The sequence below is a fragment of the Tubulanus polymorphus genome, chromosome 5, assembly GCF_964204645.1.
Source record: "Tubulanus polymorphus chromosome 5, tnTubPoly1.2, whole genome shotgun sequence".
Taxonomy (NCBI): Eukaryota; Metazoa; Nemertea; class Palaeonemertea; order Tubulaniformes; family Tubulanidae; genus Tubulanus; species Tubulanus polymorphus.
The window spans coordinates 7,252,540-7,516,640 of NC_134029.1; the positions used below are offsets into that span (position 1 = coordinate 7,252,540).

The following is a 264,101-nucleotide window of genomic DNA, read 5'->3' on the forward strand; positions in this document are numbered from 1 at the left end:
TAGACAGTAATAAGGATCGAAAGTCAGATTCTCTTCATTAAACTTCACAATCGATAATAATTTTTCAAGCTATTTCAAATGCCGATACATAAATCCACGACACATCTAATTAAGTGATTATTACAGGCTAAATTATTATTTACGCATTAATCATCTGTAGGGAATATCGACATTAGATCTACTTGGTATGCTGGAGTGTATCCGGCTCCGTACCCAATTGTTCTAGTGTGAACAGAGAGAGATCAGGGAGGCCAACTCCCTGAACAGATGAATAAGGAATACTGTTTATCCAATTGCACAGCAACCCATACTGCTTCAAAAATCCCGAAATGTGATTAAATTCATCAATTGAAAAAACTTCTCTGACTTGAGCGTAAATCAAAAATCACTTTTTATTCAATGAATATAGTGAACATGTGTAATAATGTCGATGTAACTGTTTATCATTTACATACACTCGAATCGGTGAAACCAGCACCTGCAAAGATCGAAACGACACGTTTCACCGAACATTGTGAGCATAAGAGTAAATCTACAAGTTTTTTTTCTATATAGATCTTCCATAAATCAAGCCAGACATCTCGTAATACCCCGGTATACATATACACGGATTATAATAGTACCAGTTTATATAATTATTCATTGATTAGGGAGAAGAAAGTACAAAAATATTTCATCTCTATGTAGATTACACTGCTTGCATTCTGTACAGTGAGATTAAAATGAACAAAGGTGACAAATATCTCCCTATATCAATTCAATTTTTCAGTTACGACTAAATGCATCGAGGTGTTCAAATATATTGTAAATACACGCCATACAAATGAGTGATGACCCTTGAAGGATGGGATATTTATTTAAGTACGGTTTATTTGAAGCTCTTACAAAACTCGATCACAAACATGACATCATTTTAAGAAACGCTGAACTAGACAATTTCTCTTACTAATCTCATTGGCATACAAGTATAGGCTGGAACATAAATACTTCTTTCATCAGGATTCCAGTGTTCTCCATATGCTGGAATTTTTAAGGGGCTGCATTCATTGTTGAGTGTATGAAATTTAGGCTACTGAAGCAGCAAGGCTTCCGATCCTCCAAAAAATACACAAACTTAAGCTAAATTTTGGTGTAATCTTCTATACTTAGCTCGATATTTCAAGCAATGATCAGCATTGATAGAATATTCACGTCGACCCTGGTTAGTGCAGAAGACATTTCATAAGGGTTGGCTGATTTTCAGAGTGGTGGATATAAAATAGGCCCTTTAAAACCTTTTGTGGAGAACACTGGATTCCATTAACACATTACTTTACCTAATCAAAAATTGACTGGCCTTCATGACTTTCTGCATAATGACCTCAAACATAACCAGCAAACATTTTCTATGGAGCACATATGGTAAGTTGGGTGACTGGATAATAAAGACTATTTGGCATACTCACTATGTAACATTCTGTTAGATATTTCTTTCATTTCTCATTAAAAATACACTACACATCTCGAGGCATCTCGATTACCAAGCAGACATCCATACAACTAGTAGCTTATACTAAAAAAATTGATACCTTGTCTCTCCTTTCTGCCGAGCTTAAAAGTCGACACGGCCAGCCGCCTATCTAGCCTATCTACCCTGCGCATTACTTTATTTTTAAATCATGATCAGGCTAAACCATAACAGACCTGGCAGCAATAGAAATAAACTGATGACAAATTTTATTGCAATTTACGTAAGTGACCCGGCTGATTAGGAGAAACAAGGTTTTCATTTTTTTTAACTCGAGGCCCTAGATCATTTTTTTGGTTTACACGTAGGAGATCAAAAAAGACATTTATAACGCAATAAAGCGTATTAATTCTTATTTACATCGAAGATTAAAACGTCAATGTTTTTTTCTAATTTCATTCATATTCATCATTAATATTATTTACATGAGCGTGGAGTAGAAAAATAGTAATAATTGACAATGTAAAAAACAAGTATTAATAGTAAAGCACCAGAAGATATAACATAGGAAAAACAGATTGAAGACAAGTTTCATAAAATCACTGCTGAAGTTGTTCTGATGTATAAGCGTTCATAGAAATCACTGACTGGTCCATTTCAGTTCATATATAAATATAGTGCAAAAAATCAAACGAATCACAAAAGGGTGGAGTGGATCTAAACCCGTTAAATGTCATTTGTGTCATGACAAAAAAATTGTACAGATCTATTTTTCTGATCTATGCGTTAGAAATAAACAAGCTTCTGGGTTCATGATATGCCCTCTTTTTAACCAGTGACAGATTCTACATTTTTGTTTACTGAATTCATTGCTGTTATGTACTATGCATACCAGATAGAATGTCCAGATGAACTTCAACAGTTCAGTTTCACCCTGATATCTGGTTGAATACAGCCATGGTGCGTCTAAAATTCTGCTGGCATGGAGCAACTCTAATAGAAAGCATTTTTCGAAACATTGTAAATTTTAGATAATGCTCAATTATCGTATTTCACCAATGTGAATCATGCCGATTATAGTAGATGCCGATTATAGAGTATAACAACAGGATATGGCATCATAAGTACTGTGTATATCTCGACAATGCTTCCAATGGGTTTACTCGAATATTCAGATCAATACATAACCAACCTAGGCACAGCACAGCACAGCACAGCTGTATAATGTAATCAGTAACTGCTATGCAAATAACTGGCAGTCAGAGTGCCAGAGATAACAGCTATAAATAGATCTAGTTAACCCTTTTAGTCATATATATCTACAGACAGTGAAACAGTACTCCGGTCTATACCCCTCTTAAGAGCTTGTTGTGCGTATACATGCTCCACTAATGGTTACAAGATTTACACAGTACACATAAGATTTCCAGGCGGGATTAAACTTTCATGTTGGTACAAGATGTTCAGTCAGTTGTTCCTGTATACACTCATATAGCATGATATATTATTTCAACAATGTTGGTATGTTCAGCGAGACATACAAGAGCTGCCCATATTGCTGACAACAATTTCACTTCTTATTCAGTGACAGATCAAATTCATCAATTGAATCACATTTTGTTTGTTGAAAGTTCCAAATTTATCAGATATTGTCAGTAAGGGTCATTCGTAACACCTTTCCCTTTCTATGTACCACCAGTAAAACAGCCAAAAAATCAGTATAAGAAATACAGAAAAAATCAGGAACTGATGGCAGCTCTGTGTCAACAAGATGTAAACAGGGTTCTTACAGGTTTCCCAATTTCATTTTCCATAACTTTTCCATATTCAGATTATAAATTTTCCATACCCCTAAGTTACACATTGCCAACCTAGATAGAACAGGCAATGTGTAAGCCCAATCAAAGTAAATAAGTGTCAATTATCGATACCATAGACAAAGTGTTTTCATTAAGTTTGTTATCATTTTATTTTGAGACCATTTTCTGATTTTCCATACCTCTTCAAAGTTTTTCAAGGGCTTGGAGAAAAAATTCCCACTTCCCAAAACCTATAAGAACCCTAGATGTAAGTATTCATTTACTTCAGTTTTTCAATCCATGATCCATGACAAGTGTACCGGGTCATACCAAGAGCAAATAATTCATTCTCATGTTAAAAATCAATCATCAGATTCTTTCAACTGGAAAGAATAGCGACACAGGTTTTTCTAGATCTAGACAACAATGAATGAATCAGTACCTAGACGAAAGACTTACAATTATTGAAATGCGATGAGGGCCATTCGTAGAGTCTATACATAACTACAGGTAGGTAGCCACTCATAAAAGTTGACCACTTCTACCTACGAACATAATGCTTGAAATTACATACAGTGTAATCAGCATAATTTCAAGTATGTCCTCTACGAACAGCCCCTACTGTAATAGTGTCTGATAGCTCATCAAAAACATATCAAAACCCGCAATATTGACAATAGATTGATTCCGAATAGACAATACGTTTGTATTATACGTACAACACACAGAAATCTGCGATCAACTAAACCTATTAATAATAGGAAAAATAATACAACAACGGAAGAAAATATCTACTGTAGATGTCTAGAAACATGCATAGAAATAATGACTACTATTCGTATCAATAAAACAATCATCACTACATCATTAATGTAGTTTGCTCCAGCTTCATAAAAAAAAACACAACGGAACAAAATAAACATATCGCAGAGAAAATATATTTGAACACGTAAATGCGTTGAATTGTCATGCACAGTTACACTACCATTGATCACAAAAAGAAACATTGTCACTGTATGTCGTGAGCCAATCCGTACCATTTGCATCTTTTGTCCACTTCAAGTCAACTACTTTATCGAACCGGCGACATTCGCGACATCCGCACGGAAAAAATTACGTCCTTTTCGAACGCTTTTTCGCCGATGCCGATCCACGCCAATTCGGATGGGCTCGTTCGATATGTTTTTTCAAGCCGATTTCCGTGTCGAATTCTTTGCGACACCGACGACATTCGAGTTCGTGTTGCATTTCATTACTCGAGTCACTGTCGACGACAGCGGCGACAGCGCCGTTGCGCACGCGATCGACCTCGCCGCTCGGCAACACAACAATGTGATCGTCAAATTGCTTTCGCGCGCGTCGTCGACGCGAGTATTTCTCGTAGTCACGAACTTTATGCACGATCAACAAGTGATTGCGCAACGTGCGCTCGACGACGAAACTGACTCCGCACTCGGGACAATCAATCGACTCTTCCTCGGCCCGATGTTCGGCGACGTGGTCCTCATACGCGCCTTTGTTTCGGCTCGTAAACGAACAGCTAGAACATTGATACAACTCACCATCATCATCATCATCATCATCGTCGTCATCATCATCGTCTGAACTACTCTCCTCACTTTCCTCCTCTTCGGCATCATTCTCGACGGATTTCGAACGTTTTATAGCAATTTCAGGCAGAAGATGAGAAGATAGTTTACGTTTATTGTTATTATCATAACGTCGAGTGGACTCAACTTTTGCCACTTCTGGCACGGCAACGTCGGATTTACTTTCAGCCAATTGAGTTTTCACCACTTCCGATGCGGATTTAGGTTCAGCCGATGAAGTAGCTGAAGAAGGGACCACGACTTCGTCGGGAAATCGAGAATAGTCGATTTTAGCGCGCGGAATCTTGTGGAAATTGATGATGTGCTTTTCGAGATAGTCTCGGCGATGGAACGCCTTATAAACTTGACAATCGCGACAAATATAGCACACGTATTTGAATAATGAACTCGTATGCGATTTCTTACTGTGGATTAGCATGAGTTCCTTCGTGTCGAACACCATCGAGCACCGCGGACAAATATGTTTCTCGGGGACAGGGGGCTCGGTGGGCGTCTTTTCACTAGTGTCGAACATATCGTTCAATTCATTTTCGACCGTTCGTCCTTCGTTACTATTTTCCACCTCTAACGCTTCGAAAACCGACGACTCATTCGACGACGTCGATTTCGGCAAGATCGCCACGTTCTTCTTACTATGCGCATTTTTGACGTGTTTTTCGAGGTCGCTTTTCGACACGAACGTATCGTTGCACGTTTTGCAGAAATGGATATCGAGCTCTCGCATCTGTTGGTTGGACTTGGCTTTCCAGCACGTGCGCGAATGTTCTTTTTGACTGTTCTTATCGGGGAATATGCGCGAGCACAGCAAACAGATGAAATGGCCTTGTTTTTCGTGGACTTTACGATGTTTGTACAGACTATCTCGGTAGAAATATTTATTGAAACAAATCGGACATTCATACGGCGCGTACAAGGACTTTAATGACTCTGAAGTCGTACACGGCTTCGACGAGGAATTCCCGCTTGATCTTTTGTTCCCTTTTCCCGGCGAAGAGCCGACTGTCGCTTTTTCTATGACGCTGTTACACACAATGCCGCTACAAACTTTGATATGCGCCAGGAACTCGGCATTGTTGTGACAAGTGAAATTACACTTATCGCATCGGGTATAATGACATTTATGAACTTTAGCCAGATGATTGACGAGATCGACTTTCTTTTTGGCCAATTCCGAGCACAAGAAACACTGATACCGATACTTGCGGTATTTCATTTCGTCGGCGTAATGTTTCTGAATGTGTCCATTGAGCACGTTCGCCTTGCGAAACACGGTATTGCACATCGGGCATTTCACAATCCACGTGTGACCCTCTTCCGGGTTCAGATCGCCGTGCGTCGTCGAGAAATGCCCGAAGAAACTCTCGCGCGATTTAAACGCCATCGGACATCGGTGACACTTGAAATAGCCGTCGGCGTGTTTCGAGCGCATGTGTTTATTCGCGGCCGACTGCTCCTCGAACAGGCCGTCGCAAATGTTGCACATGTAACGAACTGTACGCGATAAATGCAAGCACTTCACTTTGATGTGATCGGCAAAGCCTTCCTTCGATATGATGTTCAGACCGCATTCGGGACACACCTGCGGCAGTATCCGCTGATGTATACGTGTGTGAGCTTTCAAACTACACGCGCTCGGCAACGGTAACTGACAGTGAGCGCAAACGTCGTCGAGGCTCATTTTTCCGCTGCCCTGGAAATGATCGGCCAGTTCGTCGGACGTTTTAAACCTCATCGGACACTCGGGACAAAATATGTCGTCGGAAATTATATTCAAACGGTCGGTATTTTCGGCCGGTTGCGAATCGGAATTCTTCGTTTTCGACGATTCGAGAAGTTGTTTCTCTTTCGGCGCCAGCAACAAAACGTTCACCTTCAGATCGTCGTATTTCGGTGTGATACCCGTTTCGGTGTGCTCGCGCACGTGCTGAATGTGCGCGCATTTATTGTAGAAAGTTAAATTCGTGCTGCACACGTCGCAGTAGTAGCTGATTTCGACGCTCGCGCGATCCATATGCTCTTTTAGACTCGATTCGAACAGGAATGTATCGTTGCACGACTTGCACTCGTGAACCGACGTCGGCGCGTGTATTTTATCCGCTGCAGCGATCGTCGGAACGTATTTCGGAAGCGGATTCTCGTGGCTCAGCATCGTCACGACGGTCACTCCCCCCGAAACGAACGAGCTGTCTAATTTCTTCTTTTTCGCGTTGGTAACGCCTTTCGGAGCTTTGGTCGTCGTCGTAGGGGTGGGATTCTGCGGAGATGTAGTCGGTGGTTCCTGGTTAGATTTCGGTGGCGAATTTCCGTCCGTTTGCGGCGATACTGAGTTCAAACTAGGCGATAGTCGAACTTCACCGGCTGTTCCACAAACGGATTTCGATACTGGCATTACGTCCGGTGTAGAAGACGTGCTCCGGCGACTGTCCGAAGATGGTCGTCTGCCGTGTCCTCCTCGCGGTGACATATTTCGTCCGTCATCGTACATGTCCATATGCATCGAACCGGGAATCACTGGAACCATACCGTTATTCATCGGTATCAAGTCCAGATTATGCGGGCCGAACATTCCGTTATTTACGCACATCGGACTGTTATTTCTCATATGAATCATACCCGCGGCGTGCGCGTTGTTTTGATGATTGAAGAAACCGTGAAATTGCGGCGGCGCGGCAGGTGGAAACTGCAACGGAACGCGAGACGGCGGAGGCATCATCGTCAACGGCGGACCGCGCGCTCTCGACATCGGTATCTGATACGTTTGGAAACATTCATTCGGCGGAATGGGAGGCGGGTGATCCCTTAACCGCGGGATAAAATGATTCATGAATCCGCGCGCGGGAAACGGATTGCGTGGAATATTCATTTGACCCGGTAATGGAACATGTGGCTGCGGGAAATGTTGCACGTGACAGTTTTCGGGTAACGGCAGGACTCCGAACGGAGGTGTGTGCTGACGGTGATTAGATAACGGTAACTGATTGTTAGGTTGTCGTCCGGTAAATTGAGGAACTTTAAGAATCGGCGAATTGTTCGCCATGAGATTCTGTTTGATCGCGCGCGATCGCCTACGTTTTGGTTTTTGCGGCTCCGCGCGGACCAATCGCTCAAGTTTTTCCAGACTGTTCAAGTGCACGGAGGAATCGCCGGACTGATTCTGGTCATCCGGATGACTACAGAAAGTCGGTATATTCAACGGCACGTGATCTCCGGGTGGCGGCCTGTTCAGTTTGTTCGCAACCAAATCTTCGGAACGGCGGCCCTGATGAATATCCGGTTTCAAGTTGAAGTTTTCAATGTTGTTATTGTCGGATTTTTCTTTCGTGACGGTCGGTATGTCCGAAATATCATACGCCGCCATCAGATCCTGAAAACAGTCATCCATCGTTATTCTGAAAAGAGAACGCATTGATAATATACATTACTATCAGTCAGTACTTGCATAGAACTGAGTTTGCATAGAACTAAGTTAGTGTAGAACTGAGTTCTATGGTACTTGTTACTGTAGACTCTGCCTTACTGGTGAACTAAAAAAAAAAAATCTACAGTAAACCTTGCCTATCTTAAGACAAACTGGGTCCAGTTAAACCAGAGTTACGGATCAGAAAATACATCAGAAAATCATAAAATGATTCTTTTTTGTGGTCCGAGTTATTCAGAAATCATAGTTGGCCATGTCGGAGGTTTATTTTACTCAATTCGATGACTTTTACAAAATTGATATGGAGAGACTTACAACAGGGTATGCGGTCGACTCTGTTAACTATGGTCAAAATGCAACACTGAGAAAGATGGAGTTTACTGTAGTTTATATGGATCTTTATCGTTCGCGTTTCGAACATTCGTCAACAGCAGACTCAGCCAATCACCGAACAAAATGTCATCAGTCTGATTGCGTTACGACGCGAGACATCATCAATCAAATTATAACCTCCGCTCACCGATAGAAAAATAACGTCGATCAAACTTCGACTGAAGTTGCTCGAAACGAGATAAAACCGGATACCCCAGATGTACTGAGGAACTCGGCGGTAAGGTTGGATGAGTAGTGGTAAGGTTGGATGAGTAGTGACGTGAGCCACGCATAACCGACGTATTAGTCAGTTCAGATTTAGCTCCAGGGAAATATAATCATGTTTCCATGGCAACAGTTCTTCATCACATCGACGACGACAGTACGCGATGATCGGTGGGCACTGCTGAAATTTTGATGATTCGACATCACAAGAGTTTCACCCAGGCAACCGAAAATCATTCCCGGCCAATGCATACTCGATGAGATTCGAAATACTCTCATTTCTTCCGAACGACAGCATTCTCGGTCGATGCCGTGTATATGACTAACACTTTTAAGTTGATTGGTAATGCTTATCAGAATTCCCAGGTTCTGAAATGGATTCACCCGAATCAAACATTCAACGACTAGGTTACCCGTAAATGGTTACCCGTACGGAAAATAATTGAAACTTTATCGAAGATAAATACGCGCAAAAAACTTTCATAATTTCTACGCACATAACATGACAATCTTAACGGTCTACCACATCGCGAAGGTGTGACATACTGCATAGTACTTACCGGAACTTACCGGCTTACGGGTTGAAGTTTTTAGTTTCGTCGCAACAGTCCGGCGAAAATTCACCGAACTTAATGCGTAAACGTACGCGACAACAGTAGATTGGAATTAAATGTATATATAGGAAATACTGCGGTGTACTGTACAACATTCAACACACAGTAAATTCTCTCACGGTTCATAAAGTCAATGTACGCCATAAACGCATTGGTTTGTGGTTATTTGTCTGGTGGATATCCACTGTTGTTCACTATACCGAACACAATAATCACCAGGCTTATGAATCATCGCGATAGACTGACAGTCCATTATATGCTGGAAGTACAGCGCCTGTTTACAATAGTACTTCCATTATGTCGATAGGGGCGGTAGGTAGAATAATAACCTACACTACGCGATAACAATAGCAATAGCAATAACGACTGCTTAAACTTCGACTCGAATACTTTGTATGGAAAAAAGAGGCTCACCAAGATGGAGTATCACGGGCCCTAAGTCCAGCATCCTAGATCTATAAACGACTTTTATCTTTATCCTTAAGGTGTAGATTTCGGAAGTTCTACGTTTAATAATCACCCGTGGTTTCCGCGGGCTTTCCACTAGTTTCAAAAATAATCCTGAACTTGGCACCAGTATCTCGTGGCGTCTGCCTGGTTCATAATAGTGAATATAACTCCTAGGTTTAACTAAGGTGAGTATCGATTCAGCCCAATGTATAAATAAGTTAAACCTGACGGACGAAAGTAGCTGACCAGTTCGAAAAAGAACTTCATGCTTAAGGCCGGTGTCATCTTCATCCTCGGGGTTAACATTTTACAAAATCATCACTAGATATGTCCAACCACAGGTTCAACTTAACGATCAGTCAACCAGACAAGTAGGCTAGGCCTGACAAAAATTCACTGAAAACCTTTTTGACACGGCATACAGTTATCACTATTGATGGACATCGTGATAGTCCCGTTGAAAGAAAGTTTGACTGAAAATATCCGAGTTGAGCAAAAATCTGGGGCAACTGGATCCGGGTCAGAATATTATTTCAAGGAAAGAATGGGACGACAAAATATTTTCAGATTGTCCAGCGAAGCGATTATTTGAGCTGACCAGATCCAGGGCTATGGCAGAGTCTACTGTATAACATAATTAATGAAAGTTTAGGTTTTTTAAAATTAGTTTTAGGTTAGGTGGTACTTTCCAGTATGATGTACCATGATCCAACAACTGGAATAACTGGAATACTTTGGCACAAAGCAGGCAGTAACAGATGTCCAACAGTAACTGTTTACTGAATAAATATTATACCAATTAGCTAGAAACCTATAGAATGAACATTCAATTGGGCCAGACTCAAATATCACCCACCGTTCATCATCGGAGCACAAAAGCCATTGGACTAGAGAATATTCGAAAAACCGGAAATCTTTTCACCGATGTTCAATCAAACGGTAGATACCGTGTCAGGCTTAACCATACAACCATACAACAGATTCATAAAATTCTTTTATATCATTATCTTCTTACATATGCCACCGCGCCTGTTCCGTACTCGAACATAATTGGATAGCCGTTTAAAAGTAGGTCACATTCTGTGCCACTGGTCCACATTTTCGGTTTTTAACGTACACAAAAAAAGCACAGAATTTTGCGCGGCGATGATAAAAAGAAAATTCAATGAAAAGTCATCGTCGAAGTCAAAGCAGTCGCGTAGTACACACATATACACACAATATGCACAGAAAGTTTTCGATTTTTGCTATCATACATACCTGCTACCCGCTTATTGTTTCTGATCAATACAGTACTTCACTAATATGCCTTCATATTTAGACGATACATGTACACAACACATCGATATAAACGATAAAATCTGGTCATCCTGAAATATAGATCGTGGAGAGAATCGTTACAAATTTCGCATTCTACAAGCGATTGTCGTTCAAGTCAGATGAATAATCCGATTTACAGCTCGAAAACATTCGAAATTTCTTCTTAGCAAGCGCAGCGAAGCATTGCTCCATTGGTTGTCCCCACAGACCCCAAACTGGGGGTGGAAGCGGGTGGTCCATATATAAGGTCCCAACAGATCAGTCATTTCTGGATATAAGGAGTTTTCAAGAAGTTTAAAAGGAGGAAATTTCATATTTCAAGGAAGCATCTGCATCGCTTTTATATCATAATTACAGTAGACTCCACCTAAATCAGTACTGTTTATCTCGGTGAACCATCAATTCGATGGTTTCATAAGCAATGTTCTATCTTTGACACACCGATCTCAGTTTCTAATTCGGTAACCGCCTAATTGGGCATAAAAAAATCTTGGTTCCATCTGTAATGATTTAGGCGCAGTCTAATGTACAACTCGTGAAGTATCTCATCGCCTATTTCTCAAAATTGAAGGAAGTTTAAAGGATTTTCTGGCATTTTGCTCAAATTAATGGAGTTTCAAGCTCCTTCAAAAACATCTTCCATTTAGAAGAAGTTTTTAAGGAATCAAGAAGTCGTAGGGACCCTGATATATTCAAATTTCCTCAAATATTTCATTGCCTCCCTCTTGTTTTTAAGAACTAATAAGATAAAACCTCAGTAAAAATGTTTTGACATACGTATCATTTATGCATTACCTTTTTTATCTAATGACATTTTTTTCAGCACATCTCCCACAATCAGTTACATAATAGCTTTTAATTATATACACTAAGGATGTCCACAAATCGTCTGTTGAGCATATGACCACTTCTGAAATTAAAAACATTTGTTATGACAGATAATCAGTTCAAGCCAACCCAATAAATCTCATCGCCGAGACTCCATCCGTGAACCTTATTTCCAACGTTTAAACTGTCCGGTCATCCAAGAGACATTGGTAGCGAAATTTGTGACCAAAGTTACCATCATTGGAGGAAGGTAAACTGATCAGGCCCAATCCAAATCGCTTTAAGCTAATTAGAATTTTGATTTTGCTTTAACTATTATACTTCACTTACACCCATACTTGAGTGTATATAATTTGAATTCATCCTGATATCTCGTAGGCCTATATTTAACATGATTAACTTTAAACTGATTAATTCTTTTAATTTGTACATAGTGGGTTTTTATCGTATGATTAACTTCATTCGCCCCAACCTTTAACTATGCATTGAATACAGGCTCAGAGGAAAACGATACAAATGCATTGTAGCCAAAGATGCCCCATGGACAGAGGGGCTAATCGTTTATAAAGGACATTCCTCAACATAAATCAAAATGCAACGATTATTCATGGCCATGATCACAAAACATCGTTTCTGTTAGAACACTATTTTACGCGCGCACCCAGTAGTATACTATTACGGGCATGTAGAACATAAGGTACCCACGTGGCTGGCTTAGTGTCAAGTTACTTCAAAGCTAAGATAGTTTGACCGCACAGATACAACTACATAACCTTTTTGTGGACATAGCTATTTCAGCAAAAAAAAAATAGCTAGCCAATAAGCTTTGCGAATGTACAATGATTTATTAGGCTTCCTATAAAACATATCTACTTTACCTTACTATGATTGCAGTTGCCAATGATACCTAAATAGACCAATGGATCAGACTCGAATATGATTTGAATTTCGAGACAGCTCTCGAGTGTAAGCCATTGCAATAATGAATCATTCATATAACTACACACCTAACTAAAACACGTCATGTAACAGGATCGAGAAAGCCTCTCTTTCTCTCTCTACCTATTTCATTCAAAAATCACCCGACTTACCACAAATGAGCACATAATACGCAGAAAGAATTTTTCACTTCAGTTCATACACCGCACATGCAGTATAGCGTATACACACAAATCTGACCTGCATGGAAACTCGGCTGGGTGAGTGTAAATAGCATGCTTCGTTCTATTCATACGCACATCTGCCTTGTCAGAGATATATTATTCGGGCACGTCCACTACGCGCGCAGGGGTGAGTGGCAATTATTCAATATTCTCAATGAGGGACTATTTCCTCTCCGCAGAGGGAGTATAAGGCTAGGTTCAGGGAAGAAGATGCAGCCTGATGCGGATGCTTCTCATCATTTCACTGTGTGTCAAAATAAATGAAATGGAAAGCCTACAGCAACTGGCATTTGCTATAGTTTTCTGACCAGTTTGACATAAATGTTACTAGCACCAGCAATGGTTTTTAAATTTTTTTGAAAAGCAGAAAAAACAAACAATGTTTTCATCGAGGTTTCAAATATCGAGGAAGTCTTTTTTTTATATTCTTTCATATTCCAAATACCGTACTGTAGACAGCTCCTAAATCAGTACTGTTTATCTCGGTACCATTAATTTGGTCGTTTCGTAAGCAATTTCTATCTTAAACATTATCTCAACTCAAGTTTCTAATTTGACAACCCCCTAGTCCTACTAAGGTGAAAACATATCCCGATTGTAATGATTACGGCATAGTTCATTGTACAACTACAAATTAGACACAAATTTCTAATAGCCTATTTCTCAAAATTGAATTTTCTTAAGATTAAAGGAGTTTGAAGCACCTTTAAAAACAAGTGGGCATACAGTCCTGATGAAATATTGCTTACAAATCAATCAAATTGAAGTAGACATATCTTTAGGAATGATAGGAATCCCAAACTTGGGCTAAGACTTAAAATCATGCTTTTCAAATCAATTTTAGATCGACATGTATTTGAAAAGAAACTCCTCTATATAATAAATCAGTTATTGATTTGATAGTTTCTTAAACCCTAGCTTTATTCGGATAATATTGGACAATTCAAATAAATCCTGTTAAGAGAAGATAATCCGTTCGACCCAAATTTGTAATCTTTAATTTCCACTCAAATACAAGTTCTCGCTCAACATCAGCGGCATTATAGGCCTATGGTCCAAATGCTGGGAAAATGCATATGAGCATCTAAGATTTTTCTGGGAGAGGGCCGCAGACCCGCTGTACTTCGAGCTTCCCGCTTTCGGCACTCGCTGGTGACACCTCCAAGCTTACAAAAAATTCTGCTAATCCCCTGGTTGTAGCATTCACAAATTGCTTCCGCCAACCCAGAGGTAATGATAATGATCGAGGAAATTACAGACTAGGAATAATAACAGGCTTAGGGCTTCAAATGCACGGGAAATGTTGCGAAATTAATCCCTACTATCTTTTTTCTCATGCCTCAGTACAGTCAAATGTACCATAGTAACGATAGACGTAAAGACAATCAATTTTTAATTGATAAATTCAATTAGGACTAAAATATCACGCACTTATAAATCAATCACTAACAATTTATAAATAGGTGGTGAAATAAGACGGTTTATCCACCCATAAACTTTGAGCATTTACTATTTAGGCCTAGTTTATGTTTCAATTTCAGCCCAGATAGTGTTTCCACAAGAAGTACATTATACAGACCTCATATGCTACTCGACACTTATTTCAATTCAGGGGGGAGGTGTATTTGAGGCCTAACAAATTTCTCAGCTCTAGAATGTTCACCTATCAAGTACTTCGATTTCCTATTTCAAATTCAAACCCCCTACCCTGTATGAGTTTCTGCCAGGTGCGGTAGGATAAAAAAACATTCGAAATAATAGAAAAGATGTTACATGACAAGCAGTTGATTTATTCAGGTATCCAGGCCTGGTAGCATGAGTTCCCAAGTAATTCTTCATATCAACCTCCTTTAAAACTGATGGGATTTGTTGCGCAACTCATTAACTTCTGTGAACTAGCTAGCATGCTGAGAGAGCTTTCTGCTGCTTCACAGAAACTCTATTGTATTGCTTGTGTTTATCATTCTGAATTTTTCAACCTTCCGTGTCCATATTTTAGGGCTATGCAAAACCCGAGCCATCCAATAGCTTTCAGACATGAATCAACTACAAATAATGCAAAATGTTATTTTTCCACTGATTTTTATAGTCGATGTGTTCCGTTAATCCTGTACATTACTAGGCCTACCCCTCGCCTGCCAGCCATTTTCCAATAAATCAGCCCCAGGTTGAGGGTTCCTATAGCTCCCGCCTCATGTGGAATAGAGCAAAAGTGTCTAAGAAAAAATTGTAGACAAATACGTATAGGCCTAACCTATATTAGAGACACTTTTTAGAACTGACTCAGTTTCTGATATTGACTTCATTATCAGTAGACCCGTTGGCACAGAATTGCTGAGTACATGAAGATATAGTAGACAAAAACCCACAATAAAAAGAAAAACTATCTGGTAGCTTAACGTTTCAACTCAATTCTATGAGCCATTTTCAATAACTGTTTTTGAAAATGGCTCATAGAATTGAGTTGAAACGTTAAGCCAGATAATTTTTCTTTTTATTGTGGGTTTTCGTCTACTATTGATATTGGACAGCCACTTGTCTATGGAAACCAACATGAAGATATTTTCAATTTTCTCAAATAGCCCACAAACGAAACTTGAGAATTTACCTTCGGTTTTCTCGGAGTCAGTCAACAGCTACCGATCTGTACTAACTACCGCAATGAACTTTTTCAAGGTGGCATTAACGGCACATTGTTAGCGGGCATTCAAATGTCCGCATAGCAAATGTCACAGAAATGTGACTATGGCTGTTGATTAGCATGTCGCAATAATGCCACTACAGCACTTAGGCCTAAGAGATTTAAACATTGTAAATTCGGCCGCACTAGATGGTGGCATATAAATCGTGGCATATTCTTATCATCATGGATAGAGGGCAGCACTTTGATTCGGTTTCGCTATAGCAGAGATCCGTAAAATTGGATAATTTGCATCATTGCGAAGGCTATGACACCTATTGATGTTGTGGTGGACTACTCATGGTGAACATTATTGATCATCTAATCTATTAGCTAGATAATCAATTACATTCACGATGAGTAGTCTAAACGTGCTGGCTGACGAAGACTTAGTCACTGGGGAAGTTCACCCAGTCCTGGCAGTGGCTGTCTCCACAGTGTATCTACGTTGCTCTACGATCCTGTGTAACCACCCACCCAGACACGTTCATTCAAATTCGCGTGACTTTTGCCGACACAACTAGGCCTACTGTAGGCATTTTTGCCTGTGTTCAAACTGCGATATCTCAGCAAATAAACAACCGATTTTGATAAATAAACTATCTACACTAACCTTATGACGTTTTGTGTTTGTTCATTATATTTGTTTGAGGATAAAGCCGATTTTACTACGATTAAATTTAAGATACAAAAATGATGCGCTGTTTAGCGATGAGACACGCATCGCTCAAGTGTCTTGTTGCTAACGAACTACAGTGTTACAATGCCTAGTTTCAAAGTGAAAAAATTGTGTCATTTTTGCTATTTCTGTATTTATATCGCATCAAGCACGGACTATGATGAAGGAACCTCCGAATGAACATAATAATAAGAAAACTGAATATGTGAGGTTTGTAAAGAGAGTTTATTTTTCACAATCGGTTTAGTGAAACTGGATTTCTGGTGGTTTAAAGCTGCAGTGATCTAAAAGTATCGAGAAAATGTCGTTCGCATCTTAGTGTCTGTGCCGTGGTACATCAGACACTAAGGTTCTTGGTGAATGGGGAAGAGGTTTAGACAGCCAGTCCAGACAGCCTTCCTACACCGGCCATGTCGACGTTGACTTAAAACATCAACATACGTCCACCACGTAAAAAAGGCCAACAACCCAACGGCACACGCCCACACACCAGCAGAACATGCCTTTCTCATCAATCCTCTTTTAGACTTATATTACTCATATAGGCTACGATAGGACTTACCATTTTTACTAAAGTCAACGATATCGATCGCGAAGTGATTGGCGCCATCATCACTGGAATATGGTTAATGAGGATGGATAACATCATCCCATTTATGGAAAACACGTGCGGTTTGTTTACAAAAAATGGCTCCGCACCAGGAGGTGCTGCCCCTCGAGTAGTATGTAACACGAATTCTAGATATATTTTCGAAAGAAAACTAATTGATTTGAACTTACATCTCCATAAATTATTTGGTTAATTTGTTGTATCACTTTAATCGAATTTTCGAATGTAAACTTACAACGTGTTGAGCTCAATACAATTAGCACACCTTTTTTTCGTTAATTTCATATATTTCATGTTTCCACGTTACAATCCCTAAATCCGAGCATGCCGGGTAAAAAGTATGCCCACGTGACCTTCCTATAGCCATTTATGTACACTCGTGATGATGGCGTGTCCTAAAAATAACAGAAGTTGTCCACCGATTAGCCTTGGCCATACTGGTGAGTAGACTATATGGCGGATTTGGCAATGGTGTTTGTGTTTCTCGAGTATTCAATATTATGTGTGTAATATAGTTCAGAACCTGTTTTTTGTGAATCTGTATATTTTTTTTTGGTGAGAAATAAATTTATTGTATTGTCAGAACTAGTTTAGTAGTTAGTAACCTAATCGTTGGTGGTAAGCTTTTTATAATCGGATGGGCTTATACCAACGTTAGAGATGACAGGGCCAAAACACGGTTGAAAAAAGTAACACTTCAAAAATATACTTTCTATTCACTTCAGTCCACAATTAATGGCTTAATTCACAAACTAACACAGGTACCTTTCGAAATAATCCAATTTTATGTATGTTACGAGCGATTAATCAACATTATTTTGAGAAATTAATATCTCCACAAATTCCGCCACTGGCCGCCATTTCTCTGTATTGCATACATGTGGCATGATAGACAAGGTGACCTACAAGGATTTATATAAAACTTCCAAGACGAAACGACAATTTCTTTTTTTGATGGTTTTCCAACATATATTTCAAATCTTCGTGCTTTCCATGATAATTTTGTCGTTTCGTTAGTTTGTGCTGTTGTCCTGGCCTCAGTCCACAGGTGCCAGCACCCTCAACAAGTTTTCGAAATGGCCACCGTTGAATTGACGGAAATTTACTCTCACTTTACGGCCGATTTGCACATGGATTAAGATCGTCAGGTGAACAGTTATAGGTATCAAACAAACTACGAATCTGTTGTGCGTTGATTACAACAAACATTAGACGGATATCTTAAGAGACAATGAAATGCCAGGCAAATTACTCGTCAGTCAAATTGGCTGACGAAGATTGCATACAAAAATGACCTTCCCATTCCTGACTGGTTTGTGAAAATATCCGATCGTGAAACTAAAGCACAGACAGGTTACTGACTATGTCAGAACCAGAAGTATGAGTATAGCCGACGTAGTCAGCAATGAACATGTTAGGTTTAAGTATATACTATAACTGTGGTTCTACACTCGCTAAAATTGAGTAATTTTTTGTTGGTTATTTTCAGGTTGATTCCTTCAAACTGCTGTATTGAATCCTTGTCTTCATCGAAGTTTCTGAATTTACAAGAAAGTGCATAGTGGATTCAGTGAAAGATATTTAAGTTGAGATTCTAAACAATGTCGCAATACAAGCAGCTGAAGCCAAAGTCTACCGTTACGGGTCTATCTAAGAATTCTCAATTTCCTTTCGATGAATGTGACAGTAGTCGTCGTATCCATCACTTGACGAAGAATACCTCTGGAACCATCATTTTGAACAAACAACCTGAATTAGCAGCAAAACGAAACCGCTCGCTCTCTGCCGACTGCACTGTGCCCGCTACTAAAATGACTAGTAGCGGAAATAAATCTCAACCATACAGAGCCATCCTGCCGACTCCAAATGTTGTGCGCCACATGCCAGCCGTTATTAAGACAATCACACCTGAAACAACAGATTCCAATGGAAAAACTATTTGGCAGCAAGGTTTTTTAAAGAAAGCCAACTGCATTAAAAGGTATAAGCCGCCACTGGCGGTTGCATTTCAGTTACCTGATCAAACATTCTATCAATGCGAGGCATGTAACGATTCATTCATGTTCCATTCTAGTTATGCTAGTCATGTCGAAAGAAAAAGTGTAAATATCAATTTTGTATGCTCTCACTGTCCAATGGATAAGATGCAGCATAAATTTCCAAACAAGTGTGCATTATGGCTACACTTAATGGGCCATGTTGTCAGTCAGAAAACTGCTGCCAATGATATGATGTGGTTAGATTCTGTCAATATGAGTATGATTGCTCTAGAGTATGTTAGAGCTCCTTTTCTAGCTAAAGATGCTAAAGAAATTGATAAGTTTCTTAACATGGCAACTTCTACTAAAGACAGCCTACCCAAAGATTTCAGCAGTGCAGAAGCCATGACTAGGAGTGGGAACGTAGATTCTGCTGGGGATAACGGATCAGATGAAATTTCAATTCGGAATGAGAAAGCTTGTGACGGAAAGATTTTTCAAAAAAGTTTGGAGTCTAAATCTGATTCCATCTCGAACAATCATGTAGTACTGGGTGCAATAGATGGAGAACCATGCATAGATAATCGTAATGCATCGAATGCAAATATGATAACTTCAACTCAGCTACCTCCAAGCTCAACTACCAACAAGACTTTGTCAACATACACTGGCAATGATCAGCTTTTGAGTTGTAAGCTTCCTCAATGCGGTATCGTCGGTATTTCTTGGGATTGCCCGGAATGTTTGATTAGTATACCAACAAAAGAAGGCCTTGCCAAACATTTCAGCACTAAGGATGCAACTTACAAAGGAAATTGTGATGTCTGTTACTTGATGATGCCGAACAAATGTTCATTCGCTGCCCACAAACGCACTCATAAATTCACGCCTCCATATGTTTGTCCCGAATGCGGAAAGCAGTTACTTTCTTTAAGTCTTTTCAAGCGCCATTTAACAGCGAAATGTTTTCATAATTGTCGCTTGATGTGGCTATCTTGTCCAAAATGTCCCAGTTCCGGGTTTTCGAATACTTTTTTGCTGAAAACGCATTTTCAAATGCACCACCGAGACCTGTTTTATCGTTGTACACAATGCCCAGTTGCGTTTACAACCTGGGATGGCATCAGCAAACATTCAATTGATGTGCACAAGGTTTCAGCTAATCTCGGGTTCATTTCAAAACAGGTTTACCAATGTCATTTCTGTAAGATATGCTTTGGAGACAATGTTATGTTCATCGAACATTTAGAAAATCACATAGATGCCACTTTCAAATATAGCATACCAAAGTATAAATGTCAGATATGTTGTGAACTGTTTTTGTTGCCAAGCGATCTTGTTCAGCATTTAATGGCTCATAACAACCGTCGACATCAGGTAGTCCCGTTTATGTGCGATTACTGTGGACACCCGTGCGATAATCTTGCAAGCGAAATAAACCATGAAACCCAGAACCATCAGACATATATTCGAAATTTCTTTCTGAACGTTCAAAAACGCGGTCTCATTAAGGTTAATGATCCGCTGGAAAATAAAAAAAATGGTGCAAATGTTACTAGCGAAGTGAACATGTCTGCTGATGTAACTGGTGGCAATGGAAATAAGTCAGCTCTATCTACCAAAATAAGTTCTTCTGTTCCAAAGAATGATAATAATCCATTTTCAGATCTTTTGAATCCAGATGTGGTGATAAAACAAGAAGTGCCCGATTCCCAATGTGATTGCGGTGGGCTTGACCGAACTGGACCAATTATATCTTCGGATGATAGAAATGAAGTGCTTAAAGCACTTGAGAAACAATTGAAGCAAGAAGTCGTTGAAGTTCGCGAAAAGATACGAAATATGCAACATGTTTGTAAATTTTGCGAGATGGGATTCGAAATTGAAGATGAGTTAATTTCCCACCGTTGTCCAAATGATCACCATGAAATTTCTACAGATGCATTTGAAGATCTACCCGCACGTAATGCTGATGTAACCACTACAGTGCCAATAGCAGATGAACTGACCAGTGGTCTAAGAGCTGCTTATATGCTATTACACTATCATGTTTGTAAAACTTGCAAAAAGTCATTCAACTGTAAACAAGACTTAGAAGAACATTTGACTGAAGCGCATGGCTTTTCTATTGGATGTCAGTTCTCTTGTCTTCTTTGTGGCCTTACATATGCTAGTATTGAAGATCTGAATCGGCACGATAAAAATGTCCATCAACGTCAAAAAGAGCACAGCTTTTATTGTACACTATGCAAAGAGCAGAATATTGCTAAAAGTTACAAGCACAAAGTTTACCTGATTAATCACTTGAATAAGGTTCATAAGGTGAATCGAAATAAGGAACTGTGGGCTGAAATGAAGAAACAAGTCGAAGAAATGGAGTTACAAGTCTATGGCAAATGTGTCAGACTTGAAGAAGATGGGTCAAGTCAGTCAGAAGAATCAGATGCGAATACTTCCAAAAGGCCATCGGTGTCCATTCCACAGGAAGAAGAAACTCCTGCTTTGAAGCGACTGCGACTTGAGGGAGGAAATAGTTATCATTGTGCCAAATGTTCATACTCGTCGGAGGACCACAACCAGTTTTTAGATCATATAAAAATGCACAAAATTGAGGAAGATTCTTTCCAGTGCAGTGAATGCGGTGTTTGCTTCTCCGTGATCCCGTCATTAAAACGCCATCTCATCATTGTACACAAAGTTCGAAATATATCCAGATATGTGGGTTCTCTAGAGTCTAAACAGAAAGCGAACTTGTATGACTCGACCTTGTATTTCAAGCTCGATTCCTCGAAGAAAAAAACTGAAGCCTCCCCTAAACGGACACAGGATGAATTCACTGTACTTCAGAATGGTTGGCTCGAGTGCCAAGTTTGTTATAAGGCCTTTAACGACATGCCATTACTTAAGTCGCATATGCGAACGCATGGTATGGCCTTTATTCAGTCCAAGCGTATTCAAGCCCTTCCGTGATTGAATTACTACGTAATTACCTATTTACCTGATATCAAATTTATTTGGAACAGTTAAAGCCTGGATAAGTTAAAGCCAGATTTGAATCAAAAGCAATTTGTAGTACAGCCCAACTACAGTTGACTTAAGCGAGTTTGACTGTATAGCTGACTTAACCAGAAATCTTTAAGATGACCAGTTTTTATCGGTACTGAGGAAGGGTAGGTCTGCTGTATTGATTGTAAATTGTATGCTTCTTCCGCTTTTATCAATTAAGAAACTTTTTAAATGCTGATTTTATATAATGTTCTTTGCATAAATAGATGTTAAGTCTTATCTGTGGTTAAGGGTTCTAAAATATGTATTTTTATTCCGGAAAACAATTATGGAATGTTTATTGAATAGAGAAGTTTTCAAAACTGTACAGCTAACATTCTTGAATTTCAGTAAAAATGATGTGGCGTAGAATAATCTTTGTTGCACATGAATTGAATATTTGACAGCTCTTTATACCTTGAAAAGATACATGTATATTCTGAATAAATACAATTCATTTCTCAACGAAATTCTTGTGTTGTATATGTATATTCTTCTAGGTATGAATGAAGATGGTGAAGGAAGATTTCCATGATTTCTAATATTTATCGAACTACATATTTTTGTTATGCTCTGCTTAAGGATTTTTTCAAGAGGTTGAAAAGTACAGTCATGGAAGACGGAACTGTTTTGAGGATATTGTGTATAAACAAGACTAATACAGAGTTACCACTATCATCCACTTCCAAATTCCCTGGGTTTTCCGGGTAAAACCAGAACTTTCCCTGTATTCTGATGAAAGCCAGTGTAGAAGAGATGGAGAACATAATTCAGGAGCAAAAAATTCTGGGAAAACATGCGCAACGTAAACCTCATTTCCCTGTGTTTTCCAAAGAAACACCTCTTCCCGATGTATTCCCAGAGAAATCAGTTGCCTGGGCATTTCCTGTTTTCCAGATTTGTGGTCACCCTGAAATATGTACTTGCGGAAATCAATCGACATCATCCTATCGTAGTCGGTGAAGCTTTCCTATTTTCAAGGATTCTGTGGAATGAATATAACTCGACATTTCATATATTTTCAAGGAACTTTTATTGGTCTCAAAATTTCATCAATAACAACTATATACAAAGTGAAACATAACAAACAAAACTAATGTCGAATATGTGCACAGTCATTTTAGCAATGAATTGATAACTATTAAGCTAAATACCAGTAGTTGCGAATATCAGATATCCCATTGAGCATAACGGTATCAGAGCAAGGTCGCCAATGAAAGGACTTTGATCGGTGTCCAAAGAAGGACATTTAATGACATAAATCAATTCTTAAACATTTAATTCATATGCTCACAGACTAGGCATGTTTCTCCCTATGATTAAATCACCTACAATTAAATTTGGGAGACCAAGGTTCACACACTAAGGTAGAATTCAGTGTGAAGACTGATTGCCGATCACAGGATTATGTATATTTTCGCTGAACTAATTGGTGGTGACACTCGGCAGATTTGGTAATAGCTGATTGATAAATTTTACAATAATACATGTTCATGTATCTAGCATGTTTGATTTATGTGAGTTGATTTGCTTACTAGAAAGTTTGCATCGCATCCCTCGGCGCGTAATGCAAAATTAGGTGAAAATCAATTTGCCAATGAAATTTGCCTAGTCTATTACAATAGGCTTTACAGGAGGGTCCCAAATACCAATGCTATGTACAATTTATAAAAAGGTTATTTACCTTTTCACCTACGTTCAAATTCTTTGAATTGAAACTATAGAACCGTTGAACAGTTTTTTGTACAGAAGGAATCTACAATAATTCTAAACAATAAATTAAACCGAGAATTAAAACAAATGTACAAAATATCTCATCGAGTAGTCTGATAAAGAAAATGCATTGGGAGTAGATTGACCTCATCGGACAAAATCGAGTCACCAGTATCATGAAATGCAAACGCGACTCCAGTAAAAAGTTTTCTGTTCATAAAGTATGGATGCAGATAATAAACGATTTCTAGATTCCTCAATTAAATGATACATGCAAAATGTACACTTTTAATGTAACTCACAGGCAACAGCCGAGACTCGAGCGCTTTCTCCAAAAACCCTGTGTCAGAGATACACATAAGTACAAATACTAAGTAGACTTGTGCCTTGCCAATGCACCCTTTCCAAAAAGATAGTACCACACCCAGTTGACACCGAAATTCCCGGTCTCTAGTGATCTGATCAAATAACTTCTAAATAAAGCCCCAACAAAGATCAGAGGTGAACATACATACTTTACGAACAGGAGGTTATTTCAATTTCATTAATGAAATGAATAAACATTGGCGCTGCGCCACGACACATATTCTCTCATCAAGAACATAAAATCTTTTCATTGCAATATCAGTGATTAGCTATACATGTAGAAGCTTCATGGCAGCCTTTTATAATTGTTTTACGAAATCTTCATTGCAAAAATAAATGAATAACTGTTTTGAAGTTAGTTTTATTTTTTCTTCTAAGTTCTCTTTTGTTCGTTGTTTCTTTCCTAGCCATAGAAAAGCAAATTCAAAGACTCGCGCTATCAACTTTACTCATAACGCATACAATCATAAAAGATGCACACCTCTTTCATATTAACGAGTACTCGACCTCAACATGCTTGTTCATACAACCAAGCCCACTTAATCTGGGAGCTAATGGTTAACTCTAGACTCCCTCAGTAAAACAAAATGTCCAAATTAGTTCATTTTTTGAACCACCCTGGTTTTACAAATGACTGGTAGTTTATCATAAACCTTTAAATCATACATTCGTCTTTAACATACTTATGTTATGTAGCTGGTCTCATGACTGTCTATAACACTGGCCATAGGTACTCCATCCGTTTAATCTGATTTCAATCCACAACTGCATAACTGGGTCCCGGGGTACATCCTTCGAGGTTAACAGGTATCCCATACATGTGCAGCAGGGACTAGGAATGATTGTCTTAACTTTCACAATTCACAATCATCACTGCCATAATCCGCAGTAGTTTCCATGTAGTCCAGCTGGAAGTGGACCTCCGGCTGTGAAAAGTTTCGTTCCGCTATCGTTGTAACAATGGGTGTAAATAGCATTCGGGTAGTCCTGATCCATGAAATAGTGATAATACGTCTCGTCTTCGCGCTGAAAAGTGAATTACCGAAAAAATTTAACCCACTCTTAAAAACATGGGGCCAGTTGCTCAAAAGTTAGTTAGATTTAACCAGTGGATAGTTGACATAGTGACAGTTAAAAAGTTCATTGTTACTATGGTATCTATCCTCCAGATATCTTAAACCAACTTATGAGCCACTAGCCCCTTGAATTTTGTAGATTTTTAGAATCGTGTATGCTGTAGTACGCACCAGCCAGCCTTTTCCGACATTCAGCATACACGTGTGTCCGCAGTTACATTCCAAGTACTTGCCGGCCGAAAAATCATAGAATAAAACCGAGCCCGCTCCAGTTCCGATGGTCACAACTTTTTCATTAAAGCTTACTGATCGGATACCTACCAATGAAAAATAAATAATTGAAACAAATCACATGAATTAAAAAATAAATTAGATTCAGTAAACTATACTAAAGATACTGTTAAGCCTGAAATATGTGGTAATACTCTCAGGATGAATGAAGTTTATTTAAACACAAAAGACTAGTACAGTGGAGAATACAAATATATACAAATATAAATCAATCATTAATGTACAGTAATGTGTCAAGGATTCATCCCAAGCCAAACAAGGCTGAGCTCAGACAGGGGATGAACCCTCTCGGGAATGCATGCAAGAGATAAACAAACATATCCGACTAAATCATGACTCACCACATCCTCTTTGCTTGGACAGCACAGATTTGATAACTTTTCGACAACGTGTGTCGATGTAAGTGACGTGTGATTGAGAGCCGATAGCGTACATCCTCATCTCTTTATCGATCGCTAAACAAACATTCTCTTTTGGATTCGGCAGACGCCGCGTATCGATCTAAAATCAATGTAAATCAAGCAGTTTTCATATGTATTCTTCACTTACAATGAAGATATCTGGATCAGGGAAGCAAGTGCAGAGATAGGAAATAAACTAGAATTTCCTCTATTAGTTCAATGTTTCAGGAACAATATTTGCATGAAAATGACCTAATCAGTGATAGGAAACAATCTTTAGGGACTCTAAAGAACTGTCAATTCAAACATGTTTCTTCCAGTACTCGCATCAAGTATAAAATAAAACATGGTTGAGGACTACTTGAAAAAGACCAAAATAGAGAACATCATGATAGATGGCTGAATCAGTAACACCTAAGCAAAGTCCCTGACTCTACTAAGTCTACATTGAATTCGCAAGAAATGCAAGGCGTTGATACCAACCTTCGAAAATGTCTTTGCATCCCATATATGAAGTTGAGCATTTAAAGAAAGCGCCGCTAGTTCCTGAAACAAATCCGAAAAACAATTTGTCAAAAATCGTTCTCACATCCAAATACACGTTACGCAAGAATACAAGATAGAATTTCTAATGACTCACATTGACGTTTTCATTATAAGCTAGGGCGCGCACTTTCTCAGCGTTGTCGCAAGCTTTGATGGTCAATGGTTTTTTTATTGTGTATTCGGGCACTTGTAAACTTTTCATATTTGACACGTAGCTGTCTTCGTCGTCTTTGACGCACCATAACGCCATACAACTATCTCGCGATCCGGTCACCAGAAATTCATCGTCCAGCCATTGAATATCAAATATCCAATCATTGTGACCACTCTGACAAATATATACGCAGTTATTTAAAAATTCATGTGAACAGAACAGATATCTCTTAACAGACTAACTGATATCCCTACTCGAGGAAGTTTTCACAAAAAATGAGAGTAATTTGACATCAAGAATAGTAGTTCAATTGAAAATCAACAAGAATTTATTTTGGTTTTGAGAGTATTTTGATATTCTTGGGAGTAGATGAGGTTTTAAAAAGAGTAGAAACTAACTCTTAAGTAGTAGTCAGGTCTGTTAAAAGATTTCAATAAAATCATATTATTCATTATGCTCGTGTCTTTGTAAATAACCAGGGGCCACTTTAACAGATCAATTTTAACATTAAGCTGTGAGTTGCGCTCGGGTTAAACTGAACACAGTGGTTCAACCAGCCCATGACTTTCTCTAGCAAGTTCATCTATACGCGTGTACTATACGTACAAACTTGGCACCATAGCTGAAACAAGTTACACTTAGTACATTGAAGTTCAAATACAAATTCAAACTCAAAAATAGATGGCTTAACCCTTTCAGTGCCTCTACACCGCAGTGTGGTTTTTGAATCGGTGTAGATGCACTAAAGTGGTATTCCCGTTATTCAACACACTAGGGTGGAATTGTTTTAAATTTTCAAATTGTCTCCAGCACTATAGGGTATTGATTAGTCAGCATTAAAAGGGTTAAGTTATGTGGCAAATTAACCGAGTTCAACTGTAGTGGGAAACGAAATAGCTGCATGATATCCAGTTTTTCAGGAATTACCTCTCCGACGCAGACCGGATCGAACGTAGGAAGTCTATAGACAGCGACGTCGTTGGTGTGCTCGGCTCCGGTGGCTAACAGCGTAGCAGAAGGATTTACAGCTATACTGTGTATACCGCACGGACAATCAGCGGGACGACTTTCATCGCTACATTTCAATACTGGTAAATTCACCATCTGTTCCGACAATAGATCGAGGACTACCAGCTGAAAAACCAAACGAAACATTGCACATTTCTTCAATGATTACATCGTTAAGTGCAGTTGGGAGGATGGGTTTGTTCGCCTTGGGGCATCGGGTTGATTGGAAATGGAGGGCAAACGGGGCAAGGTACCGACAAGGCGTGTCATTCCATTGAAATGCTTCTTAGGGGTCATTCATATACGCAATTCAAGCATTATGTACATAGGGGGAGGGTCCATTATTTCAACCCTTTTTCCCACAGACAAATACGCATTTTAAGAATGGCCTCTTTTCCCTAGTTCACAGTGGCAAATCTAATGACACAATTAAAGGCTCGATATCCCAGGGTGGTAAGGAACTATGTAGATGTGACTTAGCATTCGAAATAATTCCTACTATATGTCTCATGGTTTTGTAAATAGGTTTCTATATATCATACATATCATTCCTTATGCTCTTCTTTTTGTCAATTAAGATTGAGGGCCTCAATCTTAATCAAGTTATGAATCAAGAGGGGGCACACAATACTTAAAACCTTCCTGAAAATTTGGTCGACGATAATTGTATAATCGGTAAGCAATACAACAAATTCATTCATTCGATCTTTTTTTCACGGCGAGAAGTACCTTGTTACATTTAGTGCCGAACACCACCTGACGATCGGATACCCATTTCGATGCGAATATTTTGTTTATCGAACCGATGTTGTATTGTCTTTCAGCGAATAAACCGGGTATCTGATGAGACAAACGTTCCGCGATGAGTTTATGTGGATTCCGTAGATAAGAACCGATTTCGCGTTTCTGAAAATATTTCAGAATATCCATCGACGAAGACGCCATTATTATTGGCGAAGTCGGAAGAGTTTATCTTTTATGTACAATATCTAGTAGTCAGTCGGTTAAAGGCTCCTATCCATTGACCAAATCATTTTGACATTTTCAGTTCACTGACTGGAAACTGGAGTCGACAGATTGAAGAGTCCTAACTGGAAAATTCAAAAAAAAGAAAAAAGGTGAATAGCCTAAAATTTATTCTGTGATTTGCAAGGCTTTGTAAGGATCGTTGACGTTAAAGTCAGGCCTAACAATCTAAAATTCACTCTTACCGAGGCAAATGTTACGCCTGTTTTCACCACCAGACACTTGGAAAAAAATCAAAATACATACATACAATTTTTTTCAAACGATGCCATCTAGCGTCGTACTTTTGTACAGGTAAATTTCGGATCAGGATTAAAAATTGGCTTTCAATTCACTTTATTAATGCTTCTTGTGGTAAAAATAAGCAAAATGTGATTTACAAAAATAAATTACAGGTGCAAATATAGATTTTAAGAGTACAGTATATGAACACTAAGGAAATGGATGATAGATTTCCACGAATAAAAAGGAGTTTGAAACAAAAAATCTGACTTATCTATAATTTCATAGGTAAATTTCGGATCACGGACCGAAAACTGGATTGAATCGAATGTTCTGTCACTGTGTCAATTAATTCGATACAACTCATTTAATGCAGTTATTCGAATGGAATAAAGGTCATAATGAACTCCATATATTATATTTCAATCTTCAATACAATGACGGAGTCGAAAGAATCAAATTTTGGGGCCTAAAACAGCGAATTTTGGGGAATATATGTTGTCCCTTCAGGCCAGGGTCCTCAAAATTAGTCTGGGTGACTTTCGTTCAGTTTTGTAAATTGTTATCGGTGAGGGTTGATTTAACTTAGAAAAAAATTACTTGAGGGTTCACTCTTCAAATGCCATAACCACATTAAAAGTTCGAATTACTGCATGCCATAGAGCTAAATTATTTTTCTGTGATACCACCGAAAGCCGCAGCGCGGCAATACTAATTTACTGATTGACGACACGTTTTAAAATTGCTTCCAACGCACCAGCCTACATCCTGGTTCCTTTTGAAGGGTAATTGCACATTGATAGTCTGGTATTCAGACTAATTATAGCCCTCTATCCTTTAGTCTCAACTTTGTGAGTTCTATTGCAAGGCTAAGTCCGCTAATGCTGGCTTTGACATCGACCTATCATGATCATCAGACTTGAGCCTATATTCTTTCTGTTATGCCTATGCCAAAGTAGAATTAGCCTAATAATTTTTTTTTCAAATCATCATATGTTACAGATGCAGATGCCAAGTCATGCAAAAACTGAAGAATATACTGAGGTAAGGCAATGTCGACAATTAAAAAGAATGTCAATATAGGCCATGCTGACATTGCCAGTGTATCCATATCAAAAAGGCTTTTATCCATTTATTTTCAGTATATTCTGCATACGGCTCGATACAAACCAATGAAATTGTTGGATTATAATTCCAATAATCTAAAAGGGTATGTTTATGTATCTGCGTTAGAGTCATACTAGAACCATTTCATCCACATCAACGTCTAAGGGAATAAGCATTCGGGTCTAAACACACTTAGGCTACCAACTCAGATATCCATTAAATTTGGATTTGTTATGATAAAAACCTTAATTTTTACATTTCTGTTTTTGGCTATTCGGCTCCATGAGTCTAAAACATCCAATTAATGCTATACTACTATCCAAAGATATTTTACTGACCCTAGCAGTACTTTAAAATTCTAATCCTTTGGGGCAAATGAAACCAAAAATCATATTTCACAAATATAGAGGTGTGGTACATGATATACAGATAAGAATAGATAGTGGTGTAAGGGGGTTAGCTATATTTACTAATTTACTATGAGGTAGTGAGAATTTTCATGTTGTCTTTACCGGTTCTAAACGTCAAACTGTGCAGTATCGATAACGGTTGTCAATAAAAGTATTCCCAAAATCGCTGATCACATTTTCGCTGATTGCGTAATCCATTTCAGGAAATCGCTTCACCAGAAATTGATGGCGTTGTATGTGGAAGAATGTGGAAAACCAGCCGAACATAAACAGTTGAACCGCGCGACAAATTTACTGGATAAACTCGTCAAACGAGACAATCTGAACACGCTGGTGTTAAATCTATATCCCGGGAATGAGGGTTATTCTCTCATGTTGAGAGGTCGGAATGGAGGTGATTCAGAAACTGTACGCTTGCCATACGAGGTAAAAAAAAAACATTGCGATGAACCAGTAGAAACCCACAGTTGATATTAAGCCTAAAGCGTTTATTGTACGACAGTTTCGGAGTTTATCTAAAATCCATCATCAGAGGAACCTAAATTTGGTTTCTCTGATGATGGAGTTTAGATAAACTTTGCAAATGTTTGAAAGGCGCTGGGCTTTTTTGAAAACCCAGGGAAAGTACCTGTATCAATGCCTTGAATTAAAATGCTACGTGTATCCTAATCAGTCCTAATCACTGCATATAGGGCCTGGACTGTAAATATTGTCTTGAATTAGTCATACGGTTTTGATTGTACGGTATTTGCTAATAAGAGGTTTTCCCTTTTTTCCAGGAATCCGAGTTTTTGGAATATGTAGACGTGGAACAGGTAGGCCTCTGTTTCGATGCAAATATGATTCATTCAATCTATGAGATACCAAAAAAAAAACCATTTCTTTGAATCTATATTTATATGACTTAATTGTCATTACCTCTGTTGATTCCGATTTAAATCTTGTTTCGTAGTTGCCTCCAATATTAGTGGATCTTTTGGAACGTGCCCAGGTAATTTACTCTCAAACAACTTTTGACAAAATCATTGGTTTACTGTAGAATATGATACAAAAAATTCATGAAGATTAGACTTAATGAATTTTTGATAATGCTTGGTATGATTAATAGATTGATGCACTTATTTCAGGCGAACATTTTCTACAGCGGTTGCGTAATTGTGGAAATCCGCGATTATCGACGCAGCACGAATAATTTATGTGATAGTCGGCACGTTCTTCTCCGTCCTACTACTCAGGTATTGTCATCTTTTAATCTACCGGTATGCAGCGATGTCGTTCATTTATCTATGGTAGATCTGCATTTTGATACTCAAATTCATCACATTTTTTATAGATGAAACGCCATCTTACTCAGTAGCATTGAGAATGTAAATACTAGTATTTCATCAAGTTGAGAATCATGCAATCGATTGCAAAGTTGTTACTCATGACATGATTGAGTTTCGAAGTTATTGCTTTCTGTTTTGGGGGATGTTGGATATTGAAATTGCGAGATTGTCTAGCATGTGAACAAAAGAGGGCATGGCTGTGTCTCTGGACTTATACTGTAGTTCCAAATAGATTTTAGTAAGATTCACTGACTAGCGAGGTTTACCGTGTTGACCGGTACCAAGTCAACAATAAGTTATATACTTAGTTGGATTCTTATTTCATGATAATTTTAGACATCTCTTCTAGAAAATTAAGCCAGTACGAGATAAAGTTTCGACTACCCGGTATATACCAATAGTTATCTTCAGGAATACTAGTGATACTAGTACTAAAATTAGTACCGGTATGTAGTCGAAACATTGAATAAACTACCAGCTCATTGAGTAAACTACCAACTCAAGGAAACATTTTCGCACCTTATTATTTTCTTGTCATTATTATGGGATTCTCGTTATATTATTGTCTTAACACAGATGTTTGATCAGTGGTGGCCAGTATGATATATTTCTCATAAGTCGCTGTATAAATTCTAGAATGTTAAAACCTATGACTTGTCGTATGTTTCAGACATTGTTATGTGATATCAACAATATGACACACGACGACGCATTTAACTGGACTCAAGATGAGAAATTCCAACTCGAAAGTCAACTGTTGTTGGCTACAGAAGAGCCACTGTGTCTCGACCCTTCGCCATCGGTTGGATTGATAAACAATCGTATACAATACGAAAAAAACAAACTGAACATTCGGCAGTTGAAAAGGTATAATAAACTTTTCTAGAAAAAGATGCTTCTGCCGTCACTGGGTGTCACCAACCACAGAATCTAATTTGGCTTTGTGTTGTGACCAATTGAAGTAACGTCAACATTTTTTGTTGTTAATTTCTCAAGTCATTAGACTTTTTAATTTCGTTAATCAATGATATGGTGATGTCCGGAGGTTTATGGATGTAGGCATAATCATAACTTCTGACACGGGGTAGCCATCAGGGGCGAATGCGGGAATTTTGCTGAATTTTTAGAATTTGTCTTTCTGAGACTCATTCTGATGTGTACAGATGGGGCTATAATTAGCTGAACTTTCGGTGGGTCACTAGGCTTAATAAGTACATTTTCTCCCTCTTATCCTGGAAAGATAGATCCCAATATTTTCTGAAGGCTTTCCCGGCAACTAGTGAACCCCGCTGGATCCGCTCTTGGCCATAATTCTAACATCAGATCTTATGCAGGGTATTTTGCTTGGAAGATATCAGTTTATTCTATAAGATTTTAATGCATTCGTTATCAATTCATAGAGAATATTGTCGTTATATTAGGTCAGTGAAGAAATATTCACAAATGGCTGTGAATCGAAAACGAAAAATGTCAAAAAGTTGCGCTCCGAAACATCTACGTCTGCACGATTTCATCACCAAGAAAAAAGACAAGGTCAAATCTCATCTACCCGTTGATCTTAAAGTTGGAAAATCAGTAAGTTATAGTATTGAATAAGTGATGTATGCAGAAATAAGTTATGAAGTTTTAGAATTAGACTAGTAGGACTTGGTCAGGAAGTAAGGACCAGTGGTTATTTTATACGTAAAGCTATCTCTGATACATAGGTCCAATTACGATGTGGGTATAGCTAATCAATGACGATTAAAACACTTGATTCGACTGCTCTGGCCCGTTTGATTTTGCATGATTTTCCCTATATACTCCAATCAACAGCGAGTGTTCAATGCACAAGCATATGCTATATTATGAAATATGTCATATTCAGAACAAACGGGATCATGGAAGATGCAGACAAATGGTAATTAGATTGCATGAGTTTATCACGTACTATCATCAGTATTTGCTGTTTTATTCAGTTTTAATCTAACGCTTTTATAAACTTTTCATAGAGAACTCACATGACCTTTTGTTCACATTTTTCTCATACCTAGCGATGATTTACGCATCTTCCCTCTCTGGGTTTCGAAACCTGATTCAATGATACAAACCCACCCTTGTAGTAGATTTGATGTAATAACTGGTCATTCTGATCGGTTCTCTACATTTTATTATTTCCAGATGATAATGTTATTGATCCAGTTTCGAATCCTTGATCCAGTTTCGAATCCTTGTGAGTGGGGATTTATACTTGCCAAAGGCTGATGTTGAGAACTATTAATTTATCTTTAGTTCACCTTGGTTCACTTTTCATCATCTGTTGTTTGTCCATCCGTCTGGCCAGCCATCCGTAGACAAAATCCAGTCATAATGTGATGTTTTGAAGACGCTTCAATGGATACATCTATCTACCCTAGATAAATCTGCAGCCCAAAATCTTGCCTGATCAACATAAACATATTAACCACGGTTTTCGATCAGTACCCAATCGGCAGCCATCTTAAAGAGTCATTGGTCCTCATTTCTAGATTGAAAAAGTTTTTGGAGGAAAATATCAACAGGTTTTCAACTGATATTTGATAATTGATAGCACTGTCATAAGACGCTATCTCCTCGCATGGATTTGGGATTCCCCAATTTTTCGTTCTCCCCACAAGCGAGAGTGAAAGAGACATAACATTTACATAAATTGGTACCTCCGCATAGTTCGTAACCACAATCCATCCCAAAATTGTAGCTCATGACATGTTTTGTGAGGTCATTGATTATTGTATTTCACCAGGGGGTGTTGAATATTGAAATTGTTGGATTGTCAAGCATTTCATCAAATGGGCATGGTGTCCATGGACACCTCATTTGTTCATGAAACTCACTGAATCCCCTTCTTGACCTGTCTCTTGTCTTCGAATGACGCGAATTATCGATTTTTTAGATCAGTTTATAGAATACTTAACACCTATTATTAGTAGACTATCCTGCTAAAAGCGAAAATGGCCTGTTCTCACCTTCTTAACCAATCTTTTACCAATCATTTCATTATTGCATGATGTTAGCTATCTGAATGTTTATTCTAAAGATTAACGGCGGCAGTCCTTCTTCAGCAGGTATCTGAACCTGATGGATCTGAACCTGATGGCATCACAAGAGACTGCCACGTTACAAATCCCTGCCTTGTAGCATCGCAGCACATATTCAGATTTTCTGTTGTAGTCTATATTAGCCCGTCAAAAAAAGATCATCTGTCTGCTGAATGAAACACAACTTCTGATTCGCTGATGGTGTTGTCTTAAAGTAATGTCTGGGTCTACCGGGCAAGGTTTTGTAACTTGGCTCACAATGCTATCAGGTTCACATCCCTGAGTAGAACATCGGACTAAGAAACCACGCAACATCTCATAGCGCAATAGTTCATATATTCATGTATGTAGGTATATGTAAGAAACTGTACGAATCATTGTCACTTAATCGATTCATCAATGTCTATAAACACAATAGTGGCCGAAGTACACGTTTCTAAAAAGAAATGTAACTGAATAATTCATGGCAGCTTTTCTTATAAAAGTGTAATGAATGAAATTCATCCACTTAGATGTTTGAGTCTCATCAAGGGTGAAAATATTAACTACATTTTTACATAATGATTCTGATGGAAGCTAGAAATGTATTTTACCTAGAGTAGGAAAAAATTCTAAATGTATGTCAATCATTGCGAAGAAACCTTTCTACATTTCCGGACAATTTCAATTTTCAGACAGTTGATATGTGGAAGCAAACTGCTGTTACGCTCTCTACACCGGATAATATCGACGTAAGTATCACTGGTCTCGTTGATGAAATACTTTGATTTCTTCAAAAGGGGCTTATTGATTTTCTTTATTAATATGTTCTGTTCCATTAATTTTTAGGTAAACAAATATGCGAAACAAATGGATAAACCAAAACTTACAGCTGATAATATTCCCGTAAGATTTCCACCCTTATTTTATTTTTCTTTCTCCACAATCTAATTCAATTCAGCTCTGATTGATTCATGCATGTATCATGATCAATCTGCCATGCACATACGTTTCATGTGTTATCACCATCCTTCCAGCGTTTCGAGTCATCACCATAGACATTTTGGTTCTCAAGCTCCTGTTACAATACCCTTATTTTCATTCTCTATATCTGCGTGTCTGCCTTTGAGCGACTTAGCTTTGTTAATAGCGGGTCGATCCTGATAAATCTTGTGTACCATATTAGTATGGGCGTCTAGTTGTGCAGTGCAAAGAATGAACCCAGTGTGCCACCTAGTGACAGAACTAGGCAATAAAAACTCCCTTATTCAGCTTGAAGATCATCTTATACCTGAGGAACGGGGTCAATATTCAGAAAATTGTGATGACAAAATTAAGCTATTGGCCGTAGATACAGGATATCTAAAATGCTATGGGAACTAACGCATAGGAATTTTGGAGTTCCAGATTCAAGCCTGAGCTCAAGAGCCATTGTCACCTGTGGCTTGTTTAATTTAAAAAGAACTGACAAATGAACTACTAACCCCAGAAATTAATCATTTTATCTCCAACGTTTTTGAAAAGCGATTCTCGTTCCAAGCAGCCGATTGATAGCGATACCTGCATTAACTTCTAACTATTCATTTCAATGAAGGTCGTAGTGGAGGAGTTCATTCTGGAAACGGATCCGAGTCACGGCAGTAAGATCAGCTACAAACGACTGATTATTCTACAGCGACCGAGTGACGAGTTTTATCTCGGCGAACTTTACGTGGATAAAGAAGCGGCGGAAAATAGAAACAAATCTGCCGCATGCAGGTAATAAGTTTATTCTATAAATACTAGATGTTTACTTGCAACTGATCTCTATTAAACTGGGCAAAGTGGTCAAACCTTGAAATACGTTTTTTTCAGTAAACGCTAAGACAAATAGTACTTTGAAAGTTAACTTGATTTTATAACAAGTACGGACTATTTTTGCTACTAGTGTATAGGCAGCTTCATCATGTAATTTCCTAAGAAAAACAGATAACTAGAGGGGTCCTATGTTAGAGAAATGTTGCTGCAAGAAAAAGACATCGAGAAAAACTTCTCCGTATGAGTGGAAAACAGCTGGAATTTTCTGCTGGAATAATTGGTTACGGCACCCACAATTAGCACCTTTAAAAAGTGGCTTGGACATTATTTACATATACCAAGTACTGATGTATTGTTTGCCCTGGTGCCCAATGACTGTGATTTGATAAACACAAACAAGTGCAAAACTGCAATAAAGGTTACTCAATTTACTGTTACTTTTATAATTACCAATGTTCAGTAATGGTATGACTTTTTAATCTGTTTAATGTCGCTGACTGTTATCAGCATGTAATAGTTGCAAATTTACTAATCTATCTACGGTCGATTTTCTAGGTTTTCTTTGGGGCCAAGGGCGAATGTCGACAAGTAAGTTTATTTTCTCTCCGATTCCACCAAAATTGATGATGGATATATGAGTGCATTGGTATTTATTTTTCCATCGTTGAAATTTCAGGTACATTCATCAGTTTCAAGAGATCTCCACCGAAGAAGGTCGTCGACCGGTTAAAATTACGCATCTCGTATCCGGCAAGCAGCCGGAGGTTTCGTTCACGCATTCGCTACAGCAAGTCATGTCGAGTCATCATCAGGCGTCGATCAACCAATCAACATCGTTGTCAAACGAACTGAAGAAATCGAAACCCTTGAAATTACAACTACAAGCCAACGCGACGGGTATCAGTCCTCAGAATACCCCATCTTCTAGTAAGCTAATACCTAATAGCCAATAACTATAATCATTTATATTGAGGTATTCGTGCACAATTTTTTTAATGGTCGTTCATATCATACTTAATTCTATACTTCTCTATACTATCGACAGGTCCTAGCAGTGGCTCATTGGCTATTCAACAGCAGCTTGCTCTTCAAAAATCGAAGTCTATCCCATTATTCAGGTAAGTCTATGACAAATATCTTTTAAACTTTTAGTCGAACTGTGTGATTTTATACTGTATTACTCTGTATGACGAATGCCAGTGAAGACTTGAAATGTTAGATATTTGATTCAACATTGTGGGTTTTATCATACTACAAAAAAAACATTCCGGGTAATTTCAAGCTGAACAGTGAAGAAATTGGGCAAGTCTCTAAGGGTTTACTTTTACCGTTAGGCCTACTACTAACTTAACAAACCTGCCATTACTGAGATTTTCACACCATAAGTCTGAATTATTACGGTAACCTTCTTCAACTCAAGGGTGTAGCATTATAATGAGAGTGCTTGTTCTAATTAACCTTGACATTTTCTAGAATATCTTAAAGAATGAATAATGAAAACCACTCCAAAGTATAATCAAGAGTTGGTTTCGTTATTCTTTCAGACCAAACAGTAACCCAAGTCCTGCTTCATCAGCCGCGACCATTCATCATCCCCATCATCAAGTTCACTCGGCTCCGTCGACGCCGACGCCATCTACAACTCCTAACAGTCTGACCGAACGAAATAATCAAACGCCGCTCACTACGTCGAATATAATCACCGGTCTACCGCCGAATATCAACCTGCAGAGTCTGGCGCAGTTACAGAGTATGGGTTTAACGAATATTCAAGGCTTACAGAACGTACAAGTTTCATTGTCTGGTATGTCAGTTTCCGGAGGTATGTGAAATGATCTATGGGGACAAGAAACGATTGTATTCTATTCAATCGAAATCCCGATTAAACTGGTTCATATACAGCGGAGTCTACTGAACATTGGAACATTAGTTTACGGGGGCCAGTTTTATGGACTAGTTTTAAATGTACATGTATAACCCTCTCAACTCTTAATTCGTTTCATTCTTTCTTTGATTCAGTTCATGCTAATTCGGTTTTAGGACTTTATCCTTTCTATGAAAATGGGTACAAGGCTGCAGATAAAATAAGGTCGTTCACATCATGACGTTTTAGAGTACGTACAAAATTTTGTTTTGATTTTTAAACGGCAGGTATCGCTGTACCTATTAGCATGATAACGACCAGTCATCAGCAAGGAACACTGATGAGTACACCAGCGGGAATATTCGTCAGCTCGTTACCAAATATACAGACTACGGTTACATCATCTACGACTTCATCCACAAATACTTCTCAGGTATCTGCCTCACACATCATCGGACCCAGTTTGCAATCATCAGCTTAACCTCACTTTAACCCTTTCAGTGCTGGCTAATTAATACCCTACAGTGCTGGAGATAATTTGAAAATTTAAAATTCCACCCTAGTGTGCTGAATAACGGGAATACCACTATAGTGCGTCTACATCGGTAGTTACTAGTATTTCACTATGTTTGACAGGTGCTGCCATTTTTCAAGAGAGATAATTACTAATTTTTGATTACATCAATACACCGCAATGTGGTGTACTAGCAAAATCTATCACTGATTTATACACTGCACTGCGGTGTAGATGCACTGAAAGGGTTAAAGAGTCAAAATTTGTGTTAATTCTATGATTTGAACTCGAGAGTAAAATTGTTACCCCAGAAGAAACAGAATTGGCTCTATGAATGAAAAGATTAGAAATCAATTTAGACTCGAAGATTTTTAACTTATTACCCGAACTGGCTTTTAGTCATATTTTAAGTGACATTGCAACGTGAAATGTGGTCGGGATACTTGAACTCATTTTCAGTAAAACATAGCCTCATAAAATACGGTGTTGGGCTCGTTCATATGATTTATTTGTATCGCTCGGAAGGTAATGGGGCCATTTATTTGTGTATCCACCCCGGTACAATGCATTTTGCCAATTTCCTAACCCTTCATCAGTGCACCATGTTTGCGCTTTCTTTTTGAAGCAAGTATCCGGGTAATATGTTCATAACTGACCCTTTTTTCGCATTACCATCGGAACCTTGTAAACCGTTAAACCATCATAACTCATTCATATAGTGCCGTACATGAAATTATAATAATGGGACTAAGAGTTTTGTATGTGCATGTGTTACTGGGGCTTAAGTACGGTATATAAGTGTGCTTTTTGGTTTGTTGCAGTCGACAACAATAAACGCACAGCCTACATTGGTTACTATGGTGACGGCTTTACCAGCATCAACGGCATCATCCTCTTCAACCGCTACGGTGACGGCTGCATCATCATCAACCGCAGTTACTAGCCCTGGTAATTTCTGCTTCATTATTCCATCGTTTTCCTGTCGTCTGCAGAAATTATTGCTACCTCGACAAAATCTTCCTACGTATCACTAGGATTTGTTTCACGAGTTAATCTCGAGTGAATCAAATTACTGAAATCTCAGATATGATATTCAAACTTGACCAGTCAAATCCTTGATTAGACAATTTCGTAGGAGAGAATCCTACACAAGTATAACGAAAGATGAAGTCCGAAAAGTTTCCTTTAAGCTAATAATTTATTCATTCGACATGAATAGATTACTAGCTTAAGGGAAACCTTTCAGACTTCATCTTTCATTATATTAGCTTGGATTCTCTCTAATTTTACCTGATGATAATTGGCAATGCATAGATTAAAAATATGCTATCTCTTGTCAACACTACGACCCGGTTCCACAGTTGTGAGTTTGAGTTTAAGATTATTTTATTTTCAATGAGTTAACTCTAATGAGTTAACTCTGAGTCAAATCTTTACGCAGAACTGTGGAACTGGGTCCAGGAATATGATTGATATGCGTCGACATTATTGCGCTGTTTTCTCTCATCATATTTTATCCTCTAAACCGCAGCCATATTAACTACTCAATCAAGTCCGTCGGTTGTTGCACCTGGTATGCTGTCGCTGCCGATCGGCGTAACCGGTAATTTCACTCAGTTAATGGCTGGTTTAAAGCAGACACCACAAGGATTGCGGACGACCAGCGGTGCTGCTGTGCCCCTCCTACAGGTAAATACATATACGTGTAATCAGAATACGGAGTACTTACTTTAACTGAGAACAATGAATTTCTGTACCCATGAAAGATTTCGATAAACATCAAATCAAGTTAAGCTCAAAATTTTGATTTCGTTGAAACAGTTAAATCATGTTTTCAATATCTACAAGTGATTAACACTTGTAACCATTTTCCGCTTGAATTGAATTCATTCTTGAAACTTGATCCCAAAGTCTTTCTTAGTCTTTAGGCTTCTCGTGCCCTAGGTGAGTAGTGTTGTCTATTTGTCAAAAAAAATATTTTATAGATTCCAAATCAGCCTTCGATACAATTGATACAGCAACAACGATTTCCTAGTAATCAAACTTCTACCGGAGTCAACAGTCGTACCACTCTTCCGTCATCAACAGGTACATTTTGACGTTGCATTAGCATTTACATCTTCTGTAGGACTTGAAATTCATGGTTACCGGGTTATTTGATGTTTTCATGTGTGTATTTTCAATTCGAAGGTGGTTCTGTTTTGACATCTCCGCAACTGACCGTTCTGTCTCAAATCCCCGGTCGCCAGGGTCAACCTCAGACGTTGACGACTCAACAACTCGTGCAGTTGTCGCAGCAGCAACAACTGCAGCAGTTAGCCCTTCAAAAACAACAGTTAGTGAAACCGCAACAGCAGCAAGTTGCCGCTAAATCGAAAGGAAAGAAACGTAACGCGACGGGCACCTAGAACAACAACAAAAAACGATTTGCCGATTCTGTGCTACGATCATATCAAAACTATATTCAAACCAGGGCTGAATGTTCAAAACTTTGAAGTTGATTTATCGTAAATGAATATCGTATTCATTTAGTAAAAGTTACGTACAATGAACCTTTCTGTAACGTGTGCTCCAGAACTTCTAAAGTATAGCTGCGTCTGCTTTTAATCGTTATAGAATTCCTTTGAAAAAGGACTTTCTTAGAGATAAACTCAATGTATCTACGATAAATGAAATGAATTTTACGCCTGATTAAAATATGTGTGTATAATGAATGTCAATGTGTCATTCTTATCTAACAAGAAACCCTGTTTGCGAATGTTGAATTAATAAATACCATCGATTGTAATGGTAAAAAGCTGTATTTTAATTCTAATTTTAATGGAAAACATTTTAGGCCACGAACTATTTATTGTTATTTAGAACAAAAAATGTTTAACGATTTCCTGAATTAATGTGTATATATTTGTACAAAATGTTTTGTACAGTTATTCTTTTATGAAATATAAGTTACTAGTCTTCATTGATTCAGAAATGTTTTTTCTTCATTGTCTATCAATTTTCGTTTCTTAAAAGAAATTCTCTGAAATCTTTCTCCGACTTGTTTTGAGCTGAAATTCTGATGGAATCGAAGTGCTGATAAATCCTGCATAGATCTACTTATTGGATATACCCCTTGGTGGCCTCTAACGCGTCTAATGAGAAAAAAATCTGACCGTCAATATTGTGCCATAAATCATGCATTTGATTTTCCAAAAAAATAAAAATTTTGAAGGATTCGAAGGTTTTAGAAACAAATACATCGGCTCGGGACATAACTGTTATGAGGACCCTGTCATGAAGCCCGTGTAAAAAATATACTGGGACCTGTTGGTCTTCGGTCCAGGAATTTCCAAATTCGGTTCCAGCAGCATTATGTGATTGCTAGCAATAATTTTATTTTAGATCCCGGTCTGCATCCCTGAACGGATGAATCATTTTTCCAACGTAAATCAGTAAATGATTAGGTGGCAAACATCAAGAATTTGCTAATAACAGTGGTCGCAACGTGTCAGAGGCTGTAGGACTGTTACTTGATAGTGACTTGCTCGTAGTAGCTTCGTGACTCCGATGTACAATATCCCTTTACCCAGATTCTCACATCCAAAATTATATTTGGTTGATAAGTTTTTCTTGAAGTCTCTACGATCGGAGGGCTCTCATATGCTTCCCGAGTGAATATTCCCAATTTTGTATTCATACTTAATGCCATCGCGAGGTTGAGTGTGTGGGTTGAGTGTTTGTGCCGGTGTAAGAGCCAAATGTCAGAGAATCGCTTTGCTAATGTGCTCAGTCGTCTAACTAAACTAGTTATTTTGGTTTAAGAATTGATATTCTACTAATCATTGCCTTCGCCATTGCATCTCATAACATCTTCATTGGAATTGACAGCGAAGGCAACGTAGATGTTCTTAAATATTTTAGTTTTTCCGGCCAATGATATTATTATAGTTACGTATGGCAGTAGGAAATGTTGTGGTGATTGACTAGACGACGCACAGAAAAAGACACATGGTTGACTATTTCGATGCTTGGGGTTTTTCTAAGGTGTCTTCTTCTTGAAAAAGGTGAATGTAGTTACTGCTGACGGGATGGCTATCAAACAAACGCACCTATTGCAATAAGTAGCAACTGGCCGTCCGCGATACTATCGTACTTCTACTTCTTCCAGGCAAAAACTTCTCCCTCATTATGTGACAAATATCAAACTCGAAGGCCTAACTAACTAATTGGACAAGTAACGAAATCTCTGTCGTCGAATATAACCAGTGGATTCCAAACGAATTTTGAAGAAATAACAATTTATTGGCTGTATAGGCCGTATAAACAAACAAATATATGAGACTCAGGCGGAGGTATTGGTCGTTACGAATCACATTCAGAGTATATACACGATCGAAGTGGATATTAATTTCTTCGAACAGCATTGCAAATGAATAATCTGCGAAATCCGCGACGTAAATATCTAGCAAATTTTCTCATTTTTCCTACAAATAGAGAATATAATATAAGTAAATTGTGAGTTAGAATGACAAATATAAATATTACAATTTCCATGTAACTCCATAAGAAGGGCTGAGAAACTGAATTTGAATTATGTCAACACCTGAAAAGTCAAATTTTTCATTCTTCAAGTCAGTGAAGCTCTTACCACGAGTTTCTGATTTACTGCGTCGTGTCGTCGGTTCTTCAGTTTTTGATCTGATACCCATCCCTGGTTTTTTGTTATTCTGCTCTCGTCCATCAAGCGATATTTCATCAATTTCAATTTCTTCCGTAATGACTATCTTTTCATCTATTGGTTCTGTAATTATGATAAAACAATAACGCATCTAGCAGCCTGCCATAGACCTGTTTAAAAAGGTTTCCTCAATCTTAGTGTAAAACATTTTTTCAGATTTCTTACCATTAAAACCGATGAACCCGTTGCCAGTAATGTTTAGTTTGGTTTCACATGTGGGCGGTATAACCGCTACAATCGGTTTAACTTGTACTTCGATATCATGTCTTTTGGTGCAATTTCTTTCGTCTGCATCAATCGATGATTTACCATCTTTGGATTCGGTGACATGAATTTCGGCTTTTATCTCACGAGGCAGTGAATTCTCACTCACTGGTTTGTGTTTAGCTAAATGCTTTTCCACGTCTAGCTTTTCTTCGGAATAGCGTTTAAGTTGCACAGCTCCCATTCTGTTCAGTTTGGCAACGTCTCGTTGAGCTGCAGCCGATGTCAATTTTCTTTTATTTCCTGCAGCTTGGTGATCATTCGACTTGTCTAAAACAGAAAAAAAACAGGAACATCCAACCCTGTTTCTATCGTTCAACTATTTGCATCATACTTTGTCACGTTCAAACTTACCATCGACCATCACGGATGCCTGGCCCCACTGGCAGAAGTAAATTCCCGCCGATTTTACAAATCGATTAGCTCTCGGCTCCCACTTTATATCTCCATTTTCACTCACAACCGCCAGTTTGTATTCAGTTCCCAGTTGTTGTTCCGTCAGGTGACCTTCCCACCAGTTACTCTCGGGGATTCTCTGAAGAAATGTGCCATCGCTCCAACCGACGGTTTCGCCGAACATTTTAACCGTTTCGCCCGGGGATGTTTCATAATGAGTCAGTATCACGGCAAACCTCTGACGGATGGATAGCCAGAACAATTTTGTAATACCTATACCTATAATAGCATAGGAATTTTAGGCTATCGTATGATTAAAGTAGGTTATAGTTGTTTTAGTTGAAAATTCATTTATTCAATTTGAAAACGGATTTTCCATATTTATATATATGTTACCTGGAATTGTTCTTATGTTTTCCGCAGAGTAGAATTTGCCATTGAGGCAGAAAACGTTTTCGTTTTCGGAATCTGAAAAATGAAGATGAATTTTGTAAAACTTACATTTATCTAATTATGGGAATCAACTTCTGTAAAGGTTATGCTTTTACCATATTTTGGCGTCGTCTCGACGCTCGATCTCAACACCCAATCAACAAAATTAGATACCATTTCGTCGGAATTTTCCATTTTGTCGTAAAATAACAATTGCAAGCAAAAGCGCGCGTGTAAAAGCGATTTCACGTGTAGTGAAAACTGATGCTAACACAGCAACGCGGCAACAGCTACCTAGCAACTGATTCGTGACATACATCATTACGACGTAACCAACCACGGAAATTACCGACAGCTGCCGGGAACCAGCGTATATTTCTCAATTACTAACATTAAACAAATTGACGGTTTAAGATTATTTATAAATTATTATTTTTATTTTAGATCCCGGTCTACAGTCTCTGAACGGATGAATCATTTTTCCAACGTAAATCAGTAAATGATTAGGTGGCAAACATCAAGAATTTGCTAATAACAGTGGTCGCAACGTGTCAGAGGCTGTGGTAGGACTGTTACTTGATAGTGACTTGCTCGTAGTAGCTTCGTGACTCCGATGTACAATATCCCTTTATCCAGATTCTCACATCCAAAATTATATTTGGTTGATAAGTTTTTCTTGAAGTCTCTACGATCGGAGGGCTCTCATGTGCTTCCCGAGTGAATATTCCCAATTTTGTATTCATACTTAATGCCATCGCGAGGTTGAGTGTGTGGGTTGAGTGTTTGTGCCGGTGTAAGAGCCAAATGTCAGAGAATTGCTTTGCTAATGTGCTCAGTCGTCTAACTAGACTATATTTTGGTTTAAGAATTGATATTCTACTAATCATAGCCTTCGTCTTTGCATCTCATAACATCTTCATTGGAATTGACAGCGAAGGCAACGTAGATGTTCTTAAATATTTTAGTTTTTCCGGCCAATGATATTATTATAGTTACGTATGGCAGTAGGAAATGTTGTGGTGATTGACTTGACGACGCACAGAAAAAGAAACATGGTTGACTATTTCGATGCTTGGGGTTTTTCAAAGGTGTCTTCTTCTTAAAGGTGAATGTAGTTACTGCTGACGGGATGGCTATCAAACAAACGCACCTATTGCAATAAGTAGCAACTGGCCGTCCGCGATACTATCGTACTTCTACTTCTTCCAGGCAAAAACTTCTCCCTCATTATGTGACAAATATCAAACTCGAAGGCCTAACTAACTAATTGGACAAGTAACGAAATCTCTGTCGTCGAATATAACCAGTGGATTCCAAAAGATTTTTTGAAGAAATAACAATTTATTGGCTGTATAGGCCGTATAAACAAACAAATATATGAGACTCAGGCGGAGGTATTGGTCGTTACGAATCACATTCAGAGTATATACACGATCGAAGTGGATATTAATTTCTTCGAACAGCATTGCAAATGAATAATCTGCGAAATCCGCGACGTAAATATCTAGCAAATTTTCTCATTTTTCCTACAAATAGAGAATATAATATAAGTAAATCGTGAGTTAGAATGACAAATATAAATATTACAATTTCCATGTAACTCCATAAGAAAGGCTGAGAAACTGAATTTGAATTATGTCAACACCTGAAAAGTCAAATTTTTCATTCTTCAAGTCAGTGAAGCTCTTACCACGAGTTTCTGATTTACTGCGTCGTGTCGTCGGTTCTTCAGTTTTTGATCTGATACCCATCCCTGGTTTTTTGTTATTCTGCTCTCGTCCATCAAGCGATATTTCATCAATTTCAATTTCTTCCGTAATGACTATCTTTTCATCTATTGGTTCTGTAATTATGATAAAACAATAACGCATCTAGCAGCCTGCCATAGACCTGTTTAAAAAGGTTTCCTCAATCTTAGTGTAAAACATTTTTTTCAGATTTCTTACCATTAAAACCGATGAACCCGTTGCCAGTAATGTTTAGTTTGGTTTCACATGTGGGCGGTATAACCGCTACAATCGGTTTAACTTGTACTTCGATATCATGTCTTTTGGTGCAATTTCTTTCGTCTGCATCAATCGATGATTTACCATCTTTGGATTTGGTGACATGAATTTCGGCTTTTATCTCACGAGGCAGTGAATTCTCACTCACTGGTTTGTGTTTAGCTAAATGCTTTTCCACGTCTAGCTTTTCTTCGGAATAGCGTTTAAGTTGCACAGCTCCCATTCTGTTCAGTTTGGCAACGTCTCGTTGAGCTGCAGCCGATGTCAATTTTCTCTTATTTCCTGCAGCTTGGTGATCATTCGACTTGTCTAAAAAAAAAAAACAGGAACATCCAACCCTGTTTCTATCGTTCAACTATTTGCATCATACTTTGTCACGTTCAAACTTACCATCGACCATCACGGATGCCTGGCCCCACTGGCAGAAGTAAATTCCCGCCGATTTTACAAATCGATTAGCTCTCGGCTCCCACTTTATATCTCCATTTTCACTCACAACCGCCAGTTTGTATTCAGTTCCCAGTTGTTGTTCCGTCAGGTGACCTTCCCACCAGTTACTCTCGGGGATTCTCTGAAGAAATGTGCCATCGCTCCAACCGACGGTTTCGCCGAACATTTTAACCGTTTCGCCCGGGGATGTTTCATAATGAGTCAGTATCACGGCAGACCTCTGACGGATTGATAGCCAGAACAATTTTGTAATACCTATAAGATAACATAGGAATTTCAGGCTATCGTATGATTAAAGTAGGTTATAGTTGTTTTAGTTGAAAATTCATTTATTCAATTTGAAAACGGATTTTCCATATTTATATATATGTTACCTGGAATTGTTCTTATGTTTTCCGCAGAGTAGAATTTGCCATTGAGGCAGAAAACGTTTTCGTTTTCGGAATCTGATGAATGAAGAAAAATTTTGTAAAACTTACATTTATCTAATTATGGGAATCAACTTCTGTAAAGGTTATGCTTTTACCATATTTTGGCGTCGTCTCGACGCTCGATCCCAACACCCGATCAACAAAATTAGATACCATTTCGTCGGAATTTTCCATTTTGTCGTAAAATAACAATTGCAAGCAAAAGCGCGCGTGTAAAAGCGATTTCACGTGTAGTGAAAACTGATGCTAACACAGCAACGCGGCAACAGCTACCTAGCAACTGATTCGTGACATACATCATTACGACGTAACCAACCACGGAAATTACCGACAGCTGCCGGGAACCAGCGTATATTTCTCAATTACTAACATTAAACAAATTGACGGTTTAAGATTATTTCTAAATTATTATTTTTATTTTAGATCCCGGTCTGCAGTCTCTGAACGGATGAATCATTTTTCCAACCTAAATCAGTAAATGATTAGGTGTCAAACATCAAGAATTTGCTAATAACAGTGGTCGCAACGTGTCAGAGGCTGTGGTAGGACTGTTACTTGATAGTGACTTGCTTGTAGTAGCTTCGTGACTCCGATGTACAATATCCCTTTATCCAGATTCTCACATCCAAAATTATATTTGGTTGATAAGTTTTTCTTGAAGTCTCTACGATCGGAGGGCTCTCATGTGCTTCCCGAGTGAATATTCCCAATTTTGTATTCATACTTAATGCCATCGCGAGGTTGAGTGTGTGGGTTGAGTGTTTGTGCCGGTGTAAGAGCCAAATGTCAGAGAATTGCTTTGCTAATGTGCACAGTCGTCTAACTAAACTAGTTATCTTGGTTTAAGAATTGATATTCTACTAATCATAGCCTTCGCCTTTGCATCTCATAACATCTTCATTGGAATTGACAGCGAAGGCAACGTAGATGTTCTTTAATATTTTAGTTTTTCCGGCCAATGATATTATTATAGTTACGTATGGCAGTAGGAAATGTTGTGGTGATTGACTAGACGACGCACAGAAAAAGACACATGGTTGACTATTTCGATGCTTGGGGTTTTTCTAAGGTGTCTTCTTCTTGAAAAAGGTGAATGTAGTTACTGCTGACGGGATGGCTATCAAACAAACGCACCTATTGCATTAAGTAGCAACTGGCAGTCCGCGATACTATCGTACTTCTACTTCTTCCAGGCAAAAACTTCTCCCTCATTATGTGACAAATATCAAACTCGAAGGCCTAACTAACTAATTGGACAAGTAACGAAATCTCTGTCGTCGAATATAACCAGTGGATTCCAAAAGATTTTTTGAAGAAATAACAATTTATTGGCTGTATAGGCCGTATAAACAAACAAATATATGAGACTCAGGCGGAGGTATTGGTCGTTACGAATCACATTCAGAGTATATACACGATCGAAGTGGATATTAATTTCTTCGAACAGCATTGCAAATGAATAATCTGCGAAATCCGCGACGTAAATATCTAGCAAATTTTCTCATTTTTCCTACAAATAGAGAATATAATATAAGTAAATCGTGAGTTAGAATGACAAATATAAATATTACAATTTCCATGTAACTCCATAAGAAAGGCTGAGAAACTGAATTTGAATTATGTCAACACCTGAAAAGTCAAATTTTTCATTCTTCAAGTCAGTGAAGCTCTTACCACGAGTTTCTGATTTACTGCGTCGTGTCGTCGGTTCTTCAGTTTTTGATCTGATACCCATCCCTGGTTTTTTGTTATTCTGCTCTCGTCCATCAAGCGATATTTCATCAATTTCAATTTCTTCCGTAATGACTATCTTTTCATCTATTGGTTCTGTAATTATGATAAAACAATAACGCATCTAGCAGCCTGCCATAGACCTGTTTAAAAAGGTTTCCTCAATCTTAGTGTAAAACATTTTTTTCAGATTTCTTACCATTAAAACCGATGAACCCGTTGCCAGTAATGTTTAGTTTGGTTTCACATGTGGGCGGTATAACCGCTACAATCGGTTTAACTTGTACTTCGATATCATGTCTTTTGGTGCAATTTCTTTCGTCTGCATCAATCGATGATTTACCATCTTTGGATTTGGTGACATGAATTTCGGCTTTTATCTCACGAGGCAGTGAATTCTCACTCACTGGTTTGTGTTTAGCTAAATGCTTTTCCACGTCTAGCTTTTCTTCGGAATAGCGTTTAAGTTGCACAGCTCCCATTCTGTTCAGTTTGGCAACGTCTCGTTGAGCTGCAGCCGATGTCAATTTTCTTTTATTTCCTGCAGCTTGGTGATCATTCGACTTGTCTAAAACAGAAAAAAAACAGGAACATCCAACCCTGTTTCTATCGTTCAACTATTTGCATCATACTTTGTCACGTTCAAACTTACCATCGACCATCACGGATGCCTGGCCCCACTGGCAGAAGTAAATTCCCGCCGATTTTACAAATCGATTAGCTCTCGGCTCCCACTTTATATCTCCATTTTCACTCACAACCGCCAGTTTGTATTCAGTTCCCAGTTGTTGTTCCGTCAGGTGACCTTCCCACCAGTTACTCTCGGGGATTCTCTGAAGAAATGTGCCATCGCTCCAACCGACGGTTTCGCCGAACATTTTAACCGTTTCGCCCGGGGATGTTTCATAATGAGTCAGTATCACGGCAGACCTCTGACGGATTGATAGCCAGAACAATTTTGTAATACCTATAAGATAGCATAGGAATTTCAGGCTATCGTATGATTAAAGTAGGTTATAGTTGTTTTAGTTGAAAATTCATTTATTCAATTTGAAAACGGATTTTCCATATTTATATATATATGTTACCTGGAATTGTTCTTATGTTTTCCGCAGAGTAGAATTTGCCATTGAGGCAGAAAACGTTTTCGTTTTCGGAATCTGAAAAATGAAGAAAAATTTTGTAAAACTTACATTTATCTAATTATGGGAATCAACTTCTGTAAAGGTTATGCTTTTACCATATTTTGGCGTCGTCTCGACGCTCGATCTCAACACCCGATCAACAAAATTAGATACCATTTCGTCGGAATTTTCCATTTTGTCGTAAAATAACAATTGCAAGCAAAAGCGCGCGTGTAAAAGCGATTTCACGTGTAGTGAAAACTGATGCTAACACAGCAACGCGGCAACAGCTACCTAGCAACTGATTCGTGGCATACATCATTACGACGTAACCAACCACGGAAATTACCGACAGCTGCCGGGAACCAGCGTATATTTCTCAATTACTAACATTAAACAAATTGACGGTTTAAGATTATTTCTAAATTATTATTTTTATTTTAGATCCCGGTCTGCAGTCTCTGAACGGATGAATCATTTTTCCAACGTAAATCAGTAAATGATTAGGTGTCAAACATCAAGAATTTGCTAATAACAGTGGTCGCAACGTGTCAGAGGCTGTAGGATTGTTACTTGATAGTGACTTGCTCGTAGTAGCTTCGTGACTCCGATGTACAATATCCCTTTATCCAGATTCTCACATACAAAATTATATTTGGTTGATAAGTTTTTCTTGAAGTCTCTACGATCGGAGGGCTCTCATGTGCTTCCCGAGTGAATATTCCCAATTTTGTATTCATACTTAATGCCATCGCGAGGTTGAGTGTTTGTGCCGGTGTAAGAGCCAAATGTCAGAGAATTGCTTTGCTAATGTGCTCAGTCGTCTAACTAAACTAGTTATCTTAGTTTAAGAATTGATATTCTACTAATCATAGCCTTCGCCTTTGCATCTCATAACATCTTCATTGGAATTGACAGCGAAGGCAACGTAGATGTTCTTTAATATTTTAGTTTTTCCGGCCAATGATATTATTATAGTTACGTATGGCAGTAGGAAATGTTGTGGTGATTGACTAGACGACGCACAGAAAAAGACACATGGTTGACTATTTCGATGCTTGGGGTTTTTCTAAGGTGTCTTCTTCTTGAAAAAGGTGAATGTAGTTACTGCTGACGGGATGGCTATCAAACAAACGCACCTATTGCAATAAGTAGCAACTGGCCGTCCGCGATACTATCGTACTTCTACTTCTTCCAGGCAAAAACTTCTCCCTCATTATGTGACAAATATCAAACTCGAAGGCCTAACTAACTAATTGGACAAGTAACGAAATCTCTGTCGTCGAATATAACCAGTGGATTCCAAACGAATTTTGAAGAAATAACAATTTATTGGCTGTATAGGCCGTATAAACAAACAAATATATGAGACTCAGGCGGAGGTATTGGTCGTTACGAATCACATTCAGAGTATATACACGATCGAAGTGGATATTAATTTCTTCGAACAGCATTGCAAATGAATAATCTGCGAAATCCGCGACGTAAATATCTAGCAAATTTTCTCATTTTTCCTACAAATAGAGAATATAAGTAAATCGTGAGTTAGAATGACAAATATAAATATTACAATTTCCATGTAACTCCATAAGAAGGGCTGAGAAACTGAATTTGAATTATGTCAACACCTGAAAAGTCAAATTTTTCATTCTTCAAGTCAGTGAAGCTCTTACCACGAGTTTCTGATTTACTGCGTCGTGTCGTCGGTTCTTCAGTTTTTGATCTGATACCCATCCCTGGTTTTTTGTTATTCTGCTCTCGTCCATCAAGCGATATTTCATCAATTTCAATTTCTTCCGTAATGACTATCTTTTCATCTATTGGTTCTGTAATTATGATAAAACAATAACGCATCTAGCAGCCTGCCATAGACCTGTTTAAAAAGGTTTCCTCAATCTTAGTGTAAAACATTTTTTCAGATTTCTTACCATTAAAACCGATGAACCCGTTGCCAGTAATGTTTAGTTTGGTTTCACATGTGGGCGGTATAACCGCTACAATCGGTTTAACTTGTACTTCGATATCATGTCTTTTGGTGCAATTTCTTTCGTCTGCATCAATCGATGATTTACCATCTTTGGATTTGGTGACATGAATTTCGGCTTTTATCTCACGAGGCAGTGAATTCTCACTCACTGGTTTGTGTTTAGCTAAATGCTTTTCCACGTCTAGCTTTTCTTCGGAATAGCGTTTAAGTTGCACAGCTCCCATTCTGTTCAGTTTGGCAACGTCTCGTTGAGCTGCAGCCGATGTCAATTTTCTTTTATTTCCTGCAGCTTGGTGATCATTCGACTTGTCTAAAACAGAAAAAAAAACAGGAACATCCAACCCTGTTTCTATCGTTCAACTATTTGCATCATACTTTGTCACGTTCAAACTTACCATCGACCATCACGGATGCCTGGCCCCACTGGCAGAAGTAAATTCCCGCCGATTTTACAAATCGATTAGCTCTCGGCTCCCACTTTATATCTCCATTTTCACTCACAACCGCCAGTTTGTATTCAGTTCCCAGTTGTTGTTCCGTCAGGTGACCTTCCCACCAGTTACTCTCGGGGATTCTCTGAAGAAATGTGCCATCGCTCCAACCGACGGTTTCGCCGAACATTTTAACCGTTTCGCCCGGGGATGTTTCATAATGAGTCAGTATCACGGCAAACCTCTGACGGATGGATAGCCAGAACAATTTTGTAATACCTATACCTATAATAGCATAGGAATTTTAGGCTATCGTATGATTAAAGTAGGTTATAGTTGTTTTAGTTGAAAATTCATTTATTCAATTTGAAAACGGATTTTCCATATTTATATATATGTTACCTGGAATTGTTCTTATGTTTTCCGCAGAGTAGAATTTGCCATTGAGGCAGAAAACGTTTTCGTTTTCGGAATCTGAAAAATGAAGATGAATTTTGTAAAACTTACATTTATCTAATTATGGGAATCAACTTCTGTAAAGGTTATGCTTTTACCATATTTTGGCGTCGTCTCGACGCTCGATCTCAACACCCAATCAACAAAATTAGATACCATTTCGTCGGAATTTTCCATTTTGTCGTAAAATAACAATTGCAAGCAAAAGCGCGCGTGTAAAAGCGATTTCACGTGTAGTGAAAACTGATGCTAACACAGCAACGCGGCAACAGCTACCTAGCAACTGATTCGTGACATACATCATTACGACGTAACCAACCACGGAAATTACCGACAGCTGCCGGGAACCAGCGTATATTTCTCAATTACTAACATTAAACAAATTGACGGTTTAAGATTATTTATAAATTATTATTTTTATTTTAGATCCCGGTCTACAGTCTCTGAACGGATGAATCATTTTTCCAACGTAAATCAGTAAATGATTAGGTGGCAAACATCAAGAATTTGCTAATAACAGTGGTCGCAACGTGTCAGAGGCTGTGGTAGGACTGTTACTTGATAGTGACTTGCTCGTAGTAGCTTCGTGACTCCGATGTACAATATCCCTTTATCCAGATTCTCACATCCAAAATTATATTTGGTTGATAAGTTTTTCTTGAAGTCTCTACGATCGGAGGGCTCTCATGTGCTTCCCGAGTGAATATTCCCAATTTTGTATTCATACTTAATGCCATCGCGAGGTTGAGTGTGTGGGTTGAGTGTTTGTGCCGGTGTAAGAGCCAAATGTCAGAGAATTGCTTTGCTAATGTGCTCAGTCGTCTAACTAGACTATATTTTGGTTTAAGAATTGATATTCTACTAATCATAGCCTTCGTCTTTGCATCTCATAACATCTTCATTGGAATTGACAGCGAAGGCAACGTAGATGTTCTTAAATATTTTAGTTTTTCCGGCCAATGATATTATTATAGTTACGTATGGCAGTAGGAAATGTTGTGGTGATTGACTTGATGACGCACAGAAAAAGAAACATGGTTGACTATTTCGATGCTTGGGGTTTTTCAAAGGTGTCTTCTTCTTAAAGGTGAATGTAGTTACTGCTGACGGGATGGCTATCAAACAAACGCACCTATTGCAATAAGTAGCAACTGGCCGTCCGCGATACTATCGTACTTCTACTTCTTCCAGGCAAAAACTTCTCCCTCATTATGTGACAAATATCAAACTCGAAGGCCTAACTAACTAACTGGACAAGTAACGAAATCTCTGTCGTCGGATATAACCAGTGGATTCCAAAAGATTTTTTGAAGAAATAACAATTTATTGGCTGTGTAGGCCGTATAAACAAACAAATATATGAGACTCAGGCGGAGGTATTGGTCGTTACGAATCACATTCAGAGTATATACACGATCGAAGTGGATATTAATTTCTTCGAACAGCATTGCAAATGAATAATCTGCGAAATCCGCGACGTAAATATCTAGCAAATTTTCTCATTTTTCCTACAAATAGAAAATATAAGTAAATCGTGAGTTAGAATGACAAATATAAATATTACAATTTCCATGTAACTCCATAAGAAAGGCTGAGAAACTGAATTTGAATTATGTCAACACCTGAAAAGTCAAATTTTTCATTCTTCAAGTCAGTGAAGCTCGTACCACGAGTTTCTGATTTACTGCGTCCTGTCGTCGGTTCTTCAGTTTTTGATCTGATACCCATCCCTGGTTTTTTGTTATTCTGCTCTCGTCCATCAAGCGATATTTCATCAATTTCAATTTCTTCCGTAATGACTATCTTTTCATCTATTGGTTCTGTAATTATGATAAAACAATAACACATCTAGCAGCCTGCCATAGACCTGTTTAAAAAGGTTTCCTCAATCTTAGTGTAAAACATTTTTTCAGATTTCTTACCATTAAAACCGATGAACCCGTTGCCAGTAATGTTTAGTTTGGTTTCACATGTGGGCGGTATAACCGCTACAATCGGTTTAACTTGTACTTCGATATCATGTCTTTTGGTGCAATTTCTTTCGTCTGCATCAATCGATGATTTACCATCTTTGGATTTGGTGACATGAATTTCGGCTTTTATCTCACGAGGCAGTGAATTCTCACTCACTGGTTTGTGTTTAGCTAAATGCTTTTCCACGTCTAGCTTTTCTTCGGAATAGCGTTTAAGTTGCACAGCTCCCATTCTGTTCAGTTTGGCAACGTCTCGTTGAGCTGCAGCCGATGTCAATTTTCTCTTATTTCCTGCAGCTTGGTGATCATTCGACTTGTCTAAAAAAAAAAAACAGGAACATCCAACCCTGTTTCTATCGTTCAACTATTTGCATCATACTTTGTCACGTTCAAACTTACCATCGACCATCACGGATGCCTGGCCCCACTGGCAGAAGTAAATTCCCGCCGATTTTACAAATCGATTAGCTCTCGGCTCCCACTTTATATCTCCATTTTCACTCACAACCGCCAGTTTGTATTCAGTTCCCAGTTGTTGTTCCGTCAGGTGACCTTCCCACCAGTTACTCTCGGGGATTCTCTGAAGAAATGTGCCATCGCTCCAACCGACGGTTTCGCCGAACATTTTAACCGTTTCGCCCGGGGATGTTTCATAATGAGTCAGTATCACGGCAGACCTCTGACGGATTGATAGCCAGAACAATTTTGTAATACCTATAAGATAACATAGGAATTTCAGGCTATCGTATGATTAAAGTAGGTTATAGTTGTTTTAGTTGAAAATTCATTTATTCAATTTGAAAACGGATTTTCCATATTTATATATATGTTACCTGGAATTGTTCTTATGTTTTCCGCAGAGTAGAATCTGCCATTGAGGCAGAAAACGTTTTCGTTTTCGGAATCTGATGAATGAAGAAAAATTTTGTAAAACTTACATTTATCTAATTATGGGAATCAACTTCTGTAAAGGTTATGCTTTTACCATATTTTGGCGTCGTCTCGACGCTCGATCCCAACACCCGATCAACAAAATTAGATACCATTTCGTCGGAATTTTCCATTTTGTCGTAAAATAACAATTGCAAGCAAAAGCGCGCGTGTAAAAGCGATTTCACGTGTAGTGAAAACTGATGCTAACACAGCAACGCGGCAACAGCTACCTAGCAACTGATTCGTGACATACATCATTACGACGTAACCAACCACGGAAATTACCGACAGCTGCCGGGAACCAGCGTATATTTCTCAATTACTAACATTAAACAAATTGACGGTTTAAGATTATTTCTAAATTATTATTTTTATTTTAGATCCCGGTCTGCAGTCTCTGAACGGATGAATCATTTTTCCAACCTAAATCAGTAAATGATTAGGTGTCAAACATCAAGAATTTGCTAATAACAGTGGTCGCAACGTGTCAGAGGCTGTGGTAGAACTGTTACTTGATAGTGACTTGCTTGTAGTAGCTTCGTGACTCCGATGTACAATATCCCTTTATCCAGATTCTCACATCCAAAATTATATTTGGTTGATAAGTTTTTCTTGAAGTCTCTACGATCGGAGGGCTCTCATGTGCTTCCCCAGTGAATATTCCCAATTTTGTATTCATACTTAATGCCATCGCGAGGTTGAGTGTGTGGGTTGAGTGTTTGTGCCGGTGTAAGAGCCAAATGTCAGAGAATTGCTTTGCTAATGTGCTCAGTCGTCTAACTAAACTAGTTATCTTGGTTTAAGAATTGATATTCTACTAATCATAGCCTTCGCCTTTGCATCTCATAACATCTTCATTGGAATTGACAGCGAAGGCAACGTAGATGTTCTTTAATATTTTAGTTTTTCCGGCCAATGATATTATTATAGTTACGTATGGCAGTAGGAAATGTTGTGGTGATTGACTAGACGACGCACAGAAAAAGACACATGGTTGACTATTTCGATGCTTGGGGTTTTTCTAAGGTGTCTTCTTCTTGAAAAAGGTGAATGTAGTTACTGCTGACGGGATGGCTATCAAACAAACGCACCTATTGCAATAAGTAGCAACTGGCCGTCCGCGATACTATCGTACTTCTACTTCTTCCAGGCAAAAACTTCTCCCTCATTATGTGACAAATATCAAACTCGAAGGCCTAACTAACTAATTGGACAAGTAACGAAATCTCTGTCGTCGAATATAACCAGTGGATTCCAAAAGATTTTTTGAAGAAATAACAATTTATTGGCTGTATAGGCCGTATAAACAAACAAATATATGAGACTCAGGCGGAGGTATTGGTCGTTACGAATCACATTCAGAGTATATACACGATCGAAGTGGATATTAATTTCTTCGAACAGCATTGCAAATGAATAATCTGCGAAATCCGCGACGTAAATATCTAGCAAATTTTCTCATTTTTCCTACAAATAGAGAATATAAGTAAATCGTGAGTTAGAATGACAAATATAAATATTACAATTTCCATGTAACTCCATAAGAAGGGCTGAGAAACTGAATTTGAATTATTTTAACACCTGAAAAGTCAAATTTTTCATTCTTCAAGTCAGTGAAGCTCTTACCACGAGTTTCTGATTTACTGCGTCGTGTCGTCGGTTCTTCAGTTTTTGATCTGATACCCATCCCTGGTTTTTTGTTATTCTGCTCTCGTCCATCAAGCGATATTTCATCAATTTCAATTTCTTCCGTAATGACTATCTTTTCATCTATTGGTTCTGTAATTATGATAAAACAATAACGCATCTAGCAGCCTGCCATAGACCTGTTTAAAAAGGTTTCCTCAATCTTAGTGTAAAACATTTTTTCAGATTTCTTACCATTAAAACCGATGAACCCGTTGCCAGTAATGTTTAGTTTGGTTTCACATGTGGGCGGTATAACCGCTACAATCGGTTTAACCTGTACTTCGATATCATGTCTTTTGGTGCAATTTCTTTCGTCTGCATCAATCGATGATTTACCATCTTTGGATTTGGTGACATGAATTTCGGCTTTTATCTCACGAGGCAGTGAATTCTCACTCACTGGTTTGTGTTTAGCTAAATGCTTTTCCACGTCTAGCTTTTCTTCGGAATAGCGTTTAAGTTGCACAGCTCCCATTCTGTTCAGTTTGGCAACGTCTCGTTGAGCTGCAGCCGATGTCAATTTTCTCTTATTTCCTGCAGCTTGGTGATCATTCGACTTGTCTAAAACAGAAAAAAAAACAGGAACATCCAACCCTGTTTCTATCGTTCAACTATTTGCATCATACTTTGTCACGTTCAAACTTACCATCGACCATCACGGATGCCTGGCCCCACTGGCAGAAGTAAATTCCCGCCGATTTTACAAATCGATTAGCTCTCGGCTCCCACTTTATATCTCCATTTTCACTCACAACCGCCAGTTTGTATTCAGTTCCCACTTGTTGTTCCGTCAGGTGACCTTCCCACCAGTTACTCTCGGGGATTCTCTGAAGAAATGTGCCATCGCTCCAACCGACGGTTTCGCCGAACATTTTAACCGTTTCGCCCGGGGATGTTTCATAATGAGTCAGTATCACGGCAGACCTCTGACGGATTGATAGCCAGAACAATTTTGTAATACCTATAGAATAGCATAGGAATTTTAGGCTATCGTATGATTAAAGTAGGTTATAGTTGTTTTAGTTGAAAATTCATTTATTCAATTTGAAAACGGATTTTCCATATTCATATATATGTTACCTGGAATTGTTCTTATGTTTTCCGCAGAGTAGAATTTGCCATTGAGGCAGAAAACGTTTTCGTTTTCGGAATCTGAAAAATGAAGATGAATTTTGTAAAACTTACATTTATCTAATTATGGGAATCAACTTCTGTAAAGGTTATGCTTTTACCATATTTTGGCGTCGTCTCGACGCTCGATCTCAACACCCAATCAACAAAATTAGATACCATTTCGTCGGAATTTTCCATTTTGTCGTAAAATAACAATTGCAAGCAAAAGCGCGCGTGTAAAAGCGATTTCACGTGTAGTGAAAACTGATGCTAAGAAATACCTAGTCTCACAAGCAAAAAAGGCACTACACGCTCTATACTGTAAGACTTATAGTCTAAATCTTCCTCTAGATTGTCAGTTAAAACTATTTGATCAGACGGTGGTACCCGTCTTATTATATGGCTGTGAAGTCTGGGGGTTCTCTAACATAGATTCTATTGAGTCTGTTCACTTAAGTTTTCTGAGACACGTACTGAAAGCGCGAAATAGTACACCAACGTTCATGTTGTACGGAGAAACTGGTAGATTCCCCCTTTCTATAGTAATTAAATCTAGAATTGTCTCCTTTTGGGCTAATTTAGTCAGTTCTCAGAACAAACTTTCTAGCATTCTGTATAAATCAGTTATGCGACCTTTTTACATTAACGGCATAGCTCCAAATTTCAAATGGATTAGAAATGTAAAAGATATTCTGTATTCTGTAGGTTTAAACAATATATGGGATGATCAATCCTTCCCAAACACTAGATGGCTGCAATCTACTTTAAAACAAAAAATAATGGACCAGTTCCTCCAAGAATGGAGAGCATCCATAAGGGAATCACCTAAAGGTGACTATTACTCTCTATTCAAAGATAATCATAGCCTGGAGTTTATTTACACGTCGGACATTCCTGATGACCTGCTATATAGTTTAAGTAGATTTAGAACGTGTAACCACAAACTTCCAATTGAAACTGGTAGATGGATGAAAGTACCCAGAGAAAACAGGACCTGTCCTCTTTGCAACAGTGCTATAGGGGACGAATATCATTATATATTATGTTGTCCAACCCTTGACGTTTTAAGGACCAAGTACATTGAGAGAAAATTTTCAATTTATCCAAACCAGTATAAATTCTCCTCCCTTATGCAGACAAAAAACATCAGAACACTTTATAATTTATGTATCTTTATAAGTAAAATTGCTAAAATATTTGTGTAAACACGGCATTCGCTGCTATGTTATTTTGTATAATGTTCTATTTTTCACTCATATTGTCTAATTTGTAGACCTTGAGTTTGTCAAATAAACTGTAAACTGTAAACTGCTAACACAGCAACGCGGCAACAGCTACCTAGCAACTGATTCGTGACATAACAAGAGAAATCCCACAATAAGTTCAGCCAAAACGAGAAACTTGAATAGAAGAGTTATATATATTTGCGCAACGTTTCGGCTAAAGACTATTAGCCATCATCAGGCGTACTGAGTACAGGAGAATATTACAAGATATTTATACAAGACCAAAACAATAGAAGCAGAGTGAGTGATTAAAATATTGAAAGGGGAATAGATTAAAGTAATGACATAACAACTAGAAAACAATGCTAAAGTAAGCAAGGCAAACTAGGGGCAATGTAGATTAAAGTAATTAATAAACAAAGACACAAGCTAAAGTGATTAAAACGGGAGGACAAGCTAAGGGGTAATCAAATAAAACAAAGAGAAGGAACATGAAAGGCGATAATCAGTGAGTGAGTGGAAACAAGCAAACTATGATAAAGGCAAAACAATGAGGGAATTAGTATAACGGGGGTACAAGAGAAGCGAGAAATTTGGAGATCAAAATGTTGTGGGGGGAAAAACCGTTATTCAAATTAACACAATTTTCCAAGTTTTCAATAATCAGGGCCGATTCCATAATGTGTCGTTTAATCTTTTCTGAACAGGGGAAAATTATGGAGGCTTTTTCAAAATCAAAATTGTGGCTGGTTTCGTATACGTGATTAGCAACACCGCTTTCAGGCTTAAAATTCTTTACATCATTCTTATGTTCACGAATGCGCTTGTGTAAATCGCGTCCGGTTTCGCCGATATATATTTTGTTACAAACTTTACAGGGAATTTTATATACACCAATGTTCAGGGGTTCAATTTTGGGGGAGTTATGAGTAAGATTACGACTAAGTTTGTTGTTATAAGTAAAAATGAGTTGTTTGTTTAAGAGATGGAGGGGAGTTTTAGATTTTTCCAGAAAAGGAACAAAAGGTACAATAATAGGCTGTTTACGCGCGCGGGTCCCTTGAGAGTGACTGAAATGTGAACGACGGGCTCTCAAGAGAGCTTTATTCAAAATGTCGTCGGGGTAAGCTAATTTATTAAGAGAGGTCTTGATCTGGGTTAGTTCATCATCCAAGAAAAGGGGGTCACAAATCCTTAATGCGCGAAGGAATAAGCTTTGGGCAACACTAAGTTTAATGTTATGAGCGGTGAAGGAGAAATAATGTAGGTATGTTCCAGAGTGGGTAGGTTTCCTATAAACCGAGAATTTTAGACAAGACAAACAATTGTGTATACAAACATCAAGGAAAGGGATTTTCCCATCAACTTCCAATTCAAATGTGAAGTTCAAGGAGGGATAAAAAGAGTTAATAAATGTGAGAAATTGATCAATATCAAAGTCAAAAGGTATAAGGGCAAGAATATCATCAACGTATCGTAACCAAAGTTTAGGGAGAGTATCTGTGTAAAGAGGTAGTAATTCGGTTTCAACGTGTTCCAGGAAAAGATTTGCTAGAATGGGACTAAGCGGGTTCCCCATAGCCATGCCAAAAACCTGTTCGAAATATGAATTGTTGAAACTAAAAAAGGAGTTCTGGGTGCAAAGTTCAATTAATTCGATAATACAATCAGTAGGAATGTCAAAATTGAAATCCAACGAAGGAAGTTTCCGTTTAAGAAAATCAAGGGTAGGCCTAAGAGGAACATTGGTAAAAAGAGAACTAGCATCAAACGAAATGAATCTATCGTTACCAGGAATAATGTTTTTTAACCATTCTAATAAATCTTGGTTGTGTCGTAAATGCGAGGCGGAGAAAGAACCAAGAGCCGGTGATAATTGTTTAGCCAGAAATTTGGATAAACGATAAGAGGGCGAATTACAATTAGATACAATGGGGCGCAGCGGAACATCTTTCTTATGGATTTTGGGGAGCCCATAGATATAAGGTAGGGAGGGTAGACGTGATTGAAATTTCGAAAGAATATCTTTAGAGTCCGGAAACCGTTGGATAATACCAGACAGATTCTTATTGAATGAAGCTTGCATACGTGAGAGAGGGTTGGATTTCAATGGTTTATAAACATTAGAGTCACCGAGAAGGGAGAACATTTTTTGATTATAATCACAGATATCTAAGAGAACAATTTTGCCACCTTTATCAGCTTTTGAAATACGAACAGAGTCTAGTTTTCTGAGTTCAGAGAGGGCAATCCTGAAACGACGAGGTAAAAATTCTGAGTAATTATAACGGAGGTTATCACAAATAGTTTGTAAGTTCATAAACATAAAATTGTAGTCAAAATTCGAGGAAGATGTCTTACGCTGTTCTAATTCCGACATAAAATCCAGGATGTTCGTCTTGCGGTGAGGTAAAGAAAAGTTCAAACCGAAGCCAAGGAGTTGAAGTTGATACAACGTGAGCGAAACGGAGGAGAGATTCACAATAATGTCCGTGTTGCTAAACTTAGTCCAAGGACTAAGAATAATGAGCTGTTGAAGTTTCGAATTAAGTTTACAAGAATTGTCAGAAAAATGACGGTTACCGGAGTCCATAACGATAGAGCTGAGTAAGTTGAAGAGATGCGGGTCCGGAAGTTGAGATCTGAGGTAATTGTGCGCTTGCCGAGATCTGAAGAATTGATAATCGCAATCATCTTTAGCTTTGCCGATCGCTGATCTTAGATGAGAATTTGCTTGCTTCGGAAATGGTGAATGCGAATCGAATTTCTTGATCCAGTTCATGGAGCGAGGAATCACCTTTTCGCTGAGGCAGTCTTGCAGAAATTTCACTTTGGTTTTTGCTGTTTTCGCTTGGATGTACCGCTTTTCATAAGTCCGAAAGCAAGAGATGAGATGTGGAAAGGTTATAAAGAAGAATTGAAGAACGATTTTCCGATCCGTGGGAAGCATGATGAGACGAGAAGATACACAATATCCGTGTAAGAAGATAACAAGAGAAATCCCACAATAAGTTCAGCCAAAACGAGAAACTTGAATAGAAGAGTTATATATATTTGCGCAACGTTTCGGCTAAAGACTATTAGCCATCATCAGGCGTACTGAGTACAGGAGAATATTACAAGATATTTATACAAGACCAAAACAATAGAAGCAGAGTGAGTGATTAAAATATTGAAAGGGGAATAGATTAAAGTAATGACATAACAACTAGAAAACAATGCTAAAGTAAGCAAGGCAAACTAGGGGCAATGTAGATTAAAGTAATTAATAAACAAAGACACAAGCTAAAGTGATTAAAACGGGAGGACAAGCTAAGGGGTAATCAAATAAAACAAAGAGAAGGAACATGAAAGGCGATAATCAGTGAGTGAGTGGAAACAAGCAAACTATGATAAAGGCAAAACAATGAGGGAATTAGTATAACGGGGGTACAAGAGAAGCGAGAAATTTGGAGATCAAAATGTTGTGGGGGGAAAAACCGTTATTCAAATTAACACAATTTTCCAAGTTTTCAATAATCAGGGCCGATTCCATAATGTGTCGTTTAATCTTTTCTGAACAGGGGAAAATTATGGAGGCTTTTTCAAAATCAAAATTGTGGCTGGTTTCGTATACGTGATTAGCAACACCGCTTTCAGGCTTAAAATTCTTTACATCATTCTTATGTTCACGAATGCGCTTGTGTAAATCGCGTCCGGTTTCGCCGATATATATTTTGTTACAAACTTTACAGGGAATTTTATATACACCAATGTTCAGGGGTTCAATTTTGGGGGAGTTATGAGTAAGATTACGACTAAGTTTGTTGTTATAAGTAAAAATGAGTTGTTTGTTTAAGAGATGGAGGGGAGTTTTAGATTTTTCCAGAAAAGGAACAAAAGGTACAATAATAGGCTGTTTACGCGCGCGGGTCCCTTGAGAGTGACTGAAATGTGAACGACGGGCTCTCAAGAGAGCTTTATTCAAAATGTCGTCGGGGTAAGCTAATTTATTAAGAGAGGTCTTGATCTGGGTTAGTTCATCATCCAAGAAAAGGGGGTCACAAATCCTTAATGCGCGAAGGAATAAGCTAATTCCTTCGCGCATTAAGGATTTGTGACCCCCTTTTCTTGGATGATGAACTAACCCAGATCAAGACCTCTCTTAATAAATTAGCTTACCCCGACGACATTTTGAATAAAGCTCTCTTGAGAGCCCGTCGTTCCCATTTCAGTCACTCTCAAGGGACCCGCGCGCGTAAACAGCCTATTATTGTACCTTTTGTTCCTTTTCTGGAAAAATCTAAAACTCCCCTCCATCTCTTAAACAAACAACTCATTTTTACTTATAACAACAAACTTAGTCGTAATCTTACTCATAACTCCCCCAAAATTGAACCCCTGAACATTGGTGTATATAAAATTCCCTGTAAAGTTTGTAACAAAATATATATCGGCGAAACCGGACGCGATTTACACAAGCGCATTCGTGAACATAAGAATGATGTAAAGAATTTTAAGCCTGAAAGCGGTGTTGCTAATCACGTATACGAAACCAGCCACAATTTTGATTTTGAAAAAGCCTCCATAATTTTCCCCTGTTCAGAAAAGATTAAACGACACATTATGGAATCGGCCCTGATTATTGAAAACTTGGAAAATTGTGTTAATTTGAATAACGGTTTTTCCCCCCACAACATTTTGATCTCCAAATTTCTCGCTTCTCTTGTACCCCCGTTATACTAATTCCCTCATTGTTTTGCCTTTATCATAGTTTGCTTGTTTCCACTCACTCACTGATTATCGCCTTTCATGTTCCTTCTCTTTGTTTTATTTGATTACCCCTTAGCTTGTCCTCCCGTTTTAATCACTTTAGCTTGTGTCTTTGTTTATTAATTACTTTAATCTACATTGCCCCTAGTTTGCCTTGCTTACTTTAGCATTGTTTTCTAGTTGTTATGTCATTACTTTAATCTATTCCCCTTTCAATATTTTAATCACTCACTCTGCTTCTATTGTTTTGGTCTTGTATAAATATCTTGTAATATTCTCCTGTACTCAGTACGCCTGATGATGGCTAATAGTCTTTAGCCGAAACGTTGCGCAAATATATATAACTCTTCTATTCAAGTTTCTCGTTTTGGCTGAACTTATTGTGGGATTTCTCTTGTTATCTTCTTACACGGATATTGTGTATCTTCTCGTCTCATCATGCTTCCCACGGATCGGAAAATCGTTCTTCAATTCTTCTTTATAACCTTTCCACATCTCATCTCTTGCTTTCGGACTTATGAAAAGCGGTACATCCAAGCGAAAACAGCAAAAACCAAAGTGAAATTTCTGCAAGACTGCCTCAGCGAAAAGGTGATTCCTCGCTCCATGAACTGGATCAAGAAATTCGATTCGCATTCACCATTTCCGAAGCAAGCAAATTCTCATCTAAGATCAGCGATCGGCAAAGCTAAAGATGATTGCGATTATCAATTCTTCAGATCTCGGCAAGCGCACAATTACCTCAGATCTCAACTTCCGGACCCGCATCTCTTCAACTTACTCAGCTCTATCGTTATGGACTCCGGTAACCGTCATTTTTCTGACAATTCTTGTAAACTTAATTCGAAACTTCAACAGCTCATTATTCTTAGTCCTTGGACTAAGTTTAGCAACACGGACATTATTGTGAATCTCTCCTCCGTTTCGCTCACGTTGTATCAACTTCAACTCCTTGGCTTCGGTTTGAACTTTTCTTTACCTCACCGCAAGACGAACATCCTGGATTTTATGTCGGAATTAGAACAGCGTAAGACATCTTCCTCAAATTTTGACTACAATTTTATGTTTATGAACTTACAAACTATTTGTGATAACCTCCGTTATAATTACTCAGAATTTTTACCTCGTCGTTTCAGGATTGCCCTCTCTGAACTCAGAAAACTAGACTCTGTTCGTATTTCAAAAGCTGATAAAGGTGGCAAAATTGTTCTCTTAGATATCTGTGATTATAATCAAAAAATGTTCTCCCTTCTCGGTGACTCTAATGTTTATAAACCATTGAAATCCAACCCTCTCTCACGTATGCAAGCTTCATTCAATAAGAATCTGTCTGGTATTATCCAACGGTTTCCGGACTCTAAAGATATTCTTTCGAAATTTCAATCACGTCTACCCTCCCTACCTTATATCTATGGGCTCCCCAAAATCCATAAGAAAGATGTTCCGCTGCGCCCCATTGTATCTAATTGTAATTCGCCCTCTTATCGTTTATCCAAATTTCTGGCTAAACAATTATCACCGGCTCTTGGTTCTTTCTCCGCCTCGCATTTACGACACAACCAAGATTTATTAGAATGGTTAAAAAACATTATTCCTGGTAACGATAGATTCATTTCGTTTGATGCTAGTTCTCTTTTTACCAATGTTCCTCTTAGGCCTACCCTTGATTTTCTTAAACGGAAACTTCCTTCGTTGGATTTCAATTTTGACATTCCTACTGATTGTATTATCGAATTAATTGAACTTTGCACCCAGAACTCCTTTTTTAGTTTCAACAATTCATATTTCGAACAGGTTTTTGGCATGGCTATGGGGAACCCGCTTAGTCCCATTCTAGCAAATCTTTTCCTGGAACACGTTGAAACCGAATTACTACCTCTTTACACAGATACTCTCCCTAAACTTTGGTTACGATACGTTGATGATATTCTTGCCCTTATACCTTTTGACTTTGATATTGATCAATTTCTCACATTTATTAACTCTTTTTATCCCTCCTTGAACTTCACATTTGAATTGGAAGTTGATGGGAAAATCCCTTTCCTTGATGTTTGTATACACAATTGTTTGTCTTGTCTAAAATTCTCGGTTTATAGGAAACCTACCCACTCTGGAACATACCTACATTATTTCTCCTTCACCGCTCATAACATTAAACTTAGTGTTGCCCAAAGCTTATTCCTTCGCGCATTAAGGATTTGTGACCCCCTTTTCTTGGATGATGAACTAACCCAGATCAAGACCTCTCTTAATAAATTAGCTTACCCCGACGACATTTTGAATAAAGCTCTCTTGAGAGCCCGTCGTTCACATTTCAGTCACTCTCAAGGGACCCGCGCGCGTAAACAGCCTATTATTGTACCTTTTGTTCCTTTTCTGGAAAAATCTAAAACTCCCCTCCATCTCTTAAACAAACAACTCATTTTTACTTATAACAACAAACTTAGTCGTAATCTTACTCATAACTCCCCCAAAATTGAACCCCTGAACATTGGTGTATATAAAATTCCCTGTAAAGTTTGTAACAAAATATATATCGGCGAAACCGGACGCGATTTACACAAGCGCATTCGTGAACATAAGAATGATGTAAAGAATTTTAAGCCTGAAAGCGGTGTTGCTAATCACGTATACGAAACCAGCCACAATTTTGATTTTGAAAAAGCCTCCATAATTTTCCCCTGTTCAGAAAAGATTAAACGACACATTATGGAATCGGCCCTGATTATTGAAAACTTGGAAAATTGTGTTAATTTGAATAACGGTTTTTCCCCCCACAACATTTTGATCTCCAAATTTCTCGCTTCTCTTGTACCCCCGTTATACTAATTCCCTCATTGTTTTGCCTTTATCATAGTTTGCTTGTTTCCACTCACTCACTGATTATCGCCTTTCATGTTCCTTCTCTTTGTTTTATTTGATTACCCCTTAGCTTGTCCTCCCGTTTTAATCACTTTAGCTTGTGTCTTTGTTTATTAATTACTTTAATCTACATTGCCCCTAGTTTGCCTTGCTTACTTTAGCATTGTTTTCTAGTTGTTATGTCATTACTTTAATCTATTCCCCTTTCAATATTTTAATCACTCACTCTGCTTCTATTGTTTTGGTCTTGTATAAATATCTTGTAATATTCTCCTGTACTCAGTACGCCTGATGATGGCTAATAGTCTTTAGCCGAAACGTTGCGCAAATATATATAACTCTTCTATTCAAGTTTCTCGTTTTGGCTGAACTTATTGTGGGATTTCTCTTGTTATCTTCTTACACGGATATTGTGTATCTTCTCGTCTCATGATTCGTGACATACATCATCACGACGTAACCAACCACGGAAATTACCGACAGCTGCCGGGAACCAGCGTATATTTCTCAATTACTAACATTAAACAAATTGACGGTTTAAGATTATTTATAAATTATTATTTTTATTTTAGATCCCGGTCTACAGTCTCTGAACGGATGAATCATTTTTCCAACGTAAATCAGTAAATGATTAGGTGGCAAACATCAAGAATTTGCTAATAACAGTGGTCGCAACGTGTCAGAGGCTGTGGTAGGACTGTTACTTGATAGTGACTTGCTCGTAGTAGCTTCGTGACTCCGATGTACAATATCCCTTTATCCAGATTCTCACATCCAAAATTATATTTGGTTGATAAGTTTTTCTTGAAGTCTCTACGATCGGAGGGCTCTCATGTGCTTCCCGAGTGAATATTCCCAATTTTGTATTCATACTTAATGCCATCGCGAGGTTGAGTGTGTGGGTTGAGTGTTTGTGCCGGTGTAAGAGCCAAATGTCAGAGAATCGCTTTGCTAATGTGCTCAGTCGTCTAACTAAACTAGTTATTTTGGTTTAAGAATTGATATTCTACTAATCATTGCCTTCGCCATTGCATCTCATAACATCTTCATTGGAATTGACAGCGAAGGCAACGTAGATGTTCTTAAATATTTTAGTTTTTCCGGCCAATGATATTATTATAGTTACGTATGGCAGTAGGAAATGTTGTGGTGATTGACTAGACGACGCACAGAAAAAGACACATGGTTGACTATTTCGATGCTTGGGGTTTTTCTAAGGTGTCTTCTTCTTGAAAAAGGTGAATGTAGTTACTGCTGACGGGATGGCTATCAAACAAACGCACCTATTGCAATAAGTAGCAACTGGCCGTCCGCGATACTATCGTACTTCTACTTCTTCCAGGCAAAAACTTCTCCCTCATTATGTGACAAATATCAAACTCGAAGGCCTAACTAACTAATTGGACAAGTAACGAAATCTCTGTCGTCGAATATAACCAGTGGATTCCAAACGAATTTTGAAGAAATAACAATTTATTGGCTGTATAGGCCGTATAAACAAACAAATATATGAGACTCAGGCGGAGGTATTGGTCGTTACGAATCACATTCAGAGTATATACACGATCGAAGTGGATATTAATTTCTTCGAACAGCATTGCAAATGAATAATCTGCGAAATCCGCGACGTAAATATCTAGCAAATTTTCTCATTTTTCCTACAAATAGAGAATATAAGTAAATTGTGAGTTAGAATGACAAATATAAATATTACAATTTCCATGTAACTCCATAAGAAGGGCTGAGAAACTGAATTTGAATTATGTCAACACCTGAAAAGTCAAATTTTTCATTCTTCAAGTCAGTGAAGCTCTTACCACGAGTTTCTGATTTACTGCGTCGTGTCGTCGGTTCTTCAGTTTTTGATCTGATACCCATCCCTGGTTTTTTGTTATTCTGCTCTCGTCCATCAAGCGATATTTCATCAATTTCAATTTCTTCCGTAATGACTATCTTTTCATCTATTGGTTCTGTAATTATGATAAAACAATAACGCATCTAGCAGCCTGCCATAGACCTGTTTAAAAAGGTTTCCTCAATCTTAGTGTAAAACATTTTTTCAGATTTCTTACCATTAAAACCGATGAACCCGTTGCCAGTAATGTTTAGTTTGGTTTCACATGTGGGCGGTATAACCGCTACAATCGGTTTAACTTGTACTTCGATATCATGTCTTTTGGTGCAATTTCTTTCGTCTGCATCAATCGATGATTTACCATCTTTGGATTCGGTGACATGAATTTCGGCTTTTATCTCACGAGGCAGTGAATTCTCACTCACTGGTTTGTGTTTAGCTAAATGCTTTCCCACGTCTAGCTTTTCTTCGGAATAGCGTTTAAGTTGCACAGCTCCCATTCTGTTCAGTTTGGCAACGTCTCGTTGAGCTGCAGCCGATGTCAATTTTCTTTTATTTCCTGCAGCTTGGTGATCATTCGACTTGTCTAAAACAGAAAAAAAACAGGAACATCCAACCCTGTTTCTATCGTTCAACTATTTGCATCATACTTTGTCACGTTCAAACTTACCATCGACCATCACGGATGCCTGGCCCCACTGGCAGAAGTAAATTCCCGCCGATTTTACAAATCGATTAGCTCTCGGCTCCCACTTTATATCTCCATTTTCACTCACAACCGCCAGTTTGTATTCAGTTCCCAGTTGTTGTTCCGTCAGGTGACCTTCCCACCAGTTACTCTCGGGGATTCTCTGAAGAAATGTGCCATCGCTCCAACCGACGGTTTCGCCGAACATTTTAACCGTTTCGCCCGGGGATGTTTCATAATGAGTCAGTATCACGGCAAACCTCTGACGGATGGATAGCCAGAACAATTTTGTAATACCTATACCTATAATAGCATAGGAATTTTAGGCTATCGTATGATTAAAGTAGGTTATAGTTGTTTTAGTTGAAAATTCATTTATTCAATTTGAAAACGGATTTTCCATATTTATATATATGTTACCTGGAATTGTTCTTATGTTTTCCGCAGAGTAGAATTTGCCATTGAGGCAGAAAACGTTTTCGTTTTCGGAATCTGAAAAATGAAGATGAATTTTGTAAAACTTACATTTATCTAATTATGGGAATCAACTTCTGTAAAGGTTATGCTTTTACCATATTTTGGCGTCGTCTCGACGCTCGATCTCAACACCCAATCAACAAAATTAGATACCATTTCGTCGGAATTTTCCATTTTGTCGTAAAATAACAATTGCAAGCAAAAGCGCGCGTGTAAAAGCGATTTCACGTGTAGTGAAAACTGATGCTAACACAGCAACGCGGCAACAGCTACCTAGCAACTGATTCGTGACATACATCATTACGACGTAACCAACCACGGAAATTACCGACAGCTGCCGGGAACCAGCGTATATTTCTCAATTACTAACATTAAACAAATTGACGGTTTAAGATTATTTATAAATTATTATTTTTATTTTAGATCCCGGTCTACAGTCTCTGAACGGATGAATCATTTTTCCAACGTAAATCAGTAAATGATTAGGTGGCAAACATCAAGAATTTGCTAATAACAGTGGTCGCAACGTGTCAGAGGCTGTGGTAGGACTGTTACTTGATAGTGACTTGCTCGTAGTAGCTTCGTGACTCCGATGTACAATATCCCTTTATCCAGATTCTCACATCCAAAATTATATTTGGTTGATAAGTTTTTCTTGAAGTCTCTACGATCGGAGGGCTCTCATGTGCTTCCCGAGTGAATATTCCCAATTTTGTATTCATACTTAATGCCATCGCGAGGTTGAGTGTGTGGGTTGAGTGTTTGTGCCGGTGTAAGAGCCAAATGTCAGAGAATTGCTTTGCTAATGTGCTCAGTCGTCTAACTAGACTATATTTTGGTTTAAGAATTGATATTCTACTAATCATAGCCTTCGTCTTTGCATCTCATAACATCTTCATTGGAATTGACAGCGAAGGCAACGTAGATGTTCTTAAATATTTTAGTTTTTCCGGCCAATGATATTATTATAGTTACGTATGGCAGTAGGAAATGTTGTGGTGATTGACTTGACGACGCACAGAAAAAGAAACATGGTTGACTATTTCGATGCTTGGGGTTTTTCAAAGGTGTCTTCTTCTTAAAGGTGAATGTAGTTACTGCTGACGGGATGGCTATCAAACAAACGCACCTATTGCAATAAGTAGCAACTGGCCGTCCGCGATACTATCGTACTTCTACTTCTTCCAGGCAAAAACTTCTCCCTCATTATGTGACAAATATCAAACTCGAAGGCCTAACTAACTAACTGGACAAGTAACGAAATCTCTGTCGTCGAATATAACCAGTGGATTCCAAAAGATTTTTTGAAGAAATAACAATTTATTGGCTGTATAGGCCGTATAAACAAACAAATATATGAGACTCAGGCGGAGGTATTGGTCGTTACGAATCACATTCAGAGTATATACACGATCGAAGTGGATATTAATTTCTTCGAACAGCATTGCAAATGAATAATCTGCGAAATCCGCGACGTAAATATCTAGCAAATTTTCTCATTTTTCCTACAAATAGAGAATATAAGTAAATCGTGAGTTAGAATGACAAATATAAATATTACAATTTCCATGTAACTCCATAAGAAAGGCTGAGAAACTGAATTTGAATTATGTCAACACCTGAAAAGTCAAATTTTTCATTCTTCAAGTCAGTGAAGCTCTTACCACGAGTTTCTGATTTACTGCGTCCTGTCGTCGGTTCTTCAGTTTTTGATCTGATACCCATCCCTGGTTTTTTGTTATTCTGCTCTCGTCCATCAAGCGATATTTCATCAATTTCAATTTCTTCCGTAATGACTATCTTTTCATCTATTGGTTCTGTAATTATGATAAAACAATAACGCATCTAGCAGCCTGCCATAGACCTGTTTAAAAAGGTTTCCTCAATCTTAGTGTAAAACATTTTTTCAGATTTCTTACCATTAAAACCGATGAACCCGTTGCCAGTAATGTTTAGTTTGGTTTCACATGTGGGCGGTATAACCGCTACAATCGGTTTAACTTGTACTTCGATATCATGTCTTTTGGTGCAATTTCTTTCGTCTGCATCAATCGATGATTTACCATCTTTGGATTTGGTGACATGAATTTCGGCTTTTATCTCACGAGGCAGTGAATTCTCACTCACTGGTTTGTGTTTAGCTAAATGCTTTTCCACGTCTAGCTTTTCTTCGGAATAGCGTTTAAGTTGCACAGCTCCCATTCTGTTCAGTTTGGCAACGTCTCGTTGAGCTGCAGCCGATGTCAATTTTCTTTTATTTCCTGCAGCTTGGTGATCATTCGACTTGTCTAAAACAGAAAAAAAAACAGGAACATCCAACCCTGTTTCTATCGTTCAACTATTTGCATCATACTTTGTCACGTTCAAACTTACCATCGACCATCACGGATGCCTGGCCCCACTGGCAGAAGTAAATTCCCGCCGATTTTACAAATCGATTAGCTCTCGGCTCCCACTTTATATCTCCATTTTCACTCACAACCGCCAGTTTGTATTCAGTTCCCAGTTGTTGTTCCGTCAGGTGACCTTCCCACCAGTTACTCTCGGGGATTCTCTGAAGAAATGTGCCATCGCTCCAACCGACGGTTTCGCCGAACATTTTAACCGTTTCGCCCGGGGATGTTTCATAATGAGTCAGTATCACGGCAGACCTCTGACGGATTGATAGCCAGAACAATTTTGTAATACCTATAGAATAGCATAGGAATTTTAGGCTATCGTATGATTAAAGTAGGTTATAGTTGTTTTAGTTGAAAATTCATTTATTCAATTTGAAAACGGATTTTCCATATTTATATATATGTTACCTGGAATTGTTCTTATGTTTTCCGCAGAGTAGAATTTGCCATTGAGGCAGAAAACGTTTTCGTTTTCGGAATCTGAAAAATGAAGATGAATTTTGTAAAACTTACATTTATCTAATTATGGGAATCAACTTCTGTAAAGGTTATGCTTTTACCATATTTTGGCGTCGTCTCGACGCTCGATCTCAACACCCGATCAACAAAATTAGATACCATTTCGTCGGAATTTTCCATTTTGTCGTAAAATAACAATTGCAAGCAAAAGCGCGCGTGTAAAAGCGATTTCACGTGTAGTGAAAACTGATGCTAACACAGCAACGCGGCAACAGCTACCTAGCAACTGATTCGTGACATACATCATCACGACGTAACCAACCACGGAAATTACCGACAGCTGCCGGGAACCAGCGTATATTTCTCAATTACTAACATTAAACAAATTGACGGTTTAAGATTATCTATAAATTATTATTTTTATTTTAGATCCCGGTCTACAGTCTCTGAACGGATGAATCATTTTTCCAACGTAAATCAGTAAATGATTAGGTGGCAAACATCAAGAATTTGCTAATAACAGTGGTCGCAACGTGGGAGAGGCTGTGGTAGGACTGTTACTTGATAGTGACTTGCTCGTAGTAGCTTCGTGACTCCGATGTACAATAGCCCTTTATCCAGATTCTCACATCCAAAATTATATTTGGTTGATAAGTTTTTCTTGAAGTCTCTACGATCGGAGGGCTCTCATGTGCTTCCCGAGTGAATATTCCCAATTTTGTATTCATACTTAATGCCATCGCGAGGTTGAGTGTGTGGGTTGAGTGTTTGTGCCGGTGTAAGAGCCAAATGTCAGAGAATTGCTTTGCTAATGTGCTCAGTCGTCTAACTAGACTAGTTATTTTGGTTTAAGAATTGATATTCTACTAATCATAGCCTTCGTCTTTGCATCTCATAACATCTTCATTGGAATTGACAGCGAAGGCAACGTAGATGTTCTTTAATATTTTAGTTTTTCCGGCCAATGATATTATTATAGTTACGTATGGCAGTAGGAAATGTTGTGGTGATTGACTAGACGACGCACAGAAAAAGACACATGGTTGACTATTTCGATGCTTGGGGTTTTTCTAAGGTGTCTTCTTCTTGAAAAAGGTGAATGTAGTTACTGCTGACGGGATGGCTATCAAACAAACGCACCTATTGCAATAAGTAGCAACTGGCCGTCCGCGATACTATCGTACTTCTACTTCTTCCAGGCAAAAACTTCTCCCTCATTATGTGACAAATATCAAACTCGAAGGCCTAACTAACTAATTGGACAAGTAACGAAATCTCTGTCGTCGAATATAACCAGTGGATTCCAAACGAATTTTGAAGAAATAACAATTTATTGGCTGTATAGGCCGTATAAACAAACAAATATATGAGACTCAGGCGGAGGTATTGGTCGTTACGAATCACATTCAGAGTATATACACGATCGAAGTGGATATTAATTTCTTCGAACAGCATTGCAAATGAATAATCTGCGAAATCCGCGACGTAAATATCTAGCAAATTTTCTCATTTTTCCTACAAATAGAGAATATAAGTAAATCGTGAGTTAGAATGACAAATATAAATATTACAATTTCCATGTAACTCCATAAGAAGGGCTGAGAAACTGAATTTGAATTATGTCAACACCTGAAAAGTCAAATTTTTCATTCTTCAAGTCAGTGAAGCTCTTACCACGAGTTTCTGATTTACTGCGTCGTGTCGTCGGTTCTTCAGTTTTTGATCTGATACCCATCCCTGGTTTTTTGTTATTCTGCTCTCGTCCATCAAGCGATATTTCATCAATTTCAATTTCTTCCGTAATGACTATCTTTTTATCTATTGGTTCTGTAATTATGATAAAACAATAACGCATCTAGCAGCCTGCCATAGACCTGTTTAAAAAGGTTTCCTCAATCTTAGTGTAAAACATTTTTTCAGATTTCTTACCATTAAAACCGATGAACCCGTTGCCAGTAATGTTTAGTTTGGTTTCACATGTGGGCGGTATAACCGCTACAATCGGTTTAACTTGTACTTCGATATCATGTCTTTTGGTGCAATTTCTTTCGTCTGCATCAATCGATGATTTACCATCTTTGGATTCGGTGACATGAATTTCGGCTTTTATCTCACGAGGCAGTGAATTCTCACTCACTGGTTTGTGTTTAGCTAAATGCTTTTCCACGTCTAGCTTTTCTTCGGAATAGCGTTTAAGTTGCACAGCTCCCATTCTGTTCAGTTTGGCAACGTCTCGTTGAGCTGCAGCCGATGTCAATTTTCTTTTATTTCCTGCAGCTTGGTGATCATTCGACTTGTCTAAAACAGAAAAAAAACAGGAACATCCAACCCTGTTTCTATCGTTCAACTATTTGCATCATACTTTGTCACGTTCAAACTTACCATCGACCATCACGGATGCCTGGCCCCACTGGCAGAAGTAAATTCCCGCCGATTTTACAAATCGATTAGCTCTCGGCTCCGACTTTATATCTCCATTTTCACTCACAACCGCCAGTTTGTATTCAGTTCCCAGTTGTTGTTCCGTCAGGTGACCTTCCCACCAGTTACTCTCGGGGATTCTCTGAAGAAATGTGCCATCGCTCCAACCGACGGTTTCGCCGAACATTTTAACCGTTTCGCCCGGGGATGTTTCATAATGAGTCAGTATCACGGCAGACCTCTGACGGATTGATAGCCAGAACAATTTTGTAATACCTATAGAATAGCATAGGAATTTCAGACTATCGTATGATTAAAGTAGGTTATAGTTGTTTTAGTTGAAAATTCATTTATTCAATTTGAAAACGGATTTTCCATATTTATATATATGTTACCTGGAATTGTCCTTATGTTTTCCGCAGAGTAGAATTTGCCATTGAGGCAGAAAACGTTTTCGTTTTCGGAATCTGAAAAATGAAGAGAAAAATTTTGTAAAACTTACATTTATCTTATTATAGGAATCAACTTCTGTAAAGGTTATGCTTTTACCATATTTTGGCGTCGTCTCGACGCTCGATTTCAACACCCGATCAACAAAATTAGATACCATTTAGTCGGAATTTTCCATTTTGTCGTAAAATAACAATTGCAAGCAAAAGCGCGCGTGTAAAAGCGATTTCACGTGTAGTGAAAACTGATGCTAACACAGCAACGCGGCAACAGCTACCTAGCAACTGATTCGTGACATACATCATTACGACGTAACCAACCACGGAAATTACCGACAGCTGCCGGGAACCAGCGTATATTTCTCAGTTACTAACATTAAACAAATTGACGGTTTAAGATTATTTCTTTGATTATCGTGGCCTATATATAATAATCTACTAGACTTATCTAAGTAATCCAGCAATTTAATCTACGAAAAAGCAGTGAATCCAACCAGATTAAAAAACCCAAAGTATTTTATCCTGTGTCATAAGTCGTACCGATGTGTTTTATTCACATATCGAATCAACAAATTACAATATGTGTTATTTTCTATGCAAACATTATCAAAATATATTCACATAATAATCATAGGCTATGCTGTAATTGCACAAAAGTTTTAACATCTAAATGAAACTCGTCGATCAAGGTTGCATTGGGTTCGCTTCGGGTGGTGGCAAAGCTTCTCACAGGTGAATAATAACCTCGCCCGACCCTGACGATGTACTTAAGCCCTACGTGTACTCCTGAAGACTGATTCGGGTTTACTCAAGATTTCTCTGTACCGCTAGAGGCACGATAAAAAAGGCTTTTTACATTGGCCCTTTTTTGTTTTCAAAAATTCATTTGAATTCAAAAAATATTTTGTTTTCTCGCACGAGAATTCAAGACATGTTTGTTTTCTCACGAAAGACTTCAAAGGGATCTGCTTTCTCGCGTGAGAAATCGTGCCTTTAGTTTTTTCTTTTTGTAAACACATTGAAAGAGCCCATCCATGGTAATGGTGCAGTGTATCTTCAGTTAGTCAAGGGGGATTAGAGACGATGTATTACGACAGTTATCGTTGGTCCCAATCTATAGAAACGAATAACAACTTATTCGTCGAGACTGCAGGAACAAACTAATAAACAATTTCTTAGAGAAACAGTTTATGGAATGTTGGAAGATTCTTAAACACTGATCTTTCAGTATTTACAGAAGCAATATTTTTGTAATTGCTGATTTTCCATACACGACGACTGATCGCCGTATCTGTTAATTCGACTTATGTCTCCCATTACGCCAAAGCGTTGGCTATATTCGTCGTAACGAACTGTCGCTTCGAATAAAGCGTCACTCGGATCTACACGTATTGTTATCAGATATTCTATAAAGGTTTTCGCCCGATTTCCGTACATCACTGTGCGTCCGATTACGTCCATGAGACTTTGCCGAAATCTCAAAACTCTGTCGTCTGCGCTCACTTGGCGCGCGTCCAATATTTGGTTCAGTGTCAATATTTCGCAGGTAGCGATTAAACTGGCACCTAAGATTTTATTGATGTGTTTTACTAAAACCGAAGCTGCTTCTTTGACGTTTGGATGGTCGACACTGATGGGAGTTTGTTTGTGGCACGTGCACCAATGTGGTAATATACCAGCCCCTTTACAAGTTCTTTCTTCGGGAATTTCGTTGAATAGACTAATTGCGCGTTGACGAATATCGTTTATTTTGATATTATCTGGTTGAAAATTTAACAAATCTGCCAATGTAGCGTGTATATCGAAAGGCGTTGTCAATCGGTTGGTGTTGATTTTCAAATTTCTCGAAATCGTCGGATATTTCTGATGAAACCATTTGGGTAATGCGATGTACATGGCGGGTAAACGTTCCTCCAGTTTACCGACGTAAGTTTCTCTGAGTCCACCGAATCTTGCACCGTGATCGCTGAAATATAAAACTGCCGTGTTGTTTAAACGTCCAGCTTCGTGAAGCGACCTTAAAAACTCGAAATGGGGTTCGTCTGCGGCCCCCGCAAAATTGACGTCATCGTGAGTCAAACGCGTGATAAATGCGAACGAAAAGAACGGTTTGTTTTTGTTCGTATGAATGAAGCTTTTCACCCAGTCCAGTACAACCTCCGTTTCTAATTTGGAACCGACGCAACTGTGGTCGTTGAGCCATATGGATCCGTGGTCTTCCATAGCAAGACTCATCGGCCTCAAATAGTAATCAGTCGGTTGTTGATAAAAACCTTCTTTGTTATAGTTGAATATAGCGATTTTCGGAGCATCTTCGGCGAACAATGTACAATATCCATGCGACGAAAAATTCTTCCAAATAAAGTTGTAATCGTCAAACGGTTCCTCCGATTTGCTTTCATCCCACGGAAGTTCTTCAACAAATTTACCAACGAACATCGGTACCATATTTACAAACGTGTTATCAGCCACTTTGTTGTAACCATTCAATTCATAACCATCCATATTTTCCAGCAAAAACTTCCGCGTCTTTGGCATCTGGCGAATAAAATTCAGTCGAGACATGGCATCGACTCCGATCGCCAGAATGTTCAATGTTTCTTTTGGTTTTTGTGAAGAAACAAACTTTTCGAATTGCGTTGTACACCTTTCGTCCATGTGAATTCTCTTTTGCACGAAAGCGTGAAAATTGACGTACATGATATCACCGGAAGTTGAATAGCAGGCGATACGGATAAAGTCTGCCGAAATAAAAGTGTCATTTCGTATTTGTCTGGGATCTAGTTCGTACTGAAACATGTTATCACTCATCTCGTCCCCGCCGCGAATTATTGACTCGACAAAGCAATGATGTAGGGTGCTGTTGTAATTCAACGTAGCTGTCCAATTGAATCGTAACCAGGCCCCATCCACGTACGTTATCGGTGGGTCTGTCTCGCATTTCATCGGGTCGGTTTTCATGATGTGTCTAGATATACTCCTATCGAAAGGATCGATATCTGGTATTTTGCATCCGGGGGTGTTTACGAGGAACCCGTCTTCCTGGGGTCCATCCTCGACGACGTTGTATGGAATCCGATTCATTTCGTCGCTGACACGAGAATAGAACTTGACGCACCAAAACATGATGCACATGAATGACGCTATTACCATGCGCTTATTCATCCTACGATATATCGCCATTTTCGTTCCTGAAATATAGAGAAGAACAATTAAATTTCTACGCATATTATCATATTATGTATGTGGTATAACCCCCTGTTTCGCTCCCGGCAGGTGTGGTGGGTTTGTAAGGGACACCAAATCAAAACAAACCAAACGAAATCTACCAATCAAACAAATAACAGGGTCAATCTCTATTCTAAAATCAAAGATCTGATATATGGTTTTCACTTTTCTGTTACGTTTATCTTTTTTAAGGCTATGAAAAAGTGGCATTGCGTGAATTGAATGATGGACTATCGAATATTTCATCGAAATCCTATAGATATCGCAATCTTTTGTTCACTGTTCTTTTATAACATACGTATATAGCATTCGAATTCAAGCGTTAGGCACAAAGAGAATAAAAAGTGTACGTCAAAATGTAGAGCCCGTATCCGAAAAAAAAACAACCCAGGTGATAATAAGAAGGACCCGTGGAAGATGCCGAGGCACTTAACAGCAGGTCTTACTGCCGTTTAGAACTTAATATCGATGTATACACAGATAATGGTTTTTGTAAGAGAATTAACTCCTCCGTAACCCCGGGTGTTTCAGGTAATGGTTACCAATTACTGGTATTTTGATATATGTGATTTTGCTGTCTGTTTTCTCACACGTTGGATTTCCACGCGTGATGCGCTGCGGTTTATTTAATAGAGTTTAAAATACCCGTATAATTCACCGATGAAATTTACGATCTAATAAGCTGCGTACTATAGCTCTGGTTCTTGCAGTTGTTTTCTGGTTATTTTCACGGCGGGAATGCTTCTTTCGTTATAGTTTGCGTATAGGCCCTATTATAATTTTTTCGTTTTCAAATTCTTCGCCGTCACATTTAGTGCCTCTCAGCCAAAGAAAAGATTCAGTAGCCGCAATAACGGGATAATCAGTGAACAGCCTATACAAATTAGGATAACGAGCGATAAAACTGGCAAAAAGTCGGACTAAGGGACGAATGCGTGCATGAAACGACAGAGACACGGTTCAAGCCAACTTAGTAGAACAGATCAGTTTAAAACCCACTATCTACAAAATCTAAGCGATCAAAAGCAAGCAAAAACGTTCCGAATTCTCATTAGAGATAGACCATCGTCGGGTATATGTAGTGGGTTCTAAACTTATTATCAATCGCTTGATTTACGTAGTTATTTTCAGCAAAGCGAAGCCATCGTATTTATCTTGCACTTTTTCTTTCGATTTTTGCGTACGACGGAATAAATCCCGATTAGAAGAACGGTTTGATTCATTCATACGGGGAATTATCATCGGCTGCCTTTGTTGATTAATCGTTCGCGCGCAGAACTGACTGCCACAAAGCCAATAAAGATTACACAAGAATGAGATTGTAAAATGTTTATACGTGAGTAAATAAATATCCCCGTTGCCGAAGATAGAGAAATAACTGACGCGCACGAATTGATGGAAAACAGCACGAAAAAGATACGCCAACATCAAGCTGCGTTTAGCGCGAGCGATACAACGTAAAATATCGGCACAAAAAATCAAGCCGATAGCAAAACATTGACGGCGATACCGATACTGAACTACTAATTGAAGGGTAATTGGCGTAAACCCCACAGGGTCCATAGATAGGATGTCGATAAAATGGCATAAATGCGATCGAAGTGTGATAATAGAAAAAGGAAAAAAAAATACGTTACTTAAACAAAAACACTTTTTAACTCAATCCAGGCCCGTAAGCATGATTAAATCGGGGGCGGGGGGGGGTTCATGGGGGTAATCGAAGCCGGTACATTATGCGGCAATGGCTGGTGGTAGCCTGCATCACAAGTGGGAGGAACTTGGAAAGAGATGTTAATGAGTAGATATTCAAAGATGTTCATTTGAATGTTGATAATCCAATAAGATTACAAAATTTGGAGGGCACATTTTTGGATAGGGGTTCGCGCGGACGTGGGAAACTGAATGCATTTCATTTGTTTCCAAATTCAATAGCTATACTGATTGCATTTTTTTCTAGAAATTCATGATTAATCTGTAATAAGGTTTATTCTCAAATCAAAAGCAATATGATTAATCGGAGATGATCATTTTTTATTACACCGACTGTAGATTTTCCCAATCAAAAGAGTTGATGAACGCATAACAAATAAAATTCTTGAATTTCTTAATGAAATGCACTGCGACGACGAAGTTTCGATGTTTATAATCAGACCGGTATTTTACCCGATGTTTACCCTATCCCGGGTTAACTCAACCGATTATAGATGATATACTTGCATTCACGATAGGGTTTTAAATTAGACAATTAAACTTCAAGGAGTGGACCAATGAAATAACAAAATTTCATTCTTTTAGAATGATACGGCTTTCCTCAGGCATTTATTTATGTTCATCGCCTTTTAGGTACACCAAGATATGGTCATACGCTAATATAAGAATAATATCAACGCCATGGAAATGCGGGACGGGACGTCTATTTCCACGTCTATTGATTGGGGTATTCAGAGTAATAGTAGAAGTTTTATATCACTGTTTATGCAGAGAGAAGCCCCGGTAAGGTCGTGTTTATTGTTTCGGTTAATACTTTCTGATCAGATTGTTTGTGTTAATTCGGACTTGGAATGTTCAGGTTGTAGACGAAGTCGGAACCGAATAGAAAAACATAAGTCCTCATTTGACTCCGAGATCAGATTTAAACCCTCAACGGCCGCCTCCGTAGAGGCAGATATATGTGTCTGTGTCTGTTGGCTTTGATACACATCGTGATTGTCATGAAAATTAACAGAAAATGATTAAGAAAATGCTTTTAAACAAGTTCTTAGGTTCATTATATTTTATCAGGGTTCGTTAAAAATATAATCGAGACCGATTCCCCGAATACGTACCGGACCAGTGCATAGGTCAGTTCCGCACAGATCACGATAGATTTAGATAAATGTAAGGGAGTAGATTTTGAAATAACAATTACATTGATAAATACATGCTAATAATGAACAATCGAACATCCAGTTTGAACATTCATAGTATACATGATAAGTTGTGAATCGAATATATTCGAATTTTTCCTAAATCCTTATTATTGTATATGAACACGTTTATACTTACGTTCTAAGGCTCCGCTCAATTCGGTATTTTATCTTATGCGGTCTCCAAAAATCCTCCTTAATTCGATACAATCACTGCGAACAAACTGAAGAAAACCTTGTGTATTCACTCTTTCTCTGTAACAAAAGCGTTTTTAGTCGACAGAATCGTTGAGTAGACTGACTCTCCGACTCACGCGTGTGTGATATTACACAGACTCAACTTTCATCATCGTTTTACCCTTCACCCTCTCCAGTATAGGCTTTTTGATAACAACAACGAGAAGATTAAATCGTGCAGGTGAAAGTGCATCCAGCCAACTAACCCTACCGAGAGACGAATATTCGACGATAAGTGAACGTAAGTTCTCGTGATTCGAACTTTCGGAAACTAACCAATCGGCGCAGCGCAGGACGAGAGATCGCGGAAAAAGTACTATTCTAACCTTTCAGTCATTTCACTGGCAAAACCGTGGATGTTCATGGCAAAACCAACCACAGACGATTGAATCCTCACCATCTATCAATTCACTAACCAGTCGCTCTGGCGCAATACTCCGAGGCTAATTCCCCGTGATCACTATTTTAAACCTGTATCGTCTCATTTCATCCATCAAGTATATCAAATCAATTGTTTAATTGTTTCTTTCTTTTTTTTTGGGGGGGGGGCGGGGGTAACAGTCACCACTTGGCTAGGTCCAAAGTCATTACAGCCTGTAGGCTCTGTGACTGCACCCTCAATTTATTGATGTAAACTCTGCATTTAATTTTTCATATCATTGCTGTCTTTAAGTAAAAAATGAATCATTATCATTATACTTCGTCGGTGTTATACATATATACTTTAGAGAAATATATCACTGTGTAACCTTAGTCCGTGATTTTCCTTGCAATGTCTTCAATAAAGTTTTGGTTTTCACATGCACATACAACCAAAAAGGTCGAACTTCAAAGGTTAGCATAAATTGTTGCCTTGCGGCTATTTTGATAAAGTTTATGTGATGGTTCACGCGGCGCCTCTGTTACGGCGTTCCACGGTTATGGGACAAGACATGAAAGAAGTGGATTCGTTCTCCACTTACAGGCGGGTATGAAAAAATTTTACCGGGTTAGATTTGGAATACCAAATAGCTTGTTGTGGGGTAACATCAATCAAGACTACGGTTTTAAACTTCTAATTGTATAATAGGTTGTACTTTTGGATTGAGTAGTGATTGAATGGAACGTCTCAAAAAACAAAGCGTGATAAGGTAAGGATTAGTAATATCTCAGTTTTGACAAGTAAAGTAACGGTTTACGTAGCGTATCGAATGTTCAATCTTGTTAATCAGCATAGTTCGGCAACTGTGCCAGAGATTCGGGAGCGCACCTGCAGTATAACCGCGGTATAGTCCATCAGATACGGTGTAAACAAATAGCCCCGCAATTAAAACTAGCAGGTACGTCTTTATCTGCGCATAAATATCGTAAAGGTGTATTCTCGGCTACAGGTTCGGCGTGGTCATAATTAATCCGAGATGTCTATTCCTAGAAGACTCGTACAGCGATTTCGTATTATCTGATCTTGAGCTGAGTAACTGATATCTCAATTCTGTTCGTAATTAGGATGTGATGGTCACGCCATTTTACATACACTCGCATGTGACGAGATAGCTAGGAATTTTCAAGGGCGGTTCTTTGTTGCAAGATCGCAACTTTTCCTTTAAAAAAGTATGTCTCACGAAACAACGTTCTTTTTATGATTTTACGGTATGGTAAACTTGTCTGGTATTGAGAAAATTTGAATATGGTGAACCAAGATAACAACGAAAATGTATAATTCCTCGCAACAACCGTTATTAATTTCTACATTTCAGAGGATATTGTATGAAACATATCTATTTGCATGAATTCAGAATAATTATCATTCGCACAAACAATGTTGCGCTACGTACGTACGCACCACATCGTAACATTGTATTCTATAAAACATGAATGATCAAGATGCCAGGAGGAAAGTTTTTTGTGTTGTTTTTGCTGAGTGGCACTTTACACTTGGTCGGAAATCTGAATGACGGTTTTATCGGAAAACAGGGAAATAGTGCGATGCAACATGTTTCCTTGAACGATCTCGGGTTTCTATGGACCATCGAAAACATCATTTTTGTTACGTTCTTACGTTCTTCTAGATGCATTTATCCCAGCATCATCATAAGAATATTGAAATATTTTGTTGTAAAATCAAATTTGGGGATTTTTACCGGGGTATTATTACTTGTTACCAAATAGACGAGATCCCCTTTTACAACACACGACTCCCATGAGTTTCGATTGCTCAGCCCACTGTCGATGGCCTTGCGTTTTGTTTGAAATTCGAAACCTCGACGGCGTATTTAAGCAAACTTCGAAATTAACGGTTAAGATGAGTTATTTGTATTCAAAGAACTTCGAGCGGAGAACAAAGCTTATTTTCAGCAGGATTTTAACGTAATTTGATACAGATCGAAAAAAAACTCCATGTACACAAAATGATGGAAAACTAGCCGCAAAAAGTATAGAATCCTATGTTTCTGTTCACTCGGCAGAAAGTTACAATCCAGGCGCGCGTGCGATTATTTTCAATCGTTCTTTTTCGCGTGCATACTTTAGTGAATGGGTTATGTAAACTCGATACATAACTGTTAGATACATCGTAATAACGTTGTTTTTAGTTGCGATTCTACTCAGCCGGAGACAACCCTCATCAATCACTGTTTTTACCCCCACGAATAGCTCTCTCGTCCGGCCTTCATGACGTTTCTTCCTTTCAAATATCTTGTCTTTTTCGATCGAAATTGATTAATGGTCCGATCACGTTGGTAGAATTGATGCCAGTCTGAGAGTTCCAATCTAAATAGTGAAAGAATGAAAAAATGAGATATGCTCCGTTATCTGTTATTTTTCAAAGGGAATCTAGTGAGGTTCCAGTTTTCTCTTCTTATAACAAGATAAAATCACTGCGCCAGAATTTCCTTTCTTATAGTGAATTATTATATTGCCTTTCCAGTGATCTGATTGAAATAACCGGTACATGTTTACAATCTAAGTAATAAACGAATATCATATATTGCCAGATGTTTCTCTACAAAATCAACTGAATTCTATATCGGTTGTACTCGCTGAACATAATGTATATTCTCCACGGCTGTAAAAATGAGTTCTATTTATTACGTCAACTGAAAAGGAAAATGAAACCCTGATTTGGTTTTGCAGGTGATGATCCTTAATGAGTTCTTCGACGTTCAGGTGAAATAATATGAGTCAGGCCAATGCAATGAATGAATATCTCTTACGAGATATTCGTATATCTCTTACGAGATATTCGTACCAGAAATATCAATTCAAAACTGTGGAAGGGACCCAGTTCCAGAGTTTTGGGTTGATATTTCACCTAGTCCTGTGAAAGTGGTTGTATCCGCAGTGATCGCCGTCACTCTACGGTCCTGTATCGGTACCCATGTTACGTGCGCGGTAACACTAGGTTCTTGGGGAAGGTTCACATTTGATTCTAGAATTAAAACACTTGGATTTATTTAAATTCAACACTCGAGTTAAATTAACCGTGAACCATGGAATCGGGTGCTGGCCATTTATCTTATTTGCTCTTAGCTACGATTAGTCCATTTTAACTTAGTACGCTCCACCTTGGTCACAACGATTTTTGCAGACTTTGCGTGCCGCTCGGTGTCGACGCCAAGGACAATAAAAAAACATCTAACCAGCCAACAATGTACCTGTCAACCAACTACTTTCATTAATTTTCTATTGATGTAAGTTACCGGATAGTAATAGCTATTTGGACAAGAAATACAAATGGTTACGCGAGTCCATGTCAATCTTCCTTCGAGTGTTTTCTATGTTTTTCAACGTATATTTTTCTAAGCTCAGGACAAACATCCACCAATCCGGAAAATTGTTATTCGCCAAGTGAGTGTAGGCTACAATGATTGGAATTTCTCGTAGAAAGGCCGCAGGAATCTCTTTCATCGGGAGAAAAAAAATACAATATCCTCGATTTATTTGTTCAGCCAAAAAACCATGGTTATTTTTGACCTAGAGCAAACCGAAAAAAAACTCAACTTCGGCTGCGATAGATGTTATAGTTTAACCATCGTAGAAGTGCTAAATTTGAGACCCCGAACTGCGATAAAGTGCAAAAAGGGTTATCTTATCTTAAATTAATTTATTATTCTAATAAACATCGCTTTCCAGGTTCGGCCCTCCCGCCATAGCCACACCAACGCCTTTTGTTCAATCAGCCTTGTACGTAATGTAGTGAACACTAATATTGTGACTTACAGGTGCTGCCACCAGGCGGATAATCGATTTTGACAGAAACCAGGAAGTTGATTTTTTCTGATGGGAAAGCAACCAAAATATCATTGAGAAAGCGATGTTGTCAGAGGTGATGTTGATTGATGACGAGTCACAGCGACAGATACTGTTAGACGAAGAGGGTAAGAAATAATTAATGTGGATGCAAACCGCTGACAAAAAGGGTAAAGCACATTTTAGTGAGTGGACTGGACCTGGTAGTCTGTCAGTGTCAGTGTCAGTCAGTGACAGTGTCAGTGAGTCAAGCCTGTCCTTACCTGCACAATCATTGAACTTGATAATAGGAACATGGATCTCTGTAAAACAATGCTCTGAAATATGAAAAAATGTCAACTGATTGAAGGTACTTCAACCTCAGCCTACATGGTAGTCTGAATACCATTCGTTGTTACCAGTTCCCTACGGTTGTTTGTTGAACGACGGCTAGGTACTAGACCACCTACAAGGTTGAAGTACCTTCAATCAGTTGACAATTTGTCATCGTAGGGAACTATAACGGCGACTGATATTCAGACTAGGTTAGGTTATGAGGGCGACCACACTCAGATTATTTATTAACTAAGAGAGGCCTGATGCATCTTAATGTCTATCCCTCTGTCAGGCCTATATACGTGTCTTTTTCAGTCAAGATTCTCCAGAAAGCGGCGTATAGCGGAGATGATGATTGCATCCGTGCTATTCTGAGTCGAGGAAATATCAGCGTGAACGCGAATACGCTGGATTCAAATTCGGCCCTGCATTGTGCGTGTTTGGCTGGAAATGCATCAACAGCGCGGCTTTTAATAGAAGCTGGAGCCCAAGTAAGTCGGCTTTCTACAGAGGCCATAGGCCATATACTAGATATAAATATACTAGGAATGTAGCCTATAAATCTGAAATTTACTTGGCAACTAAAGTGCTGGTAGGGCCTATTAGTTTGAAAACCATTCGAAATAAATTGAGGGTAAAATGATAATATTTATTTACAGGTGAATGCAAGGAATATAGATGGTGCTACACCTCTTTGCGAGGCTAGTTGTTGTGGTAGTAACGAATGCATTCTACTTTTATTGAAACACGGAGCGACTGTTAACCCGAACTTGGTGCTCAGTTCACCACTTCACGAAGCTGTTCTTCGAGGTAGGCCGAACTTTTGAGAGTGCCAATCAGCAGGCATTTGACATTTCCTTTTTCAAATGACTAAGAAAAGTTACTGGCTGATCATCCACTTATGGCATGCTATGGATCCAAACCTGATGGCATCGCCAAACTCTGCCACAGCACGAAACCCTGCCTGATTAGCCCGAGTGCATCTTAGCCTTGAACCAATTGGATATTACATCTCATTTTAGCCCGGGTTATTCTATTCAAAGATGCCCAAAAATTTGCCTTAGTGATTAAACAACAAGCAATCTGATTGGAACTGCTGAATGAATTGGCCTCCACTAAGGAATCATTCAATTCATAAACCCTGGACTGTACAGATCAGTATACATGTATTCTGAAGAAAATTTATCGATGTTCGATTTCTTTGTTTAGACAAGTGGGAATGTGCAGAAATTCTTTTACATTTCGGTGCTAATACGGAATCCATGGACTGTCATTACGGAACTGCTTTACATATAGCGGCATGGAAAGATCACATCAACTCGGCTCAAGTTCTTCTCAGAAACGGTGGGTTAGTTGTTACCAAAATATTTGTTCCCTAAAAATTCCCTTTGTACATCAAGGTTCTTAAGTGGTATATACATCGAGGGTTCTAACCACAGGGGCTTGTCATGCTAGCTGGGGGCCAAAGTCAAAGACGCAACATTATCCTAGGAACCGCCTAAAAAAAGGTGGTACCTAGGATACTGTGTTGCATCTTTGATTTTGGACCCCAAGCTATTGTGACAAATCCCTGTGGTTCCAATGACCTAAAATATAATTTGCCCTAGCCAATCTACCGACGTAATTTTGATCTCATTTGTAATCAATACATCACTAAACTGCTACTTTTTTCAGGTGCAAATGTCTCGGCAACGAAAACGCTTGAATCCGCATTGCACTTTGCTGCGCGAACAAGGTCGGAGAGGTTTATAACCTTGTTGCTGGATTACGGAGCTGATATATACGCGCGAGACAATCACGGCAGAAAAGCTATAGATTTAGTAACCAGTGTTCATCCAATTAGGCAACTTCTTGCATTTTATGAAAGTAAGTCAAATATCAATGATCAAAACACCAAGATTAGACATTCTTCCTTCTATGCAGATATTTGTATCTGGGAACTGTGTTTTAAGATGCTGTTGACTCTGAACGGAAGATCTGGTGATAGACGCCAGTGTTTCGCGCTACAGTCAAACCTCGTTATAACGCCCCTCGTATTACCGCCATTCTCACCTACCGCCGTCATATTGCCGTGGCACCGTTCAGCCGTATCTAATTTAGTGTTAAATTCTCCCGTAATAACGCCCCTCGCTTTCCGCCCACTGCCACACAATTTACAATACATTCCTATAGTAATGCATTGTTAATTTGTCCCATAATACCGCCATCGAGATTAAGTCTACCCTGCACGCACGCTACGTGTCAGCGAACAAAGTGTGATGGTGATGACAAGCAATGACACACCAGTAGGAAGGGTACCTGCTAACCTGGTGTGTTCCGGACGCTTTAAGATGAAGGCCTTGCAAGAAATCTGTCATGGTAGGCAAAGCAGCATTTTTCATCTGAATCAGGGGCGTAGTCTATAGGGCCCGATTATGTCTAAAAATAATTTTTGGCTGCCCTTTTTGAATTGAGTCTACACCTTTTTATTTGGTATTTTAATGCTTTTGGTAAATGATTTGGAGGATCACATAGATCATTTCTTTATACCGCCATTCTCGTTATAACGCCAAAATTAGCCAGGTCCCGATGGTGGCGTTATAACAAGGTTTGACTGTACATTGAACTTTTCATACCTATAAGATTGCCACACTGTGAATATCAATGTCGGGGGTGAAATTGATGGGAAAAATTCTTTTAGAACTTAAGCCTGTCAATTTGATAGACCACGATGCCTTTGCTTTTCGTCAGTATGGCAACTAAGCACTGTTTTTCCATTGTAAGAGCGAGACCACAGTTTTCCGCTGTTTCTCACAACAATTTGTGTTAAGAATATTTAATATTTTGAAAACTTTTACTTCAAGAAAATATGAAAAATTCAGATTTTTACAGCGAAAGAATGTGAAGAAAACGGATGAAAATTGCACCACCAATCTCACCAAGAAATGACTTATCAATCAATGTCTTATCTACCCGGATCATCCTAGTGCATAAAAATGTTCGTTATCTTTTTTTTTCAGGAAACCCGCGAAACCTTTCACATTTCTGTCGATTATGCATACGTCAAACTATACCTCGCTATAAATCGATCAAAATTAAACAATTACCTCTTCCTAAAAAGTTACTCGACTACTTAGACTTTCGAGATAACAACATATCGTGACACTACTTTAAAACTAGTCAGGAAACAGGTACGTTCAGTATGACTTTTGGTTGTAACTTGCTGGCCTGGCTGGTTGGAACTGGCTTTTTCAACACCTTTCAAGTACCCACCATAGTTTCATAGTTCATTAACTTTCTGCTCTTATTTTGCAGGATAATCTGATTGATACATTTGGCCAGTGATCTATTTGTCTTATCGAGAGTTGTACAGACTAAATACTGGCATTGCAGAAGAGACTGTTGTATTTTACATATATTTTACCTATGTTTTCGTTGACATCTATTTGTTTTAAGGGGAATAATAATCGCCTTTTGTTGTTATAGTATCTGATATTATGTTCACTTACATCCTTGGAGTGTTCGTTGCAAAATGATTTTCGTTTTAGAGTCCATGTGAGTTAAGATTTTGAGAACAATAAATCTATTCGACGATGATTATCCATTCATTACGTAAGCATCTAAGTTCCAATCCTTGACCGGGGCAGACATCTTTAAACAATGGCCCTGAGGTAATTTCACTGCGCCCATGTGTGGGTAGGAAGGACAAAAGATTCACTTCTGAACCTATATTGCCTGACTTAGAAAGAAATATTACTCTATCTCCCTTGAAATCATCCACGAGTGTAGAAAAAAAATCGAACATTCTTGCAGAAGAAATGTGAAGTTCAAGATAAATATGTACTTTATTCTTCACAGATATTTTCCTGGAAAATTTACATCAATATTTTCGATAAATTTAGTACACCAAGTAGTTACATGAATTAACGCGGCGTCTGCTGCTGATGATGATGATGTAAACTAGCGCCAAACAACACTGATGACTTGCTACTGTATTCAAGGTGAATGATAATAATAATATAATAGTGTTTATTACGCCTAGTTTTTAGTACAAATTACACAGAATGATATCTAAGCATTACGACAACAACAATATAAATCGGCTTTGACTATTTCAGATGAATCGAGAGAGTTCCCTCTCGTATCGTTTATGATATAATATGTGTCGTTCGAATACAACTAATAAAAATTCTAAATGATGTGGAATAAAAATAGAACTGGGTCTCTACAGATCAATTATTCCTCGATATAAGTAGTTTTAAAGGAGAAAATTTTTAAATTCAAGGAAGGGACTACATCACTCCTGATTACTGTCGACTCCTAAATCGGTACTGATTATCTCAGTAAACTGGTATTTAGGTAGTTTTATAAGCAGATTTTCATCCTACACACTACTTCACTCAGTTTCTAATTCGGTAACTGCCTAATTGGGTAAAACAAAAGAATCGAGGAGTTGTAGGGACCCTGTAGAGTAAGAATAGAGCTACAGAAATGCTGGTAACTTGACCAATCCTGTGCTTAGGACACCGCTAGCATTCAGCCGATGCCCGGATCGAATACAAATTTTTTGTTTTCTAAAATGAACAATTTTGCAGTTAATCACTTCTTCATAGACAAAGCAACTCAAAGCCATCTGAAATAGTCGCACCAGTACAAATTGTTTAGAGTAACGACACACAGAATTGTTCAAAATGCAGCACCACGACATTTACTCGCGTAGTACCGCACGTTATATACTACAGAGCAATCAGTTTCGGTACGATTAACGATTACCAAATTCAACCTTAACTACGATTTTAAATGCAACTGACACATCTGCTTAGGAAGTTTTCAAGCTATTTGAAGCAGAATGAAATTGGAATTACATAAGGGAAACCACGAAATAATTTCATACGATGCTAGCAAAATTACTGTACAACATTTGAATGATCCGGTATTCTACTTATTTGATTCGAGATATATGACAAGCACAGTAGACTCGACTTATGTCGACAAGTAGAGAGACCTATCATAAAAGCTGCGAGGGTGAAAGGTCTAACACCCGAGTACGCTATGAAAGTGTAAATGAACAAAATTGTGAATTTTGTCATATGGAATGGAAGATTTTTGCCGAAAGAAGCAGTTTAGCGACTTGATCGGTACAAATACAAGTATGAATCGGCAGCCAGGAAACAATATCTACCAGCCCGAAAGGTTCACTTGTTAAATCATTTTTGACTGAAAATATTCAAGGTTAGGTCAAGACCACATGAGAAACAAAGACAATATATAAATGGAAGAATGGTGATTAAGTAGCTTTATCGTCTCTTAAGTTTGGTCCAGCCTGCCGATTTATACCTTAAAAGTGAAAGGGCGATAATGTATTTCTTCAGAAATGCATGGTTTACTGGCCTGATCAGCTACCAAGTCAAAAGAATTCCAACGTTGGCATAAAATATCTAATGATAAAAACAATCTACGTTACTGACCTCAAAGAAACGATGATTAGCAAACAATTAAGTTCAAAGATTTTACCAGAGAATCTACTGCAGTTTTCCCGTGATGTGAAACATGTTTCCTACTATTGATAAACATCTTTGGCGCGTTCATTGTGAACATTTTTCCGAGGTGATATAACACGTCAGTGGCCGAAAAGTGAAATACAACCCGCAGCCCGACAACAGTCGTTTCATTTTTGCGTTTTCGTCGTGGTTGCGTGAAGATTAAATAATTTGATGCCATCGTTTCTAGACGCATTTATTTATTGCTTTCTACGGAACGTTGATTGTCGTTAATCGGGTAGAATACAGCAACTGATAAATGTAAAATCCCTGAAAGAAAAATACACCGCGCGTACTGATAATAATATCAATCATTCGAATTCTAGCAGAAGATTTCCCTGATTTTCTTCGTTCATACAAGAATAATTGATACCGGTATTTTTATATTATAAGTCTATATTAACTATACGAGTTACAAACAAATAATCACACCCACGCACACAGGTGCACACACGCACGCAAACACAAGTAGACCATGACTCGCGAATAATCTTCGATTTTATGATGAACTAATCAGATGTGTTTCTTTTTTCTTGATAGTTCCACGTCGAAAAAACAAGACAACTGCTTTCGACGCTGAATAAGTCACGAAACGGACAAAATATTTCGTTTTCTTCATCGGATCCGTAGCTTAACTCATGTACGTACAGCGTGACGATCAAATTTTTTATCGCCGCATTGGTTTGTCGAGAACGAACGCTTGGTTCTCGACGCTAAGTCAACGTTGAAGCTAAGGCAGGTTTCGATCGAGCATTACCTATTCCACAACGTAACTTCCGTTTCGACCGAAATACACTCTGTCTATTCGCGAAAACTGATACAACGCCAGGAGAGCTATTGTAATATTGTCATATCGCTTAAACGTGTTACAGTAATCACTTTTATCCTCAAACCGGGTTTCAATCGAAACCTGCCATACAAGGGGCTCCATCTAGATTTCTGCGCAACCTACACAGCACTGGTGGCTACAACCGAACTAGTACATAGACTTCCACAGTTACGGTATAATACCTAGGCCCTAAAACAACCTACGATCGATGGTCTAATCGCTTTGATCCGATTCGTCGAAGCCGTCCATGTTGACGTCCGCTATAAGACCGACGTTCTGAGCGTGTTCGATCAACGCCGTATGACAGAATACGTATTGATCGGGCATCTGTATACTGAAAGCTCGCTGCGAACGAATGCGTCGCACTGTTTTTTCCACGTCTACCGTTCCGACGTCGGCTAAACGTCTCATATTAATATCCATAGTTACAAATGTCCCTGAAAATGAAAAACATTGTTTACCAATTTCATCTAAAATGACGCATGCCATCAATAAAGGTAGCCCATAATGTCAACCTCCTTTACAATAAACTAGGGGTCCAGGGACACCATGCCCACTTGGGAAGTGGTTTCAAATGCTCAATAATCTAACAATTTCAACATTCAACGCCCCTGGTGACCATTTACAAAAACCAATGACCTTGAAACTCACCACAATCATAGAACATGTCAGCAGCTACGATTTTGTAATTGATTGTGATATCAAAATATGCCTCGTTACCAATTCAATATGGAAATACTAAGTCATTCTACTATTCAACGCCCCCTGGTGACCATATTCAAAACCCAATGACCTCGAAACTCACCACAATCATAGAACATGTCATGAACTACAACTTTGCAATTGATCATGGTATCAAAATATGCCTAGGTACCAATATAATAAGGAAATACTAATTTATTCTACTATTCAACGCCCCCTGGTGACCATATAGAAAAACTTATGTCCTTAAAACTCGCAACAATCATAGATGATGTCATGAGCTACAACTTTCCAATTGATTGTGGTTACAAAATATGCATAGGTACGAATATAATAAAGAAATGCTAAGATATTGTATTATTCAACGCCCCCTGGTGGCCATATACGAAATCCAATTACCTTGAAAACTCACCAAAATCATAGAACACGTTATGAGCTACAACTTTCTAATTGATTGTGGTAGCAAAATATGCTTAGGTATCAATATAATGTGGAAAAACTTTTTCCCACTTACGAATGAGTACTGGTGACACCAAGATGGCTGCCAATTGCGTCATAATTGGCTGATGAAAAATACCTGTCTCAGGTATAAAACATCCCTTTCCAAAGAATACCCATCACAAATTGTAATGAGAAATGGCAAACCAGTAGGAAGCTACAGGACTCAGAATTCGGGCCAAAATTAACATTTTTGGGCACTAAAAAGGTCATAGGACGGCCATCTTGAGTCCGACCGACCCAATTTTTGTTATGTTGATGGGCCCTGGGGGGATTCACATATATCCGAAAGATCAAGGTAATTGATCAAAGCGTCTTCAAAATTTCCCTCAAAAAGTTCAAAAATGTGTAAAAAGTGCTGATTTTGGCGAAAAACAATGGCTGCCAGTCGGCCATCTTGATTCTGACAGGGCCAGTTTTTGGACTGAAGATGTGTCTAGGGTAGATACATGTGTAACCCAAATATCAAGACATTACCTTGAAGCGTCTTCAAAACTTCCCAAAATAACTGGATTCCGTCTACGGACGGACGACGGACGAAAAGTGAACGCAATAGCCCGCTGGGACAAGTCCCAAGTGGGCTAAAAATACATTCAGTTTATTTGCTCCTGCGTTCGACAATGTCTTTTTTTTTAAAGTTTTGGGGTAATCAGAATTGGGTCATCTTTGGAGCTATCAAAGTTCAACCTATCAACCATCACATTTAATGGCTGACTATAATCTTTCGTTTAATTTTCAAAATTATTCTACTAAACTTTTGAAACCTATGAAGCCCTATCTTAAACTTATGAATCCGATTATTCAGGAAACTGATAATTTACCTGTACGTCCAATACCTGCACTGCAGTGCACAACCATCGGCGGTCCGAGAGGATGCCCGGTCCACGCGGTACCCAGACGCTTCACTTTTTGTGCTTGTTCTTCGCGGACTCTGAACAAGAATTGTAGGAATGCTTTAGCGCTGTGCGGAACGCCGAAGTCTGGCCAGCTGATAAATTGTAGATGGATGATTTCGCGTGACTCTGCGGTCTACAAAACAAAATTCAATCTTTGTGGCATTGTTTTTAAAAGGTCTAAATGGTTCAACCTTGCCTATTTAGATATGGATAATGCCATAATCGCAAAATTTGTTTTAAGTGTCAATAAAGTTCTATCGTATTGTATTTTATCCCCGAGGGGATTGAAGAATATCGGGGGCAAACACTAAAAAACCAACACTTCAAACCCACATTCAAACTCGTACCTTCGTATTTTGCAGCACCAAATTTGTGACGATGAAATCCGTGTTCTTTTCAATTCCGACGTTGATGACGACGAAATCTCCTAATTCTTCATCGCTATCTTCCTCCGCCGGCCAGTACTGTCCGCATTTTAACCGACTTCGTTCGACCGTCCTGAAATTTATGTCGACAACCTATGACAGAATTTCCCATGAAAACTAGAAAGTAAATAGATCGGCCGTATCGCTTTCTGATTGGTGGCTAGGGTAGATACATACATAAAACTTCGCAAACTTCCCAACAAAGCTAGATTCTGTTTACAGGCAGATGGATGGACAGATGATGGACGATAAGTGATGCAATAGTCCTAAGGGGGCTAAAAAGCATATACAGTGACTCAAAAGTGATGAAGATGGTAAACCACCAATGATGGAGAGTCAACTGTACAAAGGTGTTTCCAGGTCATCTTGTACGTACCGCGTCGTCATTACAATGACTAGAACTTGTTGTTCCCATATCATCTGCCAGAAGTCAGGATAAGTTCTGGGTAGTGGTCCTACAAAAAACAATAGTTAGCCATCCAATAGAGTGTGTGCAAAACATCAATAAGTAATAAGTTTACCGCTTTTAAATAATACATCATTATCATCATTATTATTATCACAGGTTTGCCAAACTCTGAAAATGCCATCAGTAACAAATTGAATTTTTTTCAGTAACATTTCATTGAAATGAGAAAGAAAATGTTTGAATTAATCAGTAGTAATCAACCAGAAACAGTTGGCAGCTCCGTTATCATTATCATATGCCACCGATAAAATACGGCTACTGTAATGCACAAAATGATGAACGTACCTTGAGTGTTAATGTAAGCATTTTTCTGTTTGTATCCATCTAAGAAGTTTGCATTGATATAGTCGTCTTGGCCGCACAGTCTCACGCGCGATTCATCCATGCACAACACATCGGTGTAACGGTTTTTACTGGCATTGTGTTTTTTTCTGAAATTATTTCGGTAATGATAATCGATAAGTAATAAATCAGTACTAAAATTCGGTGCACAAACACCTTATGCCCTTGACTCAAAACTGTACTGAGATGTAATGGTTCCTGAGACTGAGAGTCCCTACGTAATTTACTAAATTACTAATCTAACTTATCAAATCTAATTTCCCCATACGATTTACAAAATTCAAGACCGTTTTCAGACTTGAGCCACAACTCAACAACTGGGCCTTCGGTTTGAGGTTTTTTTTCTAGTTTTTGATTGAGGTGGAAGAAGGGCCAGGCAATAACCTCTGCCACCACCAGAGTTGTTCAAAAGTTGGTAAAGTTAACCAGTGGATAGATGACATAGTGACAATTTAAATTACGTTGTAACGCAGTATTTGTCCACCTGGGCCCGGTGCCACAGTTGTGAGAAAATCAGTTCATTTTCAATGTTTTAACTCCATAGAGTCATATTTGACTCACGACTGTGGAACTGGTTTCAGGTTCCACGTACCTCGCTTCCAAAAATGTACCGGTAGGTTGTTCCGATTTGATACCCATGTAATCCACGCGAAAACCGACTTTACGCTTCGAGCGGCAATAGTTAACGAATTCCTGAATCGTCAGACCGCCGTCCGCGACGTGAATCGAATCTTCGAACGCCGACGACGGCGGCCGATGTTTCTTACGCGGCAAAGTCCCCTTGCTTTGATCGGCGCACTGAGCAGCGGCCGTCTCCGAGCCGCGTTTACACGGCAGCGAGTTCCCCGTCGACGACGAGATCTGATCGTTGCCAGCGCGTTTGATTTTCGAGACGTCGTCCTTTTCGAATTCGACCTCTTTCTCGCGGTCTTCGTTGTTGTGTTTTTCGGGAAGGGTTTCGTGCGAGTCCTCGCTTTCCATGTCGCTGATGATCGGGTTGGTTTCGACGCCCGGTGAGGCGGCCGTCGCTAGCTGCGTGTTATTGTCCGTCGGGATCGTGCACGTTTCTAACTGATTAGCCATTGTTTGTATACAGCGACGAGCCCACTCGCTGTGATTCGACGTAAGAACACCCCCGAGTGATACCGGTAACGATTCTTTAGGTATATGAACTGGAAGCTGATTAAGGCTCACGGTATAAACCTGCAAATGAATGAATGCAGTATTATGAAATAAGATACTATAGGAAGAAGCAGCTTTCATGTAATAGTGAGACTTTGACTAAGATCAGAGCATCATATGTAATATGTAAAAATGAAAGTTATTTTAATAACCAGAGGTCTTCAGAGCTCAGTTCCACAGTTTTAAGTTCAATTGCCTTATTGAGTTGGCTAGTGCACCTAAAAATTTATTTTCAACTCATTCAACTCCCGTGTTATCTGTGGTACAGGTTAAAATTTGAAATGTTGGTGTAATAAAAGCCATAATTATTGATTATGTGCCTATTAAGTTAACACGATTGGTTGAATACAAAGAGGGACCAAAAAAGATAACGGCATGTATAAGATGAGCAAGATATCATTTTTCAGTAACAAATATGAGTGTATTAATACAGTGCAAAAAAGAATCAATTTGTTGTAGGAATTCGAATACAATACATACATATTACTTAGTGACTTACCCTGTCTCGTAGTTTTTCTCTGACAAATAGACGTAGAATTTTAAAAGGCGCTCTAAACCACAATGGAGCAGTTACTATCAAAACCTTCTTTAAACGTGCCGGGTATCCACCCTAGAAAAATTTACAAAATATCTGTGCAATTGTTTCTAAGACAATTCGTTAGTGTTCCTCAAATAATGAAACTATACTATAGTCAGACAAACTTCGAACTAATGCTGCTTCCTTACCTTAAGCATGTTGAGTATTTTAATACTGAGATCATAGTCAAAGTTGTTGTATTTCGATCTGGTCATATCATAAATGAAAACCAATCCATTTCGTTGGGTTTCATAACTGTAAACAACAAAGCACGTATCAGTATTATCTTATCAGGCTTTATGTTTGAGATTTAGGAATGGGAAGGAACAGTTTGGTTCCGCCCAATGGAATTCGTCAAGCTGACTATGATTTGAAATCATATCTTTAATTCAGTGAAGTGAACTTCAAGTTAGACGGGGTGGTCACTTGCTTATTTACCCTGACTTTTCCTTGACATGAATGTGGTTTTCCCTGACTGCTGAGAACCCAATCAATTAACACAGTCAAATATATGTAAAACATAGACGGGAACTGTTTGATTGTATGCGCCATCTAGCAATCTCAACAGATTTCCCTGACTATTCCCTGATCTCCAGGTAAGTGGCCACCCTGTTGGATCCAAATCGAGTTAATTGTAGATCCACATTAAGGCAGTACGCTTACCTTTCCAGCGCGGTGTCCAATTGAATAACGAGTCCTTTCAATGTATCCTGGTGGGTGGTTTGAAGTGGGAGGTGATTGCAAGCGGTAAATAAAGCGATTGATGCCCCACTATTGTCTCGACTTGCCTAAAAATACACGAAGAAAAGCATATATCAACCACCCATTCCAAGATCAATGTACGTGAAACAGATTCTTGTTAAATTTACATAAGTTATCACATTCAAGTTGGTTCAGGTAGTTGGTTCTTTTTTAGTTACCGAATGACTATTTAGAAAATGAGACAAGCCAAGTTTAACTGACCAAATTGGATAATGGAGGTCCGTATCAGGCCTCCTATACTTGCATGGCATAGTGATTTAGGATAAACGTGATCAATCTTAGCCAGCATCTTATACAAAGAGAAAAACATTGTAGAGGTCATTGTTCCTCGTTTAAGGCAATGCTACTCGCTTACTCATATCCTAAGTATATGTCATGCACCAAATACCTAATATCATGTACTTCTACGAACAGGAAGCCTAAGGCACTAAGATATGCGTCACTGTCCTTCGGCGGGATTTTTGACGCAATAGAAACAACAACCAATGCTAAATTGGTGAGATACTAAACTGGGTTCGCAGGGGGTTGAACACTTAAATAAGAACACAAAATGTCCATTAATGATGGATTCACATTGATACCGTCTTATTCAACAATCCAACGAGACAAGTCCAACCATGTATCAACAACTAGATCAGAACTTTCCGACTAGGAAAGAGACTATCAGTACTTGGAACTGTTTAATTACACCTATAATGTGTATTGGCAGGAAGTTGCCCACGTAAAACGTATCGATATCTCGGAAATCAATAAGAAATAAGTTGTAAAATGCAGAGACATTATTAGTCTGCAGACAGTGAGTGGGTGTGTTTGTGTCTACTGCGTTATTGAGTCAGTTAATTAATCCTGTCTCAGTCCTGCAGCTATTAATGGATTTATCAGACAGTTCAACCTTTTCTACAATACCTACATCGGGACTGTGTTAGTTTATCGACATCTAAGGAAGGAGCTAGGGAAAACGATTTCATTAGAAAACAACGAGATTCTGGAATTCTAGTACACGCATAGGCCTAGTCATTCTCAGAAATCGTTTTCAATATATATTGTACACAGAAAATGAGTTGAAATGCCCACTAGTCTTATACAGAATTATTGCCATTTAAGTTCATGTACAGCGTGATTGCATAGATTGCTACATGTTTATCTATTCCATTCTTACCAATACGGTGAATTTCCCGGTTTTTAATTCGTCGTGAAGTCGTGTGTCCCTTGGATCGATCAGAACTAATCCTTCACGTTGACGCGTTTCCTTTAACCAGAAAAAAAAAGCAATTAATGAAACTATTTCTCAACTCTGAAAAAATATCAGACCATTGTCAAGCGTCAGTTGGAGTTATTTTGTCAAAATATTAATGGCACCAATATGTAAAGGGTCGAGTTCAGTTCCAGTAGTAAAAGATCCGTAAATTTCAAATTTTCATCAATTAATAACAACGAAATGAGACCAGTCAATCCGCCTCGAGTATAAAACGACGATGGAATTTTCAAAGTTAGAAGTTCCGTCGCATTTCAAGAAAAACGTAAATTCTTTACCTGATGGGCAATGAATAATTCTATGGCGCGATTAACGTCGAATTTCCTTGCCATCAAAAACTTAACAGCAGTGTTCCAGGCCACCGGGCCATTATGTATCGCAAGTTGAAGGCCACAAACTCGTTCGATAAAGTCTTTGACAGCCTACATAGAAGAGTAAGTAGAAATAAATACATTGATCGGTGGAAAAAGTGCCGGGAAGAAGAACGTAATATATACTAGAAATTTCTGGGAACATAATTAAGGACACCACTGACTTAATTAGTAGTCAACTGTTTTAGTAGGCTAATCAAATCAACAAACAATGTATAAGTATCATTATTATCATCTTGCAATGTAGCACAACCTGCTATATGTCTATAGTGATATTCATATTCAAAATACGTAGAAGGGAAATATGAGAAATAATTTATCGATAGAAATAATGAAGTCGACTCATCGATTTCAAAGAAAGCAAGGAGAATGAAACGGCATTAACACATTTAGTTTCAAAATCACGAAATATAAAAAGCTTAAAATATTACTGACACCTTTCCAGCACCAGGTTGACTATGACATTTAACAATATTCATGTTCCCTAAATACAAGTCATAATCCACGCACACTCCAGCGGAACACAGAATTACGTAACAGAAAAGCATGATTTCAAAGGGATAAAGACTAAAACCAATGATTAATAGTTAATATCAGAGAAATACCTTCCTCACCAAAAAAGAGCATAAGGTCACAACTTAAAGATGTTTTAATGAAATTAGCGCCTAAATGTATTTTTGGTGGCTTTATTTTCAACTAAGAATTAAACTACGGATAAAATGGGGGAATGATTTAGATATCTACGTAATTAACCCAAAGCAGGTGGAATCTGTAGCAAACTGTGGTGTGAGTAAAATGTATATTTTGAAAGAATACACGATCAAGCAGTTTTAAGCAATGAAACCCCATTCAAAGATTTCACAAATTTCAAAATAAATAAATTCAATGATTTGAAATCATATTTCAATAGGGGAGCACACAGAACGTATTTTCTTTTTTTTTCGCGAAGACTCGAATTAAGCGATCATCTTTAAAAGTGAAACACCGTATTTCTGTTGATCAGAGACGTGTAAAGTGGAGGACACTGCGAAAAAGTTTCAGTAAATTTTTAGTAGAAACTGCTTGCCAATAATGCCTGTTAATAAACGAAATATCACTACAAAAGACAGGAGGAATTGATAGGAGAAATTTACCAATGATAACAATGACAATTATATGATCAAGTGAAATGTTCGGATTGTTTTGGATCGTTTCTGAAAAATATCAATATTGCACAAACAAATAAAACGCTTAGTTTTAAGCAATCACAAATTAATAAACGTAAGCCTAAAACAATGGAATGTATGGTTAATTATTGATTCAACGTAATTGAAATAAATAACAAAAACCTGGGCCAAATAAATGGGATACCGGCAACACCAGATGGCGCAACAAAATACCGGGTTATTCGTAGTGAGAATCAGTTCGTTTTCGATGAAATTTGAATTTGATTTTTATGCTTCCTAATTCGAGAATTATCAAACGAGCCATCTGATAGATATAAGATTCCCTTCCTTACTCAGCGATGATATTGATTTCACCGAAAATTGATTTACTTATCGGAAAAGTTGACTCGAATTTTATTGAAATATAGAATTTGAAGTGCGGTAACCCAGTGCCACTAGCAATCCTTGCGCATTATCGCCGAATTCTCGCTCCCCCTCGGTGTCCCTTTGGACAGAAATCCATCTATAACCTCATGATACATAGTGCTATGTTTTTCATTGTATCAATATTATTTCGTCCGCTAACACCTAGGAGTCAAACTGATTCAATCATTGTAGTATGCCCATCATTTGGTGAATATCTTATCCTTTTTTTTTACATAACGATGGCCTAGCCCCAAAATTCTAGTCCCCTAGTCCTATTCTGCCTTTATAAGGGGACCATCGCCTCCCTACCCAAGCACCCTGAATTACTAAATAAAAATTTAAAACAATAAAAAATGAAAGAAAGTGGATATTTTGTCAATGGGTCATTTTTCTATGAACTGAAAACAAATTTTGCAGTTAACAATGATGATAGCTCATTCTGATTGATTACCGACTGACACTTGCCTATACCCTTGCCTACTAACTACTTATCTGCGCATAGCACGTACAACTTGGTTGGTTAGATTAGAAAGCTAAGTACACACCGGTCCTCCTTATTACTGAGATGACGTATTTTACCGAGATGAACCGAGATGACATGAAATATAAGATATTTATTTATTCATTATCGATTTTTACACTTGAAATCATATTATATCAGTAATAAATGCCTGCTGGAGTCATATTTTACACATTTTGTCGGATATTTTTGCAGAAAAATAACTTTTAACTTTACCGAGATGAGATCGTCGATCAATCAAATTCAATAAAATTTTATTGCTAACCAAGATCACGTATTTGAAGTCAAAATTTCTTTTACAAAATATCCGAAAAAATATGTAAAATATGACTCTAGAAAATATTTGTTACTGATACAACATGATTTCAAGTGTTAAAATCGATAAGGAATAAATAAATATGCTATATTTCATGTCATCTCGGTAAAATACATCATCTCGGTAATAATAAGGAGGACCAATATTAAGGAGGACTGGCTGTGAGGCGTCCATCCCGTCCCAAGTGTTGACGAGAAAAATGCAAAATATCCACTTTCGGCGCTATTGCACTTTCGTACCCCCCTCCCAAAAGTTTTTATTTCTGCATATTTATTATCAGGGAGGTCTGTAGAGTCAAAATAAATTACTTTTGACCAAAAAAAAAAATTTTTTCCAAGCCAAATTTCTGATAATTTGGGGTCGATTTCCTCGATTCAAACCGACGGGTCGGCCATGTTTCGGCACTAATTACCACCTAAAAACATCTGAATAAATATATCTCAATAAATGGAATTGAATTGAATTGACATAATTTCGTTTTTGGGTACATAACTTTTCTTCATCAGGACATCTTTAAATCAATAGCTAAGTATGAAAATAATGCAATCATACGCGTTATTTTCAGAGATGGTTATGTTTGAAAACATGGTTTTTGCAAAGTTTTTATGTCATGACATTTCAGTGGAGGGTTAGCAACTTTGATTGACATCCAATATGGCGTTGTTGACGTCGCGAATCGGCGAATTTACACGCGATTTAGGGCCCAAAATAACAAAATTTTAACCTAGAAAAAAGTAAGTTTTTCGGATCAAAAGTTACTGATTTTGAATCTCTAGACCTCCCTGATAATAAATATGCAGAAATAAAAATTTTTGGGAGGGGGGTACGAAAGTGCAATAGCGCCCCACTTTCTTAGTCTAGAACTTTATGGCAATTGTGGTATTAAAAGAACATATGGTTTCGACTGTCTGTCTCGACTCTTTAGGCAAAATTACCACAAACAAGGTTGTGATTGTGAAGACGAAGTCGAAGTCGAAGAAGCCCGAAGAAAACTGGTTTTAACTTCTTCAAAATTTAAACAGAAACCTAAGTTGAATATATTCAAAAGAGACACCACCTCTTCCTCGCCCGCATCAAGCTGAGCTGACATCGTTAAATTCATTAATTTCCATGTAGTTCATCAAACATAAACGGCATTTCATTTTCTTCGCCTCTCCTCCGGTCATGTAGTGGCTTCCATATTGAATTTCTAGGTGGCGACGCAGGTACGAACTGTGGCGATTAGGATACAGCCATAGGCAGTTCAATTCAATTCAAAACTTTATTGCATTATAAGAGAGGTCCATCGTGTTGTCGGTTGGGTTCGAGTCCCCAACTGAATCCGGCCTTATATTTCAATTCAACCGAAAATTAAATACATACACGTACATACTTTATATTTCTATCACCGATTTATTTTGCTTGCTATGATTTATACATTCTATCCGAAATATCAAAAATCTATATTTTTTTACTTCGAATGAACCACTGGTTGGCACTTCTTGAAAAAAAAGAATAATTTTAAACGAATCAATGTAGTAAGACTGTTTACAATTTCTTTAGGATTACTTATCTAATTGAACAAAATGTAAAAATGGCACATTCAAGTTTTTCAAGTTTAAGCCGAAGTGCGACAGATTTCCCAAAAAAAGTTCAGAGAAAGCTCGGAGTGGTGCGGAAAACTATTCGATTCGAGACGGTCCGAATCACTCGGCAGCTCTCGCTCCATAATGGAAAATAAAAATTATTTCCAGTTTAAAATTGTATTTTGGAAGAACATGTATTTGAATCAATAATGAATTATTTAGTGGGTTTAAGTACTTGAAGACCATTGACATGACAGGCCAAAAAAATATCAGACTTATTTAAAAAAAAGAATAAATCCCGCACGAGACATTACAAAAAGTATTCCATAAAAAGAAATATATTTGGAAATTTCTCAGTCAGAGTATGACTTATTTGGGGGTAGCTTTAACGAAAAGTGTGACACATAGATTCCCGATAATAACAGTACTACTAGCGCTGGGTCAAAAGAGTGACGTCACAAAGTAAATCGCCATTTTGATTTGACAGCGAGAGAAGCGAAACTCAAACTGCTGGCGAAGGCTTCTATTTCGAGTGGGAATATCGCCTAAATACGAGCCGACAGGACGTTGAAATTACGCCAATATCGTCGGAGACAAACAACAGGACGGTTATAAGACAGTTTATAATGGCACATAACCCTTCGAGCGCCGTTAGAGCGCTTCAGTTAGAGTACAAGAAAATTCGCGACGAGCCCGTCGAAGGATTTCGCGTCGAGGCGAACGATGAGAACCTGTTCGAGTGGGACGTGGCCATATTTGGGCCACCCCGAACCCTGTACGAAGGAGGGTATTTCAAGGTATTAATTTATAATAATGGTATCTATTTTTAATGATGATGGTTTGAGACTGACCTGGCTCTGGCCAGAGTTTTTGAGGAACAGGTTCCACCTTTGGCTTCAAGCTTTGGGAACCTCACCTGGTGGCGGCTATGCCTTCTTTGGTAAAATAGGACCTTTTTGTCTTCTTTGCTTTTATTTTTCAGCACACCACCCGTTTTTTAAGTGATTTTGAAAATATAAGTCCTGATGATAAGGCTTTGAACTATATATGGATAAACATAAAGCTTTTGTTAGGAGTTGGAGAATCCCTATGATGATTACAAATCTAGATCGGATCTCATCTACCTTGTGGCATCAGAATTTTAAATGACAACAATAATTTATATAGATTATGTCTTTTTCTTTGTTTGTTCCCCTTGCCTTAGTAAATAACGGGTTGATTTGTAATGATGGAATATAGAGCGCTTTGTCAGCATTGCTCAGTGCGCTATGTCTGTGTATGTGTGCTTGGTGTTGTGTTGATCAATAATCCAGTCATTTAGTAACCTTTGTTTACAGCGTATACCACCGCACAACGATGATGTCATATAACTGAATAGTTATCTGGGTCACAGACCGAATAATCAGCTGTTATTTGTTTATATGTACACGGTGAAAATCGTGTTCAGTTCTGAATCTAATTCATTGTCTCGGTTAGGCCTAGTTAGATTTTGCAGACGCATAGGAAAAATTGAAATATGCTTAGCATATGATCAGTACACCCACAGCGCCTTTATTCCAGAATTTTGTTGAGAGCCACTGACAATTCTCACTTCAACGCACAGCACAACATTTGTTATAAATCTTTGTGTCAAAATTCAGATCTAAGATGGTACATTTCATTCTAAGATAAATCAGTTTCCTCAATGGGTTAGAGACACGCTATTGCATTTTTTCCTGCAAACTCTGTGAAATGAAATCATTTTCAGTGTTTTATTTTTAACCATAGTGTCAAATCTTTATCAAGACTGGAAACGAGTCCTGTGTGATTGGCAACATAGGCATAAAGACCTAGCCTATATAAGGCTAGTCTATCTCAATGTTCTCCACAACAGGTTTTAGAGGGGTGGCTACCCCTTTCATTTTTACATCCACCCGTCTGAAAATCAGCCATTCCTTGTAGAATATAAATTCTGCCCCTACCCTTGTTGTAAGACGTCTCTAAGCCCTACCAGAATGGATTTCAATATTCTTTCATTGCTGCTTAATATATTGAGCTAATGTGAAAAATAAAAGTTACTCCAAAATTAAGCTTAGATTTTCTGTATTTTTTGGGGGACCGATGGAAAGCCTTGCCATTTCAGCGGCCATGATGTCATACACTTAAACAATGAACAACCCTTTAAAATTCCAACACATGGAGAACACTGGTCTATCTATTGATGCATGAGACCTGTTTTTTTTTTTTCATAGTAATTTGCTCAATTTTGTGGAGTACATACATCAGGTCCCTGAAATCTCGAATGCGGGTGGAACCATCGATTTTATAGGCCTTAATGTTTTCGTACTGATTCGAAAGATAGTCAGCGTCGTCTAACTCTAGGTGAATCAGAGAAAGGCTACATTTTGTGAAATAGGTTTTACAATGGATCAACGCAGTAACAGGGACTGTTAATCATTATAAAGTCCTTGGGTTCCACCATCTCCCCCCCCCCCCCCCCCAATTGTAAGCATTTAGCACAAAGGGTGAAGTGACCCAATTTTAAGACCTAAGTACTCTAAAATTGCAGAAAAACATGTCCCATGAATCTACAGCCATACCACCTAAGAGTACTGGAATACCTTCAATTGTGGTTTTTCTCCTCGTATTAATTCTCGAAAGTTGAATAGTTCTTTTGATCTTTTCTTTCACAGGCTAAAATGACATTTCCACCCGATTACCCGTATTCTCCACCGAGCATAAAATTTACGTCGGAAATATTACATCCGAACGTCTATAAGGTAAAAACAGCTATTTTTAGTTGCTTCCAAATTTGATTTTTCCCGAATTGACGATAAAGAACGCTGCGGAAGAGATGATTTCTTATTCGACACGTTCATTCATGTTAAAAACGTACATTGTATGTTATGTGACGGTTTTCAGAGTGGTGATGTTTGCATTTCAATTCTCCATCCGCCAGTGGATGATCCACAAAGTGGTGAACTGCCGTCAGAACGCTGGAATCCTACACAAACTGTTAGGTAAAATCTATTATAAATATGCAAAAGAAAAAAGAACGATGCGTATGATTTTAACACTCCCGGCCACTGTAAAGTCCACAAGCCCAGGGCTTAGTTTCACTTCATGCTTTCAAATGAGGTTAACAATTCAAGCTTAGCCGTTTTAAGCTTTAAACCATTTCGTAATAACTCTTTGAGGCCAGAATGTTCATTTTCATAAAACTCCCCACCTTTGATCGCTGAACTAGAAATACGCTCTGTGCGACTGTGGTTTACTCAACAATTCTCCCAGATATGGATTAGCATTGAGTGTAATTACGTACGCTATACCCATCACTTAATCTGTTTTAATCAGCGAGTGATAGCGGTTAGCGCGTCTCATCAGTGGTTGATCTCTTCATATTAGCCCGAGAACACTTCTGCGTGTCGTGAGTATAACTTATCAGGGTTTGTAGCGAGTCTGACAAATTCGGAGAAGTGCTTACTATTGGAAAAATGTAGGATCGACCCTGATTAGTGTTTAATTTTCAGTAAATCCTGAAAGTGCTGAAAAGTGTGCCTGCTTGAACTCTTATGTCACGAGGCACGAACATCTTGCAACAAATTTTATCACGGTTTATTGTATCTCCGATCAAAATTTCAAGTTCTAGTTCTAGTTTAAATGAAAATGTAATTTATCAAAGTCTTTCAATCACAAATTCTACATACGTTATCAATGATTGTGGAAAACGTTGATATCGTAAATTCCGTGAATAATGCTATAAAAATAGAAATTGCGTTAAGAATGTTTTGGACTGTGGATAGGTGTGAATATGCCCCGGGTATTTTTTTTTTTTTTTTTCAAAAAACTTCTAAAAAAATCACTGCTACTTTTTCTTTCACTCTTTCTCGCATTTATTTCAGAACAATTTTACTCAGTGTAATTTCTCTGCTAAACGAACCGAATATATTTTCGCCGGCGGATGTCGACGCGTCGGTCATGTATAGGAAATGGAGGGATTCAAAAGACTCTAAATGCAAGGACAAGGACACTGAATACGAAAACATTATAAAGTACGTATTCTATAGTATCTCGCTTTCCTTGGTGGGAATTCAATTTTCCACAGTAGTTTGTAAGAAATCAGCTGCCACATTACTAAGAACCGGAAAATGGACTTGCAACTTAGGCATTGGGATATCTAATCGTAGCGAGACTAAGGCATTTATACGAAACTATGACTTAGTGACGGATATTTCAAAATTCTTGCAACCTAGGTGATGCAAGTGTTAACGTGAGGACTTGCGCGAATTAACTTTACTGAACTATAAAATAATCAATAGGGCCTACTCGTACTTTATTGTGGTACCTGGCTTAACAATATTTTGGGTGATTCGTTTAGTCCCAATCAGTATCGGAAGTGATATTGGAAGAACTCTTTTTGAGCATCTAGACCCAATAATGTGATTAATGGTAGTAAAGAGGTAATAGTTTTGTACAATGGTAATAAGAAAAATGAAAAATTTGCTTTTTCAGGCAACAAGTCGCCGCGTCGCGTTTACAAGCCGAAGAAGATAACGTCAAAGTGCCTACGACTGTATCAGAGTACTGCATCACTGCTAAACCGAAACACTCTGAATCGACGCACGACCAAGCCTCGGATTTCTTGGTCGATGACTTTGCCGATTGTGATTATGACGATATGGACGATGACGACGACGACGAAGATGACGACAACAATTATTACGACGACGAAGATGACTCGGGCAACGGCGAGTCATGATGAACGATTTATCGATGACTTAGGATTTATTTAGATATATATATATATATATATGTATATATATATCTATCTCTCTCACACACACACACACGAATAGTTTCTTTGGCATGAAGCACGTAATAATGTATCTCAGATAATGATGATGACGATGGATGGAATGACCCCCACACTCTCACGCAATCTCGTTTCCATAGTTTATTCAGTGTTTTCCAAGTCGACGTTACAATTCTAGGATAATCCCCGGTTCCCCCGCGCTAAGAGGGGCGGAACGTTTCAACAAACGCATGATGTTACTTACAATAATAGTGGGTCGGACTCTTCTTCAGAGATCTCTCTCTTATCGCGACACAACAATTCGAACGAAGCTGACGCCGACATTACGTGCGCACTCACCCCCCCCTCCTCGTTCATTTGCGGCGGATTTGTCTTGCAGCTGTTTTTGTCGCCGTGCGCGCCAACGATGATGGAATGAAAATGTATTTCGGTCGTAGATACTGGTATACGAAAATAACGTGTGATACTTTTTAAAAGAAATAACGAAAGACTCGCAACCTGTTGGACCTCAAGTTTAATTTCTTAGCGATCGGGAGAAATTGGTGTAGGCCTACTACCGGGTAGTTATATCGGTAATGGCAGTTGATTTTAGACACTGAGTACGTTTTTGCCGATTAGCTCGTATTTTTGAAGTTAAATTCATCAAAATCTCTCTCTTTCTCTCCTCTCTCTCTCTCTCTCTCTCTCTCTATCTTGTTATTTATTTGCTCGCTAAAATTATGTTCATATATATGATTTGATGTAAACGGATTGATACGTTCACGACAGATCATGCTATTTCACGGTGAACAATGTTCGCTTTCTAGCTGGCTTTACTATTACAAAAAGTTTTTCGATTTGTCGTCAACGGAATCAGTTTTCAGAACTTGTTATATCTGCGTAGAATTCCGACAGCGCGGTTTTCATAGACTGGCTAGGTATTAATACAACTACGTCATTCGAGGTGTGATTTCTCATTGTCACTATGGTAGGTGTCTGTCGAGTTGCTAATCGTCCCAATGAGATTCTATTCCTGTAAATTAAGACTTGCGTCCCCGATGAACGTAGTGGCTTATTCTTTAGTTATCCCCGAGTCGAAAAAATTTATAGGTAGCCAACTCTTTCAATTTTGTATTACTCGGCGGTAACTGTGTCCTGAGTTGCGTTCGTTGAATATTCATCCGGTTTTACTTGGGTCCTGAACGAACGTTTTCAGATATTTTTCCGATAAAATTGCATGACGTGATTCCAGAAAAACGTTTGCCTTCATGAATTAATTCCATAAGACGTCATTAAATTTCCAAGTGTAAGGTTGATCAAGAATTGGTTTATTTCGTTTTAAAAATTGATTTAAAAATTGTTGTTGACTGTAGCGGAATCGGTCATCTTTTTTCTGAAACGGCCTATATTAAACAACGCGTAACGTTTGCTACGTATTTTCAAAGGTAGCAACCAAACGCGAATTATTGTAATATTTCGAATTATCGTTAAAAAGGCCTTCTTGAAATTCGTGCCGAAAGAATGTAATTGAAGAAGAAAAAAATGAGTAAATTACTGCGATTCGTTTCGCGTTGTTTTCGTGTCGTAGTTACGTAGTTATGTTGAATATTTTATAATAATACGAAGAAAACAAAAATTTGCGCGTTCGAAAATACAATATTTTATAATTACCGGGTCGGTAAAAAAAACGCTAAAAAATGTTTCCCGATTAATCGAATACGATATGTGTACGTATTATATATTCTTTTAATAATGCGAGTATTTAATTAATCAATTGATTCGTGTTTGTTTCATTATTTTCAAGCCGTATATGTAATATAATAATTGGCTGTCGAAAAAATCGAGTGGAATATTTTCGTCGGGTATTTTGTCGTCGCTCGTAATTATTATAATTATTATTATTATATTTCGTCTGGTTTTTATTGGATATATTATGATAATTAATGTTAAAACGATTATTTGCGGAAGAAAAATGTTAAAAAATCGGTTTGTGTAGACGAAGTGAATGCAGTTTTTACTTGTCTGTTTTTGACTCGTGAATTCGATCTATGAATATCTCGCGCTAAATGTCGAACTGGGTCCTTACCTATTATACGACTGTTACCTTCGTTTTAATTCGAGTTTACTGTCGGACCGCTTTTTTCGATGTTGAATAGTTCTCTTGTTTGCAGTGAAAACTATTCCTCCATGGAAATGGAGGCCAACGCACAATTATATATATTATATATATTTTTGTTTCAGTATGATGTAATATTAGCCTGTCGATTAGTGAATACAGTAGGCTCCGCCAGAGTCGGAACCTATCGACTCAATTTAACCATTCAACTCGGATGTTTTTTGAAATATTTTTTGCGACACTATTTATGAAATACATAAAATCCAACTCAGATATTATTCGTACACAAGTCGGGCACATTTTTATATAGTCCTGTAAGATGCAACTTGAACGGAGTCTACTGAATATTGGTCTTCGAATATCTTTCTGCTTAACAAAATTGACGAACTATTAGTTCGGCATATACCCCCTCCTATGATGTTAGAGCCCCCGTTTAAAGTTGGGGGACAAATTTGAGTAGAACAGTGTTTATTATCAGGGGGTAAGTCATTGCAAATCTTTGCTGGTTGGTTGCGCCATATAAGTACAACCTGTTCGCTTAAAAAGTATTGTTTTCATATCTTGCCGAAAGATTATTCCATTACTCGGGTGAGAAATGTTTTTTGCATTCGACTGTACTGCTCTTCTCAAAACCAATTCGTGTCCGTGTAAAGTAATTTAATATTGAATATTTAATAGCTTTTCGCGAATCGTCGCTCGAGATTTTAATATCGTCTTATTTTCTCCGGAGTTCGCACATTTCTATTGTGATTATTTCATGTAGATTTAGGAAACAGGGCTCACACACGGATATCTTCATTCTCGATGCAGTGGAAAAATGTGTGCGCTACTATTAACGAAAATCTACTAAGAAAACAATATTCTAGTCGAGAAGAATTGACTATTCATTCCATGATGATAAAATATGTTATAATCTCTAATAAAATCTGATCGCTAGTGTTTATAAACCGTCGTACATGACTCGGATTTTATCGACGAGAAACTTCGGAAATATTCGAAGTACCGAAAGTTGAAAAAGTTTGCGGCCAACTTCCAAGATATTTCATACCCTGGTACTTCCTGCTACTACAGTTATCTCGTAGCTTATTCGCATTGTTTTTGGTTTCGAAATATTTGGAGAATCAAAAGTTGGAGAAGTTTGCTGCCAACTTCAAGACATCTCATACTTCGGGTACCGCCGCCATTGGTACTACAGTGGAACTTCGTTATAATTAACTCGGATACAACGATTCATCGGAATTAACAAATATAGAATTTCGTCCCCAGTAAGAAAATTTAAATAATTTCATACTGGATATAACAAACTATCGGTTATAACGAACATATTTTCTGGCCCCATGAAGTTCGCTGTAAAGAGGTTCCGCTGTATTAGTTCTCTTGTAGCTTAGTCTCCTTGTTCCCCGTTCGATATTCGCATGGCGGTAACTGAGATGACATTGGCTGGCGCTCGGCGGTCAATTCTGAACATCGGTTGTCTGTAGATCAGAGACAACTCGGATGTAGCAATTGGGAGAATAATGAATCAAGGCAGCGAACATGTTAACAGCTGAATGTTACCGGTAAATCAAGCCTTGTGACTTAATAATTTCAATATATTTCAGGTAGTGAATAGGTGCAATTGTTATGTGATTATTGTGTGATAATCGATATAGATATAAACAAGATATCAAAACTCGGACAATATATAATACAGAATGGTATTCGGTTAATTGAATAAATATTTCTCTTCTCAAACTCACAACTACAACCCATTTTGACTGTAGAGTCTTCATTGAAATAATACTGATTAACTCGATCAGTTTGTACAGTAACTGTATGTATGTATATGAATAAATACTAAGAATTATTTATACTGTATTGTTGTCGTTAGGCTTCAGTTGCTCACAGTAGACTGCTTAATACTTTTGGTTCAGTCAACCCACAATTATCAAGGATGGTGGATTCAATGACAACATTTTGAATGATAAGCAAATGATTCATAATATTGAGGGCGGTAGATGATTGAGGGTTGACCACTGAAATCAGTGCATTTACATCGGATTTCTGTCTCTGGTTTCTCAAGAACTGCACAATTGAAAGTGGCTGTAGCGAATGTGCCATTGAATAACATGTGGATTAGCATTCATTCAGCACAACAAAACTTCAGGATTTTGAAGTCGGATTTCATTTCTGGTAGGTCACCTCGGTTTGTGGACACAGTATGGCTAATACAGGGCTGTACTTTTTTGCAGAACTAAAACTCTTTGTGCAATTCTCAAAAAGACGCTAATCATTTTTCAATGCAGGGATGTACTTTTAATCTTTTTTATGTAGCATCCTTGTCTATCTATTTGCTGGCTGAACAGGTCTTGATTTTCTTCATTATTTGAGTCAAGGTACAGTAGATTATTGAAGTCAACCAGCAATTACCTGATAACAACTGAACTATTAATTAGTTCATTGATTCTATTTCCCTCACACACCCTCCAAAATGCACATACCGGGGTAAATCGGCAAAGATTTTCAGAAGTTTTCTAACATTCTCATATTCCTTTGTTGTCATAGATGAATATTTTAATTCATGTTATCTGCTCTTACAATAAATTTCATAATTTCAATGACCTGAATCGATCTCAGAGCTTGGAAAAATTGAATGATTTCTGGGGACCCCCTAGCGGGCACCGCACCTTCACTTCTCATTGCAGCGTACCTAGCCCATTACTACGAAAACTCACTGGCAGCACCATTATAAATTTTTTCCAGATGGGCCGGAAACATAACAAGCAACTAAAAATAACCCATTATTTCATTGTAGTAAGTGAAATCTATTGAATATACATTTCAAAAATTTTTACATTACATATAAACAATTTAAAAAAAGCTTTTTCTTTTATACAGCTATATAATAATATGTATATTATATGTTTTTGTCAGCAGCAAAATACAAAAAGGTTAGACATGTATGTTAAAACATATATTCATCGAAACACAGTAACCTCAGACAAAATAATTAATGATCTTAACATTATAACCTTTTCTTATATAAATTGAAACTCCAATTGAATCGAAATGCAAAACAAATACCGGTATGCTTGTCATGGTTCCACGAAGCTGTCCGTTTTGATCATGAATGCCGAACAAAACACAGGGTTTCCAGTGGTAAGGCCAGGATAAAAAGACTAAGAAGGACTTTTTCGGCAATTATAGACTCAAAAGGAGGGACTTTTTGACTCAGAAAGAAGTACTTTCCAGTAAAATGAGGGCCCACAAGGGAGCATTTTTGCTATGCCTTCACCGGAATACTAGTCGCATAAACCAGTCATACATTTCAGGGTAATTCCATAACACTTTCCTGTATATTCAATCTTACTGACAATTGAATTACCAGGCCTAAGTAATAAAATACCTCGACACTCAAATTTGGAAGGACTTTTTGTATAGAAAAGGAAGGACTTATAGTCAAAAAGGACAAAGATGATGTTCCAAAGAAGGACTTGGAAGTAGCGCTGGAAACCCTGAAACAGCCAACTTCTGGAATTAATGAGATTTAATGTCTGCCGGACGAATTTGTCGTTCCCCTTCGAGGCATAGAATCTTCATAGCTTTTAGTAATAAGTGAACACCCATTATTCGACGTTTTTCAACTTGCCACGTCGCAGCTACCCCGTAATAATTTCCGGTCTTGACGTTGGTCAATCGTTCCAGTCCTGCAACAAATAAGACATGGAATGTGCATCTTAACTCGTAAATCGTATAAATGAAACGTATAAATGTAATCATATATCGTTAAGCCGGACGCACACACAGAGCAGTCAGGAAACATCTTCCAAACAGAAAAACTGTTTTCCTGTTTTTTTTCTTGTTCCGCAGTGTGCGTCTGTGCGAGTCCGGCTTAGACCGTTGTCATACCGAGTGCGTCTATCATGCAGGCTTCGCGAGTGTATGCCTCAACTGGAATCACATTTTGAAAGCAATGCAGAGAGACTACGCCTAAATTTGCATCCCAGATGTCGAGAATTTGTTTCACTTTAGGTAGAGGCTGAAAATAAAATCGAAAATCTTAGTATTTCGGGTGTAACAGTGTAGCGAATACAGTACACCTCGCCTCACACAGACATGGCCAACTTGGACTTTTGACTAACTCCCACAAAAACGAAATAATTTTCTGACTTCATAACATATTTTCCTATCCTCAACTCGGACTTCTCTTGCCTCGGACTGATTTCGTCGGTCCCAGTTTGTCTGAATTAGGCGAGGTTTACTGTGTATACAAATGGTACATAGGGTTGGCTAAAAACAAATACTGGAATACCTTTTGTTGTTGAGTCTTAAGAGCGGTGAGAGCTTCGTGGAAATGACTGTACGGTCGAGCACGTTTTCCTTTTCCGATGTAAAACACGGCAGCGGAGAAAATTTTGAATTTTTCGACGTCATCTAAAAACGATCAAAGCCCGAAAGAGTGAGCGAATATCAGAAATAACCGCAACTACGATACGTTCGGATACGAACCAAAATTTCCGGCACAACACGGCAAATTCTTCGTCACACGAGGATCCAACAGGAGATAATTGAACGAAGATTTCTGGTTTCCTTCGCGCCATCGGCGACTTGGATTCGGTTCTTGGAACGCTTTCACCATTAACTGTTCCGTATTGTCCTGTCCGTCGAGATTCAACCGGCCATTCAATGCTTTGGCAAGTTCGGGTAGGTAACCTTAATATGCATATGAAAATCATTTAAATTCGATTTGTCCTGACTGATGCGGAGGCTTTACAGCAGAATTGCACTCTTTTTATCTCCCATCATATCTGAGCATTACTTAAGGAACATTTTAGGAAACTTGCAAATTTTCAAGTCGGTGACCCTATGCCCACACGTCACTAATCAATGCCTTTTTAATTTGGTTGAGTACGGATTTTACCAGCAAAAATGAAAGGGTGTTTGGCAAAAAATCAAATATAAATTTTTGCGATCACAGACCTATCGATAAGGAAGGGAACATAGCTTCCTTTTTCTTTGAGTATGTTCCATGAAAAATCTTGGAAGGACTGGGAAAAATAAGAAAGAGTGAAAACTGTATCGGATTGACTTCAAATGTTGGGAGAAAACTTACTTTTTGCAAATAACAAAATCGAAAATTAAGACGAAAATATCAATTCACTGCCCATGTTATGCCAAATTCATTGCAAGTACGGAGTACGGATTTTACCAGCAAAAATGGAAGGGTGTTTGGGGAAAAATTAAATATAAATTTTTCATTTTCAAGATCACAGACCTATTAATAAGGAAGGGAACATAGCTTCCTTTTTCTTCGAGTATGTTCCATGAAAAATCTTGGAAGGATTGGGGGAAAATAAGAAAGAGTGAAAACTCGGATTGAATTCAAATGAATGGGAGAAAACTTACTTTTCGCAAATATCTAAATTGAAAAATTAAGATGGAAATATCAAGAATAAAAAATTTTTTTCTAGATTAAATATGACGAAAATACAACTTTTTTTCAACATGATGTTTTTTCAGCAGAATTTCAGATGAGATTCCTTTACTGCAAGTAATTCAAAAAAGCTTAACATGTGCCCCTTTGAACCAAGAAATTTGTATGAAAATCTGTCATTTGACACGATCGCCGTGAAGCGCTATACATGTACATGTAGCATCCGAAACAACTGCATGATTAATATCATACCTGGTAGTGGATTTTCCCCAATGACTCAAATAGACCAGTATTGAAATAAAATCAATACGACTTAAATACACTGTGCATTAAACGTCGTCACCTTCATTAACATCGTCAAGCTGTTACCAAAATTTCATCATTAATCGACAGATTTGCAAAATTTTCAAATTCAAGGCCCCAAAATCGATTTCCAAGGATTTTCAAGGCCTTGAATTTCCTTTTGACAATTCAAGGCTTATATTTCCAGTGTCTGCTACAGGTATACTCGTGACGACCGCGCTGTATTATCAGCGGCGGTGAACACGTTAAAACTTAAGCACTCACCGTCTTTTGCTTGCGCTACTGCTGCCGGATCCTTCATTAACTTCTTCAAACGTCTCAGGTACGGTTTCTTCGTACGTATCGTAATCGGACCCGGTGTTTCGCCGTGTTCAACGAGTTTCCGACGAAGTTCAGGTATCGAGAGCGACTCCGATAGCAGCTCATCGTTATCGTCATCTCCGCTCGCAGCACTGGACGACGACTCGGGCTTTCTTCGTCGTTTTACGTCATTGCCCGCGCGTTCCGACGTTCGCCAGTTTTTCCAGTCGTAGAGGATCGTGGCGTTGGAATCGTTGCCCGCGTCAGAGTTCGTCGTATTCACATCGCTCACTATACAATGTCTCTCGATCAACGCGTGACCCTCGTCGTCGGTGTAAATATACTCGACGACCGTTCCCGAACTCGCATCGCTGACGCGCGACTTTCGCTCCGACGATGCCTTACTCGCGACGCTCGCGTTGACGTTCTTATCGATACTCTCGTCGTCGGTCCGGATTTCGCTCGCGTTCGGCGTCGCCACCGGCCTTCTCCGGTCGCACGGCGAAATATCGAAAGTTTCGTCGCAAGTAACCAACGCGCCATCGCCGCGCTCGTACGCGAATTTCGGACACATCGTCGGCGGCATTTCGTCCGTCGTTTCCAATGTCGAATCTAAATCGACGCATTGGCATGACTTGTCGACACCGTTTGTTAGTTCTCTCAACGATATATGAGAAACCGAAGACTTACACGAAGAGAAGCTATCGTCCGGCGAAGCGGTCAACGACGCGTTTTTGCCCGGCGACGGCAATGTCGCGACGTTAACCAGCTCGTTTTCCGCCCAAAAATCATCGACGCTCGGTAAGTCGCCGATCGAAGGCGCGATGGACGACGTGTCGCAATCGTCGATCGTCATTTTGTCGAAGCGAATATCGATATCGTCAATGAAATCGTGCGCTTTCGGGTCCTTGTCGTCTGGAAGTAGCGCCGGGGAACTTTTAACATCGCTGCCTATTTGATATCTATCCGGTGGACTCTTCGGAGACGGTTTATCGCTCCGAGAATAACCGGAATTTCGACACAACGGACGGTTCGCTACGACTGAATCAATTACCGATCGATCGTCCGACAAACTTGCGCTTGCAGCTTGAGGGCTTTGTGATTTAATCCACGCTTTCGTCGTACTCCGGCGTGAATTGTCGGGAGAATTGAATGTTTTTAAATTGCCGGTGCGTAACTGCGACTGCTGCACCCAGTCGCCGGCGCCGTGACACCAATTCGGCGTCGCTTCGTGTTGAGGACTACGGCGACAAAACTGTAAATATCCAGGCGAAGGAAAAGTCCTGAAATCACTCCCTAAGACTTGTCTTTGATGACTGCACTGGCATCTTTGTTGTGGAGTGATTTGACAGTCACCTACGGCATGGTTTCCAGCCAAACACGTTTTACTTAGTCCGGTATGACTTAAAGGATAACCGACGTCACAGGAGATACCAGCCGGATGATCGAATCCATAAACTCGACGGCAAGATTCGGATGGGTTTAAGACTTCTTCGTAAGAGTCAGCTGATCCTAACCGCTCTGAAATAAATTAAAAGCATTGACTATTGAAAGCATTTCATATTAAGGAAATCTCTCTACTTATTCAAGCACAGATGATATCATTGAGGACTGATGAAATCCTTTCAGCCTGTAACACATTTATACATAGGTGGACTTAATAACATATACCAATTAGATCACAATCCGGATTCAATTATCTGGATTAAGCAGCAAAAATCTACTTATTTGAGGTGTTTGTACCAAACTCTTCATTAGCCCTTTAACCAGCAGGCCTAACATATCATCAGCAGCTATGGCTTGCAGTAGCCCAGAGCTTCTGTTACCCCATTTGAGTTGTACTTACTTTTTGTATAACGTGGTGTAGTCTTTTCTTCGCTATAGCTTCCTAGTTCATCTTCGATGTATTGTACCATCCCCTCATGACCACTGACTCTCGCCATTTCAATAGCATCTTCACCATCCTACGTCAGATTATGAATTTCAATTAGCGGTCATATAGCGGATCAGTTCAACATTTTGGTAGACTTGCAATTCAATTGATAATACCTGGTCCTTTAGAAAAGGATCTCCGCCATGCTGTAGAAGCATTTGTAAGATATGTACACGCCCCCAAGTGGCAGCCACATGAACCGGACTCATACCTTCAGCCGACCTAGAAAAATATATTTTCAGGAAGCATCGTTAAAACAATCACAAGTCTTAGCCAAGCAAAAGAAATGATTTACCACTAGTAGAATCAATAGCCTCACATAGGATATGGTAAATAGATAAAAGCAAGCTTTATATAAGAAGAAAAATTATCAAATAATCAAAATGACACATTTTAGACTCTTCGCAAATGACTAAGGTAATCTCAGCGAGAGAGTTTATATGTAACAGTGTCATTTCAATTCTAATCAAGCCGGCATGCAAGTCTTGTTTTTGTTTATGATATGTTACATCATTTTAATTTCTAATAATTTTCTATTCAACCTGGCAGTTTTCGACCACAAATTCATAAGCAGTGGTCATAAGCAGTGATTTGATGATTAACAAGTGCTTTAGATGAAATATATAATTTCGCTGGTGACAAATGATTCCATGCGATACATACAACACCGTACCTTTTATTAGGATTTGCACCATGTTGAAGACACAAGTTTACAATAGCTTCACTCTTCGTCGATTCGTTACCGACCGCTATGTGAAACGGCGTTATACCATTTGAGAGAAGAATATTAGGATCAGCGCCATTGTCCAACAAACTGCGAATCAGGCTGTTGAAGAGATATTGAACCGTTTATATTCTACTCAAAACTTTATCGGTTTATTTGATAGATATGTGCTAGACTCACCTTAGATCTGAGATTTCTACTGCTTCCAACAGAGCTTTACCAAGAATGAGACGCTTTCTATGCAGGTCCGTTGCCATACTGGGATTTTAGACACTATTTATGTGTATCAAATCAAAAATGTCAGGAATAACAGGTTTTTAATGAATTAAAGGCACATCAGAAAACATGGAATTCGGCGCCTTTATGACGTCATGTGATCAAACACATCTGAAAAATCAATAACAATTCAATGTAACAAGTAATCTGCAAATTCACAAATATCATTCTGATTGATGAAGATAATACGTAGTTGGCCTATCAATCTGCTGCATGGACAATAATATCGATCGGAAAGTTTGTTGACCAAGGTCGAGGAGTGTTGTTCTCGATATGGATTTTAGTCTTATTAGATTATAGGCCTGCAGAATACCACCAGATTCTTACTATCCCTGGTCCACCACTACTATACTGGGGAACAACAGCTAATGTCTATTTCAACTTGACTTGAGAGAGAGCATATCGGGTGGCTTAGCTTTTAGTTTTGGAGGTACATAGGCCTACCTGATAAGTCATATAACCACCAGGAAGGACTGGCAGTTGACCTAAAACATTGCTTTATAATCCATTCTTCACTGTATTGAATGATATCCTAAGAGTCTGCATTGAAAGGGGTTCATAAGAGAAACGTGACTCCATAATTTAAAAGTTTAACAGTATGTTTCCATGCCTACCGAATGAAGTTTGGTATGTAGGCATGGAGACATATTGTTAAACTTTCAAATTAAGGAGTCACTTTTCTCTAGTCTTTTTAGCCCTTTTATGAAGACTTTTTGGAACTCCTTCAATAGAGTTTGGACAATAGATTAAAAATCAAGCCACCCGGCCACCTGATGTGCTCTCAAGAGTCAACAAGTCAAGTTGAAATAGACATTAGATAACTAAAATTATCTTATAATAATAGTAGACAATGTAAATTGTTGAAGAAGTACTGTAGCAATTAAAAATGCCAAGAAGAAAAACGATTATATTAACTGCAATTAATCAACTTTGCGCTCTCCTCCACCCGTTGTATTAAATGGCGATATCGGATACTGCAACATAATACTAGTCTTAGAGATTACAGATTACTGTGAAAGAAAGACGTATGGAATTCCTCAAGGGCCATACGACTTACGTTTTACGAACTACGACTTACGTTTTACGAGTTACTAATACATTTCCTTCAATACGTTACGATTTATGACTTACGTTTTACAACTTAAGTTTTATGAATTATGAGTTAGTTGTTTGGTGTTTCGATTCAATTTATCGCGAGAGTTCAAGGACAAGTGAATTATGAAAAATAACATTGACACGAGCTTTCATGAGCACTGTATGTGATGGGTGTAATTTTTAGCCGAATTTTAATTTTGTAACGATGATGGATGGATGGCTGTATGCAGCCCAAACGTCAATCATGGTATCTTTAGAAATAAATACATTTCTAAATTGTTGAAAACATGAAAAGACTTTGCTCCAGGGACCGGGATCATGATTTCCAAATTATATCACCGCCTCGTGTGTTCCGTGGAGTGGCCTTTAAAATCATTTCCAGCTAAGATAGTCTATTGAAATAAAGATCGTCTATTATCGTGCAGTGTGTAATTTATTTTTTTTTCAACATTTAATAGATTTTGACGCCGTACCGACCGGCTGGTCACCACGCAAGATTTTTCGCCGTGATCTCATTATCTACAATAGATACTCCTCTTAATTATTATTGAAATGACAATTCCACTTCATTTTGAAACCCGTTCTTTGAATAACACGCTTCGGATATGAGAAGCCAATTAGTGAAAGACGTAAACATAAGTCATAACGTATTGAAGGAAATGTATTAGTAACTCGTAAAACTAACTCGCAAGTCGTAAAACGTAACTCGTATGGCCCTTGACGAATTCCTAAAGACGGGTCTTATTTCTTTTGTCTGTTTTTCTTTTGAGAAAGCGATATTGTCATTGATTTGAATTCATATTTATTTCAACAATTCCCCTGGCCCGAATACACCAGACAACCATGTATATTAGGCTACATACATCTACGCCCAGGCACACTGTGTGATGTCATAAATTGTTGTAATTACGCGATCACCTTTTCGGATCATAAATACATTAGAACAGAAGGTCAACATCGTTAGTTCACGGCGACAGGGCGCCGCCATTTTAAATTTGGCGGCGACGAAATGAAGGTCGAATCCCCAAATCCTCAACATTCCTCTCTCCGCAAAAAAATGTTTTTAAAATTTAACTTGTTCAAATAAAATTCCAAATGTTCTCATCAAATATACTTCACGATCTATGAATAACATATCATCATATGGATTATCATAAATGCAAACAAAGAGTGGGATTCGACCCTAAAGTAGAGACCACCGGTAGAGTCTGAAATACGGCCCCGGATTCGGATTTCGTCGCGGCTGCGGCCACTTCTGAAAACACAGCGCGCGGGCAGTTGGCATTTTCTCTTGGTTTCACAATTAATCAGTGTTCATTTCATGTTTTAAAGTTGATATGCCTTAGATAGTGAAACGATAGCTTTCTTGGGGGAATTGTGCCTCGATTGGAGAGGTGCGGGTCATGTGAAACGCAGCACGCCGTTTCGGGTTCCTTGGCCTTGATCCAGTCAAAAGTGATTGTAAGTCTGTGAAAACATGTTGCGACGATCATCATATTGCCAGTCTCCACGAAGCCCGCCGCACACGGCACCGAAAAAAACCTTTCCTTGAGAAAAAAACGTTTTTTCGTGTCTTTTGTTATGCCGCGTCTGCGGGGGAAGCAAAATACATAACGCCGAACAGAAAAACGTTTTTCACGCACTGCTTGATTTGCGAAAAACGTTTTGTGTAGTCGAAAACGTTTTTCGTCCCGTGTTTATCGTTTGCGGGCAGAACGTTGTACGAAAACGTTTTGTGAAAAACGTGCTTTCTGTTTTGGCGAAACAAATGTTATGCCGTGTGCGGCGGGCTTTAGGATCTGGCTAGGCTGTGTGTGTCGGGGTCGCGAACCTGGGATTGAAACGACAAAAAGGGAATCCGATCCACCACGGCCGGGGATTAAGCATTTAATTCGATTTATCAGCTAATTCGACGAATTAAAAGTTAACCGTTCGTGAAAAGCGGGGCTCTTGTGCGAGTCCTTCCTTGTGGCACACCCTATGCCATTATCAGGATCATCTCGCCGGTGATAAACGAAGCTGTGGCACCTAGTCGATAACTAACTCCAAGCCCGGGTCATCGCTACAAAAGTTTCGAATTTGTCAAACTATAACTTTAAGCATTTTATGGTTATATTGTATCGGTTCTGATAGATTTGATAATGTTTTTGTTTCGAAATCCCTCTTGGCATTAAGCAATTTTTCCAGACGCACAGAAAAAATGCCGTGGAACACGAACATGCGCGGCAGTTTGTAAATAAGTTTGTGAAAGTAATTGTTATTCAAGGTACCGGATCTGATTGTGGAGAGAACAAAAAATACAAAAAACAACAAAAAAACTAATTGGTCAGTGGTGGTCAGTGATGGTCAATTTATGAACTTATTAAAGAAATTTGTGGTTTGAATAGAACAGCGATCAGTGTTGGCTGACTTAGCCAACTTGTCACACCCCGCGCAATCTAAAACTTGGCTGCTGATTAGCTTTATCTCCCGATAGCTGTCCCGCAGCACCATAAAGCGATTCTGCAAAAAAAGCGATAAGATCCGCTAAGTTATAGATACCCGAAAAGTGGTGTGTATAGGCTAATCGGCTGCGCGCCTTGAAGAATGCCACGCCATCCATGTTTAGAACTAACCCCTTTATGACGGAGAAGCGATTTAAGCGATCGAGATTTAATTTTTCGAAGTTGGAGTAGTCTTTTAGAACGGTTTATTTTTTCTACTCCTTTTTTCTTTTTTTTAAACAAAAAATAGAGGGGCCATGTCCGGGGCCAAAGCCGAGGCCGTAGCCGTGTTTCAAACGGTTCCGGGTGAACTTTGGAAGTTACGAATTTTCCGTCACCCTCCGAATGAAAGTTACTTCCGCGTTTCTGTCACTTTTTGAAAAGACCGGTCTATTCTTTTTATGCAAAAAAGATGCTGTTAAAAGTCGTTTTCTCGTTACATCTTCTATTGACTTTATCTACTGTGGGAATTTGTTTTGGTGAGCAAATTGTTCATCAAATTGGATTTGTCAACAAGTTGCCAGAAAAGAGGGCGTTTTGGTAGATCTATGGGCTAAATCGTTAGCCTTTTAGGAAATCAAAAATGTTTTTGATTTAATTGTTTTGTGTGAAAATATTGGTTGGATACCTTGAAAACTGCTATGAGAATTATTTGTATTGATATATAGGTGATAATTTGCTGATGCAGCATACTGTTGGTACGCTATTTTGGCTCATTCAGCTTGGCTAATTTACCCTGTGCATTCACTGAAAATTCAAGGACGGTCATCCTTATTACCGAGAAGACGCAATTGACCGAAATGAACCAAGATGACATGAAATATAACATTTATTTATTCCTTATCGATTAGGACTATAACACTTATATAATATATAAATTATATCAGTATAAATACCTGCTGGAGTCATATTTTATATATTTTGTCGGATATTTAGCCCACTTGGGACTTTAGTCCCAGCGGGCTATTGCGTTCACTTTTCGTCCGTCGTCCGTCCGTTGACGGAATCCAGTTATTTTGGGAAGTTTTGAAGACGCTTCAAGGTAACGTCTTGATATTTAGGTTACACATGTATCTACCCTAGACACATCTTCAGCCCAAAAACTGGCCCAGTCAGAATCAAGATGGCCGACTGGCAGCCATTGTTTTTCGCCAAAATCAGCACTTTTTACACATTTTTGAACTTCTTGAGGGAAATTCTGAAGACGCTTTGATCAATTACCTTGATCTTTCGGATATATGTGAATCCCCCCAGGGCCCATCAACATAACAAAAATTGGGTCGGTCGGACTCAAGATGGCCGTCCTATGACCTTTTAAGTGCCCAAAAATGTTAATTTTGGCCTGAATTCTGAGTCCTGTAGCTTCCTACTGGTTTGCCATTTCTCATTACAATTTGTGATGGGTGTTCTTTGGAAAGGGATGTTTTATACCTGAGACAGGTATTTTTCATCAGCCAATTATGACGCAATTGGCGGCCATCTTGGTGTCACCAGTACTCATTCGTAAGTGGGAAAAAGTTTTTCCACATTATATTGATACCTAAGCGTATTTTGCTACCACAATCAATTAGAAAGTTGTAGCTCATAATGTGTTCTATGATTGTGGTGAGTTTCAAGGTAATTGAATTACGTATATGGGCACCAGGGGGCGTTGAATAATACAATATCTTCGCATTTCTTTATTATATTCGTACCTATGCATATTTTGTAACCACAATCAATTGGAAAGTTGTTAGATTGTTGAGCATTTGAAACCACTTCCCAAGTGGGCATGGTGTCCCTGGACCCCTAGTTTTGTAGAAAAATAACTTTAAATTTTACCGAGATGAGATCGTCGATCAATCAAATTCAATGAAATTTTGTTGCTCACCGAGATGACATATTTGAAGTCAATATTTTTTATACAAAATATCCGGCAAAATATGACTCGAGAAGGTATTTATTACTGATATAACATGATTTCAAGTGTTAAAACGGTTAAGAAATTAACAAAAATGCTATACTTCATGTCATCTCGGTAAAATTGTGTCATCTCGGTAATTAGGAGGACCCTTCAAGGAAGGTGTGGAGAACAGTTTTAGAGAAAATAGAGCGGATAGAACCATATTCGAACCTGGGCCAGCATTGACCACCGAGGCTTATGGAATCCCACTGAATATTTTAACTAGGCCTGTATAGCACTCAACCTTACCTTAGCCCTAGCTATAGTACAGACCCTGCCTGTACAGAAAATATTGGCAAAATATGGACTTCCATTTAGGAGGATTAGGCCTATCTTATCATAGCCATTGGCAAAATAGCATTTACGCAAGTAATGCTGCATTGGCAAAATATCCACTTAGATATATTGATAGAAAGAATGATTTTTTGGGTGTTTGTGCGTGGTGCATCAATATGTACCATTGCCTAATGTATTTTTCAAGGTGTCAACAGACTTCCAAGTTGGTTATCTTGTTTGTGGCGCTTTCTCATTCTAAAAGATAATATCCGATGTCTTTTTCCAACAAAATTTCATTCAGATTTCCAACCGTGTGACGGTCGAGATTTCGGTTTAGGATCGATAGTCTGCGTTTGCAATGAAACCTACTGTGATAATATCGAGCCCAATAAACCTCTGGATCCTCGTAAGAAGTTTGCCGTCTACCAATCAGACAAAGCTGGAAAACGATTGAAGAAATCGATTGGCTCCATTTCTGTTAACGCTAATGGTACAGGTATGTTGAAAATATTTCATATCTAAATTAGTCTTAGTTGATTTGGCAACACTCTCCTATGACTAATTTTTAATAGACAAATGTCTCTAAAACTCACAGGGGCTCATCAGATTAAGTGGGGGGCCAAAATGAAACATTGAAAACAGTATCTGAAGTCCTTCCCTCCATAAAGAGTAGTCTACTGTGTATAAATCCTTGGACCCCAGGAGCAGGGTCAAAGGAAGGCAGTTCCAAGAAATTTACTACCTTTTCCAAGTTTCACCACGATTTCTCACATCAGGGTTTCCAGCGGTCCTTCCAAGTCCTTCTATGTCCTTCTTTTGGAAAAAGTTTGGACAAATTTTGTCGCAAATTCGACTGTTGAAGTATTTTATTACTCATGCCTGGTAATTCAATTATCAATAAGATTGAATATACAGGAAAGTGTTATGGAATTACCCTGAAATGTATGACTGGTCTACACGACTATAGTATTCCGGCAAAGGCATTGCGAAAATGCTCCCTTATGGGCCCTCATTATACTGGAAATTACTTCTTTCCAAGCAAAAAAGTCCCTCCTTTTGGGGTTAAAATTGCCAAAAAAGTCCTTCTTAGTACTTCTTTTTACCCTGGCCTTACCACTGGAAACCCTGTCACATGCTCAACGATATTTTAGAACTCCTAGAGAATGGTTGTAAAAGAGCCAATTAGAATTTTGATATTTTTTCCTATCTGGGATTCTTTAGGATGGAATTTTTAAGGTACCTCAAAATTTGAGGGCATTGTCCAGACCCACACTAACATCCCCTGGATCTGCCGATTGATCCTCGGCTTTATGAAGGCTTTGTGCTCAAACTATACTGAATAACCCAAATGTTTAGGAAAGGAGATGGTCAAAAATTCACTGCTTAAATCGAATTTCAGAGGTGGATGACATTGGGATGCATTGAATACGGCTGTGCCATATGACCCCCGATGATTAATTATCCTCTCTTGACAGGGATGCGAACCTGATGGCATATCGAGGCCATCGGGTTCAAATCCCTGCTGAGGGAGCGATGGGGGAAATACTCCAGGCGCTCCAGGATCTGCCCCTGAATTTATTTTTGACTGAGGCCTATTTTACGGTGGTAACTTCTTTTTCTCTGTAGACGATGAGGTAATTATCGAGGTCAGTTTGCAGCGAGCTTATCAAACGATGGTTGGATTCGGGGGAGCGATCACCGACGCCGCCGTCATCAATGCATTCAGTTTGAACGACAAAGCGCGAGAAAACCTGATGAAGTCGTATTATTCGCCGGACGGTATCGAGTATTCGGTGGCCAGGTTGCCAATCGGGAGTTGCGATTTCTCGACGAGGCCGTATTCGTACGATGATTCGAACGGAGACTTCGAACTAGCAAATTTCACCCTGGCAAAAGAAGATTTACAATATAAGGTTTGGAAATTGATGTAGATTTGAGTCTATAAACAGTTATTTGAGCTGAAGTTGAAGTTGTGCGATTGAATGATTTCAGTCTTATTTTCTTTTTGACAGATTCCATTCGTCCAAAAGGTATTTGCAATGAGTAAACGTAATCTGACGTTGTTTGCGAGCCCTTGGAGTGCTCCGGCTTGGATGAAAACTAATAAGAACCTAACGGGAAATGGCACACTGATCGGTCCCGTCGGTGGAAAATATTATCAGACTTGGGCGCTGTACTTCGTGAAGTAAGTACCGCAATTCACCATGAAATAGTATTATTGGCGCTTAGGAACTTTAACTGTAGCAAATTTCCATATTTGTTACCAATTTTGGCCTAGGAAACACTGTCTTGAATTGTGAGAAATCTTGGACAAACATTTTTTAGTAGCAATAAAAATAGATATATCCTTTGAATACCGATATATTTTTAGATTCTTACAAGAATATGCTAAGAAGGGTATTAAGTTTTGGGGACTGACTGCCCAGAATGAGCCTTCAGACGGCCTGCTCTATAAATTCCGCTTCCAATGTACTGGATTTACTGCTGCACAACAACGAGATTTCATCGCTCTAAATCTCGGCCCGACTCTTGAAAAGAATGGTTTTGGTCACGTGAAATTGATGGTTCTTGATGATAGTCGATTTTTTCTTCCCGGTTGGGCTGATACTGTAAGTGTGAGATTATTCGATTTGGGTCAAACATAACGATGAGGTACAAATAACAGTTTCATCTAGAATGAGGCAGTTATCAATAAATCATTTAATATCGTTTCACTATGATATTGGGCAGTGGCGGCAATCAGAAGTAAGAGTTGACCTCTGAATAGAATATTTATCATGTTTATGTTCTTAATCCTGACATGAAGATCTAGGCTGAGCAGGTCGGTCGCTTAACCTGGAATTCGAGGAAATCAGGGAAAAGTCAGGAAAATTTGTTGAGATTGCTAGGATTGCACATACCAGTAAAATCAAACGGTTTCCATCTATGTTGTATGTATTTTGACTGTTCATTTGATTCTTAGGATTTAGTCAGGAAAAAAGCGAGTCAAATAAAAGCCACCCTGTCAAGTTAGAGGCAGTTTCCTAGAAATCGAAAGCTCCACCTTGCAACGTCTTGAGATTATTTGAATGCTAGTGATAGAAATACATTTTCTTCGCTTTCAAGTCTTACTAGGAAACTTATCATTACTGCTTGGTAGCTTTATTGGGTTACTGCTATTGTAGAACTCTTATTTCAGTTTTCATCCTATCTCTCTCTTTCTCTCTCTTGCAGATCTTCTCAAATCCCGCAAATCTCAAATACGTAGCCGGTATCGCGGTACATTGGTACGAGGATGTATTTATCGGGCCTTCGTTGCTCGAAAAAACGCACGTGAAATATCCAAATGTTTTCATCATGGCGACGGAAGCGTGTGCTAGCGCGATGCCCTGGGAGCAGCGTAAAGTACTTCTCGGTTATTGGGAATACGCAGAAAGATACGCTCACAGTATGATTCAGGTTTGCCTCAAATTTCATCTTTGCTTGGCTTTTTGAAAAGCTTTACCTTATCGGTTTTATATTGGCGAAAGTTGATTCATAATATCGGTTTGGTTTATCGTCTTTTCAAGCTGAAAAAATCATGTGGCTGCGCTATCAATAATGATAATGATTTATTAGCACAGTACTTAAGAATAATCTCTGTACATAACAATGATAACTATATATTTAAGACAGTAGCACATTATTGGAATAGTTACGGTAAATAAAAGCTGTCTATTATCCTTTAAAGTACTGTCCATCTCTATGTTTTACTGATTCAACAAGGTTAAATGCTGCTCGTCTGCAAATCTCGTTGCTTTTACAAATTCAAGGAAGTCCTGGTCACTAAAATTGCCTCATAAAATAATATTTGCAGGATATTCAGCACTGGGCTGTAGGATGGACTGATTGGAACATCGCTCTGGATTTACAAGGCGGTCCAAATTGGGTGAAGAATTATGTCGACAGTCCGATAATAGTCGACGCAAAAAACCAGATATTCTACAAGCAACCGATGTATTATGCTATGGGTCATTTCAGGTAATAGAAAATCTGTATATTGATTTCAAGGCACCCTGAATATTTGAGCCATCTAGAAAATCTATAATGATTATTGTATTTCATTCATCTTTTACAGTAAATTTATTCCAAGAAGATGCATTCGAATTGGGTCTGAGGCGAATAAGAAAACAAAGCTGGAATTTGTGTCGTTTCTGTGTCCTGGAAAATATATTACTACAGTCGTACTCAACAGGTAGATATTTCTGTGCAGTAAACTCCTAATCCCAGAACTGATAATATATCCATTTAGGATAAAGAACGGAACATCGTGGTCCATTCACTTATCCCTTCGAGAAGGTACCTTACCGGGGTGTCCTCGACTTTAATTCTTTGGTGGATCCCTTAAAGAAAAAACTGGACCTTTTGGCTAAATCTTTGATAATCGATAAAACAACTATTGGGGTGTCTATCGATCAAAATTTTTATGGTGATAAATACCTTACTGCTCCATTGCGCTTGTGCTGTTAGAGCTCCTGGGAATAACATTGCTGGCCAAAAAGCCCATGGCCACTTCGTGATGTTTCCTCCACCCATCAGGAGCCACGTGTGAGCAAACATAATCTGATAGGGGGTCATTCATTTATTACGTACGCATTAGGGGAGGGGGAGTGGGAGGGGTCAGTGCAATTTGCGTACTGTAATGCTTAATGTATATGAAAAAATGGCCAATTTTGCGTTTACAGAGGGAGAGTGGGGGTTGAAAAATTCAAATTTTATGCGTATGTAATAAATGAATGATCCCTAGGCAGGTTGTGCTTAATTGGAATTGAGTGGTGGATGTTGAAAAGTTTTTTCTATTTTCCTTATATTCTGTTTTGTTATTGATATTTTTCAGGGAAGATTTTTCGATACCGTTCCACCTACACGATTCAATGAGCGGATATATCAATAGCATCGCTGCTCCTAGATCGATTCTAACCTTTGTGTGGTGGGTTTACTAGTGGCCACTCGATACAGACAATAATTCACTCGGTCAATATTGGTGCTACGTAATTATCGCACAGAAGATTCCATCGATTTTCACACGCGAGACTTGCTACTATTTCGAAGAAGCTGTCAGCGAAATAGTTACTTTTGTTGTGGCTTCTTATGTATATCTGTTACAATTAAAAGCCTTGCCCGATATGTCTCTTATAGTAAAAAGCCTTATCTATAGAAGGGTATAAACTTTGGTTGAGAAATACGACCACCAATCGATGATCAATATGCCATATTTGGCAGGTGTCTTTGTGGATACTATACATTGATAACTTAATTGGATGGATTTTGAAAGCCCCATTTATTTCAGAAAGACAATTTATTTCAAAAAGGGCACAATTATGTCTGACAATTTATTTCGAAAATCTGAGAGGGAGCAACTAAGGCACAATTTGACTAAATTTTGACTGAAAATTTTGCAGTGAAAAGGGGCACTGCTAGAACGTCTTTTCATTATTTATTTACCCTATCCTGTTCCTGGATCCACTGTTGTAAACTTCGAAATGAAAGTCAGCTTTTTTATAAAGAAAAAAGAAATTTTCAATAATAGAACATTTAATTTTAATTTCATTCAATTAACAATTATAAAATTTTTCAATGTGCTTTCTATACAAAGTTTAATGTTTATCTGATCTCATTTGTTATTATTCATCGCTTTGTTTTCAAATAGACACAATTCTATGAATTTTTCACCTCGACCTTCAAGTCCTACCGGGTACTTGTAGTATTAGTCGAATGAGGCTTCTATACTTGAAAGGGAGAGACCTTATCAACTCAAACCCATGACCCGACGATTGCCGAAACCAACCAGTTCATGAAAGACTGATGGCTTTAACCACTCAGTAGTTAGAAATCTAATACGCTTTACATTTCATAACATTTTGTCATTGTGCAGACATGAATATTTGTAATACATGTATTGATAATTTACATATCACATAAATTTTACAAGCTCAAGGTTCAGTTCCATAGTTGCTAATCGATTTTAACTCGTGAGTGGTGGTTGTAATTTAACACGTACAGTATTATTAATAATGATAATAATGATAGTAAAGGATCCCTTGCTGAGTAATTGAGAAAAGTAGCTGAGTAACCGGTAGATTTTCGTTTCCCTCACGCACAAACGCGTAGAGGTCGGCAAGTTAATGGGTGCAACTAATACCGAGTTCGTTCATTGACATCATTGTTCCTCCGTTGAAGTAGAAATTTTAGCAACCATGGAGCTGACTCCTGTAGCATTAGGTTCGCTCCGGTGTCCTTACAGTATTATGTACAGATACATTTTTTAACGTTAATTTTTGATGAAAGTTGTTGTGATTTAAGTGCAAAATCGTTCGCGGTAATAAAGATATATAAAATTTAAAAACGTGCGTATATTATTTCTATTTTCGACTGCTTTAATCACAGATATTGAAGAAATTCGTCAGCTCTTTCTTGGGAGAAAGGCTTGAAATTATGATAAAAGAAGTTTCAGATGATTTGACATGTGTGTACGATCTTATGAAGACTCTTCATTTATCGACGAGTACAGTGGAAACATTATGGTATCGGGGATGAAAAATTCATCGTACATACTGCGTATTGTTGCTCGTAAAATGAATGCCGGTAAACTTGATCCTATCGATATGATCAAAGATTCATAGTCTTGAAGTGAATTGATGACATATAATGCATTGAAGAAGCACGATTACAATTAAGTCTGAAATCTTTTTAACATTTTCAAATTTGATAACAGTTGGATACAAGCAATTCTACGTGTACATGAACACGAATTTGAGCTACTTCGTGATGGTATTTACAGGTCATGCAGAAAAAGACAACACGAAAAGCTAAGATATTTTAGTAATACTGCAGGCGCGCGGTTCTAGACGGTATTCCGTGTATTCCAGAATACAGTGGTGATTTCAAGAAGTACCCTTTCCTCGAAAGTGCCCTTATATATATACGACATTTAACCAAGAGGAGGGGACCTAAAATGATGGCCACAAGGGCACCTGTCAATTTTTCAGTGGCCGTAAAAAGTGCCCTTCTAAATCAGGAAAGGTTCTGGATACGCATCTGTACCTTAGATGTTTCTATGTAGTCGTGACAGTAATGCTTTGCGTAGCCGCTTTCGCCGCTTTTTTCTTTTCTCTTTCATTCATACATTTTTCGAGACCGAGGACTTTATAATATCCTTTACGGAATTGTTTGTTGGTGATGCCATAGAGAATACAGTTTAAACTGGAGTTGACGTGCGCAATCAAGATGGCAAACATGTACAGTTCTTGTCCCAGCTCGTCTTTCGGGTCGATGACGACGAACAACGTGAACGGAGTCCAGCAAAGCGCGAACACGATGAATATGATGAACAAAGTTCGGGCTAAACGCATCGAATCCTTCTTGCCAGAAGTGCCGTCTGCCTTCGTACCGATTTTCTTCTTCGACTGGTACACGTTCCAGAAGATTAGGAAATAACACGTGGAAATGATGACTAGCGGAACGGCCACGCCAAAACCGGAGAAGAAAAGATTGTAGTAATAGTTGTAGTTTCGATCCCACAAACAGGTCAGGGTTTTTCGGTCGTAAGCGTGTCCGTTCCAGCCGGTGATATTAGGCAATTCGAGCAGAAAGCTGATCACCCACAATACGATGCTGATAATGATTCCGTTTCGGAGATTGTATATGCTGTCGTATCGGTCGTGATGGACTATGTGAACGTACCGATTGAAACTGATCGCCCCGATATTGTACAACGAACAGTAACAGGCGGTCAAACAAACGCTGGCCACCAGATCGCATAAACCTGGTCTGGCTAAGAAGAACTTCTCTCCTTCTATTACACCTAGAGAGGAAGATAATACGTATAACCATAGAAGAAACACTATTCCGTGTTGTGACGATAAATAAAGGACCCCACACTGATACAACGAAAGATGAAGCCCGAAAAGTTTCCTTAAAGCTAATAATTTATTGATTCGACGTTTCGACTATAACCTAATAGTCATCTTCAGGAATAATCAGGGAAGATGACTATAAGGTTATAGTCGAAACGTAGAATCAATGAATTATTATCTTTAAGGAAACTTTTCGGACTTCATCTTTCGTTGTATCATTGTTGGATCCTCTACTTGATAATACATGGAGTGGCGTCCATGGTATAAACGTGTAAATTTGCCTGCCCCTTCGTGGCCAGTTGCATCGTCAATGAGCATCATGATTAGCCAGCATTTTGAATTATGCACAAACCGTAAAGAGCAAATACGTGCAAATCTCTCCTTGGGAGTTCATAAACTCCTGTTGATCGATCCCTAAGTTATTATATATACGAAGGATGAATGCAAGACTCACTAATTGGGCTAATTATTTCAGATGGTTGATTTTTTTTCATATCACACATCACGCTTTACTTACTGAGAATATTGAACGGATCAACAAACGCCGAAACGCACAAATCCGCGAACGCTAGGTTAACGATGAACACGTTGCCTGGAGTTCGTAAGAACTAGAAACGAAAGAAATTGACGTATATTGAAAAATGATATGCTTATCGATGCGCGTCTAATCATAAGGTATCGAGGATAAATGCAATATGAGTATTTCTATTTTGAAATTCTTGACACGCAATGATGGCGCTAGAACGTCACTCGGAACTCAAAAAGAAAGAAAACGTTAAATTCATTCTTAAAAAGAAATACGAATGGTGCCCTAAGTTAATTTCACGTGCTAGTGAGAACTTATTTTGATAAAATTCAGCGTTTTCCTGTCATTCTGGCGCTATAGTTCGCATTTTTATACCAGGAATTTTACTGTTATGGACAATATTAGCCACCATGCATACTAATCAAAGTATTTTGAATGGCTATCTTTATGCGTACTTTTTATTATAGTTTTTGACCATCTCGTCCTTTTTTAGAAACACGGACATATAGATGATGTACTTGAGCAATCTTTTTTTGTCTTAGAATAGGGATTGTCCCTGATATTTACTTGATTGGTAGATTTGGTCTGATTTGTTTGACCATCCCGTCCTTACCTTGTTGGCAAACACCGCACCTATGATCAGAATGTTCCCTATCGTTCCCGATACGGTAGCAGCGCAGAGTAGGACGAAGTACGGCACGGCAACTGCGGCATGGGTGCGTAAATATCCAGCTTCGATTACACCCGTATCGTTTTCGAGTCTCAGAACTTGCACTAGATCCATTCTGCGAACATAAAAACGTAGTGGAATTAGATATGAATGAATGCCTGCGATTCAGAGCGGTGACCATAGTTCGTCCCCGTCTACTCCCTCTGCCTCCCTCGTGATTAACTGAATTTCGACTTCTGTCCTGAAATTTTCATCAATTCAAGCTATTCTATATTAATTGGAAAATTAGTTTGAACGATGAAAACGAATTACTTTTGCACCATCAATTTCGATTCCACAACGTTATTGATAAGACTATGGACTCAAAAATAAATTCTTTTTTTTGAGTCCACGGTAAGACCTAAAGAAGAAATATTGATTATAGATGAAGGTGCATAGGTTATAAGGAACGTTGGAAGAATTAATTATTAAGTGCAGAAAAATATTTCTCAAAACTGCTGGGGTCATCTCGAACCATTGATGCTAATTCTTCTCATTTATCTCACTCAGTGTTTGATGCGCTCAAAAGATTTTCGTTCAATTTTCAATGGTCGATTTGTGAAATAAGTACAACTGTTTCAGGAATCTGGAACGTATTTACACGTAAACTGTTGTCATAACGGTGTTTAAAGAATCACATCGTCCGGGTGATTTGAAGAGCAGTTTAAAATGATGATACGCCCACCCAGTGTATAAACGCATATCAAATCAGGTACGATACATAATTTTCTATATAGAACTTAAGCGGCGTAGTTTTAATCAGCTATTCAAATTAATTAGTAATAGTTCTCGATTATTTGTGGTCGTCGTTGTGGATTATTAATCTTGCGCACACGCAATTGCCCACTGTCCTGACCAGACGACACACTATAAACGCCCGGATGTGAAGTACTTAGAATTCAGGAAACAACCGCGGGCGACTCGTATACATGTATGTATATTGATGTGAAATGAAATGATTTCGTTAACGTTTTGATATCGCCATCCGATGATAACTGCCCATGAACGAATTTCATGTTCGTTTTAGCGAGAACATGAAAGCTGGGTTCAAAATCATCTCGCGTTCGCATCTTATCTCATCGGACACGAATATATGAATCTTGAAAATTGAAGTGGAAAACAACTGATGTATAACTTAAACAATTTGATAATAAAATGTGTAAAATTGACATATAACTTTAATAATTTCGTTAACCCAATCGTTGTCATTGTTGAAATAAACAAATCATATCAGATTTTTCTTAGTGACCATTTCTCACCTTTTAACGGAATTTTGATAATTTCCTGTGGTTTTAAACGAACTCGCAAACTCTTCTTTTCTGCCGTTACCCGTATGAATCGCGCGGAACGTCTCTTCGCAATAAATTTCACAGTTTATTCAATTATTTTCTCCTTTTTCTCCCTTGGTCGTGGATCGATTTGACCGTATGATATGAAATCGCGTCTGTCCATCACAGGAGTGTGTACTAACTTGCAAAAATCTGCCGATCGACTGTCGCCCGATCGACCGACGTCCGAGAAAAGTTTTACGTAAGAATTCGATCTAATCTTCAGTCATCCGGCGTTCGTCTGCACAGCAGTGCGCTTAATGAAACCATTGTAATTGCGGTCGGTTTACATTACAGTTGGCATGACGATATTAGTCTGCAAAACGGAAAGACGGTCAGCGATGAGAAATGATTAATATAAATGAGGAACACCTCGTTATCCAATGAACTCTCATCAACAGGAACAAAGTGACCAAACACGGGAAATTATTTGCTCGATCTTTAAAAAGAATACCTTTACCACCTATATGTGTCAATTATGACTTTCGCAAGATAATTGTTAGCATGATTGAATTTATATCGACCATCGTCGCGACTCCCATCGCCTCGGTTCACGTGCCATCTTTGGAAATGAGAGTGTCATACTCACCTTGAATATCACGTGCAGAATCAGGCGATACGATGCGTCGTTTCCCGCCGTTATTCGTGAATAATGTGAATAATGGGACAAGGTCTGAAGTCAGATTCGGGTCACACCGAAGTTTTTCGACCAAGAAAAATCTGACGAGAGAAAACAAACTATTTTGTTATCTCGCGTTGATATATGTTTTGGTCCTTAGTGAGAAAATAAAGTTATGTTTAAGCGGGGTCGCCGTTAATTATTGTTTTTCTCGCATTAAATTTTCTTTTCTCGCTATGAAATGTGTTTTCACATTTCAAATTTCGGGTTGGCCCGAATCAGCCACCATACTAAAGCGACCAAAGCCTTCGAAATTCAAAACTATCACAAGTAGAAGATGGAAGCTATCATTTGAGCATTTACCACAGGCTCTTCTCACATCCCAACCGTAATGAAGTTATTGTCACACCCCGCATAGTGATTGGTGCGTTCGACAAGAATCGCCAAGATCGGCAAGTCTACTTCGAGACTCACAGCGGTAAAGCCGTAACTGTAACTGTAACTGTAACGGTGTAGATTTGTAGTTGGAGTATCTCGTAAAAGGATCTTTGGTAATGGTGGCTGATGAGGGCAACGTAAAATTCCTGGTATGCAAATGAGGGCGCCAGAGCGAAAAAAATGTTGAATTTCCTTTAGAAAGTCCATTTTGGAGCGCCAAAACAAAGAATTTTCCGTTCTGGAGCACGAAAACAGAATAGTAAATCGATTTTGGTGCGCTCGCCAAAACAAACATTCGACCTCAGAAAAATTATTTTTCAATTTGGTGCGTTGACCCATAGTTTACTTTGCATACGTATATTGAATATCCCCCACCAAAACAGATTTTCAGAGAAAATTCGACGTTTTTCCTTGTTTTGGCGGCAGTGTTTTGGCGAAAGCGCCAAGCGCGGAGTTTTTGACAATCAAATGCAAGCGGCTGACTGGAGCAAAATGACCAATATGTTGCACGGAACACCAACGTGGCTCGTCGTGAAAATTCAACTTGGAGCTTGGAGCAATCAATGATTACTCCAAGCTTGGAGGGTGACAGCGTTACAGTGCATTTACAGTTCGACATCCCACATTCACAAACTTCACTGTAATTCATTGTTTACTCAATCAAGCACAGATGGGCGCAATTTCACGTCCATACAATTGTGTAAATTAAAAATTTGATAACCTTAGGTAATTGTGACTACATTGTATTTCGTTTGTTCTTTTAATGTGTGTTGTGCAATATCTATAAGGGATGGGAATTATGTATTTATATTTTGATAAGTTTTTTAAAACCTCAGATAATATAATGTACAAAAAGGGTTAATCCCAGTACAAAGGTGAAGGGTCAGGATAAGTATCACGTGATCTGAAGTCACGTATCTGTCTTCTGTTCGTAGACACCAAGACGATAAGACGTGTCGAATAAACTAGCATATAAAATACAACCACTAGTAGTTTCCTGTTATGAGGATTTTGTTCCCCGGTATAAAGGACGATCTCCACATTACAATAATGACGAGACATCGACTTCAACTGAATCAGAGAAATGGGCAGTCAGTTAGTAAGTAATTTCCGGTTTCAGATTCACACCTTGAAATCAATTGACCGCGCCCAGATTTACGTCGATAAAACAACAACAAAAAACTATGGAACAGGGTCCTTCAAGAAATATTGAAATAGCAAAAATATTGATTACAAAAATGCACTATTTCGTGATATCATGAAATGACGCTGTTTATTTGACTTAGATTACAAGCAAGCTTTCTCGCATAGCCCCTTAGTATCGAAGTTATTGCCATTGCTTTTACATCCACCGTATGTGAATAATTCACATTCGCCGGTTGCTGTGTTGAAGAAGTACTTCCTAAAAAAGGCTTTGCAGGGTCCAGTGAAACTTGGAAGATTACATTCTGAAAATCAAAATACACAATTTGCACGTGTTTCCATAAGAATCAATTGGATTATCATGCAGCGTAAACAATAGGGTTACATGAAAATATTCTATAGAGATTCGCATCGTTGTTTATAGGTCTGGAAACATGGGCGTCCCCAAGGGGGGTGCTGGGGTAGCTGACCACCCCCTTTTTGAGCTAACTTCTCAAGTTACTATGTAATCAATGCTCAAGATTTTTCTTGCCAATTTGACTAGTCTTTTTACCTCTAAAGGATTCATTTAGAGCCTGGAAAACGTCTCTAAATCCTCCAATTGTCAATAAGTTTTTTGTGGAAGGCCCACCAAACATCCGACATTGTGCATGAATACTGGATGGATGCTTATTCGAACCCCCTGTGAAAATTCCTGGGGACGCCTATTAGAAATTTAAAATGCAAATCTATAGAACATTTCGTTGATTTTAATTCAAAAGCTAAAACTACAAGAAAATCAGCAGTGTCTAATTTTCTAATGCTCTTTTCAAATCCTGGACTGGAGTAACATATCTTGTGACGTCATAAATGTAAGAGTTGTCGAAAGGAAACAATACATTGTAACGGTATTCATGTACGTGGTACGTTGAAAAAATTAATTCTTGTAAAATTGCGTTACCTTCTTTTCTTGCTTCACATGCGACCTGAAAAGATATGCAATATGGATTAGACATTCGAAAATCTCGAATAGGAATCAACTAATATTCTGTAGTAAGTCTAGTTAAGTTAAGTTAAGTCTACTTCACTTAAGTATCGTCTTGTTATCGCAACAAATAAGATGATAGGTCATCTCGTGAAACGGTTCCTTTCTCTCTCTCAAACTTTCAAAATAATCGAATCTTTTTTCAAAATCTGATAACGTTACTTTTTACGCATATCTATTTTTGTATATGAATATCAAAATTTCTAGCGAACTGGATTCATCTTTGATGAACGAACAGAGATTTTTTATCATAATTCTCTAATTCAAATAACTTTACTTACGAGAACAAACATTAATGCGAGGAGAGCTACTAATTTCGCCATGACTGTAGTATAAAGAGTGTGATTATCTGCGTTACGCGGGGGACTTATACACGTATATATCTTGTGTAAACAACCGGTTATCAAATTCTGGTTTTAATTTGCACAGTAAGTCGGCAAACACATTTTTTGAATTCTAAAACAGGCTGCACTCACGGGCCTTTTCACAGGGTAATTATGTACTCTAACGAAAATATGAATGGCAAAAATTGTCATCAATATAATGTGTATTCGACAACATAGACGAGAAATTATAAAGTCCGAAAATGTTTCCTTGAGCTGGTACTTTATTCAACGTTTGACTATATACTACGTCCTAGTCATCTTCAGGAATACTGAGATACAACAGAAATCGTGGTATTACAAAATTTGATGGGAATAACCAAGTGTACTGTTTTAGTACACTCAGTTATAGTACACTCAGTTATTCGCAGTTGTCTCCGTGGATTCCATGGTGCAAGAAATGTTTTCTGCGCGTTTTCGTTATGCCATGTGCGTTGGACGTTTTTTTTCAAAACATCCTCTGGAAAAGTTTTGTGAAAAACGTGTTTTCTGTTTTGACGAAACAAATGTTATGTCGTGTGCGGCAGGCTTAGAACGTTTTGTGAAAAAACGTGTTTTCGTTTCGGCGTTTTGTGTATATCGAAAATGTTTTTCACAAGGAAAAACGTTTTTTTCGCTGCCGTGTGCGGCGGGCGGCTAAATGATGCCCTATGGGCCGGGTCACTTTTGGATCATTTTTTAGCATTAACAGCGCTTTCGTGCGCCCGCCCTGGCATCACGTGACGTGACGTTTTTTCAAGATTCATATTGTGACCATTTCGTATACTTTATTAGAGGCCTACGTGATTGTTCGACATTGCAGCTCTTTAAGGTCTGGGTAAACCTTGATAGGAACACACGCACAGCTAAAATTTATTAAATCAGGAATTTTTGCATTTCAATTAGGGGTATACGACATTTCATCCATGCTCAAATAAAATGATTACGAATCTAGAAGTTACTGTCTTCAGCGAATACTTTTATCAAGATAAACTGTTGGCCGAGTGACCATCCTATGATTTTACTTCTGAAGGTCTGACCTGAACTTGAACTCGAGGTGCCAAATAATGCAAAACGCGAAACTTTTCTTTTGTATTTACAAAAAAAATGTATTTTATTTCACATCTTTCCATGAACACCATCGCAACTTACAAACAAGGGCCCGGTTCCACTGGGGCGAGTTCGAGTTATAGCTCAGAGAGAGTAAAAATCAGTTCATTTACAACGTTTTAACTCTACAGAGTCAAATCTAAACTCAAAACTGTGGAACTCTGGATCAAGATCGATAAACAATGTAACTGCAACTATCGACCAAGCTGTTTCCATTACAAGAACCAGATGGCGAGTCTTTCATTCTAACGATTTGTATCCTAATTCCACAAAAATTTGGAATGAAAAACCGTAGCTCGGGTTAGTGAACCCCCGATATACTGCCCTCCCATATACCGCCACCCCCGCCTACCGCCAGGCTTTCTCAATGTACATCTCTATACAAATACATAGTAAAACACCCCCTTTATGCCGCCATACTCTCTAAACCGCCAAAATCGTTCTGCACCGATGTGGGCGGTATATCGGGGGTTGACTGTACCATAGTAACCAGGTTTACATTCTACATAAGGTAAGACTGGACGTAAACAAGGTCCGACTGAAATTTCGGTTTAATCGCTAATGGTTACCTCGTGTTTTCAATAAATGCACGAATTTGAAACTCAAACCGATTCGGCGAGTAACCTCCCAAAAGCTCCCACGATAATCATAAGATATAAGCCCCACAATCAGCCTCGAAACCCGCGTTTTCCCTAAAGAATGCTGTAAATGTATAAGGCGATGTATACATATAATTCGAGCTGGCAGGTAATCGGAGTATTTTTCAGTGAATCGGAGAAAGAGTAAACAATTCTGTCGCGTAAAAATCGTTACAATATTTAATCTAGCCGTCAAAAAAGACAAATCGACACGCAACACTCGCCTTATCGCACGGTAAACAAGAGAATCTGATGATTAGCATCTGGAAAGATTTACACCGGACTGTGTATTCACGAACATGTTTCACAAAGCTTAATCGGGCGATACAAAAAAAAGTCGAGTATCGTCACGATTGAAATTTACAGCGATGAAATACAGTAGAACTCGCTTAAGATTTTTTGATCCGGATTTTCACTCGATACGAATGAAATATTTGATCCATTCAATCCGGAACAACCCTGTTAACTATTATTCATAATTAGGAGAAATCTGGCAAGTCCCTAGTCATTCAAATGAGGTACCGGCAACTGTACTGTGGCAAGCGAGGATTCCACTTATGACGGTTGCGGATCCGTCAGTGGTTATTCGGTTACCGCGGTTCAATCTTTTCCACATTTCGATTAAATTCGAATCAACTTTTCTCATCGGCGAATCTTTTCTCAGTAAAACTATACCCGCACACTCATCGGGACACGTGAATCTTATATCAAATTTATGACCTGTTTTGACAAAAGCTCCATTCGGGAGCCTAAAAATCCAGTTCAAAGGAAAATGAACTAATTTTCACTATCTATTACTGAGTGCATTGTTGCGCCATCTGGTGTACCGCTACCCCAATCAGTGAGTTCTACTGTATCAATCAAATTTCTGCATTTCTACGAGTTGTATACATCACATAGACCGCTCGGTATTATGGCACCCCTCATTCATGAATATTTATCAACATTTCAATAATCCCCAATCTCACATATAATATTCTTCTAACCAACAAAATTAGGAATGAGAAACACACTAAGGAATGAAAATATACACACTAATTTTTCACAAACTGCTATTAACAAACAATACATTTTTCAGTTTTCTGGAAGGCAATTATATTCATATTCATCATTTAATAGTTTTCAATACAAATACAAATGGACACATGATAGTCAGCCATTTTGTTTCGATATATTTACACAAACGAATCTATACTTTAAGTTCTGTACAATAATTTCTTCTATATGTTCTCCGCTAAAAATATCATAAACTCGAAATGCTCAGATTGTTTTTAATACTTTCCGTTCAACAAAACCGAGAATTGTAGATTTAATATTTCGTATACAGTATCTTAATACAAATGATTGTAAAATATATACACATCGAGGCTCAGCAACCCCGCTTTAAGAGCAGGTTTTCTCTCACTCTTACTCAAAGGAATAGATTCTATCAATTTTGCTTCTCATTCATAACGCCTAGTCTGCTCTGGTATCTGGGTCAGCAACTGCCATTCATGAAATTGTGAGATTTTTTCTGAACAGCAGTGTTCTGCTGTGAAAACCATTTTTGACATTGTAAATATAGTTAACTTTGTTATTGACTGAATCATCTCTCATATCTAAAATGGCATCATTCATTGGCATTATAGACGGGGAAGATCTTTCAGTCAATATCGACAAATATCGTGTACCGCTGAATCTACGGTATATTACAGAGTAATAAATGGGCAACGAGCTAACCTCTGAAAACGTCAGCACATTTTTTTCGTGTATACCGTCTACTAAAACAGGGCAGAGGTACGAAACCTGCGCGGGGAGGATAGAGAACACAGATCTGACAAACTAAAAATAGTTTTACAGCAAAAACTAAACACACACGAAGTGGAAAGCCCGTGGAAGATCACAGTTATTATACAGATATTTGGTTTTTAACGTACGAAACGATCGGGCGTCTCATCTCAGTAGGAATTTCAACTGATGCGTTATCTCCGAATCGACTAACGACATCTGATGCTGAAAGTTCTGCGCGCCGAACACTTGTTGACATTGAGCTAGTTGCGAATTGACGAAATCCTTCATCGATATTGAATGTACAGGATCATGCAGGTTTACCTGAAATATCATATCATATACTGCTATATGTTGATGAATACCACTTCATTGGGATCTGATTCAGACATACGAGAAGCTTATGTATTTCGTACCTGTCTTTTTCGTTTGTCATGTTCAGTATCGGATTCATCTTCTTGTAGATCCTCTTCGCTGAACACCAAACAACTGAAAGGTCGCAAGAAAAGACACTTCTACAAAACCTTGATTACCAGGGCAATCAACATATGAACATGTTAATTCTAACATGGTGTCAAAACCCACAATGAAAAACCAATAAGCTTGAAAACATCAGAAGATTCATTAAGAACTCTGAATCTATCTATATTTAGTACAGCACTTTTCAAGTAAAATTCTAACCCATTCTATGGAGGAAATCCACTGACACTGACAGCTCAGAAGCAATTCGAAATGACTTACTCGATATGAGAACTGGAATCTTCATCCGACAGACGACAAACATCGTGTAATATCTCCACACATAGATTTACATTCGCTCCGAATTTCTCAACAACGACGCTAAAATACATTAGATCAAACACTTTACTTCTGTTTATAATAAATACATAATGGGTGATATCTCTCTCCATGCACTTAAAGATACGATTCTTGATACGGATTCTTATTCATTGCAGTCATTATTTACTTTTATGTACCCGGTACTTAAATAAATACTCTTAACTGAATACCTGTTATTGCAAGGGAGCAGAGAAGCGCAAGCGAGGCCGACTAATTTTCTGCGTTCTGGTTGAGTGATATTGTCGATTCGTTCGTATACCATATCCAACAATGAACCGAGCACCTGATGAGTCTAGAACAGACGATAAAATAAACATGCACGCTGACACTTACAAATAAACCAAGAAATCGAACGCAAATCTTGTTAGATGCTTGTTATAAAAAGACAAACCCGAAGGAAGAAAATTCTTCTCTTATCAAGCCATAACAGTAACTTCATTATACTGCCTTAATTCACGTGAAGCATTTAACTTTATGTCTATTTTGGATATGCTTGAATGTTGTAGGAATAAATCTGAAATAAAATGCCCGTACATATATACTCACATCGGCCTGTATTTCCCTTGAAAACTCATCGATGAATAACCAGAAGAATTCGCTATTTTGAAGAATAATTCTCGATACGATGGATAAATACGCCGCCATTAGCACCGGGTAGGACTGAAGAAAGGAAACATTCATCATTTAAAAACAATTTCGGAAGAACGGTTACAAAGATTTTCTCCATTAAATGAATTGAATATGGAACACTAAATGCTGTAATCGTTTGTAGACATTTCAAGCAGCTATTTGCACATATTCACAAGTACATCATCGCTAAGCAATAGACAAAATCTTTAAGGTGTAACTACCTCTGGGCTCAGGTCTGAGTTTATAGACAGGTATGGTAAGACAACCAAACCCATCAGATACATTCATTTACTGATTTTTGATGGTAAAACATATCTCAAGAACAATGTGCATTTATAATATTATTCATCCCTTGGACCGTGTGAGTGTTTGTCAACATCATGCGGTTCTGATGATAATAAAGCCCAATCAAAGAAACAGCAATGGAAGTTATTGCGAGATTAACCCAATTGAAATTTACTTCGGACACAAATCATAGCTGTGTTTCACAGTGTTTTCTCAATTCTAGTTAAATATAACAGCCATTCTGATTGGCTGCACAGTTTTAAACGGGGTAGCTGTAAAAATATGCAACACCACTCTTGAAAGACTTCCCGTGCAAAATAAGATGATACTCGTACCTCTCCTTGAAGGATATTCTTCACAATTCCGGGCAACATTGATTTGAATATCTGAGCACCTTCTACAGGGAATATTCGAAGTACCAACTCAACAACCTATAAAACATATTCACATATTTCGAACCCGGTTTTTTCTATAGGTTTCTACGAAATCAATTCTAACTCTGCAATTGTTCGGCACAAACCTTCATCACCATTGCGATTCCCTCGACCCTCATGTCGCTGATCAGCGACGATATCGATGTGACCAACGACGTTGAATAATCTTGTAGAAATTCTTTCGGCGCCAAAAACAAATAGCTTTCGATAATCTTGAGACAGGTGTGAAGATGCTCAGTACCTAAATCTATATGTAAAAGGATATCTCAATTATCAGTGACAGCCCTTATTCTACCGTACATCATATTGTCGAAAGTGAGTTGATATAAGTCTTTCTATAAATCATTTCACTGTACCTAGTAATGCTGGCATATTTTTGTAAAGAGCTAACAGTCCTGGAGTGATAATGGGCGAGTTGTGTAAAGTAGTACGCCATAATTCCAAACCATCCTCCATCAAATAGATATGAGGCTCTTGTGTAACGTCCGTACTGAGTTGAATACCGGGAAACAGGAAATTATAGGCGTTCACGCATAACGTGCCCAATCCCTGAAATTCGTTAACAAGAAATGGATGCTTTAGAAGCTGTGCACTGATGAATCGATGATGTTAGTTATGCCACATCTTGACAAATATCTTCTAATTTAGCATTGTCTTCTGTATATAAATATTGGTAGTAGTCATACATTCCACGATAACAAGATCATTTGTACTGCTAGGAGCCCAGAGAGGTGGGATCAAATAATTTCTTCATTAAAAATCAACTAGCAAATGCGCTACAATCGTCAGACATTTCATTGCCTGCCCCAATTTCAGAAGTGATCAAAACTTCACACTTCAATGAAGAATAATATCTAATGGGGGTCGGTTATAGCCTACAGAATGATATCTGCACGAGAGGCCATAGGGATGCCATTTATGAAACATTAGGACAGACATGTGAATAATACCTGAACTAAATTCACTAGCGTACTGAGTATAGCACATCTCAACATATTGTGTTCAGCCGCCGCATCCCAGAGCATCGGTAGATAACGCAGAAGGTGCTCGGCGTGAGGTTTTATCTCCTTATCGGCGCGTTGAATTATGAAAGACATCACGTGCAGTATCTGCATTTTAGTTTCGCACTCGACGACCTCCTTCAGCAAGTTGAACAGCAAACTAAAACTGCTCTCCAAATACTGTAACGATAAAACGCAGTAGTTTTATTTCCTTGCATTTTACAATTCAAGAATGTCTCAAGAAGCATGTATAATGTAACATATTGGGCCTAGTTTCATGAACAATTTAACTCATATCGTACTTCATTTGTCATTCGATTCTTTACCAGCGTTAGTCACATTTTCCTTAAGTGCAAACGTTGCAAGCTTAAATATTCACTTTAAGTTAGAATGATAAAAACTTATTTTTCATGCTTATATGCTTTTTCAAAGATTTTTACCCCATGATTGAAACCATTTAAAAATTTTTTAACATTTTTACCCCATGATTGAAACAACTTTTAAAGCAGCTAAGCTCTAACTTTTGAGTAAAATTGAGACCCCACGATGCTATCGCTACTTACTGGCAGAAATGAATCGATTGAAAACTCAAAATCATCGATTGGTAATATGTTGTCAAGGAATCATAAACACCGTAATACTCCGACATGCGCAAGTATCGATAATAGCACTTTCCTATGTTGAACTGATTTTTCAACTAACTGACGTAAACGGAATACTGACTAGTTAAAAGGATATCAAGTCGTAGAGTATTGGCAGCTTGTATATGTACTACACGATCTTCCCCATCTTTTAACAACTCAAGAATATTCTCGTACAACAACGGACGAAGATTTGGCGCTAATTTCACGTTAATCCATTCGCCGATCAACCAGATCACACGCCTTCGAATCAAACGATTCCTGAAAATCATATCAAATAAACTGGTTTACGATTACTATAAAACTGAATAAGAATGATATGTAACAACTAGTGATTGGTCTGTAATATAGGCCTAGATTGGATTAACCCTTTCAGTGCATCTACACCGCATTGCGGTGTACGAATCAGTGATGGATTTTGCTAGTACTGAGTATATTGTGTATAGTGTATTTATTTAATTAGTAATTACTAATTATCTCTCTTGAAAGATGGCAGCTCCTGTCAAACATAGTGAAATATTAGCAACTAACGATATACCGCGCCAGGGTGTAGACGCACTATAGTGCTATTCCCGTTATTCAACACACTAGGGTGGAAGCGGGCAGTGAGTGGCAGGTATAATGACGTAACACTTCACAACGAGTCGCGAATGAAGAGATAAAATATGAGTCCCACAATCACGAAGTGGATTAAGTTAAAATATGGAAACATGAAAATCTACTTTCAAAAATAAATTTCAACGTTTTCGTGCTTTAACTTTTTGGCTTCATGATTGTGGGACTTATATCTAGAGGTAGGTAAAGATCAGTAGTGCTTAACTGCTTAAGGCTAATTAGGGTAGTGGTACCGGTACTGCCAAAAATAGTGCTACCTACAGCAAAGTCAAAGATATTGTGGCCTAGGTTAGATAGACTATGCACGATTACAAACTACCTTCATTGTTAATAACACATTTCAATGATGGCAACTGGGGAAACCTAGCCAAACTAGCAATGCATTGGATGCCGAGATTTCCAAAAAATCATTACAACTATAACAACTTACATCGGGCCTGCCTGGTGAAGTTCTGGTATTAGCTTAGACGTGAACCATTCGTCAAAATTAATCTCATCAAACAGATCATAGGATGCCAAACCAACAGCATTATATACTACAAAACAAACAACTTTTATTCAAAAACGCTGCTAATGGCCATGTATTCGGAATTAGTCTCTTAAGTGTGATTTCTTCCACCAATCATAATCAAATCATTTAATGAGAACCCTACCAGCTATGCCGCTAGATGGCATCCGTATCAAAAGGACAACTCAAAATTTCATTCATTTATAATCAACTTTCATCTACATTTTTAGCTTTCCACATCAGAAATTAGCCCCATATCATGTCTATTGATAGACTTGATTGAAGATTAGGGTTTATAGATAGCGTGAATTTTATTCATCACTCATACAATTTGAGAAATTATGGATAGATTATACGTAATCGAATTAGAGAAGAAATCCGGCGTTGTTGTCCGAATGCACATTAGTGGGGCATCCTTGCCTGTCACAAGCAGAATCCTAGATCGCATAGCCTAATGTTCAGGCTTCTTTCAGAGAATGAAAAATGCCAGCGAATTAACAGTAAAGTAATACCAACCAGCATCTTTACGCAATAGAATAGTGAGGTCTTCACTATTGGCGACATCATTAATCTCATGCACCATAGACATAACCACCGGCGTCAATATCTCGCGATATTCTTTAAATAATGTTAGATAAAATACTTCAGTGCACGGCTGAAAAATGAACAGTTAACTATAAGACTCTTTACGGCAAATAGCAATAGAATACCGCACCTGGTTGTAGATCATTTCGACATTAACTATGGGGATATTCCTCAAAAAGCTGATAAGTTTTTTTTATAAATGTTCAAATAGCCTTGTTTGTGAACTTACTCGTAAACTGTATTTCCAAGAATCTCCAGTTTCAGCTGAAACTAAACACAAAATGGAACCTTTAATAGTTACTTACATTGTTTGAGGCAAAAGGATCTAAACATTTCAGATTTTCAGTCACCATAGTCGTAAGACCCTAGGTTTAGGCGATTTACTATATCGCAACATTTTACACACGCAATCATAAAACTGGCCCACGAAGTTTGGCGAGTAAAGATATCTATACAAATTCTCATTTACCGAAATCTTCTGGATTGCTGTCCCATTCCGCAAGATCATCCATCGTATAGAGAAAATATTGGTTGACTAGTATGTGACAAATCTCTTTCAGAACGTCGGGAGTGAAAAACTCCTGCTTGATCTTGATCACTTGTATCCTCGCGGGGTTTTGAACTTCTGCAATTCGAAGCGATAAACTGTTAACAAACAAGATCTACAGCTCTCGAAGAACGCAGGTTCAACTACAATACGCTTGAGGCAAATTTTAGAATAACTACAGGAGTGGATACAGGGGGACCTTGTCAACTATGGCCTTCCAGAGAAATGAGGCCAAAAAAATTCATTAATGTACTGCACCTTCTATTGGTTTTGAAGTACGGTATTTATCACAGCGGATTATGTTTTTCATCAACACAAAAAAGTTAACATGCAATCTCTCCGATAACAGATCTGTAAAAAGAATATGAAATCATTAAACTAATTTTTCATCCATCAAGCCTTGCTTAGATTATTCGAAGTAATGTGAAATTTCAGACGCAGCCCGCAAATTTATACCTTTTCCGCGATTAGTAAAATTGTACTGTACGATCAAGTCGAGCGTTGGCTGTAGATAGTGGATGAAAGACAGAGGGTGATATTCCTGGGCATCAAGCAGCTGAAAATGGAGGTCGAGTTAAAACAATATTGGGTAAACACAAATGCTGGTCCCCACTGTACCGATTTAGGCGTAGCTTTCAGTTCATTTCTAATTGCCTATTTCACAAAATTGAAAGAGTTTTGGGCATTCTGCTCAAATTAAATTGAGTTTCAAGCACCTTTAAAAGCATTTTCTGTTTTGGAGTTTTTCAGGAATCAAGGAGGGACCCTGTGTTCAGCATACTAGATATACCAACCCAAAAATTTTGAACATGTAAGAGAGAATATGAACTTATTTTGTTGATAGAAATGAATCCATTACTATTTACTCTGAGAACTAAGTGAGAACAACTACATACCAACTTAGTTAATGTAACCAAACATTTTTCGCGTTGTTCAACCAGCATTTCATTAATCTGTGACATCTGATTTTCTACAAATTCATAATGGCAAAAAGAAATTCATTCAATTTTTCGAAACGAACTCAACGTCGATTTTAATGCTTGACACAGAGACTACTCACTCGCTTCGAGAATGACTCTGCACCTTTCTAATAATAACCGAATGAAGTTCATAGGATCTTCGAAGTGACCCGGTTCTCGGAAACCAAAGACGTACAGCTTTCTCAAAACTGAAACAAAGCAAACAAGGTTGTTTATGACTGATAGTACACTCAGGATTTGTAAATACGACCAAAGTGCAACAAGTTAACTCAAATTCATAAGAATCTGCAAGATTCAATCGTGAAAATTTCTGCAAAAGAATTGTTCGTACCTTTTAAAGCTAATAAACTACGGTCCATGTATCGCGTCATGGCTTGAACATCACAACTGGTGCCTCCTGACTGCATCATGTGAAAATAGTGCGTTAACTGATTGTCCCATAGTTTCATAACGAATCCGAATGTATTCCCAGCTAACTGTAAAATATATGATAACATATATACTGGTTGTGAAGAGGGTGTTTTGCCAGTGAAAAGAAATCTGTAAGATCCAGGGTTGTCCACATTAATTCAGCATATGTTTGATAATCAATTCAGGTGGTTATAAAAATATCTCCGTTACATCCGAAATACAAGGATGGATTGAGGATTATTTCAAGGGGTGGACCCCTATAATTTAATTTTTCACCTTACTTGAAAAGGGCAGACTTGGCCGTGCAAGTGTTGCAGATCATCATAGGGGGTATGTGGGCCCATCTCCAGGAAACATTTGAAAATCGAGGGTTCATATCAGGGCATCTGGATTTATTTTTCATTTTTTTGGTTAAATTTTCTTAGCTGAATTTTTGTAGGATTTTGAAGGGGGTGGATGGAATTCCTTTACTGACCTCTTCAAACAGTTTTCTGTCGGTGACGAGGCGTTTCGAAGCTAACGTTTTGATGACGTGATAAAAAGTGAGCAGAGCTCGTTGTTGTAGCAGAGCATCGTCGATTTGCACGGCATCGAGTAGAACGGGGATCAATTCCGTCCAGTTTCGCGGACAGTCGACGCGAGCGATCTTACCGATCAAAACGGACAACTGAGTGGCAATCTGCAACGGATTAAAATTAGGCCGTCAGGTTCAAATCCGAGGGACAATGTCACTCTGCAGGATAACAATAGGCGTAACAAATTTGTCACTCACTTGATTCACCGGTTCGTTAAAATTCGTGATCAACTGTTGACGTAAAAGAATTTTCTCAGCTTCAGATATCGCACTGAAAAATGTAAGTGATGGTTTAAAATTTTGGTTTTTTTTATACAGAGAAACTCATGAACTTTATACAACAGAAAAATTCAATTGAATCTGACCTCCTGATAAATAACCATGTACTTAAATACAATTTTAGTTGTCACCATGACAGTTATCCAACAATTAATTGTAACCAATTTTTGAGCAACTTTTAATGCTAACACTGATCTGTAAAACTAGATGAGACAAACATTTGGACAATTAATTTTCTTACTTCGGGGCATTTTTTCGCCAGTATCGATCGACTCCATTTTTGAAATATAACACGGCTAGCCATCGAACGTTCACATCAATCGAATGATTGGAAAATATTGACTGAAAAATACATTTTTGTTATGAATACACATAGCTGATATGGCAAGAATTTTTCCATTTTCATTTTAAATTGTGAAACTTTTTCGATTTGAAAACACTGTTAAGATGGTAGACCTAGTCAAGAAACTACTCTTACCGCTAAAATGCTATAAAATCCCGGCTTAGTTTCCCATTCTTTGAGCTGAGCCTCTGCAGGTTTAAGCACTTCAGTGCTTTGGCTACAGGCTCTCTGTAATGTGTCGAGGACCACAGGTCCCGCAGTCTCAGCATTCATTTGTCAGCTCCTGTAAAAAATTCAGCGAATTAGATTATTGCAACAGTCAAGTTGCTAAATGAATGCGGTTTTCTCATCCACAGGGGCTCAACACTGAATTTTGAACCTCAGCTTATTAATTATGAAAGAGACCCTAACTAATATTAGCTATATAACTAGTGGCGTTTGTGATGTACAAAATCTTGCACCCGGGCAGCGACCCCTGGTTCACGCAAGCTAGTACACACAGTATACGGAGCGCCGCAAACCGGCCACTTTCAGGACCGGGTGAAAGCTTAAAAGATTTTAACAAGGTCAATGTTGTTCAACTATCAGTCTCGACCAACAATTAACCATTTTTTGTTCCAACGACCAAGGTTTAACACAGCACAATACCAAATTTCTATATGAAATCTGTCAATGACTGTAACCAACTGGGCTAAGAGGCTCCACGCATTTACCGCCACCCCCTACTGAAGAACCAGCGCTCTCCCTGATAATTCAAGTGCCTGACGTCTCAGATCAGATACAGATCTTGTGATAACCACCGGCATTAGGTTCGTTCTTTTGTGAAGCACGTAGGCCTACTTCATGAATCGAGATGATCAATGGCAACATAGTTCGTCTGTCGAGAGGATTTTTGGATGGGACAACTCTTTTTCGTAAAACGTGACACCGCAAAAGTGTTTGGACCCTTTTTCTAGTCTGTTTCCCTCACTTGTCTTCTCATTTTAATTTCCACAACTAAGCCGAAAGCGGGAACACTTAGAAGACAATACAACAGGAAAGAACAGGTTATGGGCTAAATATGCGCCGAATCCTCACGTTTGACGATGATCGAGTCCTTTAAATCGGGGGCTCAATAAGGACCGCACACAGAAAACACCAACACCAACGAAATAGGTCACGTCGAGTCTGGACGCATTACACGCGCGACCGTCAAGTGTCGCCCTCTATCAGTGTCCCGTTTCCACGCAATGTCTAGGCGTGTTTGGGTTATTCTTTTGCAACGATGCGATTATGATTTTGCTGAATATCCACATGGTAGCTATGGACGTTCGGATTCTCACCGAATTATTCCGATAATCGTGGAAATCAAATTTGATAGGGCACCGCCGCATTGAATTTCTGGTACAGCCGGTAGTAAACAATTTTATTAAATAACCAATTCAATTCAATAAATATTTATTGCTTTTTAGTAGTGTGTACAAAACTATATGGAGCAGCGATAGAATTTATCTAGCTGGCCAAGAAATTCCATGGTAAGCGCCTGCAGATATTCATCTTATTGTAAGATATTCAATCATTTATTCATCATGATCACTTAAAGTTATTCAACAACCTGGACTGGAGAGGAAGCAGCATCCTCCCTCGGCAGGGATTCGAACAAAAAAGGTTATAAGTCATACGTCGGTAAAGTTTTGTAAGGATTTAAAATGCCGTTCGGGTCGAGCATTTTCTTCATATCCTTCATGAGTTTCACGGCGGAATCCGATTTACTGTAGCGGATGTAGTTATTCTTTTTCACGCCGAGCCCGTGTTCGGCGCTAATGCTGCCGTCGTATTTCGAAACGACTTCGAACAGAAACGGCTCGATCTCGGCTACGACCGATGAATCGTATTCCTTCGTCGTCAGATTCAAGTGCAAGTTGCCGTCTCCGACGTGGCCGTAACCGACGCAGACGTCGACTTTATCTTTCAATTTCGCTCGCATGACCTCGACTGGTTTGTACATATGTTTTAAAGGTAACGACACGTCGTACTTGTACGAGTAACCGGCGTGTCGCTGCGCTTCTGCTAACCTTTCGCGAACGGACCAAATATTCTTCATTTTAGATTCGTCCGCGGCGATGGTGCCGTCCGAAACGATCTCCGCGGATAAAAGTTCCTCTAAAAACGCCGTTAGCTTTTCTTCGTTGTGGTTCGCGTTCGAGCCGGACACTTCCAACAAAACGTAAAACCGGTTACGGGAAATCGGATTTCGCAAGTTCAGCTGGTTTTGGACTAATGAAAGGGCTTGCATATCGAGGAATTCGAACGCCGATAGAATGTCCGCTAGCTGTGTCTTAGCGCGCCGAAGGATTTGTAGGACGATTTCGAATTCTGCGACGCCTAAAAACGCAACTTGCGTCGATTTTGGCAAAACTGGACACAATATGGCAGCTTTCGTAATAATTCCGAGGGTCCCTTCGGAACCTACAAATAAATGTTTGAGGTCATAGCCCGTATTATCCTTCCGTAATACCGACATGAAATCCATGACATCCCCATTCGCTAAGACGACTTCTAGTCCCAGTAGATTGGCGTGAATCGATCCGTAACGTAAGACTCTCATTCCGCCGGCATTAGTAGCGATATTTCCGCCGATATGACAGCTTCCTTTAGCTCCTAAGTCCAAAGGCATCATCAGTTCATACGTGGCCAGATGTTGGTTCAACGTTTCTAATATGCAGCCGGCCTCGCAAACCAACGAACCCATAAGAGGGTCTACGTGCAAGATCTTGTTCATCAATTCCAGACTGACGACTACTTCGTCGAACACAGGGACACTTCCACCGACCAGACTAGTATTACCTCCCTGAGGAACGACGGCTAACCTATTATCGTTGCAGTATTTCATGATCTCCGACAGCTCGTCGGTTGTTTTCGGTTTCAAAACGACAGGACTCTTCCCTCGGCAGCTTCGCATCCAATCGATATTGTAAACGTCTAAATCGTGGATATCCGTGAGCACTCTGCCGGAGCATAATACTCTGAAGAACTCGATATCGGCCTCGGATATCGATCTGAAATGACCGCGTTTGATTTCAGGCCGCATTTCACTAGTAAAAGGTACGTTATATTGGCTGTTATGCCGACATGCGAGACCAGAACGAATGCCATACGCGGTATAATTATTGCAGATAGCTCTACATTGTAGTTTCTGCTGACGAATAGTGTTCGTAGTTCTTCGTATACTCTGCATTAGCAAAGCGACTCTTGACTTTTGGGCGTAAGTAATCATGATTTAGCCTCAAATAGGTTGCTTACATTGATTTTCTGCGGCGAAATCGGCCTAATGAAGTAATTTTCATCAACTGTGAGCTGAGCGAACCCGGAAGTTTTTATTGAACCGCCCTCGTTATCGGACCATGTCGTATGAAAATCTTGATCTTGGACCAATTAAATTCAATTCAATATTATCCTCGTCAATTGCGACTGCTTGGAATTTCAAAAAGTTTACTGGATGTTCATCACTTCTTTACAATATACCTGTCCTTTTTGATGTAAATTTTGCTTTCCGTTGAAAATTAACTTGAATTTCAAGCGAGAAACTCACGTTTAACAATATATTCTATTGAATTGAATTGGTCTAATTGGCGACATGGTGCATATTGCTATGTCGAAATTTAGAAGTGTCAAATATATTTTTTCCTATGAATATCTTAGTTTTCATTGCATAACCGATGAATACAGCATCCTACATCACTCATTAGCAGGTGACACTACCGACTACTACGCCTACTTACGATAGCAAGGATAGGGGAATTATTGATAAGGCTTTTTAATTGCAATCTTGACTTTTGCACTCGTCTGAGGTGTTTGTGCGTGGGGAAACCCCAACCCGGAAGCAAAATCTACAGGAGCGTGCATCGGAAGTTGTAGGTACTGCAAAAACGATAATGTGTCTATAGTAGATCCTCTTTTTGCTGTGCCTACAACTCTGACACAAACCCCCTGTGGCTGTGGTAAAATCTAACAAGCCAAAGAATAAAACTGTAAAAATGCAATCAATCTCTCAAGCCAAGATGCAAGTCCATATGCCCACCCCACCAGAACTTCAGATACACTTTACTTTGGGGTGTAGTCTGGAATAACAGATGATGTACTGGTTCTTATATCATCTAAGAACCCACAATAGCGTTTTAATGACAACTATATAATTCTTTTTTCATTGACATTTTGCGTAGAATGCTACTACTCATCTTCAGTTTTATTCCAGATAGACGGGTTCCCCTACAAAAACGGCTGATGCCTGCTAGACCATACCTTATAACTGAGGCTGGAGCATATTTTTGACTCCAGCTTTTATACAGTAGATGGCTATGCCACATAGTGCTCTTTTTTTCGTGAATAGCATATTTAATGAATATTTTCTCTTCCTGCTTGCTGTAGTTATGTTGATAATACCTAATCTGGAATGGGCTTTTAAACTTCAGATCATTATGCCTATGCGTGACACTAATCTGATTGTCGATCTTTTTCAGGATGAATTGCGAAGATGTTGACGAAGACGCCGGAGAACTCTATTCGAACTTGAAACATTTGCCGCCGCCGATTACCGCAAATATTCTGTCCTTTATTCCGTGGCAAGAGAAGATTCAGTTCGTCACCGAAATCCTGCCTGAATGGAGAACGGGCCTTTACAGCACGGGCGCGTGGACGCACTTCCACATTCCTCACTTCATGCGACGCGGCGGAGAAAGCGACCACGAACACGAACTGCGCGAGTGCATCACCGAGTATGGCAAATATATCCAACATTTGACAGTGGCGCTCGTCGCGTTCAACTACAACCTCGACGACGTGAACATCCAACTGCTCGAGCATATCGCCAAGTGCTGTCGCAGTTTGCGAACTTTCCGCGTCGACCATCCATCGTCGGTTAGGTTCTACATGCAAGACGTGTTGCATCGTTACGCGAAGTTGCTGCATGATATCGCTGAGGTGAACTGTTACCTGCGCTCGGTGGCGCTGTGTGACATTACATACATGCCGTTCGACCGCGCGTTGGGTATGAACGAGTTTTTGTCGACATTTCTGCCGTATGACAAACTGACGAATTGCGTGACTAAACTCGAGCTGTGCGACTTCTACGACTACTCGCAGCCGTACGAATCGTTGTGTCGATTCACGAATCTGAAAATTCTCAAGATTCTCGTCGAGGTGTTGAACACAGACGTCATACTCGGCATGTGCGCGATGTCGCTCGAGCATCTCTACATCGTCAACAGCGGTTCGGCGATCAACGAAGAGTTCCGCGAGTCGGAACGCATCGACTGGGCGGCCGTCGCGAAAAAGAACCCGCATTTACGCGTGCACTATATCTATCAAGAGCGCACGATCAAAACGGACGACATCGTCGCGAACGAACTAGTGCAGTCGGTCGTGTTGGACAGTTTGTGCAACCCGGTGAACAGCGAAATCATGTTGACAATTATCTCGAATCAGGGTAAAAATTTGCAGACGTTCGCGCACTTGGACACGTACTGGGATTACAACGCGTACGGCGAGGATTTCGACTACGTCGGCTGTTTCTCGTTCATGTCGCGTAGCTGCGAGCGTTTGAAAGCGTTCATATCGACCGTGCGGATGTCGTGTCAGGCGTTGATGGAGATGGCCGAGTCGACCGCGTTCGAGCGCGTGCTCGTCGTCGCCGAGCAGCTGTTTCTCGATTTCGACTATTGCTGCAGCGAAGATTTGAACATGAAGTATTTTCAGCGGTTCATGCGCGATTCCGTCGGCTCGGGCTGGGAGTGCGCGTCGCAGAAAGACGTGCGCAGCAAAGTGCGCTTTCTTTACAAACTGTGAATTCATTCCGAATTTAGTGTTTTTCAATTTTATCGATTCTAATTGTTTGTTGATTGATAAAGTTTTGTGTTTGAAATAGCAAGATTCAACATGTTAACATGGACATAAGTGTTAACGTTGTTGGTTTCCACAAGTGACTCACTGTCAGATATCAATAAAGTAGAAATCCACATAAAAATGTAATAAACTAGGAGAGAATCTAAACTTTCGTTCTGCGTGCCATTTTCAAAATCGTCTCTTAAATGGCTCATTGAATTAAGTCGAAATGTCAGATTCCCTTCTAATTATAGTGTTAACATGTTGAAACGTCGTGTCGCAATGTAGGTATCAATCTGCAACCTGGTTCTCACCACTCCAGATATTAACCATTGTAATCGCAATGCAAAGTCTTTACAGTCACTTTACGAAAGTTTGGTGATAAAATGACCAAAATATCTGGTATTTTTAGTTCAAATTAGGTCATTTTCAATTAAAGATTTCACAGATGACGTCTTCAATATTTTCAAAGCCTGACCGATCAGATATTTGGACGACTGGTTTATGGAATGTCTGAGTGGTGGGTCCAAGCCGCATATTGATATATGCATAATATTGACCTTTAAAATCGTAAGAACAAATATTCAAGTTTATGTCTTCTTACATACTGTGTTTGAAGTTTAGGGCCCTGTGTGTTGAAGAACAACGTTCAAATTCTTTTGTTGTCTGAAAATGTTTAATTACTGATACAACCTTAAATTTTGAATATCTATTGGTAGTTTTTCTATGCAGGCTATTGATGCGTTTATCACGACAACTCCCATCTAATTCTCATTGGGGGAAAGTTACCCGGTAAACAAACTCTGACGAAAAGCCAACCTTGCAGTTCACTTTTACAAGAATGCAGCCCGTAGTCAGCCATGGGGGGTTCGATTTTCATGAAAAAGGAACTTTTTCCATGAAAGTGAATGTGTTTGTAGTAAGGCACTGGTGCAGTGGAAAAATTTGATGCAAAGAAATTTCACAATTTCTAGCATAAAATCTTGCTTCTTTTTCCCACAATTTGGTCTGAAATTTGGGGAAGTGGTGGATATTTTGAACGAAAATGTACGAAGTCTTACTTATGAGAGAATCTTTTTTGGAATCAATGCTCCGATTTTCTTAAGGCTGACCTTTGTCAATGAGCATCGATGAACCCTAAATACGGGCCTGGAATGAATCTCTTACAGTAGTATTTTAAGGAACCCATTTGTTGATGTTATTATGAAGTTAGTGAAAATTTCTAGTCAATATAATACTCGGCATCAACTGTGGTTGCATAAGCAAATTTCGAGGAGTTTTCTTACATCCTGAAGCAGCCTATATCATTTTCGAAGCAATATTTGGCAATAAACTGATCATACATCGTATACCGCACATTAACACATGAGGCAGCTCATCTATAGAGGAAATATAATCTTCAACATTGTTCATTCTACCAATGCAATAGATGTTCGGGTGCCACTCAATGCTCTTTCTGGCTCGTAAAATATTACCCTAGGAATGCCGTATATTTTGCTGCATCCACACCTTGATAGAGTGGAACCTGTAGCTATGACGTAAACTTAAATGGTCCTGATTTGAATGTACAATGCACAGTTAAATGAACATATTTAACGCGCTGTTGTTTCAGTAAAATCATCGAATTTTGGTAGCAGAGTAAATTAATCGAAAAAGAAACTAATTTGACTCAAGTTAGGCATTTTTTGAAAATTACTTGAAGCACGGATTATTTTCAAGAAAAAAGTGGGAGGGCAAAGGGAAAAAAATTAGAATAAGAACATTTTTTTTAATAAGCGTTCAAAATGAAAAGGTACAGGAGAAAAATAAAATGAAACATTTAATTATTATGTGAATATTTTCCACAAAACCTCGGAAGGACTGCCGAAAAACATTTAAAAGAAGGAATGAAAATTATGATGAATTTTGATTCAAATGTTGGGAGAAATGAAAAAACTAACTTTTTTGCAAATCACGAGGTTGAAAATTAAGATGAAAATAACTGTTACAAAATATAAGATGGACATACCTAACGAAAAAAGGAGGACTAAAAAAATAGCAGAATTCTTGGAGGCGGTTCCGTATCCCGAGTAATTACAAAAAAATGCGTTAGGGAGAATATTGACGATTGTTGAATTTGATTCTTGAGATGGAAGTAGTAATTTTATTAAAATCACTGGAACTGGGTCGTGTTAATGAATCTCCTGTCCTCCTCTCATTGTGATGTGGTTTGTCTTGCGCTACTTTTACTTCTACATAACAATCTGAATGTTTTATCATGGACTCTAAAACGAAGAGAGTTCGTGGTTTTATGAATGATGAGTATGAGACAATGAAGAGTTATTCCGTATTGCATTCTTCCTCTATATTGTTGTTGTTGTTTAATTCATGAATGTTATATCGAAATCTTTGACACATTTTATCAATAAATTATTCATAATTCATACTGAGAAGAGAAACGTTCGTTACGTTTTATGGAATTTTACGTTTTTGGAGGAATGAGCAGGCCAAATGGATCAAACCCATGTCTCAATTCGTGATCTAAGACCGGGAACTTTGATCTTACGTTCTTAGATACGTGTCATCTTAAAATGGGTGGAAGGATTAATATCGAAACTAATAAGAAAATAACAATAACAGTTGTTTGAATCTTTTGTGAGTTACTCTATTGAGACTGAATAGTCTCAACTATTTACAACTTAGATACGTCATCACAAAGGCAACTAGTTGCCTGGATGCGGTCAATTTATCTTAACAACAGTATCCATGAATAAGTTATGTGTCGAATTACGTTGATCTGACCACCGGCATACAAGTCGGGCTAGTCTGGAATTAAAAGATCACATTGAGCCGACGACACTTCATCCAAGGTAGGACTATTCTAAGATATCTTGTTGAACCTATCGTCCTATCGCCCGAACCAAGCAATTTTACATGAACCATTGAATGATAATTTCTATTTGATTGGCAGATTTGATTTGATTTGATTTGGTGGTCCGTTAACCCACCACACCTGCCACAGACTTTCCACTTATCGGACACAGGTCAAATCCATCCCTCGAAACTCCGATGTTCGAACGCACAAAAAATCCATTGCGATTTAGATATACATGTAGTTATTAAATATATTATATTCATGAACGATGAATGACGCTGAATCTCGGGATATTATTTCAAGACCAAAACGTCGACAAATACGTAAAACAAGGAAACTTCGAATTGTGGATTATCCTTTTTAGCAGATGATAGTCTGGTTAGCGACAACTGAACTGAACAAAATCACACTTTGTTCATGTTATATTTTCCGATTAAATTTAGCTGAACGAATGATTGTAAAAATGTTCTATCTTCCGGGAAAAAAAAATTAGTTTTATACTTATTTTTTTCCCAGAGAATGTAACATTTTTCCCTAAGAAATACTCGAAAATAATGGAAGTAGATATATAAACTATTTTGCTGTAATAAAGAATGCTTCGAACAAATACATACACTAATACCTATCATATGTCGGTGGGAGAACATAATACTAGGAAATGATTCAAATGTAGGGCTACATTACTTTTCTATGAGAAAGATACTTCGCAAAGATTCATATCCGATAATAATTCGCATACATAATTTTCCTGCTAAAAGTATTCGATAATAAGTTGATCTTTATCTGTTTCTTGATTAACGAATGCGGTTTGATATCACCGATCATTGTCGCGCTTTTGAGCGTCGACAACGCTAGCGCCAGAACGCTCTTTGTCCCGACTAGCAACGGTTATCGCTTCATTGACAACCGTATAATGGCGACTTGCAGTACTGCCTAACAGGACTGTCGAAATAAAACACTAAACGGACTAAAGAACTTATATAAGCATGGCTACGGGAATTATAGAAAGTGGGTTTGGTGGGCCGATGGATCCTACAAACGCGGAATATCTACAACTTGAAACAAGGGTAGGTTTCAGAATGTTATTTCCCAGTATTTCGTGTTGATAACGGCTCGAGACAGGCACAATGTACTGTATATATATTTGATATCGATATTAACGTAAATAGTTATCACCTTTGCCTAATTAGTTCATATACATATATATCGCTGGAAACTACGCAAAATAATTCATGAACAGAATCGTTAATTGATTATGGAATGTGCAGTCATCACAACATAGAAAATGCTTAGTCCGAGAGTCGAGAAAATTGGAAAACTTGTACCACAGTCTAAGGATCAGTCTAAATTAAATCTTGAGTTAAAACGTTACTGAAAACAGAAATATTTTAAATCTAGTCCACTAAAGAATATATGGAACCACTGAAATTGTTCAATATACATTTTATAAGTGGACTTTTTCATTAGATTAATGTCATGAACTCTGTGCAAATTTTTGCTTAGTTTTTCATTCACACGTCGCAAATTGAAGAAATTCGAATTAATGAATTGCATAGGTTCTATCGTCAGATTATCATAGAACTATTGGGTTAATCTGTACTTTGCACGTTTGTGTGTGGTAATCCGACATGCAAACCTAATTTGGTTTAGCTTATAATATACCCGGTATAAGTATTCGTATTCTGATCAGTTCGGTCAAACCTAGATATCACAGCAAAAATGAACAGAAAAATGTAAGGGGCTGGTTTCGTAGGCTCGAATGGAACTTTTAACCAGCAGTGAAAAAATATTACGTATAACCGACCATGAAATCGATGGGATCGACAAAATCTAAGAATTATTTCCCTTGTATCAGCCATATCTAGTAAATAAAAGACTTAAAAGAAAACTAAATAGATTAAAACCAAGAGCAAATTTTTTAAGACCGAAAGTATAATCTTCCCTGACACTGTGTTATCATAATCTCGATTTCTCATCTTTATCGTGGTGTTTAGCTTGGTCAGGACACGCTATCCCCGGGATTTGCGAGGTATCTGGAGAAGTACTACAAAAAAGCTTCGTCGGCCGACAAAGCGAAATGTCTGGAGCTGTTAACGTCTTTGAATATACAGAAAGAGATTAGCGACCAAATCAAACAACCTAGACCGCCATCCAGTACGAGATCCAAATCAGCGGTACCTCTCAGCTACAGAGAAAATATAGATACCCAACCCTTGGAAAATCTACGTCCTCGATCACCTCCTAAACGACCAAAAACAGCCATGTCATCCGTAGGTAAGATACACACATTAAGATATTGATAAGCTCTAAATCAAACAGATGTAATAAGCTTACCTACGGCTCAATACCAGTTAGTTTTCCCACCGAGCTTTCGTGATGAAGATTTGCATAAAACTCGGAATCAATCCAGTAGATTAATGAAATGTCAACTTAGAAAAAGTACTTTTCGTGTATGGACAAACATGTTGGAATAAATGAAAAACAAAACACTGACATATCATGCATGATATTTCGTTCACAGAGCAAAAAGTGAATGTTTATTATCAAATCAGGTTATCTTTCAAACGACTAGATTCTAACGAGCAACCAGTACGGTACTCTTTGTATTGAGAAACGAATCTACTAACTGGTTTTTTTACGATATCGCGTTGAAAAGAAGAATTGAAAAACTACGTGATTTCGTTTACTATTGATCGGCACGTCAACTGTCGTCTGCGCATTAGGATTTTCCATATTTATTTCAAATAAGTTGGTTGAATTTTTCAATGAATTGCACGTCGTTCTCCGAGATTTATGAGACAATGACAAAATAACTTTATACCTTGAATTCTTAAATAAGGATTTTCTACGATATATCATGTGCATGATTATCATTTTTATATTTCAGGAAAACCTCAGCGTGGAGTATACTTAACAACGTACAAACGCGAGTATCCCAATCGCGAACCACCCATAGTGAACGCTGACAGGTACAAACTGATTTCTACCGTGATTTGATAATATCCTTAACACTCCGACGATAAAACTCTCTCCATCCAGTCTACGAAGCGTTCATCTGGAACCTTTCTTAAGGGCTAGACAGCGAGTTCTTAAGTTCACTAAAGAAGTAGTCGCGATCTAGTCTATTTCGATGTCAAATTGCTTTTATTTACGCGCCTAGATTGAAATATTGAAATGAAACCCGACGTGTCAATTCCCACGATTAATCATCAGACGCCATTCTTACGTGAAGTTTCAGTTAGTTATAGGGTCGCGTGTATTCAAGTAGTTATCAGTTTGTCGGTAGTGTGGGGTGCAACAATTATATTAAAACCAAGGATGCCAGAAAAGTATGCTGATCTGTTTTTCTTTCATGCAACCAAAGTGCTACGTAGTCCTCAGTCGCCCAGTCATGATTCGCGATTTAATACCAGTCTTAACTCATCTATTGACTTTGCTGCGATACCTACGATAATATCTGAACTCTGCTAACAACATTTTGTAATGTCGAAGGATCGGTTTGGCTTTTTCGGAATTGTTATCGCATTATGTGCTCATTTTTTGGATATTTTTTATGTTTTCAGACCAAAATCTTCGAATGCATTTACGGCGTCTTACGATCTATCCGGACCGCTCGGTACTACGACGTACAACGGGCAGTTCTACAAAAAACCTACTAGAAAACAAGAACCGATCCGCACGGGAACCGCTAGCGGCCAGCGCCAGAACAACCCTCATCCCGCGCAAGTACGACTTTTTAATTCATTACGTTCTCCTCTTTATACTTCTCGTAATAAAAAGCCTCTTGGAAAATTGAAGAAGAAAGTCAATACGAATATGGGTTTTCGCTCAATCTGTAGGTCTGTAATAATACATAGAAGCACACGGTTTGGATAAACTAATTTCTATATTTCCCATTTTTTGAATTATCAAGTAATCAAATCAACTCAAGTAGCATCACTACAATGAAAAATGCAACAAGTCGGCCCAATATTTGGATCGCTCGCTTTTATTTTGTTGTCTGACAGTTGACGATCACGAAATTTCGCCATCATCAATTAAGCGTATCACACGCACCAAATGCGATATGAGCCGACGATGGGTTGACATGTTTATGTTGGCCGTGTACTCTCCTTGTGTTTCTTGTTACCATGGTCACAAACCGGGGAGGAAGGAAATTAGATTTCACTCGATTATGAGGCCCAATCTAATCTATCATGTTGAACACAGTTAATGTGTCGTTTCATAGCATAATCAAGCAATGAAACTTACCTAATGGACGGCTATATGAATATTGGACGACAAGCGTTCAGGTTCAGGCCTGTACACGACTCTCACGTGTACGAAATATAAAAAGAATATTTACAAAGCGATGTAATCAATGAAAAATAACGATTGGCTTGTATAATTCATAAGACTCGTCATAAAAAAACGGATAAATATCGAGTTGGCGTGTCGAATTTAATCTTTAGCAAAAACAATTCTAATTATACTTTTTGCTGAAGCTACCGTAGTCAGTAGTATAAGATAACATAATCAATTAAAGATACGTAGACAGGCAATTCGGGTTCTCCATATCATTTAGTTTGGAATGAGATGAGAAGAAAACAAAAAAAGAATAAATGACATCGAGAACTTACAACACAAAACGAAAAAGCGTGTAATTGAATATTGCCCTGAAAGTTCATAAGCTATTCAATGAATATTCATGTGCTTTAACAGGGCTCCACATAGTTTAGTTTATGAGAAATACGTCTTTCAATTAAACTGGTCACAACTCACGGTCTTTATTTCTAATCATATTATAAGAAGCATTATAACAAGAGTCGATAGTTACGCCGTTACTGTATATTTAGCTATGTTTTATGCCCGTAGTATACAATCCTGTAATGATTAGGGTATACACTCTGACAGGTTATTTCGTAGTCTACAGGTGAATCCATGACGAGATTTCAGTATACAAACGCGTTAAGTACGTAATTCGTGAGAAAAAAGTACTGATTTTGTACGCATTTCTTCACGATTAAGCGTAAAATTTAAATCACTTTACGAAGACGATATTTTTTCTCTTAATTGCAATTTCATAAATCACGGATTTCTTTCTCATTCAGTCGTTCATGGTATGGCGTTTTCCGCGTAAAAGTTTCCATAACGTAGGAGAGAATCGGGGCGAGTTGGTGAATGAACTGACGGACGAGGTGATGGATCAGGTTTGTCGTGGAAAGTGTCGCACTACTTACCAAACCGATTACTTAGGAATACCACAAGGTACGTAAAACATGACTTATTCAGCCAATCATCGCTTCGAAGTTCAAAATATTTCAAATTTTGTGAGGGGGTGACTCGAAGACTTCATGAAGCCAGTTTTGGGTGATTTGTAAAATATCTGAGACTATCATTCGTAATTTATAAATGATAATTTTATTTTGTCATATGTGGACATCATATGAATTTTTCTTTTGATACACATATGGTACTTTATATTACATGTACATGGCACGGATGTACGGAAAGCCGTTATCGGCTGTAACCCAATGAGGGAAACATACACCCCGCAGTAGAACAAAACAAAGAAATGAATTTTGATAATAAGAAAATTGAAATATGGAATGGCAGGATGGAAGATGAATGATATGATTGGATTGTAGAGCACGAACTTTACTGAGAAATTTTACTTTTATCTTGCTCGCAGGCGTCAAAATGCAAGAGGCAATGAACTTGCCCGAGGATTGGAAGTCTAAAGTACCTTTCACGTTAGACACGTCCACGCGTTACTCGTATCAGTCGCCAGAGAAAATAGTGCCTCTCCAGGGTAACGTCTCCAGATACGGTTGCAACCGACAAAAACATAAATCCGCCTTTGGAACGGGTGAGTTGAAAGCAGAGTAACGAAACAAGAAAACCTCCTATCTTCTCGAAAATATCGGCGATTCCATACAGTTTCCATTATCCTGAAAGAATTGAATACGATTTGAGTTAGTTTTCTTATGGTGGCTGATTAGGGATATCGTGCATTTTTTGCGAAAGGATTTGCATCCTCATAAACATAAAATCACGTCCCATTGATTTATTGTAGTTTTTACGCGGCGTAAAAATAACGTTTTTTTACGTTGTTAAAAAACTTCTTTAAATTCATAGATAATGCGTAAAACCAATGAAAAATGAAATTGTTCCTTGTTTTACGTAGTTTTTACGCGGCTACGAAAATTAATGAGCTATGTCCCCAATCAGCCACCATGGTTTTAGTTGATATGCAGATAACAATTAATTTCCACTCTGTATACTTCGGAAAGAGTAGACTTTTCCGACTTAGCAATTCGACTTTTCGAGTAACCAAGTCGAAAAGTCGATTTTCAAAGTCGAAAGGTCGACCTAGTTACTCGATTAGACGACTTACTCGAAAAGTCGAAAAGCCGACGTTTTGAACTCAAAATGAAATATTGTTGAAATAGAAAATTATTTTCATTAAAATGTTACATTATTGGACGATATAACAAACGAAGAAAAATGTAACAGGATAATAGGGCTAAACAAAGAGACTGAAACAGTCTACTTAGTAGGTCGCATTGCTCTTCTATAGTATAGTTAATGGAATTGAACAGGAATCTATATCATTTTCAGTGCCGACGTGTTCCTCGAGATATTTTCACGTAAACGCGAGAACAACGTACTCCACTGATTACAACGATTCCGTAACACCTGGTGGCGCTGCTGATCTACGGGAAATCAGTAAAACTTTAAACAGCGAAATGATTCAAAAGCACGTGAATGATGCTGATCCGAAAGGTAAATATGAAAATCAGAAAAATGCCAGTACGATGGACATGCAATTGTTATTGTGAAACGCATGTGGGACATATCGTCATCAGTAAGAAATATATTGTTGATTTCAATCGAAAGGATACAAAATCCCTGACAATGACGGATATCATTCCTTCATCAATCTTAAGAATTAATATAGATGCTGATATGACGTATGCAAACACGAGATGAAAAATCTAATCAAGAATTCGAGAAATGATTTGACCAATACGAATTATCAATGAATCGCTTTATCTCTGAATATCAACATGTCGTAACTTATCAAACATATCTCTTTTTCCAGAAAAAGATGCGCTAATCGAGGTCATGAATAATATGAATCAATCCGCCTCGCGAAGAAGTGCCAGACGCAATGTACCAGCACCAGCAGCGACACCGACTACGCGCGAATTCAACCCATCGTGGCATTCTTCGTGGACTGGGCCTATGTAACCAGTTCTAGATTTAGGCGATTACTTTTTAGATTCCGTCACTCATTATCTCGAATATTCATGTACATACATTATACATATTTACAAGTTTAGCGTACTTTTTGTTAGTTCGCAGTCGAAGCGGGAAAGTAACTGATTTCCTCTTAAAGCCTATCTGGTATAAGTTAGTCAAAAATACTTTGTAAGCTACTGCTAGCCCCAAAGCTATTCTGTGATATGTTTCCGTAGCTCCGAAGCCAATGTGAGATTTCAATGTTTTAAATGAACTCGGACGTATATATCTAATACCACACTGACGTTCACGCACATTTTTGTTTATGCGACATGTATCACATAATGTAAAATATGTATAGTAGGAAATGAGATATGAAAATATATATATTTATGTATACATGTGAAGAATAAGGAGATTCCGTTCTTTTTTGTTTTTAAGTCTCAAATACTTGTTTTTGTCAAACCTATCCTCGATTCATCCGTAGATTGAGTATACGTATCTACTTCATTTTATTTCCCGCTTCCAATATTGATTCTTGAGCATTTGTGCAGACGCGTGCGTGACGTCCGCGTAGATGGGTACCCAGAAGAATATCATACCCCGCCCCGAGATCCACATCTTCACCCGTTAAGGGATTCGAACTCACTAAGCGAGAGCGAGACCGTTAAGCGAGATCGGGGAGCGATTCCGTGGGTTGAGAGTATTAAACAACCGCTAAATCAAAACCGAATTGGAATATCAAACTAGGAACCGTCGAAATGAAAGATTCCTAAGTAACTGTCTCGAAGTTAGTTCAGCGGGTTCAAACCACGAATTCCCGGATCGTTTTGAAAATCGTTGTGAAACATTATCGGTTAACTCCAGCCGCGAACGGCCGCCATGGGTTCACCTGTTCACGTCAGACAATCTGCCCACTTCCGGGAAAACGGACATGCGCACCGCACGTTAACGATAACTCGTCGGAGTTAACCCCAGATTCAAGAAGTTAATTGGTGCGAAAATTACTCCGCTTGTCTGGAGATTCTACGTGCGGATAATCTTCAAAGGGGCCGAAATCCGTGCATCTGGCTTCTTTCGTTGTGTGCCACGAGATTTTTCGGCTGCACCGAACAACAAATAAAACTACGAATATTACGTATATCTGTACGCAAAAACGTATATAGTTTGTAAATGTAATTATGGATCGAAATAACGAGTTTCGAACATACTAATTGCTTCACGTATACACGACGTATCAACTCTGAAGGATACTTAGGTGCAAAACGAACAAAACGTTTTGTTTGTCTCTCAACTAGGCCGGTTTGCACTGCGGTGGAAAAGGAAAAAATGATACACTAACACTTATAGTTAGTTGCACTTCTTAAGTAAAATGACGAAAAACTCCACAAACAAAACATTTTTGAAAATAACATTGATAATAATTAATAATTGTAAGTTATTCAGCCTAAAATCCACATGAATGCTCGTTGGCTTTACATTATAAAAAACGAACATAAATCAGAGAAAACTAAAAATGTATGAACATTCTTTTCATACACGAAAACAAGCATCAAAGGAACCACTTATAGGCCTACAGTGCAATCAATGCTGCATCGCATATGAGATTTGTCTAGAAACCAATCTAATCAGTTCGGGTGAAATGATTACAGTCGTCATGGCTCACAGAACGTCATTCCTCCCATAAGGTGGAGTGATTGCTGACGGAACCTAAGTCATCGTCTTTTCAGTCCTTCTAAAGTGGCAAATGTTATTTTGCAGCGTGGGATGACGCAATTGCATTTTTACTAAGCTGACCTTTTGATGCAAATGCCCTATGGCTTATTGACCAATTAACAAAACTGAGTAGTGAGTGACCACAACTCTGCTAACTCAGCTATCATTTTCTGACCTTTCCATTCATTTCTAGAAGCATGGATGAAACATATAACTAGACCAAAAAATACGACGAAAGTCGATAAAGTTCGTAGAAGGGAACCGTATTTTGCGTTAACAGCTTCAAAGGCAAAGGCTCGTCGTAAAGAAATAGTGGCTGCCGATTGGATTAGACCAAAACTAAAATGCAAGCGTTCACTAAGGATCAATGCGTAGCCTCAGGTGATTTCGCAATACGGTATGGTTTCGCTTTTTGACGATGAACAGCTCCGATGCCGGCCGCCTCCTCCTCATTCATAAAGTATCGATAGGTTAAAAACCGATCGAGAAGAAAAAAACAATCCTTGAACGTCTGATGAACTGCGCACGTATATATGTACCATCATCCATCGATCCTGACAGTTTGCAATGGTGTCCGTTTCCTTGTAGTACGATCACTGGAGTATAGTGCGATCTTATCAAATAGAACGAAGGGTCTGTTGAAAAAAGACGAGATACGCTGGGTTGTTTTTAGTCAGTTACATTGTGAGGTCATAAATGAAATTGGTTTGAAAGGCATATATATTATCAATCTTAGTGAATGGAAATTACATCTATAAACAAATGTTGTTTTTTTTTCACGTTAGAGCGACAGAATCAAAATACATTTCTTTCGGGCGTATTGCGGCTGATCAAGATGTCATCTAATGAAGAAATAATAATCTAGTTTCCCGCAAGCATTTTCATTATCACACAAGGTTTAAGGTAGCACGGTTTTGGTTCGCTAATAACCTCTTACATTGCACGTTTCGGTGCAAAAAAATCGAACGATGAACAAATACCAATTTCACAAACAAATATAATTTTCTTTCCAGACGAATGCTTAGATTTTCTTGGAGATGGTATTTTTATTCCCGAGAAAAGGATCGGCATTCCTATCACAATCTTAATAAATTTCACTTATCCTTCGGCAAACATTGAGGGGGTCTAGTGTCTGAGAGGTATTCAGATGTCGGCCAAAAGTTTTTCTTCTCAGACATCATTAAATCACATTTCATGGACGAACAACAAAACGATATATTATACTCGATGTTTGTTTCATTTAGAATATTTCCCTTATCATTTTCTTCATTCACGAGTATCCCAGGTCGTAACGTTCGCATTCATAATTGCATTGTTACAGACGAGATTCGAAGAAATAGCCAGTCGCGCCATCTGACGTCACAGCCATAAATTAATCTTTCAGGTGGCAAGTATCTTAGTACTCTTCTTTCATCAGTACCCGCTGAAGCCTGCCAAGAAATTCAATCCGGGTGCATATAATAGTTGTTGGGTAGTGTACCATCACGTAGAACGAAGATCTTTCACAGAGCGAACTAGTTGTAACGAGTTAACAGTTCTCCAGAGAGGACAGCGCGTCTCGCTTCGAACATCGGACCCGAGTTCTAAAGAACAATTACGGAATAACTGCGCATATTCGAGGACTGTCATTAAAATCACGTATGACGTCATGAAACCGTGATCAAATATTGAGAGTTGCGACCGAAACTGTGGACGCTGCGAGGATCTGATTTGATCATAAATACGACATCCATCTAATTTGTGCAACGACATAACTATGCGAGTTCTGCCGTGACGCATTGACCCCGGTCACCAGCAGCGACTAGCCGCTAACGCGCAACAACTAGGATTTAAAATCCGGCAAATCTCAGTAATCTACAGATAAACATAGATGGGAGTTGTAACAAACATCAGTGAACGAGGTGAGAATTCATTTATCAATCTTTTCGATCTATCTAAATCCAATGTGCACTAGAATAAACACGCGTAAATTGCGAACATTTTTAAACTAATTTGAAGTTTATTTAAATATAAGCGATATGTTGATATTTGCAAAATATTGAGTTCATCGCTGTGACTAGGGAGGATGCAGATGTAGTCCTGCAATACTGATATCATTTTAATCTCTGAAACAGCTGGTTACCGTCGAAAAGAAAAACTTAAAGAAATAACAGACAAGTAACAGTTTGGTGCATTCTTGAAAAACTTGTTGCTAAGATCAGAAAATAATCTTAACCCATCACAGTTTTATTTGATATTCTGCCGTAGTAAACTATGTACCAGGTGCCTTGCTTTTCTTCCTATAAGGATAGCTTGTATCCGATGTTATTCTCGGTGACACGGAAATGCATACCTCGATTCGACAGCTTTTAATGTTGTGCTCCGGTCGTGTGTTGAATTTCGAACGCGGTTTGAATCATTCTCGACATTTTTGACTGCCAACTCCAGGCGGAATACATTATGCCCGGTAAATCCAATCTATATGTTAATTGTTTCAGAATAGAGCAGTATTCCGTAGCGAGTTCTAAGTGAACATATATATTCGATATATGTATATAATATACTACCCAAGAGTAGACTTAGTTTAACAACCCGGTAATAACTAACGACCGGCAAGACAACACCAATAACATAAATCGCAATTTATAGATCCATGCCCGAAAGCGAATAGATGCCTTTGGTCCTGTTGCGATTGATGTAGCTTTAAAGCATAAAAAGTACGCTGTAACATTCCATGTTTGATGTATGTTATTCTCGGTAATTTACTACAATGCACGTAACCAGTTTTAGACAATTCTCAACATTTTGTGTTTATTCAAAAACATCGGCTAAGCTAGGGAGAATATCAAATTGAGGCGATTAAAGAAATAAACGAAATTTGCATTTCTAGTCATGTACTAGTAGCTGTAATATTCTAGAAATAACTATCATCTCGTAGTGAATGGCACATTTTCGTATATTTATATTCGTGTTATATCAGTTATATCATGCATCATTTTAGTTACAAAATAATGGTTTGTATTTTTCAAAAACTGCTTATTACTGTCAGTATGTGGGCAATATAAATGGAAGTTACTGCTGTCAACAAACCTACGAATGTCACTTTATCAGCATCTATCCATTAATTACATGATATTCTAAGTCTATGAAAAGAAAAACTTTCGAAAACATGCTTGCATGTAATTATGCAATTTTGCCCGGGTTTGCGTACAGTACGTATATATAGCTGTCTGCCAAGTTAAGTATCTAATCGCGTATCACGGTATAATGGGATTCAACTGTTCCTCTGATTACTGCCGATAACACCTTAACGAACGCGCGATGATGCTTCAGATACATCTTTCTATGCATCTATCGAACGGCCAGCAGCTCGTCCTGGTATACATTTTATGTTTTAGTCTCCCTACAGATCGTTCAATGAATCAGTCAAAATCAAGAATACCAACAAAAACGCATTGCGTAATATCGTCGACAATGAGTAATATAGTATATATTGTACAATATCAAGGATTAATGAAGTTATTTCAGATTTGTAAAAAATATCAATATTTGAATTGAATTGACCAGCAACCATTCTAGCCCCGATGTAATGATGACGTAGTTCCCATTCTCTCAAAAATGATTATCCGAATTCATCAGAAGAATAGAATAAGAGTTATTTTGAATATATATTCACTTACGAAATAAATGTCAAAATTCGCGATTTTGTTATTTTGAAACGCCAACATTGATGACGTAGTACACATCGACTGACACAGAACTCCTGGTTAAATCATTTTACTTGTTATATAATAACCGCCAGTTTAGTAAAAAGAATTCGACTTTGACGAGCAAATTCGACGACAGTTAAGAAATTAAATCAAAGCGAAAAAATTGCGATTAGCGCAGAAATTTACGAAAGGATGTTTTATTTCTTATCATATATATCTTCTTTTCTTAAACATCTAATTTATGATTCTGTCGTAGTCTCTCGTGGTTAATCTCCACCTGTGACAAATTGCGTAAAGCCCCTTGAATTCGGTTTGGTGTAGAACGTTGTTAGGAAGTCCTCTCCATATCTGAGTGCACTTACGGGCTTATATCGGAGGGATTGTAATTCAAAAGTGCAACATTCTCTCTGAGAGTTTTTGCTATTCAAATATGAAACAAAGTTTTTTCCCGTACATTCGAACCCTCTAAAAACGTGTATGTGAGATCAAATGATAACGATACATTAAAATGAACTAAAGCAGTGGACTTCAATGAACCGACTGCATGCAGACGGCAGCGACCGGGTCGTCATCGTCGTCGGGCTTTAAAGTAAATCGAGCCTACAATCTGCCGTAATCGTCGAGACTGTACAATCATTTACAACCGGTAAACGAAATCAAATCGCAGCAAAATTGGCCTAATCCAGACGAAAAACGATTCAGGCGCGAAATTCAGCGCGGAAACGTCGGCGAGCTACTTTACAACAAGTTCTCGTCTGGGTTTTACGGTTATTGCGGATGAAGAGAGTTTGCGATTATCTCGCAGTTCTCAGAAATGCTGGGGTTTGATCGTAAACGTTTAGCCAATAACTGGGCTATACAACTAACGTATATTAATACGCTTGTCGATCGTAGCGAACTCCAACAACAAATACATGAACCATTTATCTATTACGGTTGCCTGGACTTGCAAAAAATAACTGCAGGGTCCAGTTGCATTGACCTCTTTTACCGCATCCAAACGACTGATGATTTTCTCTATGGCTTCGATCAGTTCCCGTAAGAACCGAAACAGTTTCGAAAGAAATACAAACTTCTTTGTACATTCGTGCCCAGAAGTTCTTTGCTAAGCGATATAGTTCGTCTAATAAATGAGTTATGTTTAACCGAACTCGAAGAAATCTTTTCAAGCAGGTTAGAAAATATCCGAAACATTTTTTGCGCTTCATATTTTTCAACGTAAATATTGCTTAATTGGATAACATAAACATTTTTCGATTCAGTGCTACTGCGCACAGAATGCCGCCTTTTCCTTTTCGTGTTTTTAACGTTACATTAAACCCAATCGTTATTCGCCGACACGAGTCCTCTTGCCACCGATTCGCACGCATTTCTTCCGCTTTCGCGGACAACATTCGTCATTAAAGACCAATGTTTCGGAAATTCATCGTCGCTTCAATGTCACAGTATGACGTAACGGTAAATTTATTCCGTCATTACTGGTTCGGATGGCGAGCGACATCAACCACGACTGCGGGCACGAGATCTGTAACCACGTTATGGTAATTACCTAATCCACTTATTGACTGTAATCTAAGTTCGATTGGTCGTATACCGTCGTCGACGCGCGTTGGGCTAAATGCAATGGACGTTCGGTAAATATCAATACTATATTGTCGATTTACGTCACTTCGCGTGGTAATTTTAGCCTTCGATGTATATCTTGTGATGTTTGTGCAGCTTGAAACCATTTCTCCGGCGAATATGAATCGCAGAATAAGTATAGCGTGTATCGTATATACGTAGTTTACCGAGCATGGTGGCGCGCGCGTTCTCGAACCGAGCGAGATATCGATGATCTTTCGAGCGGAAAGAAAACTTCTTCGCAAAACCGGAAAATTGCCTCCACAAAGCGCGGCGCTCGCGAATGACGAAAAATAATTGCTACAATTTCTAGAATCATCACCGGAAAAACAAAAGATTCGTCGCGTTCATGCCGGTTCGCCGCGTCGCGAAGAAAATACTACACCGCGGGTCTCGAAGGCGTAAATTTCTCGGTAAGAAGATCAGAAATAAGGTATAATTGTTTCTGTGCGTGACATAGACCTTTGATAGATGGCCGTTCTCTCTCTGGAGAGAGAGAAAACGAGCGCGCATTTGCGTAGTTCGAACAAAGCTTACATATCGGTGACGTGACTTATCTAATGATACGACTGTGTAGCGGAATTTCCCGTTATCCCGATGACGCAGTTGCCGGCCGCGATGCTTTAAGAATATCGAGAAAAACTACGACTTAAGAGGAGAATAGGAAGGGTCGGTAGTTCTTTCGTAAGACATTAAGTAACCTGCAATGATGAATAGAACAAGCGTTCGCAAAAGTAATCTTAGCCGATCCCGATGACATTTAGAATTTCCGACTGCAAATAACAGCGTTTTTGCTACGATACATTTTGTGTTTACGGATCATCACCTTGTTTTTTACCACTGTATTCATGATAGTTATTCTGTTTTGACAACCAGATCAGTTTATTTTATCACAGTGATCTTAAAGTTTGCGCAATCGCTTGGATAAGTTTTCGAAAAAGATTGAGCCTCAGGTCATTGCTGTATCACTAAAGAAACGATTTAAGCAGATAAGAAAACACCGCAAAAGACTCAGCTCAGGGAAACATTTCGATCAACTCTAGCAACAAATAGTTAAGCTTTTTTTATTCGATCAGAGATGTTATTCTTAGCTCATATTTCTCCATGATTACGACCTTTAATGCCAAAAACAAAACCCGTTCCAGGTAGCCAAACTTCTTCGCAAATGGTCCAAATCCTCTTTTCAGAAACGGTGATGTTTATTACAATGAATTCTACGATAGTTTTTTCTCGCTGATACTATATTGACCGATGCTTGACCGTTAGAGTGAGGAGCTCTTCGTCCGTATAAATATTGGCCCGTCCTCAGCGGGACAAGAGTAATCTATCGGTGTATTTAAACAACAGATTGGACCGCAAATGTTTATAGCACTTGTCGCCGCAATGGCTGACACACTGTCACTTTTAACACAAATCCCGCTATTTATTCAAGTCTTATCAATAAAACTCTGTTGACTTGACTTAATTTTGCATCGTCAAGTAGGCCTGCTTGACTGTAGTGGACCAAATAAAAACTAAATACTAACTGGAGATTAGAAGCCCCAGCGCTCCATTCGATATGAATGTCGGTAAAATGGGACCCAAATACTTCAAGGTTCTTTCTTACTCGGTGTCACCAATATCGACTACCGTTTATTTTCATTTCAAATGTTTACTTTAAAGAATACGTGCCACCTTTCGAAAATGTGTGGCATTTTCCTGGAAGTATGATAAAATAGACGGAATAACAGGCAGATATAGAACATCGATATATGTTTTTGTCACGAAAATCTATATCACTTCTTGCGCTGTTTTTGTTCACTTTGTTTTTCAAAAAAGGATTTGAATTCCAAATGTAAATTCTTGGAAAACGAAAAATTTACTACGACTGACAACAGCGTTCGTTGTGGTGCACGTCGACCTGTGGCATCTAGACTGCCTCGGGATCCAAGAGACAGACGCCGCAAATTGAACAAATCTCGCGGAGGAACCAGCTGATTTATCATTTTATTATGACGACGTAAATAATTTGAGAGATCTGCAATGAAGGTCATAAAGGATGGATAGAATCTGGCCAACTCTTGTGTAAATCAAGCGATTTTATTACCCACCCACAGAGTGTTAGAAAATGTTAACGGTGATTCGCTATTATTATTTTTTCCTTTTTTTCGTTATTGCCAGGAGGAAATATTTTCTCGTGTTTTGTTGCGAGAGTACAAGTCACATATTTCGCTCTCTCTCGGAAACACTAGGGGAAAAGTGAGGTAACTGCTGTAACGAAATTGGGGAGCGTATACTTCCTTAAAAAACTACAAATCCTAAATATTTCCTTTCAAAAGTTGGTATATATACTTGTACCGAAAGCGGTTAGGCGCGCTGAACAACAATTAACCCAATTGCCATTTTATTGAATTACCTTAACCCAAGGTCATTTCAATGTGCCACCAAGGCTCTTTGGAGAGACTCGTTAAAGGAATTTAGATATCCATAAAATTTGCTGAATAGAATTCAACGACGGCCGTAAAAACGAGAATCCTTTAAGTTTATGAGTGACTGTTTCAGCAGATAAGAATTCCATAATTTCAGTACACACGTATTAAATTCAAGCAACCATGACTTTTCAAGTTGACTATTAACTTCTACTTATGTATAGTAAGAATTACGTACCAACAGATTCTACGAAATAGTTAAGTATTCCAAATATTTTCCCATGGAGCTGTTACACAACGGTAAATCTACTACGCAATAGATTGTTTGGCAATTATGTATCAGAAAATAATTGGGATTCTACCGCTAGAATTTATTAGTAACCGTTGGACCTTTTTTTCTGTTATTTCTGTAATAACTAAAACCCGCGTGACTCAGCCATCGGAACTCATCTGACAAATTCGCGATAATCAGCCCAACCCCCGACTGGTTATCGCTATGAAAATTGTCCTGGAATTCCGCGATTGATTATAAGGCTCGAATCATCTGATGAAATACTAACCACCAACAAGATAAACAGGTGTATTCAAACTTTTCTACAGTTATCGTACATAATAATTATTTACGGCACTCCGGAACAAGTCCTCTGTGGATAAAAAGAGTGAGAAATTAATTATCAGCGGTAGTAATATCTGTTGTATATTCTAAATCTATTTTGAAACTCACGGGAGTATCGTGAACATTAATTAACATTTAAAGGCGTCAGTTTATGATCACATCGAAAAAGAAATACAAATACATATTTTTATTCCTAGCTAGAGCTAGAACATTTTCCGGGTTCAGATGACACGGAATTTTGTTTTCGATATTTACTTTACAACAACTACCGGAGTCGTGATACACGACCGTCGCGTAAAAGTATACAATATGCCAGTAATCTTTAAAAAAGAGGTCACCCCGCTTGGCACAGATATCAGTGGCTCTTCTTGATAACGAGAATTATAAATACGGCTGTCCTTAATGTGAATACTTCATAACTGATCTGCGCGCATTACTAGAGCGACCGTCTGGTGATATACAGAAAAAGGACTGCAAAACTAAAGGAATAAGGAACATGATTGTACTAGTCACATTTTGGGATTTAATCAGTTGAATAGAATTCAAGATTTTATTTTCGTCGATTAAAACTTGAAAGTTTTTCACAGTTTATCACTGTAAGCGTAGTTCACCTGTGCGCGCGTATTGACGAAATTAGACAGGTCGTGGTCGTTTGGCCAAAATAACGGCGGAAATTCAGACGTTTGGAGGACGTATTTCTAACTTGTCGTCGACAGGACAATGACACGGCGAGATTAATATCGATACCTAATTAATCGGTTTTGTTCGATTTCGTAGACTGTTCATTTAGTTTGAAAAATATATACATAAAAAGTTTTCATTGTTTAAAATTTGCCGTGGGAGTCGCCTTTGGCTATTGACTCTGGTCTCTAATTACATGCGTGTTCCATTGAGTGACCGGTTCATTTAAGGAGTGTCGTATATACACGGTAAATACATTAATTTGGACACATTCATAAACTAACAGTGCCGCCCGCTTTCTTCGAGTAAATAGACTCTTATTTGCTACGCTATTGTCGAGGACTTATTTACTTATGTTAAAGTTTGTCGTACACCCCACCGCTGGGGATCATACCCGCCGTGGCGATCATACCAACCAAACAGTATCAACGACGACCAAACGATATCGAAACGCGGGTCTACATAATCTGCACGCGCTCGGACAGCCGGATGATAACCCTAACCGAATCATCGAAGGTCAGGTTCTTTACGACGCGGGCATAACTGCAGTTCCGATTTATCAAATAAACGGCGTCACCGAGACTAGCTCGGAAGATTTCTGCGTAGAGAAAATGGAGAATCAACTTCATCCGCCCCTTAGACGTCAAACCGGCTCGGTGAGCGTGGGTCCGAGGTGCGCTCCTACTATGGATATGATACGAGAAAGGGAAGAGGCCTGTCAAATTTACGGTCAACGTAAATCGTCGGATTTAGGATACTGGTCAAACGAGGCAAGCAGACGTTCTAGTTACCAACCAGCTGCGGGGGAGAATACCGAGAGTTCTGGAACGAAATCGAAAAATCATGTCATCGAAGGGGCTTATCAAATTTGCCAAAAAACGTCGGAAGAATCGAATGGCATCCAAAAGAAACGTCACGCCTGGTCCCGTCAGCGAAGCAGGACTGTGACAGAAGGTTTAATTGCCAGGACTGGAAAGGAGAAAAGGGCAGATTCGGCGCCCTCGACGCCTAAACGGAAGATATCTCTGAAACAGAGGAAATCCAGTAGTTCATCTGGTGGAATATTCAGCTTGAACAAAAAACGGTCGAAGAGCATAGATTTTTCGTGGTTTCACAAAACGAACTTGTCGCAGGCGTCGGCGGCGTCGTCGTCTCTTCCAAAGAACGCCGATCGAGAGTCGAAATATAAAAAGACCAGCGCGTCTTCGATGCCGGAAAAAATGTACAAGAAACTTCGCATCCGCAGCCGCAGTATGGACGGCATGTTAGACACATACCACATGGCGAGAGACGAGGACACGGGCCGTGCGAAAAAACGAAAAAACTCATCACAAATACAAAAACTAGTCGACAATCTTGGATTGTTTTTCCATAAGAACCGGCGATCCACGTCGGAGAGTAACATTTACTCGTCCGTGTACAATTATCAGTTACCACCGCGGTATAATTTGAACTCGGAGGATTCCCTGACTACCGACTCCGAGATCGACGAGAATCATTTGTCAGGTTATGACACTTCGGACGAAGAAGATCAATTTTACTCTTCCGTTTATTCTTCAGCTATGCAAAAGGCGAAAACACCTTCAACAACGCATAGGATTATACCGAAGAAATGGCGCACTAGCAAATCAAATAAAATGCCGAATGGGCCGAACAAAAATTTATGGACACCAGAGGTAAGTGGAGAAGGAAAATTGATTTACGAATAAAAAGAAAACCACCCTAAGACGCAATTGAAAGGTTTTGTAATTAATAATATAATTCATTCAATTGAAGCGATATTCCTACGCATGCTCAGTACGCGAAAACTTTCGGTTTTCTTTGTCATGCTATGTATTGTTTTCCTAACCACACATTCTTTTGAAACACGAAATGAACCTTCAGTTATTCAATTTCGAATAATCCCGTGAAATGAATGTGTGAAATTATACAAACATCGAAAACGAGAAATGTCAAGTTTACCCGAAGTTCAAATGAAAATTGCCTATTGCGAACCGATATAGGTTTAGGTTTTGGAAATATTTGCTTGCTCGAAGCCTTCGCCGAACACAATAAACAGTTTTCATTATGAAAATAACGACTTCCAAAAGTCATTTGTTCGTACAGTGATCAAAAGGGCCAAGGGGTTCGTGAAAAATTCATCGTTTGCGCTTCCTCCTTTGAACATAAGACCTCACTCATTCTCCGTAATCAAAATGAAATATGCCAACAGATCTTGCAAAACTCGGAATCCTGGAATTACCGTCGTTACGTCTGATATAGATTCATTCTGAATCATAGTCATTTAGTATTAAGTACTATCACTGTGAACCGATTACCGAGATAAAATCTTATATTGCTCGTTCACTTGATCATTTAAGAGACGATTGGTTTTTATCACTCATGACTAAGTACAGAATCATCCGCTGCCTCTGACGCTGTTCAAAGAGCGACGTCCTCGGATCGGAGTTTGATCGATATAAATCACGTGTCTAATCGTTAGCATAATCTGATTTATCATTTGTGTCGAGGCTTGATATACCGCGTACACAAACGAACCGATGATCTACTCCGAACAAAGGTCTAAATTCTGCAGACAGATAAATATCCTATTCTGTTGGTCAATATCTGAAATATTTCTGGAAATGAAATGCGTCGAAGGACGTCATACGTCATCCATATGTCTAGTCTTGTTAGACTTGATCATCAGAATTTCTTCTTAATGATTACCGCGCATCATTCTTCTAAAAAGGAACAAGGCTATTATCTTAACCTCTACGTCGATAATTCGATTACGTTATTTTTGTTTGTTTAGACATCTTTCTGACCCGAGCCCTTTGTAAGTCGTAGTGGAGAAGGAATGCGAACTTTGTCTTGAATGCGATAAGGCCGGTGTTGTCAAAGAATATCACTTTTCACTTTTTTGGTTTTCAGGGTTCTTGTACTTGGAGCCAGATGGGAGGACGCAAAATAGTCCTCGGGAATACTACACTTCTTAACTTGTCCGAAGTGGAGCGTTTGGCTCTCCAGAAAATAGCCGTGGCAAAACTCCAGGCCCTGAATCTAGGGTGTGCCATTACAATACCGAAAGGCAAGTATAATGTAATGTAATTGGAGTCGATTGGTTGTTACAATTTGTGCGTTACCTTGGGGTCTGCAGCTCCCTAATGCGAGGGGAACAGTTAAACTTGCCATTCGTAACCGGCGGGTTGCCACATACATCAAACATTCTTATGTAACTTGCGAATATTTTCTTGTGTTTTGTTAGCCAAGAAAAGATTAATTCTCGCTGTGAGTGGGGAATTGGGTTTCGACTCGTGTGTTTGCCCGCACAATAATACATTTATTGGTGTTTTGATTCAAGAAACGCCATGTATTCAGCCTAACGCTAACCTTGAATATGGTGTATAATGATCGATTTCTTGATAGTAACTGAATGTATAGCTTTCTGATGGAGTTGAACATACACGATAGTATCGCGTCGAAATATATGTCGATGGCACCGGAAACTTATTGAGAGCTAACAATTGCCTCCTGATGAAATGAATACGTTTCGGCATTATTCAAATCACAAATCCATGACCACCCAATAGACGATTCCCCACTCTCTAATTTTGGCTAAATAAAATGTTTGAATAGTAAGTCAAACTACAGAAATAGAAGTTTTGCGGTCTCGGAAGATATTCTGTGGTTTTTGGAAGTTGTTCCGTGGCTAGGTGGACGTGCTGCGTGCCTTAACGAACACGTTCCTTACGCGGAAATGTACATAGCAAGCATTACTGCTTTCTGTAATTTTTCCGAGAATTCTTTTGAAGATCTCCGGCCACTAATGAACTGTACGTGTGCTGTTCCGTTCACCGCAATTGGCCGGTAATGTTATGGCGGCCATTTGCCCGAATCCGTTTTCTTCACACCTGTCGGTTATTCGTCAAAACGTTCTCAACACCTTATGACGTCATCCATTTCTGACCGCAAATTGTTGGAGGAATTCGAAAAAATTGATGTCTGCGTGGATCTGAAGTATCCTAACCACATAATAAACCTCCCTCGGATGGTCAACTGTCCGAATTTATATGAATTAAGATATAACGAAATCAAAATTATTGAAAATGACAAATCAAAATATCAAGGAGTTCGACTATGCTTTTTTGCCTATAAATGACCTTAAGAATATTGAATGCCACATTTTATCATTGCAATTAAACCAATTTTGGTTAAGCAAAAATGTCATGAATTTTGAAAATACATGTACGCTTGTTAGACTTCTTGACTATCAATGTAAGGTCGACCTTGGCTCTGAACTTTCAATATACTTCGGCTTGGAAATATCAACATTGTCACATACTAGAATGTTTTATTATGAACATTCTCACGAATGAAGCCCTGTTTTTCCAATAATAAACTGAGACTCAATATCTTTAGTCGTTATAAGATATATAAATAGACCCGACATTATCTCCTTCGAATGCGAATGATTTTTTACACACAAATCACGTAAGAATTCGGAAGTCTCTGAAAGGAACGTGTTTGCGCATTTAGAAATTGAAATAAATCAACAAAAAATCATGTCATATGTACGTGTATCCGTAATCAGAGCCACAAGAGATCGTATAATCAAGTATACAAAAATAGCACATAAATGGCAACAAGATTTGGTCTCTGTTGTGTAGGCCTGCATGGTTGTTCAATACAAGGACAACATTGATTTTTGTAACTTCTTGTCAGCAGAAATAGATTGAAAATTAGGACAAAATAGGAAATAAATTGACAAGATTGTGACCGCTGTATTTCGGTTGAATTCCCGTGTTCTCCGTGTGACGAAAAGCTCAAAATATCGTACCAATCTTTTACTCATTAGCATATCTGGCCCCTAAAATTCAAACTTAATAGATTTTCGAGAATATCATATGAAGAATATGCTGTGTTCTAATTGTATACTATGTATAGTATACTTAAAGTGTATTTAGAGTATCTTATATTTCATCCATTTTTACTAATTGTAAATTTTTTCCTTTTTCTCTCTCCAGAAGGTGCAACCCCGAAGCGCAATAAACGAAGTGCTTTTTCGTTGAAACGCTACCGCTCGAACTCTAACAACAATTCGAGCAATATCGGAAATTTCATTCTCGATTTCCGGGACAAACGAGTGAAAGACAAAGGTAAGAAAATCCAGTGAAATTGGAAACGACACGTCGGTCAATCGGTCACGATAATTTTCAGCGTAAACCTTTGACCATATCGAGTACCATCAACTGCAAGTGGCGATGATTTCTATTCATTATTCAATCGTTGGATAAAACCAAATTCTACGAATTAAATGTATATATAGATGTGTTTCATATTTACATCATATTGCTATCATATGATGTTCAATCGGTACACGGAAGTTCTAGAAGGAAACGTTTTGCATCCATACGGCTGGCGAGGTATCGCAATGCCTGATATGATATTTTGTTCGTTCCCCGTGTTCATTAACGAGTAATTAGAAATGAACATTCATAATAACACTGTATATCCACTAACCACTATACAGCAATAGTAGCGATCCAGGTTTCGAGCTGGTACAACTTCAGCCATCCATAAATTTCTAGTGAGTGCATTTCCACGGTATAGATATATTCCTGGATTTCGCAAGGGATAAATAACTTCTTCGTATCCCTGTATACGTTTATGACAGTGCACTATATAATATTAGTATCCACAGTTTATAATTAAACAACTGCATTAATCATAACAAACCCTCGATTTGAATATGATGACGATGATAATCTCGCGATGGAAAGAAAGTTTATACATAACAGCTCTTCGAAACTTGGCACCTTAATTGTGGGTTTATTACCAGGGGCGGATATAGGTTCCGATTCAGGGAAGGTGCACTCCAAAATCAAGGCATATCATATAATTAAAAGGGCACCCGAACATAACCTCGTTTTTACAAATACAGAAAACATGCTTATGAATTCAAACTTTTCAAGTATCAGTTCATATTCAATAGTTAATATTTTTGATTTTCCATTCAAATCTCGACGTGACTTGACATTTTAGGGGGCGCGCACCCCTGCACTTTCCCCTAGGATCCGCCCCTGGTTACGCATTAGAGAAGTACAAGTCGAACTCTTCATATATATTCACAAATTTAAGTTTAAATTAAAATTTAGCTCCAAAAAAGATTTTCCGAGCATGATAAAATACTATCAATATGAATTTAGAAACTAGCAAATTAGATATTGTTTATTGATATGCAAACTTCTATGTCGCGCTAAATTTGATATAGTCAACTGTGATGTTTCATATCACATGAATACGTCCGAAGTTTAATAGTTCGACATGGAGATGGAAAATGACGTGTCGCGATAAGGATTCGATTAGTCACAGATTTAGCTTACATTAGTCAAACCAATTCCATTATGACATAAGAAAAAATTATTTTCATTACTCTATATGAAAATGCATTAAGTATTTTTGATATTTCTTTCATAGCTGTTAGTGCGCAGTCAGAAGTGGTTAGTTAGTGTTTGTATGTATATATATTGATGATACAGAAAACCACCTCTTTCCATTTCCTCGATTCTGCTGCCGTGCATCTAAACAAATGTTTTCATAACTGCTCGAATGTTTCAACATTCGTATCGCAGATAACCGACACATTTTTACCAAATGCTCCCGCACCCCCTTGAAACATTGGCGCGCGTTGTATAGGCAGAAGGGCCCAACGCTGCATACTCGCGAGCAGCACTTACATCGGCTCCAGCGGTTCTCGCTTGATTCGCCGATTCGGAGAATTCTAATTCGATATAGCCTGCGCTTATAGATTATTCTAAGATGGAAATCCCGCATTCGAATTTCAAGAAATACTGACTCAAAAATCGAAACGCAACCGCGAAAGATTGAAGTATGATAAGCACTCGTACATTAGCGAGGACAGCTGCTTACAAGCAGTTTAAAAAAAAAGTTTTGAAAAAAAATTCACGAGCCTGGTAGGAAACCGTTGATGAAAAAGTCAATTCAGTCAATCTAGAAACAATAGAAAGACATTTTCATTGAACGCGTCATTCCCTTTAATGTGGAATAACTTGTCTCACTGATGATCATCGGGGATCAGTATCCCGTCCTGTTTTCAAACGTGCTCTCAAACAAAATCTCTTTTTTCTAATTTGGTACGTTAACGTATGTTTCAATATTTTTCCAGTTTCTGCCATCTGGCACTGAGATTTTCTCTGTGGAAGAGAGTTTAAATGGGTGTACGGGTGCCATGAAGATCTTATAAACCTTAATAGGCTTCTTCATGCGTCCTTCCATATTGTACAAATGTTTTGATTCAAAATGATATATAAGTTATATATTGATTATAATCATATGTTTTTGAATTACAGATGCGGAGGGAAAAGTTTTTGGCATTCCTCTCGCAAAATGTATTTGTAATGACCAGGAGACACGACGCAGAAGATCAGGCCTGATAGAACGTCGAGGAAGCCTCGATTTCCCACCCAGGCGAACAAGGTAGATTTCATTTCATAAGCCGCGTTCACACGACAACTAGTTAGACAGGTCTAGATGGGTCCGTACCTGGTCCGGTCCAAATTTAGACCGGACCAAATTTTGGTGAGCGTTCACACGGCGTTTTGACACGCGGTGAAAAAATCGCTTGTCACCGGGCCCACAAGATGTCGCCATCTGCTAAATAATTAATTGCACCTGGATGAAGTCTTGCTTTCAGATTCCAAGTAGAGCAAGGCATTCTTCATTTGACCAATTCGATCCTCTGTCAGGTTTATACATTTTTGCGAATTCGATTTATTCTATCATGCTGAAACTTTAAGTGTCGTTTAAACGCGGTTCAAAGCACGGCATTAAAACGGACTAAATTTCGTCGTGTGAACGCGCCTATACTCTTTTTTCAAGAATCGCCTTGAATATACATCCTTGTTTCAGTCAGGTTATGAAGAGATATTTTTACCTTTGAAGAAATTGTGTTAGTTATTGTACTTACAATACCTAATACTCAGATCCATGAATTTTTTTTCTTGCAGAAAATCAAGCTGCTCGTCAACAAGTTCCATCGAGAACATTCGGGCTCCACTTGACGGTGATACCGAAAAGGAACAGAAACAGGTACATACATTTTTCATAAATTCTAGAAAGTCTCCAATGAATCCGACTAGGTGTCCGCGCACCGAGATTTTAATGACCTGTTCACGGTATTTAAATTCAGTATAAAATGTTAATTTTCAACTCACTGTGCAACTGGGTCTTGGACAAGGCCACGAAGGACGTGTGACGTAGGAATGCTAATCTATGTAATTAATCGAACGCGGCCTAATAGGAACTGACAATATTCACAATTACAGCACAGTTACGTTCAATTCCCGATGACGCAAATGGCCATCTAACTCAGAATTACCCCTTTCCGCGCAAGGAAACTGAATTGCTAAAACAGAAACGTACGTCATTGAGAGCCGATCGCGGTAAAACGGCCAGTCCACCCCATACGAACATACTATGTTACAAATTAATGATATATGATGTGATCAAGAAATGAATAATGAAAAGTATACATTGATTTGACCTCTGTTGATGGTATCATTATCGTAGCATATTTATGTGCATAACTGAACTTTTATCCATCTATCTTTTTGAATAGGCTGTCACTAGTTCGGAGTCGCTGTCAGGCAGTGATCACAGCGGAAGTAGCCCTCATCTGGAAGTTCCGCCATTAGTTCGATCCGTTTCGTCTCCTACTAACAACAGGCCACCTGCTGAAACACATATCCTAGACTATCGCCCTAGCCTTACTCCATCGTGTCCGCAAGTGCCCAACGTCGTCAACACGTGTCTCAAGCATTTAGAAACATACGGTAAGTGTCTTCTAAAACCCTATCAGTCGATTTCATACAACGTTAACCCTCTTTTGACTTGGTTAGTTTTTCTATCAAACCCTAAAAGCCATAACTTCATCTGACATTATTGAGCGTACGCCTGCATATTTCAAATATTTACCAAAAAAAGAAAAACATTTCAAATATTTTCAAATGCGCTTGAACCGTTTCAGGGTTACGCACTCTTGGTATATTCCGAGTTGGCAGTTCCAAGAAAAGAACGAAGCAGGTAAAAAAAATTTCTAACATAAAAAACTGACAAATTACTAAAAACCTTACGAAAACAACAACCAGGGGACTTAAACAGATAATCAGATAACAGATAAATCATCTGTTTTTTCAGTTACGGGAAGAATTCGACAGTTGTCAAGACGTAAAACTGAATGAGGAACATAATCCACACGACGTTGCAGCATTGCTGAAAGAATTCTTTCGTGATTTACCCGAACCTATCATGTCTCGAGAACTGTACAACGCGTTCGTGGCAACACGGAGTAAGTTCTTTCGGGCTTCTCGAAAATCAAACTCAATTCTGGTTTCATAGTTCCGCCTATCACACATCATAACAAAAACAGAGTTTGTGGATATAGAATCGGGTGAACTTGAAGTTCAACGGGTTCATGAGAGGAATAGAAATTGTCTTACTTCACTTACGCGCTCGGTTGCTCAGGTTTTGGAATGCGGTTTCATTGATGCTTTGTTTTAGTTAGATGTTGCTAATATTGATAGATATTTCCGCATAATGTATACACAACGATCCGCTGTTGGAAAATTTTCATTTTCCAGGCACAGGCATTTCAAAAGAAAAATGTATACTCAGCAAACAATATCCTAGAAACCGGATATACGAATTTAAATTTTTTGCCGATTGCATCGTTTGTGCGAGCTAGTTCCAGCCCAATATCAAGACTCCGAATGGATATTTGCAAAATGATAAGTTTTTTTTTTCAAAATCTGATCTAACTAATGTTATTTTCTTCGACAGAACTGAAGACGAGCGAGTCTCAACTGTCAGCATTACGTCTTCTGGTGTCTCTGTTACCCGTTCCGAACAGGGATACTCTGTGGGCTCTCGTGAAGTTTTTACTAAAAGTCTCCGAACATTCCAGTCCTACTTTCGATGAAACTGGCCAAGAGGTAATATCATGTACAGTTTGCACACGGCAAACTATGTCTAATTCTAGAATTGTTCAGAGTATCAAAAGCTTTTGCTTTTCTTTTAAATCGAAATATCCTCACATTTACAGCTTCCCGGTAACAAAATGGACACGCATAACCTCGCCACGTTATTCGGGCCGAATATTTTGCACAAAATCAAGGGTGGAGCTAGTCAAGAGTTTCAAGTAGAAAGCATGGATCGTGCCGAGGAGAGACGCGAAATAATAACGTGTATTCAGGATCTCATTGAACATCATACCAAAATATTTCAGGTACTTTCCTTTAAAAAAAGGTTCACTATTGATATAAATGTCGAGTAACACTCTATGAACCATGAAGGGGCAGGTTACATTTCATCTGTAGTAACCTCCCGCTCGGTCGAATAGGATTGATCATAGCGTCAAAACTGAAAAACTTAAGACACTGGATTTCACCTAAAAATTCGTTTCGTGAGGTATTCATTACGTATTTCCTCACTTCGAAGAACATTTTTTGTGTCTAATATAAGCTCCTCATTCATTGTTATATTGGCTATACAACCGAGAATGAACTGGTCTTAAATCTAGGACATGATTGTGCAACTGGCCTCGGGTTCTATATTTCCTTCGTTGAGTGAAGAGAAAAATATCTGACAGATTTTGATTTGCGCATTTAAAACACCCTTAGTGTGATTTAGAAGTATGAAATATGGTAAGGAAAACTATATCACTTTTTAGATTCTTTGTTTAGATTTTTATCTTTTACGCACATATTCTATCAAACTATGACGTATTCGAGATAACGCTTTGATAGAATTTTACGCTATGATATTTCGATTTAGTTGGCTCATTTGCTACGCGTTTATACGCACGCGGCCCCGCTGATGATTAGTTTCTAAGACTGGAAGTGAAGAAAAACACCTGATAGATTGATGTAGAATACACAAGTACACTTATCCTGGCACCGAGATAAGCCTCTCAGACATAGCTTTTCAAAACTACCGGTAATAATGCCGGTCTATTTCTGCAAATGCCAGTATTATTTATAGAGCGAACAGTTCTCGACTGCTTGTTGGTTAATCTACGCAAAGCCACAGGTTGAAAAACTAACATCAACAGCGCGCGGCGAAACGATCACCGCTCGCCCTGCATAAAAACAGCTTTTCTATCTACTCGAAAACTAATAATATAATGTTCTCGATTCGTTATCGAGCTAAAATTATATAAATGAACGATAATTACGGCTTGATAGCGATGTTCGTTGTCGAGCCGCAAATAGAACGTGGCTGTAAAAAAAAATCCTCCGATAATACAGTGCAACCATTCTCCTAATCCGACATCGTTAAAGCGGCAAATGAAAAAAAATCATACAGCACAGTTTGAAGCGAAGGAAAGAACAATCATTTTCATTCATTTTGAAAAAATCAGCGAAAATTAACCGAAAGATCTACAGGAGCTAGCGATACCAATAGATTGCCCAAAATAGATTTATTTTTGTGTTGGTACAGTAAACCAAAAATGTCCATTGACTCGGTTCTCAAATTCATGATGATTGACTATAAAGTGAACCAATTCTGTCTTTTCGATTCCCAAGTAATTCACATAGCGTAAAAACAGTGGTTCGAGATTAACTCAATTTCTCCGTGTTCCATGTCCTGCAGGTACCAGCGGAACTTCATGATGATATTCTGCGACATTTACTCGATACGAAACCGGATGCCATAGATTATCTACTGAATCAAATGACCCACAATCATCAAATTAGGTAATATCTCGAAGAAGCCTTTTATTGTAAACTGTTGCAAAGATTGAATTCGATGGGTAATCTAACGTGATTTTTTCTCATTTTTAATTCAGCATCGAAATCGACCCCGATACGAGTGTCACCTTTGAGGAGATCGTATATCCAGAAAATCAGACCGGTTCGCGATGTCTGAGAAGGACAGAGACTTTTAACGGTCAACAGAGGGATTCCCCGCACCGCTCGCTGAGACAGACTCTAAGTTCCGACGGAACAGCGGCGACTGCGGCGGCGAAAGATTACCTAAGAGTTCCCGTACGAAGAGCGACTCGATGCAGAATTAGCGACAATCTTAAAAATATTTACCGCAGAAGCGCCCCGGAAGGTTCTTTAGTAACGGAGGACGAGTGTGCATCGTCGGGTAAAAACAAGGAACCTGTACTCGAGCCAGCTGGATCGGCGAGCTCGAGTATTCAATCGCTGGAGGTCCCGAACGTCATCAGTCCGAGACGACGTCGACATTTTCGCGAAAAACGAACGCCGAATTTGACGATAAATATCGCCGAAGAACTCAGCGGTAGTACATCGTCTGGTTATTCTAGTCAACGATCGCCGTCTTGTTCGAAAGATTTCAATAGCTCAACCAGTTCGTTGAGTAGCTACAATCCCAGCTCATCCCGCTGTAGCTTGAGCCCGGCTCGACATCCACCGGTGGAGATCCACCGTTGGTCGTTGTCGCCTCCGGCTAACTCGTCGTCGGCAAAATCGAATCCGAACTCTCCGAGGATTCATAGCAGGGACTATAAATACGCTACCAGTTCGTTAACGCGGCCGCTCGGCGTTCACGCGGTCGAAACGAGAGGTGATGAGGATCCTCCAGTTGGTTCGGTCGAGTGGCAACGTGAAAGATGGCGTCACTGGCAAACACTTGCCAGACGGGTTGACGATTCCGACGAACAAGAAACCCTTGTTTAAATCATTTTAGGGGCGTAGCCAGGATTTTCAGGGGGTTCATTTTTCTAGAAAGAGGAACTTGCACCTGTCATTATGGAAACAGAACGCGAGTGCCAAAGGCATGATGTCGGTAAGGAGGGTATGGCAGTCTTCCCCAGAAGATCTTAGAAAAGTAGTGAGATGAGTTCTCAAAGGGTGTAAAGGGTCAAATTGTATCTTTTATTCATAGAATATTTCGGGGCCCAAAATAGCGAAACTCTTTAATTCTTTTCTCGTGAACCCTGGAAAACTCTCTGGCTACACCCTGCATTTAACCACGCTTTAGATACAAATTACTTTCAGTATTATAATCCCATCTCTCTTGATGAGCTGGCTTCTTTTGCTAGAAATATGTTGAGCACTGCCATGCCACACTGGTAGACTATATCGCGACGGAAATCAACGAATCGCTTTTGAGAATTGTTTGATCCTTTCGATCCTTTACATTCGTTTTCGTGTGTAAATAGAATGTTACATTAGCGACATGATGATTGTAAGGATATGGATTAACAAGCTAAAGCATGGAATTAGTTCTCTACTTAATTGATTTAAATTGTAAATTTATGCTTTTGTCATCCTAGTGTTAAGAGATGAATCGCTCATTAAGAATGTTATTCGTTGTTTACATTTTTGGTCAATTGTATTTTATACAATCATGAATTAATTATGGTGCTACTTGACCCGTTGTAAGATTTCATTAAAATCATATTGTAATGATATTGTTATATTACGTATAAATACTCATATACATGTACTTGTAAATTTGTTCAATATTATTCTAAGATGTTATTTTTGTACAGTTGAATACCAAATGTCATTATATCATCGGGAAAGGCTGTCTCTGTGGTTCCCTGTAAATTCCCCCCAGAATTTCAATGGCTTAACCCGAATACTTAACGGTACGTACTTAAATTTCGGTTTGATAGATGCGTCTTCTCCGGAAGGGTAGCGATCGAGTAGGGGTAAAGCGAATTTCGGAGTTACGGAGAAGATCGTCGTGGATGATTCAAGACGCCCGTATCGATCGTCTGCGTTCAAATTCGAGAACCGAGCGCAGTATAACCAATATTTACAGGGTTCGAATCATATATTGTGCTTATCGTTATAATTCTGATATATATCATCTAAGCTGTCCAAATTATTGTATGATTGAATAAAAAAGCAGGAGCAAATTTGTCTTCACTAGCCGTTTTCAAGTTGATGTCTTTCCGTAAAAGGTAATTTCTTTGAGTAGAGGGGTGCGCTAGCAGAGTCGGACTTCCCACTGGAAACAACTCTCCCTCTATCGTAATTCGAATCTACAATGGCAGCTATAAACAAGGCGAAGGACACAAAAAAGCGTGGCACAGAGATGAAATGTCCTATTAGTTTGTAAATGGGATCGCCGCATAAGAAGCAAACGCTCCAGACGTGTCAATCATAATATTCGATCGACATCGTTAGCGAAAGATTTTCTCATCAAATCAAAGGTATTCATGTTACATCTTAGCCACATCACAGGTTCCGCCGAGTCGAATCATAAAATTGAATCAAATCATTGCTTCTATCATGCTTGGTTTTCCCACGACTAAATATAACTAAATACGCAGTAAAAAAAAATACGCAGTAAAAATGTATTTAATATTCATATATCTATATACAGAGGTTTAGCGTTTCGCATTCAGCTCACATGATATATACATATTATGTTCGAACATGAGCGCGGCAAAAATTGACAGGAATGTGTATATACGATCCCTTCACGAACCAGGAAGCGTTGGGCCACCGCCTTGATAATTCCCAGATATCGTCGCACCGCTGAAGTCAAAACCGGGATTCTGAAATCACAAACAAAGTCAATGAAACGAAGGAGACGAACTAATTTCCTTTTCGAAATCAGAAATAGATAATTGAAAAAACTAAACCTCAAATTGAAATCTCTGTAGAGTCATCTTCTGCGAAATTTTGTCGAAGGTGATCGCATCGGCTTCGTATTGATTTTCTAACAGCGATTTCCAAATATTCGACGCGGAAGGTTCAGATTTTGGCAAACATATTTGAATTCGTTTTCTATCTTCTGTAAAAGTGTGAAAGCAAGGTATAATTCAAAATCACGTGGACATTTAGTTTACGAATTACACGTAATCTCACGTACCAAGAGTCCAACAACTTTCGTCGCTATGAATAGGCTTTGGGAACGTTCCCTGCAAATGAAAATGGAGAAATTTTCTTGAAGAACAAATAAAGTAGAATAATTAAATACATATTTCAAAAACAAACCGGCAACTTTTGACCGAATTTGGTATTGAATTATCTCTCATACCGGATGAATCGAAATATTGATTTTTCTGGCTCAGTCAAAGTTTGTTATGAAGCTATTTTGCACATCACAGCATCCAAGGGAGAATAGGAAAATTGGAAGGCGGGGGTCCATGGAAGAAAATAAAAAGCAACCATGTCAAAGGCCACTAGCAAGGTGCCACCCTCGTTAAGATGTTTCTCGTTAAGAAATAGTAGTTAAAAATGCAAATTTCAATACGGTGTCAAATTCAGTGGGAAGGCAAGGGTCCGGCCCCCCCGAGACCACCCTGTTAATCCGCCCCTGTCGTGCCATAGTAGCCAACAAGCATCTTAATTTTCAGCTTAACAACTTGAGGCAACAAAGAACGACAAATCGAAACTCACCTTTATCATGATATTTCCACGATTTTCCACAGAAATCGATTTATTGGTGATTTTTATTTTCAGATCAGACGATTTAGTTCCTTCCGGTACATCAACCTCTATGAATACCTCTTCTATAGTTTGGTACCATCGGCCCCAATTTGTGGGAACGCTTATTATTCCGCTTCTTTCCTCGAAGTTACTCATTTTCTGAAAGAATGCGATACTTGATTAGATATTGAAATACGTATAACTTAAGTCATTTTTTAATAACCCGGGCACTGATACACACCCCCCTCCCCATAATTCTGCAAAAATTCTCATCAAATTGGAAAACATTTTCGTTAGTCCTCCTTTTCATCACAATTTTTCAACAAAGTTTTTTTTTGTTATGCCCGTCTTTCAAACTAGGTGCTTGTAAAAGTTATGTTCTCGTGAATCCCAAAAAAAGTTTTTGTTTTTCATTTGATCCCTGGTCACAATTTGCTTAACTTTTAAATTTTTTTTCTGCGGTCCTTCCGAGGTTTTATGTGGAAAATACTCGAATAATAAAAAATTTATTCATCAATTCTCTGTGACTGTTCCATTATCTCATAGTATAAGTAACATATTTTTCGGATAATTTAGCGCAGATTATTCTGTTATAGTCACACAAAAACGCATTTCGTTTTCAGTACAAAGAGGATTCGAACCCATTGAAATCAAGTTTTAGTTGACAAATGGACTGGTTGTCGGTCTCTCAGCATTAGTACACAGGCAACCAGTCTAGTCTTACACCGACAATATAAATTTGGGTTCGAATCCGCATTAGGACCTATCGCAGAAAAATACTATACAATGCTTACCTTACCACATAAATCAGTCACGTAAACTATATCTATACGATCTATGATCGTAACATGGAATACTCAATGTGCTGCATTTTTCGATTCCTTTTCTTTCTAGCAATGGCATTTCCGGGTCACACAACCTTGGCTTAGTCGTTTCTTTACCGGAGAATATCAATCGAAGTTAGCACAGTCTATGAACTTATACTTGATTATTCTTGTGTATGATACATGTTAAAGTTTTATTCTTTCATTTTTCTGATTCGCGGGCATTCGTTTCGTTAAACTATAAACTGATCTGATAATCTAGAATTAATTAATTTTTCTGACGACAGTGTCGTATATTTGGGAAAGGTGGCGCCGTCGTCGTATCGTCCGCGTTTGTTTCGATATGGGCGTATCGCATCAATTCATCATAAATTATCTTGCAATAAGCGTTCGAACAGAAGTTGTCATTCCTATCGTGCTTATTATTCGAATAGAATCAATGCTTAGCATAATTTTCTAAGATACCAGAAAAAAAACCGTTTCCATAGAATCATTATAATGTTTCGCTAAAAGCTTGCCCGATACACAGTAGATAAAAGAGAAATTCTGTGAATAAGTTACCGCATCTTTGTTTTTTTTGCTTTTACGACGCTAAGATCTTGGTTTCCCAAGACTAACCCAATTGGACGGCCTTTGAAGTGTTGTCCGCACCAGTAAGCTGAACTCCGGATCCCGCTTGTTACTCAGCACCGATAGTGAATGCAACGTTCCTTCCGATAGACACCAAGAGAAAAGTAACTCCAAAATGCAAAAAGTTGTGCTAAAATGTATGCTTGTCTCTGAAATTAATATTGCGAAAAAGGTAGCCTAAGTTGATATCATGTTAATACACATACGTACATCCATTTCCGATTCAAAATCGCTACATTCACTGTTCTTTATTCTAGAGCCATTGCCTTTGGGAGCCTGCTTGCTGACAAATTCTGTCCTACCTATAAGTTAAGCTTATGCCAACATCATGTATAAAATGTACTCATATTCAAATCTAAAGTTAAAATTCGACTGCCTGATATCAACAGTTTTAGCAAATCTTTACTTCTCGTAAGCGACGGTCATGACACGAACAATTTACTCGTGGTACATGTCTCGAAAGAGATACCACCTCTCCCCTTGTGTATGACGGGAACCGTGTGTGTGCGGAATTAATGACGACAGATTGATGATTCTGGTTAACGCACGCTTCATGATCCCAATCTGACTAACTTCTGATCCAACTGGATTAGCAACACCAGATAATGACTCGACTCGGATCTTAACTTCTGATACCCGAATAAACTAGGATTTCCACGCGTCGATAAAAGTCGCGCAGTCTCCTCTTTATTCTTCCCGCAAACAATTTTTAACAATTATTTCTGGCACTGAGCGGCGAACACTATATTCAAGGAAAATCTCAATGGTATAGGGAAAGAGAAAGGTCACTCTCTGCAGTCCAGTTGAACGTAATTGGTGAAGTCTGGTTAGATATATGGGAAAAATCACGTCTCCACCATTTATCTCGGAAATGAAGACTCCCTTTCGCCGGTGTGCGGAGACATCGTGCTGTCAGCCCCATAGCGCGGAATCACTTGGTGGTATGGAAACGAAGCCTATTTGATAGCTAGACTTGTTTCAGGAAGAGCGATTTTTCGCTGGCCTGTCAAGCGTGCTTAAAACTTGTCAGGAAACACCTCAGTCAATCAGTTTTTCCGTTCCAACAACTCAGCAAGTGATCTTTCTATTGCTAACGATTTGCCGAAGATTGGGCCAATTATCCTCGTACATGCGTGCCCTAACAAAGTACGGTACGCGAATGTTTGCCTTCGAAATGGGCAGAAATAAAATCATTAAAACTCTTAATTTCTGCGCTGATTGAGTTAATTTGCTTTGTTGTAACTATTTGATCGTCTGGTAGGCGAACATCAAATGAGGAGAGGGAATTCACACAAATCAGATCAACGTAAAAGACGTTCAAACGATACGTCTTTCCGTGAAAAATGAACGTCTACGTATGTTTCTTTTCTTCAAAAACGTTCGTGGTGGTATGAAATAATTGCCTTGATCAGGATGGCACTGTAAGGATCGGTCACAATTAAAAATAGAGAAATACAGAGAAAAATCTAAGCAATTCTCCTGTCAAAATATCTATGCAGGTGAAGATGATGCAAAAATGAAGATGTCGGTTTCATTTTCCATAATTTCTTTTCTGAAATAAAAACGTGGTATTGCTGTACGAAATGCATAAACTTGTAACTTGGATTTTCCGAATAGTTTCTATTGACTATTGTCGCTATTTTTAGAAAAATGATCGAAGCAATGCCAAATCAATATAGGCAATCTTAGTTGTTTTCTTCTCAGAAAGAAAAGTGTATTGAACATACGTTAATGCTACAAAACTATACCTTGATTTTATCTAAAAATCGTTTGTAGTAACTTTGTGGCTATTTCTTTGACTCTCCAATAACTTCCGTGATACTCCTCGATATAACCAGTAGTGTTACTTTTTCTCTAAACACTTTCAATCTGAATATGCCATCATTATTTCAAAGTCAAACGAACCCTCGAAATGTCGAAGATTCGCGTGTGCAGATATCATTTGCCCTCGAACCGTATCAAAAAGTTCGAAAATGCTCTTACGACTTGCCGGAGGATTTGCCAGAGGATTTGAACCGAGAAATTCAGAAATTTGTAAAGACAGTTGATGGCTGATGCCTGACACGAGCGCCGTTATAATGAAACAATTTGCCGTTAGTCAAGCGCGTAATAGAATATAACATTTCACTCGGACAGGGTTGTCACAAATCACTTTTTGTTCTACATCGGTTTACGCAGTATCAACGAGTCCTCGGGGAATTTCAGAAATGCCAGGAGAAATGGGAAACGTCTGAAATCGAAACAAACTTGGGCCACTTCGAGTTCCACAGTTATAGGTGAGACTATGATTATGTAGAGAGAATCCCACAATGATAACGAAAAAAAGTCCAAAAATGTTACTGGAGATATTATTCAACCTTTCGACTTTTTTATATTTTACATGTAGTCGTCTTCAGGAATATTATGATTGTGTCTTCCGCAAAGTCAAACAGTGTGGAAAGTGGGTCCTGAGATATAAACCAATTGAATCGTGCCTTTGACAGCAACTCAATAAAACAGACCTATTATTATCAAATCTATGAAAGATTGTCATACAAGTATTATAATTACTTTGAGGAAATAAAATAATAATAATAATAGTTAAATAAAACAGACCGGTCTATGAATACCGTTTATGCTCAGTCTTAATCGGCTTAATTCGTTACCTAGAAATGTAATACATGATCTAGTCTAACTTCTTCGAGATACGTTCTTTCAAATATAAACAGTGTCATCGATTTCGAGAGAAACGTCGCCGAGAAACTAATGATAATTTTTACTTCGCAATCACGTTCGTCGCAAGTATCGCGGGTTGTTTTTGTGTAATACAAGACGGAGGAGAGAGAGAGAGAGGCTTTCAGAGAAAACTGATGATAATTTTGCTTTTTCGATTCAGTGCTTTATCTGCTAGATCAGTTGATCGACATTAATAACGTAATTAACAGCCGAGATGCGGGATATTCTTTTTTTCATGTACAGTAACACTCTTCTCTCGTGTCGCGCTACGCGTGTGTGAATTTCTGCTAGAACGATCGCGAGATTATCCGGTTAACGGATTAATTATGACTTCCTAATATCACAGGATTAATGAAATTTGACGCTGCCAAGAGATTTCTGTGTCTAGAGCAGAATTCCGGCTGATTGCAACGACTCGAGGAACGGATATTGGCGGTTTATAAGAAAAAAAACAACGGAAATAGAGCATATTCTGAGTGTACCTGAATGTTGATAGCGGGTTTCACCACATTTTGAATTTCCAGTGTTGCCTCACATTTGCCGATTCAATACGCGCCAAAAATGTATATGCAAATTAAACGGTAATTCCTCAATCCTACCGGGGACTGGGTTTGCTGTAGAATGCTGGAGAAAATGAACTTTTCGAGCGAAGCGAAAATCTCTCATCAATATCCCGGACTTTGTGTAATCCTTGTCGGGACTGACCATCATCCGTTTCTCGTTTAATTTTAATGGAAAAACCACCGTTGGAAATCCCCCCGACGAAGGTCCTCTGATCCCCGGTGACAAAGTACGTGTTTAATCGCGCGGTTGAACACTTTAAAACGCGTCATAAATCATTTTGAAACCGCCTCGAATCACTGTTAATTTGGTCAGTAACAGCCGCGCAGACCGCGTTGCAAACGGTTAATTAATAATCGGCAATTAATCATTGTATCAAAAATTTTAAATCACACTCGCTCCGTATAACATGATGAATATTCTGCCGCTTGACGCCGATCCAGGGAGCAAAATCTCGGGCCATTAATCTTTTACTATAATTTTTACTAATTGAAGTAGCTCGTGTTTCATCATAACGGTGATAATTTATGAAATTAAAAGACGCTTGGCAATGTCGGCTTCGAATTCATGATTTTATTGATACGTTTCTAATCGAATTAGATTTTAGCGAAAAAATCTCTGTTTCGTTCGAAAAAAAACAGTCACGTGCTGCGATGAACTAAAAAACCTATCGTCACTACGGTACAGCAACGTTCAGTAACAATGCACGCGAGCAGCTTTCGCTCTCTCTCCCTCTCTTGATCAAGTAAATGACTTAGCGATTTAGACGCTAAGAAATCGTCTTTGAGTGGCGTTAGAATTGATGATTTAATTATGATATTAGATATTGCATATCGTGTCAGTAGACGCGAAAGCTGATTGCAATGGCTTTTGTGTATGACGGTGCGTACTGTATCATCACGTGACTACATCATCCGCGCGGTGACAAACCGTCAGTGACCGGTGTCAGCTAAGCTCCACCAGAAAACACGCAATCAGATATTGAGTTATAATTCCACCTACACAGGTTTTATGTTAGAGAGACTCTAATACGGAACTTCATTAATTCTGTCGGTACATTGCGACGACTTTCGTAGACTTCTGTTTTGTTGCGGAGAGCTACCGGTAATTTCGCCAATACACGAGGAAACTCAAGCATCCGTAGGACTGTGAAAATCCTTCTAAATGCTTCACATCCTTCCGGAATCCATCTTTTATTGGATATATGTATTGCTTTACATTATCAACAATGAGTAACGTAACATAGATAATATGATACATGTACTAAGGAATAATGAAGCTTATTTAATTCAAAGTGTATCGGTAATTGAATTGAATTGTTATGAATTGACCGGCCACCAGTCTAGCCCAAATATTGATGACTTAGTGCACATCAATCCACACAATATTCTAATACACCATTGAAAATGCATGGAAATTCATTAAATAGAAAATGAGTGCCATGAAGTTCAATTGATAGCAAAGTAAGCGCTAATTCTTACAATTGTAATTGTTATTTTGAAAGGCCAATATTGATGACGTAGTGCACATCGACTCACATTGAATAACGCATATAGAAGTTATCAACTCGATTTTATCTACGATGTATGTATATAGAGATTTTTTGTTTATCAAAAGTGACTTCAGAATTAGAAGATAGCAATATTTTTAAGGGTGATTTTTCTAGCTTTACCGTGCTCTGCGTGACCCATACGATCAACCTCCCAATATCTCCACCGATGTCTAAATCTTAATAATTAATACGCGATGACATTCGATAAATCTATCGAAGTGACGGACAATGCCGTGACAATCTTCCTAAAAGCCTTCAAGCATACAAAATATGAGCCTTAACGAGCTGATGTAGAGCTTTCATGCCACTCTGCCAAATGCACATATCTTGTTTGATACCACACGATCTGCCATCCCGCGATTTCGTTTTATCTATTTACGGCTAACGAAGTGATTCCACGTTTTATGATTAACAACTTTGATCACTACTGGCTGACAACGAGTCGTGTGTACAAAGACACCGCAGAGAAACCATCAATCCCCGAGCTTTTAGCTTCGACCAGCGTAGAGGGTTGCGCAACACTTTCTCTCTCTTTCTACAAAATCCAGGGGTGGATCCAAAGGGGTGATCAAACGGATCCGTCCTCCCAACGTCCTCCCCATATTTTTGCCAAGACAAAATTTTCACAACCTGGCTTAAGAAAGTTACACGTACAGTGTCTAATTATTGCCGATCGGAATCATTCTAGATGCTCAGAAAATGATCCATTTTTTCAAAACATTATTGGGGAGGACCCTGAAAACCACCAGCGCTCCGTCATGTACCAAGTACATGTATACAACTAAGCCTCGGATTTTTGCCCCCTCCCCCCATTCAAAATTCCCGGATCCATCCCTGATTTAACCCGACTAAATGCGGACTTTTCTTGGTCTTGCCTCGATTTCTGAAGCTTAAGATGTTTTATTTCAATAAGAAATGTCTCTATTTAACATTGAAAAAAAAACCGACGACAGAACATTTAACAGGGTAGTAAAAACTGTTGTACGCATGTATAACGATTGTTTCATTAATCGTTGCCACGTGCTCTAAGCCGGCATTTTCCCTGGCTATATAATCCCAGTCATTTAAGCCTGCTCTCTCACACACGAAGACCATAAATTACTGGCGAATACTATGAAAAACCGAACAAAAAATACCACAATACGACGACGATGGGAGAGACACCAGGTGAACGCGGTCACGTGGTATACATATATTACCATTGTAAAGTTGGTGATAAACCGGCGCTGATCCTTTTGGACAATAGAAATGAAACCTATCTGACACGACATATTGAATCTCGTGGATTAGTTTTGCAATCTATGCCTCTCATTACAACAGTTATGATTTATAAGAACGATCACATATAACGAGGCATTGCCGGGGAGCTATAGTTTAATTTCTCATAAAAGTCGTCATTTTTTAGATCATATTTTTTCAATATTCGCAGCAGCGGCAGCGGCGGCAGCGGTAACCGGTGTAGGACATAATGTTATTAATCATCGAACAATGACATTTAAGATTCGAGCAAACATCGATATCCGTTTACCACCGATTACAGTTGCAGACTGTACTTATTTTTGGGGTGTCAGTTTAAGCTGATAATGATATGTAGGATTAGCGTATTTCTTTTTAATCACCTTTTATGAAGCGCTGATTTTGTAATGACAATCAAACATGCATGCGAAATGTGTCAGTCTTACACACAGCCGTTGCACACAGTGGTTTTTAGAATGGTACCGTAGTTTTCTTTACCTATAATCAGGACCCGTTTGGGGGCATTCAGGGAGTCTCCCCTAATGGTACAGTCCCCGGCTTGGAGATCTCCTTTTCTCCATATATATTCATATATGCGCGTGTATATTATGTATGTGTTATGAGTGAGAATAAAGTATTCTTTTGAACGAAAGCAACCTTTCCGATCCTAGTCGTGTCCCAGACGAGTTGAGGTGCACTCCACCGAGCACCGAGCCCTCTCTTCTCATGCTGTTTTATCGTTATTTAAGTATTATTTTACGAGAGGATTTTTTACTCCGCAATTCCCGCACGTACACTCATGGCTCAAACGTATCGAACGAATGATTAATATTTACAGGAATTCTAACGAGGATATACGTCTATTTCGATGCAGATTAGAACAACGCTTTTCAATCAGAAACTTATCATTACGCCTACGAATTACAATCGATGGAAAATTGTTCAGAATTTGTTTAAAAAAAACAATCAACTAGGCCTACGTTATACGCGAACAGATTTCGAATAGAATATAACAAAGAAAGCTAACCACAGTCATCTCAAATACAAACGTGGTATTTTTAATTTCGTGATTTTCAATGATAATTCATCGTGTCCAGCCGAACGGTTTTTGATATTTCGCCGCGCCCTGCTGGGCAGACGATTTCTAATACCATTTCCTCCACGGCACGCGTCATAATTTCTACATCTGTCGAGTCTTCGATTCGATTGAATTCACAGCGGGAATGAATCTTTTTTTTCTAGCCCTGAACGCAGGAGACAGCATAATAGCGATTGTCGCTAATGAATCTTCTTGTTTTCGGCGTTTTTCCACAATCACTGATTATCTGTGAAGTCACGCTAGCACTCACATCAACGCGCCTGCCGTGTCACAACAGATTGCAGTATAAACCCCTTTTTATTCAGCGCAATCTGCCCATCGATTAGTTTCAATCGAAGAATTAAAACATCACCTAATCAAATTGAATACTATACAAGTGTCCGACCTTCTGAGTCAAAGTAGCACGAAATCTATAACTTTATCAACTTTCATAGAACTCGGGTTTGTCACGGTGGAAGACCTATTTGCACTGGAGACATTGGAATGGTTTATTTTTTTATTTCCAGGGCCTCGGCTTGACAATCACTTAATGATTTCCGAGGTCCTGATGATTGTCATGCATTATACGTATAAATTTTGTAACAACTATGTATTTATATTTGTACCATGATTATCATCAAATAAATCAAATCAAATCAAATCAAATTTGCACTGGAGACATGGGAAAGGTTTTCAAATCAAGAAATCTAATTACCGTTTTCGACTTGAATATGGAACTAGCCCCCTAGAACACACGTTTTTCGCCATGAAAAACTTTCAAACAAGGTCGCATGCCGTAAATAGTCGATTTCAGAAACATCAACGTTGATTAGGAACACTGGGGGAAATTGTCCATTCTCTGAAGGCCTATATCATCCACAGTGGAACGGTGGTATACCCTTTCGATTCTGATAATTGAAAATAAACTCTTCAACTTTTAAATTGCTTATTCCATGGAACAGATATCAAGCCGGGGTACGCGTTCATCTCACCACTTCTCCCAGTCCCTCGAGCGAAACATTTACTTCTTTCCTTTATCTCCAATACACCTCTCTCCGTCTGTAATTCCGAACGAAAACGATCAATTTGCTTTAATTACTTTATACACGTTGCCCGTGAAATTGATTTTTACGCCGAACGAATTAACGTCGAAACGACGTAGACGATTTGATAAAAACGACAAATGTACAATTAATTCGCGACCGAAACGCAAATAATGAACAATCATCTGAAATCAGTCGCATCAAATTCACACCGAGGCTCTTTCATAGTCGATTCGCGAAGAATAGATAACAGAGGAGACTTTGACGTCATTATTTCGCCATGTATCTGCCGAAATCTTGTAACCTGTCAGTCGTCGGTGTCAGCAGTTGACGACACCGCGTGACAAATAACGCGCGTCTGCAATCGATTAAAATCGTTACAGCCGCCGCGTCAAATGACGCACAATGGCTGACAAATGACTGACCAATGGCGGAAATTCAATTAGTACCGGAGATTTGAGCGAGTTAACTCTCAGTGCAGAGGCCGTTGTTAACTTCATTCGCCTGACAAACTGATTCTGATTCGTTCAGTAAATGATGCAGGTGCCGGTTAAACTCTCTTCTTCGTGCTCTGCGAATAGAAAAAGTTCACTTGCCAAAACTTTAGAAGTAATCGGATTGGCGTTGATCAAAATATGTCACTATCTAGTGCTGTATATGAGTATGGAGACTTTTATCGCACAAAAAGCGCTGTTTAATCGTACTCCATCTTAGAAAGGAAGCTTTTCGTTAAAACGAACCCCTCCCCCACCCAATAAACGTTGAGCAATGTATACAACATTGCTAACGATTCGAACGTCCAACTGCCTTCGGGCAACTTTCGGATTTGGACTAGGACGGCGATGGTCAACAAAGATGATATGACCAAAGCGACGAGAAATGGCACTGAGCCAGGGACGACTTTATAGAAGTATCTACCTTTGAAAATTCTTTTACGAACCACACGTGGAGATAAGTACATTAGTCTGTCGGGTGTGTAGGGGGAATAAATAGAAACACTCGCTCTCAACTCGAGTGTCTCAAAGCGATGTGTTTTTTTCTCGTCAATTCCACGCGGGATTTCATCACCGAGAGACTTAGCGGCATTGCCTGCAATCTCCATCGCAAATCACATCAAATTGCGAGGATCTAACGCATCAGAGAAGAGTCGCCGGCTAATTCAATCAAACATATCCATATGAATTACCTCCGTAATTGGTTTAAGCGCCAAATCAGAGGAAATGGCATAATTGAGAACGAATTTGCCATCCAGCCACTTTTAATTTCATTGCCAGCGTAACTTACATTCGATCGACAACTTGTGAGTAGGATTCCCTGCATCCGAAACCTGATCACGTGTCACAAGTTAATGTTCACCGGCCTCTGGACTGGCTGGCGAAATTTACTTCAATCTTTTATGATGTCAACCTTTCGTGAATCAAACAACTGAATTCAATTTGTATTACCCCGATGTCGCGGATACTTTAATAGAGACGCCGGTCCTAAGCCGTTCTCGACTGCCGACATCATCCGGGGATTTACTTTGCCGTTTGGTCGTGAAACGGTTGAATTTTATTAGTTTGATGGCTAGCGTTATCCTGAGGCGCTGCACAGTTCATTTCGTCGGAATAGCAATCAGTAGACTGCGAACCGACAAATCGACACTTCTTGGCTTTTATCATTTGCATTTAGAGCCAGGAGATTTAGCGGCTAATGTTGTTTCCTGTTACGCTGGGGCGGTTTATGTCCGATGAAATGAACGTTAACTTTCATGTGTTACTTTCACGATAGAAATGGGTCTACATTAAGCATAAGCTTTTGATTTTTGTCACCCTACTGTGCACCGACAAATCGACTATCCCTCGCGGGCTTTCGAATCTGGTGGTGGATGAGAAGACTGGCAGCGAACAGACAGCAATTTTTGAAAAAACAATTTTTGATGATGCCTTAAGCCCATCAACTTAAGGTTGAAAACTTGAGAAGGAAACTTTTGTCAAGGCAATCTTCTATTGGCGTAATTATGTATGAAGACCATAAACTTTGAGTTGAAAACTTTTTTGTCTCCTGGCCATAGTCAGTTGGCATAAGTTTTCAACCTCATATCAGAATTAATTTTTTGAACAGGAGTTAAAGCAAATTCGTCTGACATCGGTCGATCATTTATCATATTTTCCGATTTCATCTACACGTAATAAAATGAATAATGGATAATGTGAAGTGATGGGGTTTTAATGAATTGCACTATGCTTTTCAGCGTTTCATCTCGTAACTGCTGATCGCATTTGGTCGACACTGATTTGATCAACTCGCGCGGCGCCGCAGGGATCGATTTAGCATCAATAATCAAATCTGTCCGGTAATCAGTTTGCTAGGTCCCGGCGGTCATTGTCGATTGTTTATCAATAGCACACTGTGTCATGAACTAACTCAATTCTACTTCGGGCCCTCCTTCAGTTGCTTCATCGACGGTTCACTCTTGATGTGTCAAGTTGAATTTGCTCGAATTTACGATGGTTTTGATGCTGCGATGTGTTTCCCTCGATATTCAACGCGAATTCGATAGTCGTCAACTTGATCCATTCATTATCAGAAAAGTATCGATATACGTTGCCGGGCTTTGAAACACCAACCATCCAGAATGTTGGACCCTTCCGGATTATGATTAGGCATTGAGATGAATCTGAATAACTTATAGAAATGCATTCATTCGTTAATAAAATCTCCATTTAAAACATTTCTTCTATTTCTACTATTTTCCATCTTTTCTATTGATATGATATACTGTATATACCCTCCGTTCATTCATCCATACTAAGTTTCATCTCCCCATCCCATCGGTCAGCAGTCCTTGTAAGGCGCAGTAGCTTAAAAATGATATAGTGCTGAGCGGTACTTCACTCCCATACATCCTTCTCACCTTGCCATTCGCTCATCTCCAAACGCTTAAATAAATTGTTGCTCAGTAATTCCAAATTCTCGAATGATCATCATTTTGGACATTCATTAGGACATTTTGGATATCATTCTCTGAGCTAGTTCACTAGATATCAATTGGCGGAGATCCCAGTATCAAATTACCGAAGCAAAGACTCGCGTTCGATTAAACATTAAATCTCGTCTTAACATTTGCCATTTTAGGTGGAATTGAATTGCTTTGATGTAACAGACGTCAAAATTTTCAAATCGCAGAAGAAGTTATTCGCGTCTTGTCTAAAACTTTTGATTGCCAATTTGATGTATAATGCAATCTGGTGTATTGTCGTGTTTGATAACGGATTAGATCGACGTGCGGTCTACAAGCCGGTAATGTTCTTAACATCTTTGTTCCTGACAGCTAGATATGATAGCGACAAAATGAGATTTGATGTCGCAGCTAATAACTGGGCAAGCGTATCTCAAACATAATTGAAAGTCATAAATTCCTGCAGCGAAACAAGCAGACGGGACGTTCGCTACATCAGACGACATGGCGATATTTCCTAATTGGAGCGTGCATCTGTTCGGGACGGCTGCTATAAGTGATGGTTATAATAAAAGGTCCGATCGAGTCTTGACTTGACAGACAATTTCTCGACCTCGGTCGGGGGTCCGCTAGAAGGTACAGGTCTCGTGTCCTCTATAACCGAACACCGCGTTGGCTTTACCTCGCTGACGTGTTCGCGACACGTTACAGCCCCCTGTGGTTTCATCAAATGCGAAAAAAAAGATCATAATCCATACTTAGAACGAACGAATGAATTGTAACCGTGCATACTATATCAACTCAGCAAGTTACAAGTGTGATCTTTGAAATTATTATTCTGGTATATCTGTTGCAAGGTAAAATACAAAAAAGGTAAAATACATAAAATGATGGGTCAAAATTCATAAATAGAGTTTCATTATCAGCGGAAATGGCCCCATCAGTTTTGATAGGCTACGTATTTTCGGTTGATATGCTGTTTAAACTATATGTCAGCCGTCGCTCAAAATGTTCATCATATCAACATCTATCATAGTACGGTTTGCCATGAATTATCACCTGGGTGATGTTGTTTTTGATTGGTTGAATATCGGCATTCCCTGGTGACCAGACCGTTTTGATCCGGCGGCCATTCTTCATGATCAACTGTCTACGGATTTAGCGCATCTAATAATTTTCGTCGTTGTTTTGGTATGATTGATGATTGAAATATATGCGGTACTTTTCAACCTAAAACAACACTAAAAGAGATGGGATGAACTTACAGTTTACTCGAAGAAAAGTTAAGTGGGAAAATAAAACAGTGGATATGCAGACGAGTTACTCAGTTTCAGTTTCAGTTTAGTTTATTACTCCACAATGTTATGCTACCATCGCACAGAGCACAATTACTTGAATTACAGTAAAGTACAGTGAAGCGGAGTGGTCATATCGAAATCTAACCTGTAATCATGGACGTATAAACTAGATATAATCTAGTGTATACGTCCATGCTCTAATAGAATAAACGGGAACAATACGACAGTCATTTATGGTGTGATATCATTAAGTGAATGATTGGATACCTTTTTTGATGAATATCGCCAGATTGAGTCAAGATTTACCTCTCGAACGGAACAAATTATGTTAGGCTATTTTCATCGGGATGTCGCCAGAAATATCTAGAGGTATGAATTTGCTTCCCAGGCTTTGAAAAAAGGGACAAAGAAAATTGAATTCGTCCTCAGTTGCTGCCAGTTTTTTTTTTACCAATTCTATGGTTACGCTCGATCTGGCGAGTAGTTGTATTCAGTTCCTATACTCTTTGGACTAACTTTGGTATCGATAATGACAATACATTCAAAACCCGTTATAACGCCATCCTTTTTCATGCCACTGTTGAGACTTAACTCCAACATTTTTAGAGTACAAATTTGCTGAATCTAATTCGAATTCAAAGATAACCCATTCTTTGAAGCACTTAATCCTTTATAACGCCGTGTTTCCCAGCGGAATTATAACGGATGTTTGGTGTAATACGTACTTATCAAAGAATTAATTGATGATATATTTGAGAGATAGTTACACAACACAATACTGATAGTAAAATAAGATGAATTTATATATATTTCAGCAGATGATTGAAAACCAATGCCTCATCTTCCCTTCGTACTTAGAGTCCAGCGACGTTCTTGAACGTTTACCTTGGACACTGGTGCAAGGTCGGTGGAGAAGAGACGATTTTGACGTGATTCACGGTGACTCAGTTCACGCATAATCTCGCTAGATACACGAGCATCAAGTCATCATGTCAACCGAGACAGGCGGGGCAAACATGATTGTCAGGCACAAGCCGCAGCACTTAACCTCTGCAAAAATTCCAGCACAAATTCATTTGCGTTTTTTAAGAACCTGTGTTCCTCGAAACAAGTCCGGTGATCTGACGGCTTTCGGTTGTTATCGACGGGACCACAAGGTTATAGCAAAAAGCTCAGATAATTCCTCGTCTGGTTGACTGATCATCCTCCCAGATAAAACTGCCAGTCAAATCAGGACGTCACTGACACCGACAACGAACAAGGCTTAAAATTCTAATTATGTCTGCGTTTTCGAATTCCACATTTCATCCCGTGATTTGTCACGGATATATATACAAAACTTGCCTTATACAAGTATATATATATTAATGAGCTGTCTGTTTTCGTTATCCGTTCAGCAGACGTCTGGGGCAGAAGATCAGCACGACCTCATCCCGATCGACAGTCAATCAATCTATCTATTATCGATACAGGGTTATATCTATATTATGGGAGATCTGAACAAAAATCACTGGCTTCATAAACAGATCGATGTTTAGCCAAAAAATATCAAAAATAATACCGTACCCAAGAAATAATTCTAAAACCATTTCAACTGTATTGAAAATACGTATTCACTCAAAATCAAAACTTCCCACAATTCGCACCACCTGATATGGCATTACGTGAGTAACGGGTCTCATGTTGGTTTTACCAGTTCTATAGTTACCTGGTCGTCTGGCCGTGGATTTCGCGAAGGAATTTTCTTTTTTGCGTTTCTCTTCGGGTCATTTAACATATTTCCTCGATATGCATTAATTATTAACCCTTTTTGTTTTTTGTCAACCCGTTAGGCAAATTAGTTACCTATACGTATAAAACCAATCGTTGAGAGTCCCCGGTGCAATCAAAGATAGGGAGAGTTGATCTCGCGCGCGAAGAACCGCTGCAGCGATGGAACTATTTCAAGATCCAATTTCTCTGATCTGCAGAATGTTTCTCATAAGGGTTTTACTATCTGGCAATTCAACTCGAATTTTGGACCAATTCTCAACTCTTGAACTGGGTCCGGAGTCTGAGCGATCTTCATCGACAGAATATTTGCCATGTTCCAAATAGTCGTATGTATCTCGATTAGCCGGTAATCAGTTCGCTTAGCGTTTCGGTTCGGCATTTCTAAAAGAAGTAGGCCAACACAAAATTCAAATTCATTTTATTCATCATAAATCAAAAGTACAAGATTGTAAATAAAGAATGAACAATAAAACAATACAGGGAAAAGAGAACAATATAATATCCATACAAACAATACTCTTTACAAGTCCATGATATTATGTAAATGTCGCGATATTTTAGAAAATTGGTTTTGTTAGGTCAATGAAGGCCGAATGAAAAGTATATAGGTTTAAATTTACTATATTATATTCAATTCTGAGGTTATCTTGAAGTTTACAGTACAGAAGAGTTTTTTCGTCGACCCAGAAATCAGAATCTGTCGCCGTATTAGATATGGTGGAATCAATAGTAAAATATCGGAGCCACGAGATAATTATAAATGACTCACAGAATCTAATATATCCACGCGTGGTTTATTAGAAATCATCTCGCGTGAAGACAAAGCGGCCATCTTTTTAACTATCTGCCGTATCACCTGCGGCCGCGGATTATGGTTAAGTGCCAATTAGGATGAGATCTGATGATATTATTAATTCAATGAAATGAGATGATGAACTAGCATTTTTGATATCGGGCGTATTCGCCAGGTCGATTGTAACCGAAATGTACATGTCAAAGCATTTCGAATCTTTTAAGCGATATCATTACGATGCTTTAGTGTTCGGCTGATCTTGACAAGTTATTGTCATACATTGATGGATTGCATTTTCAAATTTTGCACCTGTATGCGCAGGGCCGTTTATTTTATTCCTGATCTTTTTGCTATATGATTTTAATAAACAATTGCGGCAGGAAATGGAAATAATCCCGCCACAAATCGAGCGTTATCGATTCTTCGCACGCATCGCGTTTTACCCAATTTTAGAAATGCACCCATCGACAAAAGAAAGCGCCTTGTAAACAAAGCGCACGCTAGTACGCGCACGGGAACACCTGCCTCGGCGCAGACGAGAGGAGAGTGAGAGAGAGCTACTCTGCACGTTATTCCATTTTCGCAGAGCCTTTGATTCGGAATCCGTATAACAGCATCGCCGTCATGTGATTCCGGAGATGAGTGTATATCGTTTAAATTCATGAGTATCGCTCTAATGCAATAAAGCAATAAACCTACGTTTGGTGAATTATCGCCCCTGATCTCCCGTGACTAGAGGTAATCTAATTCATAGCGGCCACTTGCAACTGTTAGACACCATTTCCTTCGACAATTTCTACAGTTAATACTGTCCTACGAGAGCAAGCATCTACCAACGCAATCTATAATGCAATTTGTCTTCTTATGCGTTCCATCCGGACTATACGGGATGGCATATAGAAGTCCCAAGGTATCAGCCCATTTGATTATATGTTAACACAAGTCATATCGGCATTTCTGGAATAATTCACGGCGACTAATGCGTGACATTTGCATCTTCTATACACTTAATGTGTTGGGAATTTCGATAATAGAAGTCCTTTTGATATGAGCGAAAGTTTGACTAGAGTTTCTCATTGCTTCCAACCATACTGCGTCTCTCGAATTAATGAATGCACTGGAGCCCAATTTAGGAATTGAGAGTGTGTCATTCCGAAGAGCTTGATGATCTAAAGTGATGTTTTTATGTTACTTTTACTTCCCACGAAATGAAAAAAAAAAACTATCAGAAAATTAATAAAACATTGTACAGTTGCTAGCCGCCTTTTTGTTAGGGTACATTTGTGCTGTATTTAGAATTTTTTCTAAAACTGTTTATGATGCGCGTTTTATCATATTATCATATTTCATTGGTACATAGATTGGTTTTGACAGTTTTAGTGAAATTCAAACCATGTGAATCTCAAGTTTTCAGTGATGTTGAATTCAAATTTGCAACAATGCGACATGAGAGCGATATAAAAACCTGTTGCCAATTTTTGCCACGCGTAAAAATCCAGGGTACTCAACTTCGAAATTCATTAAAATGACCCATTAATGCTGGCCAAAAGTACCTCACAAAATGACAACTAGCAACTGTAAAATGGTTTATTGAAAAATAGCACCCCTCTTCCATCCTGGAAAATTGCTGTCAAGAAGTGATCCAGAGTCGTTTTTTATCGGTTACTTTTGTATGAAATTCAACTGTATTGGGCGAGCTTTACGCCAGACATTCAAATTCCACACTCTCACTTTCCTGTTCCGATTTTCTTCTCTAATTGAATCAGCCACAATAACGACGTGATTGAGGCCGATACGCTTTTTGCGGTATAATCATCGGTTTCTCGTTGCGCATGCGCGCTCACCGCTCGGGAGGTAGTTTTGATGGATTAAAACCTTGCTTAACTAAATCCTTCTGTAACAATTGATGGAAGAGGCCTCAGAGACGGACGCCATTTAATTATAGCAAACAACAATCGCTAACGTTCATTTGCGAGATTGTTTCGATCTTGCGCTCAGCGATACAACACTTCTTAGAACTAGTCTCCAGCGTCAATTGTTTCACCGCTTATATTGAACGGTGAAATGTTCAATTTCGACGATGAAACATTTTGTACGGGTCAAATGTCAATACCGCAGTGAATTTTGATCAGATTTTATGAAATCACCGTCTTTTGTTTCGGCATTTGCCCGAGTATTTAATTTCTAAATGGAGCCGCGCGTTTTCAAGATGATTTTCAAGGCTGTAAATTGCTGCACTTTTATCTAGATTGAGTTAATCCATTCGGGACCTTATTTCATCGCACGTCGACCGGACCTAAAGATATTAGTTGTTTTATTTAATCAAATGAAATTATTTCGTTTATTCGATTGGTTTTTGTAAAAATTCGACGAAATTCACAAGATTGGATATTTTCCAATCGAAAAAAAAATCGAAATTGCGAAGTAAGTTTTCTTCGGTATTCAAACGGCAAAATTCTTTTCGTTTCGTATTCGTCCCGATAGACCACCAACATATTACATCGATTCTGATTGATAAACGCGATGGACGAGAAATGCTAGCAAAATCTGGGTTTAAATACGATTCGGTCGTTGGTATTATTCCGGCGGAATAAATTGTCGATGGAACAATTTGCGGCCATCCATAAAACCTGCAGTCGCAGAAAAGCGACGACGGCGTCACAAAAGGCAAACGTCGGCGATTTGTAAGGCGCGGATTAAAACATCAACCGGTGATTATTCGTCGCTAATCCTAGCGATATTGTGCCGTAATGCCGGGATAATTCGTCGCTGAAATTTAATTAAATCCGCAAAACGTGAATGCCAAGCAGAGATCAGACAAACAAAAGACGCGACATCGACGCGAAATCAAGCCGCATATAGCAGTAGTACAGTCGACAATGAAACCAGACTGGGTCTGGCGTCATGGCTCCGTCAACGGGGATCAAGATTATCCTGGTCGCTCAGGACATTCAAATATATACGAATATTCTCTCAAGATTGCCCTCGAAGTCATCTTCGAAATTAAATGATCTAATTTCTAATTCTTGTTCATGTAACAGAGGTCTGAGCTCCTGGGTCTAAACTGTTTCGTTGGAAAGGGTATCATTTCTCAAATAATCTTTTACATTAGACTTGCATGTTTCAATACATGAAAATGAATACACACCATTAAAAGATAGATAGATATTCCAACGCCTGTAAAGGAAAGAATTTAGAGAATTGAGAAAGAAAGACGCGCTGAGTTTGCGTCCTTTGATCGCATCCTCCACCGGAAAGTCGTGGCTTCATTCATGACAACGTTCTTCAAACCATAATATTTAAAAAGAAACTGAATGAACCGCATTCATTTTCCCCAAAGCTGTTGCGTTATGTAATATCGTTTAACTTGCATATCGCACATGCATTCGAAAACGTTATTCTGAATAAATCAATTTAAAGTGCGAATCAACAGCTTTTGTTGAATGATTACTGCAGTTACTGTTCTATAATTTGTCAGTTGTGCATGCGTGACACCGTGTCGGCGGTTCGGTTGTCAAAGCAAGCAAATTTCAAAACGTGAAGCTTATTTCATTAAGTGCTGAACACGAAACGCATTCGGAGACTATTTGTTCCGGCAACCGCTGTGAAAATTATAACTTATATAAGCCGCCACGACCGTATGAATAGGAATTAGCAAATTATAATCTCGACATAGCGATGATATTTACCGAGAAGACGCGTGCACCTGTTGTCGAGAGTAAGTCGCGTGCAACCGGGCGAGTTCTTTCCATGGTAACGCTGAGAACAAGCGCATCTGCCCGGGGACCACGATAATTGCACTTCCGTGGTAACGTTTCATTGCGTCGACATATTTCGAACCAACTATTGATTCGCGTGTTGCCAAAATGTAAACATTGCGGACTGGAAACGTTTGTTGTTTTATGTTAGTAAGGAATGAAATTAGTTTCTGAACACAGGAGCCGACTTGTTGCGTCTCGAATGATGTGCGTGATTGGCTCGTCACGCCAGATGACGCGGTAATGTTAGTCACATGATCGACGCTCGACGACGTGACTGGGCGCAGACGAGATCGTGGTGGTCACAGGTGCACGTGATTGATGCATATTGATGAATCGATTCGAGGACAGTCGATAAATTAATACATTTAATGAAGTTGAATTCGAAACTAATAAAATCAAATGATAATTTTTCATTTGCACGCTGAGGCTGGAACGTTTGCGATTGGAAACAAAAACAAAGACATATAAGATAAAAACCCACTATCTACAGATTAAAAGAATTTCAAAACAAGAATTTATTTATTCGATCTAAAATATATAGAATACACGACGTTTCGATCTCACCCTAGAGATCATCGTCAGGTGTCATCCTTTAATTTGTAGATAGTGGGTTTTTATCTTATTATCGGTTCACCACGTTTGAGTGTGGTTATCGTTCAAAGACATATAGCTGTCAATATTCGTCGGAAAAATTGAAACACGACCAATGTAAATTATTCAGTATAAATCACAGAAAATGTTCCTTATTTTCAATGTATGTAATCGCTCGTTAAATCGGTAGTAAGGCTACCGTTTATAGCCATTCATAAACTTGAAATCAGTGGTTGGAATCGAATTAACCAAGATCAAGATTAACCATGTCGAGATCACTTAGAAAAAATAACAGAAGATGAAGAACGCGTGCCAGTATTCGTCCCCGGATGGGTAACGGTAATGAACATCGCGTCCCCTTTGAGCTGCAGTGTTGCGGATGATTTCGTTCGCCGTAGCTTTTTATGTCTGGTCGCATGTAGGTTCGGTTCACACTCGGCTGGCACTTGTAATCAGTCCCGTATTGTCTTGTATGATTAGTTCATATCCTGTTAAAGTCTCCGAGGATGAAAAACACTTTCAGCTTTACTGCCCAATGTGTAAAGCTGCCAATTACAGCGGAGCTTTGACGTGATGGAGTAGGTTCTCAGGTCACCACAGAATGTTTGTGGAATTACACGCCCGCCTGCACAAATACCAGTAACAACCTAACAATTAACCACGGTAAATAATCGAATAAACATGAATATTGAACTTTTGCCGCAGTAATCATACTCTGATCTAATTTCAATCCGTTCTCCGCGCCCTATTTCCATAAGTATGACAGTCGCGAAGAAACTACCACCAGCGCCATTGCTAAATCGATTACGCACGGTACAAATCTCGAATCTTATCTCAAAACATTTTATGGAGACTTAACCAAAAAACGTGCGAATATTGCAACCGAATCATCCTGCCTTATGCCGTTGATATGAATGTGTAGACTGTAGGAACATATGTAATTAGATTTCAAAATATGTTTTTTTCAACATCACAAGCAGGATAATTAACTTCTCATAATGAATATAGTCGGAAACAACTCTTTCAAGCTTGGTGGCTTTCAAATGTAGTCATTTATGTTCAATATGATACACGAGACAAATAATGATCCATCTGTCTGGTTTACAACAACAAAACATAAGTTCATTCACACACCGCTTATCGCCGATGATTAAGTGGTCATTGTAACGCGATCTAATCCGAACGTATCTTCTGAATTTTTTTTACGCATATTACAGTATAATCCTCACTTTGTTAAATGGAACCCTCTTCATATCAAAGTACTCGATTGTGTTTGGTAAGGTGTTGTTGAAGATGTTAAAATAACACGACGAAATCGCTGTTGCGGAAGATTTCCGGGGTGAGTTTGTGTGACGATTAGCGGGACATCTACTCAACGAAATGACGATGTTAATGAATGAAATTGATTAAGGTGTAAGCGATTCCTACGCGATTCCAACTGTTATATTAATCAACCGTTATTACGGTTATATCGTTCAAAGAATATAATTTTTCCACTATCAATTAATTATCGAATCAATCAAAATTCTTACGCCCACTTTTTCTATTACGAACAAAAGTTCCATTTCACACGTTGCACTTTGAAATACGAAGACTGGAGATTTTTTTTTCATTTTCAGACCCTTTCTAATTACTTGGAGCACGGATATGTTTCTAGAAAAAAATGGAAGAGTAAAGAGAAAAACATAGAAATTAAACAAATTTTCTAATGGTAGGCGTTTCAAAATGGAAGGGACCATGAAAGAAATGAAAACATAAACAATCTTTCTTTTGCTTAAGAATTGCGAGGAAAGGAGGAATACAAATTCTTTTTAATTATTTTTGCAGAATTCTGGATCCGTGCTCCAAGTAACTCGGCAAAAATGTCCTAAGATGTCAATTGGTTTATCGCCGGTATAATTACAAATTCTAAAGACAATGGATGAATCAACTAGTATTCTTGAATCCGTGATGCAAATTCTTTAAAATCTTTTCATTATTTCCACGATTTGAATGGTGATTAATTCGCTTATAATTCTGTACACACATTTGAGGGCTACATGCACCTGAAATCCTGAGCCAAGTTTAACTTTACCATTATTAAACATCGTGGTATCACAAACGACGAATAAAGCATAAATTACGAAAATTATGAAATCAATATAAGTGTTTATCACAATCCATCTCATATTGCCTGGATATGCTATTTTACTGATAATCAAATATCTGTATACTGAGATACAAATTTGACTATTAAAACTTAACTGTAAAATCCTTGTTTCATAACAAAACGACAAATTAAGGATACAACTTCGTGATTTCCCAATGTTCCAACATCAAAAAATGTCTTTAATCTAAGACTGGTTCTTTTTACCGTGTGGGACTGGACTCTGGAGACGGTTGTAAACTCGGAAACAATAAATGCCATTGCGGTGACGCACAAGTCAAAATGTTTTCCACTGTCTAGTGCAATGAAATAAATAATTACTTTCGCAAGAAACTCTTCGAGACTAGTTCTGTCCAATTAATCACGGTTCAAGATTAAGATGGGAACAGCTTCCCGTCTAAGTGCCAAACACGGCCGATAAATCGGTCCGTATCCGAAACCTAACAACCCCCCACGGACGAGCATTCGTCGGCTTTATTATTTGCCACACAATGACAACCAACCGCTTGCCACCATAATAAAACCATCAGCGGGATGGGGCTTTTAATAAATAAGCGTTCCATCACCTTTAATACAGTCTAATTTCTGATTGAATGCCCAATACCCGGCGGATGCCATAGAAAACGAGAAAGGTCCCCCCGAAAGAAGACGTTTATGGTTATCAATAAACACATGTCAAAGAAAATGGGGTTTAACAGTAAATGATGGCATTAAACCGGCGTCCAGTGGGTATTACGGGCCGGTGATAAATCAGCCAGCCGAACGACCAGTTCATGTTTTATGTACGACGCGGGAAAAAAAGAGCAAAAATTTACTGATCGAATTAGCGATCGGTGTGTTACGACACCGTCAGGCAATTAAATCGATTGATGGATATTTAGATCGCACCCCTCTCTGTCGATTGCGTAAACGATGGGGATTAATTTTTCTTTTAAGTACTTTCAATTTACTAAACTTTTTGTGGATATCGACGTAATATAGATCAATTAAAACTTATCAAGTTCGTCAGAAAACTGTGTATCACTACAAATCCTCGTGCATCGGTAGCAATTTGTCCCATCTTAGTCTCTTAGAGTGTAGTCCACGTCTCTGCAATGTTCTTCATTTAGTAAATCAATTCTAAGTCTATTATTCATCTGCAACACTTCACATTGACTATCAGACTATTGGCTATCAGACCCTGATTTTATATTTGTTTTGTCCTTCTCGAATTTTACATTTGTGATTGATTTGTACCGGCGGGGCCTCGGTTCGACAACCGTATTATTTCCTAGGTCCTGGGGCCTGTTTCATAGACTGGTATTATCTTTAACTTTGGATTAACTTGATTCTTTTTCATATATTTTGTATGTCATTTTTAAACGGAAGTAACAACAAACTTGGGTAAGCAATCTTTTTAGTTCTGGCTGTTTGATGCAGGATCTTCGTTTTGAGCCATAAGTTTTCTTTTCTAATTCGTTTAGACACTCGAGCTTTGAAAGATCCGAGACAAGTCGAAAATCTGCATGACCAAGCACAATTCATGTTTGCCGCACAGAGGAGGGGCCAACATCCGATTCAGCACACCAGATTAGAGCCCATGTTTGAATCATGTTGAATGTTTGAGATATTCTGATAAATATCCGATCGGCGACCATGATCAATTCAATCAATTAAGAGTATTTAGTGCCAGTTAGACATCCGGCATTCTTAAGGAATTAAGAACCCCATCTGACGACAAATAAACAGACAAAAAATCACATAAACATCCGTGACTGAGAAATAACAGACCCAAAATCTAGCATTTATAAAACGAACGTTTATTACTTTTCAAAGTAAACATAAAGGAGTTTAATGTTACGATATATCATATTCCATTTCATTCATATATTATTTACATATATATATAACTATGATTCACATATTTCGACAGATTTAAATGCATTAAATCCCTTCATCCTCAATTCGTAGAGATAATTTACTATAGAAATAATTTTTACATAAATCTATTTATAACATATATCATAGCACACGGTTTTACTTTCATCTTTCATTCTCGTTAGTTTCCTTCGATTTGAGTTTCATCCACGCACCAGGGGACCGAGTGATAAAGATCAATTATCACTCAAATCCTCAATATATCTTAATTCTTTTTATGTTTACTGGCAAGATTTTGCAATAGAGGTGATAGATATAACGATAGTCTTAACAATCCCGAGTAGTCCGTATCTTGAGTGCGATATATAATATCTTCAGGTCGGTCGCAGCGTGTTCAACTCTTGAACATATCGCAAAGAAGCTGCTCCATAGGCGTACTGCCGATCATTTTGCTGAAGAACATTCCTTCGATTCTGTCGGATGTGACCAGTTTTAGCATTGGTAACATCAAAAGTAGGCGTCCAAACCTAATGAAATAAAACACACTATGATGGGTTACTAGTAGTGACACAAATGTTCTGGTTGTTCTTACAACTTAATCATTTTTTTCGTAGTTGCCTAAAAATGATGCGCTTACCTGGTGTGCTGGTTTGGATGTTGGGCCCGCATCTGTTGGGCCAACATGATTTGTGCTTGGTCCTGTAGATTTTCGACTTGTTTCGGATCTTTCAAGCCTCGCGTGTCTAGAAAAATTAGAAAAAAAATATATATTCATGCTCAGCAGACCACGTTTGTCTCTATTAGAGAAAAAAAAACATGTTTTAACATTTTATTCGTTTCGAAGATTTACCGCTCACCTGGCCTAAACAGAATGATGGCCTTCAAACATGCGAATTCTTCTGGTTCGACCCGCATCGACTTGAATTTAGCAACAACCTCCTGCATGGTACGGACATCATTGAGGACTAGGTTAGTTTTGCCGTTACTCGAATTCTGCGCATGCTCAGACGGCGAGAGGAGCGGTGACGTTTCTACGGACATGCACCATTGAATGGCGCACAGTAAAAATAATTCACCCCACGTTTCTTCTAAAAGAATAACCTAAACGAAAAACGAATTCATATTCATCCGGAATAACTAATAACTATATGTGATTCAACTAATGTATACACACACTATCAAAAAAGATTCGTACAAAAGATGGTGGGCAGGTACGAACCTGATCTCTGAACGGCAGGTTTGCGAAGGACGGTAAATTTTTAGCCCATTTTACGGCCATGAACAGAAGTCTCGCCGAACACTCGTATATATTTTCTCTATCAGTTGTGTACGTGATACTTTCTTGTTGTTGAATCGGAGGTCGTTTTGAATAATCTGTAGGATGTGGCATGTTTCCCATTTCCATGTTGTCTTTACTTTCTGAAAATATCGAGGAGATTTCGAGTTATTTTCGACACATATCGACATAGTATGTATAGCTCGAAGAAACGTTTCGGTTTTTTTCCTTTTATATTGTGGGTTCAATATAGTCTAGTATCAAGCCGTTGTTTCCCAAACCGTGGTTTTATCGTATATATCATCATTTACCTGCTTCGACATCGCGTGGTACTCGATCGATTTCAGGCTGCGCCGGCATCACGAATCTGGGAACAAACTGAGGATGATGCGGTCCCGGTACGAAAGCAGGATGAGTAGCGGAGACTGTATACGCGGATGTGGCCAATTGAGCATCCAATCCAGATTCCAGCTGATCCTGGCGGATTTGGGCGCTGTTTCTAGGCTGTCGTTCGTTCTGCACGGCTAAAATGAGGAGAGGAAACTATAAACGTTTGGCGATAGATTCATATAACTGCAATGGACTACTTAACTACTTAGTAACTTTTTTCAGTAACCTTAGCTTTTCAGAAGATTCCATGTCATATTACTAATACAGATTTTCGTTTCTCTGATGGTGAAATTTAGTCAAAACTTTTAAACAGTCAAAATGAATTGTTAAATCATCAAGTGTGGGTTTTTATCATTAACTCTGAAATATACTGAGATTAATATCAGTGGCTCCTCTTCACCCAAGTCGTGCGTATATTCCATGTGAATTTCACGAAGACTGTAAAGGTTCCACCGATTCAGGGGCCAATTTTGAAGGACTTGTCACATCCGAAAACGGCACTTTGATGTCCAAGAAGGTATACTCCCGCACTGAGGGGCTAACTTTGAAGAACTTGTCATGTGCAAGAAGTCAATATCAAGCGTACTCCTTCACTGAAATTGGACCTATCATTTTTGTTGACAAAATGAAAAGGGACACAAAATTGATGGACTTTTACAAGTATCATAAGCCCCCTGGATCCGCCCTTCTTCCTACCACGTTTAGTTTCATAAGAACTTAGGAATATCGAAATGAGCTTAGGTCGGTTCACTGTGTATACTGATCAACACCACGTGCAATTCACACTCGATTCTCATCGCCTATCATGATCACGATCATGACGCTGTGGCGTCTTATTTGATTCAGTCATCGTCGAATCGTCTGGCGAGGAGTAAATGCAATAAGAGGTCGTTATGATCCGCTAATAAATCAATTATATATCTATGTATGTATATATCTACGCGTGTATAATCACAGAGACGACGTCGGAATCGGAATATCAACTACATATTATCACGCGTCATCTTCTTATCGTCTGGTCTCGTTTCGCCTCATTCCGATAATTGAAATACGATTTTACATACGCATAATTGCATCATGCTTTAACATCGCCATTAACATCGCATGTTACAGAATGTTGATATAATTGTCTGACTTGTTAGTAACCGGAAAGGGTAGATACCGTTCGCTTAGCGCTGAAACGCCGAAGAATCCCCTTTTTATTGGTTTGTCCTTTACAACATCACCCTTGCCGGTGGAAGAGACAGAGGTTTGCACCTTTTTTAATGGTTTGTCCTTTACAATATCAACTGTGCCGCTGGGAGAGAAAGAGGTTTGCGCAATGGGTTATAGAACTATAACTGGTTTTTTTCCGCAAAATTAGTTTTTTTTACTTTGTGACATCGACTGGAAACCCAGTCCGCCAATATTTGTTCAAACGAAGCTGTTGCTTGAAGATGCGATACCGTAATCATAACTCACCATCTTTATTCATTCCCATTGACATGCACTTCTTCAGTCTGCAAGCTTGGCATTGGTTCCGATGCGCCTTGTCAATGTTACAAAGACCCGTTCCCGCTTGACACCTGCAAATATACAAAATCACATTGATTCCACAAATAAATACATTTTAACCCCAAGAGGCCGCATTCGGGATAATTAAAATGAGCTGGAATCGTAAGTCTAGATCTTATTCGTTAGATCGGTTATAGAAAATGAATAAGTTTAATAGTAAACTGGTCTTAGAAGATATTTTCCAAATGAGATCAAATGATTAGTCTCATAAAAAAACGAATTCCATGATATTTAAGACACGCGTTAAGTGACCGATTGATTCGAAGTAGTAAGCTGGCAGATGAGGCGCTGGCATGCGGGGGGAAAGATAGATGGTTGACGGGTTCTTTCGGATGTTGTGTGGACAGACGAGGGTTGATGGATGTCTCGGTCCGTTTCGAATCGTACGCGCGCTTATATGGTTTAGGATCATGGGCGACACGCGATCGCAGGATGTCGGAATTAGGGATGAAAATTAAAGTGATCCATATCTGTCTTTATAGCAAGATGCAACTGTCATAAAACAAGGCACAACATGCAAACGCGAGACAGTTATGGCAAAGTTTATGGGATGGATTGGTCCGGGCTTGGTTCGTTTCGATCGCGTGTTCGGTCCTGATCAATCACGATGTTTCATGAGACTTGGTGTAACACCGTCGTAAACGGCAACAATTTACTTTGCGCACAGGATGAGTCTACTCCGAGACAGACAGACACGCGCGCGCGTTCTCTCGTCGCTCCAGCGCAGATGGTTTTCACCAGTAATTCGACGTAATATCTGAGCGAATGTCGTACATATATATATACTTCGCGGCGTAATATTCGTAATTGACAATCGGCCAACATTGGCCGTGTTCACGAACGGTGCGCGATCATTAGCTATAAACAACGAGTCTATTAGTTTCGTCATATTAATATGTAATCATATCCACGAATAAAAAAATTGACAACCCAGCCTAGAGCCAATGTTGTCTAATTGGTTTGATATTAAGTATCTGCAGCTATAAGAATTCACACATGTATCTCGATAATTTAACACGACTCCGGGTTCGATTTCTCTTCTGAATCAAAATATCACACTCTTAGATTATTTCAGAAGCAGAATCTTAGTTCTGGAATCAAATTCAACTATCAATCCACCGAGTTCCGCATTAATGAGATGAATTTGCCGATAATGTGGATCTTAATATTTGTTTCCATAACACAGATGATTCTTTACACTTACCGGTAGATTAGTTTTCGTCGGACGCTTCTTTTGAAGAACCCGCTGCAGCCGTTACAGGCCAGAATTCCGTAGTGTTTACCGCTGCTGATATCACCGCAAACGACGCAACGGAGTCCCGGCGAGTTTCGCCGAATCGGACCGGGACTGCACTGTGACTGCGCCGGGCAAGCAGGCGTCGGGGAGCCGACTGACGACACGCTTACTTCAACCGGTTGAGCGGGCATCGGGGAACTCGACAGCGATGTCATTTCATTCGGGTCGCGATCGGACTTGTACGAATCTGAAAAATATCCAGTAGCCATCATAATTTTCGATCGTCTGCGACTGTCGTCTGCGTACGAGACCGTATCCTTCCTTGACTGAGATAATAAGATACCCGACTGGTAAAATATTTGCACACAAAGGATATCGCCTGATACCAGACTGAATAATGAACAAAAACTGGTACACCGAATAGATACCACCAACATATCATTTTTGGCGGATTCCCTCTATCGGGAACCTCGCACGCGGCTTGTGATAATATTATACTTTCGTGGCGTTGACAATACAATTGCAGTGTCAATTAAAGCTACTGTTTGGGACGTGTTTGATTTTGGGAATGGTCACGAATTAGACGATTCGTAATCTAGCACAGAACCGACGAATAATGCGTGTATTCAAAGTCATATAAACAAACAGTCAAGTGAGATCATACCCCGTTACATCTTCTTCAAGTTGAAAGGAAATCGTGACGGAATGACAAAAGTTAAGAACTGAACACGACACAGCAATAACAAAACCGGCACGACCGCCTGAACTGTATTATTTCTCCATTTAACAGCAAATACTAGCTATTATCATTCAAACAAATGAAGTGCCATCGAATAGGAATTCATTTCATAAAAAGGAAAACATATCGCTTATTCTCATCGCGTCTGCGATATATTTTTATGATTGACATATGACAGTTTACTCAATTAGGTCTCCCGCCTGGAATTTATTTTTTCATTGGATGTCTCAAATCGCAGTTAACTCGACGTTGGTATGACCACCCCGGTATATTTATATATATTTCCACTTACGAGGTTAAGAAAAATCAAAGGCCCGATTAAGAGAATACTGGCTTCAATCACGGGGGCAAACAAAAAGCCGCGGCAATTATAGAAAGGAACACATTTTCACGCGGGGTGAAATTTTTTCACGAAAACCACTTCTCGGCGAGCTCGGCCGATATGTTTGTCGATGCCAGGTGCCCGGGTGATTCGGTGCCGACGAGTAACAAATCTACATTCCAGATCAAACATCAGATCGGCAACGAGTCACGTAGCCTGCCCCAACTTACCGGCACTAAATAAACACCTATTATGGCTACAAGTTTAGTGTGATCCGACAGGAATGCGCAGTATTATTTGCGCGCGGACAATTCTAAAACGATTCTCTTTCTCAGACTCGTGGGCCGTATTGTCTATAAAGGTGAATATTATCGAAATTTGAACACGTCACAGTCGGTTGTCTTTTGGTAAAACTAAATATCACAAGCGCGAAAGTTTATTCGGTGCAATTGGAACTGATAGCTAAATAAAGGCATTAATTAGCGTCTTAAAAGTTTAAAACTTCCCGAAAAACATTTATAATAGATTTTGTGTGGAAGTTTACAACTCATGAAATTTCCAACATTTATATAAGGTCTACTTATGTTTAGCGCGTCTAAATGAAAATTGCAAAAATCGCGCTGTCATGCCAAACGAGCCTGAGAGCTTCATGATTTTTTGCAATTATCTATCATTTGTCTAAAAGTTACGAGCGTCTTTCCGGCGAAGGCAGGTGTTCATGTCCTTGATAAAATGTCGACATTTCCGATTTGTCTAACGCAGCAAGCAACAAACACCGTAGATTGTGTCGTTAATATTAACATTCAGGAAATCAAACTCTGACACAAACAACACGAAAACTTAATGGAGTTCCTCTGACGAGGAACAACGCGCTACGTAAATGAATTCACGTGATAGGTCGGTAGTGACTGTGAAATATCCTTACCATTCTTCCTTAAGAGACTCAGAGTGCCTCGCCGGCTTCGTGTGAAGCACTGGAAATAATCTAAACACTTATCCTTTTCTCTATCATGTAAAGTTAATTGGTCGACGTGCGCGAAGCACTGAAAATAATTAAAAATGTTTTCCTTTTTTCTTTCATGCTAAACTAGGGTCAAATAGCCTTCTTTAAATCTGAAAAATACCCTGCATAAAATGCACCATTTACTTGTTCAGTCGTTTGTAAAAAGCTAGTGAAACACTGTTTGTAATACTAATAAAACTAATTGTGGCATTTCGTGAACTTGACGACCTTTTCCATAAAAATGTAACTTGCCGTATGAAAATAAATGACCTATTCAATAAGTATTATGCTAGTCAGTTCCCGAAAATGGCATCGTTTTGAAATTCTCTTCGCGGCTCTTCACGCCGTTCGGTGGTCTTAGCATGATTGACGGTCGAAACCCGAGTCGGACGTAGGTTGCCGTCGCATCCGCGTCCTGTATAGATTAGCAAGAGATTCCAGGCGTTCGCGTTGACATAATGATTTCCGGGTTATAAAGCAGGCACCAAATGCCACAAATCCACTAGAAGCATCCTTGTTCGTTATCGGGAGGATTACGGGGGCTTTGACGGTCGATCCCGAGGGAGCGAAACGCGAGGCCTTCGTCTAATGTCACTTTTAATGCAATTTATTTCATTTTTAGCATTTGCGTTTGACAATCTAATTTGTTTGTTTCATTATCGGCGTTGATTACTGAGATTTCGTTTCGAAGCAATTCATCTGGCCGCGAAAAAGCGATTGAGCAGTTTGCACATAACGCGATTAGCTAAGGGCAACGCTAGCAGTAGATAATTCAATTTCACGTCGTGACTTTGTCAATTGATAGTATTTGATTCGCCGCCAATGCGATGACGGTTGTGCGTTGATGGTGTGCTAACTGCGTTACCCCAACACCTATTATTTATCAAGTCAATCTCCCACCAAACCTTTTTAGCCAAATCTGATTTTAAACTCCGGCTCGCGTACACGAAATGCTATTACTTGTGATGCGAAGTTAATGCCAGTGAAGGAATTTGTGAAGATATCGGCGAATTAATGAGCGTGGGGTTTAGGATGTCGCCTTGTCTAACTCTATTAGTGATAGATTTCCGGCACAATAAAATCCTTCAAGAAAGAAGTCTGCGACAATTTACCGTCTCTACCCAATTACCGGGTCCCCGAGTTCAAATAACACACTTATCCTTTCGGCAAATGTTTATCACTGTCGTATCAGCCGATCTACGGCGGATGGAAAATCGAATTTTGTCGAGAATCGCGTGGCGAATTAGCGAAACTTTTCAGGAAATTTTAACAGTTGTGTTTTGTATTCCGCAGAGCGAAAAACCACCGCAAATGGTCGGTCTCGGCATAAACACGTTCTTTTGTCGACAACAATATTTTTTGCTCGTCGATCGTCGGTTTTTGGTCTAAAAGATAATCGCGTTTGTATCGATCGAGGACATCAGTCACGTTTGATCGAAACAAGATATAAAAGAAGAAAGTTTTTCTTTTTGAATATCCAATTTTGCGCAGGTAAATTGATTTTAATGAAAATTCCAAGTTTGACATGTGTTCTGTCATTAAGGTTTTGATTTTTGACGTATTCAATGGACGCGTTGACATGTTTAGTAACATAGCAAGTCAGTGAAAAGCTCGCTTTCATGATATCAAAGTCATTTCACAATAACGGTGTTTTCTCAATAAAGAAAGCTTTTGCTTTCTTGAACACAACCCAATTGCATAAAAAAATCTTAAAACAGTTTACGAAATGAATATTGAAGTGTGAATAGCGTATAAAATTGAATTCATTTTTAGAAGTAAGTCTATGTCAGACTTGAGAAACGTTGCGATACATTCAATCTTTTGTAGTAACAATTTCCTAGTGATTTCTGGTGAACAATTTGCCTTTCTTCTTTAAGTACAAATTCTCCAGGCAAACGAATATTTGAGACGTGACCTGATTCAGCGATTTCGCATCTAACGCTAAATCAATTAACCCTGAATGGACATCGGGGCATGTCACTGGTTCCTGATGTCGGAGAGCCCGCCGGCACGACTGCGAAACCCCGTGCACGTGCGCACCACGTCATCCATCTCGCCAGACGAACGAACATGCGCTGATTTTAAGATTCGACAGTTCGAGCGGAAACGTTCACTTGGCGTAATCTTATTATGGTCTCATTATATCAATATCGTCTAGTCGCCCTGAGCGGGACGAATCGTGCCATTATACACCCCATCATTATCGAGAAACCCCGATTGTGAGGTCTCCGCTGAGAAATTCTAATTCATATTCACAACGTTTTAAGATATGTAAAGATTTTTTTCTATTCAGTTCTTGGGTTTTGCGAGATAACATGATATATACACTCAACCAATCATTTTCGATTGACTTGGCAAAATATCAACATAAACAAAAGCGAGGTTTCACTGATTTGTACTGTTAAGCCCGCCGCACAAGGCATAACAAAACACATCGAAAACGTTTTTCGCGAGGAAAAAACGTTTTTTCGGTGCCGTGTGCGGCGGGCTTCACTTAACATGCCAACGCGTCCATTCAATATATCAAAAATCAAAACCTTAACGACAGAACACATTTTGCATTTTCATTAAACTCAATTTGCCCGCGCATGATTGGATATTCGAAAAGAAAAACTCTTTTCTTTTAAAACTTGTTTCGACCAAACGTAACTGATGGCCTCAATCGATAAAAAAGCGATAATCTTTAAGAGCAAAAACCGACAATAGACGAAAACACTTTAAAAGCATTTTCATTTTCTCTCATGGGTTATTGCTATGGGCACACGTATTCTTGCATATCTTTTTATTGTTTCTCTTGGATTCTATACACACTTTATATCAATGTCATCGCTAGATATGACTGCGCTATGCTTTTCATTCATCTGGTAACTGTGACACATCATCGCGATGAGGTTTTCGGGTTTTTTTTCATTCTATCTAAATCATCGTGCAGCAGGGGTGTTGCATTCGCAGTACCCGCAGTGGTGAAATCAATAGGAGAATTCATTATGAATAAACTGCGATCGAGCGGGATGATTTTTTCATCGATGGCACCTGTTGTTTGTCGCCGATCCACGAGCGCACTAAACAGGTGCCCGTTTCTCACTGTAAGACAGACGACGATCGCCAGACGATGCGAGCGCGGCGCCCATAACCGTTTGATCGCTCGATAATAATGACCGGTAATTTCTGCCTGACGTGGATTAATGAAAACCGAAGATACTTCCGATTTTAAGTAATCACGTCATATTGATTTTATAGCCACGCCAGCTGTCAAAACCCAAACTTAATTAAATGTAGCCGATATATTAAAAGCTATATGGTTTTTATTGACTCGCACCTGACGATGAATGATGAATAGCTGATTACGCGATCTTCGGAGAAAAGTGATCCGATGTAAGTCTTTCAATCCTTTTCGATCTTTCACCGACTTATATACGATTGCATTATGTTTTAAAAATGGAAAAGCGCCATTGGCCCGCACACGTGCAGTGTTGTTTTATGCATAGTCTATAAGCAACAACGTGAAAAGATTTTGATTGAATATTTTCAGGAATACTTTGTGTGGTCGGAACGTCGAAATCTTGGTTTGACGAACTAACGAAAAGGCTTTTTACACTCCGAGTTAATATATCTAATAAGAACTTCCAATTGTGAGTTCTATAATGTGGGAATTTTTGCAGCAAAATAAAGTAAAACTATCCTATCACCAAAAATTGTTCAAATGGTTCAAACAAATCTTCCGTCTAGCATATTCATGGTTTTCAACTCTGTCATAAGTAGAACTCTTAACGTAACATTATATGCACTGGCAAAAGCTCCCAAAGGGATAAACCGTTAAATTGTAGAAATCCTGTTCGCCACCATTGCTGACATCAATGGGGCAACTTCTTTCAATGAACCATTAAATTACGTAAAAGGAGCAAATGTATTTGACCCTGTACAAACAATATAGGTTTGATAATTAGAAACGGTGGTATTTGAATATCATACTGTAGAAAATTTTCATTAAAAGTGGCGTGAAAACTCAATGACTTTGAACAAATAATTCGCTATATTATATTTGTCTAATTTTCAACGCTTGTTTTAAAATATACGTATAGTATGGCTCGATACCGCAGTCCATATGGATGGAAATTCAACAGGCCCACTTCCACTACTGTGAGTTGGCCAAAGCTGATATAATCGAAACAGTGTTCGTTTTAGAGTCCGTGGTTAAATCTTTACCTCGCAATCGCAAGCCTTTCACACATACGTATCTAAGACTTAGCGATATCACGGGTAGATGAATTGAAAATTAGTACAAAATGACTATACAGATTTTCAACGTCTTGGGGATTTCCATTGATTCCAGTTTACGCGATTTAAGAAAATTAGAATTTATCATCCCAAAAATTGATATCTTTTGCACAGAAGCCGAAACAAATGTTTTAGATAGAATCTATCCTAGCCATTTTAAGGACATCCCCCATATATGAAAAACTGGCATTATTGACAAAACCTCGCAGCTGAAAAAAAAATATCGATTCCCCCCAATCGATCTATTATTCTTGTTCATGTCACCATAAAGGAAAGAAAAATACAAAAGTGATGTTTACTTTTTTGAAAAAGTGAGAAATCACTTTCAGTTACATTCAATCGAAATCCAGGAACCAGTTCCATAAATCTGTTCAGTTATGCAGTATACTTTGAGTTGAAATGGCTCCAGATCAATTCACGAGCAGAATTTGGCTCTCGTCTGAATAAAAGTAGGATTGTAACCCACAACTGTGGAATTCAGTGGGTCCACGAACGTCTACATGTTTTAAATTCCGAACACTCGTTACCGGAACTCGGATGGATTCATTCTAAAGATTTGATGAAATCTAAATCTAATAAGTATCATCGAAACTATTATCTACGCCTCGTTGATAGAGATATTCTTACCTTCGCTCAGGTTATCGACGTTCATATCCAGATCTAAGCTCAGTCTATGAGTGTCGTTCATTTCGGAGACGATATTTTTTCAATTTATTTCTATCCTCGTCCAAAGGTTCGTCTACTTTACGCGCACGTGTCTTCACCCAACCGCCACTCGGACAGAATGAACAGGCTCTACGATGACTCCTTCCGTTTTGTCTAAAATCCGGCGGACAAAACGAGCGCTAATTCACCGCCGATAAGACAAATTTACTACGAGGACTGATCTATGAATAATGAAGTTGGTGACAATTAGATATTAACGAGGCGGATCATCGATGCGCAGTAGCCGACCCATCAGCAGCCGAGAGGCGTGGCTTCAGCTCGCTTGCAGCGCACAGACGCATCAGGAAACCGAGTAAATCGATACGAGCGCTGCACCGGAGCTCATAATTGTCATCGAGATTTTCCACTTGAAAACCTGTCACAAGCCAAGTGATAAGAGTAAGTAGTATAGCGACAAACGGAATCAGAGTAACATCAGTAAGAAACGATGGGGCATTTAATCATTCGCGATTTACATTTGAAAATCAATCTTACTATACAACATAATGCAGTTTGAATAAATATTAGTCCATTTTCCACTCAAATATTACAAATTTACCCCATGACCTGTATTAAGGAATTAGTTCTTATGGGGTTCGAACGAACATCGAGGCAGGTCTGCCATAATTCCGGCCTTAAATTGAAATATGAGCATCAATTCTTGAAGATTCACTCATTGGTGACACTTTTTCGTTAGTTCTCGTTCAAAATATGCGCATACTTACATAATTAGAGGTGAAAGTGCCAAAAAATCATATTCTTCTGTTTTCGCCCCACTATGTCAGAAGTTGTGAAATTGTTCCTTTCAAAGATTTTCTATTCAAGCACTCCGGGGACACCTGACTAAAACTACGCGCTTTTGGCTTGTACACCATACAAAAGATCTGCTTCCATCAAAATCGAATCAAAGATATGGATGGCAACGGGCCTGATATTGGGTAATTTTAGGTAATTTTCGTTCGTCTAGTAGGCAGTAGGGAAAGAATGTGATATCACTAAATTTATTTCAGTTATCAGAATATTTATTTTTGGAAACATTTCCGTAAATGTAAATTTGCCTTCAATGGAAGAAATCGTGGGCCAATTACTATTTAGCATGGAAGCCCAATTAACGATGGCGGAATCGAAGTGACTCCAGCGAAATTCCTTCAATTTGATAATACATCGAAACGGATACATTGTGTCCATTAGAAAGAACATGTACATATTCCCTATAAAGTGTCACACATTGAAACAAGACGTAGAATAACTCAGTTTGTTTACCAACTACGGATTCGGTCGCCATCTATACATGTTGACATCATTTGCGCTGACATAGCATCACGGGTGCGTTCGTTTCTTTTCTACACGTAACGACCGTCGCATGTAGGCCAGATTGATCTTCAGGAAGAAATAAACCATAACGCCTTGAATTATTGTTATATCACTGATTTTGAAGACAACAAATAGCATTAGCATATACATCTTTCGATCCAAACCGTGAGTTTCGGCTACAGCGTGTATCGAAGCACGCGTCTGTGAACTGATGAAACGCCATAATAATGTCATTCCTGGTCCCAGTTCGATATATCGGCATTAATTTGCAAACAACATACAGTGGAACCTTGTTAATACGATTCTGTTTAAGACGTTTATTGCGATGATTTCCAGCATGCCCCAGCTAAGAATTTACGTATACGTATATCAATCAAACTTTGGATTTAATACGAAACCGTTTAATACGACAATTTCACTTTTGCCCACAAGATTCGTATTAACGAGGTTCCACTATGTAACACCGTGGAGTAATCAGTCTGATTACTCCTTGGAGGATTACTCGAAGGTTACACCTAAGCGACACCGGCTTAGACTTTCAGTTGTCTTTAGACTTTCAGATCACTGATTCCTTCTAAAAGCAGAGACAGTTGAATTTTCCTATAGTAAGTACAGGTAGGTCTATACTTGCAGTTCCCATAATTAAGTTCAATAGAGTCACAAGAGTAGAGTAGGCGATTGGCTATTTCCCCACTGAAATAACTTCATTTGGAAAGGTTTCCATGTCAAATAAATAAAAGCCTCTTGTCAAAATGATTCATAGCGATTTTTTATTCCCGCCAGGCGACAGAAATATAAACATGTTCGGTTATTACACTATTATTGCCTCGGATCCAGAGTGAAACCCGTTCGTGTTCAATGGATGCAAAGCAAATAACATTTATATTGAATAAAAACTGTGCCAATCGCAGTGTAAATATTTTTTTTAACGTATAGTAACCGGTAAATTCATTTCAGTTTCCCGCAAAGCCTGCAGCATTACCGCTTCAAAGTTCATCAAAAGATATAGTTAATTCCGGCGAACAATTTTTAACCTGTTAGTCCCAGTAACACGTAATAGTCTGGGTTACCACAAAGAAAACTGTAGAATTTTCGATCGCATTTCGACATGTAAACAATCAGCTACGAGTTTCGTCTGTTTTGTAAGTTTCCGGACGGTTTTGTCGTATGTAATGCAGCCGACCAATCACTTATTAGCGCTGGCGTCGCTGCCTATAAACCTATCAATACGCATCGGTGCCACGCGGGATTTTAATCAACTCTCGATTCAACGATGGAATGTGTAACTGACTAGTCGAATCGGAGTGTAAAACTGACTAGTCGAACCGGGGTGCGAAACTATCTAGGCGAACCGGAGTGTGAAACTGACTAGGCGAACCCGAGTAACTAGAAATATGTTCATTCTGAAATTATCGTTTCTCGTCTTCTTTAGATTTAACGTTGAGAAAGTCACTGGTCACATTGCCGAACCGCCGCAGTACCATGCCCGCTTCATAAAAACGTGTAGCATCGATCAAGCTGTGGAGAATGTTACCACCGCGTTACCGCCGGTGACCAAAATCCAGTGTGCCAGGTACTGTTTCCGACAAGCGAACTGTAAATCCTTCAACTATAACTACCAAACTCGTGAATGTGAATTGAGCCCGACGGCAAATGAAAGTTACCCCTGCGAGCCGCTCGTTAGACGAGTCAGCTGGTCGAACTTTCATTATGTAAGTATTCTTTTCTAAGCTGCTGTTTCGGAGTTCCATTATTGAAGCCTTTCCGGGCGATTATTTTCTAAAATACGTTATATAGAAAACTCTGTTTGTTGTGAATAGTCGAATCATATTCCGTATTGTTTTGGATTTGTTGAATTGTATTGTTTTGGATTTGTTGTATGTAACTTTTTTTTTGATTTTGTCAATCGTTTTCAAAATTTTCATAAAACCAACAATGTTTTGAGAATCTCTGGCCTGACGAAAGACGTGCATTATATCGTAGCTTGGGTATATGTGGCGTGAGCACTGACACGCAAAATGCCATGGCGGAATTTCAACGGAAATATTCATTATGTAAATGGTGTGAATTTTAAATGTTAGTTTGATGATTTCCGTATCCGTGTATTTTGTAACGCAGTCAGTCGAAAGTAACCGCCACACGATGTACGTAAAGGTTTGACCACATACTCAAGGAGGGGGAGATCGCGTGATGAGCAACTATTTCACAACCGTTTCCAAGGTTATAATATTTTCACGGCAATAGACTCCTCGATGTATGTAGATTATTCCGCCAAAAAAGATGATCGTGATGAGCGTTAATTAGGTAGATTCGCGCCGTCCTCGATTAGGTTTCACTCTCCTTTCACTGACATTTTGGCGTCTTGTATTATAGCATACGAATACGAATACGTTTTTGAAGTGCGGAGATTTGGACTCTAAATCGTTTGAGAATTCATCCCAGAAAAATGTTGGCATTTATCAGTAGTTGATTTCCTGGTTGATTCATTTATAACTTGGATAGTTATAGTTAACGTTACTCGTCTCAAGATTTTCACGACAAAACTCCAAATATAGTAATATGATACTGACTTATTTCTTAGAATTAGCTTTACATTTAAAACAATCTCAAAGCTGTTTACAAGCCGGGTAGAATTGACACAATTAGTCTGTATACAGTCATGATATAAATTATCGACATGGAAATGTTTTTACCGGTGATTTATAAACATCAGGGGCCAGTTGCTCTAAAGTTGGTTAAAGATAACCGGCCGTTAAATACCATAGTAACAATGAAATTTCAACTGTCACCATATCAACTATCCACTGGTTTACTCTAACCAACTTTTGAGCAACCGGCCCCAGATGATGCTATAGCCCTGTGTTCAATAGACGGGGATCAGTCTGATATCATAAATAAAGGTTCAAGGGATCGGATTTTTTAAGAACGCTGGTTTAGTCGATGGTTAATAATAGATGGTTGATGATTCAATGACACGATGTCATTCGAGGTCCAGGTGCTTTAATTAAGGTTCCACGCCGGTCGAAACGTACGATATCAAACTATAGGCTAAGGTAATTTTCCAGCTATAACCAAAGAACTATAAGTGAACTTTATCAGATTATAAGAAATGCTATCCTCAATGCGCGTGGAGAGAATGTTACCGGGAATGTATCATTTCAGCGAGGCCAATGTTTATAAGACAAGATTACTAGAGGTGCCTAGCAGATTTTTGCGGAGTGGGTGTTCATGTTCGCTTGTAGTTCAATGTTGTCCTATTGGGAAAAAAATCCATTGACTTAAAAATGGACGGAAATATTGGGCCCAGCGGCTTATAATATGCGTGTAACACGAGTCTTCGTTATATCTTACCGGTATACCGTATACTTTCATGTACTTCGCCATGTTATGCTAAATTTATTACTTCATCAACACACAACCATTGGATACTTTTCAAACAAATTCAAACGACAAGGAAAGCGTTAATGAAAACCTTAGTTTTCTATTATTCCAGTGCGGTTGAGTTTGCGGCGTTGATGTATTGTGTTGGTTGTTGTATGGCGATAGTGGACGTAAATTTCATTAAATGAAACATATTTTAACGATATACTTCGAACGACACGGCTAATTGCATTTTGTCGCCAGGAATAGAATTCTTTTTATTTTCTCTTTTCTAAAACTCGCTGTATGAATTACAGAATTACAATGAATGAGATCGAATTACAATAAGTCGAAGAAAGCTGGGGTATTACGCTTAGTGTTATATTTTGAAAGAAAAAATACGCTTTGAAATTATTATAAAATATCTTCAATCAAAATGTCTATACAAACTTAAATCCATAATCAGGAAATGAAAAAAAAACTAATGATTGTTCGAAAATACTGAATTCTAGGGGCGTCGAAATAGAGGATTTCAATCTCTATAGGATTCATGTCAAAAATCAATCAAGGTCTTCTCGGTGGATTTTGTTCATGCACGAAATTCGCGGGAAAATCCTGGAAGGCCTTGATTTCTCTGGTTTTCAATGATGGCCTGAATAAACCGCCAAATACATTTCCGTATGATATGTTCAGATGTAATGCATTTCAGCTTTTGATAACATCGTTGTAAAAGATATTAAGTAGGTTCAATGCGACAAACAACTGATGAAATATCTCCAAAACTAACTAACATCTAGAATAGTAATGGAGATGAATAAACTATAATATGGCGTCCAATATGGCGTCGTCATGTGACAAAAAGCATACAGCTGCAAAGGATCTTTAAGACGTATTGGAGCCAATGTTAATAAAATCACCATTCGATTTCTCAATTTACATCTCATTATAAATACACTGCAAAACTACCCCGATATACCGTCATACTCTCTATACCGCCAAAATCGTTCTGCACCGATGTGGACGGTATATCGGGGGTTGACTTTATTCTGAATTGCATTTCTAAAATGATCTGACATGAATGCTTTTCGGCGGGCTTTTTATCAATTTTTGTTACATTTTCATTTCCGATTGGTTATAGAAAACTTGTTCATTGGTGGAGAGAAACTTGAGTTTACAAGGTGGTTGTAAGTAGAAAGTCGAAAGGAGAAAGTTCTCACGATTGCCTGGGATTGCCTGACAATTCAATAGTCTAATATCAAATCATTCAACTGCATTATAATTTACTTACAAAATGTTTAAACAACTCTAATGTTTATCGTTTAGTGGGCATTTTTCGATAAATGTCTGCCCTCTAATTACACGAAGGTGGACTTTTTTCTGGACACGGCGGTCGGTCCAAAAGGAATGTAGCGGCTGCATAATTAACGAGATTTTGATTACGAAACTGTGGGAATTTATTTGTCGGAGCATTATTCCGATATCGGCTTTCACTCATAAACGATTGATTCAACAACGTTGGAAAAGGTTTTGAAAGCCATTTTCGACAGACAGTTTACATTTATACAAACACTCAAGCGCTCAACAAGTATTGATACGCAATGCGGTAATCACTATTTAAGTCGGAACTTTTTGAAATGTATTTCAAATCGACTGATGATGAGTATTTCTGAAGCACACTGGAGGCGAATTGTAGTTTAGATCACCCAGTATACCAGGTAATACAAGAAATAGCACTTGGGATACCGAATGATCTGAGCTACTACTCACAAAGCTAAAATACGAGCCCCTGTGATGTTTAATCAATTTTCAAAAATGACCGATAAATATACTTAGATCATTCATCTACATTATGCGTGTTTCCATGAACAATTTGACGCAAAAATATATAATGTATATACGTTTTTAACATAATCATTACGTATATGTCGGGTCTAGAATAGCCTTAAAGGATTTGAATATTACGCATAGCATAGCATAGCATAGCATAGCATAGCATAGCATAGCATAGCATAGCATAGCATAGCATAGCATAGCATAGCATAGCATAGCATAGCATAGCCTAGCCTAGCATAGCCTAGCCTAGCATAGCCTAGCCTATAGCCTATGGCATGGCATAGCATAGCATAGCATAGTATTTATTTTTCATTGGTTGTTACATTTTTACATTATTGGTATATTATGCAATTATTGCATAATATCCAGTGAAAAAATGTAACGAGAAAATGTGGTATACACGGGAGAGATCACAAGGATCTATCGGAGCCGTGCCACCCAAAAAAAATCATCTATTGATGACTGCCCCATGGTGAAAATCTGCCAGAAGGTAAACCTAGACGTTTTCTAAACGCTTCTGCTTTCTTCAAGAAGTGTTAAGTTCTAGCAAAAGTTCTGGCTGTAATGATATCTAAAATCGCATCTTTTTACTTTTTGCAGGTGAACCCGTGTAAAAATGCAGGAAAGAAAGACGTCGCGACAGGGCGTTGTAAGTGTGTCGGAGCCTGGACCGGAACAACGTGCAATGCGTTAGCTAGAGGTAAAATTAAACGTTAAATACATAGTAAGATGTCTAGTCACGCAGATATCTTTCCGTCCGTGTCGGCCGTTGACAGAAAAGTTACGACAGCGCAGAATAAAATATGTATATTACCGGAAAGAAAGAAGTTATATACATGCAAAGTGAATATAAATGAGAAATTACTGATATGTTTTAGTTACTGATGGATCGGGTATTTTTCCAAAAACTGGGAGGGGGAGGGGCAAGGGCAGACTTAACCAGGAGATGAACACAAAGAAATTGGCAAGTTTCCACGCAGTGCGAGCGCCAAACCAAAACAAGCATCTGGAAAATTTGAAAATTCCAGTGCATTTTCATGCCATTATTTGGCACAATGTCAGCACATAATGAGGCAAAGTATGAAAACACATTTCGACTTATTTTTCATCAAGGATGGCTATCAGGCCATATCAAGCTGGAGAGGGAAACATACGGTTGGGGCTACTGGTTTTCCACTTCTGAACCTGACCACCGCCAAGAAGTTTGTTTATATACGTATCTCACTTATAGTTCTATCGACGAATCAACAGTAACAGTTAAATCAAGTGAAGGTACGTACATACTGGTACTTGTAATTTTCGAGTGTTTACTTTACAGATTGTTGGACCTATTTGGTAAACCACGCGATTGAAGATGGAAATAAACTGCTTTTGATTCAACCAGCAATTTCTACGTCGCCGTTTTACGTCAGCTGTTATCTGCACAGTAGTGGTTCCGGTATTGGGAGTGCATTTTTTGCCGTCCATGACCGTGGTTCAATCGGCTTCGACCGGACATGGCAGGAGTACGTTGACGGCTTCGGCCAGGACTTGACGACGGTTACATTTCCATCGAGCTATTTCATGGGACTAGAGCGCCTTCATCAGATAACTAGCAACGCTAAGAGCTATAATCTAATCTTATCGCTCGAGTTTTCCGACGGAAGCAAAAGTACGTTGAACTATCGCAATTTCAAAGTCGGAGATGCGACCGTCAACTATAAGCTGAGCTATACGAGCTTCACGCAGGCGGCCGGGAGAACCTCGAATCCTACAAACAACGAATTCGAAATAGAATCATCGAAATCTCCGAAAAATATGGCATTCAGTACTCCAGATCGTGATAACGACCAATCGCCAACAAACTGTGCGACCAGTGCGAAATCCGGTTGGTGGTTCAACGATTGTACAACAACTCCCTTATTTTCGTCGACACCGCGGTGGGGAGGACGCGATCTCAAGAGGATTTTATTGGCTGTTGCGTGAATGAAAGAAACTAAATTCAGGCTAAAATAAAAAGATAACTTCGTTTCTCCTAGTCGGCGGGGACATTTTTGTAAATGCAATAAAAATCTGTAATCATTTCATCTATAGCTGCCGCGTCTGTTATCGTAAGCCATCGTTGCCCATGGTTCTAAAAGAAGTAATGTACAGAACAGATGCGGCCGGGCGGGTCAACATGTAAGCGCAGCGGATAAGGGAAAGGTATCAATTTATAGCCAGTAATTCATTTATTCTCAATGCGATGATTACGGCGTTTTCAATGGTCTACGCATGAGAAAATATTGAACTGCTTTCAAACGAACCTAGGAATGAAACATTGGAAATGCCCTCGCCATTCGAGTGTTGGGATTGACCAACCGCAGACACAAGTAATTGAAGCAACTACAATGATATACAATACACAAAATAAAAAAATCTATTTCAACACTTTACACTGACTAGACTGTTCAAAATGTGTGAACATTATGTGTACATAAACATAAACATATTTTATTGCATAAAGCGTAACAACTATGAAGCTGAGATTTTCAAGCGTTTTCTTTGATCGTATTTTATAGTTATACATATCACGAATCATACATATTTAAATTATCTACCTATTTGATTACGTTATGATGATATCTCTTGCTGATTTCCAAGAAGTTATCGAATGGCATCATTGGCCAAAATAATTTTATAAGATATTAGACGACCAATCATGCTCCGTTCAGGAAAGGATAGTAAAACCATCGGAATGTCTACAATGGTCGAACGTGGTCACCACTAGCGCTAGTCGGTAGAGCTTCTCGGAAAAGGTCTGCTTGACCCGAAATCCGTTCTAAAATTCTTATCAGCTGTAAAATAAATGTGGACGTCATCGAAGTAAAATACTGACTTTCCTTTTCATCGAACACACTGTCAATTAAAACGAGCCTTTAAAAATAATGTTTTAAATATTCGGCTTAGATTAAGCGGTTTTTTAGCGTACTTTTTCTCAAGTTAAGAAATGTAAATCTTATGACATAAATGTGTATGTAAATGTATTATATGGTTTGAGTTGTTATTACCTTCCTGGCCTTCATTTGTACGGGTTGCTGGTGCTCGTTAGCGTGCAGGTGTAGTAGACTCGCGTGACACAGTTGAGCGACGTTATCCACTACAACCAGGTCAGTGCGCAATAATTGCTCCAACATAATCAACGAATGCTGAAAATAAAGATCGATTAATGAAAAAAGCCTCTCCAGAGAAATAGAGAGAGAAAGTAACGATGGACTTCAAATAGGAATCGCACCAACAAAAAAAAACTCGCGAATTCGTGACAATTCATATCTTGGGACAGATAGAACCGCCCAATCCGGCGCCATATCAGACAAAGAAACTAGTTTAGCGTTACTACGAAAAGCGTTATATTCGAAGGGTATTGATTTGCATCATCGACTTCGCGATTAACGAGGTTAAAATATAATCATAATCATAATAACAATCAGTAGGTAATTTTCATGTATTGATTTTGTGCGTAGAGTTATTAAAAGCACAACAAATTAAAAACATCGCGAAACGGCAATAATTAGATTTAGTTTGACTAAACACAACGATACAATAGTACTTTATAGGTTAACGAGTTTATTTGACGCGCGAACTTTTGCTATCTATGTATAGTAGCTTCATCAGGTGAATGAGTAAAGCCAATGGAGAAACAACAGTATCTTTTTGTTTAGTTTGACTGTAATTCAATCACCGGAGTAATTGCATCAATTTTTTGATTTATTGTCAGAAAATTCATCAACGTCACACGACCTTCCATACCATAACGCAGTTGACGTTTTCGCTCGATAACGAATCGTTGAGAAGTTCGACGACTTTGTCGCAGTTCAAACTACAGCATCTGAAATCAGAGGAAAATCATTATTTCGACGTGAAAAGCGCAGACTTTGAAACAAAATAATAAGAACCAAAAGAAAATCCCAGAGACATTTGCATAGACTTAAGCACAAATTCGTTTACTGACCTTTTGATGAACGAATTGATGTTATTTCTAGACGGGATCTGACGTTGTTGATTCATAATATGTTCGTCGATTAAACTTTGTTCCTGCGACCAATCGAGCACAGACACTGTGTTCAGCCTATAACAACAATATCAACGCATGAATTAAGACTCATTTCTCCTAAATTTAGCAAACGCAGAATAAATTTACAATACTATAATACATCCATAAATATTTCACTCGTGTTATACATTTATATTGAAAAATAAAACTGTTGAAATAATGCTAAAAGATTGATACCTTGTCTCTCATTTCTGCGGAGCTGATTGTTGACCCGGTCAGCTGCCTAAATTTCATGTAAATTACTTTTTTCAAAATCATGATTGAGCTAATAGCAATAGACCCGGCATTTATAGAAAACTGATTGATTTCGTTGTCGTTTAAACAAGTTTCCCAGCTGATAACAAGAAACAAGGTATCATTCTTTCTCGCCTAAATATATTGCTGTAATATGTTTTTTTCATAAATCTTCGAACGAAAAATAGGGTACGATAAGTACACAAATATCAACCTTTCAGATAGATCTGTACTGTTATCAGAGCTGATACCACCTGATGACAATTTCACATCATCCGCATCTTCCGGCTCATCATCCCATCCACCGCCAGCGATGCCTTTTTTGTGACCTGAATTGATATTTCGCACAAGGAAAACATCAGATCACTCGTTCGTTCACATGATATATGTACTGTACATGTATGTCGATTTACAGTATTCATTTATGATAATAATAATAATAATAATTTTATCTATATACCGCTTCACACTGCGTTTCAAGGCGGTTTACAATAATGAATACATTAAGATAATAATATAGTTTTAATAAAACATTAGTTATCATAATACTGAGTAAAAAGAAATGTTTTAAGATTGGTTTTAAAATAGTTAATATCATCACTAAGGTTAAAGGTAGATTATTCCATAAAACAGGGGCAGCCCAAGCAAAAGCTCGATTACCGTGAAAAATTGTATTGCATGACACATGAGACAGTTTAAACATATAAGCTGACCTTAATGAACGACTCGGTTTATACAGAGACACTAAATTGCTAAGGTAAGGAGGTGCTAGACCATGAATACATTTAAAAACCAAGGGTAAAACTTTGAATTGTATACCTTTACAAACAGGTAACCAATGTAAGCTACCCCGTAAATAAAACAGAGGTGATATGGTCATATTTGATGATGCAAGGAAGCTCTTCTCCTGTCACATTTTTGGCCGATCCGTTTACCGGATTTACCTGGACCTTGGAGTAAATCCAAGCCTGGACGCAGCAATAGGTGCCTAGTAGTTAAATTTCTACCTTGTTCTATTCTACTAGGTCTAAGAAATGCTATTGCCCTGAAATGATTTAGACATATCTATAGAGACTTATTCACCTTTTGGTCTATTTGAGAGTGGTTGACTATTCGAACGAAGAGACGATGGATTTCGTGAAGCGGACTCAAGAGTAACCGGTTCATAATTTCCGAAATATCGATCCGCGTTGATCATCGACTGGTTTGCCGGTTTTTTTACTTGAGGATCGGATATCTTATCGGCAAATCCTTTCAAACCATCGACAATCGTCTCACCGATAGATTCTTCAAATACAATACAAATACAACAAAATGAATGAGAAACACATTACTTTCAATGAAGAGATGTGACGATGAAAGCATGATTGTACGTACTGTTTTGTTTGATGGGAGTGTTGCCAAATCCCTGCATTTTGGTCTTACTCGGTGAACCTAGCTGTTCATTACCCATACCAGTTATACATGCAGCTGAAATGAAAATACTTCTCAAAATAATTGTAGATATATTATTAGTCGAGCTTTGTTTATTTCATGTGATTCACGAATTTTAAGTTAACAGAAGCGAAGTCCTTAGAATATTTGAATTCTAACTGACTCAATGGCAATGCTATTACACAGATCCAAACAGATATGGTTGGCCTCTATTCCACAAACTGCTTACTTGAGGCCGCATTTGCTACTGGCTCGGGTAAAATAACCTGCTCTGAATCATCTTCAACATCAAATAGAACTTCAATCAAATCCTATAAGTATCAATTAAAACCTTATCCAAATGATAATCGACGATTAAGGGAAAACAAACTTTGACCCAGGACTGAGAAATATACCTTGGCTAATTTCCTCACATTTTGATACGGTGTATTGCCTAGCAGTGGGTCTGGTGGACCTCCAAAATCTGGAATATCAATTTAAGCATGTGAATTGATTGCCGCATTTCTATGCAATACAAGCCATTTATCAAAATGACGTACATATATTGTGAATTAGAGCACTACATTATAATACTTATAGTTTATACGTCCATGCATGTATTGACTATACTTACTAGATGCCTCTTTAATACCTTGGGATGTTTTACGAAGACCTTGTCTGAAATGCGGGTGACCATTTTCGACGAGGTATTTCATCAGATTCAGAACCTGAATTAAAGCCATTCAAAGAATGTGGGTTAAAAAATAAGATAATTAAAACTATTTTTAATACGAGCTTGAATTCGAACGATTAACACAGATAACTAGGTTGAAAATAAAAAGGTTAAGGGTATTGACATTTAAATTAAATGATTAAATGACAAAAAATCCTATTTTGCATTTCCCAGAACAAGAACGATGTTATATCTTGAAATGCACATACTTTCCATTTAACTCTCGGCGACGAATCATTTAATCTGTCAACAAAATAGTCGAGAACATCGTGGCAATAACTTCCCGATTCGAATGTTAACCCTGAATAAAACATAAATAAGGCGTCAAATATTTTCATTTCATTTGACGGTTGAAAGCAGTTCTGCGTCACTCAAGATCCACTCAACTCGGTAAATTGCCCGAAAAGATGGATTCTATGACGATTTTGATTTCTCTGATTCTAGTTTCAGTATTCCAAGTCCCCCCAGTGAGACAGAATCTATTGCTGAACTATGAAAGTCATCCGTTTATTACACATGTTTGGCTGGGGAAGGCTTTTGTTCTTTGAAAAATGAAATCTCTCCTATCCATGTAATGCTTCGAAATTTTAACACAAGGGACAAACATATTTCACGTTCATAGAAAAAAGAACACCCCTGTGGGAAGTATCTTCAAACTAAAGAAAGTCAGAGACACAGACCATTAATCTCTTGATACAAATATCCAGGTATTGGATCTTCATCATCTGATGTTGCCTTAGTCAAAGTTGCAATCTATAGAGAAAGAAGAAACAAATGTTGCAACAATTTTCACAGTTCATCTACCGATATGTGCAATTTTCTCAAAGATGAAGAAAGCAGATACAATATCATTTTTACGGTAGGCCTATGAGGCAGGAGAAGTGCATCTATGTACATAACGAAAACCCAGTTCCACAGTTGAGTTTAAAGATTTGAATATACGTTTGCATTTAAGTTGGAGCCTTAATTACATGCATTGCCAGTGAGAAGTATACAGAGGGACATATATTTTTACTATATTTTATTTACTCAAACCAATAACCGGTACTGACGGGACATCAGGCACACCGTACACTGGCGCCACCTGTATGTAAAAAGTTAGAATTTCTGATTTTTCAATTTTGTTTAGAGATTGTGTAAATACTGTAACACCTATAGTCGGTTCGGGGGTACGGTAAGAAAGATTTGGGCGCCACCTTTCAGGTGCTTTGCTATTAAAACACCGACCTTTTGAACAAATGACATTTTGTCGAGAAAAACCGATCTTTGCGGACTTGTCATGGACGCAGCCATTTTGTTTGTTTTGACTGTCACTAAAAAATCAACCGACCAGAAATCGAATATTTGCTGGATCGATATCAACCTATCTAAACTGAAAACATCAAATATTGACACCAATAAAACTTTAATCTTTTTTTCTCTCTCTTAACTAATGCTAAAAATATTTTCAAAGGCATTTTCGTTATTTTTAAGAGATTGTTTTTGTGGATAACGATTACTATTGCCAGCACATTTCCGGGTTTGGTTTTTCGACTGAAATATGAGTTTATTCTTTATTTTTGAGGTAGTCGCGTGTCTGCTGTTTCTATCACTGGTCATTGTAAGTACAGATAACGTAGTTTCTCGAATTTGAATACATCCCGAGCCCTTTGGGTGTTGAAGCGTCGATTAATTCTTGAAATTTGAGTACAAATGTATAGTAAATTCAATTCAATTTAGGCTAGTTTATTGGAGTTATGGTAATGTACTAGTCAGTAAAATCGTTCTTTGTGACTGTGGTTAAATTTGACTATCGGATAATTTTACAAAATCTTTATTTGATGTGAAAGTTCTAATGCCACCAATGTTAATATTCACCAAGAACCTTAGTGTCTGATGTACCACAGACACTAAGACACGAACGACATTTTCTCGATACTCTTAAATCACTGTGACTTTAAACCACCAGAAATCCAGTTTCACTAAACCGATTGTGAAAAAAAACCTCTCTTTACAAACCTCAAAAACATTCATTTTTCTTATTATTATGTTCATTCGGAGGTTCCTTCATCATACTCCGTGCTTGATGCGATATAAATACAGAAATAGCAAAAATGACACCATTTTTTCACTTTTGAAACTAGGCATTGTAACACTGTAGTTCGTTAGCAACCAGACACTTGAGCGATGCCTGTCTCATCGCTAAACAGCGCATCATTTTTGTATCTTAAATTTAATCGTACTAAAATCAGATTTATCATCAAAATGATATAATGAACAAACGTAAGACATCATAAGGTTAGTGTAGATAGTTTATTAATCAAAATCGGTTGTTTATTTGCTGAGATATCGCAGTTTTAACACAGGCAAAAATGCCGACAGTAGATGTGTCGGCAAAAGTCACGCGAATTTGAATGAACGTGTCTGGGTGGGTGGTTACACAGGATCGTAGAGCAACGTAGATACACTGTGGAGACAGCCACACTGCCAGGACTGGGTGAAGGTTAATATAGACTGGTACTAACTAACTGCTCAGCTCATGTTTTGTTCGTTGACATAGTTAATGTTGTATGTTGCAGGGATTGGTATGTCTGTTCCTAGTGTCACAAGCGTATCCGAACTTAGACAGATTTGACGCAGAGAAATACTTCTTAGATCCGCAAGCGACGAAAAAACAGCAGAAGTTTCCTTCGCTGAACGATAAACATTCTGTACAGCTGTCGGTTATAGTTCCGTCTTACAATGAACAAGATCGACGTAAGTATGACCAGAATTAATTAAAGATATTTCTAACGATTCGCAGAGAATTGCCAACGAATTTTAGAAGTGCTTGATTTTTGAAAAAATTGGAAAAGCTCTTCGAAAGTTCTTGCCAATAAAGTCTCCGGACAGACTTACTTACCTATGAAGAAAAGAATCTTCAGGTTCATTCAATAGAAACTGGCTAAGCAGTATGCATCATTGAGAAAGTATTTGAATTTTTGTTGCACTGTGATTTTAGCCAGAAAATAGCTTAGAAATTGCTTACTTGTCTTTTGTGTCAGTGCTTAAGTGTATACTTTTGCCTTGGCCTTACTGCTCATTTAATTGATCTGACTATTAGAAATATCTCCAAAAAATTGAGAAGTTCTAGATCTCCAGATCAGTGACAAGTAATGGTCAGAAATCGGTCTGTCACATAAACGCAATTAAATGCATTTTGAATCAATTTCCCTAGAAACTGTTTTTTTCTGCAGTGCCCACTATGTTGGATGAATGTATAGGATTTCTAGAAAAAAGGAGAAGTAGCGATCCAGAAAAAACGTTCGAAATTATCGTCGTTGATGATGGCAGTAAAGACAAAACTTCTAAAGTAAGTTGATATCGCTGACAATCAGTCCACAAGAGAAAACATTTCTTACTATTTAGTAACCAACAACTTCAAATGTACTGGTGAAAAATTAGGTTTGCATATGAGTTTGTGTGTAAAATGTCTTCCTTTATTTTATTTTCTGTCTGCAGGTCGCCTTAGACTATTCAATAAAGTATGGCTGTGACAAAGTTCGAGTTTTGACATTAGTCAAAAACAGAGGCAAAGGAGGCGCTGTTCGACTTGTAAGTTAAAACTAAAATATGCACAATGAATAGTGATTTTGATGGTTTGTATTGCGAACTGAGAATGACTTGATTTTAATGTTTCAGGGCATGTTTAGCGCAAGAGGAAAGTCATTATTATTTGCCGATGCCGATGGTGCTACATCGTTCCCTGATCTCGTGAAACTCGAAGAATCTCTGAATGAAATAACAAATAAGGTACATTTTCAATTTACCATGCACCGGGGCTGTCAGCTGAGTCCCAATAAACTGTTTGCTCAGCTGGTCATTCATTTGTGTGCATTGAATATTGATCTTTTCATCCCTGCCTCCAAGGGTTATTGTTTAAAGATGCTTCATAAATTTGCCTTGCCAACCTTCTATTAAGAATGGGCACCTTTTTGATATTCCTGGATCAATCAACTTAGCTGTTGTTCCCCGGATGATTGTCCCCCATTTTTCAATGAAAACCAACAACAATGTCAACCAAGTACAATTCTACTGAGAAATTCATAAGCAGTGTTAAAGTAACGCCCCTAAAAACTAACGACATGTATATATATAATACACAAGTACTGATTGTGAAGCAGTCATTTTGATAGACTGTTTGAGGCTTTGGTATCCTGTGATTCAACGATGATGATCTATAGTTGTTTATTTATGTTTTAGGATGGTATGGGTGTGGTGTGTGGTTCGAGAGCTCATTTAGAAGAAGAATCCGTTGCTAGTGTAAGTTTTTGACTATCATGGTTTTCGCAAATGCTTTTCCTAAATGTGAATCGGTAGAGATTATTTGAATTCAGTGCAGCACACTCGTTCCATTCAAATAACACGAAATATCATAGGATTTTAGGATAAGTTTAAGATAAGTTAGGTAATTTCTTAGACACAATTTTTCTATCTCAGGATCCAGTTCCACAGTTTTGAGTTAAGATTTGACTCTGAGTTAACTCATTGAAAATGATCTTATTTAATTAACTCAGGGTTAACTCACAACTTTGGAACTCGATCCAGGGCAATAAGTAAATCATTTTTAGCCCACTTGGGACTTTAGTCCCAGCGGGCTATTGCGTTCACTTTTCGTCCGTCGTCCGTAGACGGAATCCAGTTATTTTGGGAAGTTTTGAAGACGCTTCAAGGTAATGTCTTGATATTTAGGTTACACATGTATCTACCCTAGACACATCTCGTACTCCCCTCACAACTCCCTCAAGGGCCCATCAGCATAAGAAAAATTGGGTCGATCGGACTCAAGATGGCCGTCCTCTGACCTTTTTAGTGCCCAAAAATGTCAATTTTGGCCCAAATTCGGAGTCCTGTGGCTTCCTACTGGTTTGCCATTTCTCATTGCAATTTGTGATGGGTATTTTTTGGAAAGGGACGTTTTATACCTGAGACAGGTATTTTTGATCAGCCAATTATGGCGCAATTGGCGGCCATCTTGGTGTCATCAGTACTCATTCGTAGGTAGGAAAAAGTTTTTCCACATTATATTGATACCTAAGCATATTGTGTTACCGCAATTTATTGGAAAGTTGTAGCTCATAACGTGTTCTATGATGATTTTGGTGAGTTTCAAGGTCAAGCTTTTTGTATATGGCCACCAGGGGGCATTGAATAATACAATAACTTAGTATTTCTTTATTATATTTGTACCTACGCATATTTTGTTACCACAATCAATTGCAAAGTTGTAGCTCATGACATCGTCTATGATTGTGGTGAGTTTCAAGGACATTAGTTATTCTATACGGTCACCAGGGGGCATTGAATAGTAGAATAATAGTATTTCCTTATTAGATTGGTACCTAGGGATATTTTGTTACCATGATCAATTGCAAAGTTGTAGTTCATGACATGTTCTATGATTGTGGTGAGTTTCAAGGCCATCGGGTTTTGCATATGGTCACCAGGGGGCATTGAATAGTAGAATAAGTTAGTATTTCCATATTAAATTGGTAACGAGGCATATTTTGTTATCACAATCAATTACAAAATCATAGCTGCTGACATATTCTATGATTGTGGTGAGTTTCAAGGTCATTGGTTTTTGTATATGGTCACGAGGGGCCGTTGAATATTGAAATTGTTAGATTGTTGAGCATTTGAAACCACTTCCCAAGTGGGCATGGTGACCCTGGACCCCTAGTTGCTTTTAAAGGTACTTGTGCATGTGTGTAATGAATGTTAAAGGTGATTCCAGAAAGTAATGTCATTATTATCGTTCATTGCAGCGTTCATTCATGCGTACAGTTTTGATGTATGGATTTCATTTTCTTGTTTGGTTCCTCTGCGTTCGAGGCATCAAAGACACTCAGTGCGGATTTAAATTATTAACACGTCCAGCTGCATTGCTCCTCTTCTCAAATCTACATGTAGAAAGATGGTAAGCTTGTTATAAATTGTCATTTACATTGAGCTAATTTAGCACTTAATTGGACACTGGCTTTTGACACATGTTTGCTAACCGCAATCAATTGCAAAATTGTAGCTAATGACATTTCATTTATTGTGGTGAGTTTCAAGGTCATGATTACTGTATTTGTTCACCTGGGGGTGTTGAATATTGAAATTATCAGATTGGCATTTGATCAAATGGGCATGGTGTCCCTCGCACTAGTTCTAGAACTAAGGCACTGGTTTACTAAAGATAATCACCATTCATCAGTTTCATATATCATAAATCTAAGAATATAGATATGCATTGTAAAATCTTATAGATGATCCATATTTCATGGACTGTTCCAACGTTGTCGACACAGTTTCAGGAGAAAATATCTATAACTGAAACCATTGTTCCTCGTTTTCAGGGCTTTCGATGTTGATATGTTATATCTAGCGCAATATTTCAACATTCCTATCTCAGAAGTAGCTGTAAATTGGCAGGAAATTGAAGGTAAGTCACATAGATATTCGGTGAGAATTTCTTTCATACGTTGAAATGAAACGGTCAACCTTGATAAAAGCAAAAGAGGTTGAATTCAAAAATCTTTGTGACAGTGGAAATTCTGATGAAATTTCATCTAGTTCTTCAGCGCTGGATACAGATAGTTATTGAACAAATCTTTCTAGGTTCTAAGATGATACCGATATTCAGCTGGGCCCAGATGGGCAAGGACTTATTGCTTATACGACTGCGATATCTTATAGGAGCCTGGAAAATCAACCCTAAAATCAAAGCGGATTGATCAAATATATGTGAGTACCTCGAGAAAATGTGAAAGCTAACTTGACTCACATTCACGGACAGTTGGGTAATGTGTGAAACATTGCTGGTGAATATTTCAAAGAATGCTTCTTAATTGTAGATGGGTGTTTTTTAGACCTCTGGCAAGTTCTGTTCTTCTCGATCTTCGTGGTGAAAGCTTCCATGCAGATGTAACTATTTTCATGAACCAACCTGAAAACTGCCGTTTCTAGGAATCAAGCTGCTGTTGTGCTTCCAGCAGGAGGTTTGGCCTGTGCGATTGGTTTGGCCTGGCGATTTCTGGCTTCGTTTTCAGTATTGTCAAATCGAAAAAAAACCTATGTAACGAAAATATTGTTGATTATTCAACGACCTTAACTCTTATAGAACTTTCCTGTAGTAAAGGGGCTGCTGGTATAAAATATCTTTATGACTAATTACCATACAGTTTAGCTTATTGGAATCGAGCCTCTAGTTTATATATTGTTTGAGGAATTTTTCGAGGCAGCCATCCTTTAAGAAGGTCCTCTTGATCATACATGTATACAGGGGCGGATCCTGCCTCTTATCCTGAATACTGCTTTAAGACATTATCACAGCCTAGGACCATAATAGGGTGTGGAGGTTCTTCCCCAGAGAATTTTAGAATTTCACCACCTCCGGATGCGTTCTTAGCTTTTGTGTGTTTGTTAAATCTAATTTTCCACCCATCATTCCAAAATACTTGGAAAATTAATCTGCTCTGGCGTTTGATGTCTAACAAACAAATCATTCTTGAATAATCGGCGAGTACCGCTCAAGGCTGGATCCGCGCCTGATATTTATTTATTTATAAGACAAATGGTGATGTAATAGAAGTCTATCGGATATTAAAGCTTGGGAAAACTTTATGGGGGCATAGAGTATATTTCTTCAATCTACGTTTCCTGTATGTCGATATAGGCTTATCTATATGTATGGACGCAATATCTGGGTGCATATCAATTAAATTTCTTTTGAACGTGTGTAGATGAAATCAAAGTTAACAGATTTTAAAGTGAATCAAATTAGTTGATAATGACTTAATTTTGAATGTTTTTGAAGTGTCTAACTTCATGCAGTAGGCATGCAATGTACGTGCGTTTTGTGAGCCAAATCGATGATGGGAATGTGTGAAAATTTCGACGACATACTGGTCACAAATGAATCTAATAAATTGATTGTATACTGTTTAATACATTTGTATAATTGACGTATGAAAGTTTCGTATAGATGAATAAATGAATGAATATATTTTATCATGATTTTATACTTTCGTCTGTTATTTTCATCTCTTTGTTTTTGATAGACAGCCGGCCAGGTCTACTTTTAAGCTCAGAAATGAGAAACATGATGTGGATTTGTCAAACCTTTACGGAAAAAATCCCTTATAATCGCTGGTATGGGTACTAGAGGGGTTTTTGTCTCCCAAACGAACTTGTTCAGTCGATGCTTACTGACGTCACAAGATCTCCCTCCGAGCCAGAAACCGTGGAGCCTATTTGTGTTGAGACGAATTTGATAACCGTGTGGCCTGGTGTAGAGCCTTGAAATCAATTCGTGCATGAAATGATAAACGCATCCATTCGGTTGATTTAATATATGAAGGTTCCCGATGAATGTAACGATTTGATAGATGGCGTTTGGCAAATGTATTTATTCCTGTGAGGTTTTGATTCAGATTTACCAGCTGACATATAGCAAATTATCCGGCCACCTTACAGAGCGAAACAATACGGCCAAAAGATGAATATCCGTTCTTTATTGTATACATAATATTGATTTTATTGTATATATATATATATATATATATATATATATATATATATATATATATATATATATATATATATATATATATATATATATATATATATATATATATACATTAGATTGATACAAAAACAAAAGAGAAAAAAAAAACAATGAAATTTTCGTTGATAAATATCGATAATATTCGAAACGGAAGTTATCACAGTTTGTCCAAATACTTATTCTCCTTTCAAGCTTTGGTGACTCATCGAAAGAAACGAATGGTCGAAAAACGCCAATTCCTCTTCAAAGGAGAGAGAGTATGCTTAAAACCTTTTCCTTACATCTATAACGCATCTACGAAATCAAAACGTCTAAAGATTTATGTAAGCCCATTTTAACCCTGGATCCAATTAACAGTATAGTGGGCCTACAGTTATCCATAGAAATTGATTTATTCATTTCAAAATTCTGGGGCTTGGATTTTATTTTTATTTGAACAGTGCAACCACATGACTGACTTATCAACTGTAGATGAAATCGGTCTCAGGCTATGTAAACTATGAAATTTCCGTAACCCTATAAGGCTTTTACGTTCTAAGTAGATCCGTCCGTTGAGAGCTGATAAAAAACTGATGAAAAAACTACATATATATATGTTACATTTTGCCACAAGACGAAAACATATGAATGTGAAATCTTTAATTTCGTTGATTGACCACGTGTAAAGTTTTCCGTTCGGAAACCCAATCTGGATGAATAGTGAAATTACTGCGATGCGGCAACTGCGAATTCTGGAAAAGAATTTCGAGGAATGGTTTTTAGTAAGGTATAGAATAATGTTGAGGATAAAAAGTGTATAAGGGGAATATAGGCTTATAACTTACGTTAAAGAAACTTCCTTGATGGGCGTATTCCTTCTGTAAAGCTGGCCGTGGTTTGTGGCGATTCATAGGTCTGACTTCCTTTTTACCGTAATATGGAGAGATTTGATGATTTCCCGATCTGAAAAATCATCAGACGTTAAGTGTCTAGATCAATGTACAGTCCTCGCATAGGTACCGACTCATTTTGTGTTTGAGTTGTGAGAAAGCGAAGAGCATGGCTTGAATATTCAATGTTTTGCATATCCTTTTCGCTCGTGTGCCAAAATGTGACCAAGAATTATATGTGTATTTTTGTTTGATTGTGGCATCACATTGTGTTGCCATAGATGGGCGGACAGGGTTTGATCCAGGGAGGGCTGTGCCCCCAAAATAAGGTACATGTCTATATATCATATTATCAAAAGGGCACTCCAAAAGAAGCTCATCGGCAAACATAAATTGATATTTGGAAATACCGAGAGCAAGCTTATGAATTTAGACCTTTTTAAGTATCAGTTTGATATTTTTAATTTTGCATCCAAAGGGTGGATGCATTCCCTGCATCCACCCTTTGGATTTGCCCTTCCATGGACTATGAAATAGTTGATCTTATATAAGTCAATGATGTTTCTCTCGGAAAGGGCAGCGTATATAAATGCAACGAGAGCTCCATTTCTGCGCGGTATACCTGATAGACGCGGATGGCTCCTGCTGATGGTGTTTCAAGACAGACGACATTATACGACTAGAACTACGAACTCCATACTCTTGGGGAAACGGCGAAAGACATGTACGCCACAGTTCAGACTCCGGGGTCGAAGGCCACTTCTGATCCCAACCGTTGAAGTGACGACTGTATATCCCGTATAGATCAGATTTACTAATCGAACATATCAGACATAAATAGTTGGTTAAATTAAGGAGATTCTCAAAGAAACAAAAGGTTTTTTTTAATGATAGCGGCATACGTATTAGGTACTGTGCGTTAGCGCAAAATCTTATGTAGTGTGTACAGGGAAGTAGATCTTTTAATTTTCAATCTATTTGGAAAAGACGAAATCATTAATCCGAAAAATACAAAATTACCACAAAAATCAAACGAACAATTACGTACCACATCCGCGCCATTTCGTCGTGTTATAAGGTTGAAATAGTTGTCAATATAATATCAGAAACATATACAGTTTATATGTATACTGTGCGGGCATGGCAATTCCAGTTTGTGACAGTTTTAAATGCATAATTTAGTGACCATGCACGGTTACTTCAGCGTAGATTATGTCTGTTAAGTTCATAGCCTGTGTCATTCTAAATGACTGTAGACACAATTTAATTAATCTTGCATACATTATGAGGCGCGACGGATTCAAGTTATTGTCATCGATCAAGTAATTATTCAATTAAGATGGAGGTTTCGATCATCGTCGAGATAATGAAACCGACCTGTTTCTAATAAACATTTCTGAGCGTCCAATGCATATAAAGAATAATAATTTATATATTCATTGGGTATATATCGATATAAAAACCTTAATTATATCCCGAAGAAAGAATGAAATTAAATTTTCACTAGAAAATCAGATTTAACTCTCTGCTAGAAATTGGTTCCGCAAAATCTCAGTGCTAATTTCATTCTGAGCCGAGCGATTCAGATTTTTTTCAACGTGGTCGTATAGCCGCATGGAGTTCGTTTCTCTAGTCGTTGTTTTTGCTTTTTAAGCAAATACGTAAAGAAATAACTGTTTCTCGGAAAGTTATGTTATTTTGTAAGCATGTACATTGAGGCATTATTTTACCTAATATTATCCAGCAGATTTTGATAGTAATTAGTAACTATTGCGTTCTCGTTCGTCGGAACAAATTCAACGTCCTGAGGAGGTCCGAACACCGGTACCGATGTTTGTACTCCAGCCGGTTTGTGGCCGTTTCTACCCGGTGTGTATTTCGTCATGCGCACCGGTGAAGCTGGTCTCGAGCCTTGCAACGAGCTTCGCGCGCGCTCCAGACGGCTGGCTGTGAATCCCGGCTTTCGGTTGTTCAAACTCTTCATCATGTTATAAACAACTGTTTTTTCTAAAGTGAAACAGAACACCCAATCAATCGAAAATGCGAAATTTACAACAAAAAACTGTGCCGAAATTGTGAAATTGTTTGCTTTTTAATTTATACATGTCAATTAAACACAAAACACCAATGCGTTAGCAAATTATCTAAAATATTTATATTAGATAAACCAATTAATCATTTTATGATATGCCTATACGGTAGTATAAAATCCGCATTATGGACCTACTTGCGCGTGCCCGTGGTGTCGTTCAATAGTTACACGATAATATTTAACGATACTAAAATGTATAGTTTATATTTAGTTTCCACTTCAGCAAATTATATATACTATACTAAGAACCTATTTTAAAGGCATATATGGACACAATTTAAACCGGTTTTATACGTCCAACGACACTGTTTGTTATTTGATTTAATCTCCAAATAGCCCGAGGCATTTAATCAAGTTATCATAAGGTTTTAAGGTTTTTGTTTTGATAATAGTAATAAGTTCGTCTGGTTTTTCTCTGAGGCGCACTCTCTTGAAATAATCTTCAAATTACCGTGATCCGATGCATCGTTTGCCCAACATTCTAACGCTTGTTCGTACGGCGAGGCCTTCAGTGTAGGCTAGAAAATGAAATAATATTAGATGAAATGAATTCGTATTTGAAGTGAATTGTGAGTTTGAATCTGGAGATCAAATCAGTTTAATCAATCCTAGTACAAAATTTGGGCATGACACAGGATCCTGATCCGAAGAACATCGTCGATATTCGTAGAAAGAAAAGTATGAACTTTATTCAAATCACCTCTTTTGAGACAAAATGCATCGGTGGCGACGAATGGACTGAAGATGGAGGGCGGTTTGAATAAGGGTTCACGCTGAAATTATATATAGGTGTCGCCATCGGTGTTCTGGCGGACGGTCGTCGCATCGATGCAGTGTTCGGTCGTTTAGGTGGACTCGGTGGTCTATTCGCAGCCGGCGGTTTTGGAGTCTGGCCCATCATCGTATCTTCGTTTTCTTTATAGATCGACCAATGCCAGTCGTTTTCGTCTTTTTTCGAATTTTCGTTGAGCTCTGAAAGAAAACAAAAGCTATTCGTCTCAGCTAGACCCGACCATTATACATGTTGTAGTATTTTTGGTAGTATTCTATTTGCGATCTCATAAAGAATATAGTATACAAATGCAATATCGCATGTGAACAAAATAAGTATGCGATTCCCAGGGACTGCAAGAATCCAGAGATTATCGAGTCGGGTCCCAGTCAAAAATTTAGAAAAGATAGACGCAAAAAGGAAATTTCCCAAAAATCCCCGAATCAATGGAAGATTCGCAGATGCCGTAAGAGAGATTTTAGCTGCCTGTCGCCTTCTTTTCTTAGTCGGGTAGCAGTTACCTGGAAATGTAAAATTATCCGGTTCATCGTCGATAAATAAATTCCAATCACCGTCATCGTCATCATCGCCGTAATAATATTTGGGCTGATCGGCTGTACGGTAGTAATACCAGGTATCTGACGGAGCGAGGTTTATCGCTTTGCGAACCGATCCCGGTCGCTGAGACCCCCGACTCGATGTTCGACTACGTGTACTTCCAGCGTACATTTTGGCAGATATTCCGAAATAAAGTTTGATATCGCTTATCCTTCCAAGGGAGAATATAACTACGACGATTTGCGGACAACAAAATAATCAAACCAATACCAATCCGTATAGGATTCGTTAGCAATTTGTAATCCTTTCCCTTTGGCCCGTCTGATAACTGTGTTAATATGTCCAAGTAATAATCATCAAATAAGATCAAAAAACGTATGTCAGCAAAACACCGACGGCTCCTTTTTACACCTTTCAATCGAATCAAAAGAAAGTGTAAGCGGCATTAGAAAGTTCGAAAACTGGCTGGCATATCATATTCCCACAGGTATTGTCGAAATATTGTTCTCCGGCTTAATGGAAATTTAGTTTAAAAATGAACCCGCCGCGAGAGACGTCTTCCAGTAATGGATCGGTTTCCGTTACTACCAACACAGACAGACGACCTGAAGCGATGGTAGAATATTGTTTGCCTGCGTTAGATACATATACACATACCCGGCTCGTATATATTGTGAAACTCATCAAACTGTCGATCAGTAATTCGTTAAGACAATCAAATTCGGCCGCGATTATAAATGCAGGGAGATTATTATGTAAATCAATAAACACGATAGGTCATACATATCAATATTTATGTTTGATTACGCTAAATATTAATTAGGCGAAGTTACATGTATCGGATGTTCTGTATACATATGGGCCTGACGCATAGGTGCCTAATGTATTATATCCGATGAGAGGGAAACCCGATAGATACTTGACTCCGACGCCATGGCAACGGTAGAATGGTGCCCAATACGAGAAAATATTATGTCGTGATCTATTCGAAAAACAATTTTACGATATTTGCTAAGAAACAATCTTGGTAATGTTTGAAAAAATGTTGTCAGGAAAAGGGTTGGACAATATCGAGTGCTTCGACGGTCAGAGGCATAATCTTCAGTAGATATAAGTAACTTTTCCCTTCTTAACACTTATGAGCTGTCATTTATGCGTTTAATGATCAACCTAATTAGTCACTTGTCGGTTCAGGGTGGTAGAATATTGTTGAACCGATGTACTTCGATTTAAACAAGCAATTCCGTAAATTCGACCGCCTGATCACACAACTGTACTGTATCTGTACTTCGATTTCCGATTTCAAAATCAAACCCCCTGTTTCGCTTCCAGTGGGTCTGCAAGGGACACCAAATCAAAACAAATCAACGAAATCTACCAATGGTCAATCTCTATTTTAAGATTAAAGAAAATCACGGAAATGAGAATTGATAAGTGAAGCATAACATGGCCTAGAGATAAGAAATAAGTTATCGCGTTTTCGAAGTTAAAACACTAAGTCATAACTCATATTACTGGTCCACAGGATAACAAGATTACTAGTTACGTTTCTAGATCGTTTTACGTTGATCTAAGATGAATATTCACGACACGATTTTTATCTGACGTCAGACGGAAGTGAACGCGAAGCGTACATGTAGCGGTAGATGATGTTGCTGCGTAACGGCTGTCAGTCACATCGAGTGTTAATTGAACACGATATTTTTACTTAGCGTATAAATAATTCAACCCTTCGTCTCAATATCCGTCTGATGTACATATACTGCTTTACTCACGATTAATCGATGCACAATGAGTCCCTCTTCGTGAACGGTAACTGACTTATCAAAACGTAGGCCTACACGCTTTGGAGGAGACCATCGGTTTTTTCTCTTTTGATGAGCATATCCATGAATTGGTTTTCATATACAAAGTGACTGTCTGATATCAGTGAAAAACCCACAATAAAATTTTTAAAAAAACTAGGAGACGTTTCGACTCAAATCAATGAGCCATAAATTAGATGAATTAGATTTTGAAAATGGAGCCATTTTCAAAATCTAATCTATCTAATTATGGTTTTTTCCATGAATGCCTATAGCTTAGGTGATTGTTTGGAGATGTCTGTGCATAGAAACGGAATTGTTAACATACTAATGACCACCCCTTTGACATTTCAGTGATGGGCTCACTGCTTACCTGGTTTTATCATAGATTTCGCAGTTCCTGGTCTCTTGATTTTAAATGGACTGCTCGCTCTATTTACAAACTGTTTTTGTGACACCGAGCCATTTTTAGCTGGGCTTTTCGGCGGTGGCGACGCGGCTGTGTCCGGTGCACAGTCTTCCACTATCGGCTCCGTTGTACCATTCTCTGCTGTAGTGACCGGTACTGGTTTCGGAACATTTTTAGTCGGACTCGGGTCTGGTGGTGGTAGTTTGGGTACTGGGATGGAAATCGGTACTGTTGGTCGGACTGATTGAATCGATTCCGCTGTTGGGGGCGGTCGACTGCGAGCGGTCTGAGGCCTTGAATTGGTTGTCTTTGAAACGCCTGACCTGATACGATCTTTCGGCAACGATTTCTTCAGTACACCCATGCCCGTGTGAATAAACTCGTTCAAATCAGTAGCTGAAATGATAACACTCGTAAATTCCTTTTTTTTCGAGTTTTACTCGTTGCTGTTAGAAAAACGCTTCTCCTTGTGACTTACTTGCTGCTGCTGGGGGCACGTACGTTGGAACTACGGCAGCAAATACAGGCATACCGGGTACAAGGGCAGGACCGGCGATTTGTTGTATAGCGGGTTGATCAGTTGGAGCGACCAGTTGGGGTCCACCGAACATAGCAGGAGCCAGGGTTTGACCTTTCTGCGTCCAGACGTTGTCCATATAGTTCTTAACCGCTTCGTTGACGCATTCTTGAAAATCTGGGATCGTGGGACTATTTGTCTGAATTCAGAAATAAAAAAATATGCAATATCTCCATTGCTTGGAACTAGAAATTTACAGTCTATTCTGCATTTTTTTACATCTATATTTACAATGAACGAATTCTTTTCACTTAGATGTTATATAGAAGATAACGGTACAAAGCGTAACGTGTCGGGCTCTCAAAGCATGACATTTAAAATCGTCGTATGATTTTTAATCGTACCTGATCACACGTTTCTCCTGAAGTACAATTTTTCCTTTTATTTATTGGTTTCAGCAATACTTTACCACCGGGTAAACGCCTGGTAGCCGATTTTCCTTTCATTTCCGTTATTTTTTGCTATACTAAACCGAATGTCTTATATATCCAAAAATCATTCACTGATATATAGACTTTTAATTCCTGATTTGTCAACGAAGAAACACCTGTTCTATGTACACTTTATTTATTACGCCAGGTTCTGCCATAGAAACAGCGCGGATAATACCGACCCATAGAAAATGAAATGAATTCACCGAGCTGTAAAATACCCTGTTGACTTAGAATTCTCTACGCTAGTTCATGTATATATATATAGATAATAATTCTATTAAATGTCGAAGAAAAAAACGGACTAACATGAATACATTTTCTATTACAATTATTCGTACTTTTCATTCTAAGTGATTAATGGGGAACAGTCATTAAATAATTGTATTATATACTGTGATAATATCTGTCTCTGAAAAATCTGCTCTGGCTTGTCAATGATTTCTTGTTATGTTCGTAATCTTACAAACACGCGTCATTTGGCGCCATATTTCAGCATATTCTTGATATACACGCAGTTCGTAAAGCGTTCGAACTTTGACCCGTTCGGAAGAGCGCTAAACTTTCTAATGTACTTTAGTATTTCGATACTAACGCCTTCTATTAATGGTTTGATTACCTTACGAAGACTTTGAGCATATCTTAAATGTATTTATTGATTGTAAGAAAGCGTCCTAGGCATATAAGATATACTTTTAATGGATTTTTACGAGTTCTTTTTCTAACAGAAAATTTATTGCCTACGCGTGTAATTTTTTCACCGACTTATCCGTGACTTTTTCCTCACAGAAAAGGAAGAAAAACAGATTTGTCCTAAAATCCGAATTTGTAGTGTCCAGGAGATTTAAGCAAATAACAAATTGATATCGGACGACCTTTACGTGTGTTTTTTTTTTTATAAAAAGAAATTGACTTTTATATTCATAAGCTTTATTAGCAAGCTACTAAAATCTTATCGAGCTTATTTGTGATAAACTACGATATAGATGAAATATTTTTTTACCGCAAGAAATATTTACCAAGTAAGGATCCTTGTAGGAGCCTATAGAGGAGGCAGTTTTCGGTGGAGCAGAGCACGGTCGGCTCCGATACGTTCGGTATCCAACTTCCTTACTGTACGAATCTTGATAAGCGGTCGTCCCGTTCGTCCTCATGGTTAGTTCTTTTTTTTCAAGTGCGTATAGCAACACAGCTAAAATGAATGAATTTCTGACAATGAAATTTTCGGGTGCGGCAAATTTGCACATATATATGTTTAAAAAGTTTCTTTCGAAAACAAACGAATTGTGTATATATAAGGTAACAAAGTCGTTTAATAAACTCCGAACATGTTCCCTGCGTTTTAACAAATTCCACATAGTAGACGTACCTTTTTTCGCGATAAATTCACAAAGTCTTCGATGAATTCCAAGCGATTTCACGAGAGCCTGTTTATATTATCAACATAATCTCGACACCACTAAACAACCAAAAACTAACGAAACATGCATTAATCAATGCAAATCCGAATGGAAATTTTATTAGGCTAATCCTATGTTTATTCGCGTACACGGTTTGTGGCCACGAAAAAGACAGCGCTCGGGCACGGCAGCGCGGTACGTATAGGCCTACTGTTCATATATGCCGGACAACAACTGGTTAATGTAGATTTGTCATTTCAGGTGTTTATTGCTTCTTTTATATGAATTTAGTTGTCGTTGACAATACGGCCGCGCAGCGCTGGATTAATATCAAAACGTCCTAATTGCAATGTTCAATCATCATTTGCCGCCTACAGAGGCGAAAACGTATACGCGCGTAATGCGAACATGCAATATCCCATGCTTATTTTCTCACCGTTTCATAATTATCGATTCCCACGAGATTTACTTTCTTTGATAAACAAAAAATGAATGAATGATCCATTTTAGAATGTTCATGTTATTAATGATAAATTTTCTACACATCTTTGATTTTCGATATACATATATTCAAGTGCGTCCAACTCAATGATATGGGAGGATTTATTTCTAAAATGCAAACGATATATCTAATTCTTTTTCTACGGAATATACATGTTTTATATATCGCCTGGTAGAAGTCTTCATTTATGAAATGAATCTTTTTACGAATCTAGTCTTAACTGCGTCTATTTCAAACGTACGTATAAACGTACAGTTTATAATACGCATGTAATTACAGTTTACAAGTGCTTGGATGTAACGCCTTAGTTCTTCACCTCGTAGATACACAAACTGTGCGCGCATAAGATTAATTTGAATACATTAAATATTACGTATAACGCGTGAAAGCTTCTCATTCCAGCAGGTGTCTCACTAGTCATTTGATGGTCTTCGCGTTATATTGCGGGCAAGTTATACTCAATTTCTCCATGGCCATTGCTTCAGACATCATCGCATTTCTCGGTGATTTTTTAATGAATCAAAAGACGATTCATGCCATTCCATTCAGTGTATAGAAGAGATAATCAATGCTCCGTATTATATCGCGAGAGAGTAAAGATATAGAAAATGTGTATAGTTCATAACGGGGATGGTAATTTCTTCCCATTTTTTGGTTCAATTACCCGTATTCTGTAATGGAATGTATTGACTGGTTATTCGCATTGGGATTAGTACAAAAAATAAAATGATTAATACCGTTTTGATCGGCTTTTCATTTTCAAATTAATCTTCCCAACAGGGATTACTCGTGGTAGAGCACGACTGTTGACGTGCACGTACGCAGTTCAATCCCGAAAAAAAATGAAATTGCCGCGGCAGATGAACTTGAACATTCCATTTGACGCGGACATCTCTACGGAAATTTAAGCTATGTCAATATGTGAATAAGGTATGCTATAGATATAGCACCAGTACCAATATTGAACCATTTGATATAAATACAGTCAACCCCCGATATACTGCCAAAACCGCCACCCCGCATGATGCCAGGGCGGGCGCACGAATGAGCGATTAGCAATTAGCTAATACCGCTTTCGTGCTCCCGCCCCTAGTTTTTCCTCCTGACCTGAGAACGGCATGTCATTTTGTGTTGGAACTACTAGTCTTAATCGAACCCCGATATTTAAGCCACCGTACTCTCTATAACCACCAAAATCCCAGATCATCGATGTGCCGGTATATCGTGGTTGACTGTAATTCGCGATGTGCTGCATGAAATTAAAGCAAAAATAAGATTTTAGAAATCTTCATTTTTTTCATAAACTCACCTATTCAAGTCTTATCATTTTAGCTGACTATGAAGAGTTGATCGCAGTCTAATTAGTCTAAGTGACCCCTACAAATTT

At 38.5% G+C, this 264,101-nt stretch overlaps 22 protein-coding genes across 29 annotated transcripts; 10 read left to right on the forward strand and 12 right to left on the reverse strand.

Moving 5' to 3' along the window:
- Positions 1-374: 374 nt before the first annotated feature.
- Positions 375-9,651, reverse strand: LOC141905521 (zinc finger protein 532-like). The gene is made up of 2 exons (XM_074794399.1): positions 9,432-9,651; positions 375-8,245 (listed from the first exon to the last, which is right to left on the reverse strand). Exon 2 carries the CDS (start codon positions 8,236-8,238, stop codon positions 4,360-4,362), a length of 3,879 nt encoding a protein of 1,292 aa, XP_074650500.1. The 5' UTR covers positions 8,239-8,245; positions 9,432-9,651; the 3' UTR covers positions 375-4,359.
- Positions 9,652-17,548: 7,897 nt separating this feature from the next.
- Positions 17,549-22,695, forward strand: LOC141906136 (zinc finger protein 532-like). Its single transcript, XM_074795346.1, has 2 exons — positions 17,549-17,655; positions 18,705-22,695. Exon 2 carries the CDS (start codon positions 18,817-18,819, stop codon positions 22,162-22,164), a length of 3,348 nt encoding a protein of 1,115 aa, XP_074651447.1. The 5' UTR covers positions 17,549-17,655; positions 18,705-18,816; the 3' UTR covers positions 22,165-22,695.
- A 587-nt stretch (positions 22,696-23,282) lies between these two features.
- LOC141905266 (DDB1- and CUL4-associated factor 12-like) lies at positions 23,283-29,080 on the reverse strand. Its single transcript, XM_074794092.1, has 8 exons — positions 29,006-29,080; positions 28,524-28,885; positions 27,714-27,920; positions 26,727-26,960; positions 26,570-26,632; positions 26,027-26,186; positions 25,566-25,711; positions 23,283-25,344 (listed from the first exon to the last, which is right to left on the reverse strand). Exons 2-8 carry the CDS (start codon positions 28,737-28,739, stop codon positions 25,189-25,191), a joined length of 1,182 nt encoding a protein of 393 aa, XP_074650193.1. The 5' UTR covers positions 28,740-28,885; positions 29,006-29,080; the 3' UTR covers positions 23,283-25,188.
- A 265-nt stretch (positions 29,081-29,345) lies between these two features.
- Positions 29,346-42,040, forward strand: LOC141905506 (uncharacterized). 3 transcript variants are annotated; one of them, XM_074794379.1, is made up of 22 exons: positions 29,346-29,437; positions 30,045-30,086; positions 30,185-30,252; positions 30,763-30,985; positions 31,339-31,374; positions 31,512-31,550; positions 31,687-31,794; positions 32,558-32,754; positions 33,309-33,462; positions 33,755-33,787; positions 35,618-35,674; positions 35,772-35,828; positions 36,517-36,680; positions 37,275-37,307; positions 37,396-37,646; positions 37,765-37,837; positions 38,264-38,541; positions 38,871-39,016; positions 39,919-40,045; positions 40,629-40,786; positions 41,083-41,185; positions 41,288-42,040. In XM_074794379.1, exons 2-22 carry the CDS (start codon positions 30,045-30,047, stop codon positions 41,503-41,505), a joined length of 2,565 nt encoding a protein of 854 aa, XP_074650480.1. In that variant the 5' UTR covers positions 29,346-29,437; the 3' UTR covers positions 41,506-42,040. The 3 variants fall into 3 exon arrangements, with proteins under 3 accessions (XP_074650480.1, XP_074650481.1, XP_074650482.1); XM_074794380.1 differs by having other exon boundaries at positions 38,264-38,523; XM_074794381.1 differs by lacking the exon at positions 33,755-33,787.
- A 33,766-nt stretch (positions 42,041-75,806) lies between these two features.
- LOC141905547 (uncharacterized) lies at positions 75,807-80,004 on the reverse strand. The gene is made up of 3 exons (XM_074794451.1): positions 78,057-80,004; positions 76,334-76,648; positions 75,807-76,249 (listed from the first exon to the last, which is right to left on the reverse strand). Exons 1-3 carry the CDS (start codon positions 80,002-80,004, stop codon positions 75,807-75,809), a joined length of 2,706 nt encoding a protein of 901 aa, XP_074650552.1.
- A 4,257-nt stretch (positions 80,005-84,261) lies between these two features.
- Positions 84,262-91,179, forward strand: LOC141905979 (ankyrin repeat and SOCS box protein 5-like). The gene is made up of 8 exons (XM_074795113.1): positions 84,262-84,322; positions 87,392-87,547; positions 88,050-88,225; positions 88,394-88,544; positions 88,944-89,078; positions 89,409-89,600; positions 90,734-90,904; positions 91,029-91,179. The coding sequence occupies exons 2-7, from the start codon at positions 87,484-87,486 to the stop codon at positions 90,874-90,876; spliced, it is 861 nt and encodes a 286-aa protein (XP_074651214.1). The 5' UTR covers positions 84,262-84,322; positions 87,392-87,483; the 3' UTR covers positions 90,877-90,904; positions 91,029-91,179.
- Positions 91,180-91,563: 384 nt separating this feature from the next.
- On the reverse strand, positions 91,564-105,160 carry LOC141905240 (tyrosine-protein phosphatase non-receptor type 9-like). Its single transcript, XM_074794055.1, has 12 exons — positions 105,026-105,160; positions 101,469-101,612; positions 101,095-101,184; positions 99,837-99,961; positions 99,323-99,428; positions 99,096-99,206; positions 98,007-98,617; positions 97,358-97,503; positions 96,980-97,058; positions 96,526-96,676; positions 96,104-96,311; positions 91,564-94,519 (listed from the first exon to the last, which is right to left on the reverse strand). The coding sequence occupies exons 1-12, from the start codon at positions 105,068-105,070 to the stop codon at positions 94,296-94,298; spliced, it is 2,040 nt and encodes a 679-aa protein (XP_074650156.1). The 5' UTR covers positions 105,071-105,160; the 3' UTR covers positions 91,564-94,295.
- An 851-nt stretch (positions 105,161-106,011) lies between these two features.
- Positions 106,012-114,267, forward strand: LOC141904974 (ubiquitin-conjugating enzyme E2 R2-like). Its single transcript, XM_074793639.1, has 5 exons — positions 106,012-106,330; positions 108,206-108,292; positions 108,435-108,532; positions 109,415-109,564; positions 110,025-114,267. The coding sequence occupies exons 1-5, from the start codon at positions 106,160-106,162 to the stop codon at positions 110,269-110,271; spliced, it is 753 nt and encodes a 250-aa protein (XP_074649740.1). The 5' UTR covers positions 106,012-106,159; the 3' UTR covers positions 110,272-114,267.
- Positions 114,268-125,323: 11,056 nt separating this feature from the next.
- LOC141905157 (lysosomal acid glucosylceramidase-like) lies at positions 125,324-133,505 on the forward strand. The gene is made up of 9 exons (XM_074793930.1): positions 125,324-125,426; positions 127,467-127,661; positions 128,792-129,078; positions 129,178-129,350; positions 129,537-129,774; positions 130,379-130,603; positions 131,001-131,164; positions 131,262-131,378; positions 132,021-133,505. The coding sequence occupies exons 1-9, from the start codon at positions 125,360-125,362 to the stop codon at positions 132,124-132,126; spliced, it is 1,572 nt and encodes a 523-aa protein (XP_074650031.1). The 5' UTR covers positions 125,324-125,359; the 3' UTR covers positions 132,127-133,505.
- Positions 133,506-134,238: 733 nt separating this feature from the next.
- LOC141905549 (melatonin-related receptor-like) lies at positions 134,239-135,299 on the reverse strand. The gene is made up of 2 exons (XM_074794453.1): positions 135,284-135,299; positions 134,239-134,987 (listed from the first exon to the last, which is right to left on the reverse strand). The coding sequence occupies exons 1-2, from the start codon at positions 135,297-135,299 to the stop codon at positions 134,239-134,241; spliced, it is 765 nt and encodes a 254-aa protein (XP_074650554.1).
- Positions 135,300-139,905: 4,606 nt separating this feature from the next.
- Positions 139,906-141,199, reverse strand: LOC141906036 (isoinhibitor K-like). Its single transcript, XM_074795185.1, has 3 exons — positions 141,108-141,199; positions 140,743-140,767; positions 139,906-140,107 (listed from the first exon to the last, which is right to left on the reverse strand). Exons 1-3 carry the CDS (start codon positions 141,147-141,149, stop codon positions 139,947-139,949), a joined length of 228 nt encoding a protein of 75 aa, XP_074651286.1. The 5' UTR covers positions 141,150-141,199; the 3' UTR covers positions 139,906-139,946.
- Positions 141,200-142,316: 1,117 nt separating this feature from the next.
- Positions 142,317-154,531, reverse strand: LOC141906187 (importin-11-like). Its single transcript, XM_074795420.1, has 25 exons — positions 154,454-154,531; positions 153,512-153,659; positions 153,275-153,375; positions 152,953-153,025; positions 152,656-152,859; positions 152,101-152,245; positions 151,850-151,957; positions 151,686-151,759; positions 151,246-151,345; positions 151,048-151,140; positions 150,712-150,867; positions 150,472-150,512; positions 150,174-150,312; positions 149,580-149,685; positions 148,632-148,795; positions 148,457-148,497; positions 147,843-148,073; positions 147,249-147,441; positions 146,979-147,139; positions 146,794-146,889; positions 146,090-146,203; positions 145,714-145,835; positions 145,445-145,543; positions 145,120-145,192; positions 142,317-145,027 (listed from the first exon to the last, which is right to left on the reverse strand). Exons 2-25 carry the CDS (start codon positions 153,647-153,649, stop codon positions 144,869-144,871), a joined length of 2,931 nt encoding a protein of 976 aa, XP_074651521.1. The 5' UTR covers positions 153,650-153,659; positions 154,454-154,531; the 3' UTR covers positions 142,317-144,868.
- A 304-nt stretch (positions 154,532-154,835) lies between these two features.
- LOC141906188 (D-2-hydroxyglutarate dehydrogenase, mitochondrial-like) lies at positions 154,836-156,747 on the reverse strand. Its single transcript, XM_074795421.1, has one exon. The coding sequence runs from the start codon at positions 156,630-156,632 to the stop codon at positions 155,025-155,027; it is 1,608 nt and encodes a 535-aa protein (XP_074651522.1). The 5' UTR covers positions 156,633-156,747; the 3' UTR covers positions 154,836-155,024.
- Positions 154,843-161,622, forward strand: LOC141906190 (uncharacterized). 4 transcript variants are annotated; one of them, XM_074795423.1, is made up of 2 exons: positions 154,843-154,890; positions 157,876-161,622. In XM_074795423.1, the coding sequence occupies exon 2, from the start codon at positions 157,877-157,879 to the stop codon at positions 159,197-159,199; it is 1,323 nt and encodes a 440-aa protein (XP_074651524.1). In that variant the 5' UTR covers positions 154,843-154,890; position 157,876; the 3' UTR covers positions 159,200-161,622. The 4 variants fall into 4 exon arrangements, with proteins under 4 accessions (XP_074651524.1, XP_074651523.1, XP_074651525.1 ...); XM_074795422.1 differs by lacking the exon at positions 154,843-154,890 and adding an exon at positions 157,011-157,107; XM_074795424.1 differs by lacking the exon at positions 154,843-154,890 and adding an exon at positions 157,267-157,273.
- Positions 161,623-163,002: 1,380 nt separating this feature from the next.
- Positions 163,003-169,680, forward strand: LOC141906191 (testis-expressed protein 26-like). The gene is made up of 8 exons (XM_074795427.1): positions 163,003-163,156; positions 164,084-164,363; positions 164,977-165,058; positions 165,653-165,815; positions 167,180-167,336; positions 167,761-167,937; positions 168,690-168,854; positions 169,174-169,680. The coding sequence occupies exons 1-8, from the start codon at positions 163,076-163,078 to the stop codon at positions 169,320-169,322; spliced, it is 1,254 nt and encodes a 417-aa protein (XP_074651528.1). The 5' UTR covers positions 163,003-163,075; the 3' UTR covers positions 169,323-169,680.
- A 3,016-nt stretch (positions 169,681-172,696) lies between these two features.
- On the forward strand, positions 172,697-193,943 carry LOC141906142 (rho GTPase-activating protein 6-like). Of its 2 annotated transcripts, XM_074795355.1 has the most exons (13): positions 172,697-172,930; positions 181,607-181,722; positions 182,960-183,116; positions 185,053-185,184; positions 187,399-187,525; positions 188,056-188,137; positions 188,667-188,880; positions 189,075-189,130; positions 189,245-189,395; positions 189,887-190,038; positions 190,149-190,331; positions 191,699-191,802; positions 191,895-193,943. In XM_074795355.1, the coding sequence occupies exons 1-13, from the start codon at positions 172,900-172,902 to the stop codon at positions 192,751-192,753; spliced, it is 2,364 nt and encodes a 787-aa protein (XP_074651456.1). In that variant the 5' UTR covers positions 172,697-172,899; the 3' UTR covers positions 192,754-193,943. The 2 variants fall into 2 exon arrangements, with proteins under 2 accessions (XP_074651456.1, XP_074651455.1); XM_074795354.1 differs by lacking the exon at positions 172,697-172,930 and having other exon boundaries at positions 180,267-181,722.
- A 478-nt stretch (positions 193,944-194,421) lies between these two features.
- Positions 194,422-196,381, reverse strand: LOC141906102 (nudC domain-containing protein 2-like). Of its 2 annotated transcripts, none has more exons than XM_074795299.1 (5): positions 196,260-196,381; positions 195,436-195,624; positions 194,906-194,954; positions 194,676-194,827; positions 194,422-194,588 (listed from the first exon to the last, which is right to left on the reverse strand). In XM_074795299.1, exons 2-5 carry the CDS (start codon positions 195,619-195,621, stop codon positions 194,511-194,513), a joined length of 465 nt encoding a protein of 154 aa, XP_074651400.1. In that variant the 5' UTR covers positions 195,622-195,624; positions 196,260-196,381; the 3' UTR covers positions 194,422-194,510. The 2 variants fall into 2 exon arrangements, with proteins under 2 accessions (XP_074651400.1, XP_074651401.1); XM_074795300.1 differs by having other exon boundaries at positions 196,265-196,373.
- A 24,277-nt stretch (positions 196,382-220,658) lies between these two features.
- On the reverse strand, positions 220,659-231,751 carry LOC141905550 (photoreceptor-specific nuclear receptor-like). The gene is made up of 8 exons (XM_074794454.1): positions 231,691-231,751; positions 224,689-224,968; positions 223,392-223,495; positions 221,852-222,064; positions 221,484-221,683; positions 221,122-221,365; positions 220,902-221,007; positions 220,659-220,791 (listed from the first exon to the last, which is right to left on the reverse strand). Exons 1-8 carry the CDS (start codon positions 231,749-231,751, stop codon positions 220,659-220,661), a joined length of 1,341 nt encoding a protein of 446 aa, XP_074650555.1.
- Positions 231,752-238,744: 6,993 nt separating this feature from the next.
- On the forward strand, positions 238,745-240,240 carry LOC141905551 (fibrinogen gamma chain-like). The gene is made up of 3 exons (XM_074794456.1): positions 238,745-238,765; positions 238,876-238,975; positions 239,594-240,240. The coding sequence occupies exons 1-3, from the start codon at positions 238,745-238,747 to the stop codon at positions 240,238-240,240; spliced, it is 768 nt and encodes a 255-aa protein (XP_074650557.1).
- A 540-nt stretch (positions 240,241-240,780) lies between these two features.
- On the reverse strand, positions 240,781-246,022 carry LOC141905059 (AP-4 complex accessory subunit tepsin-like). The gene is made up of 13 exons (XM_074793791.1): positions 245,955-246,022; positions 245,408-245,480; positions 244,937-245,028; positions 244,629-244,722; positions 244,411-244,478; positions 244,245-244,326; positions 243,959-244,051; positions 243,665-243,868; positions 242,796-242,910; positions 242,246-242,362; positions 242,044-242,122; positions 241,305-241,442; positions 240,781-241,091 (listed from the first exon to the last, which is right to left on the reverse strand). Exons 1-13 carry the CDS (start codon positions 246,018-246,020, stop codon positions 240,996-240,998), a joined length of 1,317 nt encoding a protein of 438 aa, XP_074649892.1. The 5' UTR covers positions 246,021-246,022; the 3' UTR covers positions 240,781-240,995.
- Positions 246,023-246,219: 197 nt separating this feature from the next.
- LOC141905060 (dolichyl-phosphate beta-glucosyltransferase-like) lies at positions 246,220-252,722 on the forward strand. The gene is made up of 10 exons (XM_074793792.1): positions 246,220-246,327; positions 247,286-247,463; positions 247,943-248,058; positions 248,208-248,300; positions 248,388-248,498; positions 248,949-249,008; positions 250,514-250,665; positions 251,090-251,175; positions 251,352-251,477; positions 251,588-252,722. The coding sequence occupies exons 1-9, from the start codon at positions 246,268-246,270 to the stop codon at positions 251,465-251,467; spliced, it is 972 nt and encodes a 323-aa protein (XP_074649893.1). The 5' UTR covers positions 246,220-246,267; the 3' UTR covers positions 251,468-251,477; positions 251,588-252,722.
- Positions 252,723-253,426: 704 nt separating this feature from the next.
- Positions 253,427-260,827, reverse strand: LOC141905552 (uncharacterized). Its single transcript, XM_074794457.1, has 8 exons — positions 260,726-260,827; positions 260,283-260,520; positions 259,769-260,200; positions 256,961-257,232; positions 256,712-256,778; positions 255,899-256,175; positions 254,124-254,241; positions 253,427-254,030 (listed from the first exon to the last, which is right to left on the reverse strand). Exons 1-8 carry the CDS (start codon positions 260,825-260,827, stop codon positions 253,938-253,940), a joined length of 1,599 nt encoding a protein of 532 aa, XP_074650558.1. The 3' UTR covers positions 253,427-253,937.
- Between the last annotated feature and the right edge of the window lie 3,274 nt (positions 260,828-264,101).

Coding starts and splice junctions, on each gene's coding strand:
- LOC141905506 (XM_074794379.1), top strand. CDS start 30,045: ATGCAGATGCCAAGTCATGCAAAAACTGAAGAATATACTGAG. Junction 31,551..31,686: donor ATCTTTTGGAACGTGCCCAG/GTAATTTACTCT, acceptor CACTTATTTCAG/GCGAACATTTTCTACAGCGG. Junction 37,647..37,764: donor TCAGAATACCCCATCTTCTA/GTAAGCTAATAC, acceptor TACTATCGACAG/GTCCTAGCAGTGGCTCATTG.
- LOC141906190 (XM_074795423.1), top strand. CDS start 157,877: ATGAATTGCGAAGATGTTGACGAAGACGCCGGAGAACTCTATTCGAAC.
- LOC141905552 (XM_074794457.1), bottom strand. CDS start 260,827: ATGAAAGGAAAATCGGCTACCAGGCGTTTACCCGGTGGTAAAGTATTG. Junction 257,233..259,768: donor GAAATCTATGATAAAACCAG/GTAAGCAGTGAG, acceptor GTTTTCTTTCAG/AGCTCAACGAAAATTCGAAA. Junction 254,031..254,123: donor ATCAAGGAAGTTTCTTTAAC/GTAAGTTATAAG, acceptor ATTCTTTTCCAG/AATTCGCAGTTGCCGCATCG.
- LOC141906187 (XM_074795420.1), bottom strand. CDS start 153,649: ATGAATGCTGAGACTGCGGGACCTGTGGTCCTCGACACATTACAGAGA. Junction 152,246..152,655: donor ACAGAAAACTGTTTGAAGAG/GTCAGTAAAGGA, acceptor TATATTTTACAG/TTAGCTGGGAATACATTCGG. Junction 146,204..146,793: donor AGAATATCCTTCAAGGAGAG/GTACGAGTATCA, acceptor TCCTTTCTTCAG/TCCTACCCGGTGCTAATGGC.
- LOC141906036 (XM_074795185.1), bottom strand. CDS start 141,149: ATGGCGAAATTAGTAGCTCTCCTCGCATTAATGTTTGTTCTC. Junction 140,768..141,107: donor TCGCATTAATGTTTGTTCTC/GTAAGTAAAGTT, acceptor ATATCTTTTCAG/GTCGCATGTGAAGCAAGAAA. Junction 140,108..140,742: donor ATGTGAAGCAAGAAAAGAAG/GTAACGCAATTT, acceptor TTTGATTTTCAG/AATGTAATCTTCCAAGTTTC.
- LOC141906188 (XM_074795421.1), bottom strand. CDS start 156,632: ATGATTACTTACGCCCAAAAGTCAAGAGTCGCTTTGCTAATGCAGAGT.
- LOC141905060 (XM_074793792.1), top strand. CDS start 246,268: ATGAGTTTATTCTTTATTTTTGAGGTAGTCGCGTGTCTGCTGTTTCTA. Junction 246,328..247,285: donor TGTTTCTATCACTGGTCATT/GTAAGTACAGAT, acceptor TGTATGTTGCAG/GGATTGGTATGTCTGTTCCT. Junction 247,464..247,942: donor TTACAATGAACAAGATCGAC/GTAAGTATGACC, acceptor TTTTTTCTGCAG/TGCCCACTATGTTGGATGAA.
- LOC141905551 (XM_074794456.1), top strand. CDS start 238,745: ATGGTGAAAATCTGCCAGAAG. Junction 238,766..238,875: donor TGGTGAAAATCTGCCAGAAG/GTAAACCTAGAC, acceptor TACTTTTTGCAG/GTGAACCCGTGTAAAAATGC. Junction 238,976..239,593: donor GTGCAATGCGTTAGCTAGAG/GTAAAATTAAAC, acceptor TTTACTTTACAG/ATTGTTGGACCTATTTGGTA.
- LOC141905550 (XM_074794454.1), bottom strand. CDS start 231,751: ATGAACGACACTCATAGACTGAGCTTAGATCTGGATATGAACGTCGAT. Junction 224,969..231,690: donor CGTCGATAACCTGAGCGAAG/GTAAGAATATCT, acceptor GATATTTTTCAG/ATTCGTACAAGTCCGATCGC. Junction 221,366..221,483: donor ACCTGCCGTTCAGAGATCAG/GTTCGTACCTGC, acceptor TTTTTCGTTTAG/GTTATTCTTTTAGAAGAAAC.
- LOC141906191 (XM_074795427.1), top strand. CDS start 163,076: ATGGCTACGGGAATTATAGAAAGTGGGTTTGGTGGGCCGATGGATCCT. Junction 164,364..164,976: donor AACAGCCATGTCATCCGTAG/GTAAGATACACA, acceptor TTTATATTTCAG/GAAAACCTCAGCGTGGAGTA. Junction 168,855..169,173: donor GAATGATGCTGATCCGAAAG/GTAAATATGAAA, acceptor CTCTTTTTCCAG/AAAAAGATGCGCTAATCGAG.
- LOC141906136 (XM_074795346.1), top strand. CDS start 18,817: ATGTCGCAATACAAGCAGCTGAAGCCAAAGTCTACCGTTACGGGTCTA.
- LOC141906102 (XM_074795299.1), bottom strand. CDS start 195,621: ATGAGTAACTTCGAGGAAAGAAGCGGAATAATAAGCGTTCCCACAAAT. Junction 194,955..195,435: donor GTGGAAATATCATGATAAAG/GTGAGTTTCGAT, acceptor TTTCATTTGCAG/GGAACGTTCCCAAAGCCTAT. Junction 194,589..194,675: donor TACAGAGATTTCAATTTGAG/GTTTAGTTTTTT, acceptor TTGTGATTTCAG/AATCCCGGTTTTGACTTCAG.
- LOC141905157 (XM_074793930.1), top strand. CDS start 125,360: ATGCTGTTAAAAGTCGTTTTCTCGTTACATCTTCTATTGACTTTATCT. Junction 129,079..129,177: donor AAGAAGATTTACAATATAAG/GTTTGGAAATTG, acceptor TCTTTTTGACAG/ATTCCATTCGTCCAAAAGGT. Junction 129,775..130,378: donor TTCCCGGTTGGGCTGATACT/GTAAGTGTGAGA, acceptor TCTCTCTTGCAG/ATCTTCTCAAATCCCGCAAA.
- LOC141904974 (XM_074793639.1), top strand. CDS start 106,160: ATGGCACATAACCCTTCGAGCGCCGTTAGAGCGCTTCAGTTAGAGTAC. Junction 108,293..108,434: donor TACATCCGAACGTCTATAAG/GTAAAAACAGCT, acceptor GACGGTTTTCAG/AGTGGTGATGTTTGCATTTC. Junction 109,565..110,024: donor GAATACGAAAACATTATAAA/GTACGTATTCTA, acceptor TTGCTTTTTCAG/GCAACAAGTCGCCGCGTCGC.
- LOC141906142 (XM_074795354.1), top strand. CDS start 180,400: ATGTTAAAGTTTGTCGTACACCCCACCGCTGGGGATCATACCCGCCGT. Junction 181,723..182,959: donor AAAATTTATGGACACCAGAG/GTAAGTGGAGAA, acceptor TTTGGTTTTCAG/GGTTCTTGTACTTGGAGCCA. Junction 190,332..191,698: donor ATCATACCAAAATATTTCAG/GTACTTTCCTTT, acceptor CATGTCCTGCAG/GTACCAGCGGAACTTCATGA.
- LOC141905266 (XM_074794092.1), bottom strand. CDS start 28,739: ATGGCGTCTTCGTCGATGGATATTCTGAAATATTTTCAGAAACGCGAA. Junction 25,712..26,026: donor GTCCAAGCAAAGAGGATGTG/GTGAGTCATGAT, acceptor TTTCATTGGTAG/GTATCCGATCAGTAAGCTTT. Junction 25,345..25,565: donor ATGTCGGAAAAGGCTGGCTG/GTGCGTACTACA, acceptor TTCACTTTTCAG/CGCGAAGACGAGACGTATTA.
- LOC141905240 (XM_074794055.1), bottom strand. CDS start 105,070: ATGAATTTAACGATGTCAGCTCAGCTTGATGCGGGCGAGGAAGAG. Junction 99,207..99,322: donor AAATACTCAACATGCTTAAG/GTAAGGAAGCAG, acceptor AAATTTTTCTAG/GGTGGATACCCGGCACGTTT. Junction 96,312..96,525: donor TGGTGCTGCAAAATACGAAG/GTACGAGTTTGA, acceptor TTTGTTTTGTAG/ACCGCAGAGTCACGCGAAAT.
- LOC141905521 (XM_074794399.1), bottom strand. CDS start 8,238: ATGGATGACTGTTTTCAGGATCTGATGGCGGCGTATGATATTTCGGAC.
- LOC141905979 (XM_074795113.1), top strand. CDS start 87,484: ATGTTGTCAGAGGTGATGTTGATTGATGACGAGTCACAGCGACAGATA. Junction 88,226..88,393: donor TAATAGAAGCTGGAGCCCAA/GTAAGTCGGCTT, acceptor ATTTATTTACAG/GTGAATGCAAGGAATATAGA. Junction 89,601..90,733: donor ACTTCTTGCATTTTATGAAA/GTAAGTCAAATA, acceptor TTTTTTTTTCAG/GAAACCCGCGAAACCTTTCA.
- LOC141905547 (XM_074794451.1), bottom strand. CDS start 80,004: ATGGCGATATATCGTAGGATGAATAAGCGCATGGTAATAGCGTCATTC. Junction 76,649..78,056: donor ATTACAAAAATATTGCTTCT/GTAAATACTGAA, acceptor GCTATTCTATAG/GTATTACAAAATTGTTCTGG. Junction 76,250..76,333: donor GGCATCCGTGATGGTCGATG/GTAAGTTTGAAC, acceptor TTTCTGTTTTAG/ACAAGTCGAATGATCACCAA.
- LOC141905059 (XM_074793791.1), bottom strand. CDS start 246,020: ATGGCTGCGTCCATGACAAGTCCGCAAAGATCGGTTTTTCTCGACAAA. Junction 244,479..244,628: donor AGGTATTAAAGAGGCATCTA/GTAAGTATAGTC, acceptor TTGATATTCCAG/ATTTTGGAGGTCCACCAGAC. Junction 241,443..242,043: donor AAAACGTCAACTGCGTTATG/GTATGGAAGGTC, acceptor CTTTATTTTCAG/CATTCGTTGATTATGTTGGA.